Here is a 283247-nt window from a genome sequence, read left to right as displayed (position 1 = left end):
TGAAATGGTTGTCTCTTGTATTTACCTTCCCGTTGTGTTTTATTCCTCGACTCAAACAAAATCTGTTTTTACATTTCGTTTGTTCAAACATTCATCATCAAATTCACAAGGATAACTATTTTGTCGTACAAAGGCGTCAGACTGTGTCACAAATGTGTCCTCGCAACACTCATCGAGGGGAGGCTTAGATCTGGCCGCACTACAACATTCCATTGGGCTTGTACGGTACAATGATCACGTGGACAAATACACTGTGATCTTATTGGCTAGCATACCTCAGGTGATCTTTGTGCTTTCTTCTGTCGAACCGACCAAGCAGAACGTGTCGAAGGCACATATTTTTAGCGCATTTCAGATTGTTACTAGACGTTTGAATAGTTTTATTTTTGTCTTTCCAATTCTTACATACCCCAATGTTCCTACAATAAGATGAATTGGAATGAGGGAATGTTAATTCTTTGTACGACATTTTCGCATTCGTAAGTAATTCTAAATTTCATGCATATAAAAATAAGGTATATTTACAACAACAAATATCGATCGATGAGACAGCACTTTCAGGCTCAGGGGTATAGGTGTACCGGAATCTTAAAGGAAGTGGGGAAACACCTACCTATAAATAGCACACTTTGGCTTTCCCCTTTCTATTTCAGTTCTGAATGTGTCACGTGACAGTTATCAGATTTCTATGTAGCTGACACCCGCTCACCGACCCAGATACTATGACATATTAACAGCACGTTCAACCATGAATAAAAACAATTTACAGTTGATTCAAGTAACGTGTAAGAAGATGTTGAGTCAAATCATCTTTCATAAGAACACTGATGACCGATCATTGAGAAATATTACAATGTAGAAACGCAAATTTAATTCCAAAACGACATTGTTTTGTATTCAGTTTCAAATACTGGTATCTAACATACCATCGTGTTAACTCGAGTATTGAATGAAAACCAGAATTCCTGTATGGATATTCGCATCTCTGTCACAAACAAAAAGGAAACAATATAAAGGCCACACGGTGAAGAACACCCGACTCACTGTAAAATTAAAGGCCATATATCAAGTTGCAAGTATGTGTTCATGTATACAGGTAGGAACAAATAATGAACAATTACGGCGATGTATTGTGTAGAATTGTACCATCAAATTGCATTCCCAAAAAGATGAAATGGCATTACAGTGGGTTTTTTTCACAATTACAAATATTTCATGAATACAGTTTTACGAGATTACAAGCTACTGAGTATATACAAGTTTATATTCTGACGTATATTGATCATGTTTGACTAAACGAAATGACACACATATTACTTCTGTGCACCTGGGAAGTGTAAATTTATGCGCACTAACTCTCTTTGATGTAAAGTTAATATAATTAGTTTTTTGCATGAAATTTCAGTGCACCGACTTCTATTATGGTATTCAATGTTAACAAGAAATAATTCATTCTCAAGTACACGATTTTGTTTTATGTTGCAAATCTATCTTTGACCAGTAAATATATATTTTGATACGAAATGACATTAATGATGCCAACGTTACTCTGATTTGAACTAATAATTCTATCTAAATATCTAAATCTATTCGAATCTTAGGATGTGTCGCCGAACATTGTTGCAGAAGATGTTTCAATAAAATAATAAAAACATAATTAAGAATCGAATTATACAAACAATATCATCGATATTTCTTATCATGTTTGGCAAAGGAGCATTCTATCATGAACTCGAAAATTACTCGATTCCGATTGGTCAATAAGAGGTTGTTAAATCACAGAGAAAAAACACTGTTATACATACATACATACATACATACATACATACATACGACTGTGACGGCATAATGGTGACGTGCTGTGTAGAACGAAAGCTTTGCAAGGCTTGCTTTGTTTTCTTTAGGGGGTGTTTACCTCATGTAAGCTAACAAAGTTGCCGTGCTTATATGCGTTCGATGCCAATCATATGTTCGAGTGAAGTATTACGGTGTAAACAATTTGCGTGATCACATACAGCGCCATATTTTGTTTAAGACAGTTGTCGGTGATTCCGTAATTCAGATCGACAACACACTCAGAACACTGGATTCAACCCATGCCGTTTCACTCAATATATTTGCCAACACCAAGGAGTTCGCTTTTTATATAGCCATGGCAGAATGGAGATAAACATACTGTGTTTTCAACGTAGAGCAATGTTACCTTTAGATTCAAACGCTGCGCGTTCGTTTCCTAACATTCTGGACTAATGCCGGTTTTATAATGATAGCCCACTGAGATACCATGCCGGCGTTTAAATGAATAGCCCACTCATACACAGTATACTGACTCCGAGCCGACCAGTCCTTGTTTTAGTCCCTTAAAGCCGAGCGCCAGACAGGGTAACAACAAGTACCATTTTTTAACGTCTTTTGGTATGACGCGGCCGGGAACGAACCCTGACCTTCCGCTTGCTGAAGATTTAGCAAATCAAAGTTTAATAACATGCCATAGGAACATGGTACTTGAAAATGTTCGGGGATTGTTTGTTTGACCATGTAAGGAATTTGTGTACGTGTCATCATAATGAAGGTGGAATCAATGTGTTAGAAGTGGGGACTGCAACACCTCAGACTTATACTCGATCAATAACGGACATTTACGTTCTGTCTTAACAATAAATAAATGTTATTTATTTAAGGTATTTAATAATTGATAATCTTTATGCAATGGCCAGTATTTTGAACTGTTGTAAACAAATTTTACTGATGTAACTATGCAATTACAGTACAATACTGCACCTGTGTATATTATACGTTTTTAAAATGTCCTATTCCAGACATATGTGTCAAGACAATTTGTTTGAGCCTTAAGAGAAACAAAATATTTTCCCAGTTTCAACAATTCAAATTATTGTTACTTAATATGTTATATCATCTCTTCAAAGTATACCAAGCACAAAACAACAGACATGGCCCAGTTCTAGGATCCTGCTCTGTACCTGTATGGATCTTGAAATAACAAAACGTCAAAATTATGTCCACATTCTAGTCATAATAACAGTTTCTAATATATAGCGTTTGTTAAATAAAATGCTGTGTCACAAAAATCGTTGTCATAATATAAAAAACCAAACGGACATATCAGGTACATGATTGTCGCAACAAATAAAGTTGGTTATTTGAGACTGCTCGCGATCGTGTACACAACCTGTTCTATTTGAATATTTTAAAACATTTTCTAATACAAGCCTCAAAGGATCAATTTCTCCAGAATTGGGATGATGCTGTCTTCAAAACTCTTTAATGTATCAAGTATCGAATATTTTACCTTCCAACCCTTTGGACCCCGTATTCACTATCTACTTAACGAAAAAGGAAGATATCATAATATTGCTATTGTATTGCAATAATGTAGTTGGTAATTCCACACTAGACATTTCTAGGAAACAATGTATACCCAGTTATTACTTGTTAAACTTAAGCTCGCAGAAACGCCACCAGTTATTTTATACAAAAGATGTATAGGTTAGGAAGAAGTTATGTTTTTTCATTGCAAACATAAATGGTCTTATTCGCAGTTGCAGCTGACCACTCACTGATACTACATTTATTATGTGTCGTCTTTAACTAACGTAGCACTGTGTGAGCAATCGCATGTAAACCTATTTAATGTATAACAAATAAAATGAAGTCGAAGGAGAAGAGAAATTCGTTTTTCATATTTTAGATGGACACAACAGTTTGAATTGTTTGGGACTGAAGTTTTTAATTATACCACTTGTATTTCTAACTGTTCAGGAATAGCCGACAAGGTAGAGTGTCGTAGATGTGACATACGTCTCGACAACTGGCAAGATGGTCAGGATCCACTACAGGCCCACAAGGCATGTGCCCCAAATTGGGAATTCGTGACAAAGAAATTTTCACAGGCAGGCACCACATAAACCAAAGAAAACCTCACTGCGAAATATCCTCATTTTTACGACTATGAAATACGTCTCAAGTCGTTTGACAAATGGCCTTTGAAGAGAGTTGCCCAAACGCCTGAAATGATGGCAAGGTCTGGTTTCTTCTACCTTGGAGACAGAGCTTGCTGCTTCCATTGCGGCCTTAGCAACTACCCTGACTGCCTCCACACACAGTGGTCTCCTAACTGTACATTTGCACATCAGTAACATGTTGATGGAATGCAAAAAAACAAATGGAAACATTTCTAGGTGTGGAGAGTTTAGGGTGACACCTGAAGAAAAACCTGGATGTGATACAGACACTGGTGCTGACGTAATAAAGCAAGGAACAGATGACACTGTTCAGGATGACGTCTCCTGTTCGATGCACAGAGGACAACGTGCGGTTTCCCCAACCTTGCTCTTAGGGAAATGTGATCCGAACATAGAATGGTCATACCTCCAGGGGCAGAGGTAGAAATTGAAATTCCTGGTATGTAATTATTTACAACAAACGTGAATATAATAAGCAAGCTCTATGTGCTAATATGAATGCGTAAGATACTCTATTTTATTTCTGGGATAAACAGGTGATATATTTATGTATAATTTTTAGAACGAACGTTATAAAAGTTTCTGTTCATTGCTTTGCTTAGTTTGACATTTTTATGTTATAAGAATACAATGTTTGCATAAATTGTGTGTTCCGGATACCGAATGCAGTTCGTCAGACTTAACACTGTATACTCGGACCCCATGGTACCGCGGCATTCATCGTATCGCGGCATTTGTGATTTCCGATAGTTCACGTGGGACACGCCTCTTAGCGGCTGTCTATTAATGCAAATCAGTAACCAGGAAGTGCTCACTTCGTAAACAATTTCAATTTCCTCGGAATGTTCCGTCTGCTGTAAGTAAGGAGTTATTAATGCGTTGATACTTATTTCTGGCATCTGTTGTAATATTGCCTTACCCCCATCTATCAATGGCCAACGATATAACCCGCAGTTCCCCAAGTAAACTTTCTCTATCGACCTGAACTAGGTCATCTGCATATTCATGGCGACTAATGAGGTAACGGAAGTTACGTAGTCCGCACATTTTTTCCCGCTCTGTGCCCAGAATCTATTGGGAGATTATAAGGGCCATAATGCCAAACTTAGAAATACGTTCTTCACTAGTAACCAAAAGATAAATACATACTTTGGGCATACTAGGAGTGCTTTTTATATATTTATTGTTGACTTTTAACATTTTTCAATTTTGTGACAAATTATTGTCATCCAATTTTTTTTAAACAATCTTAAAATATCATTTCTGATATTTTGATGTTGACTTATAACAATATTTTTCTCTTACTTTTCGGTAAATATGCATTGAATACCTATTGCTGATAACACATTTAGAATTTTACTTGTGCTGTCTTTGCACTTGTCTGGACAAATCACTGATGTCTGGCATGATCATACCAAGTGGTTGGTAGAATTATGTCCTCTTTTTGTCCAATTCGGACCTCCATACACAACTTTTCTCTGTACCGCGATATGATGGAGTTCTCTCCCTTGTCAAACAGAGCGCGAGGCCCGGCTTACACTCGGAGCTACTAATGTAAATAATGAACTTTTATCAGTAAAATATGCATTGTTTGATAACATGAATGATATCTGATACAGAGAACACGAATAAACATAAAGGTTAGTGAGTGCATTTGTTCCGTTTAGCGTACATGACAAGTACCGCGATACCCCGAGGTTGCAGGCTACCTCTTTTGTGAAAAGTGTCGGAAAGTTTGAAAATCTGTCCGCCCTGGCCGGTTACAAATAATGAAGAAGTTGTTATCCATAAATAAGTGCCACGGTTACAAAGAAAATGGAAGATGTTATCCATAAAACAGTGTCATGTATTCACTTAATAGTGACTACAGAATGTTAATATTAGATCATGGATAATCAGTACTTACCAATACGAGCTGCTTTACAACCTCAAACGAACGTTCGGGTCCCCGTGCAGGATTGATAGCGGCAACGGTAAGGTAAGGTACCTAGGAGATTTAACGTGCGCTTTCCGACTAAAGCGTATAACAGGAGTGCCCTGCATTTATACATTCTTCCGTAACCTAGCCTTTGATTGGATGCTATTTTGAATGGACGTCATTGGTTGATATTTTCACCGCATGTCTATTCCTGTCGTGGTTTGCACACGGCAGTCAATTATGTGTCAAATTTATAGCGTCTTGAACAAGCCTATCTGGAGCGATAACCAGTTGGATGTGCTCTCCTTGAGGATTTTCTACGCGATAGCTACGTTTTTCATTATCCGTTTTCCAAGAGGAATGGAAGACAATATCCAGTTTTTACACTTAAACAGTATATCAGTGTGATACACTAAGCTGCCGTAACTATTAATTATAGGCTGACACACCTCCCCTTTTCAAGTATAGGTGTATGGGTATAAGACACTACACTTTGCTCATGTTCCGCTTAGTTACGTAACTGAATTGCAGCCGTGAATTATATTCAATGTCACGAATTCATGTCACTTTTCTCAACTGAAATAAGAACGCCAAACGATTGTGAAACAGAATATAATATATGGCCTGCCCTTTTAATCCATACTTGTGTCTCTTTATCGGCAACATACAAACAGTTTCGCTCGTGAAACCTCCTCAACTAACGGCTGATAAACGTATGTATACATAACCCAGCCTTTACCCCCTTATCTTTGTAGCTGCGACCCGTATTGGTGTTTGTACTGTGTACAACGACACTGATAAAGTTGTGCATTAAAGCTTCTTTCAGTAAACCGATACCCCATAGAGACTGTCATTATTTTCGGCGTTGTGCACCACGGTGATAGTATTGTATTTTTAGTTATGTGCATTAACCTTTCTTACATGTTATTGTTATCTGTGTAACAGTTCTAAAAACCGTTTACATGCGATCCTGCAAAATTGTGTCAGGCATATTGTTAAACGTGTTAAAATACATAAACGACTCATGATTGTCTATGGGCTGCAGGAATTGGATGTTTGTGTAGGACTTCAGGATTCTCTGTGCATAGTTGCGCCCCTTTGTTGTGTCAGGATCCACTGATCAATGGTTCGAATCCCGTGGGTTTATTGCGACCTGGGATCGCAATATTTCCAGATACAGCAATACGTAACGTTGCACTTTATCCTGTTGTAAGGGTGGACCTAGTTATTAGTATCTTGTCATATTTTACTATTGTATCCATAAGTGTACTTGTACAGCGTTGTCGAACAATCTCAGTATCTGTGCAGCAACCTCAGTATCTGTGCAGCTATCTCAGCATCTGTGCAACAATCTTAGTATATGTGCACCAATCTGAGTTTCTGTGCAGCAATCTCAGTATATGTTCACCAATCTTAGTATATGTGCACCAATCTCAGTATATGTGCAGCAATCTCAGTATATATGCAGCTATCTCAGTATATGTGCAGCTATCTCAGTATCTCCGCAACAATGAAAAGTAGCTTGCCTGTATAACACCTTTCCACGCGCTCTGGTCCCAATTGTAAGACGTTTGTTAACATTTGTAAATAGACAATCAAATAAAATATGGGAGGAAAACCTGAGGAAGCTTTAGTCTTTTTTTCAGTTTGATGACACCCACGTCTATGCGAGAAAGACACATCAATGGTATAGTTTATAGGTTACACACAGTCAAATGTTTTGCCATAGACTTCTTAGTAACCTTCTATCTTTTTTTAAAAATAACTAAACATTGGAAAACTATTATCTGTACATGTGTGCCTTGATGCAGCAATAAAAACAAAATAATGACCAGCTCAGCCAGTTCCTTTCCCGAGTACAGGAAGCTAAACACACACTCCCCGCACGAAATCACTTGCTTGAAAATATCTGTGGTCACATTCAGCACAAGTCATTATGTTAAAAAGTCAGCACTAAACATGGTCAGTTTTCATTACTGGATAGATGTAAGTTAAAATACATAGAAATCTTACACAAAATCATCAACCCACAGCTGCCAGCGGATTCAATCTGCACTGAAAGTACATGCAACTGATACAAATATCACTGTTTCACAAGGATGTTCTAAATCTGGGGAAACCAGTGTCTAATGCCATCGTTGTGCTAACGCCGTGTTGCGTGATTTTTGAATATCCTTGCTTTGAAGCTAGGTCACCGAAAGTAAACTGGAAACTGGGAAAACCTAATTAGGTTATCTGTGCCAACATGACTTACTTCCCTTTGACCAGTTTCTCCCTGCACATGGGCCATTCAATCGTTACCACTTGCAACTTTTCGTGTCCTTTTAGAAGGTCTCCATTCGGCTTGTCCCGGAATGACACGAGTTGGTCACGAACGCGAATTACACCATTACGACGGCTGAAGCGAGGTGTGCACTATTAAATGCTGATAGAAGGTTATCCTGTGATCTTACGGTATGTATACAACATGTGCTTTTCATGTTAAGGAAACGGTGTGGTGTATGACGAACGGTGTGGTGTATGACGAACGGTGTGGTGTATGACGAACGGTGTGGTGTATGACGAACGGCGTGGTGTATGACGAACGGTGTGGTGTATGACGAACGGCCTGGTGTATGACGAACGGTGTGGTGTATGATGAACGGTGTGGTGTATGACGAACGGTGTAGTGTATGACGAACGGCCTGGTGTATGACGAATGGTGTGGTGTATGACGAACGGTGTGGTGTATGACGAACGGCGTGGTGTATGACGAACGGTTTTTGCTGTATGACGAACGGCGTGGTGTATGACGAACGGTGTGGTGTATGACGAACGGTGTGGTGTATGACGAATGGTGTGGTGTATTAGATCTTACATTTGGCAGCATGCCACATCAGCGGTAGACAGATAGAGTTAACGATATTATCAGCGGGGTTATGCCAGATAAATCAATGATTGTTGGGCAACCCCATCCAGCACCCACTTACAGCCACACAGCGCGGATACAGCTCAGTGGTAAGCACAGGAACTCGTTATTGGTCAGTAAATAAAAATATATACCCCTTAAGTGTAAGTAGAGAAAAGGAGCGTCACTCGCCATCTTGCCGGTTTGTTTACATTCGATATCCAAGGCGATTTATTTTATTATACGCTTATTGACAAGCGTATTTATGGCCGTAGATTGATCGATAACACATTTCTACACATGTACCAGTCATCTACATTCGATTAATGTCCCTTACTTACCGAAATATCGACAGTTTATTTCGCGAGCTGGGAAAATGTTACCAACCCCGAGCGGAAGTAGATTTTAAACGCGGGCAGAATCGAGCGAGCCACCTGATTGGCTGACCTACTTATGTCAGGTCAGCGTGAAAACAACAACACATGTGCAACCCTCGTGGGTTCAAAATGATAGCTTTGACTGAAGAACAAGTGTTTTCATTGAATTTGATCAAAGATGGACACAACACTCTAATTATTGTCCAGGCTGGCACAGGAAAAACGGTTCTCATCAAGGAATTCACGTAGAGATTGAGGAGAAATGGAAGACTGGTGTCTGTTACTGCTAGCACTGGTTGGGCTTCTAAACAGCTTAAGGGCACAACTCTTCATGATGGGGCTGGGCTGAGTGATGGAAGACACAAACATCCTGACTTATATAAGATACTTCCTGGTAATGAAAAGAAGAATTCTACAGGAGGATTAAGGAGACTGGTGTGCTGATCATTGATGAGATAAGCATGATTAGTAGAAAAATATTTGAACAGGTAAATATGACATGTATTATATGTATATACTCCAACATTTCCATCACAAATCATAATATTAATAGAGTTTAAAACTAGACATGTAATCCTCAACATACCATAACAAAGGTATTTTTTAGCATGTTAAAATGTAGGAATTATTCTCATGAATATGGCAAGTCACAATATTAATATACTTATTATAGTAGCTAAGACAAGGTTTTTACCAAGTTTGCCACTACACTTAAAATACTGGTACTTATTTTTACTTATCTCCTCAAGACCCATGCCCAAAGAGTTATATTCTTGTGGAATATTTAATACATGCCTATTCCCAATGTTCCTATTATTTTCTTGTTAACATATGCTCCACGTACACAACTTATACTGTTTAATTTCAGCTTGAATTCATATGTAGGAGTATTAGAAACCCAAGTTTGAATTGTGGAGGATTGCAGATTGTGTGTGTTGGGGATTTCTTTCAAATTCTCCCATATGCCAGTGACTTGTACCAAGATCCTGGCCAACATCCATTCACAAGTGATGTATGGATTGAAACAATAACACACAAGGTTAGACTGACAAATTTTACAGTGGGGCTACACCAAAGCAAATACCTACAGTTCTGACATGTTACTATTGACTTTACACAATTCAAAGATAATACGTTCAAACAGTTAGCAGAGTATGCAATTGGTTCCTCCTCAAAATTTTGTTGAACAATATTTTCTTTCTCATCTGATATTCTGTTAGCAGGTTAGGAGATATGCCCTGACAGTATCTTGTCATATTCAGTATTGAAGAGAACGAGTTAAGGGATTTTGAGTCGGTATGTATAGACCGAATCCCAAAAGTGTCATTTATTACTGTACCACTGACGGAAAGATGTACATGCCCATCAGTAGAAAATCTCACTTGTAAATATATCATGTTCCCATTACAGGATTATCCTGTCAACAGTTATAGAGTCTTAAGTTGGCTGCAGTACAAAATAGTCTTTTGGAATGTTATCAGATATTGCAGCAAATTCAATGTTTTGTGTCTGTTCAGATCTCACATTGATGCCACGGTAAACAGTGATGGGTTTTTTGTCCAATCACCAGGTTTTCGGTGCCTAGTTGTGGTGATATTTGGAAAAGCATTTTTTATATATTTTCCGACAAACTCTTTTGATCTGTGACCAAAGTTGCCAAAGTTGCCACCAAATTGCTATCTTCAACATACTTTTCATGTAACCTGTAAGAATGTTTCAAGAACTTTACATAACTGAAAATTGAATTCTTGTAACATCGCAATATAGCTGCCATTGGTAAAAATTCAGAATTTCATATTGTTATTATAATGGCACATCATGAGATTTGGGTGTGTTTGTGATATTCATATAATCATGTAATGTTGTAATTTACTTTTTATTCTCAAATAGATTTATTACTTTTGCCTTTATGATAAATATTAACTTGAAATGTTCACTTTTCAATCAGCATGACCAGTATTCATAATGTGATCAGGCACAGGCGATATACATGAAAATGTGCCTATTATATTAATACAGTGATGTATTGTTTAAAATTAGCCAGCTAATAATAGATTAGCTTTAGATGACAAGTATATTATAAAATGAAAAACATATTCATAATAAATATTTACCATTTGTAGAAATTATCTGATGCTGCTGTCACTCCAGATAACTGTCTTCAAATTTCGCGCTAATTTCTTTAATTAGAGCGCTGTGTATTTTCAGCCAATCAGCTGGCTCGCTCGATTCTACCCGCGTTTGAAATCTACTTCCGCTCGGGGTTGGTAACATTTTCTCAGCTCACGAAATAAACTGTCGATATTAAGTAAGAGACATTTATCGAATGTAGATGACTTGTACATGTCTAGAGTGAGTGAGTATGGTTTGACGCGGCTTTTAGCAATATTCCAGCAATATCACGGCGGGGGACACCAGAAATGGGCTTCACACATCGTACCCATGTCGGGAATCGAACCCGGGTCTTCGGCGTGACGAGCGAACGCTTTAACCACTAGGCTACCCGACCGCCCGAACATGTCTAGAAATGTGTTGTCGATCAATCTACGGCCAGAAATGCGCTTGTCAATAAGCGTATAATAAAAAAATCGCCTTGGATATCGAATGTAAACAAACCGGCAAGATGGCGAGTGACGCTCCTTTTCTCTACTTACACTTAAGGGGTATATGTTTTTATTTACTGACCAATAACGAGTTCCTGTGTAAGTAAGATCCCGAAAACGGTGCGACTGAACTTGATTCCGAGCTGAAAATAGTTTCAATAAATCAAGTCGAAGAAATCGCTACGCGCACTTTTTACCTTCTTTCTCTACTTGATGAAATTATAAAAAATATGGTTTCAGCGGATTTAAAAAATCCTTCAGGTTGTCTCAGCAGTCAAGAACATTCAGTCTCTGTTTGCATGGTAAACTCCCGTGCATCTCCATACTGGAATGTGTGATGAAATTAATAAAAAGGAATAAAAACGTTGCAATATTATTTTTTATTTAAAAATACTTTGTTTGACAATAATGGGCGTCATGTGACATGCCAGTGTGCGTCCAATTTTGTGTCACCTATGCTTAGCTGTAAAACCAACTTGTGTTTTGTCGGGTTTCAGGCTTAATTATATTTCATAGCAAATAATTATTACGGCATATACAAGGTAGGCACTGTTCAGTACGCCATTATACTAAACGGTCTTGTTAAGCATCAGAAATAATAAACGGATTTGATTTAAAATATTTGTGTCTATTGGTGTGTATTTAAAATTGGGATTGGGCGAGTTGGATTCAACGTCACTATGTAAGTGAAAATTATCTTGAATCTGATGTTAGGCAACACGTTATAAATGAAGGTAAAACAAACGTTTACATAATACACTCCGAATATGCAAAAGTATATCAAAAGTATGTCAAAAGATAAAGATAAAGTCCGATAGAAGATCTGATTTCAGGTCGACATTTGTTAATGTAACTTTTGTGTCGTTTCAGGCTAAAGAAGAAAATGTTAAAAGAAATGGTAAGGGTTTGTGTATGCCTTCGAAGGATCATTTTTGGTAAAATACTCTAATCGCCAACACAGGGTGTCTTTGAAATAGCTTCTGAAGGTCTCTTTTCACATTATTCACATAGTATACGCGCAGACCATATATACATTTTATGTACAACATACATACACCTATTTGGATACATAGCAGCCACAGTCATATCTTTCACTCTATTTCTGGTTCCAGTATTAAAGTCACACAGTTAATTACACCAAAGTGTACATAGAAGCAATGACGTCTATGTAGCCGTCATCATATAGTCCAGTTATATGCGCCATCAATATACAAAGAGTGAGCGAGTGAGTATGGTTTTACGCCGCTTTTAACAATAGTCCAGCAATATCAAGGCGGGGGACACCAGCAATATAGGCTTCTCACAGTGTACTTCGACGTGACGTGCGAATGCTTTAACCTTTAGGCTACCCGACCACCCAAATATACAAAGAAACTTGCTTCATCATTATATATTTTCACAGTGGTAATTTGCTCTGTGTGTGCAAAATGCAAGGACAAGAACATAGAAGTAATTTGCAGAATGATGGTCACAGTTCCGATCTAATTCTTTGCAAAGGTAGGTTTGATACATTATCTCGTTATTTATTAGCTAGTTATATAAAGAAAATGTTCATTAATATCAAAGACAAAATCTGTTTGATCTGAGAATTCAAACGGCAAAAATACGATATTGCAAATAGTTTATTAATTTTCATAACGTAAACATGGTCAGAATTACACATCTAATTCGAAGCTTAGAATCACTGCATACTATTTTACAGAGTTGTGGCCCCAATTTGTCTGATATATGAATACTTTTATACCATGTCGTATAAAGACGATTTAAACAAAAGTCGCAGAGCTCATTTAGGTAAGAGGCATTTTGGTCATTGGATGCTAACTGAAATGTTACGTTTTCAGTATGCTTAGAATCCAGCCCACAAGGGTGCAAGACATATATACTTAGCAATGCAATCATACAAGATGAAGTTGTGTTCGCGTGAATAGAAGTATTTCAGCATATGTTCACAGACAAGGATTTATTTACCGAAGAAGCACTTCCCTTCAACATGTACAGTGCCATGTACATTCTGGTGGATGAGGTGTTAATCAGTGTGCTCCTAAATAAGAGGCGTGCGGTAGAGACAGTGGAACTATATTTTGAAGGTGCTGATTTCCCTACCTTTTGGAAATGCTTCAGTTCCTCGTAAATTCACAATCTTAGTAATTATAGTTTAACAAACAGTTTACCTGTAAATTTCTTTGAGGGGCATTTAGAAGTTGTACTAAGTAAGGATAAGATTTATGGATGACCAACTTCTTTATTACAATTAGGAGCGTCGTTTCGATGTAGGTTCTAACACCGTTACTTGCTTGATAACGGTGTTAGAACCTCCACCGAAACGTCGCTCCTAATTGTAATAAAGAAGTTGTTCATCCATAAATCTTATCCTTACTTACCTGTAAATATTGAAAATTGTACTCCAAAGACATTGGTGTCAAGATATACCATTTTTTTCAACTGGTGGGGATGTAAAATGACTATTTCATGGAAATCAATCGGGTGGTGCTTCACTGTTATTTGGTAAATAATGACAAACTAGGTCTATATAATGAATGTCAGTTTAGCAATTCACAAAATATATTTTCAGTACTTTTTATACTCACAGGATTTGCAGAAGCAGGAAATCGAGTGTTCCTGATAAATAACCTGGATGACGACCACAAATTTAAGACATTGTTTTACCAACTGCCACAGGGATGTGCAAAGATATACACAGAGATTGTCATATCTCAGTCCCCAAAGAACAGAGCATGGTCCCCAGTCATGCAGGAGGAAGAAGAGGAGGAGAAGACAATGGTGGATGAGGAAGAAGAGTGGATGGAAGAGGAAGAAGATGATATTGTTGATAATGTTGCAAAAACCGTTTCAATGTTAGATCCAGATGCGGACGGCACATCTGAACAAAAGGGAAAACCTGCAGGTATGGCCCAGCTTTCGTTTTTCTTGTATAGAAAGTTGATGAAAACTATAAAGAATGTGAGATAATCAGTCATGAAAACAAATAACATTTACGTTATGCTTCCTTCGTTGTAGAAGGGAACAATGGCGTCCAGTGTTTGCAATTCGGGTCACATTGCAAGATGACAATCAGTGCACAGTCAAATCAGCTGGTCATCGCCAAACAAGATGGCAGTCACAATATTGTGAACATCAGTGTTGGTGTGTATTACTGAAAAATTCCTCGATTTATTTAACATGTTAAGATTTAGACATAAGTCCATTTAATAAAGGATGTTTCTGTTTTAGTCTCTATCCCATGGCAATGAACATATTAAGAAATAATTATTGACAAACTCACACGTGCTCAATTGAGTAATGACTCCCTGAGAGCATCCAGTCACCTACCTACCCTTTCAATGATAGAATGGACAATATAGTAACATATTTATAACAATGTTGTTAATACTCAAATACACAGAAACCATGACATGCTTTTTGTCAAATACGATGTATATCTCATTGAGTGAATTCTTCGCAACGAGTGAAAAACTTCACGACATGAGATTTTCATCTTACCGGACTAAAAGCATGAAATAGTCTATTCATTATATACATGTTGATGGTAAAATGCCTCCTTTATAAAGACTTGTTATCAGCAGGTCATGGTCACGTCGCATTCTCAGTCACAACAGTGATTCACAGCACGTACACAAAATAGTTCGTCATCAAAACTTTCACAAACAAATCATCACACGCAAATTATCTTTTTTATAACATTTAATATTTATTGATGCTTTTCCATATTTGGAAGAACAAGGCACCTGAAACAATATGTTAAAGCTGTTTCGTGGTGCGCCATTAATACCATAAACAACTCAGCGACAATCATGAACAAGTTTTATAGCCCGCTTCATTGGACGTTTGTGGAACAATCATGGACAAGTTCCATAGCCCGCTTCATGGGACGTTTGTGGAACAATCATGGACACGTTCCATAGCCCGCTTCATGGGACGTTTGTGGAACAATCATGGACACGTTCCATAGCCCGCTTCATGGGACGTTTGTGGAACAATCATGGACACGTTCCATAGCCCGCTTCATGGGCCGCTTGTGGAACAATCATGGACACGTTCCATGGCCCGCTTCATGGGACGTTTGTGGAAGAATCATGGACAAGTTCCATAGCCCGCTTCATGGGACGTTTGTGGAACAATCATGGACACGTTCCATAGCCCGCTTCATGGGACGTTTGTCGAACAATCATGGACAAGCTCTATAGAACCGCTTCATGGGACGTTTGTGGAACGAAGGTCAAACACGAACACAACAGACAGCATGGTGTCAGTTTTGTATACCATTAAGGTAAAAGGTAACGTCTCACACCGTCACATATCGCTGTAATACGTTTTGTCTGTCTTGATAACGCCTGCTAGTTTCGCGAGCTTTGGCATCTTCGGGCTCGGCTCGTCCGGTTGACTGAGAGAGGAAGTTGTGGCACTGTTGTCGGTTACGGTTGAAGTTGCGGACAAGCTGTTGGTAAGCTAAGCATGTCAGGTGAAAACCATGCGTGAAAATGACGCATTGAGTTGTTCATATTTCGATCAACAGGGAATGACTTTTGGGAGGTGGTTGCAGTGCAGCTTGCATCAGACACGATGCTTTCTCATATTTTACTTTATATTAGCTGTTAATATATTTAAGATTCGTGTGTTCTAAAACCACGAGAAACGGGTAAGGTGTAAATACACAGTCACAAATTATGTCATTTGAAAAACGTTAAACATTAATTAATAAGTGTGAAATAAGGAGTAACAGCTAGAATATGAAAGTCATTTTGCATCAGAAGTAATAATTCAGCATAGAAAATGCTAAGTATATTTATGTTAGCTGTCATATTAGAATTATTAGAATATTCATGAAACGAATAAGAGCCCATGTTTTCAACAAAAATTATATTACAGTATCCTAAACATGCTGAATAGTAAATATATCCGCCCTTGTATATTTTACTTCAATGATCCCACTTTTGATTATATATTTTGAAGTTATAAATTTAAATCATATTAAAAATCAATTCATTAATGACCTGTCATTTGGATAATTCATTTGGGGATATGCCACTATTTGTCAATTGTAAGTTATGTTTACTGCACATTTCTTCAGATAATCATCTTTCCAGTGCCGAAATGTAGCGTACATATCATCTACATTGAATGAATGCGGCTTGTTACATTGCCTGAACCCAGAGTTCCAGCAACATGCATGTTTGTTGCCCTTCCCAATTGATTTTAGAAACTTACTTTTTGATTTCAGTGTATCTCTGGATTGTTGCAAGCAGGTGTCTGTTATGCTGCTTGTGCCATAGATAGCGCTCATGTGATAATTGAATGCCTTAAACTGAACATGGCTTATATTCCTCTCCATCCTCCCGCCTCACAGAAAAGAAGAATTTAGACAAGGATTCCTCATTGCACTCTCCCAGTTTTCATTTTGTTGCTGCAGTAGAAATAGACCCACATCCTCACTTGTGATTTGTTTGTGTAATTCCATCCTTTAATTATGTTGGCAGTCTCAATCAAGTAAAAGTTGACACTTAACATTAAGCAGTCACTATCACCAGGTGAAACATTGTCATTCATCTTGTTTTGCTATTTGGCTTCCTCTATCAGACGAACCAAGGGAGACAACTTTTAAGGGCGGTAACTCTGGATGAAAGTAGTTTCTTCATCACAGGGCCATGAAAATACTATTTTATATTTTCACCCTAGTGAAGATACTTGTCTTTCAAAGGTATCTTTAGTGAAAATACTGGTTTTTATTTTCATGACAGTGAAATATTACTTTTGATGACAAAAGAGACTTTTATTCTTTTCATATAACTGCATTTGTCACACTCACATAATTTTTATAAATCATATGATAAGATTCGGCTTCTTTTGCGAACATATTCATCCATTTCAAGGTTGTAGTCATTTGTTTGATATATGTGAAGTTTGACGGTTGAAGTGTGCATATGGAATGAGGTGTTATTTGCTCTCCCTTATCCTCCCATTCACACATTGCTTTACGTGTGGTTTTCATGTTACAGAACCGTCCCCTTCTTCATCCAAAATGGTTGTGGTGATGACATCCAATCCTGACAATCCAGACCTGGAGGGACTCCTGGTTCATGAGATAGACAGGGACACAGACGTGCTGAACATATCGCTCACCTCTCTCGAAGCTGCTATCGTTGGTGTCAGAAAGGGATCTGTTGTCATGGAGATTGAAGTGAAATCTGGTCAGAACATGAACCCTGATTGGATGAGTCAGGTTCTTCAGACTATCCTCAAGGATATTCTTACCCCTGACGTTCTCGGTGAAACAAAACTACAGGTTGACATCAATACACTCAATGTTATACCCAAAGAAAAACTGGGAGACTATGGTACGGGAATTACACTTTAGTTATCATGCACATATCATTATCATAAAGCAAAGGACCCGTGAAGATCCGGGATAGAATAGGTCTTCAGCAACCCTTGCTTGCCGTAAACGGTGACTATGCTTGTCGTAAGAGGCGAGTAACGGGATCGGGGGGTCAGGCACGCTGATTTGGTTGATGCATGTCAACGTATCCCAATTGCGTGGATCGATGCTCATGATGTCAATCACTGGGTTGTCTTGTCGAGACTCGATTATTTACAGACCGCCGTCATATAGCTGGAATATTGCTAAGTGCGGGGTTAAGCAACAAACAAACAAACAAACCAGGTTGTACATTTGCGACAGCATGTCCGGTTTATAATAATACACACACGCATCGGATGTTGATTTTTTTAGGACATTAGATCAGTGATATGACTTAGGCGACATTTAATTCTACAGACATCTATCAAAGAATATTACAGCATGTGGCCTGGTCTGAGATGAATCATATGCAGCAGGATAGCATAGTCAGGATTTCTTATTTTCCCGAACTGCGCTGTTCTTACGATGTTGAAAAACATTTAAAGTCTTACTTCTAAAGGTAATTAGCATTTAGGTCTGGAAGCAGATTAAAGAACCCTTTACATTTGAAAGGAAACTGAAGTGTACGGATTAAAAAGATCATCATTTCGTTAGATAGTTAAAATATGAAACAGTAGAATACTGTGAACAAATCGGTCTGTGTTTGCATGCTTGCAGTTCTTCTGCTGGACCCTGAACGAAAACATGAAACGTGCGTAAAAAAAGAAAAGGTTTGTAAAGGCACTTGAGGTTTTAGTTAAATTGGAAGATGGGCAAAACGATTAGATTTTGTCAATTACCTTTGAAAGCTGATAGCATGGCATAACCAAGGTTTCCTCAAAATACCCATGGAAGGGATTGATATCTTGGTGGGTTTTCATAATTAGTTAAATTGAGGAAAAAGAATGTCACTGAATATCTTTTTTCAAATTCAATATCATTATGACTGTTGCAAACGCTATCTATAGTGTTAAATGAATGAAATATATGAAAATGGCCATTGACACTTTTTTATGACTGAGGTAAACTTTATATGACAACAATTAGAATATTCACATTACTTTGTTCATATCATTTGAGAAAATTATATTTTTCAGTCATCACTTCAAGATATGCAATTTGTGTTTCACCAGGACATATTGTCTTTTAGATCATCCAGCTTTAATGTAAAACAAATCATTTCATTCCACCATTTTAATGTTATTGCAAAAAATGAGGACAAATGTTTTTTTCTACCATTTTCTTTAAAGAAATAAACCCAGCTACCTATTTGTAACGTCTATATATTCCAGTACCAAGCCCTTCAGAACAGACTTGAAGCAACACAAAACAAAATGAAAGGTAATACAACTTTCCATCGAAGTGGGGCGGGGGATATAGGAACGGAGTTTGTCCGTCCGTCCGTCTCCTCGCTTCTCAATGTGGACAACTTTCTCAAAAACTATTCATGTTAGAGAAATTTTACACACTGATGTCACTGGTCACGATCTCAAATGAGTTCGGAAATTAGTGTCGTGCATTCATTTTTTAAAGAGTGATGGCCCTTGCTCCATGTTATTTCACTTGGTTCATACATAGTGTGTTCAATGGGGACCACTTTTCTCATAAACTACTGAAGTTAGCTTATCTAAGAGTTACTTATCAAGAATTATTTTTTCCAGAGAAGGGGCCTTTTATGTGTAATAACGACCCCCCTTAATCTGTTTTCTATCTCTTCTTAAAGTTTTATGGGACTCTTTTCTGTAGTTCAAATTCACTACTATATGAACAAACACTCTTCTAATGTGACCCGTGGATACTGATAACACTGTTTCCTTATTATTACTGTTGTTGTTGTTGTTGTTGTTATGTAACATAGTTAAAATGGCACTTATATATATTAACAAAGGCCTGCAATACCTGCGTAAACATACTTACACGAATAAAGAAACGGACCATTACATTAGATACAAGCTCAATTTTCTGCTATGTTTAGAATCAGAGAATGTTCGAGTTGTCCAGTTAGTGAACCACACCCACTCCTCCGGGGGTACTATTGTGCTGGTCAGCGGGCCTCCCGTCCATCTTCAAGGTAATCTCAATATATGATATATGCCCTTTAACAACGACTGAACTTTAATGGAAGTCAGTTCGTCTCCCTAGCTAATAGATAATGTTGCCAAAGAACAAAAAGTAGGGGATATAACTGAGAGAGATATTTTAAAATTTAATCGCTGCAATTTTTAATTAACCGCAGTAGCATTCATCAAGTTCAACTTTTTCTGGTGATGTGGTCGATGGGCATTCACTAAAGCGATCACAATGTGTGCCCTTGAATTTTGTCGGAGTATTGCTGACAGGTGCAAATATCGACAATAACTCACCTTTAACAAGTATTGTATAGTTATCTACTCGGTGTAAAACTTGTCCCGACGTTTTTGTTTCTACATACACAAAATGTCATTACTATGGCGACATATTTCACATCATGGGCAAATTGGTTGTTGCATGTTTTCTTTTCCTTTCAGACAAACTCCTGGCATAGTTTTGAAGATGTTGTCGTGGTCAAAAGGAGATAGCTGTACCACTCACAGAACAAAAATCCTTGGATATATCTTGGCAGTCGTCACTGATGCTGTGCTGGGCTGAAAAAACGTTTTTGATCCGTCACTGACGTTTGTGCCATGAGGACTTTGAAGATGTTGCCCATTACGTCCCAGCAATGCTATAATGTTGCAGTCAGTGCAGCTTCCATACTGTGGTGTAGCAGTATAATATTACACTCATATATACTGAATGGCACTTGGATTCGACAATAAAATGTAATTATGTTGTACTTATTGTGTCCCGAGTTACATTTCTTAATTAGAATCTTAAAATTTTAAGGCACGCACAGTTCAATGTACATCTTTTCTCATATGAGGTCGACCACATACCATTAAGATTTATTTCTAGGATGGGGGAGGCTCTGGAAGTCAGAAGGGACAAGCACTTTGGGGGGGGGGGGGGGGGGTTGTTAGAGAGAAACGGTCGACTAATCAACATCATGGCACAATTAAGATTTCATGCAGATAAATGTCACGATATGTTGTTGTGGGTAGCTGGACCACTACACGGTGGGGTTTAACCCCATAACAAAAGAGATTGATGACGTCATGTATTTATTGATAGGTACAGGGAATATTCCAGATTATATTTAAATGACAATTATTATTGGGTTCATCAGTCCCCTTTGTACCTTACTTACAACATGCTATTTGAACAAACAACAACAGTATACAACTTCTAAATTCATACAGTTTATTCTCTCGTTTGTAGTTGTTCCCTCTGACAAGGAAGGCCTCAGATGACATAACCATATATGTAAGCATCACATGACAAACTTTAGGGAAAACTTCATTCCTTGATCCATGTTTTTGTCACAAAACGTGGTGACCATAGATACAGTTACATAACATCTTCAGGGGCCACGGCTGTTTATTCCCACTGTTGGCACACACTTTAGTTAACCTGCCAACTAGAGCACTCAACACTTGGGTCATCATGAATTATTTACACAATTACTTCTACAACGGGGCGGTCGGGTAGCCTAGTGGTTAAAGCGTTCGCTCGTCACGCCGATGACCCGGGTTCGATTCCCGACATGGGTACTATGTGTGAAGCCCATTTCTGGTGTCCCCCGCCGTGATATTGCTGGAATAGTGCTAAAAGCGGCGTAAAACCATACTCAATCACTCACTCACTCACTTCTACAACAAACTGTTTGAGTAATGTGTTGACAAGCGTATATTATGTCTTGCCCGGGAAGCTGTTGGAAATATCAGTTTCCGTAGTGGTAGGTCACATTCTTTATCAACTGAGAGACTTTCTTTTGCACACAGTGTTAAGCTATGATTTCATAAGCATGACTGGTCTACCGGACCCACGGCACGTAACACAAATGTTCATTAATTATATCTAAGTTAGTCGACACAGTTTTAAGGCTTTACTGTTCGGCTCAGCAAGTGCACAGTTAGACACAGCTGTGAGGTTGAGGCCAAATTGTGCTTCCCGTCTTGCTGATCTACTGAACAAAAAAAGTTCCTGTGACATTGAATAAGATTTAATGCAAAGTTATGTTTTTTACCAAATCTGAAACAATTTCGGTTTGCAACAGATAAAAGACTTCTGTAAGTGTTCAAATGGTTTAATTTGCCATAATGACTTCAGAAAATGCGTGATTTCATAAAAAACAAAACAACCATGAACATGACAAAATGTCAATTTACAAATCAATAGCGTGTGTGTCAACCTCTGGTTGCGATGCAAGCAACACATCTTCGTCTCATTGAATGGACCAGGCGTCGCACAAAGTCCTGTGGAATATCTGTCAATATCTGCTGGAGCATGTTTCGAAGTTCCTGGAATGTCTGTGGAACACGTGGTTGACGTCGAAGGCGCCGATCCATCTCATCCCACATGTGCTCGATTGGTGAGAGATCAGGGGAGAGAGCCAGCCAGGGGATGACATTCACGTTGTTTTATTGAAGAGAATCCTGAACAAGTCGAGCAATATGAGGCCGGGCGTTGTCATTTTGGAAGGTAATGCCTGGGCCATGACGACGCAAAAACGGTTGAACAACAGGGCCGATGATCTCGTCGCGGTGGCGCTGTCCATTGAGATTTCCGTCTACCACTATCAAACGGGTTCTCTGACTTGCTGTAATCCCATCCCATACCATAACGCTGCCGCCCCCGAACCGATCTTCTTCCATGACACATCGCTGTGGCTGAGGTGAAAACGTGACTCGTCAGTGAATAGAACTTGTCCCCACTGCATGGCCGTCCCTGTAGACGTACTTGACGGTGGTTTCCTGTCAAAATGGGACGTCTGGTGGGTCTTCTGGCGACAATCCCTGCACATATAAGGCGACGACGTACGGTTTGTGAAGATATTCGTCGAAGGCCAGGGATGCTTCTTGCAGTCACTGTTGCTGGCTGGAATCGATTTCGTAGGTGTGTTGTTCGAATCCAGTTGTCTTGTCGAGTATTGGTTACGCGTGGCCTGCCACTCCGAGGATGGTCTCTGACTGCATTCGTGTGTTGCCAACGTTGCCAAATGGTGTTTCTGTGGACGTTAAATTGTCTTGCAACATCACGTTGACTCGATCTTGCTTCAAGCATACCAATGGCTCACAGACGCTCATTTTCGGACAGGCGTGGCATTTCGTAATGTTGAATAATTGCGTAATTTTGTTGTTTTTATGAGTGGTTGTTGTCAGCACAATGCTAAAGAATGCATATGGAATCCCATTAACGCACATGTTTTATACCCATTCTTGGGCATAGATCCACGCAATTGGATACGATGACACGCATCAACCAAGTCAGAGAGCCTGAGCACCCGATCCCATTAGCCGCCTCTTACGACAAGCATAGTCGCTTTTTACGGCAAGCATCGGTTGCTGAAGTCCTATTCCACCCCGGATCTCAATGGATCGGATCTTTATTGTAGTACAAGTTTTGGTTAATGGCAACCACAGACAGGTTTCTATGGTGACTGCCTTCTGTGAACAAACGACTGAGGTTCCTCACTCTAGGATTAAGAAAGTTATTACTTTCAAATTCAGGAAGCCCATGTACAAATTCTGCAAGAGGCTGTACACCTTTGCTGATGTACAGAGGCTGCCATAGTTTGTACTGGCAGGTTATCTGCTGATGTGGAGGTTGAATACCGGACAACTTTACCAACTGAACTAGAAATAAAGGAGACCAGTGAGACCGCCTCATCAGTTTCCTATTTAGATCTATGCATAAAGATTCAAATTCAGATTCAAAACACTCACCACAAGACTGTGTGACAAGAAGGATGACTTCAACTTTCCAAAAGTCAACTTTCTCTTCATGTCGAGCAATATTCCAGAAGCTCCAGCCTTTGGTGTTTACATTTCACAACTTTTGAGATACTATCGAGAAAGCTCTGTCTACCAGGATTTCAAAGATCGTCCTATGGTAGACGTGTGGACGACATTTCCAAATTTAACACATCAGTGACAAAAATGTCTGCCACAAACCCGATTTTGACTTTACCAAATGTTTCCATGAACAAGTGACTTCCCTTTGCATGTGTTTGTGACGTGTGCCACCGGTGAGGCAGATTATGCTTACGTGGTATCATCACCATGTGACATTGATTCATGAACACATGCTCATGATAAGGCAAAAAATCAGGATTCTATGAACTATGGTTATCTTCATGCCCAGGGATAGGTCAAAATTTAAAGTTTCTATACTGCACTACACAGAAATCAACTTCTCTACCAAGGTTCCTTTCAGATCTTCCAAGATCTAACGGGATCGGGTGGTCCGGCTCGCTAATTTGGTTGAAGCATGTCATCGTATCCCAATCGCGTAGATCGATGCTCATGATTTCAATCACTGGATTGTCTGGTCCAGACTCGATTATTTACAGACCACCGTTATATAGCTGGAGTATTGCTGAGTGCGGCGTTAAACAACATACAAACAGTATATTATTATCCAGAGACAGCACACAGAAATACACAGTTACCTCCCTTCGACTTGTTCTACTTCTTCAGCCGAGCATACACACGGCCTCGAAAAGTTTGTACAACAGCGACGGCCCACATGGGATGGATATAGCCTTGACACTAGGACAGTGTGCACTCCAGGTAGTAGACCATGGCACATAACTCTCTACTTTGTAAACATAGGGCAGAGATAAGAACAATGTTCTATTGTACATGATTATGCACTTTTCTTTTGTACATGACTATGCACTTTCAGGCGCGGAACCAGTCAGGCGTTGAACGGGTAGGTCACAGCGTATGTCGGAGCGTATGGTATATCAGTCAATCAATAACACAAGGCTGAAAACAGTTGCATGTTGTGAAATAAACATTGGTTTGACGCGTGTAATGTCGCCTATGATACCCGTATTAAATACATCGCTATCTATAACCATTTGTAGATATCAAACAAACATAAGTAGGTATTATTTGGCCCGGCAGTTTAGCTAGATGTATAGGATAAAACACGTCCGAGGGTTATGATATTTAAAACCCGCATTTTCCGAGGGAAAGGGTTTTTAAAATCATAAGAACCCGAGGGGAAGTGTTTTATGTTACTTATAAACCGAAAAAAGAAACTTTAAAAATCATTTATCAATATTTTTATGTGTCGAACATACTTTCCATGAACATTAGGAAACGGGCGTAAATTATCTGTTGCTGGCTTACGGATCTTAAAAAGGACATTCTTAAAAGCAGTGCGACTTAACAACGTCTCTCTCACCTAGTGGAACACTCACTGGGCTGCAGGTACGAAGGTTGCGCGTTCGATCCTCGGGAATATAAAGAAAATATTTGTCATTTGATTTTACATTTCATTACATGTTACAATCTGAACGGAAGTTATATAAATAAAATCCCAGGGATATTATAACACATTATATAGCAAATGTGACTTGAATATCCTATAAAATCCCGGGGACATTACAACGTCCGTTTTTGAGATTTAACCCGACTGGAGAACAATAGGATGACGTCAAAGGTGGTTTATAAGTCTTATTACAACAGAGGTATAAAACTGACCGGGTACTGTCTGAGTTATACCCCTTATGTTCTATCGTGAAACAGGACCGTCTCCGTGGTCTAGTGGAGAGGGGAAGGTCAAGGGTTCGATTCCTGGCCACATCACACACTGCCTGGCGTTAGGCATTAAGGGGCTAAAACAAGGACTGGTCGGCTCGGAGTCAGTATACTGTGTCTGAGTGGGGTATTCATGTTAAAATGCGGTATGGTATCTCAGTGAGCTAGCACTATAAAATCGGCATTAGTCCGGACTAGTACAAGCAGATACATACACGAGCATGCACGTCGCTATATAAGTGCAATAATCTTGGACGCGACGTTCAACCCCATTTCACCTCACCTCACCTCACCTCACCTCACCTCACCTCACCTCACCTCACCTCACCTCATCCCACCCCACCCCACCCCACCCCACCCCACCCCACCCCACCATATGTGGTATAGACTATTACTTATGTAATCATTAAAATCATAACATATCATTGCAACACAGGTACATATATATCAATTTTTGAAACCTTCAATAAAATGTATAAGAGAGTGTATGATTACGTTTCCTTGTGTTGTCTATGTGTATCAACTGATGGGTTTTATATGATTATGTGTTACTTATTAATTGAGATTGGGTACGAGTAAACTGCGACTGAAAAACATACGCTTTGTATCGTAGAAATAAATCAGGTCCCGCTACAACTATCGTGAGCCCATGTTAAAGTATGTGTGTGTTGCGATTATCTTAGAGGACCTCTGCCCCGATACATGACGTGTAGCTCATCTGTCCTTGTAAAGTCGGGGTGTCAACAAAGCAGAGTAAGTGAACATGCAGTGGAATCACTTAATAGTTGAATCATGCTTCAAATGGTTGATGAATATGAATTAATTTTATATCGAATATATTCCCCGGTCGCCATGATAACTATAATATTGCAGTCTGCACAAACACGTAACATTTCAAATTAACCTAAACCCAATTTCGCCATTATTGTAAAATAACGGAGCCTGGTTCCCACAATAATGTCAAATAATATATATACATATTAGTTTCAAATGTGTTGTTATTTATTATTTATTTATTTGTTTTTTAAATTTATTTTTATTTATTTATTCTTATTTATTTTTTTTAATTAATTTATTTATTTTTTATTTATTTTTTATTTTATTTTATTTTATTATTATTTTTTTTTTTTTTATTTTTTTTTTTATTTAAATTTTTTTTTTTTTCGGGGGGGGGGGGGGGGGGGGGGGAGAGGCACGGATGGCCCAGTCGTCTAGGTTGTCAGATACGCTGTGCAGGGTTGCGTCCCTTGGGCTCGCCAGAAACCTATGATTGTGGGTTCGAATTCCGGTTCGCCCAGATTTTGTTTCTAGGTTTGTCAGCACCATACCCATGCACGTGGGTTTCATTAAAGTGTTAAACGTCTGAGTCCTGCATCACTTCGGGCTTTCCTCCCACATTAAACTGACACGTCGTGATATAACTGTAATACTGTTAAAAGCGGCGTTAAACCAACCCACTCACTCACTACAGTTTTCGGTACTATATGATCTCCTTAATATAATATGTATTACTGTCTTTCAAAACGCGCCAGGATATTGCATACTTTGTCACTGGTACAATACACAGGTGACAATTTACTCGCTCCTTCACATCAACCATCAAGGATGTTTCTATCAACTTCAACACTGCTGCTCATTGTTGCCGTCATGCAGCCCGTGGACAGAACGTCCAGGAACGTCAACTCCCTTCACGGCATCGCCTACATCTCCCTGACGACGGACAACCTGACGGCGTCCACGCAGTTCTACACGCAGGTGATGAGTATGGGCGTGTACTATTTTACATATTTCAATAATTAGAATAATTAACTGAGCTACTGTAATGAAACAGGGGACGGTTTAAAGTCTTCATAAACTTAAAAGTGAATTTCGGTATAACAAAACGAAGGATTACTCTTGACGAGGTAAATATGCCGAAACAAGGACCCTCGGACCCGACACTTTCCGAGGGTCATTGTTTTCGCATATTAAGACCTTATCAAGAGTAATTATTTGTATAATAAAGAATTGTAGGGAAAATATTTAAAATCCGTGTTGAATGTGGCTGTGGATGTGGTTGGCATGACCAATGTGTAACCAATGATTCGTTCATAGTATATGTACGTCAGGCTTCAAGATAGAAACTCACAAAAATAGTCACCGCAGGTTTTATGTTTGGTGAAATGTAATTATTACAAGCTTTGGTTCATTTAAATTCTAAAAAAGATTTAGAATAACACAGATGCACCACTCGTAGATTTTTGATTGAAGTAGGCAGATATAGAAACATAGCTGGAATATTGAGAATTTGTAAACGTTGTAATTTCAATGTATGTTGAAGATGAGTCTCATTTTCTGTTTGTTTGTTCAAAATACGAACACCTAAGAATTAAATATACATATCTGCAGTGTTTACAAACATTTGTATCCATGATGTCGACAACTGAAAAGTCTACTTATCAAAGTACAGCAGCGTTCATTAATCTTGCTGTGTTAATTTGAATATGAATTGTTCATCATATTTGCAACCACACCCGAAAAAAGATTTGTACTATGGGCCTTTCAGTGTGGAATAAATGCATCAATCATTGCAATCAGGTTCTTGGTGGGATGCTGGTGCCCGAGCTGTCCTTCACCTTCAGTGGAGATTCTCACTACTACCGGATGTTCCAGAAGGAGATCCTGGACGCCAGAACACAAGGGGTTAACCCTGCCCAGTTGGGAGTCCCTGATATAGGGGATAACGGTACTCACGAGGTCAGTTTATAGGGATGACGGTACTCATGAGGTCAGTTTGTAAGGGATAACGGTACTCGTGATGTCAGTTTGCAGGGGATAATGGTACTCATTAGGTCAGTATATATGAATAACGGTACTCGTGCTGTCAGTTTGGAAGAGACAACGGTACTCGTGAGGTCAGTTTGGAAGAGATAACGGTACTCGTAATGTCAGTTTGCAGGAGATAATGGTACTCATTAGGTCAGTATATATGAATAACGGTACTCGTGACGTAAATATATAAGAAATACCTGTAGTCGTGAGGTCAATATGTAGGGGATAACGGTACTCATAACGTTAATACATAGGGGTTAACAACACTTATGAACAGTATACTCTAAATAATCCGACGCTGCTCGGGTCAAGGGAAAAAATAGACAGTTTCATGGATGATTCACGCAATTAGTATGTAATCGAGCATATCAATAAAGGAAACAATTAAGGATTAAGCATGAACATTTAATTGGTTCAATGAACATAAATCCTCTGTAAGCCTTAACTGAATGTTTATTGAAGGTTGTATTTCACAGAGTGCACTGCATATTGGGAATACATGTGTACACATGAGGTCAATATATAGGGTATAACGATACACATGAGGTCGGTATTGAGGGTATATTACGGTTTTCATGGGGTCGGTATATAGTGGATAACGGTACTCTTGGGGTCCGTATTAATGGATTACCATAAGGTCAGTATATAGCTGTTCCCCTATAAACACACAGTATCCTACTAACACAAAAACGATGTAATCTTTAGGGCACTAATTAGAAGGCCAGATGACGAATCATAAGTATCATATATTTTTTCATATTTCACCTGACACATATCATCAAGATGCGTGAAGGAAAACTTGTGTGCAGTGATGACTGTAAGGATACGGGGCGGTCGGGTAGCCTAGTGGTTAAAGCGTTCGCTTGTCACGCCGAAGACCCGGGTTCGATTCCCGACATGGGTACAATGTGTGAAACCCATTTCTGATGTCCCCCTCCGTGATATTGCTAAAATATTGCTAAACACGGCGTAAAACCATACTCGCTCACTTACTCACTGTAAGGATACCGTTGCTTCTAGTCACTCTCAAAGGGAAACTATGCCGTTCACCGTCCAGATCACGGCAATGTTGGTGAAATTAAGATAATGCATCAATGTAAATGGGGTATTCAGTTAGTGTTATCTTTTGGGGCACAGGAACAACTCGTAATGACTGAAATGTTCGTGGCTTCACAGATCTCGTGTAATGGGGGGTTTCAGCATGTGTGGAGAATATCATCAAATGGAAAACACGATCACCAAGTCTGATAACTGCAACTGTTTTCGAGAAGTCATTTAGAAAATTTGACAGGGGCGATGGAACCTTTGAAAATGGAGAAAACTGAGAAACGAATCATATGAATTACTACCCCTATGGCCCTTACTCTTCTAAACAAGTATTCTCTGACTAAAAAAACGAATCAAACCTCGTAATATGGTTTTTACCAGTAAAGACGAGGTTATTGATGCCATCATGACCTCATTTGTTTATATTTATTGTTGTTTAATTCATTTTTTAAATTTTATCATTTTTTTTATTTTTTATTTTTGCGAGGGAGGGAGCGGGCTGCTATGGGGCAGGGATTGCAAAGCTGGAACATCTGAACATCATATATGTGATATATCATACATACATGCTTTGGGATTTAACCAATCACTTGCATGGTTATTGTACTATACAATCATCTTTGACTTCCCAAGTACCCATCAACCTCAGAACAGTCTTAAGCATACAGCAAGGCAATTGGAGTTTTGATATATGATATGGAAATGGAATGTTTTAAGCATTTTAGGAATCTTCCCTTCATAGTATAGGGAGGTAATGATGTCCTTATCACATTCAAATAAATCCAGAAAAACTTCGTCACATGAAGGGACTATTAGTGACACAGGATAAATGGTAATATGCGCTTTTGTCTGCGGGTGCGCGGCAACTTCATCATCTTTGACAACGGCATCATCCAACTTGTAGAGTATGTGCTGAGATCATCCTCATCTGACATCGTCTTCGACATCCGTGACCGTCGCACCAGCCCCTGCTACATCGCGGCCCCACACATGTGTTTCTAGGTCAAGGATGATGTCGATTTCAACCACTATATTGCGGAACTAGAAAGAAGGTCACGTGATCTTGGGTTCCATCAGGTCAAGGTCAACAGACCAGTAACAGTTCACAACGAGGCTGAAAGACAGGCCGTTCCCGAAAACCAGCTTGGTATTACTTTTGACAGCGGACCCTTTGCTGGTTTATCATTCGCCTACTTCAAGGGACCGAGGGGAGAGCAACTGGAACTGTCCCGAATTACAAATCAAACACGATACCATCTTGGCAGTGATTACTGCCGACGACAAGGCGTGGCCACAGCCTTCTTGGACAATCACCCTGACAACAGATGGAAGAAAGCTGCAGGAGTCAGTGGTCAACTTTACGGGCTGTTTCATTTTGGGACAAGAACAGATGACCTCCTGAAGTCTATGAACTTCTACACACAGGTCCTTGGTTCAGAGCTGGTTCATGAACCTTTGCAGGGGATGAACCTTGGAGGAGATGAGCTGGAGAACATGATGTTCCAGAAAGAGATTCTTGATGCGGAATCCTGGGGAAAGGAGCCGAGAGATGTGGGGATTGCAAATGTTTCTTTGACAGGATCTGACAGACTTCATCTAACGTTCAACCTGTTTGATAACAACGCAGTAGAGACTCTGGTGTATACAGCAGGACAATCTCTGTCAGATCCCAAGTTCAACCCCAGATACAACTGGAGCAGCCCTGCCTACATCAACAACATGCACGTCGCCTTCTTGGTTAACGACAACATCGATCTGAACAATTTTCTACATGACACAGAACTAAAAGCCGCCAGGAATAGATTCTCCGAGTTTAAGGTCAATAGAGCAGTTGATGTGCCGACATTAGGTGCTAGCGTACCCTTACCACAGTACAGTGCAGAGTTCACTGATGGACCTCTGAAGGGCCTCAACTACGTGTTTGCTAAGGGTCCAGCAGGGGAGCAGCTATCCTTTGTTCAGTTCAAGGGTCCAGCAGCAGCCAAACTGAAGTCAGCCCTGGTGCGATATTCGGCCGTCAGCACAGCTTTCAAGGAGACGAATCCGTGGGTCAGAAATGAATATGACTCGTTCTGTTCTAAATACCCCAGCAGCTCTATTGTTAGCTAAACCATTATTCAGAAACAAACCTGGTTTATCGAAAAATGTATTTTATGTTAAGCAGGGACACGTCGTCAACAAGATGAATCAGTTCCCTGTTAAGTGTTTCAATCACTTGGTGGTGTAAGACCCGAGTGTCAGAGCCGGGTGTCAGAGCCGGGTGTCCCAGCCGGGTGTGTATAGCCCCCCCATCGCGGGATTAGAAGGGGCATTGTAAAACAGCAAACCATATAGCATCATCCTGATGGAAAGTCACCATCAGGGACTGGTTGTGAATGTTTGTGTACAGACGTTGATTCAGCCGGAATCATGACCTTTTTCGACACAGGCATACAATTAATGGAAAAGAACATTTCGAGAGTGAACAATGCTTGCATACATTTTCAACGTGACGTCTACAACAAGCAAACCTGTCGAGCAAGCTTGAAGCGTAACTCAGGCCATGTGGTCAATGGGGCGAAACGTCCCCGTCTTCTGTCACTTATCACACTTATCAGATGACAACACACGACCAACCCAGTTAGCCACATGTTACTGACGCGGGCAACCAAACTGTTTAATCAGCAATGCTCGACTAGTGCCTGTTCGAACCCTTCTACAAATAACAGGTTTGATAGTTCCCTGAGGCGAAATGTAACTAGGTTTGTGTGAGACGAGTGGCGGCTCTAGCTGGGGATGTCTCGACAACAACACGAAGACCCAACTTTAACCAGAGTTTTCTTATGAATATGTTTTTATCCTTAACTGCGATGAGTAAGAAGATCAAGGGGGAGTGGTTTGGCAATTGATAAAACCCCACACGTAGAAGTCAGTGCTGCTGAGTATGTTCCTCTAGCAGGTAGCAGTTACATTCATCTCCTTTAATTCATTGTTGATAAGAAAGCTATACACAACATTAAGAACGATAGTAAAAAGATATTGTTATCCAAAAACATTTGGTCTATCTTGTCAGCCATCCAGCCAGTCTCGTTTGAAAGTAATGGTAACTTAGTGATGTCCAGTTTGAACTTGAGAAGCAAAACAATATGTCTGTAAATGTGATTGGCTATGGTGGAATTTCCCTTGCATCTTGCATTTTATTCACGTGATATATTTACTGTTGCTCGAGTAAGAGGCATTTCTGTAAAGAAAAAAACATGTACCATTTCAGAACTTGAACAAACCATGCAAGTGTTGTAACCGAAAATATATGTCAAGTGTTAATTATGTTTTATCTATGTATTAAGTTTAAACTTTGTATATAAGTTGCCAGTTCGTTCTTGATATTCACGCTCATTTGATCTGTACGCACCAGCTAGTCCATCATCAACTGTGTTGTACGTGGGTTTGTACGTAGTGTTGTGACAAGTGGAGAAAACTGATTGTACTAGTTGTACTACAACTAGAGAAGACTGTTGATTTTTGTAAGGGATAACTGATGTAAGTACTCATGAGGTCAGTATGTAGGGATAACGGTGCATGCGAGGTCAGTATATGAGGAAAACAGTACTCATGAGGTCGCTATGTTAGGGGTAACAGTACTAATGAGGTCGCTATGTTAGGGGTAACAGTACTCATGAGGTAGCTATGTTAGGGGTAACATTACTCATGAGGTCGCTATGTTAGGGGAAACGTTACTCACGAGGTCGCTATGTTAGGGGAAACGTTACTCACGAGGTCGCTATGTTAGGGGTAACAGTACTCATGAGGTCGCCATGTTAGGGGTAAGAGTATTCATGAGGTCGCTATGGTAGGGGTAACGTTACTCATGAGGTCGCTATGTTAGGGGTAACAGTACTCATTCAGTAAAGAGAGAATAACGGTACTCGAGAGCTATTCAGGAGGTCAGTATGTAGGCGATATCTTGTTTGTTGTTTAACCCCCCACTCTGCAATATTCCAGCTATATGACGTCCGTCTGTAAATACTCGAGTCTGGACAAGACAATCAGTTCAAGTGTCAAGCAGCAGCGAAATATAAGCACAGCTTTCAAGGACACGAATCCTTAGATTAGAAAAGAATATCACGCGTTTTGCTCTACTTGTTCTAAATTGTGGGTTAAATTTACCAAAGATCAGATGAAATAAAGTGTTATATATTGAGCAGGAAAATGTGTCGATGAGAGGGATTCATTGCCTGTTTAGTGTTTCAATCACTTGGTTGTGTACGAGAGGATTAACATAACCCTGTTTATCCATCTTCCCGAGGCAAGAGAGTTGACTGACTTTAAAAGTCCAGTTTCCACCCTTGCCGAAAAAGGCTCGAATCCTGGGTTCGATCGTAGCGCCACCAGTGGCTATTACGAGTTATGTCCCTCTATGCCTCTCCTGTGAACCAATCAGATTCCACCTCTCGTATCACTTGCATTTGCTGCAACCAAAACTGCGGCGCCAAGTCAAGACGATCTGATCGATAATCAAGATCTATATATTGTGATAAAACGAGTCTTACATCGCGAAGTGCATCAAATCACGTGAGCACCTTCATTAAAAACATGAAAAGATTTAGAAAATATCTGTTGACAACGAGTTAGCGGTGCACATGCTTTGCAAATCCTGCAATCGACCGAAATCTGTATGACATTTTACGAACCAGATTTCGATTTCGGAGCGAGATTTTGATTGGACTATGCATAGACTCGTTAGTCCAGCCAAAATGTAACTCCATAATACCAGCCTAGTTCGACAAGGGTGGAAACTGGACTTTTATAGTCAGTTAACTCACTTGCCTCGGGAAGATGTGTTTATCTGGTTAGAAGTCATTGTTGCTGTGCTAAGCTTGAAATCTCACTGACGTCATGAGGACACTAAAGATGCCCATGTCCATCACTATAGCAGATTTTAAGTTTAGTAAGTAGTATATCTGAATATATAAAGTGACGTCCAAAATATAAATTTCAGACAAAGTATAAAAAAATTTCGATGAAGTCTATCTTAAAGACATAACCTAAATACAACAATAGTGTATGCAGAAAATGTTAATCGACTGTGACATGTTTGCGAAGTAACACGCGAAAAAGTGAAAAACACGTGCACCACGGACAACTGCAAATGCACGTGCAGGTAAAGGTATAAAACGATTGCAACGGCAAGTCAGACATCCACAGTGATAAAAAACACAAAAGAAATGCCACGACTCACAAACGAACAACGTGAACGAGCCTTGGGTATGGTACAGATGGGAGCCACCCACGCCCATATTGCACGAACCTTCGGTTGCTCCCGTGTTGCCATTACCAACTTGATGCAACGTTACAGACAGACAGGGCGGACCGCTGACAGGCCAAGAACAGGCAGACCCAGGGTGACCACGCCCAATGATGACCGGTACTTGCGTACCTTGCACCTCCGAAATCGCTTCCTGACAATGACGTCATCGGCGACAAATGCCTTAGGTCACAGGGTTAGTCGACAGACAGTGGCCAGGAGACTCAGGGCTCATGGAATCAGGGCTTTTAGACCATACAGGGGTCAGCTATTGACAGCGCAACATCGTCGTCTGCGATTGAGATGGGCCCGGACTGTACGATGTTGGCAACGACGTGACTGGCAGAGGGTTGTCTTCACTGACGAAAGTCGATTCTGTATGTTTAGGGCTGATGGAAGACAACGTGTTTACCGCCGAAGGGGTGAACGAACGGCGGCGTGTTGCGTGCAGGAGGTCGTACCCTATGGTGGAGGGAGTGTCATGGTGTGGGGAGGGATCTGTGGGCAGGATAGGACACCGCTGGTCATCGTTGACGGAAACTTGACAGCTCAGCGTTACATGGATAACATTCTTCGTCCAGTTGTCCTACCATTTCTCCAACAGCAGCCACGTGGTGCCATTTATCAGCATGACAACGCTAGAGCCCATACAGCCAGAATTGTCACTCGCAGCCAACAACGTAAACGTCCTGCAGTGGCCTGCACGCTCACCCGACATGTCCCCCATAGAACACCTCTGGGACTTGATGGATCGTCGTGTTCGAAAACGACCACACTCTCCAGCCAACCGACAAGAACTGATCTTGGCCCTCCAAGAAGAATGGCGTCAAATCCCACGTGACCTCATCAGACGACTGACTTTTTCTGTGCGTCGAAGAGTTTTTGCGTGTATTGAGGCATTTGGTGGTCACACACGCTACTAATGACTTGTTATTGAACGTGAGCAATTGTTTATGTACTCTGCCTATTGTCCATGATTCTGAAAGCTCGAGTTTTGTACCACACCCAACTTTGAGGGGCTCTGACGTCATTCTCGGTCGCGGTATGATTGTCATTTTCAGTGTTGATTATGTTCATATATTGATCTTCTCAATATACTTTACTTCATGCATGTATGTTTGGTTGTTTTTGAGCAAGAGTGATTTCAAACTCTGGTAAAGTTTCTTTTGGACGTCAGTTAACTTGAAAAAAACTTGATTCGACCCCAAAACGACATACTTATTTTCTTACTCGGATCTGTATCGCGAGTTGTCTTTTGACCACTGATCAACCCATTAACATATTGTACGTACTTTCGGATCAATGAAACGTCAATGAACTAACAGTTCTATGTGGAAAATGTCATACCATGTTCAACAAAATACAGCCACAATAACGAGTTAAAGGATTTTAATGTTACCACTAGTATATGTATGAATAATACGCCACCAACACATTGCTGCATGACTGAATGTCTTTCATAGTCCGTCATACTTTTATCGTCATGACATCATGATAGCATTGATATTCGTAGAGCGTGTCAATTTTCTAACCCGAATCGTACATTTTTTCAAAGCTGTCAAGGCAATGATAAAGTGTAGCTAGTCTTTGCCAACTTCAATGAATAATACATCACACAATGTCAGAATGTTACCAAAAAAAACAATGTGAACAGTCTCAAATGGTAAATGTTGTTGAATTAATTGAAATAGCATAGTGTAGGAGCCAGTGTACAGACAACATTCCATCACTCACCCAGTGAAACAGAAGGAATGGGTGTTTATATCACTGCATAACCAACTTGATGGTTTGAGAACGCACATTAATTGCACATCTGACATCTTATAATATATGACAAGCAGGACAACAGCGGAGACATGGCAAATATGTAAAATGACAAAGGTCAAGGTCATGAGAAGTTATGATTTCGTGTCTCCACCAGTAGCGTCAGGGTCTACCTAGCGTCTCCTGCCCACAGGTAGAATGAGATGGCAGATCATACGTTTAGGGAATGATAACCAACCAAAGCACAAGTGTGGGTGCAAGTTGCTTTGCCCTAGCATCGAGTTTGTTCTACCAGTGTGGGAGGGTTTATTGTGAAATGACTATATGAAACTCAAGTTTATAGAAATTCAGAAAGCAGAATCAATTGCACGTTGATCTTGTGTGTTTTTACAATTCTGTTCTGTATGAACCGACTTCTTGGTTGACCGTTGTGTTTCAATTTGGAAATCACACCGTAACAGAAATAGGGGGCTCGTCCGGGATCTGAATTAAAACTGCTGAAACTAGTTGTAAACAAAAATGTCAGTGCCAAAATTGCCAGTGTTCATTCTATCATCATAGCTTACACAGATTATCATATAATATATAATGAGAATCTGTAATATGGAAGTTAAGTTTGAAATATTTGTTGTGTATCCCAGTGAGAAGAAAATCAGGCCTTTGAATCAGAATTGGTTATAGATAGTGTCACGGCATATGATTTCTGATTGTCTTATGCTGAAGGCAAAATATCAGTTACAAACATCACCCGTGCATTTGTGGGTGTCCCAGCTTAATTCTGACGTCATTAACACTGAGGAGGAGTGATGTTCAGCTACCCAAGGCTGCTGTTGTTAGGGAACATATAATAAATTTACATTATGACCCGCAACTAATTTGAAGAGACACGAGGAGATTCCAGTATTTGCTGTTAGAGGGTGTCCTGCAATTTTCGAGAGTGTATTTTGGTGACAAGACTGTCAACTCTCCCAGTTCCAGTCGTTGATTTGCTTGTTGGCAATGATTTTGAGGGGCCAAGGTTTTTGCTGATCCACGTGGGCCAATCACTTTAGAGTGCATTGAATAGGTTGTAAGAAAAGGCACTGGACACCACTTTCCACTCTTTGACGTGAGGCTTGGCGTCACTCTTTCTAAAAGCTATCCAACAGTTGGCATGATAAGACAATCCCGCGCTGAAAATAGAATGCGTGCTTACTTTCCCAATCTCAAATTAAGAATAAAAATTTACGGAATGATTAAGCAGTAACAGAATAATGTATTTATTTTATATATAATTATCACGTGCAACAGTACTTTAAAGATTTCTGAATATATCAAAATAGTTTTAATTCATTAGTGTTGAACAAATCCAGCAACGCAGTTACATCCAAAGAAAGGGGTCGTCTTTATCTGAAGTTGCAACATGTCAAAACATGTGATTTTTACACAGGTCTATTAAAGTTTATCATGTGTTTGTTCAGCTCTGTTGCAGGCTGTTGACTCATGTATCACAACTTGACACTACATACTTTGGAGTTACGTGTATTTTATAATTCTCTAATGTTATGTAAGAAATGAAGATATCAATCTCACACACACACACACACACACACACACACACTCACACTCACACTCACACACACACACACACACACACACATTGAAGTGTTAATATCTATATGTACATATGTACACTATACCAACAAAACCTGATTCAAATGGAGTCACGTCGAAAGTCTGAGCAGAACTCACTTTTTATCGTACTACGTTGTCGAGTCACAAGTGGATTTCCCATTTCTCTTTTTTTATAATTTGGTTTTCTTTTCTAGAGCATTTAGACAGTTTTGCATGACAAGTCAGAGAAATAACGGCTTGACCAAAGCTTATTAACGTAATCTCTATTACAATTAATGACGGAAGTATTTATTTAAATAACTAATAAAATTCAGACAGCTCCTTCTGTATAGATTGGAATGTTGGTGGATATTTATTATTTCTAAAATTGAAAATGATTTGTTTTGACAAAATAATGATAAGGTTTAAAGGATTATTATGTTTCGATAAATAACCCAAAAGAACATTTTCTTTGGGTATTGTTACCGGGTTTTTGGTTTTGTGCGATATCCAAATTTCCATGTCTCGCTAGATGGAGCTAACTTTGTTACATTCCCAAAAAATATTTATAAGATATTCTGCTTCTTCAGAACAGTAGCTACAACTCTTCCATTTTATTAGGAAGACAGTTTGTTGGCAATATATGGTTTAAAATTTGAAACTGGAACCATTGTAGTTTAGCCACGTTCGTGCACCTTAACGAGATAGAATTGATCATCTTCCTGACCTGTTCGTCAATGTAGTGTCCAAGTTCGTACTCCCATTCGCAAAATGATTATTTCTCTCACATATATGTTTAATAAGTATTTATTAGAAATAATGTGAAGCTTTTTGTTTGTTTGTTCAGATAATATTTATGAAATGGTAAGAAAGGGAATTGTAGGTTAATGGCAAATTTTGATAATCGCTGGCTTCGACAGAATTGTTTAACCTCGAGAAGAACACATGTGAAGGTAAAAAAAAAATGGAAACGGTTTTAAAGGTTTCGAATGACATGAATTGTCCGTTATTATCTAGCATATCATTGATGACACTTATTCCTTTTACAAACCATTCTTTATAGAATATGCTGGTATTTCCTATGGTATGTTCTCGTTATGCTATATATATTGTGCTAGGATACCCTTGTTAATTATACGCTCGATGTAGGTGTTCTCTATGAGTTCCTATCCGGCCTTATAGTATATATTATTTATCTTGGTAATCATTTGTAATCTTAATGTCTTGCAGGTAATTTCGAATGCATTAAAGGTTTCGATTTTGATGCTCTACATACCTTTAATATTTTTTGCGCATGTATTGATTCTAGCACTTTAGGACATTTTATACCTCCATCTGGTGTTTCACATATAATTTGACTTCTTACTTTGTCGGGTTTACCTCCCCAAATGAATAAGAAACACCTTTTTTGAAAACGCTTAAGTTGAGTATCTGGTGAATCTGGTAGAAAGCTTAGTATCTGGTGAATCTGGTAGAAATGCAAATAAATTGTTACAGTTTAGTAGAATTAGTGATTTTAGCACGGTAAGGGAGTAAGGTTTCTTGAAGACTAAATGAAAATGAGTGTTTCACATTTTCTAAATGCATTGTCATAATTCAAGCTAATCATTTCGTCGAGATCAGCACTGAATTTAATAAGTAGATCGAACGGATCTTGCCTCCTATCATCCTGTGATTCAATCATTCTGCCATCTTCCTGTTCTATTTTATTTATGGATTTATTTAGATAGTTTCTTGTTTCCAAACTTAAGAAATAATTTGTTGATTTTCCCCCTTGCTCCATCCATTGTGCCATTGCCCGTACCATTTACCCTTTTGTTTTATGCTTTAAGATTTCTTCTAATTCTGTATTGACTATCGTAGTTTCTGCCAGAATTTCACTGTTTACTCCAGGGATTCATCTAATTGTTTAGTCTGAAGAGTTAACTTTCATTGAGTTATTCTTTCCCGTATATTTTGCTTTTCTTTTTGTAGGATGAATATTGTATTATTTATCGTAATAAGCATTGTTTCCCAGAAAAGTTGATCTACATTAAATTCGGTTTCTATGGTATATCTTCATTTTTTTATACTGCTGCTTTGTTTCTTCAATGGTAGTCTTGACGAGTGTTACATACGTTTCGTCTTTTAACAGAGAATTATTGAACTTCCCCAAACCCACGCCCCTTTTAAGATCTGTAAGTTTACAGGTCAATGATATTGGTGAGTGGTCCGATCTGGAACTAGGTTCTATTTCCGTTTTCATAACGGAAGGCAACATATTGTGGGAAATTAAGAAGTAGTCCAAGCGTTGTGCTACAGAGGTGTTGGTTGTCACCATGTATATATTTTGCTGAAGGCGTTATGTTCACGCTATACATATATTGCATCCAATTCGTCCTTAAATTTGGGAATTCTATCTCAAGCTTTTGGGTTATTTACATTTTTTGTAATTTAATACTTCATGTGAATAATTTTGCATAATATTCCGGTCTCAATATAGTCATTTTCGAGAGATCTAATTGTCGTTTCTTAATTGTCATAGAATTCCACATCGTCTATATTTGGTCCATAAATAATAACAATAGCTAACTTGTAATCGTTAATGGTTATTTCTACAACAAGCATATTGCCTTTTACATCGTATATTTCGTTTTCGATCTCACAGTCAAAGTTATTGACACAAAGTATGGCTACATCTCTAGAATAACTCTTGTAATGGCTAAGTAGCAGTCTTTGTTTCCCCATTCTTTAATATTTTGCTCCATAGTTTTTTTCAAATGCACATCTTGCAAACAGTAGATACTTGCTTTCGTTTTGTAAACATTTCTTTACGTTTAGTTTTTGTAATTGATTCCTCTTCAATATTGTGATATTATTTTCAGTACGTCACCCATATATTAATTCAGGATTGGTATACATGTAGTTGAAGAACAGTGAGACATACCAGCATACGGGATATGCAATCAGGGATACATAGACAATGAAAACGGTATTGCTATATTCATGTTCGGGCTATTTGTTCTCGTTTAACAGAGTTGTGGTAAATGCATAAAATGGAGTATACACAAAATAACATTAGAAACATATAGACAATAATATATAAAATTGTCAGCCAAGTGACGGCTACGCCTGCCCACGGATTTCATGGGCTCGGATTTCGTCGAAAATTACCATCTTGAAATAGTACCGTTGTAAGCCTGAAAAAAGAAATTGTACTCTTAATGAATATGCACATGGCCTGGTAATTTATATGTAATCCGATGCGACATGACATGACGTCATTGTTGAACGCACACGTGTCCCATATTGATTGGTCCAGAGCACAAGAAACACAACAAATACAAACTGGTCCAGAGAGCAAAAAAAGATACAATGTTAACGTAGCAGCTGCATAAGTTGAGGCCAGGAATCCCCAACCGCATTGGGCATTCAACTGTATATATGGTCAACGAATATGTTATGTTTCTTTCGTCCCTGTAGGATCAAATAATACAATAAATGGTACAAGTCGTGCGAAAGCACACATTTCTCGACATATGAACTCCGTTGAAATTCGTGATGCAAGGGCTCAAGAAAACAACAACGATGAAGACACTGTCGTTAATATGAAGTGGATCGAGTTATTGGTACATCTTATGGCATCTACAGACAACTGTCCACCATCGACTGGTAATGATTGAAATCATGACGTTTTACGACACCCTCCCTAGAATTCATGGACATGAACACTATATTTAGTCAACAATGTTTCAAAGAAGGGGCGGGAGTGTGGACAACGTCACTGGTCCCCGTTCGAAAGCTGCTACAGCCAACTAATGGACAAGTGTGATAACTGTCTGACGTGATCGACCAATATGAAGCCAGGAGAAACCAGGTTGGTGTGAGATGAATGGATACTCTCACTGATGAGATTCGGTTCCGACCCTTCAGAACTGATAGGGGAATTATAGCACCCCGCCGACGAGGCGAGCGGTCGGCACGTTGATGTTTCCAGGAGGTCAAGCCGTGTAGTGGAGGACACGGTGGTGACGTCAAGACAGATCTGGTTGTTTTCGCTGCCAATCTTTTCAGACTGTCAAACACATTGTGAGTGGATGCCCAGCTTTGGCACAAACACAGTATCCTAAGCAACATGACGGAGTGGCTTGATGTTATTATCACCGTCTTCGCCATGCTTTTGGTCTTGACACAGGTTCTACAGAATATGTAGAGAACGTCATGGAAAATGATATATACAAAATTCTTTGGAAACCTAATCTTGTCATTCTTTTATAAATCCAATGAAATCATTTATATTATTGAATATGTTCTGCTATGACACTAATGTGATTGACAAGATACAGGAAAAACATGGCAAATATGCAGACCTAGCTTTCGAAATGTCACGCTTGCATCCCAAGTACCAAGTTGTCCGACTCCCCATTGTTCTCAGTGCCTAGGTTTGGTACCTCCCAATCCGTTGACTCACATTGGGAGAGTACCCAGGTTTGCTACCAGGATACAGCCCTTCTGACAATCTGGGTAATGAAGAAGGCTGCAGTGTCGTGGAGTCTTCACATTCTCATAAAAGTTTTGGGTAGGTTCAAATGGTCAGCACCTCCTGGAAGAAGTGCGATATTACAGGCAAAGACTCCGACCCACATAGCCCTAAAGTGTTAAATTTGTAATGCCAAAAAGAACCATCCACTTGTATCAAAAAGTACGTATGCCAACCACATATTCTTTGGTTTGGTTCAAAACAAATATGTCGTTAATAATAAATCTAGCCATGCAGATCCGTACATTCGTTGGTTGTGGTTTATTGTATTAATTATTGTTTTAATAAAATGTGCGTGTGTTTTATATGATTTAACTCGGGGATAGTTCTCTTATGCAAGTTTGTTCAAATCATTACTACATAACAGTAGCAATACTGCCCCAAATAATTATGATATAGTGTTACAAAACATAAAAGGTTATTAGTTTGTTGCCAAGGATTTGAAAGTTACTTCATCAAAGCATCAAACGTGAACATTTTAAATGGCTGATGTTTCCAAATGATTGAATTGTGGTTTGCTTCTACATGGCTTCATAGTACCCATTTACTGCCTACATTCAGCACAGTAAATCGTTGTTGGTCATTTTGTGAAACATACGATCCCGCACAGTGTAAGTAAAGATACGTCGTTAATACTGTGCCAGACTGTATATAACTACCTGACTAATAACAAGTTCATTCGTTGTCTACTTATGCTTTCATGAGTGTCAGTGAAAAGATGACGTTAAATGATAAATGGGAAAGACCCGTGAAGATCCGGGGTAGAATTGGTCTTCAGCAACCCATGTTTGTCGTAAAAGTTGGCTATGCTTGTCGTAAGAGGCGACTAACGGGATCCCTTGGTCAGGGTCGCTGACTTGGTTGATGCATGTCATCGTATCCCAGTTCCGCGGATCGATGCTCATGATGTCTATCAATGGATTATCTAAATGATCTCAAACATATAGCACTATTACACAATTGCCAGGTCCAGACCCGATTATTGACAGACCGCCGCCATATAGCTGGAATATTGCTGAGTGCGGCGTTAAACAACAAACAAACCAAGATAAATGGGAAAATATGTATCCTTCATCCCTGTACAAACTGTATTCGCCCCTGAAGCAAAGTGGAATGTGTTAATGTGAACAGGGCTAGGCGAAGAGGCAATGGTGCCGAAGGCCTGAAAATTTTATGAAAATCTGCACCCCCTTCTCCCAGAAAAGCTGTATCCACCCCTGCAGCAGAGATTGGTACTCTCAATACCCCCCCCCCCCCCCCCCCTCTTCTGGCAGTAATATTTATACAAATATACTTTACAAAGTTTCAAAGTTGATTATTTGACTTTGGAAGTCTGGAAACATCTGTCACTTCAAAAGTAGTCTCACATACCAAAATTGCCAAGCTTTATAAGATCAATCCAAAATTACCCTTATCCTTCCTCGTCAAAGTTTGGCAAAATAATATCCTATTCAACTTTGAGATTATATAATATAGCCACCAAGCCCCCATGTTGTCGTTTTTGTTACTATCTTATCACCTTAAATATGACACATTCCCACAGTTTTTCGTAAATCACCAGAAGATTACATCAATCTGCCACTGGGACAATATACAGGTGTTTACAACCTCCTGTTACAGTTATTCGTATCTCCTTCAATATGGTACTTTCTCAAAGTCCTTAATGACTCGACAGAATTGTTTTTATCCGTTACAGGGCCAACATATATCCGTAGCTGTCTACCATGTCCTTCACACCTCCAAGAACAATGCTTCTGTCAACACCAACATTGCTGCTGGGCGTTGCTCTCATGCAACTCGCTCTGTGCAGCAACCTCAACTCCCTCCATGGCATCGCCTACATGTCCGTGACGACGGACAACCTGACGGCGTCCACGCAGTTCTACACGAAGGTTCTTGGTGGGATGCTGGTGCCCGAGTTGGCCTTCACCTTCAGTGGAGATTCTCACTACTACCGGATGTTCCAGAAGGAGATCCTGGACGCCAGAACACAAGGGGTTAACCCTGCCGAGCTTGGAGTCCCTGATATAAAGGATCACGGTACATACGAGGTCAGTAAATAGGGGATAGCGGCACTCACGAGATTGGTATATCGGGGATAACGGAACTCCTGTGGTTAACATGTAGGGACTATCTGTCACAGCGCTAGTTTGGCTAATAGAGGAAGCATCCCAAATAGCCACAAACTGTAGGGTGTGAGACTGATGACGTTTATTTATTTGGGGTAAGACATTTAGGCAAGGATGCTTCCCTTCGGAATTTCTGCTCGGATTGGCAAAGTCAAAGTCAAAGGTAATTTGGCCAAGAAGTTAAACTTAAGCTTCAGGTATATCGATGATCTGATATAGTTCAATAACAATCAAATAGCCAATTCCCTTCCACTGATCTACCCACCTGAACTAGAAATAAAGGTAACCAGAGAAACCGCCTCATCTGTTTAATATTAAGAGCTATGCATAAGGATTCAGAGTGACAAAACACTCACCACAAGACTGTATGAAAAGAGGGATGACGCCAACTTTCCAATAGTCAACTGTTCCTTCATGTCGAGCAATATTCCAGCAGCTCCAGCCTTTGGTGTTCACATGTCCAAACTTTTGAGAAACAATCGAGTATGCTGTTTCTACCAAAATTTCAAAGAGCGTCATACGACGCTTGCTCAGAAGTTATTTGATGAAGGTTACAACATTCAAGGCCCCAGTAAAGCTTTCAAAAAGTTTTATGGTAGACATGTGGAGGACATTTCCAAATTTGACGCATCAGTTCAGGTGAACAATTGACTTGACTTCGCATGTGGTGCAGTATACGCTGACCTTTCCGCGAACACCTGGTATCATTACTATTTGATAGTGATTCATAAACACATGCTCTTGTCGGAATCGTGCAACCTATTCGGCTTTATGCAGAGAGTTCTGTTGCATTATATATATATATATATATATATATATATATATATATATATATATATATATATATATTAAATAATAAAGTCCACGTTAGTCCATCATCTTCTTTATTACAGTTTCATACATTGTACTTTCGCTGTCTCATGACAGCTCTTCAGTGTAACTGACAAGTACTATGTATGAAACTTATATAAAGAAGATGATGGACTAACGTGGACTTTATTATTTTATTATATATTACATGTACACCGAGTGAACATTTACCTAATTTTTGTATATATATATATATGAAATAATATATTTATGGGAATTTATAAAATACCCATATATATGTTTCATCTGTAAATAACACTTATACCGCATCCATTTAGTTCAACTTATCTGGAGAATAGCTAAAGACACATGGCTGCAGAACATATAAATAGAATTATACAATTATTTGGTGATAATGAACATGCCGACTGTAACTTTAGGAATTATTATAATTGCAAAAAACATAAAGGTGGTTACATACCAGATTGTCACAACCGCGCTGATTATCCCGGTGATCGACTATGTTCAGGGGGCACGGGTGGCCCAGTCGTCTGAACGCCGCGTTTCGCTGTGCCCTTGGGCACGCCTGAAACCTATGATTTCGGGTTCGAATCCCGGTTCGCCCCGATTATGTTTCTAGGTTTGTCAGCACGATACCCGTGGTCGTGGGTTTCACCGACGTGATAAACGTCATAGACCTTCATCACATGACGCCGTGATATAACTGGAATACTGTTGAAAGCGGCGTTAAACACAACTCACACACTCACTCACTATGGTACACATATATTAATAAATCAAATCAGAATGCACTACACAATACATCCTATGTTTAATTATTATAACTTGAAATCATCCATGTAAACAACATTATACTATACGTCATCAACTAACCTCAAGTGCAAATGAATTTCTTCCTGTCTATCTCTATCCTCATATGAAGGTAAACTGACTCAAGATCGGCAATATGAGATGTCCTTCCATGATAGGTCTAGTAGCAACTGTTTTTAAAATGTATACAAACTAATACTATATTCTTATTGTTTAATGTTAGTATCAAAGGTACTAAACTTATTAAATGGCAACAAGGTCATACAACCTTACTACTTAATAACAAATCTTTAAAAGTTATGTACATATGTATAACATACTTGAGCCTGACACATAACGGTATATCGGCATATCAGGGATACCATTACTTAAGTTCAGTAAAGAGAGAGAGAGCATTCGTGGGGTCAGAATATAAGGGATAACGGTACTCATGAGTTCAGCATATAAGGGATAACGGTACTCATGAGTTCAGAATATAAGGGATAACGGTACTCATGAGTTCAGCATATAAGGGATAACGGTACTCATGAGTTCAGCATATAAGGGATAACGGTACTCATGAGTTCAGCATATAAGGGATAACGGTACTCATGAGTTCAGCATATAAGGGATAACGGTACTCATGAGTTCAGCATATAAGGGATAACGGTACTCATGAGTTCAGCATATAAGGGATAACGGTAGTCATGAGTTCAGAATATAAGGGATAACGGTACTCATGAGTTCAGAATATAAGGGATAACGGTACTCATGAGTTCAGCATATAAGGGATAACGGCAGTCATGAGTTCAGCATATAAGGGATAACGGCAGTCATGAGTTCAGCATATAAGGGATAACGGTAGTCATGAGTTCAGCATATAAGGGATAACGGTAGTCATGAGTTCAGCATATAAGGGATAACGGCAGTCATGAGTTCAGCATATAAGGGATAACGGCAGTCATGAGTTCAGCATATAAGGGATAACGGCAGTCATGAGTTCAGCATATAAGGGATAACGGCAGTCATGAGTTCAGCATATAAGGGATAACGGCAGTCATGAGTTCAGCATATAAGGGATAACGGTACTCATGAGTTCAGCATATAAGGGATAACGGCAGTCATGAGTTCAGCATATAAGGGATAACGGCAGTCATGAGTTCAGCATATAAGGGATAACGGCAGTCATGAGTTCAGCATATAAGGGATAACGGCAGTCATGAGTTCAGCATATAAGGGATAACGGTAGTCATGAGTTCAGCATATAAGGGATAACGGCAGTCATGAGTTCAGCATATAAGGGATAACGGCAGTCATGAGTTCAGCATATAAGGGATAACGGCAGTCATGAGTTCAGCATATAAGGGATAACGGCAGTCATGAGTTCAGCATATAAGGGATAACGGTACTCATGAGTTCAGCATATAAGGGATAACGGCAGTCATGAGTTCAGCATATAAGGGATAACGGCAGTCATGAGTTCAGCATATAAGGGATAACGGCAGTCATGAGTTCAGCATATAAGGGATAACGGCAGTCATGAGTTCAGCATATAAGGGATAACGGTAGTCATGAGTTCAGCATATAAGGGATAACGGCAGTCATGAGTTCAGCATATAAGGGATAACGGCAGTCATGAGTTCAGCATATAAGGGATAACGGCAGTCATGAGTTCAGCATATAAGGGATAACGGTAGTCATGAGTTCAGCATATAAGGGATAACGGCAGTCATGAGTTCAGCATATAAGGGATACACTTACTCATAATATAAAGGCACAAATGAAGTCAGTATTTAGGAAATAATGACCTAAATAATAGTTTTTAGGGAATAACGGTATGCAAGAAGACGGTATATTGGGAATAACGGTACTCATGAATTAGTTTAAAGAGGAAAACGGTACTCATTAGGTCAGCATGTATGAGATAACGGTACTCATCAGGTCAGTATATAGAAATCCGTTCATGTACTCATGAAATCCGTAAAAACAATGAGAATAACGGTACTCATTAGGTCAGTTTGAGACAAGTACCTGCATACAAAGGAAATAGTACTCAGACATATCAAAAGCACGCTTGCGGATGACTGCCATTCATATTTAACTTGGCTGCTGAATTTAAGCGATGAAGGAAATGATCATAGGTCTGGTCGTTCTGAGAGGCAAAGAGGTAAGAGGCTATCCAGAGCATGGTTCTGGCTGACCGAAATGTTACAATTCAGCAAATCGCTGATATGATGGGATCAGTTTCGTGTCAGCGCAGTCCATGCTTACAGACAGACTCCACATCAGCACTCTATATGTCTGCAAGATAGGTACCCAGAGTGTGAACAATTACTCAGGATGAGATCTGGTCCTACTCAGTTGAAACAGTTGATTTTCACCCTCCTTGTCCTACTGGCAACACATTTTAGAATTCGTCCTCGTACATCCATCCTTACAAACAAAGATAATGAAGTGGAACGTAGACTTGGTTTGTTTCTGATATTGCTTCTTTCCAAGGCTGTGTACAAGTCAGTAATACGTCGTGTTTGATAAAGCATAAATACACGCTTTGGTGATTAGCTTATTAGTCTGTTTGTTTGTTTGTTGTTTAACGGAGCACTCAGCAATATTCCAGCTATATCACAGCGGTCTGTAAATAATCGAGTTTGGACCAGACAATCCAGTGATAGACATCCTCGATCTATGCAGTTGGGTTAAGATGGCATTTATCAACTTAGTCAGCCTCATCAATCTTACGACGAGCACAGTCGCCTTTTACGGCAAGCATGGGTTGCTGAAGACCTATTCTAACCCAGATCTTCACAGGTTACACCTTTGAAATGTTACCAATCACTTGCATTGTTATTGTAGTATTCGATGATCTTCGACTTGCCAAGTACCCTCACCCTTCAACAGTGTTAAGCAAACGACATGGTCACGAGATCGTATATCTTTAAGCTATAGTTTTGATACAGTGGCAGTTATGAGTCTGAAAATCGGACTTTGGAGAAAATGAGTCCAAATGTTTAATACCATGTATCTTTGTAAAGATTGTGAATTTTTTGGGTGTGTTCCTAAGATACTGTAGTTTTAAATCATAATGAGAAGTCCAAATGTGAGTTTTCACCCACAAAGCCCCTTATCTCATTGTCACATATAAATGTATGAAGAGAATGTATCAGTGACTCGGGATGAACGGTAGCTAATATGCGTTTGTATCTGCAGGTGCGCGGAAACTTCATCGTCTTTGACAACGACATCCTCCAACTTGTAGAGTTTGTGGAGAAATCATCCTCAAAAGTCTTTGACATCCGTGACCGTCGCACCAGCCAATGCTACATCGCGGCCCCAATTGTGTGTTTCTGGGTCAAGGACGACGTCGATTTCAACCACTACATTGCTGAACTAGAAAAAAGATCACATGCTCTTGGTTTTGATCAGGTCAAGGTCAACAGGCCTGTTACAGTTCACAACGAGGCTGAGCGACTAGCCGTTCCCGAAAACCAGCTTGGTATTACGTTTGACAGTGGAGACTTTGATGGTTTATCAATGGCCTTCTTTAAAGGCCCGAGGGGTGAGCAACTGGAACTAAACCGAATTACAAAAAGTTACAAGTACAATCTTGGCAAAAATTACTGCCGACGACAGGGGGTGGCCACAGCCTTCTTGGACAATCACCCTGACAACAGATGGAAGAAAGCAGCTGGGATCAGTGGACAACTCTACGGTATGTTCGAGTTTGCAACAAGAACAGATGATCTTTCGAAGTCTGTCAACTTCTACACTCAGGTCCTCGGTTCAGAAGAGCTCCCTAAACCACTGGTTGGAGTGGACCTTCGAGGAGATGCAGTTGAGAATATGTTGTTCCAGAAAGAGCTTCTTGATGCGGCATCATGGGGAGTGGATCCGAGGAGTATAGGGGTTCCCAATACGACTCTGGCAGGATCTGACAGAAGTGATCTAAAGTTTAACATGTTCGATAACCACGTAATAAAGACTGTGGAGTATACAGCAGGAAAATCTTTGTCAGATCCCAAGTTCAACCCCAGATACAATTGGAGTAGTCCTGCCTACATCAACAACATGCACGTCGCCTTCTTAGTTGACGACAACATCGACCTGAACAACTTTCTACATGACACAGAACTGAAAGCTGCTACGAATAAGTTCCCCGAGTTTAAGGTCAATAGAGCAGTTGATGTGCCGACATTAGGTGCTAGCGTTCCCTCATCACAGTACAGTGCAGCGTTCACTGATGGACCTCTGAAGGGCTTCAACTACGTGTTTGCTAAGGGTCCAGCAGGGGAGCAGCTATCCTTTGTTCAGTTCAAGGGTCCAGCAGCAGCCAAGCTGAAGTCAGCCTTGCTGCGGTATTCGGCTGTCAGCACAGCTTTCAAGGAGACGAATCCGTGGGCCAGGAAAGAATATGACAAGTATTGTTCTAAATATTCAAGCAATCCTGTTATTGGCTGAAATAATATCCAGATTAAAGCTGTTTTGTCAAAAATCAGAAGATTTGAAATATTTTCGATTTAAAGCTGAGCCATGTCGACGATGGGATAAATTTGTTGCTTGTTGCTGCCTACATAAAGTGGTGATGTGAGACCTCTTTGCAGGAGACACATACATGGGTCAGTAATCAGTATGATTTGTTTTGTTCTAAATATTCCAGCAGTCGTATCTTTGGCTATTATTCAAATAAGTGTTTCAGTCACTGGGTGGTGTAAAAAGCGGGGTTGGTTTGTATAGCCCTTCCATCTTCGGGTTAAATCGCATTATCTTTGCCTTTACTGACAATAAATTCAAACAACATGCTGCTGTGAAGCCACCAGGTTTGCCTGGCCAATATTTATAATTTACAGGCCGCTGTGACACAGGTAGAATATTGATGAGTGATGAGTGTAAAATTGCAAACAATCCAAGAGCATACCGCTACCCAATCGTGTCGTAATACTCGAGCTAAACTTGCTGTAATAATTAGTCTATGTGTTGTTGTTTTATCTTGTCAGTAGTCATTGTTGCTGAGCTACGCTTGAAAACATTTTGAGCCTTCACGTCATTGACGTCATGGGGACATTGAAGATGTCCCGTGTAGCCATCACTACAGCAGATGCTACATTGAAGCAGTCATTGCAGTTAACATGCTGCTGGGAAGTAGCATACTATTATCTGAATGAATACTAGTAAAAAACAACTGGATTCGACAAAATGAAACTCATATATACTCACATATAGTTTTTCCATGTGTAATTATTTACGTATTATATGTACCCTAGGATCAGTTAAACATACTTGAACCAACAGTTTTGTGTGTATGCCACTTCAACGAAATGAGGTCTCAATAATGAAATACAGGGTTTAAAATGTTAATGATATTGAATAATTGAAGCTCGATTATTTACGCACACACACACACACACACACACACGCACACACACACACACACACACACACACACACACACACACACACACACACACACACACACACACACACACACATGCGTGTTAACATACATACATACATACACACACACACAGTGGGGTATTCATGTTAAACTGCGGCTTGGTATCTGCATGCACGTCGCTATATAAGTGCAATAATCTTGGACGCGACGTTAAACCCCATTTCACCTCACTCACATACACACACACATGCGTGTTTACATACATACATACATACATACATACATACATACATACATACATACATACATACATACATACATACATACATACATACATACATACATACATACATACATACATACATACATACATACATACATACATACATGATACATACATAAGTGATACAAACGCCGCTCTGGCTATGTTGGAGATGGAAAGACTTACACAAGTAAATATATATTCAGTGTTGGACTTTCTGACGTTGTTGTATAGCAGTTCTTTTTGCCCACTTTTCATGTTTCATGAAACGAAACTATGTAACATATGTTATATTTAAACGTGTATGACTGCACGACAGAACGCTTATTGATCCAAAGTTGTGAACTCAAATTTTTGCTTTGTACATTTGTGCAAAAGCACAATTGCGAAAGCGTATGGTAGCTTAATGGCACACATCAGTATGTCTGATGCTATGACACAATGCAATCTTGTTATTGTCATCATTATATCTACAGCACAGTTTACAACACAAACTACGATCATATGCTCCCGTCGGTTACACACACACACACACACACACACACACACACACACACACACACACACACACACACACACACACACACACACACACACACACATTTAAGAATATCCTAGCAATATCACGGCGGGGGGCACTAGAAATGGGCTTTACACATTGTACCCATGTGGGCATTTGAACCCGGGTCTTCGGAGTGACGACTGAATGCTTTAACCACAAGCTACCCCCCCCCCCCCCCCCCATCACTATAGCTCATACCCCTTGTGTCCTTGGCTACAGAAAATGTCCCTCGTGTCCATCACTACAGCAGATGCACCTTGTGTCCATCCAGCAGCAGATGCCCCTTGTGTCCATCCAGCAGCAGATGCACCTTGTGTCCATCACTGTAGCAGATGCACCTTGTGTCCATCACTGTATCAGATGCCCCCTGTGTCCATCACTATGGCAGATGCCCCTGTGTCCATCACTGTAACAGATGCCCCTTGTGTCCATCACTACAGCAGATGCACCTTGTGTCCATCAGTGTAGCAGATGTCCCTTGTGTCCATCACTATGGCAGATGCCCCTGTGTCCATCACTGTAACAGATGCCCCTTGTGTCCATCACTACAGCAGATGCACCTTGTGTCCATCAGTGTAGCAGATGTCCCTTGTGTCCATCACTACAGCAGATGAACCTTGTGTCCATCACTGTATCAGATGCACCTTGTGTCCATCACTACAGCGTATGCACACTGTGTCCATCCAGCAGCAGATGCCCCTTGTGTCCATCCAGCAGCAGATGCCCCTTGTGTCCATCCAGCAGAAGATACACCTTGTGTCCATCCAGCAGCAGATGCACCTTGTGTCCATCACTGTAGTAGATGCACCTTGTGTCCATCACTACATCAGATGCCCCTTGTGTCCATCCAGCAGAAGATACACCTTGTCTCCATCCAGCAGCAGATGCACCTTGTGTCCATCACTGTAGCAGATGCACCTTGTTTCCATCCAGCAGCAGATGCACCTTGTGTACATCCAGCAGCAGATGCACCTTGTGTACATCCAGCAGCAGATGCACCTTGTGTCCATCACTGTATCAGATGCCCCCTGTGTCCATCACTATGGCAGATGCCCCTGTGTCCATCACTGTAACAGATGCCCCTTGTGTCCATCACTACAGCAGATGCACCTTGTGTCCATCAGTGTAGCAGATGTCCCTTGTGTCCATCACTATGGCAGATGCCCCTGTGTCCATCACTGTAACAGATGCCCCTTGTGTCCATCACTACAGCAGATGCACCTTGTGTCCATCAGTGTAGCAGATGTCCCTTGTGTCCATCACTACAGCAGATGAACCTTGTGTCCATCACTGTATCAGATGCACCTTGTGTCCATCACTACAGCGTATGCACACTGTGTCCATCCAGCAGCAGATGCCCCTTGTGTCCATCCAGCAGCAGATGCCCCTTGTGTCCATCCAGCAGAAGATACACCTTGTGTCCATCCAGCAGCAGATGCACCTTGTGTCCATCACTGTAGTAGATGCACCTTGTGTCCATCACTACATCAGATGCCCCTTGTGTCCATCCAGCAGAAGATACACCTTGTCTCCATCCAGCAGCAGATGCACCTTGTGTCCATCACTGTAGCAGATGCACCTTGTTTCCATCCAGCAGCAGATGCACCTTGTGTACATCCAGCAGCAGATGCACCTTGTGTACATCCAGCAGCAGATGCACCTTGTGTCCATCACTGTATCAGATGCCCCCTGTGTCCATCACTATGGCAGATGCCCCTGTGTCCATCACTGTAACAGATGCCCCTTGTGCCCATCACTACAGCAGATGCACCTTGTGTCCATCAGTGTAGCAGATGTCCCTTGTGTCCATCACTATGGCAGATGCCCCTGTGTCCATCACTGTAACAGATGCCCCTTGTGTCCATCACTACAGCAGATGCACCTTGTGTCCATCAGTGTAGCAGATGTCCCTTGTGTCCATCACTACAGCAGATGAACCTTGTGTCCATCACTGTATCAGATGCACCTTGTGTCCATCACTACAGCGTATGCACACTGTGTCCATCCAGCAGCAGATGCCCCTTGTGTCCATCCAGCAGCAGATGCCCCTTGTGTCCATCCAGCAGCAGATGCACCTTGTGTCCATCACTGTAGCAGATGCACCTTGTGTCCATCACTACATCAGATGCCCCTTGTGTCCATCCAGCAGCAGATGCACCTTGTGTCCATCACTGTAGCAGATGCACCTTGTTTCCATCCAGCAGCAGATGCACCTTGTGTACATCCAGCAGCAGATGCACCTTGTGTACATCCAGCAGCAGATGCACCTTGTGTCCATCACTGTATCAGATGCCCCCTGTGTCCATCACTATGGCAGATGCCCCTGTGTCCATCACTGTAACAGATGCCCCTTGTGTCCATCACTACAGCAGATGCACCTTGTGTCCATCAGTGTAGCAGATGTCCCTTGTGTCCATCACTATGGCAGATGCCCCTGTGTCCATCACTGTAACAGATGCCCCTTGTGTCCATCACTACAGCAGATGCACCTTGTGTCCATCAGTGTAGCAGATGTCCCTTGTGTCCATCACTACAGCAGATGAACCTTGTGTCCATCACTGTATCAGATGCACCTTGTGTCCATCACTACAGCGTATGCACACTGTGTCCATCCAGCAGCAGATGCCCCTTGTGTCCATCCAGCAGCAGATGCCCCTTGTGTCCATCCAGCAGAAGATACACCTTGTGTCCATCCAGCAGCAGATGCACCTTGTGTCCATCACGGTAGCAGATGCACCATGTGTCCATCACTACATCAGATGCCCCTTGTGTCCATCCAGCAGAAGATACACCTTGTGTCCATCCAGCAGCAGATGCACCTTGTGTCCATAACTGTAGCAGATGCACCTTGTTTCCATCCAGCAGCAGATGAACTTTGTGTCCATCCAGGAGCAGATGCACCTTGTGTCCATCCAGCAGAAGATACACCTTGTGTCCATCCAGCAGCAGATGCACCTTGTTTCCATCCAGCAGCAGATGAACCTTGTGTCCATCCAGCAGCAGATGCACCTTGTGTCCATCCAGCAGCAGATGCACCTTGTGTCCATCACTATAGCAGATGCACCTTGTGTACATCCAGCAGCAGATGCACCTTGTGTCCATCCAGCAGCAGATGCACCTTGTGTCCATCACTGTAGCAGATGCACCTTGTGTCCATCACTGTAGCAGATGTCCCTTGTGTCCATCACTACAGCAGATACACTTTGTGTCCATCACTGTAGCAGATGCACCTTGTGTCCATCACTACAGCCGATGCACCTTGTGTCCATCCAGCAGCAGATGCCCCTTGTGTCCATCCAGCAGCAGATGCACCTTGTGTCCATCACTGTATCAGATGCACCTTGTGTCCATCACTACATCAGATGCACCTTGTAACCATTCAGCAGCAGATGCACCTTGTGTCCATCCAGCAGCAGATGCACCTTGTGTCCATCCAGCAGCAGATGCACCTTGTTTCCATCCAGCAGCAGATGCACCTTGTGTTCATCCAGCAGCAGATGCATCTTGTGTCCATCCAGCAGCAGATGCACCTTGTGTCCATCCAGCAGCAGATGCACCTTGTTAACATCCAGCAGCAGATGCACCTTGTGTCCGTCCAGCAGCAGATGCCCCTTGTGTCCATCCAGCAGCAGATGAACCTTGTGTCCATCACTGTAGCAGATGCACCTTGTGTCCATCACTGTAGCAGATGCACCATGTGTCCATCCAGCAGCAGATGCACCTTGTATCCATCACTGTAGCAGATGCACATTGTGTCCATCCAGCAGCAGATGCACCTTGTGTCCATCCAGGAGCAGATGCACCTTGTGTCCATCCAGCAGCAGATGCACCTTGTGTCCATCCAGCAGCAACTATTTATTCTCGCTATTTTAACTGTTTGTTTTGGCATCCTAGAATTTGATACGCAAAAAATCGTACAACTTTATGGATAACAACTTGTTGTCTTTTGTACATAGCGACGTTTCGATGTAGATTCTTGCACGGTTATCAAGCTGCGAGTATATGGACGTGTATATGGACCTGAGGCCTTCATGCAAATAAACTCCTTCTTCTACAGAGACTGGTACCTACAATAATGTCCTTCTCTTCAGGCAGTAATATTAAACACATATATTTTGCAAAGTTTTAAAGTTGTGGATATTTGACTATGGAAATCTGGAAATCAATTGACGCTACTAAAGTGACCCCACATACCAATTATCAAGATTTATACCATCCATTCAAAATTACCCTTATCCTACCACGCCTTCCATTGTCAAATAATTTTGACGAAATAATATCGTAATAAAGTTTGGGATTAAATAATATAGCCACCGAAACACTGTTACAGTTTGCAATGCCCCTTATCTCCTTAAACATGACACATTCCCAGAGTATTTCATAACTCGCCTTAACATTGCCTTATTTGTCACTGGGGAAGTATGCAGGTTGATGTTTCAGATTGTTTCAGTACTATCTTATCACTTAAATATGGAACTTTCTCACCGTAACTGTCAACCATCTCCTTCAAATCTCCAAAAACAATGCTACTGTCAACACCAACATTGCTGCTGTTCGATGCTCTCATGCAACCCGCTCTGTCCAGCAACCTCAACTCCCTCCACGGCATCGCCTTCATCTCCGTGACGACGGACAACCTGACAGCGTCCACGCAGTTCTACACTCAGGTTCTTGGTGGGATGCTGGTGCCAGAGCTGTCCTTCACCTTCAGTGGAGATTCTCACTACTACCGAATGTTCCAGAAGGAGATCCTGGACGCCAGAACACAAGGGGTTAACCCTGCCCAGTTGGGAATACCAGATATAAGGGATAACGGTACTCACGAGGTCAGTATATAGGGAATAACGGTACTCACGAGGTAAGTACAAAGGGAATAACGGTACTTTTGAGGTTGTATACAGGGTATAACGGCAAACATGACGCAAATACACAGGAGGATTACGGACCTCATAAGGTCAGTATTTTGGGGTTAACGGCAAATCAGTATGTAGGGGATCACGGTTCTCACAAGACTGGTTGGTAGAGAATAAGGGGACAGATACAGGAGATAACAGTATTCATGGAGTCAGGATATAGGCAGTAACGGTATTCATGTTGTCAGATATACGAGATAACGGTACTCATGAAGTCAGTATATAGGTTAGAACGGTGTCCATGAAGTCAGTATATAGGTTAGAACGGTGTCCATGAAGTCAGTATATAGGTTAGAACGGTACCCATGAAGTCAGTATATAGGTTAGAACGGTGTCCATGAAGTCAGTATATAGGTTAGAACGGTGTCCATGAAGTCAGTATATAGGTTAGAACGGTACCCATGAAGTCAGTATATAGGTTAGAACGGTACCCATGAAGTCAGTATATAGGTTAGAACGGTGTCCATGAAGTCAGTATATATCACTGTAGCTCGTGACCATGTAGTTATTGCCGTAAGTGAAATTATCTAATTGGAATAGTGTGCTTCAAGGTGTATTCAGCTAAAACTGAATGAATTGAATAAAACTTGCCATCAGGCTGAGCCTTGTTGGCTTTGAGTAATGTGAAGTTATAACACGTGTGTGAAGAATAGAATCTCTTGGAAGACATAGCACAAATGTGCAGACAGATAATCTTGATAATTTGACGGGTGAAAGAAACTGTGAAAATGGAAAAAACGGAGAAACGATCCATGATGAAGTACCTACATACAAAGGGCATGTCACAAGAAGGAAAGCAGATCTATCACAAGCACGCCGGGGGATGACTGCCTTCATTTCGAACTTAAGAAGAGAGCTGCTGAATTTAAGCGCGGCAGAAGATGACCATAGGTCTGGTCGTCCTGAAGGTGTAATGTCTGAAAGTGGAGGCTGTCAACAGCGTTGTTCTGGCGGACGGGCATGCTTCAATTCAGCATATTGCTGACATTATTGGGATCGGTTTGGGGCCGGGTCAGTCCATACTAATAGGCAGACTCCATGTCTGCAAGATAGGTACCTAGAATGTTGACAGGAGATCAGAAGTTTTTAAGACCTCCCGAACTTAACGTATCCAAAGACCTTGCCACCAGTTATCAGCAGAATCCTGATTCCTCGTGTGAATAGTAACCCAGAATGAGGTCTGGGTCTATCACCTCCTTCCAGATTCACAACGTGTTGAAACACGGTAGCCGCCATCCATGCCTTTGTTTTGGTGTGTGGGGGCAAGATTCAGACTTCTATAATAAAGAGATAACAAAAATTGAGCCTCGCTGAAACACGTGTATTAATCAGTCTCTATTGACAGAATATGTGTGATTCTGAATGATGGCCATGAATTGTTTAGTTTCGCCTCGTACAACCATCCTTACAAGCAAAAAAATTAATTGAAACGTAAAATGTGTTTGTTTCATAAATTGGTTCCCTTTAAGAGGGGGCACGGTTGGGCTTGTCGTTTAAGGCGCCGCTATTCGCTGTACAGATGTTTGTTCCTTGGCACACCAGAAACCTATCGTTGGTTCGAATACCGGTTCGCCCTGATTATGTTTCAGCACCAGACCTGTGGTAAACGTCTGAGATCTGCATCACTTCGGGATTTCCTCCCACTTCAAGATATAACTGGAACACTGTTAAAACGGCGTTAAGATTGTGTACAAATCAGAAATAATAGTGTTTGATATACCATAAATGCATGCTTTGAAATTTGACCAATAACTTCCATAGTTATTTTACTGTAATGATCTTTGACTTCCCAAGTACCCAGCACACTCAGAACATTCTTAAGCAAACAAAGGTCACACAATCATTTATCGTTAAACTGAAATCTCACCCTCGTGTCTTTTGATAAACAGCCACGCGGGTGGGATTTTATTTTTCATCCAAAATCACTCTTCCAACTTTTTCAGTTTGTAGACAGTCATAAGCAGTGTCTTAAGGGGAAAAAGTACTGCTAACAGCTTCAGTAGCAGAGCAATTGGTGATGCCCAATTGCATTGTGATGCAATTTCATTGCAGTGATATCTACACTGTAGATATCGCTTGATGTCACCCAAGCGATATCTCCTGTGGAAGACAGTTTTAGATGACAAATCATATGGACGCGATGTTGAGATCATTATCTTGGTATTTTACGAATAAAATGTTTTCAAATTCAAGTAGTATCCCTCAAAATAGTATGATATGAAGAGATTGTATCTGTGACTCGTGAGGAATCGTTGGTAATATGTGTTTATGTCTGCCGGTGCGTGGTAACTTCATCGTCTTTGACAACGGCATCATCCAACTTGTAGAGTATGTGCTGAGATCATCCTCATCTGACAACGTCTTCGACATCCGTGACCGTCGCACCAGCCCCTGCTACATCGCGGCCCCACATATATGTGTCTGGGTCAAGGACGATGTCGATTTCAACCACTACATTGCTGAACTGGAACGAACATCACATAACCTTGGTTTTGATCAGGTGAAGGTCAATAGACCAGTAACAGTTCACAACGAGGCTGAGCGACTGGCCGTTCCCGAAAACCAGCTTGGTATTACATTTTCCAATGGAGACTATGCTGGTTTATCATTCGCCTACTTTAAAGGCCCGAGGGGAGAACAACTGGAACTGTACCAAATTACAAATCAATTCCGCAACCATCTTGGCAGCGATTACTGCCGACGACAGGGCGTGGCCACAGCCTTCTTGGACAATCATCCTGACAACAGATGGAAGAAAGCTGCAGGAGTCAGTGGTCAACTTTACGGGTTGTTCCAGTTTGGGACAAGAACAGATGACCTCTCAAAGTCCGTCAACTTTTACACACAGGTCCTTGGTTCAGATCTGGTTCATAAACCACTGCAGGGAGTGAACCTTCGAGGAGATGACCTTGAGAACATGTTGTTCCAGAAAGAGATTCTTGATGCGGAATCGTGGGGAACTGAGCCTAGAGATGTTGGGATTGCAAATGTTTCTCTGGCAGGATCTGACAGACTTGATCTGACTTTTAACCTGTTCGATAACTATGTGGTTGAGACTCTGGTGTACACAACAGGAAAATCTCTGTCAGATCCCAAATTCAACCCCAGATACAACTGGAGTAGTCCTGCCTACATCAACAACATGCACGTCGCCTTCTTAGTTGACGACAACATCGACCTGAACAACTTTCTACATGACACAGAACTGAAAGCTGCCAAGAATAAGTTCCCCGAGTTTAAGGTCAATAGAGCAGTTGATGTGCGGAGATTAGGTGCTAGCGTTCCCTCATCACAGTACAGTGCAGAGTTCACTGATGGACCTTTGAAGGGCTTCAACTACGTGTTTGCTAAGGGTCCAGCAGGGGAGCAGCTATCCTTTGTTCAGTTCAAGGGTCCAGCAGCAGCCAAACTGAAGTCAGCCTTGCTGCGGTATTCGGCCGTCAGCACAGCTTTCAAGGAGACGAATCCGTGGGCCAGAAAAGAATATGACAAGTTTTGTTCTTCATATTCCAGCAACCCTGTTATTGGCTAAACTATTATTCAGAAATAAATGATTCATCAAACAGATGAAATGAAGTATTTTGGTTTTTAACAGGGTCATGTCTTGTACAAGATGAATTCGTTGCCTGTTAAGAGTTTTACTCACTTGGTTGTGTACCACCCCGGATGTGTTTGCATAACCCTCTCATCTTGGGGTAAATTGTATTCTACTTAACTTTTCTGACCCAGTAAGAGTAGGTCTATTGCTTGTACTGATGGGCATGCTTCCTGACTTTGTGCATTGTGTATCCAAATTCATAAGACATCTCTGCCAAAAGCAGAGTCGATTGTACGATTCCGACTGTATCATGAGCTTGTGTTTATGAATCACTATCAAATATTGATGATACCAAGTGTTCTCGACTGGGTGAACGTATCTTGTCCCACTTTGGCACCTGTCATAAACACATGCCAAGGCAAGTGTTACGTGTGGTTTCCCAAACTGAAACAATATGTTAACCCAGAAACCTGTACGTGAAAGAATTTAGTGTGAAACCAAAAAAAAAAAAAAGTATACAATCAACAATTGTATTACAAAATTAACTGGGTTTACAAATCAATACCAGTAACTGCACAGCAATTACAAAGGCAGTACACAATAGAATGGTGTACAATATTCAATGGCAGTATAAAATGTGAGAGCAGTGGAAATGACAATGACAAGAATAAATATAGCTGCAAGCAGCGATGTCGGGCTCCCGCTGGTTAGGAATTGTAGAAGCGGATCCTGTTCTATTCATAGAAGTACTTTTGCAAAATTGTACTTTGGTTATACAGAGTACTAAAAATCATTGAAACTGAGTTCTTAATTAAACTAATTTATTACCATTAAGGCATTTTCTCTTGTTGTTATATAAAAGCATTCGGATTCCCATTTTGTCCCTGGGTCTGTTCAGGATGGAAGATACAAGCATGCAGAGGTGTTGGTGACTTGTTATTGTAATATTCAGGAAATGGATCTTGTAATTTGACCCGTGCTCAGGGATGAGATGGCTTAGACCATTATCTAACAGTAACAACACATGTCGGTCACCTCTTGTCATCTCCTTGTTGAAGCAATTCAACCAATCAGCTAAGAAAACAACAAGTCTTCCAAGCGTTTGTGATCAAAGTTTAAAAGAAGATTAGCTGTCAACACAATGGAGATGAGAAAGGGACTGGTTTCTAAACCATAATGATTTGGGTAAATAATACTCCTTAAAGTTGGCATTATATCTGGGATCTTTCAGGAAAAAATGGAATTATCAAAAATGTACAGGTTCGTATTATTAAAAGCTAATTTGATAGTGCGGAAATCCGTTCCAAGGAAAATAAGGCATTTTATAAGAAGAATACCAAACATGTTGTACAACGATCCTTTTAGACAGGGAGCAACTGAATGGATCTAGTGTACAAGTACGGGAAACTGTGCACTTTCCACTGGCAGAATGTATTACAAACAGCGTGAAGAGAATCTATACAGAAACAGACTAGAAGTCGCTACTATTGAAACGAAGTGAACATATAAATGGTCTGTTATTATTTGAAATTGTGGTAATACAATTAAGACAAGTACCAGTAAATTAAACGGAGAGTTCAGCGATATTAAACTTTCAATCACAAACGTACAAAATGCGTGCTTTCTGCTGGCAGAGACTACTGAAAACAGCGTGAAGAAAATCCATAATGAAACAGACTATAGAAATCGCTGCTATCGAAACATGAAGTTAACATATAACCCGTCGGTTACTGTACTTGGAAGTTGCGGTAATACAATTATGACAAGTACCAGTAAATTAAACGGAGAGTTCAGCGATATTAAATCACAAACGTACAAAATGCGTGCTTTCTGCTAGCAGAGACTACTGAAAACAGCGTGAAGAAAATCCATAATGAAACAGACTATAGAAATCGCTATCGTCGAAACATGAAGTGAACCTGTCTGTTGTAGTAAGAAAATTATGACAAGTACGTTTAAAAGATAGTACATTAATCGGAGAGTTCAGCGATATCAAACTTTCAATCACAAACCTACCGTAAATCCCACAGTCTGAACAGCATTTATGAAGGAGGCAACACTTCGGGCGGGATGTAGGTCATGTTTTGACTGAAGCACCCCACACGCGGCTCTCGGACGACCCCGCTATAGCTGTCTCACCATACCATTCCCGTGCACGTGGATCACGTTCCAATATGCAACCGACCGACCGACCGACCGACCGACCCAGCCGCATGGGACTGAGGTACGCTGGCACGCTGTGAGGCCAATACACATGTATGCGCAGTTCTTTGCTTAAGTCTGTTGACAATGTGTATTGTGAATTCGCGCCAATTGATGCAGATATGAGCTTTCACATAACAAAACACAATGTCGTTATTTACTCCAAGCTACACTGTTTTCTATGCAGAACCGTTGAACAAACGAGCGCAAACGTAAATCTATTTCTATAGTCCGTTTCTGCTTGCGTTATCCATCAGCTGTATAAACACTGTACCTCATTGACCCTGGTAACTGATTTCTGTAGTCCACAGCCGAAAACTATACACAAAGCTCACGTACTGCAAACTGTAGTTTGTTATATAAATAAACCTATACCGACAATAGTGTAGCGTATAGCGCCAAGAGAACGGAATCGTATGCACGAGTATTGCTGTCGATTGAAGTGCAGTGAACGGGACTTATTTGTCATTCTATGGCTGCTTCTTTCAGTGTCTTTTACTTTAAAAAATTGTTTGAAGAGTTCGTAAAGCACCCATGTCATCCCCACTAAATGACATTTCCAGAACATGTGAAATAAGAGTTTGATGTATGTAGGATTTGTGATTTGTGACTGCATTTTAATATCGAATTGCACATGTAAATACTAAAGATTGCCTAGTCTGCCAGTTATAGAATGATCTGGTTAGGAGCAAGATGCTGAAAGATGTTGTTATACATAAATTATGCATCATTTCTCGTCCCGTCGTCTTATTTCCTTTGTCGCTACAATTGGTCGTGATAACAGACATCCCCACTCAATATACATATACAAAATCTGGTCGAAATCGGACGAGTACTTTCGGAGTTACGGGTATTTAGAGTTCAGCTACGGGTATTTAGAGTTGTGCTATTTGGCAAGTTTATGGACCTGGGCCAAAGAGTCCAATTTTCAGAAGGCTGTAGCTCCGTTGTCCATGGAGCTACAGACAAACGGTTTGGTGTTCTGGAATCGCCAGGACAAGGGCTATCAGGCCAACATATGACATACGTATATTTTCTTTGAAGTTGTTAGTATGGTACTTGGAGCCAAAGTGTGGAGAGTTTGGAAGCTTTTGAGCTGGTAGTTTGAGCTGAGGAGATTTTGGGAGTCAAGTACTGAGATATCTGGTAAAAAACAGTGCCAAAACACTTAATCCAATATGGAGGCCAAACGAAGCAATTTCGCTACATTGGATGTGTAGAGATTTTGTTTGGCATCTGATTCCGGATCTGTTCAGGAATTTTGGAAGTCTTTGGAGCTTTCTTGGCGGAGATTTTAGCTGTTGAAATTGCGATTTTTAAAGTTGTTTAGAGTTATCTGCCCTTAGTCTTTGAGTCTAGAGTCTTGAGATTTTTGTGGATATAACTTCAGGAGCTAAGCTATCTTTGTGGAAATTTTCAAGAGATTCTGATCAGTAGTTTTGGAGTTAGGATTGGAACAAAAATCGGCGGAATAATAATAATAATAATAATAATAATAAATAATAATAAATCTAACAATTACAATAGGGCTCTTGCCAGGATGGCAGGGAGCCCTAATAATCACCTCGCCGTAACAGTTGTCAAGTTTCCGGGATAGGCCTTGGCTATGAATTCGGGGTGACAAGTGAACTTCACACAAAAGCTGGTCTTGATGTAATGTCAGATGAAATGTCACGCCTTCGGCCCCTTAAATAGCCCAAACACCTTCCAGAATATTCTCCACATCTTCCCACGCTGTTCCGGGTGTTTACACATCGCACGAGCATCTAAATATAATAACTTCCTCACCACTGTATTAAATAGTAATACATTCCTGACAACTAATCATTGTCGAAATACAATGCAACGAACTTCTACTGAATCTCAACAGAAACAATGTGATACAGTTACAATTATTGTTAACAATAAATTATACTTCCATATAACACAAGTCAATTGTTGTTTTGGAACAAAGACCCATTTGTTCACTGGGTTTGTCTGGTCAAGATACAAATATTTACAGGCCGCTGTGGGATAGCTTGAATATTGCCACACCACACTCGAGTCCACATATCAATAGAGCCTAAAACAACTTAACATTTATTCGTCATTTCGTTCATTCATTCAATCATTCATATTGCAGTCCATTCATATGGATATAATTTTCTAATGTGAACTTTACACGATATACGGCTTTTCTATTTGACGAGAGGACGGTCACATAACCGCGAAATTGACGTTCATAAGCATATCGTTCCGCGATACAAATGGATGTTGTATGGCTGTCAGTGTAAACATGAAGTCACACGTAGACTAAATAAAATTGTATTTAGAAGTACGAGGTAAATAATAGTGAGGTAACAAATAATAAGAATTGACTTTCACTTTGTTCGAGTTCATTGGAGTATGAACCTTCATAGATTGAGGGCCAAAACATTGTATGAACATTGTCACATTGTCACAGCAGATGTCCCTTGTGTTCATCACCACAGTAGATGCCGCTTTGTGTCCATCACTACAGTAGGTGGCTCTTGTGTCCATCACTTCAGCAGATGTCCCTTGTGTTCATCACTACAGCAGATGCGGCTTGTGTCCATCACTTCAGTAGGTGGCTCTTGTGTCCATCACTTCAGCAGATGTCCCTTGTGTTCATCACTACAGCAGATGCGGCTTGTGTCCATCACTTCAGTAGGTGGCTCTTGTGTCCATCACTTCAGCAGATGTCCCTTGTGTTCATCACTACAGCAGATGTCTCTTGTGTCCATCACTTCAGCAGATGCCCCTTGTGTTCATCACTACAGCAGATGTCCCTTGTGTCCATCACTACAGCCGATGTTGTATTGATGTAATCCTTGCTGTTTCCATACTATAGGGAAGAAGCATATTATTTTCCGAACATGTACTGCAATTCAACTGGATTCGACTATAAAACCTCACATTTCTTTTGCTCTCTTTTAACAACTAGGAACTGAGCACTGAGCAAACCAACTCAAATGAACAAAAACATTTATAAGTATATGTCATATTCAACTACATAAAGTTACAAAAAATCTAGTTAAAGGATTTAAAATGGTATTTCTAGTATATGTTTAAATTATACTCCACAGACACAATTTTGAATTTTTAATCCATCACATATTTATTGTACTTGACATGGTGGCATTAATATTCGGAGAGTATGACAAAAGCCTACCCCGTATCATGCGATATTTCAGCTTTTCAAGTGTAGCTATTCTTTCCGATTTCAATGATGAGTACACAACAAAGTTAGAATGTTGCCATTGTAAAGAAATGGTATCTTCCACAGTTCAGTTATGTCTCACATGGTTAATAATGATTTTTATATTTAATTGAAACTACTCTGCCATGCTAACTTGAATACTGTAGGATGCTGTGTAAAACACTTACTAACTCATTTACAGTCTAAAATGTCAAATTAATCAATTTGTCGGTTTGAGAATACATATTTGCTGCACATCTGAACACTTGATGAGTGATATGATAACATATGGCAAGCGGGGCAACAGTAGACACACGTCCAATACAAAGAAATTACAAGGTCAGTAGAACTCTTTATCTTGTGTTCCCAGCAGTAGCGTCAGGTCCTACCTGGCACCTCATACCCATGGACGACATGAGAGTACGGATCACAGTTGGGAATGTCGGCCAAGCCGGGCTGTAGTGCACGTGCATGATGTAGCAGTGTCTGTGATTCAAGATGGCGCAGTTGAAGCAGCGATTCAGCTCTCCCGGGTTCAGATCTGGCGAGCTTGAGGACCATGGAGGACATGTACACTAAGGTGCGGTAAGAGTGCTGATGCCACGTGCTGTATGCCGTCGTGTTGAAACATGCGTCAGCATGGGTCATAATGTGAACAACCTGCGGCTTCGGGATTTTATCGGGAAACATCGACTTTTTGCCTGCTTCCAGCACTGTTTCCTGGATTCAAGAGGGCAGCACGTAGTGCCTTGAAGACATTCGACTTATACGTACTGGGCATTTGTGAGTGCACTGACTTATGTAATAGGGCATTTTATGTTATATTGCCTTAAGTGATCGTCAACCTAATCGTGTGTGTTACAATATAATGAGTTAATTATTCATTGACCTTGTGTGATAATTGGTTTCACAGTTTAGTTTTGCCCATTAAACATCTGGGTTAACGGTCACTTTCCAACATGGCAATCCACACGTGTACATTTTTACATACATTTCAATTTAATAATTAATATCCTTGACAATGAGAATAAATAGAATTGGAAGCGAAAACCTGTTACATGTTTCTTTTAATTGTAGACATGTGGAGGACATTTCTAAATTTGACATATCTGTGACAAAAATTATGTCCGATGCAATTCCCTTTTTTGAGTCATATGAGTTATAATTTGTCCATATGTTACCGTGGGTTTTTTTCAGGTGATAAACTGACTTGCTTTTGCATCTGTTTGTGACGATTGCCATTGGTGGGCAGGATAACCTCACCTTTTCGCGAACACCTGATGTCAACGCTTTGTGATAGTGATTCATAAACACATACTTTTGACAGTCGGAATCGTACGATGGCCTCTGCTTTCAGCAGAGAGTTCTTATCATTATGAAACAGCATTGCAAGCGAAACCCTGTGTTACATTTTGTTTTACTGTCTTATCTCCTTAAATATGACACCTTCTCACAGTGTTTCATGACTCGACAGAATTGTCCATATTTTGTCACCAGACCAATATATATCCGTATATGTCGGCCATCTCCTTCACATTAACCAGAACAATGCTACTGTCAACACCAACATTGCTGCTGGTCGTTGCTCTCATGCAACCCGCTCTGTCCAGCAACCTAAACTCCCTCCATGGTATCGCCTTCATCTCCGTGACGACGGACAACCTGACAGCGTCCACGCAGTTCTACACTCAGGTTCTTGGTGGGATGCTGGTGCCAGAGCTGTCCTTCACCTTCAGTGGAGATTCTCACTACTACCGGATGTTCCAGAAGGAGATCCTGGACGCCAGAACACAAGGGGTTAACCCTGCCCAGCTGGGAATACCAGATATAGGAGATAACGGTACTCACGAGGTCAGTATGTAAGGATAACGGTACCCATTAGGCTGTTATATAGGAGACAACAGTATTCATGGGATGGTCAGTATAGAAGGGATAACGGTATTCATGAGCTCAGTACATTGGGGATAGCGGTATTCATGAGCTCAGTATGTGATGGATATCAGGTCGGTTTGACACCAAGGGAAAGCATCCCCAGCAAACTGTGGGAGAAAAACACTACGGAGAATTGAAAAAGCGCAATGTAACTCTTGTTCAAAGGTGTTTAATCAGGGTTACAACATTCAAAGTTTTCAAAAGTTTCTTTTAATTGTAGACATGTGGAGGACATTTCTAAATTTGACGCATCTGTGACAAAACTGATGTCCAATGCAATTCCCTGTTTTGACTTGTACCATATGTTCTCGTGTTTTGTTTTGTTTTTGCTTTTGCAATTGTTTGTGACAGGTGCCCCAGTGGGACAGGATAAGCTTAACTTTTCGCTCACCCTTTTTGCTATGTGATAGTGATTCATAGACACATGCTTTCGACAGTCGGAATCGTACAATGGACGTACAATGATTTCTTATTATTATAAAAACGTTTCCTTGTGCTTTCACCTGAATGACTTGAATAAATAGGTCTGCCATTTGGCGCATGTACTGGTCCCCCTTTAACACTAAACACGTCCATCATTACAACTCTTATTCAAATATTTCTGGATAGAATGCGTTTGTGTCTGCAGGTGCGCGGCAACTTCATCATCTTTGACAACGGCATCATCCAACTTGTAGAGTATGTGCTGAGATCATCCTCATCTGACATCGTCTTCGACATCCGTGACCGTCGCACCAGCCCCTGCTACATCGCAGCCCCACATATATGTTTCTGGGTCAAGGATGATGTCGATTTCAACCACTACATTGCGGAGCTAGAAAGAAAGTCACATGGCCTTGGGTTCCATCAGGTCAAGGTCAACAGACCAGTAACAGTTCACAACGAGGCTGAGCGACTGGCCGTTCCTGAAAACCAGCTTGGTATTACATTTTCCAATGGAGACTTTGCTGGTTTATCATTCGCCTACTTTAAAGGCCCGAGGGGAGAACAACTGGAACTGTACCAAATTCAGAATCAATCCCGCTACCACCTCGGCAGCGATTACTGCCGACGACGGGGCGTGGCCACAGCCTTCTTGGACAAGCATCCTGACAACAGATGGAAGAAAGCTGCAGGAGTCAGTGGTCAACTTTACGGGATGTTCCAGTTTGGGACAAGAACAGATGACCTCTCAAAGTCCGTCAACTTCTACACACAGGTCCTCGGTTCAGAGCTGGTTCATAAACCACTGCAGGCAGTGAACGTCCGAGGAGATGACGTTGAAAACATGTTGTTCCAGAAAGAGATTCTTGATGCGTTATCGTGGGGAACTGAGCCCAGGGATATAGGGGTTGCAAATGTTTCTCTGGCAGGATCTGACAGACTGGATCACAGATTTAACCTGTTTGATAATTATGTAGTGGAGACTCTGTTGTATACAGCGGGAAAATCTCTGTCAGATCCCAAGTTCAACCCCAGATACAATTGGAGTAGCCCTGCCTACATCAACAACATGCACGTCGCCTTCTTAATTGACGACAACGTCGACCTTAACAACTTTCTACATGACACAGAACTGAAAGCTACCAGGAATAAGTTCCCTGAGTTTAAGGTCAATAGAGCAGTTGATGTGCCGAGATTAGGTGCTAGCGTACCCTTACCACAGTACAGTGCAGCGTTCACTGATGGACCTCTGAAGGGCTTTAACTACGTGTTTGCTAAGGGTCCAGCAGGGGAGCAGCTATCCTTTGTTCAGTTCAAGGGTCCAGCAGCAGCCAAGCTGAAGTCAGCCCTGGTGCGGTATTCGGCCGTCAGCACAGCTTTCAAGGAGACGAATCCGTGGGCCAGAAAAGAATATGACAAGTTTTGTTCTAAATATCCCAGCAATCCTGTTATTGGCTGAAATAATATCCAGAAATAAATCAGATGGTTTGAAATATTATCGACTTAACGCTGAGACATGTCGACAATGAGATGAATGTGATGCTCCTTGTTACCCTTTGTGGGCGAAAGACCTCTGGTGCGATATTCGGGTTAAGAGTCGCATTGCCTTGCCTTTGCTGACTGTGATCAATATATTCAGATATCGTGTTAAAATCAACAGTATATCAATTTTGTGTTTTGATTGTGATCAACTACTGGTGAAAATCGGCAATATGTGACCCGTGAAGATCCGGGGTAGAATAGGTCTTCAGCAACCCATTCTTGCCATAAAAAGCCGACTATGCTTGTCGTAAGAAGCGACTAACGGGGTCGGGTGGTCAGGCTCGCTGATTGTTGATGCATGTCATTGTATCCCAATTGCGTGGATCGATGCTCATGATGTCAATCACTGGATTGTCTGGTCCAGGCTCGATTACTTACAGACTGCCGTCATATAGCTGGAATATTGCTGAGTGCGGCGTTAAACAACAACAGCAGCATTGTGTCTCTTTGTGTGAACCCCGTAGCAATCATGTTAAGAATGTATCCCCGCCACTATAGTGCTTGCCGAAATACTAGACTACAGTGGATCGGTTAGACAGGCTCCGTGAATAGGTTGCTGGCGTGGGAGGTTGCCCATAATATCAGTCGTTGGGTTTATCTGAGCGAGAATCTATTGTTTACAGACCGCCGTCATATAGATGGAATATTGTTGAGTGCGGCGTTATACAACAAACAAACCAAGCCTGACCACCCGATCCACTAACGTTTCCTCGTATAGCTGTTGCCGGGCACGGAAATCTATTCTGAACCGGATTCCCAACAACATTAAACCAAAATGAAATTTATTAATCTATCTAAAACTATGTTCCTAACAATTAGGTATTGAGTGTTTATGATATCCTAACCAGTCTTCGTACTCTTTCACAGTATAGCCAAACATCGTCCAAGCTTCCTTTGATACAAGTTAGGGTCTACAAACAATAGACAATTCCTGAATTAGTAAATTGTCCTTGTGATAATTCCTGACTACGCCGGTGATCATATAGCTTCCATGCATAGGCTGTGTTTAATCTAATGATGTCACCACACACGAGACAAATTGTATATCTATCTGCAAAATGACACGTACACTGTCGGGCAAAAGAAAGTATACCTTTGAAAATTGGATTTGACCAAATAATTGCAAACGTTATCAAAACGTTACTAGGCTAACAACATTCGCCGAAACATTACCAAACACAACTATGATACCTATATTATATACTAGTACATCACCATCGCATAACCATTAGTTTGTTTCGTTAATAGCCACCACCAAACACTGGTGTATACTGTCTTTGCCCTGCAGTTTCTAATACAGCTGAAGTTATATCACAAAAGAATACCTAATGTCCAAGAGAAACCTTACACCGTGTTTGAAGAGTTACTAAATAACCACAAACACATGGAGAAAATCAATATGTATACAGTTCCCTTGAGAAATCACTGACCATCAGGTACAGAAAATTTCATTTCATTCAATGATATATTTCCGGTCTGACTGCGACACAAGACACGTGGGGTCAAAAATAACAAAATTTCCATTACGACAATTGTGAGAAAAAGTTTTTAAAAAGTAGTAAAAGCGTGTCTAATGTCTAATTAATAACGTGTGTGTCCACCTTGTGCATTCATACGCGCCATAACACGTCGACGCAATGATGACGTTAGACGTCGGATGAAGTTAGGCGGGTTTCTTTGCCAGTCGGCAATGAGACATTGTTCCAACTCCTGAATTGTGGTTGCTGCCACGATTCGTGTTCTCACGGTCAAGATGGTGCCATATGTGTTCAATCGGATTCATGTCTGGGGAACATGCGGGCCAGGGTAGGACATGAATGCTGACGTTATTCACAACGTTGGTTGTTAGCCTTGCAGCATGTGGCGTAGCATTGTCATGCTGAAAAAGAACACCACGTGGTTGTTGTTGAATGAATGGCTGCACTACTGGTTGCAGAACTTCATCCCGCTGAGCAGTGAGGTTTCCCCGAATAACAACCAGCCTCGTTGTCAGATCACCGCAGATGCCAGCCCGGGTCCTAACGCTACCGCCTCCATATGCTCGAAAGTGTTGGACAAAATTTGGCGCTAAACCCTCACCCTGTCGTCAGTAGTTACGAGCCCTATTGTCATTTCTGAATTTTCTGTACAGACAAAATCTGCTTTCATCAGAAAACATCACTCGACTCAAGTCACACACTTGCCAACGTCGAACTCGGCGGGCCCATATCAACCGGTTATGTCGATGTTGATGCATTACGCCGAGGTACGGTCGACGAGCTCGAATACCTTTTGTCCTTAATCGTCGGTACAGAGTCTGTCAACTGACCCGGTGTCCCAGTGCCGTCGCTGCCGTTGACGTCGCTGTGGGCTGTGGTGAACCGGTTTCTTAAAGGCGTTGCCCGGATGTGCCGTCAGCTTGCGTAGTCACGGGTGGTCGACCGCTTCGTGGCCTGCCCATTGTCTCTCTCTCTCTCTCTCTCTCTCTCTCTCTCTCTCTCTCTCTGCTTGATAAACGGGGCATAATTTTGTGTGCTTTTTGTTACTGTGATCGTAACGACTCGCGTAAGCCGTTTTATACAGACAGTTTGCACGTGCATAAAAATCGCTTTTATCCACCGAATACCTTTGGTTTGGCAGTAGAGATACGTTTAAGTAACATATGATGAAACAGTTTTATTTTATTAAAAATATATATAACATTTTCGAGCGTAAAGTTTCTTTTGGACATTACTATAGTAATCATCGTTGTATTTGTCTAAGTCCGTTTATGTAGACATCAAATATGATTGTAGATGTTTTCCCTTGCTCTCGGAAATGTACAAAGCTGTTAGATTTTAAATATAGATTCAGTTATAGAATAATCTACACAAAGAAAGTATTACTTATATGTATTTATTCTGTAAATGATGTGAGGGGCGGTTGGGTAGCCTAGTGGTTAAAGCGTTCGCTCGTAACGCCGAAGACCCGTGTTCGATTCCCGACATGGGTACAATGTGTGAAGCCCATTTCTGGTGTCCCCCGCCGTGATATTGATGGAATAGTTCTAAAAGCGGCGTAAAACCATACTCACTCACTCACTGTAAAGGGTGCACCATGTAATAACAATAGTCAGCATTCTCATTCTCGGCAAAAATATTCATTTATTTATCAAGTATAAAACAACAAAAACTGTTCTTTGATGCATCCATTAAAATAATGATTGATATTTGTCAAGATTGCAAAACATATTAATTGCACACAAAACAATAGAATTAATAATCACAACAAAGGGAAGTAACTGTTTGCTGCCCTCTGTACCATGACACAAGTGAAGCGTTGATAAAATATTTGCTCCATGTACAAGTCGTCCTGTTTACTGCAAACGTTGTGCACAAGCCTTCCATCAGCAGTTTATCCTGTCAACTACCTTCATTGTTAATGTATTAGCCCACATTATATATTCGTTACAATGTATTTATTTAAAAGTATCATTTTAGGATATAACCATTATATATAGTTATATAGACTCTAGAGATTATCTAGTAATGTGTCTTCAACAGCAAATTAGCCACTGTCACCAGTTTCCGCGCGTTGGCTTATCTTCGTTGAACAAAGGCGCCCAAAACTGATTCGATTGAATGACATAATGTATGCTAAATCGCGATAACGTGCGTCGCGTACCAACAGTGCAACTAGTTTAGCATGAAAACTTCATGCCGACGGTGATAATAGAAATTGTTGCCTATGACAAAATATCCCCAACTTGTTTCTGTTTGACTGCATATGGTCGGTAAACAATACGATTCCCAATAGCATAGTATTATATATATTTATTTCAATTGAAATATTTCCTGCTTTTCCTCCAAGAAAGATACAAATTAAATGTGCAATGTGTAAGTCATGTAATGTCCACAGACAAACACTGACTGGACTGGACAGATATTTGGAGTAGCAGAGACCATATAATAGAGGGACGGCCCTCACCAACAGTTTATCATAAACCATCAGCGCTACGGTCTGGCATGTAACTGATACACCCCGACCCCCTGCTGTTAACCTCCCTGTACCGCTGCAGATGCGCAATAGATGCGCAGACATTCACGACTGAACATTCTGGTAACCACGTAAACAATATTATATGGTCTCTGGTCTCTGGGAGGAGTTGCCCATGTTCTGCCAGTGCTGCCGATTTTCTTTTAGATTTTTAACAGATCCACGCTACAGAATTAGTCCATCCCAGACATGTACACGCCAAAATCGTGTCAACTATTGCCGTTCTCCCATTTACTTCTATGTTATTTCAGTCTCCTTAAAATAATTTTCGTGATTACATTTTCTGTAAAATTTTGGAGATTTCACATGGCAGAAGCCCAGTTTGTTGGGTCGCTTGCGCTAATTGGCTTTTGGTGATTACGCGGGCTGATTAAAGGGGCACTGATCTAACGCAATTCCCCGGGACTGGTTGTTGCCTTTGTTATTGTTTTTTCCCAGTGAGTACCCGGATGTATAGCAGAAATCTAGACTAGTTCGCGACCTCTGCTGCGCCATTCGTAAGCGCATTAGTCGCTTTTATGGGTAGTAATAAGGGCGTATGGTCACATTGATGAACAAAATGAAATACAGTTTTCGAGATAATAAGGAAATGTAGGTATCTTTGTGGGTAGCATCGGTAATGGTGACGAAGTTTTGATAAGTCACTTGCTTGGTAATTTTGCGATTTTCGTTTACACTATTTTGACTTGCAACACAAAGTACATATTTTACCTGAGCATTGCTTTTTTTATAGTGTGTATTTTTTGTTACTGTGAAATGTGTAACAAATTTATTAAACGTCTAAATATTCAGTTATTTTACAAAGTGACTGAAAAACATTTCCATCTGTATTATTATGATAACGAATTCCAAACATTTTGATGTTTAATGTCATCACCAAGAGACCGAAAATGTTAAGTTGAGAAAAGTACATTTCTATGTTGTTTGGCTTCTAATCCTACATAATAATCTGTTGTGATGTTTGTAGGCCCTTTTGATCGTCTTAATCAATCTGGACAGATTTTTTAGTCAAAATGACTGAAATATTTACACATTTTATAAATTGCCTGAGAGAATCACATTTTACAAATTGACGGTAATATATACACGCTTACAAAGGAAAAGACCTGTGAAAACAACGTCTATCGCGCATTGAAGAATTTCCCAACCAAGACGTAGAGAAACAAGAACGAATCGGTTCAAATGAAGGAAAACAAAATGCAAATATCATAATTACAACCTACCAAATTTATGTGTATAAATTTTAGGCAGTGTCCTTGTTCGAGGAATGTATCCGTGAATATCCACACAAAGGAACAATATCCCACTCGTCTGCAGATGTACAAAGAAACTTATTCGATGTCACGTGTCTCTGTAACAATCAAATATTTTAAAAGATATATGTCGTTTCTCAACTGATCACTTGGATTGTTTCAGGTGTTTTACATAGGTGTCAAGTCTCAATGGTCGGCTGAGAAAGCCCACGTGACAACTATTTTCATAACGTTCACGGTTCCTTAAAAAATCCATTGAGTGATAGATAACAATGATCAATCAATCAACGTATTATAAGTTAAAATGGCGCAGGCTAGACGACGGAAAGTTGGTGTTGTTTCCCTTTGAGATGCGACGAGTATTGATAAAATGGAGGTTCACTGCTTAGCATTGTAACCAGCTAGTAACAGACAAGTGGTGGTCGTTTTCTGTGATCATCCACAGAAACATTGTCACTGTATTAATAAATATACCTATCGTTCTATTTTTGAAAAGGCAAATAATTACATCAATGGTTCTTGTGTGAGTTCCAACTCACATTTAAATAATCGCTGTATATGTTTACAAATAACGATGTGATAATTATTGTTGAATATGGAAGCCTATTGGGCACGGTAGTACATATGACGATGATAAACCGGCCGTTTTGAGATATGCGTAGGTATACTTGCGTTTTAATCATGTAACTCGTGAATAACTTCTACAACAAATTTTATCCTGTAGTAATATTTCACGGGGTGTTTTTCTTGTTGTTTTGTTACAGAGACGTTGATTGGTTTGCGTTTACTAAACGTACTGCGCATGCCCAGTTCATACTGGAGGAAGTTACAGAAGGTACCGCGGGAACATTAAGTCGTCCGAAATCATGCAAAGAGACGACGATGGTGCAGCTGCCATGCCAGACGGTTCTCTGCCACCCGATGACGAACAAGATGAGCATGAAAGAAGGAACATCAGGCGTCGATATCGACAGCTTATTGACGAAATACAAGGTCGAGCGATAGTTCTAGTAGAATATCTAGTCATGTTGATGCTGATAGGGGATTTCCCTTATTTAGCCTAAGTATTTATAAAATATACAACAACAAAAATGTTCCGAATATAATTTTCATATATTTGTTACGCAAACAATTGTCAGTTATAAACAATCAACTGTGAATGTGATGTTTCTCGAAGAAAACGCCAAAGAAAATGAGTTGTAGCTGAGAAATTTCCTAGTTCCCATAGTATTGTGAACTTCAGTATTCAACAGGAAGTAGGCCTAGCCATGAAACGTTATGTATCCATTAAGAGTAATAAAGAAGTTGTTATCTATAATAGTACTCATTGTAAATTTCTGTATTATATTCATATGGAATATGTGTAGTAATTCCCAAAGAAGAAGAACTGAACATTTACTAGTAGGGCAGGGACAAGTCCACTTTTACTACCCGGGTACCCACAACCCTATTACCTGACCCTGCCCGGGGACCCACTGTAGGTCTCAAGAGATGATACAAAATGTGCGATTGGGATTTGTTTTTACCTAGCCCTTGCAAAACAACTTTAGATACATGTATTAAACAATCTGGTCATGCATACACTGAAGTTGACTTAAGCTGTATTATTCAACCATATGAAAAGTCAGAAAGAATAGGTGCATAGTCAGAAAGAAATGGGAACATTAGTGACTTGTAGTGTAACCACAGAGTTCTAGATAATTTTTGTCATTAAACAATATATCACGTGAATAACCATAAATCCGGGTAGTCCGGTGGGTGCCCGGATCCTACTCAGTACCAACCCGACCCAGCTACCTGAGTTCCCCATCCCAGCCCTATTTACAAGGACAAGTTGTGATAATGCCAAGGAGGATCACTCCCAAATGGAATTAGTTCCATCCGGAACAAATATTACCAGTGTAAATATATCTCGCCCAGTGAAATCGAGTACTTGCATCATGTGCATGTGGAACAAATTTTTTGTGACTCAAAGAAATCAGCTTGCATATTTAAGTCCCATATTAAAGGTTACATTTATATATCAAGGTTAGGGTTAGATAAGTATTAACATTTTCCCTAGGAAATTTATGCCAAACCTAAAACACTAAGGGAAATGTGGGGAAATAAAATCCCTGGTATTGGAAAGACTTGCCTTGTAAAACCTTCCATGGGAATAATTCCCCCAGAGAAAATAGAACAAAGAACATTTTCACTACAAAAAGAGATACTCTTTGACAGTAACATAAGGACACCCCCAACATCCTGCTAGCCCTCATGGTAACATGGTAACTTTATACAAACTTGGGCTTCTGCCAGTTTGCATCCCCGAATAGCTGTGATGTGTCAGTTTTGCGGGTCCCTGTCCTAGATCTTGTTGATAATTCCCCTTCTTACCCTGTAAAGAATCTGTCTCTATTACGGCCCAGGTCTTGGGGTTAGATTTTCTTGCAAGTGCTGGGTCAGCTACGGACAAGGCTGTCTGCATCAAAAGCTTCTAGACTGGCTTCTCCCTGCTGTTTGGGTAGCCTAGTGGTTAAAGCTTTCGCTTGTTATGCCGAAGACCCGGGTTTCGATTCCCGACATGGGTATAATGTGTGAAGCCCATTTCTGATGTCCCCCAGCAGTGGACATATTTGCTAGAATATTGCTATAAGCGGTATAAAAACCATACTCCCTCACTCACTCTGCTCTCTGTATGCAGATATGCAAAATGAAACACTATAATGTAATTAAGGTTGAGCTTCTAGCGTACAAGTACGCATGAAGAAATTCAAAACCCAGTAGTATAACAACACAATTATCCTTTTTGTTTAACAGTATGTTTTTACTGATCTTTATTTGCCAATGGAATGCAGGCACGACAAAGTCATGAATTCTCCTGCATCTCGCTTATTGTAGTTTAGACTTGTGTATCATTTAGAGAGAAACGATACTAGAAGGTCAAGATAGGAAATGTATCATGATACACATATTTACAAATCGCTTGAAACTTCTTATATGTAAATATTTCAGAGCATGTTCGAAAGGAAAAGCTAGCTGTTGATAAGTTTGTAGCGGGTGTTTCTAGTAGTGAGATTGAAAGGATGATTACAACACATGTTTCAATATTTGACTCGGGGGGGGGGGGGCGTTAAATGAGTAGTAAGTAGCAAGTGATCGTCTTGTATCGATATAGTTAAAAATGTTGTCACATGATTCTCGTGATGTACTGGGGCGGTCGGGTAGCCTAGTGGTTAAAGCGTTCGCTCGTCACGCCGAAGACCCGGGTTCGATTCCCGACATGGGTACAATGTGTGAAGCCCATTTCTGGTGTCCCCCGCCGTGATATTGCTGGAATATTGCTTAAAGCGGCGTAAAACCAAACTCACTCACTCACTCGTGATGTACTGATACATATCATATCACCCCAAGGATCCTTATGAGACAAAACAGAACATGCTAAATATATATTAGTTTGCAGAATGAAACAAAAGAAAGTACATGACCAGTTTTACAACTATTTTTAGCAATCAATTCCAGAATCAGTAAGTAATCATAACACTTATGACAGACATACTCTCTCTGACCTGAGAAGATCTGGGTAGAGAATAGGTCTTCAGCAACCCATGCTTGCTGTAAAAGGAGACAATGTTTGTCATGAAAGGCGACTTACGGGATCGGGTCATCAGACTCACTGACCTGGTTGATGAATGTCATTGTGTCCCAATTGCCTGGATCGATGCTCATGATGTCAATCACTGGCTTGTCTGATGCAAACTCAATTATTTGCAGACCGCCGTCATATAGCTGGAATATTGCTAAGTGCAGCATTAGACAACAAACAACAAACTCTCTGTTGTACTGTTTTCATTATGGACCTATAAAATGGTCATTTGGCTGCTATTTATTTGGGGGGTGTGGCGGGCGAAATATTAGTAGACTTGTCAGGAATAATAAGTAACGGCCATTGTTTTCATTTTGTTCCATGTATGAAATTAAGCCTTGATAGATCTATAACTAGGGTGCCCTTGTACAAAGTGGGGGCGGTCGGGTAGCCTAATGGTCAAAGCGTTCGCTCGTCACGCCGAAGACCCGGGTTCGAAGCCCGACATGGGTACACTGTGTGAAGCCCATTTCTGGTGTCCCCTGCCGTGATATTGCTGGAATATTGCTAAAAGCGGCGTAAAACCAAACTCACTCACTTGTACAAAGTGATCTTAGCGCTAAGATGATCGGAACTCCCGTACCTGAATAACATATGCCCAGGTAATTAAATCACAAATGCCTAACGGACCATCTCATATTTCCAGTCAATAAGGAGGAGCTGGCAGACCCCTCGTCAGACTCGCTCAACAACAAGCTCAAAGAGGCTGATGAACTCTACAAGCCTGGTGAGTTACTTCCCTTGCTTTGATGCAGGATTATGGACTGACATTGATCATTGTAGACATTCCATGTAAAAAAAGTAAGTATGTTTCTGAAAGGGTATCAACAAGTATTACAGGCTGAAAGTATCTCACGAAAATGCCATAATAATGACAATGGACAACTAGACTGCAACTGAGCCTAGTAACTTTCTATTTGGTCGAGTAAGCTCAGCTAGAAATAGTCCCTATATATGACACTAAACTTTACTGAAAATGATGCTTAGAGCCATATTCAGGATAGTAGTGTTTGGCATAGACTGCAGACCTTAGGATATTTGCACCCATGATTTAGGGGCACAATGTTGAAGGTTATAGGCTAGTGGACCCTGAGATTCATCTACTGTAAAGCCACCCTTCATTTCTACGCTGCCATGCTTGTTCGGCATCAGGTGGTTACATTGACAAAATGTCACTTGACATCTTCCCAATGCAAGGGAGTTAACTGACTATAAAAGTCCAGTTTCCACCCGTACCGAAATAGGCTGGAATTTCTGGGCTCGATAGTATTTTGAGTTGTGTATCTCCCATGCCTCTCCTTGATTGACCAATCAGATTCCACCTCTTGTACCACTTGTATTTGCTTCAAACAACATGATGGTGCCCAGTCAAGATAATCTGATCAATGATCAATGATGAAGATTGTGATAAAACGGGTCTTACCTCGCGAAGTGCATCAAATCACATGAGCACCTTGATTAAAAACATCAAACAATTTGGAAAATATCTGTTGACGCTGAGTTGGCGGTGCACATGCTTCGCAAATATTGCAATCAACCGAAATCTTCATGACGTTTACGAACCAGATTTCGATTTTGTTACGCGATTCAGATTGGACTATGTCTAGACTCGTTAGTCCAGCCATAATATAACTCCATAATACCAACCTAGTTCAGCATGGGTGGAAACTTTCGGATGGTCAGGCTAACTGACTTGGTTGATGCATATCATTGTATCCAAATTGCGTAGATCGATGCTCATGATGTCAATCACTGAATTGCCTGGTCCAGACTCTATTATTTACAGTCCGCCGTCATATAGCTGGAATTTATCTGAGGGTGAGGTTAAACAAGAAACAAACAACAAGCCCCAAAGTCCCCCATAGTCATGAGTGTCATATGCTTCAGTTAAGAAGGCCCGGGAGGCTGCCCTGGATTCCAGCGTCCTGGTCATGATCGCCAACATTGGCAGGTTAAAAGCCCAGGCACTCACCACCGAGTTCGTCAAGTTCCAGGCCACCGAGTTTGCGGAGAAGTTGGTAAGTTGGCTATTGTCCTGTTATTAACACTTGCTGGAAGAATGTAGGTGGAAGTACTGGAACTACAATAATGTCACAACAAGAACAGATTCTCATTCTAAACTATGGGTGGTTGGTCCTTGTAGTTTGCAGGCCCATTCATATTTAGTAATAAAATACAGCTGAGCAGGAGCAGGACTTAAAATCAAACTGTCAGCAGTTCAATTCAAACTTGTATTTCACTGATAACCGTGATAAGATGGTTAATAGAGAAATACAGACTTTCATACTTAGGTAAACTTTATTGCTTTTCACGAAAAGATAAGTACCTTTCAATTTAAAGAAGTTAGGATATTTTCTAATTCCTTCTATTTTCTTTCTTCATTTTTTGGTCAAAATAACTTTTTTCAAGAGCTTATGTAAAAGATCTGTGTGACATGTTTAAAGTATGAATTAAGGTGTCTCTTGACAATGTTTTCTTCATACCTAGCAAGACATTAAAACATCACTTAGTCCATGTAGACGTCTACTGGTTTGCTGTTACATGCCTGGTCCCACTGCTGGTCAAGAGTGCCGAGCATGCTTCTGTTATTCAGATAACCTTCGTGAGTGGTCAGCAGCTGCAGGACGGACAGAGGATCTCCCACAATGGCTGGGACCGACTCGGACAGGCAGTCCAACCCTGCTTTAAGAGAGTTCCACCTTTCCACTTTATGTAGGTACTGCTATTTCTCCTGGTAATCCTCCAGTGATCAGTCTACTTGTGGGAAGTGAAAGGCCCTAGGCCTGTCAGCATGGTCAGTTCGCCAAAAGCAAGGTCATTTCTCAACAAAGAGGAGTCAATTGGGTTTATTTGAAAAAATAAGGCAAAGACATCAGCTTTTCTTGGAACTAACTGTCATAAGCTCAATTTGTTGATCTTCACAACCAGATGCTTGAATCGGCACATTGGTCTTTTCCCTTGTTTATTTTGTAAAATACCCGTTGAGCTCCAGGTTCGAATTGGTCTTCAGAAACCCATGCTTGACGTAAGAGGCGACTAAAGGGACTGGGTCGTCAGGCTCGCTGACTTGGTTGATGCATGTCATTGTATCCTATTTCTGCGAATCGATGCTCACCATTCACTGAATTGTCTGGTCCAGACTCAATTATTTACAGACCATTGTTTTGTGGCTGGAATATTGCTGAGTGCGGCGTTAAACAACAAACAAACAATATGCACTTTTCATAGCCCTATGATTTGTATTTTTTAAATGAAGCCAGAAAAAAAAAAAATTCTCGCATTTCTGACCGTTACTTATTACTAGTCCTCTTCTCCAAGTGACCATGGTTACAATAATATTAACATTAGCCAAGAAAGTCAGGCTTCCTTTTCAAATTTATGTTCTTCCTGTATTATGACACTACAACCACAAACCTGGAGGGTCCTAGGACTGACTTGTAAAACAGATAATGATATAATTCTGCCATGACATTGATGAATGCTTGATTCTGATCGGTTAAAAAGAGGTTTCCTTTTTGCTACGGAAACACCTTTCGAATATATTAAGCCTTTTCACACAAAAAACGTGCGTATGAATACATCCATAGCCTACATATAGATTCATTAAAAAAAAATGTCTGCCCATCGATCGACCCCATATAAAACATCTATATATTTCCTCTATTACACGCTGGGTCTCAAATACAAGCCAGGTCTCAAATACACGCCGAGTCAAGGGCTCTCGCGAATTAATAGACGGCCTAGCGGCTAATAGAGGAAATACAGTTGTTTGATATCGGATGTTTTGGGCATTCTAGGCCGCAACGCTGACTGCTGAAGCGCTCAGTTCCAAATTAAAATAAGAGGTATCTACTCTGCAGTGAGATAACATCATATTTCAAAACACAGTAGGTTTATCTCCTCATTTGAACATGTTTGTTCCATTCATAGGCATGGTTCATTTGAACCAGGGGAGATCCTCCCTAAAACTAAAGATGGTCGAAGAAAGGTTAGAGAAAAAGACGATATCGTTGGTCAGCCAACAGTACCTAGACAGGTAAGGTGCATCTCTTCTTTTTTTTTTCATAACTATACTCCGTGCAATTCCATTTGGTTACAAATATCCTGCACACCGCCTCCGTGGTCTAGTGTTAGAGCCCAGAGAGCGGAAGGTTTGGGGTTCAGTCCCCAGCTGCGTCATACCAAAAGACGTTAAGAGATGGTACTTGTTACCCTGTCTCGTGCTGGGTATTAGGGGAGAAAACAAGTACTGGTCAGCTCGGAGTCAGTATACTGTGTCTGAGTGGGGTTTTCATGTTAAACTGCGGCACGGTATCTCAGTGGGCTAGCACTATAAATCGGCACCAGTCTTGACTAGTACAAGCAGCCACACACACGTGCATGCACGTCGCTATATAAGTGCAATAATCTTGAACGCGATGTTCAACCCCATTTCACCTCCCCTACAAATATCCTGCATACCCCAGTCAGAATGCTGGGATGTCGTTATGCCAACTCTCCACCAGACCCGTGGAGATCCAGGTTAGAATAGATCTTCAGCCACCCATGCTTGTCATATGAGGTGACTGTGCATGTTGTAAGAGGAGACTAATGGGATGGGGTGGTCAGGCTCACTGCCTTGGTTGATGCATGTCATTGTATCCCATTTGCGTAGATCAGTGCTCATAATGTCAATCACTGGATTATCTAAATGCTCTTAAACATATATCACTACATCGTATTACCCAATTCATTTTGAGTTACTTGCATATAAACATGCATATCATTTTATCACTCTAATTCTAGGGTGAGGCCTTGTGCTTTTAGCTCCTAAATTTGAAAAAAAGGCCTGCATTTTCAAATACAATGAGGCATTTTAACATGGTGCTGTATAGGCAAGTGTGGGTGTACCTCTGGAATATTTGAAATTACCACATAAAGGGCCCATGTCAGTCAGAAAATTCCTAGAGTGAACCCTGAACTTACATACCTGTGTTTCTAGACCGATCTTTATTTGCTGATCAAATGCAGCCATGTATATCACTGTTGAGATTATGCAACTTGCTACCAGGATCCCGTTTCACAAAGTGATCATAGAGCTAAAACCGCCATAGGTCTGTGTTGAAGTATGGGAGTTAAGATCGTCTTAGTGCTAAGACCGCCATAGGTCTGTGTTGAAGTATGGGAGTTAAGATCGTCTTAGTGCTAAGACCGCCATAGGTCTGTGTTGAAGTATGGGAGTTAAGATCGTCTTAGTGCTAAGACCGACATAGGTCTGTGTTGAAGTATGGGAGTTAAGATCGTCTTAGTGCTAAGACCGACATAGGTCTGTGTTGAAGTATGGGAGTTAAGATCGTCTTAGTGCTAGGATTGCTTTGTGGAACGGGGCCCCGAACTTTCACAATTTGGACAAATTATTTTAAAATAATGTCAACTTGTTGGTGTATAAATAGCAAATAGACTGGGCCAAGGAGAGTAAAACTGTATCTATTACCCCCCAAAAAATATAAGTACCCAAAGAGAATGATAACGTGTGAGTATCTACTCAATGATTACCAGGGGCCACTTGCACAAAGCAATCTTAGCGCTAAGATGATCATAACTCCCATACTATAACATAGGCTTACAATAGTCATAGCGTTAAGATCACCTTGTGCAAGTGGGCCCTGGAGCCTTGGTATAATGTACACAGTAATATCGAACGATAAACTTGCATTGCTATCGTGCATCTTTTCAGTTACAAGACTTCAGTGATACTGACAAGAACGAAGCAACTACAGCAGAGGTGGAGAAAATCCACAATTTATTGATAGAGAAATACGCCTTACAAAATAGTGAGTGTGTGATGTAACAATTACAGCAGTCAGCAACTCCGAATAAATACAACTTTTTACATAAATATTTTTGCATGTATACATGTGCAATGACTACTATTGTCTTTTCATATTTTTAAGTTTTTTATTTCTTCTTGTAACACATCCCCCTCCCCCTCCCCCTCCCCCTCCCCCCCACCCGGCCCCCCACCCGGCCCCCACCCGACCCCCACCCCATCATCAGGTCTGTCTATCTGTCTTTTCGTCCATCCTTTTTTCGTTTCTGGAGCATAACTTGAAATCCATGAAAGAGTGTTCATCCAAACTTTGTACATGTATTAAACAAGGGATGAAGTGATTCCTTTTGCTATTGTGGGGGCTGGGGGGATTTCTCATCTTCTGATGCCCCTTTGGGTTTCCAAGGAAACAAAGACTTTCGCTACTGATTATTCATTATGGGTGCATCTACTTGCACAAAACAATCTGTCATCTAAACTCCTGGAGAGGGGAAACATCTGGTTGTTGCTCATAAAAACACATTCTAGTTATTATGTTGTACATGTATCAGGATGTCCGATTGGTGATCAGTATGTGAGTCACTCCTGGTCTGAATGTGTTGCCACTTGTATTTATCCTGTAATGTTTACTTTTACAGATAACCCACTCTGTTACTTTGAGTTTGTTATCAACCCAGAGTCGTTTGGTCAAACAGTGGAAAATATGTTCTACACCTCCTTCCTAGTCCGAGTGAGTAGTTTCTGTTATCCCCGGGAACGAGATAAGTACATTGATCCAGTTTGAACACCATCTGCGAAGATGTATGTTTGCCAGAGTTATGACCCTTGTTTGATCTTTTTGATGTGGAATTATGGGAACTTTCCCAGGAACTGCTGTCGATATTAATATTTAATACCATATTCGACGTAATTAGCGCCCAGGGCGCTCTCAAAATTAGAAATAGGGGTCTCTTATTAGAATATGATTTAGGTGGAAGAAACAGAGTTGAAAGATAAATTTCGTGGTTTATGCTGACAGCCTGAAATGTTTATATACGACAGATATATTATTCCAGAATTTAAATCCCATTAATTAAGGGTGCATATAACACAGTGCGTATTATACGAGAATAAATAAGTCTTGTGTACATTGATCAATCGGAAGGGGTGCTAATTGGAATTGTTCACTAGCCAATATGCTAGGGATTATCGCCGTGGGCGCTTATTAGAGCGGGGCGCTTATTACGTCGATATTTTGAACATGGTGCAGTGTACCCTTAATTGGGATACAAGGATGATTTTGTGCTGACATTAGCAGATTGTGTTTTTAGACCATCAGCAGAATTCATGTTTCACAGAGTTATCGCCCTTGTTTTGGTCTTTTGAACATGGCTCCCAGTACTGCCAATTTCTCTGAAACAACTATGCATGACATTTTGAAGGCATCGTTGAGCACAGCTCATGATCAGTTTGATTGTGATTGGTTATCCACAATTTTTAGAGGGTGTTCATCTGTTACTTGATATTTTGGTATTTTAACTTGAAAACCTGTTTTGTAATAATCACTGTAAATCATTTAACACTAACTGAATAGTGCATACCCATCTGCGTCTGCTTGCAGCTCCCTCTCCGGGAAGCCATTTTTGTTTGCAAAACTTAGCATTGTACATGTTGTAAGAAAGGCGCTATATTTTTAATCACCAATCAGCAACTGTTGACTATGCACAATGTGCTTTTCATTTGAAATCTCTCGGCACTCGAGTTTGTTTGTGACAAAAGTTTTTTCCAAATATTACTGTCTGTAAGTGAATTTCACGAACGGCTGATATAAAAGTCTAACAGTTGTAATATACGCAATTGTTTTCTCTAATAGTTGTAATATATGCATATGTTTTATGTTAATAGCATATTTATGTTTTTTGTTGCAAAATATGACGCTTATCCAGAGTTCTGATTGAGTGATGAAATAGGTTATCAAAATTAATATTTTTGAGTTACGGCCTTTGTTTGTTTATTTTGTTGCATTTGCTCCAATGAGATTGGTGAGAGTAGGGTTTGTAATGCAATATACTCTCAAGTCAGTTGGTTTGAGGACAAAACAAGGACAAGAAACGCCTTTGTATTCAGCCTGGGAAGACTACACTACACTGGATACAAGCTGTACATTTCAAGTTTTGTAAAGAAAGGACATTTTACCTGCTATAACTGTAAGGTTATGATAAGGCTGAGTTATGTTGTGATCATACTTATTTCAATGAGACAACAAGGTCTGAAGTTTCCTATCCAAGGTAAATTTTCCCAGTGGAACTGAAATACTCATCTTCCTGAGGCAAGGGAGTTAACTCTGTAAAAGTCCACTTTCCCACCTTGCCAAACTTGGCTGGTCATTCTGGGCTCAATGATAGCACAACCTGTGGCTATTAAGAGTTATGTCCCTTCTATGTCCCTCCTACTGACCAATCAGATTCCACCTCTCACATAGCTTGCATTTGCTTCAAATAAAATGTTGTCACCCAGTGATGACAATCTGATCGATAATCAAAATCTATATTGTAATAAAATGGGTCTTACATCGCGAAGTGCTTCAAATCACGTGAGCACCTTGATTAAAAAACATGACAAGATTTGGAAAATATAAGTTGCGGCTATGTTGTCTGTACACGTGCTTTCCAAATCCTGTGATTGACCAAAATCTGCACAGCACTTAGCAGGTTGTCGATTTCGTTCCGCAATTTTGATTGGACTATGCATAGCCTTGTTAGTCAAGCCAACATATAACTCCATTATGCCAGCCTAGTTTTGCAAGGGTGGAAACTGGACTTTTATAGTCGGTTAACTCCCTTGCTTCAGGAAGATGTGAAATACTGTACATTTTCTGTGGTATTAATTTTACATCATACATATTCATTCTTGGAAGTGGGGGCACGGGTGGCCCAGTTGTCTAAGGCGCCGCGATTCGCTGTGCAGAGTTGCGTCCCCTGGACACGCCAGAAACCTATGATTGTGGGTTCGAATCCTGGTTCGCCCCAATTATGTTTCTAGGTTTGTCAGCACCATACCCGTGCTCGTGGGTTTCACTGAAGTGGTAAACGTCTTAGACCTGCATCACTTCGGGCTTTCCTCCCACATTAAGCTGACACGCCGTGATATAACTGGAATACTGTTAAAAACGGTGTTAAACCAAACTCACTCACTCATTCTTGGAAGCCCCCATCATCTCATAGTGCTCATTCTTCAAATTTTAGCATCTTATTATCTTTAGTATTTGTCTTTAGTAATGACATCTTGTCTTCACACAGGATGGCTACGCTGAAATCTATCTTGATGATGATAAACTGCCTGTGATACGTGAGTATGATTTATGAACATATACTTGTTTGTTACACGTATGAAGAAGAGGACGCTCCACAATCTCGTATCACTCTCAAATTTGTCACAAGTGCTATTTGCAAATTGGAAACACTTATCATGGGATGTCAAATATTGCTAAATTTAACAAGAGAGTAAAACTTGAGTTATTGAATACTAAACAAAGGGTTGTTTGAGTGACTGGATTCGCGGTGAAAAATCAAAACAGAGACATTTAACCACACCAAAATTGATAGATAGAATTTGAAATTTTGAGTTTTGTTTGGTTTTAGTTGTAAAATAATATTTATCACTCAGAAACCTGTTCCATCTGCAGCAGCCTTCAAAGAAAACGGTTACAGTTTTGTATTACTTGAAAATATTATAGATAAGAGCATCATAACAGTAAATAGAGTGCATCGTGAGTTTTCATGTGACGATACAATACATGATACGTTTCTCTGTATCTTTAGAAGACGATATACTTGTTAAAATAAATTACTTACTACTCATTTAGTGATCCCCACCCCAGCATTTTGTATCATGATACGTATTGTATCGTTACCTTGCTGTATTGTTTCACCCCTAACAGTAACCTGTGTGTTTAGTTTCTGCCAGGTTCAATCTTAAAATATGGTACTTGTTGGCGCTCAGCATTAGGGTTATAACAGTCAGTATAATGCCAGGGCTCAATCAAGCTATATAAAACATGCACAAGTGCAACCTGTTACTGAAAAATGCAACCTGTTACTGAAAAATGCAACCATATATTTATGTCTACATGCACAAAGTAGACTACCCCTTACTTATCCTCACAAACCTTATCCATACAATCTTTGAACACACTCAATACCTGTACAGTTTATTTACCATACAACATCACTAATACCTGTTACGTGTAATTTGTCATGCTTTCTTAGGCGTCATTGGTGTATGTGAAACTAGCAGCAGACCGTCCTTTGTTTCAACTTTGATAAATTTATGAGTGCAATATGGTTTGGTTTGGTGCAACTTGGTTCCTTAAGTCGAACCCTGAATGGGTAGAGGAGACTGTCACTTCTTTTAGGGTTAAGTCATGGGCCTCACAGCGCAGGACCACCTCCGTGGTCTAGTGGTAGAGCGTCCGCCCGGAGAGTGGAATGTCCAGGTTTCGATCCCCGGCCGCGTCGTACCAAAAGACGTTAAAAGATGGTACTTCTTGTTACCCTGTCTGTATCAATGTCAAACTGCTGCATTGTATCTCTCTGGTCTAGCACTATATACCAGCCTAACGCGTCCAAGCTAGTTCAAGCAGCAGCACCATATAAGTTAAACCCCATTTCACCTCGTCTCAGTCTGGTGTACATTGTGTTGGCAGAGCCCGTGGGAGAAGGTGATGTCCAGTCCGGGGCGAGCCCCAGGAGACAGCAGGTAGTCATATCCATGACACCACAGAACTTCAGGGTACGTTCTACACACTGACCACCACCACAGTCAGTCTTATTAAAATCGATTCAAAACTCTGATTCCCTGCCTTTCTCTAGCAATGATTATAAATACTGAATACAAATAAAGTGTTGATAAGTTTTGATTCATCAATATTTGGGACCCGTGAAGATCCGGGGTAGAATAGGCCTTCAGCAACTCATGCTTGCCCTAAAAGGCGACTATGCTTGTCGTAAGAGGTGACTAACGGGATTGGTTGATGCATATTATCTGTCCTAATTGTGTGGATCGATGCTCCAGACACGATTATTTACGGACTGCCGTCATATAGCCGGAATATTGCTGAGTGCAAACAAACAAATCAATATTTGAGTGAGCCCCTCTACTAACCCCAGGACAACATTGAGGGCTTTCAGCAGATATAAGATGATACACTGTCAAACCCAGCTCACACACTCATTCACTCTCGGGCGGAGGACCGGGGTTCGATCTCCAGCCATGTCATACCAAAAGATGTTAAAAGATGGTACTTGTTGTTACCCTGTCTGGCACTCGGCTTTAGGGGCTAAAACAAGAACTGGGCTCGGAGTCTGTTTACTGTATCTGAAAAGGGAATTCATGTTAAACTGCGGCATGGTACCTCCATTTGGATAGCACTATAAAATCAGCATTAGTCCAGACAAATACAAGCAGCCACACGCTCGCTGCGCACACACGCACCTGAATGCACTTCACCATATAAGTGCAATAATCTTGAACACGACGTTAAACCCCGCATCGGGTCGTTGGGGGAGCCTAACGGTTAGAGCGTCAGCTTGTCACGCCAAAGATCTGGGTTAAATTCCCCACATGGCTACATTGTGTGAAGCCAATTTCTGGTGTCCCTGCCGTGATATTACCGGAATATCGTATTCGACGTAATAAGCGCCACGCTGTAATAAGCGCCCACGGCGATATTTGCTAATATAATGGCTAGTGAACAATCCTAATTGGCACCCCTTCCGATTGATCGATGTACACAACACTTATTTATTCGTGCATAATATGTTTGTTATATGCACCCTTAATTATGGCAATTAAGTTCTGGAAAAATATATCTGTCGTATATAAACATTTCAGGCTGTCAGCATAAACCACAAAATTTACGATCTTTCAACTCTGTTGTTTTTCACCAAAATAATATTCTAATAAGAGCCCCCTCATTCTAATTTTGAGAGCGCCATGGGCGCTTATTATGTCGAATACGGTATCGCTAAAAGTGGCTGAAACATACTCACCCACTGAACCCCACTTCACCTCACCTCACCTCACCTCACCTCACCTCACCTCACCTCCAAAGTGTCTCACTCCTTCCAGGACATCTGCAAGACATTTAGAATTGAAGCCCCCTTGATACCCACCCGGGCTGTGTCCTACCCACAGCTCACAGAGAGGACCACTTCCAAAGGGAAAGGAAGAGGCAAGAATAGGAGCAAGTAGAATCTTATTTATGGTGAGTAATCTTTCAGTGGCTTGTGAACACGTTTTCTACAACACTTACTTGCCTATGGATTTACCCCATCAGGACCCTGGTCAGTTCTCAGATTTTAGCATGGCCTGTTGCTTGTCTTAAGAATAAGAGGCAACTAGGGGTCATGGGTAGCCCAGTTTGCTGTGCAGAGTTGCTTCCCTTGGGCATGCCAGAAACCTATGACTGTGGGTTAAAATTCTGTGGTGTGAGACCTGTGTCACTTTGAGCTTTCCTCCCATATTAAGCTGACACCCTGTGAAATAATACTGGAATACTGTTCAAAGCAGCTCACTCACTCACTTAAGAGGAGTAAACGTCTAAGACCTGCATCACTTCGGGCTTTCCTCCCACATTAAGCTGACACGCCGCGATATAACTGGAATACTGTTAAAAGCGGCTTAAAACCCAACTCACTCACTCACTCACTTAAGAGGAGACAAAGGATTATTGAATTGAGGATTTGTTTGGCCATGGGTCATTGTACCTTGAAGCAGTGTTCGAAATGAAGCCTGAAAGTCAAGAGGTCCTTGTTATTTTCAAAGATTTATGAGGTCCCCAGATTCAAGAACTTGAGGAGCAGATTTCATGGAATGTTACACCACACACTAATTACTGGTGAAAATGAGTAGTGAAAACATAAATATTTTCTGTAAATCGTTAGTGTGCGAGGTATTTGGCCATCCTGTCTATGAAAAACATGGCTCACGCACCACAGAAAATTGCACATGCAAGTATCGTGATACGTATCGGATCGTGAGCAAGGTATCGTGATACGTATCGGATCGTGAGCAAGGTATCGTGATACGTATCGCACAGTTGGTGTATCGTCCCAGCCTTAATAAGTGCAGTAATCTTGAATGGGACAATAAACCCCATTTTCTGTGAAAACAGTATGAAATGCAACAAAATAGATAATAAAAAAAATTTAAAATTTAAAATATACCCCATTTAACCATAACACCATACATGATTTTCGCTTGAAATTTGCTTCCCAAAGGCGCTTTGGAATCCTGCATTAAGTAACTCTTTCCGTTTTCATCATTTCAGCATCTGCTTTTCTTACTCTATCCGTCATGTGCCATAATGAATGAGTGGAGGCTAACAGCCCTGCAGATAGAGCCAGCCAATCGCAATGCAGCTATGATCATCCAATCACAGTGCAGCTTACAGATTTACTGCTGGATGTGGGTCTTCCTCTTCATGTTTTATGACTGAACAGTGCAATTGTGTTTTAGATTTGGAATGGAGTAGCCGTTCTCAAGGTCTGTGATCACACGTCTCCTGTACCGTGTACAGCAGATGGACTCAAACTGTGCCTCCATGTTTGATTTTACATCTAATAGAACTATTTTATGTGTTCATTTATTGCATGCTTTGACGAGAGATGTATTGAAGTCGCAAGAGGTTTCAATACATTTTCTCCTGGTGCTTCCTTTATGAAACAATAAAGGATATGAGAATCCCTGTACAGTATGAAGAAAGATAAGATATGGATGACATGGGGGGCCTTCAGCCACTTGTCCGAAACCTGAGACTTGGGAAATATCAGTCAAGGTTAGATATATTAGGCTTAAAAAAATAAAAGAATTGGTTCTCAGGCAATGCTTTTGTAGCTTTTGAAAATATATTGGGTTGTTCAAGCTAGTATGTAACCAAATTGTGTTTACAATAGTATAGCGAAATCATGTTGTTAAGTATTGTAGCATTTCACTGCCAGGGTTTTGTGTATGAGACGCAGAATACTTTCAGATTTTTTTACAAAATTGACATAAAAATGAACTGAAACTTGATGATGATGTGGGCGGTGCCTGAGAACCAAAACTATTATTCTTTTTAGTCTTAGTCCATTCATTAACAAATATAAAAAAATACTTCTGAGAGCCAAATTGTGGCTAGTAGCTTCAGATGTTTTTGGCACAGTCTGTTTTGAGCATGTTGAGTATGGTCAGATATTTCCCATTTAAAGATGTTCATGCTTCAAACAAAACATTTTTGGCGCTATGACGAGAAAACATGTTGATACCGATAAGTAAAGATGTCTATTGCAACTCAGAATTATTATTTATGTCTTTTCTGGTTATCCTAGAAAAGAGCACTATCTTTAGGTGGCATGCAGAAGCAGTTATAATGAAGACAAGTTGACATGAATTTTAACTTCTTTATTCTTTCAACATATTCAATGTGGTGTTTTGTTCTTTCAGTGCAATGTTACAGATGCTAGAACCACACTAGTGGGTCAGACATGGTTATATAGCTAAGTTTATATATTCTAAGAAAAGAAACAGAAAGAATGATGTCAAACGATTGTTTCTTTCATTGCAGTCAATGCATGATAGGGAAGATGAAATGCTTTAATGTCTCCAAGATCTGTATGGACCTGGTATCCTTCTGAGGGAAGAGGGGGGCACGGGTGGCCCAGTCGTCTAAGGCGCCGCGATTCGCTGTGCAGAGTTGCGTCCCTTGGGCACGCCAGAAACCTATGATTGTGGGTTCGAATCCCGGTTCGCCCCGATTATGTTTCTAGGTTTGTCAGCACCATACCCGTGCTCGTGGGTTTCATCGAAGAGGTAAACGTCTTAGACCTGCATCACTTCGGGCTTTCCTCACACATTAAGCTGACATGCCGTGATATAACTGGAATACTGTTAAAAGCGGCGTTAAACCCAACTCACTCACTCACTCTCTCTGAGGGAAGAACACATGTGGGGATTCCCACCAACCTATGCTCATCATAAGACTAAATGATCGGGTGGTCAGGTTTGCTCCCTTGGTTGATTGCATGTCATGATATCCCAATTGCTTGAGCTCATGATGTCTTGATCCAGACTTGATTATTTACATTGGCCGTTCAGCGTATGAAACCAGTGATCCAAGATTTGAATCCTGGCTTGCCCCGATTATGTTTCTAGGTTTGTCAGCACTCTACCCGTACTCGTGGGTTTCACCAAAGTGGAAAACGTCTAAGACCTGCATCACTTTCAGCTTTCCTCCCACATCAAGCTGAGACGCTGTGATTTAACTGGAATACTGTTCAAAGCGGCGTTAAACCCAACTCACTTCAAGTTGAATTGTTTTACATAATTCCCTGTTGATTTTTGTTAACCTCAATGTGAAAAGATGAGATAATGTTGACGCTGTCCTAGGTATAAGGTGATAGATTTATTTTCCTTCTTGAAAATCCAAATTTTGGGTTATTGATTGAGAAAAAAAGTCTGTAAAGTGTGTTGAAGTATGTACTGTTACCATAGTTACTGGTATTGATCTTGGAATTTCGATTATGGTGTTTTAATGTAATGTTTCAATGAAGAATGTCATCTTTAATGAATTTTACCATTGTTAAATTATGATCTGGTTAAATATTTAACCATGTACATTATCAAGGTTCATACAGGTGTGAAAAAGCCTTGAATATTAACGTCCCTCTTGAAAAGCCATGAATATTAACGTCCCTCTTGAAAAGCCTTGAATATTAACGTCCCTCTTGAAAAGCCTTGAATATTAACGCCCCTCTTGAAAAGCCTTGAATATTAACGTCCCTCTTGAAAAGCCTTGAATATTAACGTCCCTCTTGAAAAGCCTTGAATATTAACGCCCCTCTTGAAAAGCCTTGAATATTAACGCCCCTCTTGAAAAGCCTTGAATATTAACGTCCCTCTTGAAAAGCCTTGAAAATTAACGTCCCTCTTGAAAAGCCTTGAATATTAACGTCCCTCTTGAAAAGCCTTGAATATTAACGCCCCTCTTGAAAAGCCTTGAATATTAACGCCCCTCTTGAAAAGCCTTGAATATTAACGCCCCTCTTGAAAAGCCTTGAATATCAACGTCCCTCTTGAAAAGCCTTGATTTTTATTGTCAACCTTAAATAGGCTTGAAAATTATCAAAATATCTTAAAAATCCTTCAATAAAAATGACATAAACTTGTTAATAGAAATATTAAAACACACAAAAATAAAAGTTATATACCAAGGATGTTTCAATGTGATTTATCACAGTGATAGATTTAACACTTTGCCAAACACCTTGAAGAATTGATGACAGACTTTATATATTTTATTTGTTGGTTGTGAAAATCAATCTTGTTGGAAAATTTGTTCAGACTGCTTTTTAGGTCTTATTAATAATGTATGGTATGGTCTTATGACTAATATACAGCATGATACAGTATGCTGGATTTAAAAAACATTGACAGAGTGAGGCTAATAACCCAACTAAAAAAGCCTTGAAAATAGAACTTTAAAGCCTTGATTTGGCCTTGAATTTAAGTGTTCCATATCTGTGTGAACCATGATATATACAAATAATGATGAGGGTAGTCTTGGACTCACCTTGTGATTTTGTAAGCCAGGAAATTAGCAACTTCTCACCATTTCTCATCTTAAAAGTAGCCTATTTTTGTAGTTTCCTGGAAGTGGAGTGGTGCAAGGGTATGTTTGTCAATGCAAATTGTTTTTATTTCTGCTGTTTCACTCGCGGGTGGGGTAGCTACTGGTTACAGCCTTCGCTTGTCACACACAAAACCTGGGTTCCATTCCGCACATGGGTACAGTGTGTGAAGCCCATTTCTTGAGTCCCCAGGGCCTGCTAAAAACAATGTAAAAACATACACTCACTCACTATACCTCAACAGATGTAATGTTGAGTGAAATTCAGTGCAGCTTAATATGTGCTTTGCACTGGTCTGCCCTTTACCATGAATGCCTTCTCAGGTTCCTGCTTGTGAAATGCCTTGCAAAATATTGGGTAATTACAATTTTCAGCAGTTTCGAATCCTGAGCAATCTCAAAAGGCAGAGTCTCAAGAAGGTGCATGACTTGGTGTCCTGCCCATGCACCCTGCCCATGCACCCTGCCCATACTGCAGCCAGAGTGTGGGTGAAGGGTACTGAAATGAAAGAACTGTTACCATTCTGTACAACCTATAGTATGACTATATTATCGCGGGCTCTATATTCTAGCTGTATCGTAATCCATATCCCCTGTCGACTGTTTGCTTATGGAAAATTAAGCACGATATTTCATCGCTTACAGGGAGTGGTCGGGTAGCCTAGTGGTTAAAGCAATCCTCGTCACGCTGAAGACCCGGGTTCGATTCCCGACATGGGTACAATGTGTGAAGCCCATTTCTTGTGTTCCCCTCCGTGATGATCCGGCCGTGAGATACGGGGTAGAATTACTCTTCAACAACTCATGCTTGTCGTAAGAGGCGACCATGCTTGTCGTAAGAGGCGACCATGCTTGTCGTAAGAGGCGACTAACAGGATCAGGTGGTCAGGCTTGCTGACTTGGTTGATGCATGTCATCGATCCCAATTGCGTAGATAGATGTTCATGATGTCTATCACTGGGTTGTCTGGTTCAGACTCAATTATTTACAGATCGCCGTCATATAGCTGGAATATTGCTGAGTGCGGTGTTAAACAACAAACAAACAATAATGCCATCACCACACTCATTACTACCACCACACTAATGGGGGCAGTAGGGTTGGGTGGTGGATGAAACGCTCACTCATCGCACCACTCAAAGGCCCGGTTCGAATCACCACATGGGTACAACATGTGAAGTCCATTTATTTTATCCCTTGTTGTGATATTGCAAACCATTCAAAGTGATAAAGAACTCCCAAAATATGCTACAAGCCGGGCTATAACTGAAATATATTATTATTATTATTTTATACTCACTGCAAGTTGTAAGGTACTGTTAAAGTGTTTTTTAGTCTCACTCCTGGGCCCACTTGCACAAAGCGATCTTAGCGCAACAACTATTGTAAGCTTGTGTTAAAGTATGGGAGTTACGATCATCTTAGCGCTAAGATCGCTTTGTGCAAGCAGGCCCTGAAGTTTGAGAATGCTCTTTATAACACTAACAATATGTCAGTACCTTTGAAATAATATTTGGCAGCTGTGTAAATAATGTGAGAATGAGCAGTATTCCTCAGTGCATGAGTGATGAGTGATGAAGGGATCGGTTGATCGGTTGATTTGATGTACATAGGATGGTAAGTTATCTGGTCACTAGATGTAATGTGTTCTGCAGCCTCTAATCAGATCTACCCTGATACGATGCCCCTCTGCACGAAGATCTGATGACCTGTCCACATTAGGTGGCATTAAGCAACCTTTCTAAACAGCCAATCATTGTTGAGTTTCTAAAATCTTGAAGATCCGGGGTAGAATAGGTCTTCAGCAACCCATGCTTGCCGTAAAAGGCGACTATGCTTGTCGTAAAAGGCGACTAACGGGATCGGGTGGTCAGGCTCGCTGACTTGGTTGATGCACATTATCGATCTCAGTTGCGTGGATCGATGCTCATGATATCAATCACCGGATTGTCTGGTCCAGACTCGATTATTTACAGACCGCCAACATATAGCTGGAATATTGCTGAGTGCGGCGTAAAACAACGAACCATCCATCCAACCATTCTAAATTCTTGAAACATGTGGGCACAGCATTCAGCCCAGCATATCTGATTTCCGTATCTCAATAACAAAGGTAAGACAAGCCGTTCCCAATGTAAATAATAAAGGCCATGCCATAAATGTTTTTGTGGATATCTTATGCATCCTGTGACGTCTACACCCAAGGAATAGTTGTGTTATGTGGGTTTTCTTTCTAAAATCAAAATTTATCAATTAGGCTACAAATTTTTTATTATTTTTTTTCACAGCCTGCCTCAATGAAAAGCAGCCGGTGTAAGAAATAAATATCAAAAATATTTATTTTTATTGTCACCCGCCAGTGATATGGGCCCCTTATACTATAAAAAATGTTATACATAAATTCCTTGCCTGCATCACTATCAGGTGATTCAAGAAGCCAGCTGCAGTTTTAACTCCACGGCAGAACTACTTTCACATGAATAAATAAATAAATAATTGACAAGGCTATTTATTTTTATTTCAATTTCGACCGACTGTGTTAAAAAGCGGGAATAATTACATGAAACATAAAATTACGTGTGGCCTTTAGGTGGAAAAGTAATGAATGTTGGGGAGAAGCCAACATCTGATTGGCCCAGAACCCATACCTCCTTCATTTAGATTTGAAGGTCAAAGTTTACTCAGTGTTCACCACATACAACCTTTTGTGGATCATCAGACTTCCTCTCAGAGGGATATAAGAGGAAAGGATCGGATATGAGTTTGTGCGTTCTGGATTATTTTTTGAACACATATTTTTCTATGATGTATTGAATGGAATCAATGTTATATCTTCTGTGTTCTCTAGTATGCAGTATGTCATGACAGCTTTTAAGATTGATGTTCAATACTAAACCACTCAACTACTGGATAATGTACGAAAAGCAAAACTTGAGTAATTCAGTTTGGCTTCTTCAACACTCATTGGTAATCAAACATTTACTGAACTGAAACACAAGTAAATTCTTCGATCTACTTGGGAAAGTTGTACGGGAGAGTTAAATTTTTGTTCTCAGAAACCAAATTACCATGGTTAAACTGTGTACATGATATTTATGTCTACATGTATGTAGATCATTGTATATGTGTATATGTATATATATCTCACCATGTTTCATACTCATACTGGTATATCATTTTTCTTTCTTTTAGTAGGGGGCACGGGTGGCCCAGTCGTCTAAGGCGCCGCGATTCGCTGTGCAGAGTTGCGACCCTTAGGCACGCCAGAAACCTATGATTGTGGGTTCGAATCCCGGTTCGCCCCGATTATGTTTCTAGGTTTGTCAGCACCATACCCGTGCTCGTGGGTTTCACCAAAGTGGTAAACGTCTAAGACCTGCATCACTTCGGGCTTTCCTCCCACATTAAGCTGACACGCCGTGATATGACTGGAATACTGTTAAAAGCGGCGTTAAACCAGACTCAGTCACTCACTTTCTTTTAGTTGTCATGAAAGCCAAAACCCTATCTGAATTTCTCTAGGTTTGGCTAGTAACTCGTCATTAGATACTCCTTGTTCTCAGATGCATGGGGGCGGTCGGGTAGCCTAGTGGTTAAAGCATTTGCTCGTCACACTGAAGACCCGGGTTTGATTCCTGACATGGGTACAATGTGTGAAGCCCATTTCTGGTGTTCCCTGCCGTGATATTGCTGGAATATTGTTAAAAGCGGTATAAAACCAAACTCACTCACTCTGAGATGCATGGTTTCCATAAAACATTTCATGACCAGTCATCATTTAGTAAGGCAATAACATGTTAATTATTCGATGTCATCCCTGTCTGCATCACCATGGAACATCCTCCTCGTATCCTTATGTTGTCCCCATGTACCTAATGTACACACATGGCTTGAACCTGTGAAGATCAGGGTTAGAATTGGTCTTCAGCAACCCATGCTTGCTGTAACAGGCGACTATGCATGTAGGACGCGACTAGGGCGGTCAGACTCGCTGACTTGGTTGATGCATATCATCGTATTCCAATTGCGTAGATAGATGTTCAAGATATCAATCACTGGATTGTCTGGTCCAGATTTGATTATTTATACAGACTGCCATCATATAACTGGAAGATTACTGAGTGTGGCGTTACACAACAAAGAAAAATAGCTTGAACAGTTTGAATATATACATGAAATGCCACCTGTATCACATTTTGGAAATTTTGTCTGAAAATTTAATTTATTGTGTCCTGATATCATGTGGCCATAGCAACCATTGTGGGGACCATAAGGACAACCTTGGAACCGTCTGGTGGCTGTAGGAATGATCACATTGCTGTATGAACCATCTCATTTCTTGTACCATTGTGTGGTATGGGCCATCATTTCCAGCCTCAACCATTGCGGATCTGTGCCTGTTGTTCTTACTGTATATAAACTTGAGAAGATGACTGGGTTTGTTTGTCTTTTTTGTATATTTGTGTGGACTAAACAATTATGAATAATATACTCATAAGCATGATACAAAATGAAACACATTTGTGATGTTGATATACATTATGTAAGGTGTGAGCACATTAACTATCTATGGAGCATGGATACCTCATTTGGAACCAATTTAATGTCATAGATGAAAAGGGGAAGTGGGGGTAAAACCATACTCACTCACTCATTTATTGTTGAAAAGAATGCATAACCAAAACTTAAGCAACGCATTAAAAAAATGGGTTGGCCTCAGTCTGAATCACCGCAACTTTTGTTCACAGTTGCGTCCCTTGGACACGCCAGAAACCAATGATCGTGGGTTCGAATCCCAGTTCGCACCGATTATGTTTCTAGGTTTGTCGGCACCAGACCCATCTGTGCACGTGCGTTTAACCAGGGGCGGTCGGGTAGCCTATTGGTTAAAGCGTTCGCTCGTCACGCCGAAGATCCGGGTTCGATTCCCGACATGGGTACAATGTGTGAAGCCCATTTCTGGTGTCCCCCGCCGTGATATTGCTGGAATATTGCTAAAAGCGGCGTAAAACCATATTTACGCACGCACGTGCGTTTCACCAAAGTGGTAAACGTCTGAGACCTGTAACACTTCAGGCTGTCCTCCCGCATTAAGCTGACAGGTCGAGATATAACTGGACTGCTATATACAAAGCGGCGTTAAGCCCGACTCACTATTTCGAAACGTCAAACACGGTACAAAATGCAGACCCGTTTTCGCCATATTCGATATAACCAAGCAGATTCCATCTTAGCTGTGGTTCCGTCTTTGCTATATTAAAACCTTCCTATTCTGAACCAATAATTATCTCCATATTAACATATATATGCAGACGTTAATCATGGGGTAATGTCTGTAATACATTGCATGTGGAAGCCAGCTTATACTGTCTGTGAATCCTGGCTAGACTAACATCTAGTCTCTGAAATGAACTATCGTACAGAAAAAAAATAGTTGTTAAATTATCTTAATAAAAATTTAATAAAAAGGAGCCTAGAGACTCTTCATTTTCAGATGTTGCGCGAGTCTAGATTTGCCAAACCTTATAGACTTGCATGGGCTGTATTTGATATATTTGTATCAGGGTCTGTAAGACTAAATCCGGGCTCTACAACGGATTATTGTACTTACAAACATCTATAGAGCGGGCTGTAAGGGTTAGCCAACTTGTGTACGGATTAGTCAAAGTTAATGAGGATGTGTATAGGTCGCCCAAATTGTATGTTTTCTCGTTTAATATTCATTTTAACTTGATATAATTAAAATAATATCACTATAGCTCCTTACGTGCAGGTTGACCCTTGAAGATCCAGGGTAGAGTAGGTCTTCAGCAACACATTCTTGCCGTATAAAGGCGACTATACTTGTAAGAGGCGACTAACGGGATCGGGTGGTCAGGCTCGCTGACTTGGTTGATGCATATCATCGTATTCCAATAGCGTGGATCGATTCTCGTGATGTCAATCACTGGATTATCTGGTTCAGACTCGATTATTTACCGACCACCGTCATATAGCTGGAATATTGCTGAGTGCGCGTTAAACTGAAAATGAAACAACAAAACGAAGCATATGTGACAACCCATCGCGTCAGGTGAATCGGGTGTGGTTCTTGGGCCAATCAGATGGCAGTTCTCATTTCTTCATGGCTTCATTTCATTGCCACCTCGATTGGGAAATGAATGTCAATCTAACAACAAAAATCCAAACAGAACACAAATATTCCTTCGATAGCACACACTTTTAGATGTAGATGCCATGACGCTCAGAAACGACATGGTATATAAAGTATCCACAACATATATAGCGCGGCTATTATTTTTTCCATTTGTAACTGCACGTTTAAGTTCGTTCAAGAGGTACAGAAATCACATATGCTGCTCTGAATGTTTCTCCCGTTCGCGCTTAGAATTTTTAATCAACGAAGTTGATTGGCTGATTTGAAAGTTCACCTAACGCGGCCTTCTGTGAAGCGTTTGTCAGATTTTTATCTAGAGAGGTCATCATACGGGAGTAAAATTGTTTGATAATGAGATTGGTTTCAAATGTTACGTTTGTGTCTAGAACGAAAAAAACAACAAGAAGTAGTGTTCTATTTGTTGTCAAGTACTTAGATCCTTGTTTAAGTAGCATGCTGAATTATTTATGATATATAGCGTTTCTCACTGTCAAAGCCATCACAGGAATTCTCAGCCATCGCACGTGAATAAATCACTTTGTATTACCGAAGTGTCATACGGGGTGAATCAGATGCATAAAGTTAATTGCAAGTTTGTTTGTTTACGCTGCACTCAGCAATATTCCAGCTATATGACAACGGTCTGTAAATAAGCGAATCTGGACCAGACAATCCAGTGATAGACATTATGAGCATCGACCTAAGCAATTGGGATACGATGACATGCATCAACCAAGTCTGCGAGCCTGACCACCCGATCCCGTAAGTCGCCTTTTACGGCAAACAGACAGGAACTCGTTTATGCTTCGTAAGTATAAATATAAACACCCTATATGTAAGGGGTATATATGTTTACTTACTGCCCAATAGAGAATTCATCTGGACGAGCGTAGGTACCTGAAGACATATTCTACCCCGGAACTTCACGGGTCCTGTATTTGCTAGTAAAAGGAACAGATGATATAGAATCTACCAGCTTTAGAATAACCAATTATCTTTTCTTGTCTGTGTTAAACGACTAACGGACATGACCTAGATAAAAAGAAACATACTAATGAAAATAATAACTCCTCCAAGAAAATGGGAGCAATATTGACAAAATATCCACTTTGTAATTTTAAGCGCTCATAAAATGTTATAAAAAATATAATTTCCGGAAGCTCTCATAAAAGTTTTACTTTAGCAGCAAAACGTCTTGTCTTCATGCGTATGCCGGTCTTCGTGAAGAAGAAATGCCGTATCCTTTGTCACCATTTCACATTGCGATGTGACAGTTTAATGTTGTGCTTGAATACACCATGCACGTTGAGTAGGTAGTTTTTTTTTTATGTTTTACGAAGTAAATTATGCCCGGTGCGATGTTTACTTCCGGTGCCTGAATTGCGCATGCTCAGGCGGTAAATTCAAACGCTAGGAGTGTGTCATTTGAATGAGTTGCTGTTGTCAGAAACAGCATAGAACAACCGTAAACAGGAATAGCAGAAACGACGACTATCATTAGGTAAGTTTCATTATTGTTAAGCAAAGTCATGATTTTGAAGTTCACCATAAACTGACAATAAGATGTCAAAGTCGTTCCACTGATGATGTGAAAACGCTAACTTGAAACTGAAGCGACACTCATCTCCAAATGCAATGTTTTGATCATGGAGGCATCAAGCATACACTGTACTTATAGTATATAATTCATATTGTACCTACTGCCATCTCGTTATTTGCTCTTCACTAGCACGAAAGTGTGTTGCTGAAATGTTTGCCTTTAGGCCTATTGTCTTTACTAAGATATTTGTCTCAAGTGTGATATGTTTTCATGGCAGGAAATATTTCAATTTATATCCTGGGAACGGCTATATATAGTCTGTTGGCCACTATTACCTATCGGGGATCCAAGCACAGACACCTGAAGCTGATCACTTACTGGATTAAACTTGTTGACCTATATAAATATAGGATAGGTGTGAGTCGAAAAAGTTTACCCCGTAAATGAATCAGCTGCAGGTGCCTGTGGATCAAAGGTCTAAGAACAGAGTTGGGGTAAACTACCTTAGCCCTAACACAACTAACCCTAAGGATTGTCTAGATCATTATTATGTTTGAGTAAATATGTATTAGGTATACGTAATATTTCTTGAGAATATATCTAATTATTATGAAACTATGGAAACTATTGGCATGATTGGGTGGCACATACTCTGCATATTGGTGTTATATTTTCAATGTTAACTAGGTATGTCCACCATGGATGAGAACACCCCGCCGGCACAAATGGCGAGAGGGAAGACAGTGAGTGGTAGCCCTTCCGTCAGATCTGTGCTGAAACCAATGGAAAACTTTGTACAGCTTCAGACACCTGTCACCAAAAATGTTAAGGTACTGTTACCATGGTTAGCAGTGGTTAAAATTTGGCATGCTGATGTTGATATGTTTTCATGTTATGTGCTTGAATATTACCTTTACCACTGATGCATTCATTGTCAGAGTGTTCAGCATGAATATTATCATGTTTATCCAGTTAGCAGGTTAGCATGTTTTGGATGGCCCAGTCGTCTAAGGTGCCACAATTTGCTGTGCAGAGTTTCGTCCCTTGGGCATGCCAGAAACCTATGATTGTGGGTTTGAATCCAAGTTCACCTCGATTGTGTTCTAGGTTTGTCAGCACAATACCCGTGCTCATTGGTTTCACCAAAGTGGTAAACGTCTCAGACCTGCATAACTGCAGGCTTTCCTCCCACATTAAGCTGACACGTCGCGATGTAACGGGAATACTGTTAAAAGCGGCGTTAAACCCAACTCACTCACCATGCTCACTATATTTTGTTGAACTCACACAAATTTATGATTATAAATATTATTTGCTTCTATTGATCTGATATTAATTATGAAACAGTCCACTTAGAACTTCCAATTGCTTCTGAAAAATATCAGCTCTACAAAACATTGATTAAACAGGTTGTCAATTAAGACATTGTTGGTGAAGCTTTGTTGTTTAACATGGCCACTAGACAAATGCTAGGACTGAGGGACTGAGATCACTGATCACTGTGTGTGAACTGCTTGTGTAGCACACTGAGTGTGTTAACTGGTGCTTAGTCCAAGCCAGGATTTTACCATGTTTACCTTCAGTCCTTGACATACAAAAGTGGGGGTCCAGCAGACTCCTAATAATTCAGTTTAAGGGTCCTTGCAGGCAATAGGGTCCTGTAAAGTAATGAAATGATGTAGTATACTGTTCATAATAATAATTACTTTAGAGCCTGGAATGAATCAGTGATCATGTAGACAGAGGTCATGAATGATGGATGAAATGACAGACACTTGTAACTGTCCTTGATGAGCAGTAAGTTCAATTGTTCAAAAGTTCAGATTGTTATTGTCCGTCCCATGAGACTCAGACTTTTTTCCTGTGTCCCTTCTCTACATTTGTGTGTCATGTAAAAGCCTGGTCCAAGGGATAATCACCAACTATCCCAATTAACATAGTGAACTGTGAATTGAATGTTTGAAATGTATTACTATTATGAATGATTGTAACGCAATCCATTTTTGGAGACCCGTGAAGATTCCGGGATAGAATAGGTCTACAGCAACCCATGCTTGCCGTAAAAGGTGACTATGTTTGTCGTAAAAGGCGACTAACGGGATCGGATGGTCAGGCTCGCTGACTTGGTTGATGCATGTCATCGATCCCAATTGCGTGGATCGATGCTCATGAAAGTACTCACTGGATTGTCTTGTCCAGACTCGATTATTTACAGACCGCCGTCATATAGCTGGAATATTGCTGAGTGCCGCGTAAAACAACTAATCAACAACAACAACCTTTACAAATGCAACAGATATGAAAATAAGTGGATATGGGTCCTCCAAATTTGTGTATGGATCATCTAGATTAGTGTACGAGTCAGCCAGTTGAGGTAAGAATGCTCCTAATCTGGTATGGGTTGGACAGGAATGTTAGGTATGGCTTACCCATTTTCGGCGGGTACACATCTCTGTGTATGGATTGTCTAGTATCCCTCCTTACATGCCTTATTTGAAGTGATGGTTGTTATATGTTTGATTTGTTCCATCACCAGGTGCCTTCCCAGCCATCTCCACTTGCCCCAGCACCTGCCACCAGCAACAGGTATGATATTGTAAGAGATCTAGAAGACACAGAGCAGTGGGCAGAACGTACCAGTCGTCTCACCCAGAACGACCACAGAGACTATGCAGCATTTGCTGCTGAAGTTATCCATGATATAATTAGATCTTTGCCAGTCCCGGTGTAAGTGGACATCAGTCTGCACCACCACAACCACTTGCATGTCCTTGATCAGGGCCAGATGACTGTCCTGTTTTGTTGTTTGAGGGATATACCACTTTAACTTGATAACAAAGTGTCAAACAACTTACATGCACAACTAATTGGTTTTGCTAATGTTCATTTCTAATCATGCTTATTTGCTGGATCACATGTTTTTACCTGACACTTACTAGCAGTTTTGTTCTGTAATGACTATGTGAGCCACTTTCTGTTTTATTCACTTGCTGAGGTTATTTTTCTTATGGTTCTCAATGTAAGAAATTAAGGATGGTTAGTCGTTACATGGTTAGAGATTTTTGTTAATCTGGATTCACTGAATGATGCCATGAGGGTTACTAAGGGTTTCACTGCCAGAAGGTTGTGCAAGACAATAGGTTACAATAGTTTTAAGATGAGACGAACTCAACAACAAAATTCAGATAACCATTGATAACCATTTATGCATATTGAAGAACAATATGTATGAACATCTTGAAATTTAATGTCTTCTCTTTGTTACTTTTATTTTTTTAATTCCCATCAGCACTTTTTTCACCAGATAATATGACAACTTCTTGATGGTTATTGTCGTATCTACTCAAATTTGGTTCAGCATATTCAGTAATAAACTCTTGAACGTGTTTAAAGTTATTTTACTGTACTGTTATAATATGAGACACCCATGGGATGTTGTCGTGAAGTGTCTGACTACATGAAGATTGAACAGGATTCAGAAGCAGTGAAATACATCTTTTCTTGTTGGGTTTACTAAATAATGAAGCAGCATGATTCTTTATGTGTTTCTCTCTGAACAGCTTCAATTTAAAAAGCTATTAGCATGATTAGGCCCATATAATTAAATATTAGATTTTCCTTCAAAATTATAACAAATGTTATAGAAAGGAGGGACCATTCAGTAATTTCCTTCATCTGGAGGTACCAAGGGACAATAAGATGATATGAGGTTGGGTGTTTGGTAGTGAAGCTGGCAGGGATAAAAATCTAATAACTAATCTATTATGCCCATAACATGAATATCTCAATCTGCTGTGTTCATTTGCCTGATATCTTTTCAGTGAGGCCAATGCCGTATCAGCAGACTCTGATGATGAAATACAGTTCCAAACCAAGGCCTATACATATGATGAGAACACAGATCCTTTCCAATCCAAGGGAGGTCTGGCCAATTCTCTTGGCACATCCGTACCAGCTTCTTCCATCTCCAGTGTTGCTTCATCCCCAGCAAGGGTTGTTGACTCTCCAGTAAGGAGTAAGGAAGATATGGATCCTTTCAAGACAAACTCTCAGATTGCCAACTCTCCTGTAGTTGCCTCTGTATCCAGTGATGAAGACAGTATTCTGGCTTCCATGACAGGACAGGCAGATGCACAGGATGAAGATGCTCCCAAGACTGAAGCTCAGCTTCAGAATTCACCCACAAAGGAAATAAAAAATACACCTATCAAGGGTTTACCTGACAATTTGGATGTCGATCCATTTAAACCCAAATCTCAGATTGCAAATTCTCCTGTGATTCCTTCTGCTGAGGTATCCACTGGTTTGCCTGACAGCTTAGATGAGGTTGACCCATTTAAATCTAAGAACATGGTTAAAAACTCACCAGTTAAATCTGCAGCACAGAACACTGGGGAACCAGCCGAATGTTCCAAGCTTTTGGAGAATGGTGAACCGAAGAAACAGGGTTCAGACCAGAAGTCTGACTATGCATCACCTAAACGTGAGTCGACTGAAGGACTGCCAGACAGTCTTGATGGTACCGATGTTTTCAAACCCATGGTCCAGATGGTCAACTCTCCATGCCAGAATTCAACCATTAACTCAACAATGGGAACTGCAGATCTCACTGTGATTGAGAATTTGCTTGATGATATTGATCAGATGGATCCCTTTCAACCCAAGTCACAAATCATGAATTCACCAGTCAAAACCTTAACCGAATCTACTGATTTGTCTGAATCATTTGAGGATGTAGACCCATTCAAGCCTAAGGCTCAGATTCAGAACTCTCCCTTTAAAGAAAGCCATTCTAGTCTTCCTGAAAATTTAAATGATGTTGACCCTTTTAGACCCAAGTCACAAATGCAAAATTCTCCCCTTAAAGAAACTCCATCAAAAACTGCAGAAGTAACTGGGGGCCTTCCAGAAAATCTTGACGATGTTGATCCTTTCAAAAGTAAATCACAAATACCAAATTCCCCTCTCCTAGAAACATCATCTGTAGCAACTGGGAGCCTTCCAGAAAATCTTGACCCATTCAAGCCTAAGGCTCAGATTCAGAACTCTCCCGTTAAAGAAAGCCATTCTAGTCTTCCTGAAAATTTTAATGATGTTGACCCTTTTAGACCCAAGTCACAAATACAAAATTCCCCCCTTAAAGAAACTCCATCAAAAACTGCAGAAGCAACTGGGGGCCTTCCAGAAAATCTTGACGATGTTGATCCTTTCAAAAGTAAATCACAAATACCAAATTCCCCTCTCCTAGAAACATCATCTGTAGCAACTGGGGGTCTCCCAGAAACTCTTGACAATGTTGATCCTTTCAAAAGTAAATCACAAGTACCCAATTCCCCCCTCCAAGAAACACCATCTGTAGCAACTGGGAGCCTTCCAGAAAATCTTGATGATGTTGATCCTTTCAAAAGTAAATCACAGATACCAAATTCTCCTCTCCTAGAAACACCATCTGTAGCAACTGGGGGCCTTCCAGAAAATCTTGACGATGTTGATCCTTTCAAAAGTAAATCACAAATACCAAATTCCCCTCTCCTAGAAACATCATCTGTAGCAACTAGGGGTCTCCCAGAAACTCTTGACGATGTTGATCCTTTCAAAAGTAAATCACAAGTACCCAATTCCCCCCTCCAAGAAACACCATCTGTAGCAACTGGGAGCCTTCCAGAAAATCTTGATGATGTTGATCCTTTCAAAAGTAAATCACAGATACCAAATTCTCCTCTCCTAGAAACACCATCTGTAGCAACTGGGGGCCTACCAGAAAATCTTGACGATATCGATCCTTTCAAAAGTAAATCACAAATACCAAATTCTCCTCTCAAAGAAACACCATCCGTAGCAACTGGGAGCCTACCTGAAAATCTTAATGTTGTTGATCCTATTAAATTGAAGTCCCAAATTGTCAATTCTCCAGATAGGAAAACTGAATCAACAGCTTTGGCTAAGCCTATTGCTGACATGGATGGTATTGATCCATTCAAGACAAAATCCCAAGTTATGAATTCACCTGAAAAGCCTACTACTGAAGTGAAACAAGATGCTCCTGATGCCATGGCTGAAACAGAAAACAAACCTACAGCTTGTGACCAACAGTTAGACTTTGATAACCTTGATCCCTTCAAAACCGAGACCTGTGTGGCTAATTCTCCAGTGAAACCTGTCTCAGCTATGCCGGATGGTGATTGTGCTGATCCATTCAAAACCAAGTCTCAGATTCAGAACTCCCCAGGCCCACTATCTAATGCTGATCCTTTTCAAACCAGAACCAAGCTGCCCAAATCCCCAGTAAAAACTGACAATCATGCAATCACAGACAATGAAATCGTTGATCCTTTTGCGTCACTCTCCAAAGTGCAGAATTCTGGAAAGGTTGAAGGAGTCCCATTCCAAAGCAAGTCCAAGGTGGCCAGCTCTCCTCCCAAACTATCTGGTGATATGACTGGCTTGGACCCCTTCGCACCCAGTGTACAGAACCAGAATGCACAATTAAAGCAACCATCTGGTTTACCAGCAGAGTTAAATTTAATGGAGGACCCCTTTGCAACCAAACTGAAAGTTGCAAATTCACCTGTAGGAAAGACGCAGGCAGCTGCACCTGTGAAGACAAATTTAGAAGCTCCTCAACAACAACCGGTCCAGGCAATTTCTCTTGATCCTTTTGATAATCTGGATGCTTTTAACCCTTTCCTGTCAAAGCCAGGGATGGGAAATACTCCTAACAGAAACGCCAACAATAATGGGCTCCCTAAGACTCCTGTGCAGAATTTTGGTGGGATGGATCTCCTAGGCAACAACGTCATGTGCATGATTGCCACAGGGGATACAGCTGGTGGACAAGAGGATATGAACTTTGTCCAAGATGACTTCAGACCTGCAAATGAAGGTGAACATCCGTTTGAAATCATGAGAACTGTTTTACAAGGCATTCTTAGTACTTCAACTATCCAAACTCCCATACTCTTAGCATACTCAGGGACAGGTGGCCCAGTCGTCTAAGGTGCTGCAATTCGCTGTGTCCTTTGGGTACAGCATGCCAGTAACCTTTGATCGTGGGTTTTAATCCTAGCTTGCCACGACTATGCTTCTGGGTTTGTCCCCACCATACCTGTACATCTAAGACCTCTACACTTTGGGCTTCCCTCCCACAGTAAGCTGACACGCCGTAATACAACTGTCATACTGTTCAAAGCAGCGTTTGATCCAGTTCACTCTCTCACTTAGCATAGATTCAGTAGTTGCCAAAATAGTTCCAGTCTCTACTTGGGACTGGTGGCTTAAGTCGCAGACTGTAGACGTATGACACTCGTAACCCTAAGTAAAGCAACCCCTCTTGTAAGAGCGACCCAGAATGAGGATCGGGTGGTCATTATGCATGTCACTGTGTCCTGTGCCTGGATCGTTGTTCTTGTCATCAACCACTGGTGCATCTGCCCTTACTTGGTTATTTACAGTCCACTCTATGAAACAAGAACTTTGCCAACTAGCTGTAAAACATTCTACATCTACTCGTAGCACCATGATTGCTTTCTGAAAAGGACCCGTTTTTTAAATGTTGCAGTATGGTATTTACAACTTTGTTGGATGTAATGTGTTTATGGCACAACGTTCAATAATTTGTTGACATTGCGTGGAAGCAATATTACCTCAAGTAATGAAAAACGATATGATTATCATGTGTTAAAAACTTTTTTTAATCGAAATACTTTAATCTGTTTGACAAAAGACATGAGATACATTTTTTATTTTTTTTATTTTTCACACTGAAGTTATTTTCATGATGTTAACTGCATATTTCAGTGTTCAGTGATCCAAATGTTTGGGACATGTTGGAGACCTTTGGCAGTAACAACACTGTGAGTTTTCATTTATTGCATTGTATTTAATGTCAGTGGGCAATTTTACGGACATATTAGTGTTTTGAATTAAGCGTGAAAGTCAAAGGTCCTTATTTTAACCCTGATGTTAAAAGTTAAAAATTGTGGGGAATATATAATATCACAGGATCAAACCTTAAGGCCATCTTTTAATTTCAAACACTGCAAGTACATCTCAAAGATATCTGGGCACAATAATTGTTGACAGGTGTGGTTCACATGAAGTGTGAATATTTGGTACGACCCAGAACCATAAGGATATCAGTAAAGAGAAGTTATCTGTATAATGAGGATATCAGTATAACAAGGATATCAGTATAACGAGGATATCCATATAACGAGGATATCAGTATAACGAAGATATCTGTATAACGAGGATATCAGTATAAAAAGGAAATCACTACTGTGACGATATCAGTATAACAAAAATATCAGTATAATGAGGATATATGTGAAAAAAGGATATCAGTAAAGAGGATATTTGTATAACGAGGATATCAGTATAACAAGGATATCAGTATAAAGAGGATATCACTACAGTGAAGATATCTGTATAACAAGGATGTCAGTATAATGTGGTTATGGTGTATTTTATTATGTATAAAAGGAAGAAAAGATATTTGTTCTGTGGATAGAGGTGCAACTTGAACAAGAGCAAATCAGATTGGTGGTTATGTTCATCTACTTGCAGAATGTGGAGTCTGATCTGTCACGTATGTCGCTATACGTCAAATTTGATCCTCTGGTCAACTCTAAACCAGCCCACAGCCCTGCAGGTGTGTATTGAGAGAGGGGTTATCACGGTTTCACATAGCTACACCCCTTACTTACTTGTACAAATTGTAGCATGCGTACTGCATGTATAATAAGTGGTCTACTTGTCTTGGAAAATGAGCGTCTACCCTGAAAGCAGAAGGTCGCTGAATCAATCCCTGGCAGATTAATGCCATAGGCCTTTAAAAAAAGATGGTACTTGTTGCTTCCCTGCCTGGTGCTGGGTATAATGGGAGAAAACAAGTACTGGCCAGCTCGGAGTCAGTATACTGTGTCTGAGTTGGGTATTTATGTTAAACTGTGGCATGGTATCTCAGTGGGTTAGCACTATAAAACAGTGATAAGTCAGGACTAATACAAGCAGACACACACATATGCATGCACATTACTGTATAGTGCAATAATCTTCAGTGCGACGTTAAACTCCATTTCTCCTCACGTTATATCCTTACAGACTAGTAAATGCCCCTTAAACATACTGACTTTCATCTTTTTTTTAATGACATCCAGCTAATACGTTTGTCATTTTTAGCCAAGGATTCATTATCAAGCAATATTTTTCTATTTCCAGGAATAGCACGTGGAATACAGAAGATGGAAGTTGTTAAAGATGGGTGGGTTGACTTTATAATTAATTTTGTGACTGTGTTTAATGTGTAGCGTTTCCGTGAGTCTTCTCCACTCCTCTGGGTAGTCCCGATCACGCAAGAGAGAGTTACAATATATGTTCTGGCTAACTGAGTTTCATCATACCCTGGGGGGCACGGGTGGCCCAGTCGTCTAAGGCGCCGCGATTCGCTGTGCAGAGTTGCGTCCCTTGGGCACGACAGAAACCTATGATTGTGGGTTCGAATCCCGGTTCGCCCCAATTATGTTTCTAGGTTTGTCAGCACCATACCCGTGCTCGTGGGTTTCACCAAAGTGGTAAATGTCTGAGACCTGCATCACTTCCGGCTTTCCTCCATCATTAAGCTGACACGCCGCGATATGACTGGAATACTGTTAAAAGCAACGTTAAACCCAACTCACTCACTCACTCACTCACTCACTCACTCACTCACTCACTCACTCACTCACTCACTCACTCACTCACTCACTCACTCACTCACTCACTCACTCATACCCTGACGATGTGGATCAGTGCTTGTGCTATCAACCACTTGTTTGTCTGGTCAACCCTTGACTATTTTCTGACACTGGCATAAACCAACATTCATTTACTCCCTCCCATTCTTACATGCTGTACAGATTTTGGTGACCTAGTTGTCTTAGGTGGTACATTGCTGTGCAAGGAAACCGATGAAACAAAAAATTGCTCGAATGTTTCAAGTTTCATCAAAGTGGTAAACGTCTCAGACCTGCATCACTTTCTGTTTACCTCTAAAATCAAGCTTTTTCTCTTACATTGGTTTGGTTGTTCAAGTTAGAACTAGTATTGGCCGATTAAAACAGTGTCAAATACTTCACATCAAAGACCCATGCAGATTAGGGAAAAAAGGTCTTAAGCAACCCATGCTTGCCATAAGAGGCGACTAATGGGATCCGGTAGTCAGACTCGCTGACTTGGTTGATGCACGTCATCGATCCCAATTGCGTGGATCGATGCTCATGATGTGAATCACAGGATTGTCTGGTCCAGACTCGACTATTTACAGACCGCCGTCATATAGCTGGAATATTGCTGGCTGCAGCGTTAAACAACAAACAAACAAACTACACATCGAAAAGAGGATTAGGAGCTGGTATTTTGGATGAAAATTTTGTCAAATATGAAGGGTTGCAACCTCTTGTGAAACCCTGCTACAATGCATGGTGTCACCCTGTACCTACCTACCTACCTACCTACCTACCTACCTACCTACCTACCTACCTACCTACCTACCTACCAGCAGTTACTTACATAGCCTGGACTGTTGTTTTATGACTTCAGTGATGAAAGTATCATGTTGATGGGCACGCCACCACGTGGTGGAGGTCGACGCAGATCCATACTCGTCCAGCGCAGACCTCCAGCTGCCGTATCCAAAACCATCTTTGAAGAGGAAGATGGAGAAGACAAGAAGGAGAAGGAAACGAAACCCCTCCTGGTGGATCTCATTTTCTCGTGTAGTCCGGAAGCAGAGGAAATCCAACAGGTAATACATGTACAGCCTTCCCATGACTGATCCAGGCAGTGATTGAAACAACAGCCATTGTCCTCAGAGTTAATGATGTCTATGGGGTATGCTTAACAATCTGGTGCCCATTTACAGACTAGGGGTGGTATAGATACTGTATTTTCTTGAGTATAGTGCCCACTCAAGTATAATGCTTGTTGTTAGAGGCAACTAACATGATCGGGTGGTCAGGCTTGCTGACTTGGTTGATGCATGTCATCGTATCCCAAGTGTTTAGATCGATGTTCATGATGTCCTTATTTTTTTTCAGACCACGGTCATATAGCTGAAATATTGCCAAGTGAGGTGTTAATTAACAAATAAACATACAAATAAACATCTCTTGCATTTCAACATGATAAACCAGATGTGTGTGTAAAAATGTTGTATTTGGAGAAGAGGGCCCTAGTTCGTCATGCACCGTTTGTTTAACACCACGCTCAGCATTATTCCAGCTTTATGACGACGGTCTGTAAATAACTGAGTCTGGATCAGACAATCCAGTGATTGATATAATGAGCATCGACCTATGCAATTGGGATATAATGACATGCATCATCAAGTCAGAAAGTCTGTCCATCCAATCCCGTTAGTAGTCTTTTACGTCAAGCACTGTCACCTTTTACAGCAAGCATGGGTTGCTGAAGACCTATTCCACCCAGGATCTTCACAGTCTTGCCTCACCATTATAAAAAGCAATCTAATGATTAGGTTGCAATGTTTTACCTAGATGCTTGTGTGATGCCATACTCTGGTGAAAATAAGAGTAAGTTATACACTTGTGCCTTTTTGTTTATTGACAATAATATATGTTTGAATCAAATCTCTAATCATTGCTCATCCCGTCAACAGTCACACTTGTAACATGTCCCTGAGACAGCCCTACTGTCTCTATAGTATATATGACATATATTTGCGAAGGCTTGACACCGCTTAATTCAATCACTAACGGGCCTATTCAGCGAGTGTGATTAGATTATTTGTCGAGTAAACATGGTAAATCCAACCAAGCATGATGATAATTGTCAATTGTACCAAAAGACAGAGCTTTCCTGATCACTTGAAAAACACCAGGTTCTACATGGTCTAAGGTACTCAATACATAAAATCTTGGTTGAAACGTTGTAAAATTGATTAGATTTCAGTTGATCTTATTAAATGATGTCATATAAAGAACTTTTATTCTTTTCATAAGATTTACTTAATGTTCTGACTGCCTCCGTGGTCTAGTGGTAGAGCTTCCAACCGGAGAACACGCATGCACGCACACTATAAGTGCAGTAATCTGGAATGCAACGTAAAACCTCAATTTCACCTCACCCCACCTTACGTTCCAGGAGAAGAAATCAGTTCAGACTGAAGGTCAGACTCACGATGAGATTCAAGGTCAGGCAGCCTCTGCAGTTACACAAGATACTAAGAAAGATGAAACTTTCTTTGAAGTTGTAGAGGTATGGGCCTTGTATACTCTACATCTTAAAGATTTTACTGATCATAATGATATTGACTATGTGGGTTTGCAGATGTAACATGCAGATGTCTCTTGAATGTGTGCACATGGTTGACCAGTGTACCTAATTCATTCATATTGCGTCAAAATGAAAGTCACATTTTAATTTTCTTTTACTTCTAAACTGCTGTAAACATTGGTAAATCGGTTGTGGGAAATGTAGGTAACCAGGTAAACAGTTTCACCGTTACCATGACATTTTAATTGTTCAAATCTTAATTCATCTTCTCGAGGCAAGGGAGTTCACTGACTGCAAAAGTCCAGTTTCCAAACTTGCCGAACAAGGCTGGAATTATGGAGTTTATTTTGAGTCTATGCATAGTTCAATCAAAATCGCGCAACAAAATCAACATCCAGTTCCTAAACTGCTGTGCAGATTTCAGTCGATCGGATTGCAGGATTTGTAAAGCATGAATACCACCAGCTCGTGTCAACAGATATGTTCCAAATCTGTTTACGTTTTTTAATCAAGGTGCTCACATGATTTGATGCACTTCATAAAATAAGACCCGTTTTATTAAAATATAGATCTTGATTATCGATAAGATCATCTTTCCTGGGCACCGCCATTTTGTTTGAAACAAATGCAAGTGATGTGAGAAGTGGAATCTGATTGGTCAATAGGCGGAACATAGAAGGGACATAACTTGTAATATCCACTGGTAGTGCTACGATTGAGCCCCGAAATTCCAGCCTAGTTCAGTAAGGGTGGAAACTGGACTTTTACAGTCAGCTAACTCCCTTGACTCGGGAAGATGATCTTGTCATGTGAGACCAATTTGTGGTATAATCAAAGCATGGAGGAAAGGTAAAGAGTTATACTATAGCATCAAATGTTACTCGTCATTTCGGACTATACCATCATTGGATTTGGTCATAATTCTCAAAAACATTATGTAGTGGACTGGTGTGAATTTTGAAAGTTACCATTTGTTGTAGACTGATGGAATCCAGTTTTGTCAGCAGAATAATATATATATACAGATTTAAGTTTATCCACTGAAGAGAGATCTGATGTCGTGCACTGGCAGATTGAAGGTAATTGTGTTGAAGGTGACTATTAGATCCAATGATCCAGCTGACTCGGGAATGAATGTCATCACCAGGTGCTGAAGTACTCTGAGACGGATGTCAAGAAGATGCTAAAAAAGCTGAGACAGGAGCTGACCATGGAATCTCAGGGGAGACAACTCACCATGGAGCAGGAGTTGAGTAAAAAGCAAACAGCCCTCAGTGTGGAAGCCAAGCACTATAAGGAGTTAGCCGAACAGCTGGAGGTCAAAAACAAACAGATGAGGTCAGTAATGACAAAGGATGAAGAGGGGTTTTTTTGCCTTTCGAAATAACAGATGTTTTGGCAAAGTTTTTTAGACATTGTTATGAGACATGTTCATATGACTGACGAATGGCTATTTTTGTTTCTTTTTCTTGAGTATTTTGGACTTATAACAGGGTCAAATACAGAAGTATGGATAAACAGAATACTTGAGAAATTCTGTTAACAGATAATGATGACCAAGTTAGATCCAAGATTAAGGTTTTTGTTTGTTGTTTAACGCCATACTCAGTCATATTCCAGGCATATGACGGAGGTCTGTAAATAATAGAGTCTGGCCTAGACAATCCTGTGATTGACACATGAGAATCGATCCACCCAATTGGGATACGATGACATGCATAAACCAAGTCAGCAAGTCTGACCACCCGATCCTGTTAGTTGCTGCTTTCGACAAGCATGGTCACCTTTTATGGCCAGCATTGGTTGTTGAAGACCTTTTTTGTAACCCAGATCTTCACGAGTCCAAATATGAATTTGCTACATGTATATTTTGTACTGTTTTTACCATTAAAAATAGGCTTTCTTGAAAGAATAGTTGGCCAAAAGGCCTCTTATGTACATATTAGATAGAGAATCTTATGTACACTTTGAAGATATTTTTCAGTCATTTTGCAGAGTCTATTTTCCATCAACATTTCTTACTAATATGTAATTTTATTTTTTTCAGACAAGTCGTTGTTGAATACGAATCCTTCATCAATGAGCTAGTCAGTGAGTAGTTTATCCTTCATTGATCTAGTACTGAAACATCAACCATTACATAGTTGAGAATGTAATGGAAATAATGTTCTTTTGGAAGAGTTATTAAATTAGCGTAGATATAACTGAACAATACCAAAGGACAGTCCATTTGTTGGGTGGGGAAGGACAGGATAGATTTTTTTTTACAAGGACTTCAGGAAATCCAACATCCAGAAATAACATGAGTAAGTTTGTTTATATTGTTGAACAACCTGGGGGCATTGTTTTTTTATAAATTTGTCCATTATATTTTGCAAAATAATTCCAAGCCTCATGCCATGATATGGTTTGAATACATGTATTATCAAACAAGTTGTAAAACTGTACACATTCTCTTACCTATATCTCAGTCACATAAACATTTCAGACAACATTATCAAAACCTTTTTTCACAGTGTAGAAACTTATTAAAGTTTTAAGAAGTTGTTTGTATGATTTTCTTTCCAGACGAAAAGGAAAAGAATTCATCCGAATCTAAAGAATCCAAAAACAAGTTAAAGAGTGAAAGAAATCAGGTAATAGAATGGTGTTGTCACACTGATGTCAGACCCGTGAAGATTCCGGGGTAGAATAGGTCTTCAGCAACCCCTGCTTGCCGTAAAAGGGGACTCTGCTTGTCGTAAAAGGCGACTAACGGGATCGGGTGGTCAGGCTCGCTGACTTGGTTGATGCTTGTCATCCATCCCAATTGCGTGGATCGATGATCATGATATCAATCACTGGATTGTCTGGTCCAGGCTCGATTATTTACAGACCGCCGTCATATAGCTGGAATATTGCTAAGTGGGGTGTTAAACAACCAACCATCCGACCAACCAAATCATTCACTTATTATTATTTACAGACCACTGTCATATAGCTGGAATATTGCTGAATGCAGTGTTAAGCAACAAACAAGCAAACAAACACAGATGTTTAAACACTTGCTGCAAGACCTTACTGAATATAATACTCCCACGCCATATGTCTTACAGTATATTTGAAATGTTATATAGGTACTTATCACCTTTAGAGATTCCAGGTAGAATAGGCTCCCATTATCCCATTCCACAGAGCTGACGAAAATAAATTGAAAAATGTGACGACATCATGTAACAGTAGTAACTCAATTGATAGTGAAACACTGCTGTGTGTTTCAATATGTGCAAGAGGAGGCATTCTGGCGATGAAGTCAAGTAGGAATGTCCTATTATATCCTCTTTAAGCAAAGTTGGGTATTACATAAAGCCTTGAAAAGTGTGATCACTGCCTTGTAAATACCATTATAAGACCTCAGATTTGTTGTCTAAACCTTTGTATGAATTGTGGAATGCATGTTTTCCATTGCTTGAATTTCTACCTAAACATTGCACTGTTCTTTATGTAACTTGCTATTTCCTGATTCAGGCTATAGAGGACCTACAGTCTGTGGAGAAGTCCTTCGCTGATCTGCATCGGCGGTATGAGAAGGTTAAGTCAGTGCTGGAAGACTATAGAAAGGTAAATATGATGTTACTAGTGTTAAGGCACTTTCCTGCCTTTTCTTTAAAAAGTGTTGTGTTATACCGTTGTTATTTAGGATAAATAGAGTGGTGGATTAGCCTTGTGGTTACGTGTACATTTGTCACACCGAAGGCCCCGGTTTAGATTCCACACATGGGTACAATGTTTGAAGCCCTTTTCTCATGTCCCCCTGCTAGTATAGTGCAAAAAACAGCATCAAACCATACTCACTCACTTTAGGATGAACTACTCATTACAAATCTCCTTCAAACTCTCTGATATCAGCGAGATGTAACAGGGCTGTTTTCATTTTCAAAGGTTCGAAGATTTATTACATTGTCTTTTCAAAAAGATAATGTCATAATTATTGCTGTTTGTTAGAATGAAGACACATTGAAGAAGACAAACAAGTCGCTCATCGCAAAGATGCAACAGCAAGACGAAGCAATGAACAAGTTGAAGACTCAAGCTGAGACAAAGCTCAAACAGTTCGTATATCACCTTCTTCTTTATTATGATTCCTTGTCTCTCAGCACCATAACCACGATTGAGAATTTCAAAAGTGTTAAACATGTACGAAGTGTATCCTTTTTAGCTTTCCGCCCGCTCCAGGTGAAATGTTTTGATCTGACTGTTCTAAGCATCTTAAGACCAATCGCAATCCCTCGCTCCATTTTAGCTTTCTATCTTTGTTTAAAAATCAAAGATTTAAATTAAAAAAACATACCAATCTTTTATATGATGTACTTTAACATAACCAAGAAATACAAATAAGTATCACTGCTAGTATCATCTGAACAATTGGTTGAGGCTTTTGTGTTGGGTTGACATTTCATTATGGTTTTTTTCTTCATTTTCTTTCTCAACAAGTCATTGACAATGAATGATTAGAAAAATAATCTTTTACTGATTACCGGTAAGGAATATCTGTTCACTGTGAACAAATGCTGTAAGTCCCTTGCCAATGGCTCAGGGCTTTCAACACACATGCACTTGGGATAATAGTCCCTAATTCCTTGTACCCGTAACATGGGTGATTCTCAAATTATTTCTGAACTGTTCTTAAAAGCAGCGTTAAGCTACTCAACTGGCCTGTTTTCCTTTTTCACCTTCCTGGCATATTGAAATTCTATCAATACAATGTACAATGTGTTTGTCAGAGCACATGAAGAGAGGGAGAAAGAGAAATCAAGTAGCAATGTTGAAAACATCAAACTACAGGCTGTCCTCAAGAAGAGTTTACTTCATTCACAAGGTCTGGAGAAATCCCTGGAACAGAAGGTAATATTTCTCACCAAAATCACATGGCATTTCTTCACAAACTTGTGATGTTTCCATCTTCTGTCATTTTTATCTCCCCCGTGGTTCTTTTTTGTCATCCTCCAATAACATGACTTCACAACACATCAATCAGCCCCAAGTCAGATGCAAATGTCATGACAGGCCCTATAAATGTCCCCTGTTCCTGATCTGAACCAGGGGCGGTAGGGTAGCCTAGTGGTTAAAGCGTTCGGGTTCGATTCCCGACATGGGTACAATGTGTGAAGTCCCTTTCTGGTGTCCCAGCCGTGATATTGCTGGAATATTGCTAAAAGTGGCATAAAACCATACTCACTCACTCTCTCACTTACTCACTGATCTGAACCTGACTCCCATGTTTCAGCCCCTAAATGTCATCCCCTAGTCCTGATCTGAACCTGACTCCCATGTTTCAGCCCCTAAATGTCATCCCCTAGTCCTGATCTGAACCTGACTCCCATGTTTTAGCCCCTAAATGATGTCCCTATCTCTGATCTGAAATTGAGTGCCATGTTACATCCCCTAAATGTCATTCCTTTTTTTTTTTATCTGAACCAGACTGCCAATGTTTTAAACCCTGAATGTTATCCCCTATTTCTGATCTGAACCTGACTCCCATGTTTCAGGGCAAGGAGATAGCTGAGCTGACAGACCTCTGTGACACACTGATTGCCAAGGTCGGAGGAGGGTCGTGATGTCGGGGAGCAAACAGCAGTTTATAAAACACAGAACTGTCTCCACCATCAAGGGATTACATCTCGACACCTGGACCTCATGTTTCTTGTTGATGCATCTGTTGTAGAAATGAGGAACAACTGCGTTACTTTGTTTTACATTATAGAGGTGACCAGCTTGTATCATGACTTGATCATGGAGCTGAAACCAAACTGGGAAACAGTGTGTCATATAGTTCACCAGATGGAATGCTACACAGGGTCAAGAAAAGCTGACTGCCTACTGTGTCCAATGAGAATTCAATGAGTCAGTGATGAAACCTATTTTATCCTGACTTTGCACGTGGAATAAGAGCAGTTTGCTCCCGACAAGTTGCATTTTGACTTATTGGTTGATATGAATTTAGTCTCCCAGCTGCTTAGTGCTGTTCATTGACTGAAGTGCTGTCTCAAGTGCTATGTTGTGTGTGATGTTGTTGTTGCACACTGACTGGTTGATGCCTATAACAAGGAAGGTGGATGTACGCTTTAAAACTCATTTGTGAAACTTATATTAATAAATTCAGGAGTGACTAGTGTTGGTTGGGAAACACAAATGTTTTGTGGTTTTTCCTTTTTTTTCGACATTTGGGGTGGGTGGAGGGAGGTGTCTAAGATTTAGTCTTGTGTTTGATTGTATATACATTATTGGACACACCTTTATATGATATTTGTTGTCTCAAACGACTCCAGTTAAAAGAAATTGACAGATTTAGCATCTGTGAAGTATAGTTTAAAATTGAAAGAAATATTAGATAGCAGTTTCTTGTGTACATCTTGAAGCTTAATGAATAATCTTGCATATTGTAACAGTGTTGGTGGTAATATATTGAAATACTGAACTTGTGTCTATTAGAAGTTGATGCATGTCATCTTGTAGCATTTAATATCATGTTCCAACAGTGCAATGATGTTGTATGACCCTATTACTAGTATGAGGCTCCTGGTGTAGAATAGGACCTCAATACTGGCGAATTATTATTCTTATTGGATGGTTATGTGTGACCTGACTGATTGTGGGTCTTTGTGCCTCGATAGCATGGTCTGTTGCTCATGCCATCTACCACTGGTTTGCAGGGCCCGGATAACATTATCTACAGGCTGCCTTGATATAGCTGGAATACTGCTGACTGTGGTGCCAAACAATAGTCACTCACTAGAGTTGAGGTCTGGTATCATCATTCATGTTTGTCAGTTTGTAAATGTTATTCTGATAATGCCATTATTTATGTTGACTATATTCAACCCAATCTTGCACTCTTTACTTGGGTCACAAAGTCTCTTTGTCCATCACTTCTCTATACATCTGTACATCTCACAAACACAACAGAGACGGATCCAGGATTGTATATGGCGGTGGCACTTTAGTTTCCTTTAGGGGAGGGCAGAGTTAACTTTAGAATTTTTATGGTATCTTTTGCTTGTCAATATACAAGAATTATCTGTAAAACTAAGGCTATTTCTGTTTTTTCCCATAGGGTACAGACCATAACTAGATCATGGTGTGCCGCATCTAAATCCCGCCACCCAAACCTGATCCGCCACTTGGTAACATAACCACACAGATGATTCCCTTTACATGCACGTCATTTTCATTCTTTGTTTGATCTCACTCTTGTCTCACATCTCACACTCACCTGACATCAGGGTGATCAATAAACTCACTACTCATATCGTGACTTCTGTGTTTTGTGTTGCGCTCTCATCCTCACATGTGGATTCACAATCTCCAACACCAGACAGCTCAACAGTTGCTGATTAGATCAACTAATAATTCAGGACTCAGGATGAATGTTGCTTTTGTCCAGGGATCAAAAGTAATTTAATATACAGAATGATGTACAATGGTTATGCTCCACAATAAGTCTTTCAAATAAGTCACCAAATATATCCAAAAATTCCAAAAACGTGTCGTAACCGTCTTTCTTGCTAATGATATAGTCAAACAAGATAGTAGATGCAGTATTTGTTTTGCATATTTGCATCTCTTAGACCTGAGTTCCAATCTCGATGGGTTAGATTCGTCCTGATTATGGTACATAATCATGGGTTTTACCCACTGTGCTATAGGTCCGAGACCTGCATCACGGGGGGCTTTCCTCCCACATTAAACCGACATGCTCTGAACTGTATATACCTGGACTACTGTTCAAACTGGTATTAAACCCAACACTTGCTCCAGTTTCTGATTCACCTTCATTTGGATCCTTGGTTCGTCAGCACAATTCCCATTTCAACAAGACCAACACTCCTGCTTTACTCCTACAGCAAGCTTACATTCTGTTAAAGTGGTGTAAACTCAAATCTCAGAACCAGCTTACAACAAAGTTATGGTGTGGATACACCGTCAAAAAGGAGTCTTGCTTACAAAACTCGTTATCTATACAACGTTTACACATTAAACCTATATTTGCATATGACAATGTGTATTGTTTTCACGGACATTTAAGGGTTGGAATAAAAGAGGTGCCCTGTAGGCTATTTCTAAGAGCTGACCATGCTAAATCGCCATGTTCCATGACTTGGTTGATAGCTTGTTACCCGAGTGGAACATGGGGACGAGCGTATCAATCATTGGTTTGTCTGGCCCAAAACTTTTACAGGCGCCATGATATTGTTCACTGAAACGTGTTACCACAAACAACTATTTCACAGACATAAATATTTGGCACTCCCTCTTAGAAATAGTCCCCAGCAACCAATGCTGGTTGTAAGAGGCGACGAAGTGGATCAGGCAGTCAGGTTCGGTGATGGTTGCTCACAATATCGATCACTGGTTTGCCTGGTCCAGATACATTATCTACAGGCCGCCGCCATACCCGGAACATTGGTGAGTGTGGCGTTAACTTAACACCAAAGGCCTAAAAATAAAGAGATTGTTCATGCTTCGGTCTGGATGGTGCTTTTCAGATTCAACTAGTAGCAAGGTTTCATTAATGAAGGAGCGCACCCTATTTGTGAATTGCTTGTAAACATTTGTAAGTTAAAGCTATATTATCGGGTTTAAAGGTTAACGTTTTTCAACACAAAGTTAGTTTCATATATTTATACAAAAATAACCACTATAAAACGTTTATTGTTCCCGGATGATTTGAATTCATGAAGCACTTGTATAACTCATGATCACAAAGAGCATCCCTTCTTTCCCTAAAAGCTGCATCCGCGCTTCGCGGTTGTATTTTCAGCACTACGGCAATGATCTTCTAGACAGATCTTTAGAAGGACTTAGAAGGTCCTGCTCGTCCATTAAGACATGTACGAGAGTGTCAGTAATATTTCACATATCTCACCGCAGCATGTCTCCACCAGACGACCAGTGACTGAAAACTCGAGCAACCGTCACGCCATCCGAACACCATTCCTGATTTAGTCGCCTCTACGTCCAGCAATGAGGTTTTTGGTACCTGTTGATTAGGTCCCTTCCAGAACATGGAAGCCTTTTTTAAGCACTTTGGCAAGTTGTTGTTTTTTTCATGTGGTGGAAACGAGTGAATTATAATCGAGGCGAACCTGGGATTCTAAGCGATCAGTGATTTCTCGGGACGCCTAAGGATCGCACCCCTGCACGTCGAATCCCGGCGCAAAACACGACTACACGACTTCCCCAATCGCTAAAAGAAACATTGGCAGGAAGGTGTATACCGCGGAGAGACAAGTCCGGTCACGTGATACTCATATTAGCTTGTGGTGGGAAATGACGTCACTGCACTGTGACGTTATAGCTTTATGACGTCATGCACTGTCGCTTCGAGAAACTTTCTCTCTTACAACCAAACATAAATTAGTGTGCTACATGTACATAATAACGAAGTTCCCGTGATAGCTGCAAGTGCATACATTAAATCTACTTCCTTAGTGTTCCTGTATATTTCTCATGGACCAAGTTTACAATCTCGTGTGACGTGATTGAGATTCGTGATGACCCACACTTGGAGACGTTTGTGACGTCACCCCATTGTTGATACAGTCTTTCTGCCAACAAGACGTGTTCTCGCGTATCGCATGATGAAGATTGAAATAGTTGAAATCAACACCCCGCCTTCACTCCAGTTTTGGAGTGGGGCTCAAGAAAGTTCGTTTGTCGCTTTTTACGATGGTATCGTATCCAACGCAGTAAAATTCCTACCAGGAGTCGTAGACATGAAGACCCCAGGCGCTCGGAGTAAGTCAGAACTCGTGGAAAAGGAAAGTCCCCATGTCGCATTTTACCATGGGAGCGCAACCAGGGCCCCGGCGATTTTGCCAGGTATTCGACAACACCTGAAGCCTCAGCCATTACGAAATGTGCAACTGGTCGGATTCATCAATATGGAAAGTCCACACATCACATACAACGAAGAGATCCTGTCAATGGCACGTACATTGGTGCTGGATTATAAAGACTTCCTGGCGGACCAGCTCTCAAGCCTTCTGAACCTAGCTCTACTCAAGCGTGAACAAAGTCTGTCCACCGCCTACAACCAAGCGATGTTAGCCACATTGAATCCAGGTGAGGTTGAATCTCAAGTGACCCCTCCCTCCAACTCATGGTATCTGGCTGGACTCAAGAATGGACTCCCCTTTGTCGCATTTTACGACGGGATCGCAGCCACGGCAGTTACATTCTTACCAGGAGCTGTAGAGCAGATAAATACCTCGACCCCAGGAAACAGGGTTGGACCATTTGTTGCGTTTTACGATGAGATGGTAGCCACTGCACAAATATTCTTACCAGGAGCTGTAGAACAAGCATATGCCTTGACCTCAAGCCACGGAAACAAGGTAGGACTCATGAGACACCCCGATGTCGCATTATACAAAGGAATCAGAGCCCCGGTACCTGCACTAATGCCGGTTGACGTACAACACCTGAAGCCTCAGCCATTACGACATGTGCAACTGGTCGGATTCATCAATATGGAAAGTCCACACATCACATACAACGAAGAGATCCTGTCAATGGCACGTACATTGGTGCTGGATTATAAAGACTTCCTGGCGGACCAGCTCTCAAGCCTTCTGAACCTGGCTCTACTCAAGCGTGAACAAACTCTATCTACCGCCTACAACCAAGCGATGTTAGCAACATTGAATCCGGGTGAGGTTGAATCTCAAGTGACCCCTCCCTCAAACTCACGGTATTTTACTGGACTCAAGAAAGGACTCCCCTTTGTCGCATTTTACGACGGGATCGCAGCCACGGCAGTTATATTCTTACCAGGAGCTGTAGAGCAGATAAATACCTCGATCCCAACAAACAGGGTTAGACCATTTGTTGCGTTTTACGATGGGATGGTAGCCACTGCACAAATATTCTTACCAGGAGCTGTAGAACAAGCATATGCTTTGACCTCAAGCCGCGGAAACAAGGTAGGACTCATGAGACACCCCGATGTCGCATTATACAAAGGAATCAGAGCCCCGGCACATGCACTAATGCCGGGTAACGTACAACACCTGAAGCCTCAGCCATTACGAAATGTGCAACTGGTCGGATTCATCAATATGGAAAGTCCACACATCACATACAACGAAGAGATCCTGTCCATGGCGCGTACATTGATGCTGGATTATAAAGACTTCCTGGAGGGCCAACACTCAAGTCTTCTAAACCTTACTCTTCTCAAACGTGAACAAAGTCTATCTACCTCCTACAACCAAGCGATGTTAGCCGCACTGGATCCAGGTGAGGCTGAATCTCAAGTGACCCCTCCCTCAAACTCACGGTATCTGGCGAGACTTCCATTCATCGCATTTTACGATGGGGTCGCAGCCACGGCAGTAGTATTCTTGCCGGGTCATTTGAAAACCATGGAGTCTGCGCCATCAACTCCAAGATACGCAACTCGAATGGAGACTGGACCAAGCCACGACAACGTATATAACTATGGGATCTTAACCAAAGCGCGAGTTTTTCTACCATTCCCCCAGAAAGAGAGACCACCGGAAGTCGAACCCTCAAACCCACGCCCGCTAGTTCGACCCCAATGGAGTCGGGTTGAAAAATATCGTCTGCTCAAAGACAAACTGGACGGACTTCCGCTGAGGTACAAGCCCCGTTCCACCAAGTACATCACCTTCAAGGAAAAAGAAATGGTAAGTATCCATTTATTATTTTAAGTGCATAAAACTATTTTGTTCATTTTGCTGCGAAAATGAAACCGTTGAATTGAAAATGTAAGCAATACACGGCTGGTTGTTTGAATTTCGAACTGTATAAACTGTATATAAAAGATGTGGTCCGAAGATAAGTATCTAGTCAATGAGTATTACAAAATACGACTATTGGGGGGACACTTTCCATCTACCTGCCCAACACACACATATATACACACAAGCACGCACGCACGCACATACAGTCGCGCCCAGTGAAAAAACAAACAGTTAAAGTTGCTTTTCTGCAAATATGATTACTTTGACAATTTTAAGTTTTACTTTTTTCAAAGCATGAACTGGGTGAAAGATTATTTCACCACTTATATCACAACTCAAGTTATAGGTGACTTGTCACTGTTGTTACAATGAGTTAGTGAATGAGTTAAAATATCTCAGCCATATTGCAACACTGGCAAATTAAACATGCATATAAAAATATTCTGTGAAACAGTAAACTAAATTTCAAAGATTCAATAATAAACAAACTCGATCGATAAAAGTAAAACATATCTGACCTAACCACATGAACTTCAACAAAAGCATGTTCTTATCATTCGTACATAATAACATTCAAAATGTTTTCCTAGTGTAAGCAACAAGTTTCGATATAATGACGTTTCAGTGACAATTTTAGTTTCTCTGAAATAATAACTTACTGTTTATGTTCGAAAGATCTGCTCATAACGTATTCGAGACGCGGATATGATGACAATCTTAAGTCTAAAACGTACGGTTTAAATGCAATTTTTACATGACGCAAATGCCAATCACTCCTTATATACTATACTTATTAACATGTCTACATGTGTGGCGTGCATGGAGTATGTTACTGAAAAGAGCTCTGTGAAAAGTATTATTTTTATCTCTACACGGTCGTAAGTCTTTGTTAAACAATGGGGGTTATTTGCTAGGATTGTCGTTTAAGACAAGCTGAATCTCTTGTATGCATGTATAAAGGAACACAACATATTGTTTATCCACAACACTACACAATACGTTTATTTCATGGTATATGTTCTTCTCTTCACTCAGGACACGCGGAGACGTATCCTCAACACCATCCCCTCCCTGAAGCCTGTCCCCCCTGGCAGCTGCCTGGCCCGGAGTCCGCTCACACCCTGGTACTGGCTGGAGGACGTCCACCCCGAAATGGTCTCAGCCACCCTGAAGGACCTGGCCAGTCAACACATGAAGTACTTCAGGGCAAGTCCCAGCAGGGCACCAGGTCAACAGGCAGGTCGATCGCAGATCCAGATCATGGAGGACCTGTACTGGGAGGAGCTGAGGACAAGGGGTGCACCGGGCACAACGGAGGAGATGTACAGCAGACTTCGGCAGGAGATGAGCTTCACCAGGAAACTCTGGTTCGACCAGAAAGGCAAGTCAATGTTCAACTGCAAAATTGCCCAGCTAAACGACTCAGCCTGTCTTAACACAAATAACAACGGTTACACCAAAGAAGAAGGTGACTGTGATCTGGACGCTGCCAACTCTTCTGTCTTTGGGACCAAGTCGGACCAGGTGTTTTCCAGGGGTCAGGATCTTGCCAGAAAGAAGCCAAGGCACAGCTACCTGAACAAACGCCACTCCAATGGCTACAGGTCACGTAACAGGGGACCAACGGATGCGGGAGGAGCTTATGTTGATCATGGCAAAACGTGTATCGAGCCAGAGCAAACACAGAATGACACAGTGGAGGATACAGATCATCTCCCAGATTCCACACTGCAACAGTGCCACAGCAGGGACACACAGCTGACGCAAAGAGAAGGAAACAAAACATTCACTCGGATTAAAAAGGTTCCTGTTTTTGGTCAGATGTCTTCAACTGCCAACGAGGCTTCTACCTCAGGAGCTGATAGAAACCAATTCTTTGAAGAGGATTTGCTCCAGAAAGATACCTTTGAGGAAGATGCTGAACATCTCAAAGAATTGTTCAAAGACATCTCGCATTTCCATTCCCTCAGTAATGTTCCAGAATCGCTCATAGAGAAAGTGGTCCAGCTGACATGCACACCATTTCTTAAAGGTGGATACAGCAGTGGCTTGTGTTTCTTATCAAGCCTCAGAGAGAGCCCAGAGTATTGTGCTGGACAACCCATCCAGAACCTAGAACAGTGTGTGGGTCAGTGCAGGTCAACAGGGAGGACTGCAGTGGGTCACACAGACTCTTCAACAGAGAGGGAAGAGGACAGCACTATCCAGATGCAGAGAGACCTATGGTACAGAGAGGAGTGCTGTATGAGGTAGGGGTTATTGTAAATACATAGTGATTGGAATACTGTTTAATGAAAACTAAAATCATGATATGTGTATGATGTGATTAGATTCAAAATATCGTATTGTGTATTGATGATGTTATCACACTTATTTCTCATTTCAGACTTGAACAGTTCCCAGTGTTGGAGGATAATCCTACCAAGGAGGATGACTTCATGGGAGACCTTTCCTTCACAGACAACTGTCCAGATGATAGGTACATTACACTTTAATATGAATAATATATTGATGGATAATAAATCACCTCATTCTAGTGAATAGAATGACAATGTTCAAATGTGTATCACAATCCAAAATTTGATGTTTCAGGGCTGAGTCTTCACATTCCGTCCTGCACGATGACTTCAGCCACTATGATGACATCCTGGACATTCCCACCTTGAGCATCCTGTCTCCACCACGTGACTCTCTCGGACAAGCCTTCCACAATGATCATGACGTCAGCTCTCTGTCCACCCCTGACCACGATGAGGACAAGCCAGCCAGCCATGAACCCTTTCCTTCTGAGTACGTCTTCAAGAGGGGGTGTGGACCTTCCTTCAGCATGTCTTCAGAGTTCTGGCACATCAAGATTCCAACTCTTCCTTCACACATGGTCCACTACAAGGTTGAACAGGATGGCCTCACTGAAATAGTCATCGGCTCTGGATCTTTCGGGGAGGTGTATGCAGCAACACTGACGGTGTCCCCTGGCCAGAGTAGAGATGTGGTTGTTAAACAACACTTTACAGACAGGACAACACAGGAGGCCATCGCTAATGAGGCAAAGATCACCATGTACCTTGAGTCCACAGGCTGTGTCCCCATCTGTTATGGACTATTGAGTGATGAGGAGGATGGCTACAGCATTGTGATGGAGTATGTTGGTTCTGGACAAACGCTCCGTGATGTTATGTGCGAGTCAGATATGCCAAGATTACACTGGCTGAATATTGCATGCCAGCTAGTCAATGGACTGAAAAAAATCCACAAGAAAGAGGTTCTCATTAATGACATCAAGTCAGACAATATCCTAGTAGACATGTCTGGAGAACTGCCCTTGGTCAAGTTCTGTGACATGGGAACAGCATCATACAAATCCGGGGTAACGTACAGAGGAGACATGGAGAATTGTTTCCATCTCGCTCCAGAGGCGTGTGCTCATGCTAAGACAACCCCTGCATGTGACGTATACAGTCTTGGAAGAGTCCTGAATAAGATACATGGCGCCTCACACATCTCAGCCTTGTTGTCACTTTCTGATACGTGTATGGCTGAGGATCCCGCTGTCCGCCCCACTCTCTGGACTGTAAACCAGCGGCTGCAGGAGGAGTACATAAATGAGGCCCTGTTCCCCACGCTAACTGTGCCGTCACATGGTTACCTGGACTCCAGTGATGAGGAACCAGAGGAAGAATCTGCCGGATCTGTACTCAAAGTTAACACACCTATTGACAAAGACTTATCTACAGCTACAGGTCTTAGCTCCGCTGAAGTCAATGGTGCTGTGTCAAGGGATGGTCCACCTAGCAGAGGCAGCAATAGAAGCAACAGGAGCGGCCAACATGAACTAGGTACATCAGTAGCTGAAGCTTATCCGGATGAGATCCAGGACATCTATTCCATTTCCATTGATCATGTGCCACGTATGCACGTCTCCGTTTCGTCTGAAGGACACACTATACCCAGAGTGAACATGCCAAACGACATCCTGTACTCTGCTGAGATCACAGATACATCTGCTGGTGCTGCCAAGTCTGCACAAAATGAAATTCCAGTTACCAACACGAATGCTGCTACTTTCAAGTCTGCACGAGATGGAAGTCGAACTCTGGTTAACAATATGAATATCTCTTCTTCAAAGTCTACACGAAATGGAAATGGAAGTTTGGATGCTATCCCAGCAGTGGGAACTTGTGAAGTCTCCGCTTCCTTCAATTCACCAAATGGATCTTATGTGTTCCACACACAAACTGTGCCTACATCTCCACCATCTGTGACGACACCTACTCCTGCATCACCCTGTGCATCTTGCCACTTCCACAGGACATCGGCATCCCTGGAACTGTTCTCTGCTGTTGTCTCTCCCAAGGTTTCCTCTGCCACGGAAACTCCCGACGCTGCATCTAGTGAACTTAAAACATCCTCAAGTCATAGTCTTGATACTTCATCCGACACGTTTGTTGGTGCTGCCGAGGATCAGTCTCATGCTGATGCTAACTCTGAGGGTCGTCGTTCTGATGCCGATGTTAACGAGGCTGCTGTCGTTCCAGCCGTTGCTGCTGTAGACGTGAACGAAACTTCCACTAGCCTGGAAGCTCCTCACGTGGCGGCGTACCGCGCTCTGTGCCAGGCAGAGCTGGAGGTGTACAACAAGCACTGGGAGGACACACCAGTGTACGAGGGTTATCTGCCCCTGGTCTTGTCACTGTTAATGCTTCCCCTTGGGATATTGGGATTCATACAGACTTTAGATGGGGTTTAGCGAACATATTGTTAGGAGAAAATGTATCATTTGAGTATGTGTGATTGAAGTCTTGTTATTAGTTCTACTGAAAGGTGGAAAAAAAGACTGATGTGATATAAATTATCATATTTTTTATACCAAGAATGATGTATAACATACTGTACTTTCTATGTTAAGGTATTGCTATGAATATCTCAGCTGGTGACGTTTTAATTGTTAATGTATATTTGATTTACATTTTATTTCATGTAATGTGTATTTTCGTCGAGGGTGATGTTATGAAAATTGCAGAAAATATTGGAATGACGTGTTCATCATTATATTATTGCCAATATAGCATGAAATATTTTTTTTGTAAAAGCAGCTAATTGATCAACGAAAGTATTGATCAACTTTCTCTTAAAATAGCATTATTAATTATTTATATTGATGAAATTCGTTCCACAAAAAAATTATTCCTTTCAATAATATTTGAAGCACCTGTGATTCCCTGTCCTGTGATTTTGCTAACACATGTCATTGTTGTGCATGGGGGTCTGTGATAATTCGTTGCATACATGTACACCGTATTTATTTATGAGTATTATAGAACTTAAATACAATGACGATGCTGCTCTTTTGCCATTTTCTTATATTATGAATTTTGTCATCTAACATAAATGTTTATGCAAATACACCGATCTTTATCTAATTTACTCTTTGTGTCTTTTTATTTCCCTCCAGGATATACTGGTGACAATGCCGACTCCACTTAAATGGACCTATATAAATTGAAGGATGTGACAGTTCTCTTTAAAGTCACAGTACTTTCACTGGGTAATCGTTCCCCAACGGCGTAGGTCATTGCTCTTGCTTGATTGTGTGTCATCGAACTCCGACGGCGTAGGTCATTGCTCTTGCTTGATTGTGTGTCATCGAACTCCGACGACGTAGGTCATTGCTCTTGCTTGATTGTGTGTCATCGAACTCCGACGACGTAGGTCATTGCTCTTGCTTGATTGTGTGTCATCGAACTCCGGCGGCGTAGGTCATTGCTCTTGCTTGATTGTGTGTCATCGAACTCCGACGACGTAGGTCATTGCTCTTGCTTGATTGTGTGTCATCGAACTCCGACGACGTAGGTCATTGCTCTTGCTTGGTTGTGTGTCATCGAACTCCGACGACGTAGGTCATTGCTCTTGCTTGATTGTGTGTCATCGAACTCCGGCGGCGTAGGTCATTGCTCTTGCTTGATTGTGTGTCATCGAACTCCGACGGCGTAGGTCATTGCTCTTGCTTGATTGTGTGTCATCGAACTCCGGCGGCGTAGGTCATTGCTCTTGCTTGATTGTGTGTCATCGAACTCCGGCGGCGTAGGTCATTGCTCTTGCTTGATTGTGTGTCATCGAACTCCGACGACGTAGGTCATTGCTCTTGCTTGATTGTGTGTCATCGAACTCCGACGACGTAGGTCATTGCTCTTGCTTGATTGTGTGTCATCGAACTCCGACGGCGTAGGTCATTGCTCTTGCTTGATTGTGTGTCATCGAACTCCGACGGCGTAGGTCATTGCTCTTGCTTGGTTGTGTGTCATCGAACTCCGGCGGCGTAGGTCATTGCTCTTGCTTGAATGTGTGTCATCGAACTCCGATGGCGTAGGTCATTGCTCTTGCTTGATTGTGTGTCCTCGAACTCCGGCGGCGTAGGTCATTGCTTTTGCTTGATTGTGTGTCATCGAACTCCGACGGCGTAGGTCATTGCTCTTGCTTGATTGTGTGTCATCGAACTCCGGCGGCGTAGGTCATTGCTCTTGCTTGATTGTGTGTCATCGAACTCCGACGGCGTAGGTCATTGCTCTTGCTTGATTGTGTGTCCTCGAACTCCGGCGGCGTAGGTCATTGCTCTTGCTTGATTGTGTGTCATCGAACTCCGACGGCGTAGGTCATTGGTCTTGCTCTATTGTGTGACATCGAACTCCGACGGCGTAGGTCATTGCTCTTGCTTGATTGTGTGTCATCGAACTCCGACGACGTAGGTCATTGCTCTTGCTTGATTGTGTGTCATCGAACTCCAACGGCGTAGGTCATTGCTCTTGCTTGATTGTGTGTCATCGAACTCCGACGACGTAGGTCATTGCTCTTGCTTGATTGTGTGTCATCGAACTCCGACGACGTAGGTCATTGCTCTTGCTTGATTGTGTGTCATCGAACTCCAACGGCGTAGGTCATTGCTCTTGCTTGATTGTGTGTCATCGAACTCCGGCGGCGTAGGTCATTGCTCTTGCTTGATTGTGTGTCATCGAACTCCGACGGCGTAGGTCATTGCTCTTGCTTGATTGTGTGTCATCGAACTCCGACGGCGTAGGTCATTGCTCTTGCTTGATTGTGTGTCATCGAACTCCGACGGCGTAGGTCATTGCTCTTGCTTGATTGTGTGTCATCGAACTCCGGCGGCGTAGGTCATTGCTCTTGCTTGATTGTGTGTCATCGAACTCCGACGGCGTAGGTCATTGCTCTTGCTTGATTGTGTGTCATCGAACTCCGACGGCGTAGGTCATTGCTCTTGCTTGATTGTGTGTCATCGAACTCCGGCGGCGTAGGTCATTGCTCTTGCTTGATTGTGTGTCATCGAACTCCGACGGCGTAGGTCATTGCTCTTGCTTGATTGTGTGTCATCGAACTCCGGCGGCGTAGGTCATTGCTCTTGCTTGATTGTGTGTCATCGAACTCCGGCGGCGTAGGTCATTGCTCTTGCTTGATTGTGTGTCATCGAACTCCGACGGCGTAGGTCATTGCTCTTGCTTGATTGTGTGTCATCGAACTCCGGCGGCGTAGGTCATTGCTCTTGCTTGATTGTGTGTCATCGAACTCCGACGGCGTAGGTCATTGCTCTTGCTTGATTGTGTGTCATCGAACTCCGGCGGCGTAGGTCATTGCTCTTGCTTGATTGTGTGTCATCGAACTCCGGCGGCGTAGGTCATTGCTCTTGCTTGATTGTGTGTCATCGAACTCCGGCGGCGTAGGTCATTGCTCTTGCTTGATTGTGTGTCATCGAACTCCGGCGGCGTAGGTCATTGCTCTTGCTTGATTGTGTGTCATCGAACTCCGGCGGCGTAGGTCATTGCTCTTGCTTGATTGTGTGTCATCGAACACAGAAGGTGTGGGGCGTTGCTCTTGCTTGATTGTGTGTCATCGAACTCCGGCGGCGTAGGTCATTGCTCTTGCTTGATTGTGTGTCATCGAACTCCGACGGCGTAGGTCATTGCTCTTGCTTGATTGTGTGTCATCGAACTCCGGCGGCGTAGGTCATTGCTCTTGCTTGATTGTGTGTCATCGAACACAGAAGGTGTGGGGCGTTGCTCTTGCTTGATTGTGTGTCATCGAACTCCGGCGGCGTAGGTCATTGCTCTTGCTTGATTGTGTGTCATCGAACTCCGACGGCGTAGGTCATTGCTCTTGCTTGATTGTGTGTCATCGAACTCCGGCGGCGTAGGTCATTGCTCTTGCTTGATTGTGTGTCATCGAACTCCGGCGGCGTAGGTCATTGCTCTTGCTTGATTGTGTGTCATCGAACTCCGGCGGCGTAGGTCATTGCTCTTGCTTGATTGTGTGTCATCGAACTCCGGCGGCGTAGGTCATTGCTCTTGCTTGATTGTGTGTCATCGAACACAGAAGGTGTGGGGCGTTGCTCTTGCTTGATTGTGTGTCATCGAACTCCGGCGGCGTAGGTCATTGCTCTTGCTTGATTGTGTGTCATCGAACTCCGACGGCGTAGGTCATTGCTCTTGCTTGATTGTGTGTCATCGAACTCCGGCGGCGTAGGTCATTGCTCTTGCTTGATTGTGTGTCATCGAACTCCGACGGCGTAGGTCATTGCTCTTGCTTGATTGTGTGTCCTCGAACTCCGGCGGCGTAGGTCATTGCTCTTGCTTGATTGTGTGTCATCGAACTCCGACGGCGTAGGTCATTGCTCTTGCTCTATTGTGTGACATCGAACTCCGACGGCGTAGGTCATTGCTCTTGCTTGATTGTGTGTCATCGAACTCCGACGACGTAGGTCATTGCTCTTGCTTGATTGTGTGTCATCGAACTCCAACGGCGTAGGTCATTGCTCTTGCTTGATTGTGTGTCATCGAACTCCGGCGGCGTAGGTCATTGCTCTTGCTTGATTGTGTGTCATCGAACTCCGACGACGTAGGTCATTGCTCTTGCTTGATTGTGTGTCATCGAACTCCAACGGCGTAGGTCATTGCTCTTGCTTGATTGTGTGTCATCGAACTCCGGCGGCGTAGGTCATTGCTCTTGCTTGATTGTGTGTCATCGAACTCCGGCGGCGTAGGTCATTGCTCTTGCTTGATTGTGTGTCATCGAACACAGAAGGTGTGGGGCGTTGCTCATAATACATTGTTTGTTTGTTTAACGACGCAGTCAGCAATATATTCAAGCTATATGACGGCGGTCTGTAAATAATTGAGTCTGGACCAGACAATCCAGTGATTGATATCATGAGCATGGGATACCATGACGTGCATCATACAGGTCAGCAAGCCTGACCACTCGATCCCGCTAGTCGCCTTTTACGACAAGCATAGTCATGTCATAGCATCCGACATGTAGCTGGAATATATATTTCTGATTGTGGCGTTAAACAACAATCAAAATGTTAGGCTCACACCTTCACAAACAATCGTTGGGCTTACTTTTGCACAAACAAACAAACAAACGTTAGTCTAGCACTTGCACAAACAAACGTACACACTTGCACAAACAAGTGCACCCCAGCTTGAATGATCCAACAAACACGGGGATTGGATGAACACAACAACTGTTTGGTTAGGCCCTGGGTGCCGTTGTACAAAACAACCTTGGCGCGACAACAGTCGTAAGTCTATGTTGAGGTATGGGAGTAACGATCACCTTCGCACTAAGATCGTTTTGGTGAACGGGGCCCTGGAAGCCGTTGTACAAAGCGATCGTAACTTCCATACCTGGGTGCCGTTGTACGAAACAGCTTAACGCTACGACTGACGTAAGTCTATGTTGAGGTATGGGAGTAACGATCACCTTAGCACTAAGATCGCTTTGGTGAACGGGGCCCTGGAAGCCGTTGTACAAAGCGATCGTAACTTCCATACCTGGGTGCCGTTGTACGAAACAGCTTAACGCTACGACTGTCGTAAGTCTATGTTGAGGTATGGGAGTAACGATCACCTTAGCACTAAGATCGCTTTGGTGAACGGGGCCCTGGAAGCCGTTGTACAAAGCGATCTCAGCGCTTAGGTGATCTAACTCCCATACCTGGGTGCCGTTGTACGAAACAGCTTAACGCTACGACTGTCGTAAGTCTATGTTAAGGTATCTGAGTCACTAGAGAAGATCACTACTCTCAGCACAGATTGACCAAGGATATTTCTATTCTGGTCGCTTGGTTGCTGGTTGAAACCGAGCGAAATATCTGGTACGTCAGCACATAGATTTCTAGATTGTTCGACCGTGTTAAGTATAACCTATGTTTTCTTTTTGTGTCGCAAATATAAGAGTCGAATGAATAAGATTAATAGCGGTTTACTAATAGTGTTAAGTATGAGAGTAGCCTCCCTTAGATTATTTTTCCGCGGGAACCTGTACATGACGTTGTTGACATATTTGACAAGAAAATGGACCAAAGTGGATATGAATCCGATCGAATCAAGAACTGCATTATAAAGTCCGAGGTTCCAGAGATCTGCAAGACGGAGCCATGCTGCCTGGGGATCGACGAGGCCGGAAGGGGGCCAGTGCTAGGTAGACACTTGCTTAAATAGGAACTGCAAAGAATAAAATATTCGAATGCGAAACAGCTGATAACAAAATGGATGAATAATTATCGTTTTTTTATGATAAAGCATTAGTTTATTTATAGGCACCGTGCACAACAATACCCTAAAGATATTAACTATCCCAGTATTTCGCATGGTCAGTCTTATCAGCTGCTTATATAGCGTCTTGACTCCTATGTTTGATCTTTATCACGATCAATCAGGGTTTAAAAATTATCATTGCTATTGTGAAAAAATATTGTGAAAAATAAGAAGCCAATTTAACACCCTAACTCAGTTGTCCTCCGTACATACAACCAAAGACGTAAATACAATCTATATACGTCCGTGATACAACTCAATCTCAGCAAGATCATTTAAAACAATTACCATTACTGGATAGCGTGACCATATGATCCGCAAATGTCATGTCTAAGCTTAGGATAAAAATATTCACTGTATTGTTCACTGCAGTATATGTGGTAAATTGGACATATATATCCTTGCTCAACCATATTACGCTCAAAGAGTATTCTATCACGGACAGCTGAACTTGGTGAATTGAAATGCTGTCTTGTTCCCTCTCTTCCAGGGCCAATGGTGTACGGCATTGCGTACTGCCCACTTTCACGGCAGGAGAAGCTGAAAGAGATGGGATTGGCAGGTGAGTTACAATTAACATTATATTACTACTTTCGATTATACAGTATGTGATATAGCTCCACTTTATGATCATATACAGGGATGGAAAAAACCAAGAACGTCTACTAAAAGTACTACCCTGAATAGTGACGATTAACATATATATATTTACATTTAGTACTAACTACTAAATGACTTTATCGCGCGTATCCAAACCGTGTGTCACTGTATCTAATCCCTTTCCCACCCACCCACCCACATAGCTTGCCACTACTTTTTCTTTCCTTTTCAGCCTGACGTGTCCTCTTCACCTGGAATGCTAATCACTTCTTTTCTTCAGCGTTTATTCTATTACAGGTACCAGCAGAGCGGATTGTATATATGTAAATAAACCTGTACATATGTAAAATAGGTTTTCAGGGCGCTTGTATATATGTACATATTTTTAAACAATTCTGATATATGTAAATAAACATGACCTCTTAATAGCTGTATATATGTATCTATGCAATACCTGTCTCAACAATAAACTATGTCGAGGTGTGCGGGGTTCTTGTGGGCTACACTAGTAACAAATTAACTTGCTTCAAAATTAATACTTGTGCTTAAGGCTACCTGCTTTTCAGCGGGAACCTTTCCGGGGTTACCTGCTTCTCAGTGGGAACCTTGTCTTTCCCGACTTTTCAGCCGGGGAATCAAAAAATAAAATACGTTGGGGCAAACAATTGCCACGTATATGGGCCGGGCGGCGGAAGTCGTCTTGTCAAGCGGTAGCTGACAGTTGGGTCCGCGGCGGGAGCCGCACAATGGTTTTGCTAATGGGGCCGGGCAGTGGGATCTGCTTTGGCCGGCTACCTGGGGCCGGGCAGCGGTAGTCTGACTTAGGCCAGCAGCGTGGAGCTGCTTTTGGCAGCGTGGGAGTTGCCAAGCAATTGTAGCGTTTAAATATGCTACCGTGGGGGCCGGACAGCGGTAGCAGTCTCAGGCCAGCAGCACTAGCTGCAATCGCCGTTGGCCACGCGCGTGGCCATGGCAACGGTAGCATTTTGGTATACACAATTAGCAGCTAAGTAGCCCACTAGTACCTGCACACCCTCGGCCATTTAACCCAATCTCATCTTCTGTTTTTATTATAGGCACGGGCATCCACGGCTCGGTGGCCCGTGCCTCTCCATGGCATATCGTGGGATAAATGGCAATACTCCTCCAAAATAATGGAAATTCTACAAGCCCTTAGGGTACTTTTGACATTAACAATAATGGTCCAGGATATCAATGATTTTTATCCCCGATATATACCCATGATATTCTGGACCCAGCAACCATGTTAACTGCTATGACTTCATTTCGGAAATTATGTCTCCATCTCCATCTTGCCTGTTATGGTTTTAGTACAGAATTTCTCTCACTCAGGAGCTTGAAATCCACACCCAATCAAAATCCTTCTTTTGAAGGCATATTCAGCATAGATCTACATTTAAAGTACGGACTAGTACAAACTAGCCCTCGATACATTGAGTCAGATCTGGAGACTATTAGTGATGAGTTTTGTATGTTTTTGTACTGGAAAAGTTGTTTCAATGTAGACTATAACGACAAAGTCCCTATTAGGGCTGTTACAATTCACTTGCGTATTCGGTGAATCGAACCGTATCCATTCATGAATTGAATTCGTTATTCGTGGCCACTAGAATCGAATATTTATGAATATGCACGCATATGCATTTACATAAAAAAAATAGCCATAAGAACATATTTTATGCATAGATTTCTTCATAAGACAACACTCTTATACTATTTAATTTGACAGTATTGTGGTCACTGGTCATTGTTGCATTTGAGCAGATACTAGTACATGGATAAATGCAGTATATATGAATAATATATTTAATAATGTATTAAAAATTAACAAACCATGTCAAATAATTTATGTTGTTGTTGCCTCACTGAACATGCTGAATATGACAAATGATACATCAACTGCTGACTTGTTATTGTATTCGTGAATTAATATTCGTATTCGTTACCCTATATTCATGATACAAATCGTATTCGCCTCATAGTGTATTCGTTGCAGCCCTAGTCCCTATACTAGAAGGCGTCCCCAGTTGTATTTGAGATGATGTGCAACCAGGGGATTCTAGTAGTTGCTGTCACCACTTGTTTCATGCATAAAAGAATAGTGTCATTTGTTTGGATGACTATTTTCAGTCGAAAAATCTATAAAAACCAAGCTGATGGTTGTAATTGGTCCAGGATATTTGGATTAACCCAATGAGGATAAAATACACAGAAAAGTCAGTAGTAGTGGGAGGATGCACCAATGCATCTGTGGATCGCAATTATTTACTTCTCGATACAAGTATCAATCACAATCGCCTACAAAGTAAAAAGTATCGATTCTAACCTTAAATGTATTCTTTAATAAAATACACCAAACAGTAATAACTAGTGAAATTGAGTAGTGAAAACGTAAAACTTTCATCCATTGCATCATACTTGACACTGCTAACTGTAGATTGTCAGTGTGCCAGGTATTTGTACATCCTGATAAACATGGCTTACGCACCAAAGAAAAGAGCACATACAGTTATCGTGATACGTATCGGACACAGTTGGTGTATCATCCAAGCACTAAGTCAGGGACATTACAGTCATGGCTTCCACTAGCTCTGGTCGTGTTGGGCCAGTGCAGCAACTCTCCATGCAGAGTTATGTCCCTTAGTCAGTCACAGGTTTCAAATCCCAGACATGGCCTTGAGTATGATCCATCATTCCTTGGTTTGTCAGCACCATGTCCTTGTTCATATAAGAGTGACACCATATGTAAATTTGTGTAAAATATAATTGCAAAATACTATTGTTTGCTGAAATGTACAAGACACCGGAAGTTACTATTTTGCTGATTAACTCAATCTACTGGATGTTACATTTAGTTTTGTATTCTTTTTAAGATGCCACTGATGATGGCCATTGTTGAGTTTTCATATATAGTATAGAGATATGTTTTGGATTGCTACAAATCGTTAGGTTGCAGCATAGTGTCGAACATCAACTGTAGGAAACGAGGACAGTGAAGACGGTTCTTAGTATTCATACACCTCAGACATGGCAGAATAGCATCTGTTTTTACCTGTTTGGTGAAATGTAAGATCACAGACCCATGAAGATAGGGGTAGATAGGTCTTTAGCAACCCATGCTTGCTGTAAAGGCGAATGTGCTTGTTGTAAGAGATGACCAGTGGGACTACTGACTTGGTTGATGTCATTGTATCCCAATTGTGTGGATCGAAGCTCATGATGTCGTTCACTGGATTGTCTGGTTCAAACTCGATTAATACAGACTGCCGTCATATAGCTGGAATATTGCTGAGTGCGGCGTTAAACAAAAAAAACACACTCTTTTGTTAATTTTTGTTTTCTGTATTGATGTTTACTTTTGGCATCCCCAAACACTTTTGGGAAAAATCAGTTTCAAATACTTTTGATGTTTCGTTTTTCAGATTCCAAGACGTTGTCAGAAGAACAGAGAGAATCCATGCTGGAGAAGATGAAGGCTGCATCGGACTCGGTGGGCTGGATTGTAGAAATCCTCACGCCGGCCTACATTTCCAACAGCATGCTGCGAAGGTGAGCCAGAGCATTCCACTTCAGTTCAGTTTGTGATGGAAGTATGCAGGCAACCTCTGACCTGTCTTGCTGACCGTTCATGCAACGTGCCTGCAAAACACATCACCTATACATGAACTTCTGCAGTTAATAATTCACAAAGAAGCTTGTTCTTGCTTATTGTAACTTTTACATGTTTTCCCCAATTAGAAGTGATATCGTTAGAATTGGAGGGAGCTCCTTACAGTGGCAATGCCCTGAGGTTCTAGTGGTAGAGCGTCCGCCCGGAGAGGGGAAGGTCCGGGGTTCGATCCCCGGCCGCGTCATACCAAAAGACGTTAAAAGATGGTACTTGTTGTTACCCTGTCTGGCGCTCGGCATTAAGGGGCTCAAACAAGGACTGGTCGGCTCAGAGTCAGTATACTGTGTCTGAGTGGGGTATTCATGTTAAACTGCGGCATGGTATCTCAGTGAGCTAGCACTATAAATCGGCATCAGTCTGGACTAGTACAAGCAGCCACACAAACACGTACATGCACGTTGCTATATAAGTGCAATAATCTTGGACGCGACGTTAAACCCCATTACACCTCACACCCTGAGGTTCCTGTTGTGTTTGAAGGGACAGAGGTTGTCTAAGCCCCTGTTGCAGAGTTGCCTCCCTTGGAAGAATCTGGGATCATGGGTTCGAATGGTGGTTTGCTGTTACTATGTTACTAAGTTTGTGAACACCTCACCTGTGTATGGGTCTCACCAAGGCTGCTGACAGTCTGACCTGCATCAACTCGGCCTTTCCTCCCACATTAAGCTGACACACTGTGATATAACTGGAATACTGTTCAAAGCTAGTGTTAAACCAGTTCCCCACTTATGTATCACATCGTGTAGCAAGGTTAAGATGCTCGGTGTTAATCACATGCCTAATGTGTCTCTGCATTGTCTGTACTGTAATTTTGCCTTCCAGGACCAAATATAATCTGAATGCACTCTCCCATGACTCTGCTATCGGCCTTCTACAGAGAGCCCTCAGTCTGGGAGCCAATATCACAGAGGTAATACTATCTCAGGAAGGATTAGCTGTGTTATTATGGAAATGGAAGGGGAATATAGGAATGGGAAATGTCCGTCCGTCACATTTCGTTTCCGTAGCAGAAATCAAAAACCATGGGAGATATTTTAACCAAACTTGGCACATAGATAGATCTAGTGGTAAACTGGTGCCTTTTGATAGTTTGGGATATTTAAAAAAATTATTTTCGAGTTTCCGTAGCAACCGGACTTGTCATGTTGGTGGGGGGTATTAGTATTTCATGCTTCTTTGCTATTGGGACCAGGGGACTGGAAGTAGGGGTCCCAGGTTAAGAATTTGGGAGTCCCAGAGAATGTCAAAAATTGAATACAGTCCTCTCCCACAAGTGATGTCAGATTAATCAGAGACTGTCAGTTAAAATAGATATGGAGTTCCCCAATGTAATGAGTTGACAAGTGCAAGTGCTAGAAGATAATGAAGCATTCAAGTATGTTTTGTATTTTGTAATGACTATGTATAGAAATTAATGTTACATGCTGTTATGAAATAGCATTTATTCCTAAACATGCACACAAATTTTCTCTGTGTGTTTCTGAGTCGGTTTTTAATTTGTATCCATGTAGAATGCTGGATTTCACATCCGGTAAGTCTTGGTCTTTGTTTCATGGATATCCTTTGGTCTGTGTTAAGAGGACCCGTGAAGATCCGGATTAGAATTGGTCTTCAGCAACCCATGCTTGTCGTAAGAGGCGAATAATGGGATCGGTTGGTCAGGCTTGCTGACTTGGTTGATGCATGTCATCGTATCCCAATTGTGTGGATCAATGCTCGTGATGTCAATCACTGGATTGTCTGGTACAGACTTCGATTATTTACAGACCGTCAAATAGCTGGAATATTGCTGAGTGCGGGGTAAAGAACAAACTGTATTAAGAGCAGTTATCATTTTCTAAGATAAGTATTTCTAAAATCGGTAGTATTTAATCTAACTGTCCAAATAAAAACAGAAGGGGTTAGTGTGTATTATATTGTGCTAGACCCACTTGTTCACCACTTCATACTTTAATACAAAGGTATATGTATATTTTATAACAATTTTAATGGGGATTCTGGGTTAGAATAGATCCCGGCAACCTATGCTGGTCGTAAGAGGAGACAAAATGAAATGGTTGGTCAGACTCTACGATTTGGTTGATTGCGTGTTCTCGTACCCTGACAGTATGGATTGTTTCTCACAATATCGACCACAAGGCTGTCTGGTCCAGACTCAAATACTTACAGACCACCGGCACATAGCTGGAATATTGCTGACTGCGCGTTAAACAACCAAACAAAACAAACAACTTTTCACACGACTGCTGCGTTGTCTGTTGTTGCAGGTGTATGTCGACACGGTGGGAGACCCTGCCAAGTACCAGGCCAAACTGAAGGACATTTTCCCTGACATCGACATCACTGTTGCCAAGAAAGCTGACGCCACCTACCCCATTGTCAGCGGAGCCAGTATCTGTGCCAAGGTCAGGGAACTAAATAATGTTTGTGTAGGCATGATAAGCATAGTGGTAATTTGCTGTAATTTGCGAAGTAATAATGTTGAATCCAGTGTTTGAAATGGGGTTTAATGGTGCTTTCATGACTATTTCACTTATAAATAGCAATGTGCATGCACGTGTGTCTCTGTGGCTGCATGTACTATCTGAACTAATCCCGGTTTTATAGTGCTAGCCCACTGAGATACCATGCTGCAGGTTAAACACGAACACCCCACTCAGACACAGTATGCGGATTCCAAGCCGACCAGTTATTGTTTTATTCCCTTGCGCCTTTTATCATCATTTGGTGTGGTGCAGCTAGGGGGTAGAACCATCTACCTTCCCCTCTTCCAGACCTTGATTGTTATGAATTTTTTATATTTTTATCCCCCCCGACATATAATGACGGGGGGGATATAGCAATCAGTATGTCTGTCTGTCCGTCCGTCTGTAATCATTGTTTGTCCGGAGCATATTTCCTAAACCGTACAACCAAGCTTCCCAAAACTTGGTACACTTACCAATCAGGCTCAGTAGTAGTGCCTTTTGCTATTTAGAGATTTTTAGAATTTAATATTTTTGTCGTTTCCATGGAAATATGATGAATTTGGGAAATTTGAGGGTAGTGCTCTTGTCCGGACCATATCTCCCGAACCATACAACTTAGCTTCTAAAAAATTTTAACACCTATCAAGCAGGTTATGTTGTGGTGCCTTTGCTATTAACAGATTTTTTCATTTGTCAATTTAAATTGAAAATTGATGAACTTAGGGTAATGTTCTCGTCTGGAGCATATCTTCTAAACCATGCGACCGAGATTCACCGAACTTTATGCACATATCAATCATGTTCACTAGTAGAGCAGTTTGTTATTTATAGATTTTAGTAACATTTTTTTCTAAGGTGTACTATTTACCAATATCATATACTATACTACTCAAAAGAAGTTTAAGAACACCAGATATATAATACACGATTTAGCAAATTGGTCATGGCATTATGTGTTATAACATTACTATCATCTAATGTTTGGCAACATGTTGCACCACGTCTGGGGTATTGCTGATTCTCCTGACACTTTCTGGAAACACTTCTGGTAGTCATGCAAATGAATTGAAAACATGAGCAAAACACAGGAATATTGTCGCCCAAACACAACACTGCACCTGTCCTTAGCAACAACCAACACAATTTTCATGCTCAGCATATGAAAGTGGTGATGTTCATGGTGCACGTGCATGCTTTCCCTTTAAGAAGGCGATGACGATGATCGTGTTATCACACTTTCCAAAACCATGCCACAGAGACGACATCTGACTGATGTTGATAGAGGACGAGCTATTGGTTGGCTCTAGGATGGCCTTTCTTTACGTGAAGTGGGCAGAAGATTGCAGGTGTCCCCCTCTGTCATTTACACCCTTTGGCATCGTTTTGCTGCCACTGGCAGAGTGCAAGAGCGACATCGTTCTGGACGGCCAAGGTGTACCTCACAACGTGATGACCGATACCTGGTTCTCCAAGCACTCAGGCAGCGTACATCAACAGCAAACAACCTCAGGTTACAGTTAAGGGCTGTCAATAACACTGTCGTTAGTGATCAGGCGGTGCGAAACCGTTTACGAGCTGCGAACTTGAGAAGTCGACGACAAGCAGTGAGACCACCTTTACGTCCAGTTCACAGAACAGCACGTCTGGCTTGGTGTCGACATGTGCGTTGGAACAGACAGCAATGGTCTCGTGTACGGTTACAGACGAGTCACGATTCTGTTTGCAGCTCAATGATGGAAGAATACGGGTGTGGTGTCGTACTGGAGAGAGATTCACTGATGCCATAGTACGTGAACGTGTCGCTTTTGGTGGGGGATCAGTGATGGTATGGGGAGGATTCAGTTGGAATCACAGGACTCCTCTGTACCATATTGTCGGGAATCTGAATGCTGCCAGGTACCGTGATGAGATTCTTGAACCCCTGGTATTGCCCACACTTCGTCAGATTGATCAAGGTGCTATCCTTCAGGACGACAATGCAAGACCCCATCGCGCTCGGATTATCACTGACTATCACAGACAAAGGCAGATTACCGTTATGCAATGGCCTGCTTATTCGCCAGATCTGGCGCCCATTGAACATCTTTGGGATGCCTTGGGAAGAGCCGTTCAAGCTAACCACCCACCTCCTGTTAATCTCCAGCAACTGTTAGGATTTCTTCATCAGGAATGGCAAGGAATTCCACAGACAACACTGCAGCAGCTTGTCCGATCTATGGGTAGAAGATGTCAGGACTGTATTGCTTCCAGGGGTGGGCATACCCGATATTGAAGGAACAGGATTATCCTGAACTGTAGTGTGTGACTTTTGATTTATAGGGTACATGCAATTCATATTGTTTTGCTCTGGTCAGCTGTATGCCAGCGTTTCTTTCGTCAATGAAATGTCATGATTAAATACTTATCTTTCCCTGTCAGTGTTGTTCCTGTGTCCACGATTTATTTTTTGAGTGATTTTGATAACTTATTTCGGTGTTCTTTAACTTCTTTTGAGTAGTATATATATGATGTGAGCTACATAACCTAGTACATTCTCTTTATGCCTTTGTGTCATGAGGCTACGACAGAGCTATTCATATGCGAATCTGGAAGTTATTGTTATTACAATTTCATGAGATCATCAGAAAGTGAGCTACATGAACCAATATTTAATAACCTTCATTATATTTCTGGTTTTGGCATCAAGGAGAAAGATTTCCTTGCCAGTCTAAATACTCAAATGGTACACACAGTTTACCGACATGCCACGTTGGGGGGATATGTCATCTTCGGATGACTCTTGTTTTGAAAGGGAATTTGCTCATAATCTCATTGCATCATTATAGTGCTGTCAGTTTATAACATGCAGGAGAGATTAGGAAAATGAGTGAGTGAGTGAGTTGGGTTGTACGCCGCTTTTAACAGTATTCTAGTTATATCACGGCATGTCAGCTTAATGTGGGAGGAAAGCCCGAAGTGATGCAGGTCTCAGACGTTTACCACTTTGGTGAAACCCACGAGCACGGGTATGGTGCTGACAAACCTAGAAACTAATCGGGGCGAACCGGCATTCGAACCCACAATCATAGGTTTCTGGCGTGCCCAAGGGATAGGAAAATGACATGACAAAACAAAACAAAAACGCACTCACTACATAGACTGACAGTATCTCCAATATAACCTTGCAATCCGGTCTCCTCAACCGAGTTGCTTTGTGCTTCAGGTAGCACGAGACCAGGCCGTCAAGTCGTGGCAGTTCCGGGAGGGAGTGGAGAGAGAAGGACTCGAGTACGGCTCAGGGTATCCAGCAGGTGAATATTTCCCTGAAGAGTTTGTTTCAGTTGTGTGGCTACATAGCTGATGTGAAAGATGTTTCCTCCAACTGACTAGCCATTCAGTGAGATCTGCTCAGATGGCTGGGGTGGCAAGATTCACGGATGTGAGTGAGCATGGTTTTACGCCACGTTTAGCAATATTCCAGCAATATCACGGTGGGGGGGGGGGGGGCACCAGAAATGGGCTTCATACATTGTACCCATGTCGGGAATCGAACTCGGGTCTTCGTCGTGACAAGCGATGCTTTAACCACTAGGCTACCCGACCGCATGGATGTAGGAGATACACCTTACCCATGTTAGATTTTCATTCGAAATTTCAAAAGTGTTGGAATAACATGGCCTGATAACTTTTCATGGGACAATATGCTGCATTGATACTTTCACTTTCGGTACTAACCTAGCGAGATAGGTAAGTGATGCAATGTATCGTGTTGTGCCTCAAGTGCTGTGATACGTATCTTGTGACTCGAGTTGTCTGTCTTCTCTGATTTCTAGATCCCGGCACCAAGAAGTTTCTGGCTGGGAACATGGACCCTGTGTTTGGCTTCCCGGACTTTGTTCGCTTCAGCTGGTCCACTGCTTCCCAGCTGATTGAGAAGGACTGTGTTCAAGTCAGATGGTACAAAATGCAGCTTGTGTTACCTTGACCTACACAGCTAGGGATTTGAGGAGCAGTAACTAATTTTAAGGGCCTGTAAAGTCTGGAAATAGTGTGGTATTCTGTAGTGTAAGATTTAAGGCTGGACATTTAGTAGCAAACTTAGACCTACAGTGAGTATATTGGTATTAGGGGGTCGTCCCAGCCCTAGTATGATTTACAGGACCTATATTTCTGTCAGCAATGAATATGTCCGATCCCACATCAATAACATGCACTCTTCTTCCACATGTCCCTGGCTGAAGTAGGATTTCCTATGCTTTTGAAAAAATATATATTTATGGCCATTAATGCACAAAATATGCTGTAATGCTCTTAAAATGCCCCAATCTGTGAACCATTAAATTAAAACAGCTTAAACAAGAAGCTATGCTGTATAGTCATAGTGTCTGTTAGCAGGATGGACTTCAGACAGGATGCATTTCCTGTAGTTGATATTGTCATGTCAGCTGAATTTCTAGGCCACTGTTATATAATAGATTATAAATAGGATTTTAAGAAACCACCAAGACTGCTGCAACTTTTTTCAAGCATTTTAAAGCATTTTTTCATGAAAATTTGAGCCAATTTTTCTCTAATCTATCCTCACCAATCAGTACATTTGTAATGTATTGTCAGTATTCAACACTGAATTTCTTAAATGGAATTATGTATTCACAATAATACTGAACTGAAGTAAAGCTGCAAACATGTCATTAATGCTTACAACCCTGGTTTGAGTCATCATTAAACCAATTTTTTCTGTAATTACTTGGCCATCTTAGTCCAAAAAATGATTATAGATCAAATGAATTGTTTCCAGGGAAGATGATGATGAAGACGAAACCAAAAACACAGGCAGTGCATCCCTCTTGTCCTTCTTCAAGAAGAAAACAGAGGACCCACGCCAACAGAAACACAGGTTCTTCAGCGACAGACATCTCACACAGGTCGGAGCATTGTGATGTTCATGACACCAGACATTGTGACCTGCATACTTTCCAATGTAAAGATTCATGTGAATAAATCATACAAACAACCATTTTTTTCCCTGGTTTTAATACTGCAAATGATATCTACATGAAACAAGCGACTTTTTAAGAAATCACAGTTCCATACATTCAGTGTTGCAATGTAACAAATGGGAGATGAGTAGAATGTTAGTCACATCTTCAGGTAGTTGGACACACAACAATAAATAATGACCACATTAAAGAATAACTTACAGATGCGTGGTCAGATTTCATTTTGGGAAATTAACCTTTAAAAATTGCTTCTTTTACCACTTACAATCTTGGACTTCATTCATCCACGCTTGAAGCAAATGACTATTCTAAAAACATTCTGCAGCTACAGGTTTAAGTAGATCATTACGGTTTGGTGAAATTGCTGTGCAAATTGTATCCATATGGCAGTTGTACAATTAGGGCAGGAAATTGTGCGTGATTCTATGAACATTCTGATAAAGCAAACTCTACTTGAAGACTGTCTATGTCAAGTGTTCAAGTACTTTTGATTTATATCCTTATTGCTGAGAAGAATCACTGTATCCAAACCACTGTAAGTTACAGAAATGCCTAAATAAAAGAATTTGGTTAAAAACAGATTAATGCACAAACTGAAATTGATACAAAGACATAATCTCAAACACAAGATAAATCCTAGGTTGTCCATTTCATTAAGTGACTGATATGTAGAGAAACGGTTGTACATTACGGTGTCAATTTTGTGGTCATGATTATCGGCAAATATTTGGAACGTCAGACTGAGGAGCCATAAACTAGGATGTTTTACTGGGTGTGATATCTCTGCATGAAGATCGGACATCTCCAGAGGTTGCCTCAGAACTCCCTAAAAAGCATCGAAACTATTTGCAGGCATGAGCGAAAAAATTCAAACCAGCATATCTGATTACTGCATCTTGAAAACAAGTCAATCTACCTGTTCTGAATATTCCACGCCATTATATTATAGGGATTCAGATCAGTTCATTTTCTTTGACATTGACCATCATCCAAACTGTCCTAAATTAGGTAATGAATTAAAACTTATAAGTCCTGAGTTAGTTGAGCTTAACACCGCTTTGAACAGTATTCCAGTTATGTCACGGAGTTTCACCTTAATGTGGAATAAACCCTGAAGTGATGCAGGTCTTCGACATTGACATGTTGGTGAACCCCACAAGCGCAGGTGAAAAATGTCCTAATGTCACTTGCCTTCAGCAAAATAACCATGTACATTTTATTCACCCTGAATGCCCTGCCACCTACATCCAAACTTGAGTACAACAGAAATCTTACTTGTGTTCCATGTGGGTTTTTCTTTTGATAAATTCAGCATTTTCAAATCAAGAAAGTAAAGAAATCCAAATTGTTTTGCTAAGCTGACATCTGATTGGCTAAAGAACTCACACAGCCTTCCTTTAGTTTGGGCAGTCAAAGGTCACTCAGGGTTCCCCTAACGAGACCTCATATGGAGGTGACCTCAGATCTTCGTGCAGAGAGGTATCTATCATATCGACATAAAGGATATTATGTTAATGAGATTGAAGGGGTAACAGCATTGAGAATGTAAGTCTCAGAGGCATCCAACACTTAAACCTTGCCAGTCTGACAACCTGGAATTACAGCACTTGAAACCAGCTCACTATATACAATTCTTAGTATGTACAATATTATTTCTCCTTTGGATTTGAAGGAAACTGTTCCAGACAACATCAGTTGTGAGACTGGATTATGAACCGAGCATGGTTGAAATGATTGTTGAACCCTCCTACTGATGACATCAAACTTTGGCAAGGTTCAAACAGATGAAATTATCTCTATAGCACAATAAATTCACTCAATAACTTATAGTCAAGAGACATATACACACTATGACGATAGTACAGGTTAATTCATCAGCCATGGTCTGTATGTATTACAAAGGTTTATTGGAATAAAACTTCATACGCAGCAAGAGTATGAAGGAGTAAGAGAAAGTCTATGAATACAATAGGAATCATTATATGATTCCCATGGCTTTAAATAATGAACTGGGAAATGATCTACAAATGAACAGATTAAAGGTAACCATGACAACCAGTAATGTACACAAAACTAAAAGGCAACTTGTGTGTACAAAAGATCATATATGAGACCACGACTTTATTTTTTTACTCAGTAAAGCTGTTCATGCATGAATAACTGACACTCTTTCACCTAGAACAAATTCAACATTAAAAATATGAAACAGGCTCTTTATAGCACTTGCCCTGCAAAGCAACTTCTCATTAAAACACCCCACAAAAAAAAAAAAAACTTCAACAGTTGCAAAGTGGGCCCCATCACAAGGCATGGCAAAGCATAGATGCCCAATACCACTTTGTCTACAAAAGCTTGACAAATTAAGAAACGGTCCAGCTCCATTCACAAACTACAGATACTCAGATGAGATGAGAAACACTGAGAAGAGAGCATCCATCCATACGTCCACACACAGAAAAAAATCACAGAATTCATCTTCTACCATTCTCTCCATTCCACTCAGTCAGCAGTGAGCAGCGATGGAGCACATAATTCAAGTTTATGTAGAAACATCTTATCAATTTTTTTTGGGTCATTTTTCTTTTTTTTTGCTCATATGTTTTTTGGACAACATTGTCAACAGCTGCCCGGGACACACAAATACAAATAATGGCTGAAAGACGTCCGCTTGGAAGGAATTCCGTATCATTGCTGTCCGTCTGTCTGTCATTATCATGGTCCATTGTCTTCCATGCCTTTCTCTACCCACTCTATACCATCAGATCTGAGATTTGGCAGGTATCCTTGTGCCAGAAGCTGTATGCTGGGCACGAGGTTATGATGCTGATGCTGCTGCTGACACAACTGTTTTGTGTCTAGTCACCAGCCTCCATTACATCAGGTTCCGATGGCAAAGCGTTTGTTTGACAGGATTGATTTAGTCTTAGTAAGTCAGCATTATGAGCCTGAAAGAAGCATGCATCATTTGGATACGTAGGTGTAGGTTCTCTGAGGCGATTTACCACCTTCTGGCAAGGGCACGTTAAGAAAGTCCCAGATGAGAATGGTATCATCATGAGAACTGCTCACTATCTGGAATTCATCAAACTGGAGCCGGAATACACGTCCTGAATGTTCCTGCAAAAAACGCATAAATTACAAGATATCATACCTGTGAAATTGTTTTTTGGGGGTACAATAATATGGTGAAAGACAAAATGACAAATTGTTGTTAAATTATAAGATGAGTATAATAACTTTGATATAAGTGTCTTGTGATAAAATTTTAAAGTAAAACGTTCATGTTAAATGAGGATATTCGTTTACTGTAATGATAAGAAGACAGTCAACTGATATAACAATGTACACAACCCAACATCACCTGACAGTGGGTGGGCCTTCATCTACCTTACCAGGCAAATCATCACCTGATGGTGGGTGGGCCTCAGTCTACAGTACCTGGCAAATCATCACCTGATGGTGGGTGGGCCATCATGTACCTTACCAGGCAAATCATCACCTGATAGTGGGTGGGCCTCCATCTACAGTATCAGGCAACTAATCACCTGATGGTGGGTGGGCCTCCATCTACAGTACCAGGCAACTAATCACCTGACGGTGGGTGGGCCTTCATCTACCTTACCAGGCAAATCATCACCTGATGGTGGGTGGGCCTCCATCTACAGTACCAGGCAACTAATCACCTAATGGTGGGTGGGCCTTCATCTACAGAACCAGGCAACTAATCACCTGACGGTGGGTGGGCCTTCATCTACCTTACCAGGCAACTAATCACCTGACGGTGGGTGGGCCTTCATCTACCTTACCAGGCAAATCATCACCTGATGGTGGGTGGGCCTCCATCTACAGTACCAGGCAACTAATCACCTAATGGTGGGTGGGCCTTCATCTACAGAACCAGGCAACTAATCACCTGACGGTGGGTGGGCCTTCATCTACCTTACCAGGCAACTAATCACCTGATGGTGGGTGGGCCTTCATCTACCTTACCAGGCAACTAATCACCTGACGGTGGGTGGGCCTTCATCTACCTTACCAGGCAAATCATCACCTGATGGTGGGTGGGCCTCCATCTACAGTATCAGGCAACTAATCACCTGATGGTGGGTGGGCCTTCATCTACAGTACCAGGCAACTTATCACCTGATGGTGGGTGGGCCTTCATCTACCTTACCAGGCAACTAATCACCTGACGGTGGGTGGGCCTTCATCTACCTTACCAGGCAAATCATCACCTGATGGTGGGTGGGCCGTTATCTACAGTAACAGGCAATTAATCACCTGACGGTAGTGGGCCTTCATCTACAGTACAAGGCAACTAATCACCTGACGGTGGGTGGGCCTTCATCTACCTTACCAGGCAAATCATCACCTGATGGTGGGTGGGCCTTCATCTACAGTACCAGGCAAATCATCACCTGATGGTGGGTGGGCCTTCATCTACAGTACCAGGCAAATCATCACCTGATGGTGGGTGGGCCTCCATCTACAGTACCTGGCAAATCATCACCTAATGGTGGATGGGCCTTCATGTACATTACCAGGTTACCATTCCAATTACCAGGTAGTATGTGGTCATTGATCTATGTTACCTGTATTTCCATCATCAACTACTATGGTTGCCACACATGCATCTGTCAGTTGATCGTTCTTGCAGTCACAACTTACTGACAGCATTGTAGAGCTGTGGAGCTACATATAATACTACACTAATCATGACAGGTATCGACATGACAGTATTCATAGCAATTGTATTGCTCTGAAGCAACATATTTGTGATACACATCTTAATCCCTAACATACAACCGTCCCTGACATACAGACATCTACTCCCTGACCCTGTGGGGACTGGATAGTGAGGTTCCAAGCCCCTATTGTTGGTTGTAAGTTGTTTACGTGACAGCTGGAATATTGCTGATTGCGAAAACAAAAACGAACCTTCCTCCCTGGGTTCATTTGCACCTGATTGACACTTCATGCATCATGATACCGATCTCATCATGTCTTATAAATTCTGATTTATCTATTGATTTAGTAGCCTTATCAGATTTTGATTAAGCATTTACATCAACAGCAGACTCATTGTTGACCAATAATGGCACATACAAACGTCTGTGTTGGTGAATTCATCATAGTAACTCACCACTAAAGTTCTGAGACAGAGAGTGCCTGCTGGTGAGCGGGGATCCAGTGCAGCTTGCAGATCCCACACTTTGATTTTGCTGCAATAGAATCATAGGTTCAATTCACATAACCCAACAAAGCCACTGTCAGGATTCCGGGTTAAAATATGTCACCAGAACCCAGGTGGAAACCTAATGTATTGAGTGGTCAGGCTTGGCATCTGATAATTTACCGTTATCATTCCCTGATGGTGTGGATTGTTGCTCACAAATATCAGTAACTGGTTTGTCCGGCCCATGCTAAATAATACAGGCCGCAGACACATAGCTTGAATATAGCGGAGTGTGACAAACAACAAACAAAACATACAAAAACCCATCAAAGATCCAGCCTATTATCATGTTCATAGTTAGACAAATACACTGAGTCTTATCTATACTATCTTTGACATTAATAATAAAAGTACCTGCTTATCAATTAGGTTTGAGATGCTTATGAAAATGTCAATAGGAACAAGGTAAGACATGGTATGTCAACTACTGCATATTGTGTGTAGATGATATAATCTCTTTTATATATACTGATAAAAAAAAGTAAGGGATCATGAATACTTTTGAGGATATTGCAAATGAAATTATGTGCTCAGTGTTCATTACAAAAAATTGTAAACCCATAGAAAGTGTGTTCTGTGTTGTGATTGGCTAATTTGGGTCACATGACCAAATGTCAAAGGGTGAAAATATGATTTGAATTCCCTGAAGCAAGCGACCGAATCACTGTGTAGGAAAGTGAGTTAGATATGCTCTGTAACAACGAGTTGTAAGATCAATGGTATCTGACAGCCACGAGTGCTGTAATCTGTTTCTTTCACACCCCAAAATAGCGCCTTTTTAGCATCGAACCGATGAATTTGTCATGACTGCAGTAGCGCATTATACACGACACCACTGTCATAAGTGACGTCATCCTATGTGCTGCTTACAACTCATAAATAATGTGACTCGACACAAAAAGGTTTCCGTCATATCTGGTTTATCAAGGTGATGATGAAAATGCAAACTAGACAAAAACAAAGTTGAAAGTTTACACCTCAAAGAAATTACCAAATATGTACAACAATGTTCACTTCCGTATGACATCACTACCGGTGACCGACTTTTACAAAATGGCGTGTTAACTGACAACAGTACGCAGGATTTCCAGAGGAGGATTTTCGTTGATTGAGGGATCGTATACACATAAATGGGTCACGTAAGTAATCAGAAGCATTCTGACAATCTGTGTACTGTTTTTTGTTTACCATGTTTTCCAATGTAACAAAGAGAATTAGTCAGAAATGCAGATAACTACCGTCATCGTCGTGCGTGATTTAGCGTCAGTCATGGCGCCACACAGGACGGAAACTTTTGTAAACGGCTTCTGTTGAATTTACAACATCATTGTAATGTATATATGTGTATTTCCATAGTTAGTGCAACGATACTCTTCCCATGAATATTCTCAAACGCGTGATCGAGCCAATGTATGCAACAAAAAGACGAAAGTACAGTGTAAAATCTGAATTTTGCTTTGTTTACATTTCAGCAAGTACAGTTTTCCGAGCACAGTTTTCGTTTCAATACCCAACTTATTTCGCATGATTTCATCTAGATAATTTGCATTGGTGACAAAGACCATTTATCCATTGTTTCGAAAATGTATAAGGAATTCAGGGATGCATGTATAGCATTAAATATTGAAATATACCTGATCGAATAGGCGTCTCATAACCAGCATTTTGTAAACACAATCCAATATGGCGGAACGTAAACTTCGGCGTTCGTGTATGCGTATTTTCCAAAACATTCTAAACGATTCTAGGCTTCTCAGCGACGTTTCGGAATTATCAGTAGTGATTTGATACCCGTGATCGCTAATATGCTAATTTTCTACTTTGATTATTCGAGTAAATATTGGTTATTTAGTTTTCTAAACACACAGTAAATAGTAATATAACGCCGTGAATTGTGATTTGGCGAGATTTACAATGTACCCAATTTTCAGAAGTCACTTTCAGTAATTTTGAATTGCCTAAAATGACAGTAAATGATAAACAGAAAGGGGAATTCAAAACTGTGAAGTGTATTAATCTGCGTGATGTATTTTGAATTTTATTCGATTTCGAAGTGAGGGTTGAAGAGGAGGGACATATGTGTCGCTGTGGCATCCAGGGGGTTTACACTCTGAAAAAACGATTATGTTGACATAACAACAGATAATGTAACTGATAATAATAACAAACAAACTCGCAGACGATTTCGAGTTTGTTTATTTTTATTGTTAATTATACGGTGAACATTCGACTGAAGCACCAGCAACTTATGAATGACTTACAATCAGGAAAGTAGTCCGTCATCATTACCAAAATCACAATCACCATAGCAACAACAGAACGTTCGATGTTGATGCCTTACAACCGAGTAAGTACGAGGTGTTAAAGAGTGTGCATGTTTTTTTCTAAATAAAACAATAGGTTTACAATATCGATAAATACTATGTGTGTGTCTATTTCCGGGATTTTATCGAGTATTTGCATCTTGGAAATTTTCATTCGAGACCCTCAAGCTAACGCTTTCCGGTCTCGAGATGAATTTTAAAGATGCAAATACTTGATAAAATCCCGGAAATAGACACACACATAGTATTTATCTTCTAAATATCCCCCAAAATTTCATAATCCCAAACCACTTTTGTTCAGTATATATTCAAAGGTTTGAAAGAGTGGTGCTAATAGCTCTCTCATAATATTGACAAATTAAAATAGTTTTAGCAGAAGACTTCAATAGTCAAATGAGTAAACAAAACTTGGCATGACAAGCCAGTACTTTAACCTAAAGACTACCGGTTGAATGACTTTTTGAACAAATCTAGTATCACACTGCCAAGTATATATTCATACTCACCCATCGTAAGCTCCACTGACAATCCTCTTGCCATCAAAGCGGATGCACCTGACCAGCTCCTCATGGCCCTCCAACACCCGGAGACAGGCGCCATATTCTATGTCCCATAACCTGAAGTACACAAGGCAATGAGTAGGGGTACACGTGTCAGGTTAACACTTTTATTTACAACATAAAGCAGCGGTAAGAAATTGATGTTCACTTTCATTAGTTGGCACAGATGATCAGCTGCAGACTGGCCATCAACCTCATGGTAAAACTGGTAATCTATAAAGACATGTCACAAAGGACCAGTGATTGACATCATGAGCATAGATTCACGTAATTGGGATACGATGACATGCATCAACCAAGTCAGCGAGCCTGACCACCAGATCCCGTTAGTCACCTCTTACAACAAATATAGTCGCTTTTTACGGCAAGCATGGATTGCTGAAGACCTAGTCTCGTCTGTCACAAGTCCTTCCTCAATTTGTGACTGTTAGTTTCAAACCATGTATAGTCAGTCTGTTCACTTAGATGGATACAATGAACAGCTGGGAACATGAACGACCATGTCACACTTCATCACTACTTGCTCTTCATTTGAGTTATTCTTGGCAACCAAAACAGAAGCTCCTACACTTCAGCAAATGATTTACCTGCTACAAATAACATTAACTACCTGGATGAAAGGCCAGGTATTACTATTTTAATCCTGTCTAACATAACATACAGAAAACATACAACAAGCAGGCCTACAAACCAGGGCTTAAGTCATTCAAGGACTTTAAACTTACTTCAAGGATACAGCATTAACTTCAAGGACGTCAATTACCCGACAATAAAAACTGCCAGAATTATCAGGTGACAGCATAGTCATGCTGCATGATTAGTGGAGTGATGCTGATTAAGTCAGAGAACATGGTGCAGGGCAAGTGTTGGCTTGTGGTGAAGATCAGTGCAGACAATCTAGACTACTTATATGCCTGTGCTTACGGCAATTGTCAAGGACCAAACATATATTAAATATGACCCCATAACAAAATACAGGCTTCTTCAAGGCTGATATGATGATGGTCTAACTTTAAAGGTGTCTCATGCCTACTTGAGGGAGTGAGTAGGGTTTTGTCATTTTTAGCAATTATCCAGCCACGTCATGGCTGGTGGACACCAGCAAGTGAGGAGGTTTTACACAGCTTTCAGCAATATTTCAGCAACATTTCAGCAACATCATGGCGGGAACACCATTAATATTGTCTTCGCACATGACCTTTATAGAGAATCAAACCCGGATCCTTGGTCAGCAAGCGAACATTTTAACCACCATCTTTGTACAGCTTACATTACAAGTGTTTGATATTAAGGTGGGTCCTCGTGTTCTTGAGGTTCACTCCCATAGATCTGAATGTAGGGACCCCCTCAATTTCTATCATCCAACATTAGGGTTGTCAGTCGTCACAAGGGCCTTTCATGGCTAATTTCAAACCCTAACACCGCATTAGCAGCAGCTGTGTGTACTCACCGTATGGTGTTGTCTGAGCTGCCACTAACAACTAGTCTGTCCCTGTATTGAAGACAGGCAATACCTCTCTTGTGACCATTTAGTGTCCGCACAAACTCACAGGTAGAAGTGTTCCACACCTAAAGCACAAATAGTATTTTCAACTTGATACAGAATGTCGAGAATCATACATGTGTATTATTTCAGCTTTGCTGCAAAATAATAACATTGAAAATAGGCACTGCTGCTCACATGATACATTCCGAGTTTGGTCCTGGTGAGCCAACAAGTGAGCTAATGAAGTAAGCTAGCAAAGTCAGCTAACAAATGCATATGATAATATTAAGTTATTAGTCACCAACACTTGATGTTTAAGATCTGATGTACACAAACCTTGATTGTCCTGTCTCCAGATGCCGAGACAATGTATTTCTCATCAAAGTCAACAACATTGACAGCAGCTCGGTGACCCACAAGCACCCGCCTCAAGTTGATTTCAGTGGGGGACTGCATATCCCACACAGCTATCGAGCGGTCCTGGTTGGAGGAAATTAATTCAGATTAGAGGCATTCATCCCAACACTCACAACACAAAACAACTTGTTCCACAACAAAACACCATATTCTGCACATGTATTTGTTTTAAGGGCAACAAGTGTCACCCAATTTACAAGAGTGTGTTAAAAACATTAACGGGCCGTAAAGTAGATGTATTTAATTAAATTTAATATGATATTTCATATGATGTTCTTGAGATATCACAACACTTTTGTCTTAAAAATATCATGCAGCGGCAGGCTCAGTCCTGCAAAACCACAAAGCAACCTTGTCTTATTCTTTTTGCAAACATCTGGTGTCATCAGACTTTCAGTGATCCACTTATATAAATTACACCTCTATTTTGCCTTTTATGTTGAATTGAAACTATTTCGGCAGATAATAGAAACTTCTTTTAAGACGTTGGGGATGCTTGATAATAGTCCTAGACAAAAATATAACTGGCAATATATGAGTATTTTGTTGTGTGTTGAGTTGATTTGTAATTGAACCAGAAGTAACCAGTGTTTCAAACCAAGAGTGTTCCTGGGGTCCCCATGGTCAGCTCCAATAGTATTTGAATCGAGGGACCTCTAACACTAACTCTATGACAAGGACCTCTAACACTAACGCTATGACGAGGGACCTCTAACACCAACTCTATGACGAGGGACCTCTAACACTAACTCTATGACAAGGACCTCTAACACCAACTCTATGACGAGGGACCTCTAACACTAACTCTATGACGAGGGACCTCTAACACTAACTCTATGACAAGGACCTCTAACACCAACTCTATGACGAGGGACCTCTAACACTAACGCTATGACAAGGACCTCTAACACTAACGCTATGACGAGGGACCTCTAACACTCACTCTATGACAAGGACCTCTAACACCAACTCTATGACGAGGGACCTCTAACACTAACGCTATGACGAGGGACCTCTAACACTCACTCTATGACAAGGACCTCTAACACCAACTCTATGACGAGGGACCTCTAACACTAACGCTATGACAAGGACCTCTAACACTAACGCTATGACGAGGGACCTCTAACACCAACTCTATGACGAGGGACCTCTAACACTAACTCTATGACGAGGGACCTCTAACACCAACTCTATGACGAGGGACCTCTAACACTAACTCTATGACAAGGACCTCTAACACCAACTCTATGACGAGGGACCTCTAACACTAACTCTATGACGAGGGACCTCTAACACTAACTCTATGACGAGGGACCTCTAACACTAACTCTATGACGAGGGACCTCTAACACCAACTCTATGACAAGGACCTCTAACAATAACTCTATGCCGAGGGACCTCTAACACCAACTCTATGACGAGGGACCTCTAACACTAACTCTATGACAAGGACCTCTAACACTAACTCTATGACAAGGACCCTTGACACTCAGGTTTCTTTTTGAACACTAAGTATTCATCCTAAACAATGCAGCTGCATCCAAGAGACTGACCTTTGAGCAGGTGACCATGATGCCATCATTGAACCTGAGATGCAAGACAGCCTCACAGTGGTGGATCAGTGTGTTCAGCATCTCCCCGGTCTTCACATCCCACACTCTGTAACAGGAGACGGATATTAACAACTTGATGGGAGTATTCAAAGAGAGTTGAATGTTTGTTGTTTAACGCCACACTCAGCAATATTCCAGCTATATGACGGCGGTCTGTAAAATGATCGAGTCTGGACCAGACAATCCAGTGATTGACATCATGAGCATTGATCCACGCAATTGGGATCGATGACATGTATCAACCAAGTCAGCGAGTCTGACCACCCGATCCCGTTAGTCGCCTTTTACGACAAGCATAGTCGCCTTATACAGCAAGTATGGGTTGCTGAAGACCTATTCTACCCCGGAATCTTCACGGGTCAGAGAGTTGAATGAGTTAGTTGGGCTAATACTGCTTTGAACAGTAGTTTAGCTACATCATGGAACTTTAACGTCAAACATGGAAATACTCCTGCATTACTGAGTCTAGAGCAAGAAATCCGGTGAGTACTTTGAACAGCATTCCAGTTATATCACGGTGGGTCAGCTTGATGTGGGAGGAAAACCAGAAGTGATACAGGTCTTAGACGTTTACCACTTTGGTGAAACCCACGAACATGTTTTGTCCTGACAAACCTAGAAACACAATCAGGGTCAACTGGGATTCGAACCCACAATCACAGGTTTGTGGCTTGGCCAAGGGGCGCAACTCTGCACAGCGAATTATGGTGTCTCAGATGACTGGGCCATCTGTCCCCCTCCCAATATGACAATGAGTAGAATTCCATGATGTTGGGGTATGTTACCAAGCATGACCTGATCCTAGCGACCTATTTTATCGGAATCCCCTTTGTGGGACAAGGGGTGGCACTGATGCCAATTGATAGTCCTATAATTATGAATTTATTATGTCAGTATGAAATTACAAAGCGTTAGTGTAGAATCCTAAGGAATCTTTGGAAGAAAATAATTAAGTATTATGACTGCATGTAGCACATAAGTGACAGTTGTCAGACATAGCAGCCAATAAGCATGAAGGGAACATAAATATACTCAATACCATGCCCCCAAATGAGTAAGAGTTTTGTTCAAATCATACCACACAATGTGTGAGTGAGTGATAAATGCCGCTTTTAGCAGTATTCCAGCAAATATTATTGGGGAAGGGAGAGAGAGAGACCAGAAATGGGCTTCACACCCTGTACCCATGTATGGAATTGAAGCCTGGTCTTCGGCGTGACGAGCGAACGCTTTAACCAATAGGCTACCCGACCGCCCCAATACCATACCAATCCAACTTGTAACTTCACGAAAAAGAAACATTGTCTAACCAGCTTTGCTTGGGAAAACTGATCTTGCTGCTTCAAGACAGATCCCATCTCCTGCCTCTTGTACTGACCTGACTGTGGAGTCGCTGGATCCAGATATGATTATGTTCTCGTCATACTGAAGGCACAGCACAGATCCTGTGTGGCCTGTCAATACTTGGACACACTCCAGTGTGTTGCGGTCCCACATCTACAAACATGTCAAGCCATGTACTAGTACATAGAGATGGGCCAACCCCTACAGTACTGGGAGACCCCACAATATACAAAGTAATAAATCTCCATACACCATTAGCATTTACATGGAAGAATTTCTTATTCTTGATGCATTGATCTTCAAGTTAAATTTTTTTTAAAGATTTTTTTTTATCTTTAAAGAGAATATATTGATATATTCATAGGATTTTAATATATATTCATTGTAATGGACATACATGTAAAATTGCCATGCATAAACGTAAGAGCATGCTTAATTTTGCATCCATTCCCCACAGCCTATATTTACAGAAGCCAGTACTGTATGAGTCTAAAGCAAAACTGCACGTGAAGCACCATTTGCCAAACAGCAATTACAACCATAATAATTGAAATAAGAAAACCCTCTTCACCAAGTATCAACATATTTTTGAAGCCTTTCTTTGTGTGAACATTTAACTAGCCACATCCCTACAGTTAACATCTACAAGATGACCACAGATCAAGAATTTAAAGGTTTTTCTTAAAATGAACCTTTACTATTTTTGCCAAAGGATCATTTGACGAGATTATAACAATTTTCAAACAATTTCATTATAAAATGTTTCCAAAGTTTAAACTTAAAGTGCAAGAGTAAAGGAACAAGTTTCTGTTGTCGATTGGTTTCAGAAACCAACTAAAAACACTATAAGCCAAATAATGTCTTAAAGGTTAAATCTAAAGGGCATGATGAGGGCGATGACAATTACCAAGCTGTTATGAGCACTATTACAGATATATACGACAGGAGATACTTATGCATTCTACTTGGGAACAGACAAAACAGTCTTGATTAATGAGTCAGGAGTACTGATCAGGTCAACAGACTGATGACACAGCCAAGTCACAGCTTGGAGCTGTTCTTCTATGGTGGTCCAGCCAAACACTGTACAGCTCCAGCCAATGTTATATCAAGGGATGGGGTAGTACATATTCAAACACTGCTTTCTAGGGTTTCAAAACATGGATCTTTTTTCAAGTGGACAGTCAGGCCTTGATTAAATAGACCACATTTGCACCTACATTTTCACATTTTACATACCATCTTCCTTACATAATATGGACACTATTTACCATGTAGGTCAACATTTCTTTCTTAAATCTTTCAAAGTATACTCGTATTGACATTATCTGAACTCCAGTTTGGAAAACAGAGATACTATTACTAGTTTTATCACTTCTAGAGCAAAACAGGTCCTGGTTTTAAAAGGCCCCAAATATGATATACACAATCCTGGTTTGGCTGTAGAAAGGAGAAATTCAGTAGCTATTGGGACTTCCATTCTTGTCAGCTCTTTCAAGCTTAGGGTACTGGGACAAATTCTTCTTTGAACATGTGGAAGTTTTGGATGGAAATGTGTTAATTTGTCAAGTGAAAATATTGATGAGAAAGAGAAATTCAGACATGAATAGATTTTTACCCAGAAGCCCAAAGGATAACATAACGATGCTTGCATGGTGAAAAGGGTTTCTTTTACTGCACTTACTGGAGAGAAAATAAAGCAATACACGTACATATACCTTGATAGTGTTATCTCTCAACCCACTGATGATCTTGCTATCATCATATTGGAGACAGTACACCCCCTTGCTGGTTTCACTGCGACAGTGAATCCTCTGTAATGTGTGGCGCCCTGTACGCCAGTTGCTCTCTATTCTCTGAAGAAGAAAAAATATCATTGTGCATTGAAATGGGAAACACACGCTAAAACTCATTTACAGTAGCTGTTCATATAAATAAATTTAAAATACAAAATTTAAACCTGTTGAAAATATTTTTTGTAAAGTTTAAAACAACGAATTATGACTAAATTAAAAAAAATATTTGAAATGGGAATTTTTAAATCATAATTTTACGACCTACCAACATGAATTTTAGGTACAAAAATCTGTAACGCCCTACCACCTCTAAAATATCACCTTATAACTATGTTGAAAAAATATTTGATAAATTTCAAAGGGTAGCATATGTGAAATACATGAGGCTTGATGGACCAATGACTATGACACATAAACAGAAAAAAAAAGAGAATAATTTTTTATTGCCCAGGAACAATGTTGATAGGTATGCAAGTTGATACTTACATCAATATCTTGAATAATTTGGGGGTACAGACTTCTGTAAAATTTATGATCTTTTGGTGGTTCTCCAGGCTTGGGTTTAAACAAGAATTGGCACCTGGAAAAGAAAATGAATGTTAGTTACATGTTACATATAAAACCTGAATTTGAACACAAGAATGGAAGTGTTAAACTCACCAACATTGAACTTTGTCTAATTCACAGAATATTTGTTTCAACTGGAAACTAGCTTCAACAACTATAGCCTCACATGACCTCTGACCTTAAAACTGACAATTTTTTTCCATATCAGAACCTCGATGAACCAACTCTTCAAATTCGAGATATTGTGTTATCCTAGATACAGATTCGAGATATTGTGTTATCCTAGATACAGATTCGAGATATTGTGTTATTCTAGATACAGATTCGAGATATTGTGTTAACCTAGATACAGATTCGAGATATTGTGTTATCCTAGATACAGATTCGAGATGTTGTGTTATCCTAGATACAGATTTGAGATATTGTGTTATCCTAGATACAGATTTGAGATATTGTGTTATCCTAGATACAGATTTCGAGATATTGTGTTATTCTAGATACAGATTTGAGATATTGTGTTATTCTAGATACAGATTCGAGATATTGTGTTATTCTAGATACAGATTCGAGATATTGTGTTATCCTAGTTACAGATTCGAGATATTGTTTTATTCTAGATACAGATTCGAGATATTGTGTTATCCTAGATACAGATTCAAGATATTGTGTTATCCTAGATACAGATTCGAGATATTGTTATTCTAGATACAGATTGGAGATATTGTGTTATCCTAGATACAGATTCGAGATATTGTGTTATTCTAGATACAGATACAAAAATATATAACCAGCATATTGGTTCAATCCCATATTCTCACTGTTCTTGCCAATTTTTCATAGCACACGACAACCAAGCATCATTTTGTATGTCACATGATACCATACACTTATCAAAAACTGGAATTCCCCAACAGAAAAGCAACTGATCAAAATTCACTAACACCTGCTAAAGTGTGTATTTTCAATCAACCATGTAATTAGACGAAGTGTCAGCTGAGATACCCGAACCACAGATCTTACAAACAAAAGCGGAGTTGCGTTCATTGAAGAGGTTCAGCCGGCTCACCCGGTGAGCTGGAACTGGTTACCTAATCCTTGTCTTTTTAGAATCCTACTTTTTGTAAAACCCATGCACGCCAATTACTGAGTGTGAAAACATTGTGGTTACATCTCACAAGGCCAGATTAATTTGTGATCATGCTAAGGCTGAAAAAAATAATAGTCTTGGTATTCAGGCACCACCCGCATTATCATAAAGTCTGCCGCACATTTTGTTTTTATTTCCATTTTAAAACATTACTCAAACATTGAACATGGAAACCAAAACGAAATGTGCAATGAACTTAATGATGATGTGGGCAGTGCCTGAGAACCAAGACTATTATTTTTTTATCCTAAAACCGATCATTACTCCTTTGCCACTGTATTAAAAGTTAATAATACTCATATAACAATAACATGTCTAAGGACACATTTGGGGCAGATGGTTTTGTTTGAGATAGGCATGACATTCGAATTTGAGGGATATCTATTGCATGTCTTATCTCAGGCAATTAACATTCACTAGTACTGTAATTGCCATATTAAGCATCCAATAAGCACTCCCTGACTAACTTATAGATCAATTTGTAAGAAATATCACAAGCGCTTCCTACTAAGTCCGAACATTGCTATAAAAATCCTTATTTTCTTGTGTATACAGATTTTGTACAGAAAACAGCAGCACAGAAAGGGAATGTAAATGCACAGAACTTTTTAGCTAAATCCATTTTTAACTAAGTTTCTTCCCTACTGATCAATCTCTGATCTAAGTTATCGTGCAAACAGCTCCCCTGTCTATCAATGTTCTTAGTGCCTGGTGCACATAATGGCAAATACGGTATGTGACGTTCAATCTTGAAATGGAAGTGGAAGTGTCACACCATGAATACTGTGAAGGACTTGTTTAGTTTGTACCTCATCACTACCTAAGACATCAAAAGCATGTGACTGACTCTTCTATTCTGCAAGCAACTGGTTGGGATTTTATCACTCATCACAATCCAAAAGATCAAACATTGATTATGATTGGTTTTAACTTTGTGTTTCCAAGATAAGTCGTATGTCAAAAGATTAATTTGCAATTTTAAGAATCACGGTCCTTTCTGCATTTTACTAGTCTCGCATGTGCAGGCTATGTTAAGTTTGAACACTGGTCTGTAATCTGATTTTCAAGATACACAGAGTTGTCATTCTTTGTGCTAATGTAGTACTTAATTAACGTTCTGGCTTTGATGGGGGTGACTTTGTAACGCGAGTTGTAAAGGTGATCTCACTGATAACACTATCAACATGATCAATAAAGAGGAAGAGACTTCAATGCTTGTTTTACATTATTGTATTGAAAGCAATGTGAAAAGAAATAAGCTGAACTTGAAAATCTCTGAATTTAAGAAAATATCTTGACACAAAAACAATTGTGGACAAAATTATGATTACTGCTATATGAAGGTGGTCTGAAAATCAAATCTTGACCAGACAATCCAATGATTGACATCATGAGCATCGATCCACGCAATTGAGATACGATGACATGCATTAACCAAGTCAGCAAGCCTGACCATCCAATCTCGTTAGTAGCCTCTTACAACAAGCATTGTCGCCTTTTGCGGCAAGCATGGGTTGGTGAAGACCTATTCTAACCAGGACCTTCATGAGTCTAATGCACTAGGTAACCCCGTCTACAGCTGAATGTAAACAACAAACAAAAGGTAACCTACCATCCTCTCCTGTCTGCTAGTCCCTTCCACAGACTGTCTGTCAGCACTTTGCGTTCTATGAGTTTCTTCCACAGGTTGCCCTCTGAGATGACACGGTACCACTCCTTACACACCAGCTCTGCCGCACACAGCGAGGGGGCATCCAAATAGCCCAAGATGTTCTCTGCCACATGGTCGAGACCTTTGGCTACAAACACACATGCCATGCTGACATTAAAACCAGGGCTCAATTTAGCTATATACATGCACCAGTGCACCCTATTATTGTAAAAGGCAACCTAATATTCATGTCTATATACACCAAGTACATGTCAAAATCTTTCAAATTTGTGTCTAACCCTTACATGTCCACACAACATCAGACTCACTCACTACCTCAGAGCTTTACTTACCCTATGACATCAATAATCCCTGTATTATCATGATTATGTGTAATTTGTCATGCTTTTGGGGGGCATGATGTCATTCAACTGTGGGTTCTTCAAGATTATGTGCTAGTTTCAACTTTCATAAATATACGGATAGGACCAGAGTGCAACCTGGTTTTGTCTGGTTCAACTAGGCTGATATGCCAACATGCACCCAGTGCAAGTTAAACATGTTAAATCAAGTTAAGTTAAATCAATTTTCAGCTTTTCTGAACAGAAAAAAACTTTATCACTGTATATCAAGATTAAAACAAATGACGGTAGAATTTGATTTCAGTGTTCAAATCAATTATCATCTGTCTTGTAAACAGGGAAAGTGTTATGCTGTCATGATTACTCGAAAAAATGAATAGCAGATTCATTGGTAATGATGTTGATGTTTTTGATTAAATATCACTGCCATCACATACATGTATGTTTACCTGTAACCATGGTTACAGCATGTAATTGTAAATACATTTCACAAAATGGAGCCATTTGACAGTTCCTATTTAATGCAACAAAACTCTAACTATCCACAACGAATTTCAACAATACCTTTCATATTCATTTTTGAAATTTCCAAAAATATACATCACTTTAAACTGCAAAAAATATCTGAATACTAATATTATTGACAAGTCAACTATGACAATGTTCGATGTAATTAAAGTCATGAAGATTCCAGGCCCTCTAATTTAACTCAATTCAACCCTACCAAAAAGAAGCATGGTTCACTCCAGCAATTGGGCCCTTTAACTGGAAATTTCAAATATTCCAGAGGTATGCCAACACAGGCCCATATACTGTAGCACAAATGCCGAATTGTCTTTGAAAATGTGGGCCCGTCTCCAAATTTGGGGCAAAAGAACAAAGGCCCCACCTAGAATTATCTATGAATAGTAATCATTTAACTTAAGAAGATACACAGGTTAGGAGTGGGATGTGTCACAAACACTCCGAAGTATCGTGATACGTTAAGTTTCACAATGACTACCATATCAACATAAAACAATATCATACATCATGAGTACACAGCACCAATACTAGTATGTTTCCCAAATTGTCTGCACACAGGTTTTACAGGTTCATAGCATTCTAGCTGTCATGTTGGTTAACATTCAACCAGAAAGTGTAGACTCTAGGGTTGAAACGATACAGCAAGGTCACAATACGATGGGAAACGCATATTTACGACAAATCACATGGAAAGGTCAAAAGTATGAATATTTCAGAGCAGCTTCAAAAGTTATCTGTAGCTACATGTATATAGAATCATGATAGTGACTATTTTTAGTAGTGAACTTGAAAAGCTTATTAGAACACATTTTGCGATGTTTAACTGCCAAAAATGCTGAGGGTTGGGATGGGGTCATTAAACGAGTAGTAAGTAATGAATTTTAACAAATGTATCGTCAAGTATCGATAAAGAAAACAACATATCAAAAACTCACACAGCACCGATGTATCGTTTCACCCCGAGTATTTTTCTTTTGTTGTTGTTTTGTTTATTGTTTAACACCGCACTCAGCAATATTCCAGCTACATGACAGCGGTCTGGACCAGACAATCCAGTGATTCACATCATGAACATCGATCAACGCGATTGGGATATGATGACATGCATCAACCAATTGACAAGCACTGTCACCTTTTACGGCAAGCATGGGTTGCTGAAGACCTCTTCTACCCCGGATGTTCACGGATGTTCACCCCCTAGTACACTCTAGGCCACAATAAGTGATATGAAAATGCTTTTCCTTACCTGGAAGTGCTGTGATAAAATCCCTCTGTAGCATGGGCCTAAGGTAAGCATTAATCTGTCCATGTTGATAATGACACATCCGTGATAATAAATGTTCAACAAATGCAATTTGTTCATATTCAGTCCATTTCTCAAACTGTGTGGTACAAATATCTCTCTCTTGTAAAAACTTCTCGGAATACTCTGGCATCATCTTCGTAGAACTCTTCACAACAGCTGCACTCTCTGCCTGGAGAAAGGCAAAACAGGGTATTATGATTTTTAACTTCTTCACTGCAAATATTTCTTTTAAACTATGTTGACCAACACTGAATGTGGATTTGGTGAACTTCACTTTTGATGACTTGGATACCATCCTGAGACTGGAATTCACGCCCAAGTTTAATAATGTTCACTTGGCAAACACAATGTGTAAGTCACAAGAATGATGAAACTCATTGCACTGGACATCAACTATATACTTTTCCAAATGACAAATCTGTTGCTACACAAACACGAACAGGTGAGACGACCTCAAAAGTAGTGTCAACAGGGAAAGAACTCTCCCACTCGAACTAAAACAATTGACCAAGTCACAATTTATGACAAAAGATATTGTAGTCCTACGTCTATAAATATCATGCTTATTCTCATGGTCAACGATGACTGTAGCTTAACTTGAATACTCTGGTCAGGGTTAACTGCAGGGATTGTCAACTTCCTTGAACACGCTCTCATGACTAAGCAGCAAAAAACACCATAGTAATCATCAAAGCCAGCAAGTTTGAAACCCTGAACATGTAGCAAATCTAAATGGAGCAAAGACCTTACACAATGTTGACATAATCAACATAGAGTTGCTTGTATTCTAAGAGCAGCTGGGTCTATTACAGGCACGTAAGGTTTACACACCTCAACGTCGTCAATGAAATGCACCTGACCAATGGTCATCACTGGGCAGTTGAAAGGTGGTCAACTACCCTTTGTCCACACATGCTCTACTTGTTGCGACCCAGGATCAAATTGGATCTCTGGGTTGTCAATCACTGTCACGCATGACCACGCAACAACAATGAGATTTCTTCTCTTTTTCATAATAAGAGGAGTGTCCGATATTGGAAATCAAATTTTCCTAATAACAAAGGGATGATGAATACAGCTATTACGGAAGCTAACATAATGAAGAATAGGCTTGGCAGAGATAGTAATCATCTTATCTGCGGCTATTGATCACCTTGCTAGACTGTCAAGTATCCCATGTACCATCAACCGTGTGATTAGTACATACACCATACACAGCTAATGTTTCACCAAGGAGTTCGCCAGTCAATACAAATTTCATTACACCAGGCATTCATCAGGCAGTGCAACGTTAGAAATGGGCACTAGTCCTGTGGTGATTGCCAAGCTGCCCAATAGTTAAGGCATCATAGGGACTAGTAGAAATATGCCATTGTTAAGGGTTTTGCTACATGTTATCATTATAAGGACTGGTGGACTAAAACTGTTTGTTTCTATCGCTGCAGTGTTCGACTTTCATGCTAGAAATGTTGAAGTCTTATATCCACAGCACAGCTTGACTGTTAATTGTCAAAAACAACTTGAAAAAACTTTCAAAATAATATTTTAAATCATGTCAATGACATTTAAAGAAAGCAACTGACATGGTTTTAAGTCCACTTTTCAAGGTCAGAGCTCGGAATACGCTGCGTATTTGCATAAAATATGTATTAAATAAACTGAAATATGCAGACAAATCCTAGTGTATCAAATACGCAATAACAAAATTAAATATGCTATTGAAAAAAAAACTAATGAGCATATAATAACTAATGTAAAATGATTGTGTATGTTACAACTGTCAGATAAAGTGATTGTGTATCACTGTCAGCCCATTGCGAAGTTCACTTACTGACAGTTAGTGGGAAAAACTTGTGACAAACACACTCAAATACGGATTGATTCCAATTGAAATACATCTCATGACCAGTCAACGTATCTTAAACAGTTGGTGATAAAATAATGGTGCCTTTCTTACAAAGTCAATGCTAGGTTTTGCAAACAAAAAGGCTTCCCGGAGCTGCAAGCAGACAGGTATACTACTATTGTTAGTTTTAAATAATTTACAGAAATTGTTTGTTATGAAACAGGTTAAAATACCCAAATGTCAAGAAACAGGTGGGTACAAAAATTTGAATACCCTCTAAAAATTTTGGATACCTAATCAAAACCAAACCCTGCGTAAAATACCCAAATAACCAAAAGCTGATCTTGAGCTTGGAAGGCATTTTGACAAATTTTGACAAAGCTAAGTGCTCTGTCACGCTTTAATCAGCACCAACAGACTCAAGGAGCAGGAGGCCCTGAATAAGCTCTGCAGACCCTCAATTAAAAACCTGCAGCTTACACAAGTTACTGTGACAAATAAATCAACATGTAAATTTACTGCAGGCTGTAAGGAGGACCCTCGCAAATTTAAACCTGCAGGCCTAACACAAGATCTACCTGCCACGTGCCTACGGGCAAGCATCTATTTCAAACACTGCTTGGCAGGTAAACTGGTTAAAACTCTTTGAAGTTGGATTTTTTTGTTAAAAGTTTCAAAATGAGAGGTATTGCAATCAATGCAATGGTGTTAAACTGAGCACAGAAGGTTTTTTTAACCATTCTTATTGGTCCTGTTATCAGTGAAATATAAGTCTGTATATAAAGCTGTAATAATGGTAATAACTATAAATACATGGAATGGGAAATTTGTAATTCCAATTTTAGCTGCAGGCTTGTGTCTGAATATCGGCCTCTGAGCAGTCAACAGGCCTGGATAAATCACTGCCGCCAGAGGCCCTACATGAACAGTACGTCCATGGTTAAACTATACAGACTCAAAACAGTGACATTGCTAATGTAATTCCATTAACTTGTTTTTACATAAAGATAATATCTTGGCAAGTTTTATACTAAATCCTTCCTCTGATATTTGATATATCCATTATCCAGCTGCTGCTGGTGGCTTACTTGGCTAACCAGAACAAGTCTTGCAGCATTATCTAAAAAATCCCTGCATAATTGGCATGTATGGTAGTGTTCTAATGACATATTGTATGTCAAGATATGAAGCAGTGACTCTGAAAATCAGACAAAGTCTACACCATCAAAAATATATTATCAAAGAATATGGACTTTATTCTCATTCTATGACATGTCAAAGCAGAGCAGAATGGGAGCGTTGCCAAAACTTTTCATTAAATTATGTCACAGCACTGAAACCTTATCAATGTCGCTGCACATTACAAACTGACAGAAATGTGCAACATCCATGTTTTAATAAATAAAGATTTTATAAAAAGTTTAAATTCTCTGAACAAGACAAACAGATCTTTAGACCAAGTTTGACGTGTTCATATTTCAGTGCCATGGACACATACTCCTGATCTTCACAAATCCCAGATTGAAAACTGTCCCCAACTCACATATTCAAATGAAACTAAAATGCTGAATGTTAATTCTCACAATACTTATGTTGAAGAGCATCTGTTTACATCCCACAAGCAATGCTTCCTTTTGAAACATAATTAATGGGCCAAGAGAGTCCTTGAGCATTTTGAGGTTTACTAGTAGAGTTTATAACAGGGTTAGAAACTAACAGTTTTCGTCCACGAGTCCTTATAATGATAACATAAAGCTAAACCCTTAAAAAGGGCAAACGTCTACTAATTCTTATGATGCCATTACCATTGGGCAGTTTGGCATGGACTATAGGACTAGTGCCAATTTCTAACATTGAGAGTATTCTAATCTAGGAATCCTCTAAATAATTCATTTTTAAAAAGGGGATTCCATGATTTTCATTCAATACTGTATATCATTTTCAGTCTAGATTTTTTTACAAAATATTCAGACAGCAATCCAGTAAATTTTGTTTGTTGTTTAATGCCGCACTCAGCAATATTCGAGCAATATGATGGTGGCACGTAAATAATCCAGTCTGGACCAAAGAAACCAGCAGTTAGTGACAGTAGCCACTAGTCTGTAGCCCAGTCTTGTAAGCTTTGCTAATAAAGTACAAAAATTAACACCAAGATCTACTGAAAGTAACATCAAGGCACAGGTTGGACTAGTAGACTCAAAAGCTTTGGCACACACTGAACCAGTGATTGAAAGAATGAGCAACATCCCAAGCTGTCAGGGTAAGATGGCATGCAATCAAGGAAGTCATCCCTCCTGACCACCAGATCCACCTCTTAAAAGCAGCATAGGCCGCCAGATACCTATTCTAACCCTGAAACCTCACAAGGGCATCCAACAAGTTTTTGTTGTTTAACGCCACACTCAGCAATATTCCAGCTATATGAAGGCGGTCTGAAATTAATCAACTTTCAGCTAGACAATCCAGTGATTGACATCATGAGCATTGATCCACGCAAATGAGATACGATAACACGCATCAACCAATTCAGCGAGCCTGACCACCCGATCTCGTTAGTCGCCTCTTACGACAAGCATGGGTTGCTGAAGACCTATTCTACCCCGGATCTTCATGGGTAGCATCCAACAAGTAGAATCAATGATTTTCACAATGTTTAGTATGTTAACATACTTCAAATAGTAACATCAGACTGAATACAGAAATTATTTAGAATATATATCATGTACAAGATGTATACAGTTTTAAACCTGAATATTTAAATGTATCAAGTACCAATATCAAAGTACTCATGAGAATTCTTTTTCTAAAGATTCAGTCAAAAAAGAAGAAATTTTGTAAAGTCACCATAAAGCGACCTCAAAACATTCTTCTCTCTGCAGATGTTAGGGCATGCGAAAAATATACATTCTCTTAAAAACTAGAATGAGTTCACTTCCTCCATTGGAGGCCAAGCCATATGTTCCTCCAACATGAAGACTTGCGAGCACCTAATGGGGTCAGACGAGGGAAGTGCACAGGAGGAAGTGACAATGCTCACACTTGCAAATCAGTCTAATTCACTGACTGTCACAATCCTTAACATTGGCACACATCACAGATAGGTGTAACAGTAATTCAAGAAGTCTTGTGCGGTTTCCTTATTATGGATAAACACGTTTGTGCTGAGGGGAACTTAACCCTAAGATGCAATAACAATAAATTTGAGCTAGACTTTGTAAGGATCTAATGAGCTTCATTTTAATATCAAGATACTTGTTTCCACCTTTTTCATACATTGTTTCTCATTAAGCTTGAAGTCATGGACTCCTTATTTTGGAAGTTAAAACATTTAGCACGGTCAGATTCAAATACTACAGGTAAACAAGGTAACCAAGTACTTCAACAATTTCGACCTGGGGGTTGTCAAATCCAACTAGTTCACAGCTCTTTTCGGACCGGGGCGGTCAGGTAGCTTAGTGGTTAAAGATTCCACTCGCCATACCCAGGTTTGATTCCCCACATAGCAACATTGTGTGAAGCCCATTGCTGGTGTCCCCCACCTGCCATGATGTTGCTGGAATATTGCTAAAAGCAGCGTAAAACCATACTCACTCTCTTTTCGGACCAGTGGGTATGTACAATGACGAAATTTTGGGAAAAAACAACTAATCTGTCTAGATTTTCACTAGTCTGACTAACAGACTAGGGGATGTGTATTACTGCCAGAACACTATCATAAATCAAAACGTCAATAAACTGTACTCATTGCCGTAATGAAATTTTATAATCCTGACAAATTTCATGGATAACAGAGCTTCCATTATGTAAAGCAATGTTCTAAATTAAAGAGTTCCGTATCTTTGAGATTCCCTGCCATAGTTTTGAATCTGGGGATCAACTTATAGGTCAACTTACATACAGAAATTTACCAGCTCCCTAACTAGGGATAATTTCTTTCCCTTCATATTATTTGTATGTTTGAGGCATGCATAATCATTAATGTTAGAAATCAGGGATTGCTCTAGATCTGCTCTGGGGCTGATATTTTACCCCCAATCAGCAGCAAATGTAACTAAAAAAATTCAAATTGGAATTAAATTATAAATTTCAAGTAACAAACTAATTTTATGTCTTTGCAGATGTAACCTGTACTTCACTGATAACAGGATCAATAGAGTGGAAAAGGTTTTAAAGCTTAGTTTTATACAACTGCATTGAATGTAATCTCAAAATACAATAAAATACCTCGTGATTGAAGAAAATGAGAACTCAAAACAATCCCAATATTGAACAGAATAACATTTTTTCTCCCCAATTGCCTTCCTAGGAATACAAAGTTCAGAATCCAAGGCAAATCAATGGAAATTATCGGGGTCCTGAGATCCTTCAGTCTTTTTTTGCTGCAGTATCTGAATCACGATACCTAACTGTGAAGGAGCCCTTGTCTTTCATACATTTCAAACACTGTATTATAATACCATAGCCTCTCAATGCTACCATCAAAATGAAATCCAACAAATTCTTCAGTTAGCATAGTTAGTTTACCTGCACACATAGCAATCTTTCACCTGTAACCTTCTTCATCCAACTTTAAGTGAAGCTGCTGATATCTAGCCTTGCAATTGCTGACCTATGACCTAGTAAATCACCCCTGACTGACAGATGTGGTTCACTCCAGGGGCAATGATGCAAAGTGTCATGGGTCACTGCCCTTAGGGTCAAGAGTCCAGGAAAGGTAAGGTAATGCTTTCTCTGGATTATGATTTTCAATGAAAGCCATTCAGTAAGGAATCAATGGTGATTAACTCTTCAGCATGTTCAGTGCATAGGTACATAAAATGATCAGTTCGACATCACTAGTGAGTGAGTATGGTTTTACGTTTAGCAATATTCCAGCAACATCACGGCAGGAGGGGATACCAGAAATGAACTTCACACAATGTACATGTGTGGGGAATTGAACCCGGGTCTTCACCGTGACACTTTAACTACTAGGCTACCCAAACACCCAACAACATAATCAGCGTTAGAAATTGGCACTAGTCCTGTAGTCCTTGCCAAACTGCCCAATGGTAAAGGTATCATAAGGACTAGTAGAAATTTGCCCTTTTAAGGGGTTTGCTATATGTTATCATTATAAGGACTAGTGGACGAAAACTGTTTTTTTCTAACACTGATAATTATCCCTGGATGTTCATCTATATGCAGTGAATCAGTACACAGTACATACATCCCAAGATCAAAAGTAGAGATTACTCCATAGGTCTTTTGAACTCAATAACCCTCACTTAAGAACAAAAAAAACCTTATCATGATAATGTCATACATGCATCATGATACTTTGTGCAAACAAAAGACATACATTGTTTTATCAAATGAGTTAACACCAAAGCATTTTTGTAAACACAAAGATATGTCAAATAAATTTTCAATTTCATAACACTTCTTGTTTTAGTAATTAGACATTACAGCAGATCGTTTTGGTTATGAAGATTGCTATAGGATTTGGTATGGTTTTTAAGGATAGTGAAACATTTAATTGAGAGATGAAAGATACTAGTTTCCAAAATACCACTTCAAGATGTTGCATGGATAAAAACTGGACTGGGCAATAGAAGCACAGCATCAATTCCCATCAGAAGTGTAGCGGCTCATATACAAGGATGTACAAATCAGAAAGGCCTTGGGGACAAGTTCTTTTTATACCAAATACGGTAAATATTGCTTTGATAATAAAAATAATCCAAAGGATTTTTATAATTAAAACATAATTTCCGTTACCCTCAATAAATGGTCATTTTTTAATCACCTTCATCAACGCAAAGATGATTAAATAAATCCTCTACAATACATTTAATTCTTGTTTTTTTATTATAGACCCACAGACCACACTTTTCACTACAATAATCTGTACATGAAAAAGGTCTGTTATAAATGAGTGTAACAGGGGTATGGCTTCATGTTCAGTGCCCATTTCCAGGCTAGTCTACCGACTACCAGACATTGCATAAAAATAGTGCCCTGTGTGAAATTAAGGATAATTAGTTTGGGCTGGATTGATTAAGGTTATAAAACTTAAACATATACCCAGGGTCCATGAGGTGTTCCATGTCCCATTCTATCTGAATCAAATAACTATTGTTTTAAGCCACTTTTAGCAATATTCCAACAATATCAACTGGGTGACACCAAAAATGGGCTTCACACATTGTACCTATGTGGAGAATCAAACCCGGTTCTTCAAGGTTATGAGTGAACACTTTAACCAGTAGGCTACCCCACCAACCTGTGAATCCAGGAACTCCCTAAATCTTACTATTTAGGGTTATGAAAAGGATTCCTTGACTCATGTTCAATGATTATGATGGTCACCATTTGGGAAATGGCTAAAATTTCAAAACTGACCTGATAGGAACAATATATAAATTTATGTGCAGTTTATATGATCTTTAAAAGAAAAATCATGAACATGTACAGAAAAACACATTAGAACATTCTCATCACTAAGTTCTCAGTATACTTCATGTAAACAACAACAAACATGATAAATAAAATAACAAACCTCAAAGGGTATTGTAGTGTAGTCTGAAAAGGAGACATCTAAAAATACATACTGAAGTATGTAGGTCAGCCTGTTATTACACTATCTGGTTATAAAAAAGTGTTCATAGTATATCTGGCTTATGTTTTAATTGGTTTTATTGAATATTATTTACGGCAAATTTCAACCACGATCACATTACTGCTTTGGATGACCTGAAACTAACCTTATGGTTGACAATGAATGGATACTGGGAGTGAAACAATACATCATACATTCATATGGTTTTTTTCTGTATCGATACAAGACGATACACTTGCTAAAAGAAATTACTGACTACTTGTTTAACATGTTTAAGGCAGTCAAATATCAAGAAATGTGTCGTAATTAGGGTTTCAAGTTTCTACTTAAAATAGCTGCTATGAACATGTGTCTACAGCTAGCTTTACCTTTTGAACCTGCTTTGAAATATTTATAAATATGCAAAAATGTGTGTCACGATAGGTATCTTATCATGACCTATGTATCATGATACTTATCGTATCCTTGCTGTACTGTTTCACCCCTAATGGATACATATATCAATATCAGTGCCTTACTTAACTTGCACAAGTCACATTTGTTGTTATTTGACTTTTGTACGTCATTAGGCTTTTTCGAACAACCTGGCAGGACTGTTGGAAGCATTCTTACTCAATCACTGATCTGTAATCTTGTCAAACTGTTCCATATGTAAAAAATAAGCAGTAGAAGAACTGACTACTTTTATGACTATTTTGATTTTGAAAGTATTTAGAAAAAGCAGCAAATGGATTAACAACACATCAGAAAACATTATTCCTGGCTCTGTAATATTTTCACATGGAGGGATGAACAAATGGTTTAACCACTAGGCTACCCCAACGCCCCTCAAAGTCCTTCGAGTTCTTAAAGTGGATATTTTTTAACTGTATCACCGGTAGATTATGAAAGAAACATGTTTAGAGCTGAATTCTTCTTCCGTCTCAATTTACAAGACAATAACATGCGACAAACTTAATCATATTAATCCCTGATTATAAAAACATATACCTAGCAGCTCGCGTAACAGGATGTAACTGAAATTGTAAATCATCATGTCTATAAAAAGGTAAAAAATGGAGTGTGATTATAATCAGTGGGTAATATTAACCCCTATATTGAAGTCGAACTATGGCCGATGACAGGGGTGATCTGAATCCCTGTTTGATGATCATGAAGATTAGAATGAGTGAATGTTGTTAAAAGGGGTAGACACCTTTGAACATATACCAGTCCGCAGCACATTTTGGACAAGTTGTTTATATAAAATAACAAAACCTTAAGAAAAAACTGCTAGTCTAGATCGATTTTAGGTAATCTTGGACAAGTGGTCGTGTCTAACATTGAAGTTAGCAGTAATACAGTATTATCAACGGTGGTCTGCAAGTGACTGAATCGGACAACAAATCCAGAGTAGACATGATGGAACAGTGGGTTATTTTTCCTGCACTAAACTTGCATCCGGCATTATAAGTTAATATTGTACTAACAGTGACAAACATGTCATTTTGGTCACCATCAGAGGTTACACACAATTTTCATGAATATTCAACTTACCATGCTTACCAGTGGCTCACAAAACCAAATAATCAAACTTTTCTCATATGAATATAGAAGTTAATATTTGTTCAAGATATTGACATCATTGGAATAACAGGTTTCTTACAACTACGTTCGTTCAGCCAGTTTTGACAATGTGGATGCTCACCTGTCAAAGATCCAAGTTTCACTTCCTCAAATATTTACACAGACCGATTTTGGGGCGTTGCTCATATTTCATAAAATATTCTTAACATTTAGATGTCTTAATAATCAACACCCACAAAACAGATAAAAATAAGAAGACCATAATAATATATAGGCAGACAAAACAGGTCGATTCCATTTGACAAGCCAAGACATCTCAGAACATTCTAAAAATGGCGTCCAGAAATAACCGATTAGTGACTCTTTGTTACCGTTTTATCGGCCTTACCCTTTTCTCATCGGGCCTATCATCTATAGAACTACATGTTTCCATTGTTGTTTCCATAGATGACATGTTCACTATACGAAGAAAGAGAGTATATGCTTAGAAAATCGGGCGAAATTCAGCATCCACCCTTGTAGATTGTTCCCATATTAGGGACAGGATCTATGACGTCACCTTTCTCGTTCACGCGAGATGTGTTTTTAGGAAATATCTATCAATTTTCCCCAGGATCTTGTCATTTCTGAATAGCAAAGAAATGTGAATTTGAAAATTTAAGGTTAAACAATTTTCAGTCATTAGGAAAGGAGCCACCACATGTGTTCATGCTTCCGGTTTTCAAACAAACATGGCGGCATTTTCAGATCTTTGCCTTACTGCAGAAGATGAAACCACCAAGGATGCCCTGACAATGGCAATAAAACGTACCAATCATCATCTTTTTCGTCGCTATCCATATTCTGATGTTGTAGATATGAAATAATTAGTCATTGTGTGTTAATGGAGAGTTATTTCTCGTGGGACATCATCAGGTTTTTTACATTTCTTTCCTCAGTATCATCAGCACCATCCGTCTACGAGATGATCCGTGCAATTATTTGGGGAGTAGCATATTATATCTGGTGATTGTAGTTGTAAACACCACCTTTAAAAGACTGTAAGATAAAATAACATGTTCCTGGCGCTCAAGTAGTGAAATAACCAAAAATATTGTCCATAATCTAAATGGGTTATTGCGAACACGGCACCTCGGCTAAAGCAAAAACGGCACCTTATTTTTTTTTACCTTGGTACTGAAGTACATGAAATAAAACTCACATGCGAACACAAATAATTGTGAAATGTTAAAACAAGCTTACATTAGCAACTAGCCTCTACTCTAATTTACTTGCTGACTCTGAAAGGGAGGTGCAACTAAACTTATTGTGAAAAAATAACATGCTTTGAAATAAAGTAAAGGAAATTAACTCAACGTTAAGCTGAAACTGAGTCTGGGGGAAATGTCAAGAAATTGGACAACAGGTATAATATTTTTTTAATTTCTATTTTAGTAAGTAGAAAACAAATAGTAATTTTATAGATATTTCATATATATCTTACCTTTCTGCTGGCAGCCAACATTACAAGAATGGTTCTGCAGATAACAGTCCATGTCCCCGCCCAAGAAAAACATATATACTACAACATAACATCATAAAGCATGTAAATAAAGCATAAATATACTACTACATAAATTGTTCTTATCGTTATTAAAAATAGAGGTGCCATTTTCGCCCGACAATTGGTAGCAGTTTTCACCAAATCAGGTACCGTTTTTGCCTGAGAAATTGGTGAGGTTTTGCTGTGGTGCCGTTTTAGGCTGCACCCATAAAAATACCATGTCCAGCGTGACGGCCGGAATAAGACTAAATGGTATTGCATGAAAAAGTCACCAACACTGACTGGTGAAGAACATTGCCATATAGGTTATTAGATCCAGAATGAGATACAGTATGAGGAAAATGATCAAGAATACCCCACTGACCTTATATTTAATTGACATTAGTAACTTTATTCACTTGGTACAGATATTCCATAATTACTTTTGCACGTAGGTTATTCTCTAATTATACAGTATATATTTAGATATCTACAAATATATACTACTTAATATCTACGACCGCCTCCGTGGTGTAGTGGTAGAGCGTCCGCCCAGAGAGCGGAAGGTCCAGGGTTCCCCGGACGCATCATACCAAAAGACGTTTAAAGATGGTACTTTTTGTTACCCTGTCTGGCGCTCGGCATCAAGGGGCTAAAACAAGGACTGGTCAGCCCGGAGTCAGTATACTGTGAGTGGGGTATTCATGTTAAACTGCGGCATGGTATCTCAGTGAGCTAGCACTATAAATCGGCATCAGTCCGGACTAGTACAAGCGGCCACACAAACACACACATGTACTTGCACGTCGCTATATAAGGGCAATAATCTTGGACGCGACGTTAAACCGCATTTCATCTCACCTCACTAAATATCTACTTACCGTTGACCCCCTCAAAATACTTGCATTTAAGTCAATCATGAAATAGACAAGCAATTTGAGAATACAGTATCTGACAATGTCAGGTGTTCCAGGGTTTGGTTTACCACTTTCACTACCAACACAATCAACAACAAAATTTGTTTTTTTCAATTCAGTATGCTCAGGTCATTAACAAATGATACCATTTAAGTACATGTAATTATAATATTTTGTGACTCAAGAAGGACCATGTAGCAGGAAAAGTTTGCTTCAACTGCAACTCCTAAACTTATTTACTTAAGGCTTTGGCATTCTTCTCATACAAAATGTCTTTTTCTGATGTTTTTTAAAGTCAAACATAGTGTTGGTGTAAGTATTCAATACATTATAAAGTTATGGCTCATTAGGCCTTTGAAGAAAACTATATCTTGAAGTTTGTGTGTATGAAATTGATGTTAAAAATGCATTTGTTGCAAAAATACAGTGACACATATCGATCTTGTTCATTCTCATGTCAGGTTCACTGCAGAAGGGCTTCTCCAATTAATTTGTTCATGACACATTTGGGCTCATTAATTTCATGATTTCCAATTCATTAATTGTCTAGAAGGGACATTTTATGAAAGAGTGACATTTGTGTTAAGTTATTCTTATTTCAAGTAGTACAATTAATTACAATTACTCATTAAAGAATCAAGCTCTCTGTCATCGCCATGAATAATAATGAATATGTTATGGGAGTTTGTGAATTGAACATTAAAGTACTCCCATTGACCTTTGGTCAGGTGTTTTAAGGGGGAGCGGGTGGCCCAGTCATCAAAGGTGCTGCAATTCACTGTGCAGAGTTGTTTCCCTTCGATTGAGGTTTCAAATCCCGGTTCACCCCAATTGTTTCTAAATTTGTCAACACCAAACCCGCTCGTGGGTTTCACCAAAATGGTAAACGTCAGAGATCCTCATCACCTGAAGCTTTCTTCCCACATTAGGCTGAGATGCAGTGATATAACCAGAATACTGTTCAAAGCGGCGTTAAAACCACTTCACCCAACTACTCCTATGGTGTTCAAGACAGTTCAAATGCTGGTGAAAAACGTAACTCATAGTATTAAAACTGTTTTCTCTTTATTAATCCTCTTCAGTGAAATGAAAGTCACCATTGCAAAATTAGAACATCAGGCATGAAAATAAGAACCTGATTTGGGAATTACTAATTTCATAATTTACCTCCGGCCTGGAATCAAGCAAATGCTATGGTAAATTCCAGTTCTTGTTAACTCTTCTGATCTATGACTGATATTTTACTCATTGTTTTGTTCTTTACAGTTGGATATGAGTGTGTTGGACTGAACGTTTTGTTGAAGGACCTTAAAGGAAAAGGTGCCTCACAGGTATTGTATACTTGCTGGAAGTCATGCTCAGTTATCCAGTGTATTATATAGAGAATCTCACCCGAGTGTCTTTTGATATCAAATATATCAACACGAGTTGATAAAAGTGGAAAAATTCTGAGGCTTGCCGAGGATTTTTGCCACTTTTATCAACGAGTGTTGATATATTTGATATCAAAAGACACTCGGGTGAGATTTTATTTATCATCCAACATCATTCTTCCAACTTTTTCAATTTGTAGACAGTAATTAGCAGTGTCTTCAGTGTAAAAAGTACTGCTAACAGCTTCAGTAGCAGAGCCATTAGTGATGTCATTTCATTGTGACGTCACTATGGTCTGCAAAGCATTGTGATGTAATTTCATTGCAGCGATATCTACAGTGTAGATATCACTTGATCTCATCCAAACAATATCTCCTGTGGGAGCCAGTTTTGGATGATAAATCTCAATGTTTATATGATAAACACCCTAGACCCATTCACCACCATTGTATTGTAATATTAATATCATATTGCGTGTATGTAATGACACACATTTTAAGTAAATGATCTTTGACAACTATGACAAATGTATGTTAACTGATGTTTTCCCTGCAGACCACAATACCAACACCAAGGAAGTATGAGCTGAGAAAATCAGATCTCCAATTCCTGAAGGTAGGTTCACAGCTGTTTACTAAGTTTGTTTGTTGTTTATCACCTAAGTCAGCAGTATTCCAACTGTTTGACATTTGCTTGTAAATAGTCAAGTCTGGACTAGACAAATCCAGTGATTGATATTACGAATAACATTCCACACTGTTTAGGTAAAATGACACACAATCAACCAAGTCACACAACCTGACCACCCAATCCATTAAGTTGAATCTTGCAACAAGTATAGGTTGCTGGGGACCTATATTAAACCATATTTCTTTTAGATTCTTTGACTATACCGTTCCTAAAAATCATTGTAAACTTTATAACATATGTATGTTTACTTACATTTTATTTAATGATACCATGTTTACCTACTCTTTGCTTTTGACGTCATGCGAGAAGTTAGTATCTTTTGTGAGTCAGTTCCCAGCGTTACTGTCCTATTCTGTGTTAAACATGACGAACATGACGGCCATGCTGGAAAGAGTTCTGGCCTACTATTCGTCCATTGACCAGTATTAGATCATATCCCTAAATTATTATTAGATCACATTAAATGTGCAGTTAAAAATTTTGGTTGTTTGATGCTGCACTCAGCAATATTCCAGCTATATGACAGCGTTCTGTAACTAATCGAGTCTGGAATCCAGTGATTGACATCATGAGCATCGATTTACACAATTGGGACACAATGACATGCATCTCCCAAGTCAGCGAGCCTGACCACCCGATCCTGTTATTCGCCTCTTACGACGAGCATTGTCGCCTCGTAAAATATTTCACGTTATTTATGTAGATATTGAGTTTTAGTTCAGCTTTGTTTATGGCCATCATATGTGCCCATATACTGCATTTCCTGCATGGTGTGCTGGGTTTAAAGTACTGATCCCAGCAATAGTGTCTTTTAAAAAGAGGTAATTATGATAATTTAACATGCATGGAAACCAGATGTGTGAATGTTTGCATAGAATGTGATTTTCTATATATTTCTTCGGTTATAATTTTGGTTACTTTAGAAAATTGTTTATTGACAGAAAAAACGCCGTTCCATGGAGCAGTTCAGTCGACTGACTGCTACTATTGAAGATCCTTCTCAAACTCACAAGCTGGTGAGTGTTTGTTGCCATGCCAGACAGAGCCAAATATTTGTAGAAACATTTCTTTACAGAGAATCTTGTTTCAAGTCTGTCTTCTTCTCTTCAAGGGGTAAGTGGGGTAGCCTCGTGGTTAAAGCGTTCACTTGTCACACCCAGGTACGATTCCCCACATGGGTGCAATGTGGGAAGCCTAGTTGTGGTGAACCAACCCCCCCCCCCGGATAATGCTGTAATTTTGCTAAAAGCGGCGTAAAACCATACTCACTCACACACTCACTTTTTTCTGTAATGCTTCATTAAGTATTGTAAAAATTAGTAGGTGGCCCCTTCTTTACTTTGTGAATGTGTTATTAAACTCATCTATCAAAACACAGATGAGAAATGTTACAAATGTTACTGAAACTGGGCTGGCAGCCTAGCCATGTGGTTTAAGTGTTCTCTCATTACACTGAAGACTGGGGTTTGATGCTCCAGTTGGGTACAAACAAACATGGCCAACAGTGTTTGGCAAATATATTTCTATGAAGAATGTTTATTTTATGGGAAATAATCCTTAAACTAGATAGGCACATGATCCCATTCAAACGTACTGATTATCAATGAGCGAGCTTGATAAGGGGTCGGAGGGATGAGTGGTATTGAGATATGCATGATGTGATTGAATTGACCAAACAGAATTGGGCAAGTCTAGGGTCCAATGTGTGAAGCCCATTCTAGGCAAACCGTTGTGACATTCCTGAAATCAGTAAGATCCTACTAAGTCACTCTTGGCATAATGTTTATCCTTAAATTCTGTTTGCAGTGAGTATATTATAATTACACATTCTATAAAATTGCACCTTTTAACGGGATTGCATGTATGAAACTAATATAGTATACCAAATTCTTATGCTTGTTTAATATACTGTATACATGTATTACATTGGATTTAAAACACATAAAAAATAGTCACTGGACCATCAATAATTTATACGTTTTTTCTAGTGTCATGATGTTGAGATTAGTAACATCTTGATGCACAATCAGAATTGATAAGAAATGCTTTACAACAGATTTAATGTAAATACATGGCACTTTTTAATGGAAAGCAACTTCTTTTATTCTTTGTACAATGTTTCAGAGCCAAATCTAGCTTTCATTGTTTCCATGTCTTGCAGGGGTCCCCCGAGGTACAGGCCTATGATTTGGTGGCAGTTGAACCCACGTCAGAGAAGACATTTCATGTATGTCCTGGCATATTATCATATTTTATACTATTTTATGATATTTTATATTCATTTGTGAAACATAAACTTGAAATTCACCCACTTCACATGTATATGAGAGATACATTAGAAAACGAAGCATTCAAAACCCATCTTGATGAACTGTGTATTGATTACACTGTAATTCTGTTTCAGATGGCTTGTGCAGTACTTAATGTGGACATCATTTCTGTAGACATGACAGAGAAAGTACCATACTTTTTTAAGAAGCCCTCCATAAATATGGTATGCCTTCACAAGATGATGCACCGAAATACATATTCTTGATTTTCAGGCACATAGTATGTTTCAAGTAGATTTATTTGACTTGAAATTCATGAGCCATTAGCTTCTTAAAACCTTTTGCTTACAGATTATTTTTAGCTTATGTCTGTTAAATGCAGATAACCAATACTCTTATGGTTTGAGAAGTGGACTTATAAGTGTTAGATTTATTTGGTCTGTATTAATAAATATCCTCACTTAGAGGGTGAATTAGGAGATAAACATACTGTGTTTTCAATGTAGAGCTAGGTTACCTGTAGATTTAACCCCGCTAAATTGAATTTGGAACCGAACGTGCAGCGTGAGGTTTCAAATGTCAAATTTAGCGGGGTTAAATCTACAGGTAACCTAGCTCTACATTGAAAACACAGTATGTTTATCTCCATTCTACCATGACTAAATAAAATGCGAACTCTTTGGTGTTAGCAAATAAACTGAGTGAAGCGTCATGGGTTGAGTTCAGTGTTTTGAGTGCGTTATCGATCTGAATTACGGAATCACCGAAAAAAAATATGGTGCTGTATATCCTCAAGCAGTTTGTTTATACCGTAATACTTCAATCGAACATATGACAGGCATTGAAAGCATATAAGCACGGCAACTTGGTAAGCAAACATGAGGTGGGCATCCGTAAAGAAAACAAAGCAAGCTTTGCAAGGCTTTCGCTCTACAACGTAAATACATTCCCTTTGTTGATTTCTGTCGTGTTTTTCTGCACAAAATGTATTGCCACACATCCTTTGTATATTGTATTAACCGCATCTGTGCATTTTGTAACCTGTAATTACAGATATAATTATTTAAATACGCCTACCGACAATGACTGAAAATAGTACCATTCTACGAATATTAGCTTCCGCGGTGAAGCGGCCGTCAAACCAGCTGTTTCAATCAGAGGGGGTTTATTGTGATTTAATAGCCTCTGATTGACCAATCAGAATCGAGTAAATTCCAAATTCATGGTAGAATATCCATTTATACAATAATATTTAATAAGATGGCATTAAATCAAATGAAGCAGTGTGAATGAAAATAGAGACAAAATGTATCCATTTTATTTACTTTTCAAAATAAGGTTGATTTCTTTCTAGGCTTTTGAAAGAGGTATCCATTTTGAAATAAAGTACAGTCCTACTGTACGTGATTCAACACTGAGGAGAAATGTCATATCGTCTGCAATTTCCCTGGCAGAGATCACAAAGGGAAAGGTAAGATGTTATGTCTATACTGATAAACAAATTGGTCGTACATCAGCTGCAGATTTCAATATACAATATGAATTACCAGTGACACTGTTAAAGGAAGAGAATATATGGATGTCTTTATTATGAGGAACACAACGTTTCGGAGTATATGCTTACTTCTTCATAAGGAGTAACATTGTGTTCCTCATAATAAAGAAGTTGACATCCATATATTCTCTTCCTTATGTGCATCACTTCTAAATGCCTTTCAAAGACCTGACATTATTATATTAAAGAGTACCTTGCTGAAGATGTCCAAGGGGAGATAATTTGAAGATACAAGACTACTCTCCCTTAGATTGTCTAATTAAACTTTGCAACTTCCATAAAAGCAAGATGCTTGAAACAAACATTCAACAAGCTTACTATATGATGCTAAAACTGTTTGTTAAATTTGTTTCAGAACATAATTCTCAGCAGTGGCTGTGAAATGGTAAGAAATTACATGTTACTTTGCATCTATTTTGTATAGATTCATGAACAGTGTGAGAACTTAGACGGTATGTTTCCAATGTCCAATAGATTAAATAATAATCACTTTACTTTTTTCTAGGCAATGGAGCTGAGAGGTCCATATGATGTCATCAACCTGTATCTTTTCATTTCATAGATGGTATAAACAAGTTAAAGCAATTACTTACAATGTTTTTATGGCAACAATATGCATTTTGCATGTATGCATGTGGTTCAAAATTAGTTGCAATGTTCATGTACTATTTTTGTTATGGCAATGATTTTAACAATATCACATGAGATTCAATATTAATTGCAATATTTCATTATTTCCTTAACAATATATAAGTGGGCTTATGTTTGGTTTGAATCATGAAAATGCCAAGAATGCTGTTGCCAAGAATTGCAGAGCTGTATTAAAACATGCAGGTCAGTATTCACAATGTGTCTTTTAACAGCCATTTACCATTGTCAGTATACATACTTCACTATGAAAATATCAGATGGGATTCTGTGTCAGGATAGGTCCCTAGTATTTCATGGGGAGTGGCTGATTCGATTAACATACATCTTCATGAGGCAAGGGAGTTAACTGACTCTAAAAGTTCAGTTTCCACCCTTGCCGAACTAGGCTAGAATTTCTAGGTTCGATGGTAGCACCACTAGTGGCTATTACTAGTTATGTAACTTCTATGCACCACCTATTGACCAATCAGATTCCACCTCTCATATCACTTGCAATTGCTTCAAACAAAATGGCGGTGCCTGATGAAGACGATCTGATCGATGATCAAGATATATGTTGCAAAAAAATGTGTCTCACCTCGAAAGGTCCATCAGATAATTGAGTACCTTGTTTAAAAACATGAAAGGATTGGGAAAATATCTGATGGAACACACCCTTTGCAAATCCTGCAGTCGACCGAAATCTGCATGTAGAAATCCATGTTCTTTACGAACTAGATGTCAATTTCGTTAAAAGAATTTGATTGGACTATTTGTAAACTCGTTTGTCCAGCCAAGATATAACTCCATAATTCCAGCCTAGTTCGGCAAGTTTGGAAACTGGACTTTTACAGTCAGTTTACTCCCTTGCCTTGGGAAGATAATTTATCATGCCAAAGATGAGTTTATTTTGTTTTGTTAACACATTTGTTGGTTGCCTAAATAATGGAATCTAGACCAGAAAATACAGTGATTGATATTGTGTGCAATGGTCCATGATGTTGGTCTATGATGACAGTCTTAGGATGCTATCAAGTTGCCTCTTAGGACCAAAGAAGGTTGCTGGGGACGAATATTCTGGCCCTCATTCCCAAGGATAGTTTTTAATTGTGTCTTTAATTGGCATACTTTGAGAGACCAAGCACATATTTGTAACCAAAGAGCAAAATATACTTGATTCTGATTGGTCAATAAGAGGTTTCAAATCACAATAACCACCTCCTAAATATTTCCTTCCTGAGTGGGATGGGGTGTGTTTTGAAACTGTAACTATTTGATGCGCTCCGTAGTACAAGATTAACTCTAATAATAAAGAGGATATGTTAGTTTGAACCAATTCAAAACTGACAAGACTGCAGGACAAGCTCTTAAAGTTATCTAATGTTATTGTATTTTCTAGAATCAAGGAAAATCTCAAAATCTGTTATATCTGTGAGCAAGTTACCTGTGTCTGGTAACATGTGGACCATGGACAAGTATGGATGTAGTGTGTTGGCTGAAGATGATGGGACAGAAGATGAGCCCAAGAAGAAGAAAAGGAAGAAGAAAAAGGGAAAGAATAAATAAATAGTCTTTCAAGTTCTTTTTTGCATTATTTCGTGTCTTTATGATAGACGTATTACAAGTGGTCTAAGGCACCACAGTTGCATTGTATGGTCATTCCGGGACACACAGATCCCATATTTCCTATAGGCCTTGGTTGGTTTCGCCATCTCGTAAATGTTATGAACTGCAATACTTTCATCCTTCATATGGTTGGCATGCAGTGATGTGTGAATTTGGTATTTATATTAAACTCACTTGTCTCAAAAGGTCATATTTTGGAGAAAAATGTGCAGCATAACTAACTGACTTCAACCTTGATAATGCAAGGTGTACCTTGATCTGTCTAATAGCCCTTTGGGAAACCTGTACCTTGATCTGTCTAGTAGTCCTACTAAGCGACCAGCTGCACCTTGTCTGGTAGCCCTAGAGGCCAGCTGTACCTCATTTTCTGTCTAGTAGCCCTACTAAGCGGCTTGCTGACTTCATCTGTCTTGTGGGGGCACGGGTGGCCCAGTCGTCAAGGCACAGCGATTCGCTGTGCAGAGTTTCGTCTCTTGGGCACGCCAGAAACCTATAATTGTGGGTTCAAATTCCGGTTTGCCCCGATTATGTTTCTAGGTTTGTCAGCACCATTACCGTGCTCGAGGGTTTCACCGAAGTGGTAAATGTCCGAGACCTGCATCACTTCGGGCTTTCCCCTCTAATTAAGCTGACATGCCGTAATATAACTGGAATGATGTTAAACACAGCGTTAAACCCAACTCACTCACTCATCTGTCTAGTAGCCCTAGGGGCCAGCTGTACCTTGATCTGTCTAGTAGCCCTACTAAGCGGCTTGCTGACCTTCATCTGTCTAGTAGCCCTAGGGGCCAGCTGTACCTTCATCTGTGTAGTAGCCCTAGTGGACAGCCATACCTTCTTCTGACTAGTAGCCCTAGTGGACAGCCATACCTTCATCTGTCTAGTAGCCCTAGTGGACAGCCATACCTTCATCTGTGTAGTAGCCCTAGTGGACAGCCATACCTTCTTCTGTCTAGTAGCCCTAGTGGACAGCCATACCTTTATCTGTGAAGTAGCCCTAGTGGACAGCCATACCTTCTTCTGACTAGTAGCCCTAGTGGACAGCCATACCTTCATCTGTCTAGTAGCCCTAGTGGACAGCCATACCTTCATCTGTGTAGTAGCCCTAGTGGACAGCCATACCTTCTTCTGACTAGTAGCCCTAGGTGCTACCTGCACCTTGATCTGTCTAGTAGCCCTACTAAGCAGCGTGCTGCCCTTGTCTAGTAGCCCTAGGTACCAGCTGTACCTTCATCTGTCTAGTAGCCCTAGGAGCTAGCTGTACTTTCCATTGTGTCTAGTAGCCGCACTAAGGGGCTAGATGGACCTTCATCTGTCTAGTAGGGGCCAGCTGTGCCTTCATCTGTCTATTAGCCCAAGGGGCTAGTTATAGGTGTCTGTTGGTCAGTCCAAATTTTGGTATTTCAAGTCAAACAATCTCCAAGTAGCTTGTTAAAGTACTCATGGAAATGAAAAAAACCCTGTTTTGCTGGATTTAATAATCAACACAAAGCATTACGTAGATGTAAATACGAAATAACAAAACAACTGGAAAAGTACTAGTCTCGATTTGCTAGTTTTATCTCAGTGCTCAATACAAAATGTACTTTACAGGAGGTAATTTGTAGGCACTTTCAACATTGAAAAATAAAACTAAGTCCAAATTGACATGACAGAAACAGGCTATAGGCATTATGCAAATTAGCCTGGAAAAAAAGTTATCAAAACAACAATAAAAATAACAGCTATGTTTATGTACATAATAATAATGACATGTAAGTTGTTGTTTGAGAAGGGAATATGTTACTTTTACGTTCTGATATTTTGACGATGATTCACTATCCCACAATGCCACGCACAAATCACTAACCACTGACAAATCACATGCACGTGGGTTTCAAGCACCTGTTTTCACCTGTCGTCAAGGTGTCATAGGTCATGGACATTCACCTTGATCTACTAACACCTGGTTATGCTCAGTTTCACAATAGTCTGTTTTGTTCATATTTTTACACACTTTTACGTGTAAAAAGACATAAAAACCTTTGATACACTGTATTTGTGCCAAGGCCCAATTAGTACTAATTGAGTTGTTTGAATATTTATATATTTTGTATATCAACTGCATTTATTTAAAATCTGAGATCGAAAAAACAGGTTTTTTTCATTTTGTGAGTACTTTAGTATGACCCATGAAGTTTGTGACCCCATTTCTTTTGACTTTTTGTAGTTATTTATGGCCATAAACATCTGTCCAAGTGCAGGTCAGTATATTCTGAAACAGGCCAGCGACAGGTTTGACCAGCTTCTAATTTCCTTGGCTAGAGTATTCATATGTTTTGATAAATGTTTTCGTACATCTACATACAGATAACAGTGGTAGAATTCAGAAGAAATAGCCTATCGTCCAGCATTGCCAACTTGTTTAAGAAAGAACTAGCCTGTCACAAAATATAACTAATGAATATTGCCATATTATCAAATAATGCTATATAGCCATTTTATGTGTGAAATAGGTAATTTACTAGCCATCTGGGATAGTCACTTAACTACTGCAGACAGGAGAGGCACTTAAGTGACAAGTTGGCATTTGAGGCCACATCGCCCATAGTGCTGCATATACAAAAATGCAAAAAGTGTGCTGTTTCTTAACATATATATATCAATAAGGTGCTTATCTGGGTAGGTTTCTGTTTAGATATAAATATACACTTTTAGTAACTGCAGGCTTCACTGATGAGAGAAACTGGGATAATGTATGAATGGAAGGATTAGTATAATAACAGGGAGGCACAATCATTTCTCCACTTGACTGAAAATAATGTTGGTTGGTTGGTTTGTTGTTTAACGCCGCACTCATCAATATTCCATGATTAATATCATGAGCAATTGGGATCGATGACATACATCAACCAAGTCAGCGAGCCTAACCACCCGATTCCGTTAGTTGCCTTTTACGACAAGCATAGTCGCCTTTTAAGGCAAGCATGGGTTGCTGAAGACCTAGTCTACCACGGAATCTTCACAGGTCCGGAAAATAAAGACATTCCAAGAGAAAATTAAACTCATCATTAATAGTAGGTGCATAACAGTTTGTACTAAAACATTTGTGGATCATCGTATGCTTTAAACTATTTATACTGCACTTTCAACTTATGTGATGCACAAAGAAATTTACAATATACTCTTAATAACTCCTTAAAGGAAATAATTCAATTGTATACTTTTCAAACACCTATCATAGGTTTGAAACCACAATACAAATTTAAAAAAGAGGAACCTGATATCTTATCATGCCATTTCTGCAACTCTATATCTTTACATCTCTGTGAAAACATGCTCAAAAAAGCTTTAACATTACCACAATCCTGAGTGATCCAGACAAATGAGAAACCAGTTACAAATAATAACTTACGAATGTGAGAGATCCAGTTTATTTTACAATTATCCTAAAAAATCTGAACCAATAACCATACATCTACTATAATAATTAACACACATATAACTTCCGTCTACTTTATCTAATGAAGCACTGCTTGATGTGCGTCTTGAGACACCCAGACACCTCTTAAAGTAATTACTCTGTACCTTTTCTATAGACTCCCTAAACGTAAATCCCCAAATTTCTGAACCATACAATAAGATTCGAGCAACCAATATACTTTGGATGATATCAAATGACAGAGATGGAATAGTTCTCAATAATCTATGGACAGGAAAGCTAGCCTTATAGCCTTGTAAAGTTTCACATGCTTTGGACAACACTAACCTTGAAGAAACAAATAATGCCCAGATATTTATATGGCTGTGTAAAGTTTATATGTAAGTATCATGGCTGTGTAAGGTTTGTGTGTAAGAATCATGGCTGTGTTGGGTTTATATGTCAGTATCATGGCTGTGTAGGGTTTATCTGTAAGTATCATGGCTGTGTAGGGTTTATATGTCAGTATCATGGCTGTGTCAGGTTTATATGTCAGTATCATGGCTGTGTCAGGTTTATATGTAAGTAACATGGCTGTGTAGGGTTTATATGTAAGTATCATGGTTGTGTAGGGTTTATATGTCAGTATCATGGCTGTGTCAGGTTTATATGTCCGTATCATGGCTGTGTCAGGTTCATATGTCAGTATCATGGCTGTGTAGGGTTTATATGTCAGTATCATGGCTGTGTAGGGTTTATGTGTAAGTGTCATGGCTGTGTTGGGTTTATATGTAAGTATCATGGCTGTGTAGGGTTTATATGTCAGTATCATTGCTGTGTCAGGTTTATATGTCAGTATCATGGCTTTGTAGGGTTTATATGTCAGTATCATGGCTGTGTCAGGTTTATATGTTAGTATCATGGTTGTGTAGGGTTTATATGTCAGTATCATGGCTGTGTTGGGTTTATATGTAAGTATCATGGCTGTGTAGGGTTTATATGTCAGTATCATGGTTGTGTAGGGTTTATATGTCAGTATCATGGCTGTGTAGGGTTTATATGTTGGTATCATGGCTGTGTAGGGTTTATATGTAAGTATCATGGCTGTGTAGGGTTTATATGTCAGTATCATGTCTGGGTAGGGTTTATATGTAAGTATCATGGTTGTGTAGGGTTTATATGTCAGTATCATGGCTGTGTAGGGTTTATATGCCAGTATCATGGTTGTGTAGGGTTTATGTGTAAGAATCATGGCTGTGTAGGGTTTATATGTTGGTATCATGGCTGTGTAGGGTTTATATGTTGGTATCATGGTTGTGTAGGGTTTATATGTCAGTATCATGTCTGGGTAGGGTTTATATGTAAGTATCATGGTTGTGTAGGGTTTATATGTCAGTATCATGGCTGTGTAGGGTTTATATGCCAGTATCATGGTTGTGTAGGGTTTATGTGTAAGAATCATGGCTGTGTAGGGTTTATATGTTGGTATCATGGCTGTGTAGGGTTTATATGTTGGTATCATGGTTGTGTAGGGTTTATATGTCAGTATCATGGCTGTTTAGGGTTAATATGTTGGTATCATGGCTGTGTAGGGTTTATATGTAAGTATCATGGTTGTGTAGGGTTTATATGTTGGTATCATGGCTGTGTAGGGTTTATATGTAAGTATCATGGTTGTGTAGGGTTTATATGTCAGTATCATGGCTGTGTAGGGTTTATATGTAAGTATCATGTCTGTGTCAGGTTTATATGTAAGTATCATGGTTGTGTAGGGTTTATGTGTTAGAATCATGGCTGTGTAGGGTTTATATGTTGGTATCATGGCTGTGTAGGGTTTATATGTCAGTATCATGGCTGTGTAAGTATCATGGCTGTGTAGGGTTTATATGTCAGTATCATGGCTGTGTAGGGTTTATGTGTAAGTGTCATGGCTGTGTTGGGTTTATATGTAAGTATCATGGCTGTGTAGGGTTTATATGTCAGTATCATTGCTGTGTCAGGTTTATATGTCAGTATCATGGCTGTGTAGGGTTTATATGTCAGTATCATGGCTGTGTCAGGTTTATATGTTAGTATCATGGTTGTGTAGGGTTTATATGTCAGTATCATGGCTGTGTTGGGTTTATATGTAAGTATCATGGCTGTGTAGGGTTTATATGTCAGTATCATGGTTGTGTAGGGTTTATATGTCAGTATCATGGCTGTGTAGGGTTTATATGTTGGTATCATGGCTGTGTAGGGTTTATATGTAAGTTTCATGGCTGTGTAGGGTTTATATGTCAGTATCATGTCTGGGTAGGGTTTATATGTAAGTATCATGGTTGTGTAGGGTTTATATGTCAGTATCATGGCTGTGTAGGGTTTATATGCCAGTATCATGGTTGTGTAGGGTTTATGTGTAAGAATCATGGCTGTGTAGGGTTTATATGTTGGTATCATGGCTGTGTAGGGTTTATATGTTGGTATCATGGTTGTGTAGGGTTTATATGTCAGTATCATGGCTGTTTAGGGTTAATATGTTGGTATCATGGCTGTGTAGGGTTTATATGTAAGTATCATGGTTGTGTAGGGTTTATATGTTGGTATCATGGCTGTGTAGGGTTTATATGTAAGTATCATGGTTGTGTAGGGTTTATATGTCAGTATCATGGCTGTGTAGGGTTTATATGTAAGTATCATGTCTGTGTCAGGTTTATATGTAAGTATCATGGTTGTGTAGGGTTTATGTGTTAGAATCATGGCTGTGTAGGGTTTATATGTTGGTATCATGGCTGTGTAGGGTTTATATGTCAGTATCATGGCTGTGTAAGTATCATGGCTGTGTAGGGTTTATATGTCAGTATCATGGCTGTGTAGGGTTTATGTGTAAGAATCATGGCTGTGTAGGGTTTATATGTTGGTATCATGGCTGTGTAGGGTTTATATGTCAGTATCATGGCTGTGTAAGTATCATGGCTGTGTAAGTATCATGACTGTGTAAGTATCATGGCTGTGTGCACATGTGAGGAGCATATTCTACACACTCAAAGTTTCTGCACCATTCACATGTGTACAGATTCTGTAGATGATGGAAACTATAAATGATGATAAAGTACAACAGAAATATCAAGGCCAGTGACACAAACACAGCTGCTACACGAGTCCTCTTGGTCCACAACCGGAGATTAATGTATGGAAGGAATGCAACTGCACTCAGATGTCCTGTAAGGAAGCCAGTGATAATTGCAAAATTGCTTATCAGGGGCAAAGTTCCTGTGATCAATGCTAAAGCTAGGAGGCCATAGATCTTGACAAGTTCCAGCCATGGTCGCGTGAGAAGGGTCCAAGCCTCGATGAGCTCCATGTGTAATACACCTAGTGAACTCATTACGGCAGCTGTCGTGCAAACCTGGGGGCTGTAGGGGGAGACAACTGATGCACACTGAAAATGGAAATAAACATCTTGCATAAATTTGGATCCTTGGAATCAATTTTAGCAGAAACCATATATCGCGATATGTTATGTATCACGATATTTTGTTTATGATGTGGTATTATAATGATGACACCATTTTTGAGTAAATGTTTGAGCGAGTTATTATCTTGATATAGTCTTTGAAATTAAGCATGAAAGTCAAGGGTCCTTGTCATAACCCTAATGTCCATAGATTCAAATACCATTGGAGAAGGTCATGAACCCCCCAGGACCTCCTTAATTTTGAACACTGTTGATATGAGGTAAGAAAACCCAATTTCGTTTTTATGTTCTCGGTACAAAATAATTTTTAAGATGAGAGTCCTCTGCATTAAATGTAAATAATGGCAACAGTAATACTTGCCATACCACCTGCGGCTCCACAGATGAAATATATAACGGCCACCCGCAAACACCCAGCTGACATCTCCACTTGCCGCAGAAGTAGCCACTCAGCCACCAGCAGCAACAGCAAATGTACTACACCATGGGTGTACACCAGAGACAAGAGTGGGCGCCACCATTGGAAGGAACTGGGAAGCCAGGGTTTATGAATATTCGATGACATTCCACCCATTTGGCAGATTTCACTTGGACAATTTACCTAGTAGAGTGATTAAATGGTGTTAAAAATATAGGATGAATCAAACTTATAAAGTAGATGTAGCATACTGTGTAGTCAAACTAGAGGTAATACTGTATAATAACTGTTAAGAGAACATTTTGGTGTAGATTTATGTGTACACATTTGTACATGCACAATTGACCCCAAAGTGATGGAATTCCACACTATTGCTGAGATCATGCAAGCAAAGTTTTCTAACCCAGATCTTTACAGGGCCTGAAACTTCTGTGAAGATGAACAGACATTGTCTCGCGACAGGATAAGGAACATGAGTGTTTTTACCTGAGAACAGTGTTCCTTTTCCTTTTCATGAAAGATTCCTCCGAGAAAACTGCAGTGTTCATTTGATAGGAGTAAGCAGGTGCCCCTCTCATCAGTACAGCAGGGTTTGAGGACATGCTCCACATAGTTCTCCCCAGGTTGTCTCTGGCCACAGGGTACCTCCCTCCAGAGACCTACACCTGCAAGTATTAAAAACAATGTATACAACTGCGCAGTCCACACTAGAAATATTCAAAAGTTACGATAGAGTTGATGACTTGGAGTAGAGGTGCAGGAAGTCAACATTGTTGTCCAGAAGATATTGGGTTTGTCAATACTACGCAGGAATCTGGATTGATTACTCGTCTTGGACTAGCAGACTTGCTGTATTGGCTGTATGGTTGTTCTGTTCTAATGTGCCCCCTGACCATGAACAATCTGTAAGTAATCTCTATGACTGCACCCAAATTAGACTGAAACTTTAAATGACAGTCTGTATATTCTTGTGTATATTACAGACCTAAAGAAAGCAGCAGTGTAAGAGCAGTGTAAGAGTATATATTTGCCTGGGAACTATCGTCAAAAGTAAATTGTTTGAACTAAGTTTCTTCAGGACCGCTTGATCTCCAAAAGATTTAATGTGTTAATTTGGAATCCTGAATGGTGGTAAATTTGTACATCTCATTGAGTGGCTTGTCTAAAATTGATATTGTGGCATACCCACGAGTGAATTATCAATCCTAACCACACCACAAGATGAGAATAAGACTGTATCACAGAGAAGGAATATGCACCCAGATGACATCTGAATTGTCTTAATTTTAAGACAAAGTTTTGTACAGAAGTTCCAAAGATTAAAGGGAGACCTGGACTAATTGTATGTACATCAAACACCATGCTGTTAATGGAAGATTTGTTATCTTAATTCTCATTCCAAGGACACTAATAACAAGGATAAAACCTGGGCCTAGACAGGGGTACCAGGGCATGGATACAATACCTAGAGTAAGTGACTGGCACTCCTCCTGGGTGGTAGTTGCTGCAGTGTTTCTGGTCTTCACCTCACAACACCCCAGGGCGTTGTCTGCACTGTAGTTCTGTGCTATTCCCTGCATGTGCAGATTGTGGTCATCCCTCATGCACACACTCAACAACGCACCCATTCCTGCAGGCATATCAGACACTGATTATATTCCACATGTTTTAAAAATGTGTCTGTAAATCTTTTTGAGCCCTGTACGACTTCTTGATTAGAGAGACATTCACAGCAACATAAAATATGCTTACTTTGAACAGTGATCAAAGCAAAAGGATCCTGGAAGCATTGGAGTGAAATATGGTCCATGGGTGTAAGCTACTTTCAGCAATGGTATGGCTACTTTTGGGGACCTCAACAATTGTCTTAATGTGGGGAATAGAACCAAGATCTTTGTCTTGATGAGCTAATGCTTTGACCATCACCACCACCTTGAAGTGAACTGACAATTCCACACACCAGTAATACGAACTGGATATGTACTATCGGGATGCCTGAATGGAATCCAGTCAATGTACACATTTACTCCAGATTACTGATTACCTATGCTTATCAGCACATAAACACCTTAAACTAAACATATTTTTAACCATTGGAAAAAGTTCAAGTACGTCTTGTATCTCAATCTTCCCTTTTTAACCTTACCTATGAAGAAACTGGAAGAAGGCCCCACCCACATGTTGACTTGTTGCCGGCTGTCCACAGTCTCGACACCCAGGAAGGTCCTGGTGTTATCCTGCAAGTGCAGCCCAGATGCAGCATCCACAGTAGCCATGCCATTGAGGGAGATCATCACAACGAGCACCAGAACCTGAAGCTGGTGTAACAGGAGCCATGATCATGAAACAGCCCTAGCCCAATTTGTAAAATGAAATTGATTTTCTGATTGGTCCAGAGATATCAGGCACAACTGTCTTCGATAATATGATTTTTTTTAAATGTTAACATCTTTCATAATCATAGGTTTTGAAACTAATCATATTTTTACAAGGGATAAACTACAGTAATCTAAGAAACTGTAAGTATAGGCCACATAAATTGTGTTTGCAGTGATCAGCCTCTCCTGTACTATCTACTTCAATACCAACAAGAGTCAAATAAAATAAAATAAAATCGAAAATCAGTAATTTCAGCTTTTGCTCGAAAACGACTATTTGTTAAAGTCCAAAACACTAAATTGATATGAAACAGTCTAAAGTGCATTGGTCTACACATAATCTAACCATTGTTTTATACATACCATCATAACAGCGTAAGTGAAGATTGGCTTGTAATGAGTCAGGGTTGCCAACTTGGCTCTGGTGTCCGTGATACTGTGTTTGCTGTGTTGGGCAATTTCCCTCCTCAGCTCATTCCATCTCCTCCTGCCACGCCCAGCAGGGTCATGATAGTAGGCTGAAATTGGCGCATAATCGGGTCATATACCCCCATCATCATACACCTTGTCAGCTAACTATTCGTCATGTAACCACTGGTATGACGATAATAAAATATACATTAAACTGTAAACGGAAACATTTCACTGGCGTTCCAGACATTGAATGTTTTTTTGTGGTTCTGCTATTTGCCTTGTTTGTTTTCTCTCACAAATGCCTCTATATCATCATTTAACCACGACACTGCACTTAATACAGGTTTCATGACTATGTTGATAGAGAGATACGCCGCATGTTTTGTGACCATGACAAAACCGTTACGTACGTGTTTTGGGGCCATGGCAAAATACTCGCATGCATGCTTCCTGAAAATATCCCCATCTGCATGCATGCTTAAAGCCCATTCATTGCATAACATGTGAGGAGGATCTAGGGTATTTAAGGAGGGGGTCAATAAGATAACAAATACTTTATACTTTATTAGTTTTGGCAATAGTAAAAACCGTAATTTTGATATTTTGTCAATCGGAACAAAGACATGCGCATTTACATGTTTATGACACATGCATCCAATGAAAAAAACCAATAACTTTTTGGATGTTTTATACATTTAAAAAAAACCTAACCTTTTGTAGTAGTTACTTGATTGTAAACTCAGGAACACATGATAATGTTAACTACATTTTGTCGCGTCATGTATCATGACCATGTCAAACAATTCCTTCTTTCGGGAAACAATGTTTACCTTTTGCTACCTCGCCGACTTCCTCAACTGTGCGTATTTTCCACTTGTACTCGGAGACCGTTTGCTCCTTCACTTGCTCAAGACGTGTCAGTTCTGTCGCATATTCTATCTGTAGAATATTAGGAGTAGAACCCATATCATTGTGACGCATTTCAATGTTTACCATAGTTTAGGAATATCGAATCCTGATTTGTAGGAATGCATTCAAATTATGGTTCGTTCATCACTGTCAGGAATGAACGATTTGTAGTAACCCAAGGCTGATTTTCTTGTTGTTTCTTGTTTTTGCGAAAGATACTGCGAATCATCTTTCTTTTAATTTCTCTGAGCATTTAACAGAAAATGCAATTAGAGCTTTCACTTATCATAATTATACCTTGATACTAAGACAACCCCTGCTTTCTGGGGTGAAAACTACTGTGGAATTATAACAGCAAAGAAAAAGACTAACCAGATATGGCATATTAATACCTTCATGTGTTCTTATATTTATTTATCTCACCATTGCAAACATTTTGTAATGTTTGTATCCCTCGACACCCATCAAGGGTGAATCATCTTTCATTACCTCGACGTTCAACTGCAATCACATTTCATGAGTTCTGAAAGCTTATACATACATATTAAAAAATCACCTACTGCTTAAGGCATATGTAGTCATCATAATTATTATAGTATTATTGGTATTATTATTATTCCGATTAATGATAGGCGACAAACACAACATACTTCCTTTCATGTTTCGATAGTGTTACACAATGTAGAAACATGTTTATGTAACCAATGGGTAAATGTCATTATCAATGGCTCTATAGCTAAACTAAAGAAAATGTAATCGCTGGTTACCTTTTCTGCGCTGTTCGTTAAAACTCCCCTAATCAACCTCTTGGCTGACTCTGCAAAACCTAATGAAAGTCCCGACGTCTGGTACGCCATATTTGTCATTCCAAGTATTTTCTTTTCCCCTGAATTCTTTGAAGGACTATCAGCGGCGTGGTTATTTTGGTTGGATGGAATCGGACCGACTTTGTTTCTAAACCAACTATGCTTGTCACCTCCAGAATTGTTAGTGTCCTGTTGGCTGTTCTCACCAACTGAATCATCTTGATTTTTTCCAAGGCTGTCAGGAATCTGTATGGTGTTATTCTGAAAATCTGATAAAATTTTTGGTTTCAGATATATTTAAACTGCTATTTCCGTATTCGACGCATAAGTGCCCAGGGCGCTCTCAAAATTAGAAATAGGAGGCTCTTATTAGGATAATATTTTGGTGGGGGAAAAAAAACAGAGTTGCAAGTAAAATTCCGTGGTTTATGCTGACAGCCTGAAATGTTTATATAGACAGATATATTTTTCCAGAATTTAATTGCCCATAATTATGTGTGCATATAACACACGAGTGCGTATTGTATGCGAATAAGTAAGTCATTTGTACATTGATCAATCGGAAAGGGTGCTAATTGGGATTGTTCATTAGCCAATATATTAGCCGTGGGCGTGGGCGCTTATTAGAGCGGGGCGCTTATTACGTCGAATACGGTACATTCAGCAGTCTTACATTTTGAACGATTTACACTTTCCGACATTCCTTCTTGACTCACTGTTTGGCGGCTTTACGTGATGGTCGTCCGCAGCCCCCTCATACTTAACATCAGGCTGGGCAGTCATCACGTCGTTGGGTTGGTTCGAGGGATGCACTTCCCCCCGCCACTTCTGTATGTCTTTTGCAGGATGTTCTTCTGGTGAAACAAAACGAGGCATGTCATCAACAGTTTCCTCAATGCTAATCTGCTCAAAGCCATCTTCTTTAAGATCTGTGTCTGACAACCCTAGGTCCAACGCGTCCAGAAATATGTCCATATCAGCCACTTGCATCTCACACATTACAAACTCTTCCAAACTCAGGGTGGAACGTTTTACGTCAGAAGATGTCTTTGGAGTCTCAAACGAATTCTTCCTGAGATCATGTAAGTGTTGACCAATAAGACCAACAGTGGAGCACCTGAACAGTTCCTCTGAACTTCCTTCTGGTTCAAGGACCGACATGTGGGAAAGCACTGTCTCCACTTGTTTCACAAGCTTGTCTCTCTGAAATGACGTGGGTGCCAAAATACTTGGCAGCACTGCCTGTAGCGTGATGCCAAAGTCACCGGTCTGAAATGGAGGTATTCCTACTTATCAGTGGTGTCATTATAAGTATCAAGAACGGAGAGGGATACTGAACACGAAGTCAAGGTGTACAAAACATCTTGACACATGACATATGGATAAACGGAAAAATCAGCATACTTGGTATTAAGATTTTGTTAAAGGCTCATCCTGATTGATCAGAGTCAAACGTTTTACATTCAGCCTACTTCCTAAACAGAGAATGATAACCTGCAGTCAGTAGTACAGTAAACTACGTTTATAACGAACACGCTTACAACGAACTGACGGATATAACGAACTTATTTTTAGTCCCGACCATTTGTTGTATATATGCTGTATATATGCTTATAACGAACTACGGTTATTACGAACTAAAATTAGTGGTCCCCTCGAGTTCGTTATAACCGTAGTCTACTTCAATCAATCCGTAATTCAATCTCATACCATGCACTCTTCAAACTAAAATTTTATTTTTTTTTAAAAAAACAGCCACCAGCTATGGATAGTTATTATGTATGCAGCAATCTGTAATTTCTCATTTCATACTAATCTACGCACGATGAATTCATTTTGTGATCATTGTTTAACACAATTACCTGAATTCTCCTCTCAAAATGACTTTTCCAGGACTTAAGCTCCCTATCATCTGCAGCCCAAAAGAATGGTCGAACAGGTTGAAGAAAAAAGGAACCAGCTGATTTTGATTTCTCCCACATGATTGTACAACCCTCCTGCTATACTGCTGAAGATAAAGCAAGAAAGAAGTTTAAGAAATTAGGTGCGTGTATGGTATATGTACAGAATATATGCCGATACTGAAACAGTAATATATAAATGCATGGCGGAACTATTGCAGATTCTGTGGCATTGGTTAACGTAAACGTGTATCTAGCTGGGAAAGCCATTCATCGATGATGTAACTGACACCACTGCAGTTGTAAAATTTGATAACGTTGAAGTAAAATGAAGCCAACGTCGGGCCTTCCTGCTCGGATTCAGACAGCTCGTAAACGGTTACTGACAGTCTTTGCAGATGTGAGACGTACTGCTAGAATTTGTGTTGCAGTGTACGTTGCAGTGGGTGTCCTGTTTCGAAGGTGAAGGACTCGGATTTAGCGATCCTCGGTTAAGTTGTGGTGTTGCTGGGTCGCTGGATCTTGTACGATCGATCACCAGTGGTGCCCATGTTGCCAATGTAGTACCCAAAGTCAGGAAAGTGTACTCTTGGCAACGTTAAAATCCCTTACCACTGATGCTTGTGATAAACTAGCTTCGAGCTAACCCATAACGTTATTTGTCGTACCAATATCGATACCAATGACGATTTTCAAAAATTAACTGAATGAAAACATGTGTCATAAATAAGAAATCCGCTATACATTTCTGACTGAAAAGGATGCATGTAAATACCATCATATTAACTCCATAAAAAACAATAAAACCGTTTTATGACACTTTATCAGTAACATGTAGAACATGTAGACTTCATTAGTGGTCAGCGACAGCGATTACATGTCTATTTGCTAACACATTAGACCTGGCGGTGAAGGAATGTAGAGGTGTAGGTGTGTGTGTGTGTATGTGTTTGTGTGTGTGTGTGTGTGTGTGTGCGTGCGTGCGTGCGTGCGTGCGTGCGTGCGTGCGTGTGTGCCGCACTCAACACGAGTCAACAGTATTCTAGCTATTAGACGGTGTCCTGCACATAATCGATTCTGGATCAGACAATGTAGTGACCGATATTATGAGCAACGACCCATGTCGTCGTGGTACGTTGACACCCCATCAACCAAGTCACAGAACCGAAGAACACGATCCATTAAGTCCCTCTTACGACCACCATAGGTTGCTAGGGATTTCCCACGGGTCCCCACTTAGTTACCTCTTACGACTAGCAGTGGCGTGCTTGGGATACATTTTAGCCCGTGTACCGGGGAATGAGTGAGTACTAGCGACCAGTTATCGCCGAGGACCAATTATCGCCAATTCCCAGTTATAGAGCGCACGTGATCGCATCTCATGTTACTTTTGCTCGTTTGCATTAGAAGAGGTAAATGTTATTCCAAAATAATGAATAAAACGGACTCTTGATAATATTTATTAAAAATCAATCATAATCACTTTGCTCAAATACAACTTCAAAAAAGACACGCGGGCGGTGTCACGTCACGTAATATTATTATATATATATATATATATATATACATACATCGCGAAATCCATAGTACATAGTGTAAGGATAAGCATGTGTCGATCGAATTGGGGGAATACTGGTATTTGTCAGTTTGCAGACGACAAATTTATAGTAGCATTTTATTTTGATCAATTATAAATTGAGTGCCATACCTGAGGTACTAAAACAATGTATAACTGAGGCGGTGCATGTGATCAACATGGCACGTGCTCTTAAAACCATGGCGATATTATAACTGGACAGAAAGTCAACGGGAAAGTTCTATTTCCACTGTTTTGATTCAACTGAAACCAACTGAATCTTATTCCACGGACAGAAATTTGGGCATTTGCTCATATTTTCACAAAAAATAAAGTTATTGGTACAGTAAACTTTGTACACGGAATATATCAGCAATAAAATGAAAAATATGGCTAAAACAGGTCGGTGACAAGTATGATTTAACAGTGGGTTTGCCTTATTCCAGTCATATCACAGTTGGGGGACACCAAAAATGGGCATCACACACGCAAAGACCTGGATAAAACCCAATCAATCTGGATAGATCTACAAATCTAATCCAACAATAGTTATTACGCATTCTACCATGAATTTGGAATTTACTCGATTCTGATTGGTCAATCAGAGGCTATTAAATCACAATAAACCCCCCTCTGATTGAAACAGCTGGTTTGACGGCCGCATCACCGCGGAAGCTAAAGTTGATAGAATAGTACTGTTTTCAGTCATTGTCGGTAGGCACATTTAAATAATTATATCTACAATTACAGGTTACAAAATGCACAGATGCGGTTACTACAATATTCAAAGGATGTGTGGCAATACATTTCGTGCAGAAAAATACGACAGAAATCAACAAAGGGAATGTCTTTACATTTTGGAGACAACAGAGAGCTTGGAATTTTGGCGCTTTTCTATATACGACTGTGACGTCATATCTTTTGCGTCACAATGAGCGATATGACGTCATAATGGTGACGTGCGATGTAGAGCGAAAGCCTTGCAAAGCTTGCTTTGTTTTCTTTAGGGATGCCCACCTCATGTTAGCTTACCAAGTTGCCGTGATTATATACTTTCAATGCCTGTCATATGTTCGAGCGAAGTATTACGGTGTAAACAAACTGCTTGAGGATATACAGCACCATATTTTGTTCGGTGATTCCGCAATTCAGATCGATAACCCACTCAAAACACTGAACTCAACCCATGCCGCTTCACTCAGTATATTTGCTAACACCAAAGAGTTCGCGTTTTATTTAGTCATGGTAGAATGGAGATAAACATACTGTGTTTTCAATGTAGAGCTAGGTTACCTATAGATTTAACTGCTCTAAATTTAACATTTGAAACCTCACGCTGTGCGTTCGGTTCTAAATTCAATATAGCGGGGTTAAATCTACAGGTAACCTAGCTCTACATTGAAAACACAGTATGTTTATCTCCTAATTCTACTATGAATTTGGAATTTACTCGATTCTGATTGGTCAATCAGAGGCTATTAAATCACAATAAACCCCCTCTGATTGAAACAGCTGGTTTGACGGCCGCATCACCGCGGAAGCTAAAGTTGATAGAATAGTACTGTTTTCAGTCATTGTCGGTAGGCACATTTAAATAATTATATCTACAATTACAGGTTACAAAATGCACAGATGCGGTTACTACAATATTCAAAGGATGTGTGGCAATACATTTCGTGCAGAAAAATACGACAGAAATCAACAAAGGGAATGTCTTTACGTTTTGGAGACAACAGAGAGCTTGGAATTTTGGCGCTTTTCTATATACGACTGTGACGTCATATCTTTTGCGTCACAATGAGCGATATGACGTCATAATGGTGACGTGCGATGTAGAGCGAAAGCCTTGCAAAGCTTGCTTTGTTTTCTTTAGGGATGCCCACCTCATGTTAGCTTACCAAGTTGCCGTGATTATATACTGTCAATACCTGTCATATGTTCGAGCGAAGTATTACGGTGTAAACAAACTGCTTGAGGATATACAGCACCATATTTTGTTCGGTGATTCCGCAATTCAGATCGATAACCCACTCAAAACACTGAACTCAACCCTTGCCGCTTCACTCAGTATATTTGCTAACACCAAAGAGTTCGCGTTTTATTTAGTCATGGTAGAATGGGGGATAAACATACTGTGTTTTCAATGTAGAGCTAGGTTACCTGTAGATTTAACCGCTCTAAATTTAACATTTGAAACCTCGCGCTGCGCGTTCGGTTCCAAATTCAATTTAGCGGGGTTAAATCTACAGGTAACCTAGCTCTACATTGAAAACACAGTATGTTTATCTCCTAATTATTCAAAATCAGTGTCTTCAAACGTTGATTTCACATTCACAGTTCACATTTTCATAATATTCGAGAAGACGTGAGAGGTGAGTCCGAGACAAATTTATCTGTTTTTTAGGATTTAACGACAATCATGGTATAATGACTTCAATGCCTTCTTGGGGATTGTTGTACAGTAACCTGTTGGTAACCGACTTCAATTCGCGCGACAAAATGTTAGGTTTAAGTTGATGTTTTCATATAATCAAGCAGGTGAGGTACAATCAAAGGTGATGACTGGCAGGACTCCCACCTGGGTCAAACTTCAACTGGTAGTCTTATTTAAATTCCGAATTGCACACATGCATACATAACAGATGCTATTGGCTAGAAACATTCGAAATTATACATTATACGGCGGATATTAGGCCCCCTAGCAGTAGATCTATCAAGATCCAAATTCGTGGCAATTTTCAAACTGCAAATCAATATTTAATGTTTAAAGTTTTATAGAACGTTAAATCAGCGGTAGAAAATAACAGTTTTAGTCCACTAGTCCTTATAATGATGACATATAGCAAAACCGTTAAAAAGGGCAAATTTCTACTAGCCTAGTTCTTATGATACCTTAACTTTTGGGCAGTTTGGCAAGGACTATAGAACTAGTGCCAATTTCTAACGCTGCAAATGCTAATCTATCAAGGGCATTTGGGGTTAGAAAAGGGACCCAACTACCTGATTGTCGTACTAGGTGACAATCCAAATAAGTATCGGGTGGACAGACCCAGCGACTTTAATGATTGCGCGACATCGTGTCCCATTATTTACAGGCCGCTGTCACGTACATAGCTAGAATATTGACGGATGCGACGCTAAACAGAAAACTAAATGTGTTACAATAAATCATAAATAAAGTTTTAAAAGTAAAACTTTCTCTCCAAGCAAATTAGTAGCAATGTTCTATGAGAGAGTTGGAAAATATAAGAGAGAATCTCACCCTAGCTCTCTGTCAGTTATTTCTCCCTGGGTGTAGAAATGAGATCGCGAAGACCATTTTTCTTTACTGAAATAACACCGAAAGCAGTCGTAGTCAAACTGTGAAATGGGGCTATTTGAAGGCGAGGTGTTCAATTCAAATTACCAATGAGTAAAACTCGTTCACCTTTTCTTTCTGCAGGCATTTCAGACACTCTCTAAGTAACACTCCTGTTCGACGATGCATGCAGTCTTCTTTTCTGTAGCAGACGAACCATTCAACCGGAAGTGCACTTGCCTGTTAACTTCTAAAATACGACATCTCTAAAAAAACGGAAAATAGTAACATTGTGTACTAGTTATAAACGTTGTCTTTTTAAACTGCACACATAAAACATGAAAATTCTTATATAAATAACAAACATAACCACTCAATATTATTCTTTTATTATTTTGTAAAAACAATACAAGAATTTAATATCAGAAATATATATAACAATTAACAAATCATAGAAATGCATGGAAGAAACATTGAGAAATGATATACAAATGATTAAGTTATGACAATGTCCTAATGAATCTCAAACAAAACACAGGAAATGTTCATACCAGTTATATATATATATATACACTCTTTCAGTAAGAAGCTGGTTTCAGTTATACGGAAATTCGTTTATACTGACGAATTGTGAAATGACGCAAGTGTCCGTATAAACGAGGCACGACTGTATATATATATATATATATATATATATATATATATATATATATATGATATATATATATGATATATATGTGTGTGTGTAAGTCTCATTAATGATTTTGTGGAAAATGTTCCCAAGAAATATATATTGCCTCGTATGAAATGTTTTAAATGCAAAATAAATGTTACAAGTCGTTATCCAGTACAACATTTGGATTTAAGATAAAATATTCTTGGTTCCTAGGCACTGCCCCAGAGGACCACAGCTCTCTTGACACTACCGTACTTGTTTTAGGGGGGAAATGAGAAATGTCTTTCTCACCAACACAAATAAGAGGGTGCCCACCCCCTCTTGCCTTGTATCCCATCTCTGAACTGCGAATGTTTCTTAACACCAATCTCAAAAGCATTGAAAAAAAGGTGCAATCTGATGTTAAATTATTGAAAAAATATCAAAAAAGAAAAATATCTGAAGGAAACTTGTACACCAATATTTCAGCTATATGACAGCGGTCTGTAACTAATAGAGTCTGGACCAGACAACCCAGTGATTGGCATTAATTCAAATAATATGATACGATGACATGCATCAACCAAGTCACTAGCCTGACCATCCAATCAAGTTAGTCGGCTGATATGACAAGCATAGGTTGCTGGGAACTAGTATTCTTACCCAGAATTCCCACAGCTATGTAAACATATATACAAACCTACATGTCATGGCTCTAAGTCTGACTGCTTGGTGTTGTCATCTGACGACTAAATACATGAAGAAAGTGACTTTTGTGTGATGCATTTTAGACAAGAGGTTGTCTATTAAAGGGTGTGTGAGTGCGCATCCTTGTACTAGTCCGGATTAATACATAGTGCTGATTTTATAGTGCTAGCCCACTGAGATACCATTCCGCAGTTTTACATGAACACTCCGACCAGCCCTTATTTTAGCCCCTTAAATCTGAGCACCAGCAGGGTAACAAGTACCATCTATTAACATCTTTTGGTATGACGCAGCCAGGGATCAAACCCCATCTCAAGGCGGACTCTCTACCACTAGACCACAGAGGCAGTCGGGAAAGTGTCTGACATGCACCAACATTTTCTGCAATGGCAGTCATTTTGAATGATCCATTTTCAAGATGAAAGCCATACGTATAACTGGAAGCCTACAGAATATGTTGAATGAATAACTATACTGATATGAGCAGTAGTTTTACAAGAAGATTCTGTGCTAACTCATGAAATGACACATGTTAGATGAAAACCTGTTACATAAACTCACATGGACAATGTCAACGTGAGCCATAGATCACCAACCAAATTACCTCAAGCAAATCCAAATATGTACATTTCATTTATCAACATTTGGTCTCCGTAACATTTATTTCGAACACTGAAGAGTGAGTGAGTATGGTTTTATGCCGATTTTAGCAATATTCCAGCAATATCACAGCGGGGAACACTAAAAATGGGCTTCACACATTGTACCCATGTTGGGAATCGAACCCGGGTCTTCGGCGTGGCGAGCAAATGCTTTAACCACTAGGCTACCCGACCGCCCCCTAACACTGAAGAAAGACACATATGATTACAGTCTTATGTGTGTAACAAGCATTGAGAACCATCCAATTCCTGCCCACAGGAAGATATTGACATAACAGTGAAGCATGTTGCCTCATTGCAACTACACTGTATAATCAACAGACACGACCCACTGATACCGAAATATAGTCAAAAGCAAAATTAACTGTTTTTATTCCTGATAGTGGGACTTTGTTTAGAAGACTTACTGGTTTATTTGCATTTAGTTTGTCATAAACCCATAATTTTTTTTACATTTTTAACTTTATAGAATTAAAATGATAAATTTAATTTAAAAAAAATTAAAATTAAAAATTTCAAATTCCACCTGACAAATTTGGGGGTGAGATGTATTAATTCCCTAATAGAAATGTACTGCAGAGAAATATGCATTCAAACAACATCCAACGACCATGATGAATGTTTCCAAGTGATTTGTTGCATGCACTCAAGAATTATCAGTCAGTGAAGAAAAACAATTCACATCATCATAAATATGATTTTTTCAGTTATCAATAAACATATCAGATCAGTTCATTTTGCCTTTGAGTTAACAGACTAAAAAAATCCTGTTGAGGACACCCACTGAAATTTACTAGCTGAGAGATTTATGGATGAGTGACCATTTTGTCTTGTGTGTTAGTGAGATGAAAACAAACTCTGTACAAACAGCAAGTGTTTAGGATGTGTGCATCTTCCCGAGGCAAGGGATTAAACTGACTCAGATTAGACAATAGGTGGGACATAGAAGGGACATAACTCATTATAGCCACTGGTAGCGCTACGATCAAGCCCAGAAATTCCAGCCTTATTCGGCAAGGGTGAAAATTGGACTTTTACAGTCCTATAAACTCCCTTGCCTTGGGAAGATGGGATGTGTGCTGGTATGATTTTGTTATCACTGCACAACACAAACTGTGGAGAGTTCTAATGATATGACATCAGTAAACATATCGCAAATATGAAGCAGCAAAGCTGAGCTAAAAAGCTAAAAACAAATAATCGATCCGTTATAACTTATCGCAAATGTGAAGCAGGAATGCTGAGACCCAGGCCTAAGATTCAAATAATCAATACAACGTTATTTATCAAGCTACAAAGAATTTTATTTCAATTTTACAAATAGCTTTTTGCTTATGCAGGGAAGCAAATAAGCACTAGCCTGCTAGCCCGGACCAGTTTGGTAATGTTAAGGTATCCTAAGGGCTAGTAGAATTTCAATAATTTTGGGGGGTATTGCTATATGTTATCACTGTTGAGACTAGTGGTCTTTCTTGGCTAATTTCTATCCCTGTTATGGTAATTGTGTTTAAGAGTAGTGCCACAACATTTTTTCAACTATGACGTCATAGCACTGTATGATGTCATCAATGGAATATTGTTTTCTGCACATTTTTCTATCCATTTTCTCAAAAAGAATCACACTAACTTAGGAAAAGTTAAATATGTATATAAATGAATATTGACAGCCTTAATGCTCAGCAATGTAATGACAACAAAATGGTCGCTCCAAGAAATAAAAAGACACCTTAGATGCCGATATATAGTGCTAGCCCACTGATATACCATGCTGCAGTTTAACATGAATACCCCACTCACACACAGTATACTGACTCCGAGCTGACCAGCCCCTTAATGTCGAGCACCAGGCAAGTACCATCTATTAACGTCTTACAGTATGACGCTGCCATGGATTGAACCCTGGACATTTCACTCTCCAGGCGGACCCCTACCACTAGACCAGAGAGGCAGGCTAGCACAATAAAATCGGCATTAGTCTGGACATGAACAAGCAGTCACACACCCACACCCACACCCCCACACCCACCCCCACACCCACACACACACACACACATATGCATGCAATAAAAGTGCAATCCTCAATTCACCTCACCAACTCAAAGTGTTCGGCCCAAATAATATGAGTTAATATATACCGCAGGTTACAAGCTTTGTGATGAAAAACATGCCACTAAGAACAGAAGAAATTCACTGAAACATTACCGGTATAATTACTCCCACTGATTAAAAGATTCAATTTCAAGGAGTACCTATAAAGCACCTCTGTCTTTTTCCTCTCGTCTTCAAACAGGCAAAACTGACCTTTCTGTCTTGGAATCGCCATTTTGGGGTATGGAATCTGACAAAGTTAACAAGTTTGGTTTTAGTATGATAAGCATCCTTAGTTTTTGGCACAGCCCAATATCCGTTTTTCATATGCTCTCTTTTTGAGGAACTATTTTATTCTGTGATACAGCTGATTGTTGTATGGCTGTCAGTGTAAACATGAAGTCACATACTAAATAAAACTGTGTATAGATCTAGGCCTACAAAAATAGTGACATTAAAAAACTATAAGAACTGACTTTCACTTTGTGTGAGTTCTTTGGAGTATGAACCTTTGCAGAGTGGGGGCCAAACATTGTTCCGACATTCTTACAGTTTGGCCCATACTGAAGGTTCCTACTCCAATGAACTCACAAAGTGAAAGACAATTCTTATAATTGTTTATATCGGTACTTTACACCTCGAGGGATGTCGTACACAATTTCAATTAGTATGTGTGACTTCATGGTTACACTGACAGCCATACAACAACCCGCTGTAATGTGGAATAAAATAGTTCCTCAAAAGGAGAGGTGACATGAGCATATGTATGTTCAACTTGCTCTGCAGGGAACATCTCTTGTAGTTTGGTTATAACAAATAGATCCAAACAATATCATTACATGATCTCTTAAGAACCTCGTCAGTGAGTCACTGTAACAGCGTGTCGTAATACATTTACCAGTACATCAAATACAGGATGTCAAAATGGCCGACGTGATCAATGACGGGAGAGATTTTTGAAGTTGTTAATGAACCTGTGGAGATTACAAGTGTTTGTCACCATTGATCAATTGGCCGATCATAGCAAGGTGACTGAAACAATGTGCCAAATAGATACTTAGGTAAATTTATAGACTGCTGTCGGCTTTTACTTGTCAGTGCAGACACACATCGAGTCCACAGTTTGGATGCGAATTTATTCATTTTGTTCACTATAATGGGTCATAGCGAGGAAATTCGTGAGGACATTCAGTCAAACTCTCTGACTTATCCCAGTGTATGCTAAAGTGCTAAGTTCAATATTAAACTGAGTGAGTGAGTATGGTTTTACGCCACTTGTAGCAATATTCCGGCAATATCACAGCAGCGATATTGTACCAATCAATATTAAAGGATGTATGAATAGAAATAATGCTTGTGAGTGTATTTGTGCTGGGCATTTCCTAGGGGTTGCCCAAGGAATGTGGAAGTAGCCTGTCAGTGGTTTGTCATTTCAAGAATACAGTCAAAATGTGTCGTTCATACACTTATGAACATCAGTTTCACTGTCATTTGACCGACCTCTCGTCCAATGGAAAAGCTGTATATCATGTAAACTTCACGTTGAACAATTATTAAGTGATGACTTCACATGTGCTGCTTTTGGAATAAGCATAATAAGTAATCATGTTAAGTATACATTCAACAAACAAACATAAACATTATCACAATAGTCATGACATTAGCGTGTGTCCCAACAGAATAACAAGCTCATTGGCCACGGAATGTGAGTAAAGAAAATTGTTTTGTGACTCATGGCCAAGAACAATTATTCGGTGTCCCATGAATTCTAAACAATTGTTTGAGGACCCATGACTTTGAAGCAATTGTTCTGGTGTCCTATGATTTCGGAACAATTGTTTTGAGGACCCAAGACTTTGGAACAATTGTTTTGTGGTCCCGTGACTCTGGAACAATTGTTTTGTGGTCTCATGACTTCGGAACAATTGTTTAGCTATCCCATGATTTCCAAACTATTGTTTTGAGGACCCATGACTTTGGAACAATTGCTTTAGTGTCCCATGATTTCCAAACAATTGTTTTGAGGACCCAAGACCTTTGAAAAATTGCTTTGAGGACCCATGACTTTTTGAACAAATATTTTGAGGACCTGTGACTTTGGAACAATTGTTTTGTGGTCCCATGACTAGAAACAATTATTCTGAGGTTTCCTTACTCAACTTAATTCATGGCCCTCAATTATCCAGGGTATAATATTTCCATTCTATCATCTTAGCTTTGTTTTCGTCCTGATTCAAAAGGCAGGAAGCTAGAAGCTGTCCAGTCAAATAACTCTCACATGCACAAGACACTGTATGCAAAGTAAGAGAAGGGAGAGATGTCAAAGGTGACGTCACTTATAAAACCATAATACAGTTGCATCTCGGTCCAGGGTATTTATCAAAATAGAATGGAGATGTAATACACTGGACAATTGTGAATGATGGGGTACCTGGAAGTCTGAAAAACAATGATTAAGGTCCCTCTAAAACTTAAATATGTAGCATTAAGACAAAAAAGTATGAAACGGTTCATGAAACTTTGACTAGATAAATCTCTCTAGTATATCCCTGTAACTCACACTGTGCACACATTCAATCAGTCAGAATCTCCATTATTAAATGTTTACTTGAGGCATGGACACCATGTTTATCATGTTTATCATCCTTTGTCACACTTATATATAGTAATACAATACATAGCACCACTTAATGTAGCAATATAGAACATATCACTTTATACAGTAATATATTACATGTATTGCGATACTTATACACTTACTGTAGAAATATGAAAGAATTAGGTGGTGCTTAACTCCTTTTGTGTAGTATATATCAAAGAGTCAGTGATTTCAGAAATTTGTCAGTATCTACTTTGGACATCACACTTTGGAATGTAGGTTAAAAGATCAAGGCAGGTTGACGACCCGTTTTGCCCCCTTGAAATGTGAATGTTAAACATCAAAGAAAACCTTGAAACATTGGTAGACTGTAGACAATGTAGACTGATTTGGCCGCAATATTACTGACTGTGGCATGAAACAATTTGCTCACTGAACGTATTCTTCACAATCACAACACTTCTTATCCAAATGGAACTACCTCTGCTCTCACACTGAAGTCAATCTACCTCTGTCTGATAATGACATGGCATGCATATTAATTCATAAACTTCAATAATATATTAATGAAGTTTTATGAATTTTTAAGCCTAAACAAAATACAAAAAAATACATAACATGATGTTTAAATATTCATGGATAATAAATGTACAATGCATAAAACAAACAAATGAATTTTGACTTTAGACGTTTATGAAGAACCTGTCATTTAAAAAAAATATTACAACCAGCTCCTTGATTTTGAAATAAAAAAATAATGAAGAATGAATTAATTTGTCATGGCCTAATCATAATCAAACAACAGATTATCACAGCCTCATTGTTGACTACATGAAAAACGTTTCCGTGTGGACAGCAGTCATGGCACACATAGTCTAGTCGTTTGAACCTCCAGTTCAACACATGAGCAAAGTGACTATACAATTCTACAATATTGCTACACAGTTTTCATGGCAGAGTCCATTTCGTGTAAAGGTAGGAGAGGTGCAGGAGGGGACCTGAGCGGACCTTGAAAGTCGGTGTGCAGATCAAGCGTGGCGGGAATTTCTGTATACGGTAGATGACAGTTCTGTCTTGACAGCGGAGGGTAGTATTGTCTGTATACTAAATACGCTATACTGAGTCCCACCAGCGAACCCACAGTTACATCTGAAACACAAAAATATTTTTGAAAAAAAATGAGCATGATCAAGTAAGGAAGCCGAGACTTAATTCCCTTTGTCTTAAACTGATATCAGTTCTGTGGGTAAGTTACCTTCTTTTCATAGTACGTTGCTGCGTTTCATCATGGACTGCTATTAAATGGGCTTCACACATTGTACCAATGTGGGGAATCAAACTGGGTAACCACTAGCCTACCCTGCTGCCCCAAATAGTAAGTTAAAATATGTGAAAAACCTAAACGACAAAATGTGTGCGTGTTGAGATGTTGCCTCACCCTGCCAGTGGTGGTGATAGTCGGCCGTGCGGGACACGGCGATGAGTGCTGCCCACAGCAGGGGGAGCACCACACAGCACAGCTTCAGCCCACTCCCCCGCCCCTTGCTGCTGAACATGTGGAACTTCCCCGCCACATAGAAGGCGATGAAGGCAAGGCTGGAGAAGGCAACTGCAAACATACAGACAGACATGGGGGTAGTGAGTGTTTGTTTGTTGTTTGTTTGTTGTTTAATGCCACACTCAGCAATATTCCAGCTATATGATGGCAGTCTTTTAATAAGCCGTCTGGACCAGACAATTGAGTGATCGACATCAGTAGCATCGATCCACGCAATTGGGATACGATGACATGCATCAACCAAGTCAGTGAGTCTGACCACACGATCCCGTTAGTCGCGTCTTACGACAAGCGTGAATCTCTTTGTACATATATAACTCTGTGCATTATTGAATTTGTTTTATGTTATCTTGTTCTGGTAAATACCCAATTCCATTGGATATCAAATTGAGATCAGTTGGTGTATTTTCACCTATACTGATATGTATCTTAGTAAAAAGTCTCTTTGTTCAGTAAACAAGCCACATTAAAAGAATAAACTATATTCATTTTCACATTTACCACTTAAACATTCTGCTGTGTCTTTAATATCATAATTTAACTGACTCACCTTATGTCTTAGCTTAGTGTGTATAATATTATGTATATGTCCAAAGGAGAAGTTCGATGGGACCTTGGGCTTATTTTGACTTAAAAGAATCTAAAAATGTTCAAGTTCTTTTATTTAATGGTATGGTGTATCCTCTCCTCAACATTAATCAAGTGAGTCAAATTCTTATCGTACAAGATTAATGAAATATGTCCATAGCAAACTGCTAAGAGAAAATGAAAACTTATTGTTGATCATAATCATGTAAATTATTTCTAAATTGTATTAAATTAACGAGACAACAAACCAGACAGTGTTTGATAGTTGCAAAACGCTAATTGCAGTAATGAAACGAAAGCATCACCAGATGTTACTCATCTTCTCGAGGCAAGAGCGTCCACTAGCCTTTATATCAAAGTTGTGTTTTCACCCTTGCTACATCAAGCCCACTTTCCTGTGCTATCGATAGTCCAATCAGAGAACGTTCCACAAAATCAACATCCACGACTGGTACACCTTCGTATGAAAGTGATTTACCGCTGCCTGTCTTTGTTGACACGAGTATGTCTTTTTTATCTTTTAAACCCCCAACGATTGTCTATGTTTTTGTGTCAGGGATGAAATCGTGAATGTTTTCGTTATCTGATCAACTAGGTACTCGCCATCTTTGTGAAGCCAGCCGAGATGTAAACAACGATCTGATTGGATATCGTGTTTTCATTACAAGGGGCGCAACTCGTGATCTACGTGCGCCAGGGTTGAGCCAAGAAAAGTGGGCTTGATGTGGCGAGGGTAGAAACTAGGCTTTGATATAGGCTAATGGACATGCTGGCCTCGGGGAGAAGGATGCTACCATGTTGTCTGCATTACATGGAGATGATTTCGAATTTTAGATTCAACTTGACTGCATTTTATGTTTCTTCTCACTGAATAAAATAATGACTACTAACTGAAGCCCCAAATCTTACTTACTTCTGACTATTCTGCCCAGATCCCCAACAAGTTTCCTCTGAACATTACAATATTGACAGGTGAGCTATGGACCTACATGACGAGTGACCGCTGACGACCCATTCTGCCTAGATCCCCAACAAGTCTCCACTGAACATTACAATATTGACAGGTAAGCTATGGACCTACATGACGAGTGACCGCTGGGGAAGCTCTTCCTGCCCTCAATGATGGTCTGCATGTTCCCGGTACACACCATGTCCGCACTGACCGCCCCCTCAGGGAAACACCGTTCAATGTAGTCAGGACGAGGCCTGGAAATTAGGTCCTTTAAGTCATGACATAGGCAAAGTTAGTTTCATAAAGATCTGGCTCTTCGAAAAACTCTCTACCAGGTCGAAACAAAATAAAAACATTTCTCTTACGTCAATGTTTTTACATTTATTTGACATACCTTCCAACACCAAGTTTTATACAATTTGTAATGGATCCCGAGAGAAATATAGACAGGAACACAGCTGGAACATATCAGAAGACAGATATGGTTAAATTAACACATCTTAAATACAGCAGCACATGAATGCAAAATCATCATTATAAATGCAACACTAAAAGCTTGTTAACATGCAATAAGTCTTCAAGAATATTTTTTGTTAAAGTTGATTTTCTATATAATCATATCTATATTTATGATACCGATTTTTCACAACCAAAAAATATTTTTTGTTACTTTTGTTTATATCTTTTAAGATTTTTCAAACATGAGACTACTTTTTTAGTCGCAAACACAAGGGGTGGTGACCTGAATTTACGTTTCAAGGTTTTACATTTGTAATGAAATAATTTTATTTTCCGGGTAGACAACTACACAAAAAGTATATAAAAAAACAGGATATTCCATGTGTCTCATGAAATATCCTGTTTCTCTCATCTCGTGACAGGGGAAAAGGAGATATCCTCTATATACTTTACCCAGGAGGCCTTGCACTAAGTCTTCAGCATTCCTCCTCACCAGATAAAATAAACCCATCACGACCACAGGTGTTGCCAGCACTGTCCACTGAAGAGAGAAGCATACGGTGCTTGAGGTGAGGTGAGGTGAGGTGAGGTGAGGTGAGGTGAGGTGAGGTGAGGTGAGGTTGGGTTTGACATGCATGCTTGCTGCTAGTACTTGACCGGACTGTTGCCGATTTATAGTGCTAGCTCACTGAGATACCATGCCGCAGTTTAGCATTAAAATCATGACTCAGACACAGTATACTGACTCCGGGCCGACCAGTCCTTGTTTAGCCCCTAACTGCCGAGTGCCAGACAGGGTAACAACAAGTTTGTTTGTTTGTTTGCTGTTTAACGCCGCACGCAGCAATATTCCAGCTATATGACGGCGGTCTGTAAATAATCGAGTCAGGACAATCCAGTGATTGACAACATGAGCATCAATCCAAGCAAATTGGATACTTTCTGATCCCGTTAGTCGCCTCTTACAACAAGCATAGTCGCCTTTTATGGCAATCATGGGTTGCTGAAGACCTATTCTACCCTGGATCTTCACGGGTCGGTAACAACAAGTACAAGCTTTTAATATCTGTTGGTAGGGCGCGGCCTGGGATCGGACCGGACCCTGGACCTCCCGCTCTCCAGGCTGACACTCTACCACTAGACCATGGAGACGGTCCAACCTCCAAACCACCTGACCGCCTGACCACCCAACCGCCTGACCAATATTTCCCAATATTACAGTGATATCACTAAAAAATGTAAATTTTTGTTGTGTCCATTGTAATTCCTGCATTCTGATTAGCTGAATTGGTCACGTATGATTGCATTCCTTTCCCAATGAACGTACAAAATTAAGCCATGCTCGACGAAGCGCACAGTCAAGGAAATTCCCTTTTGGTTAGCTTGTATGGTCATGACATTTGGTAAAATTCATGCCTATTCATTGTTCAAACTAAACTTTGAAACCGAAGGCTGAGAAGGTATGAAATGCGGTTTCCTACAGTTTGCACATCAATTTTTCAATTCCTACTTCAATGAACCGAAAAAATCCAAAGTTAATCCTTTGGTTTCCAAACATTTGCATATGCAGTATTTGTACCGTGGAATCTACTCCCCGAGGTGAGCACACAATCTTCATCCAAAAGCCACTTAAAACCAAGCTTTTCAAGCTCTGTTACTGACCACTGTATCTAATGTAAAGCAGCCCGTGAAGATTCCGGGGTAGAATAGGTCTTCAGCAACCCATGCTTGCCGTAAAAGGTGACTATGCTTGTCGTAAAAGGCGACTAACGGGATCGGGTGGTCAGGCTTGCTGACTTGGTTGATGCATGTCATTGATCCCAATTGCGTGGATCGATGCTCATGATATTAATCACTGGATTGTCTGGTCCAGACTCGAATATTTACAGACCGCCGTCATATAGCTGGAATATTGCTGAGTGCGGCATTAAACAACCAACCAACCAACTAATGTAAAGCTGTGAGCTTGCATGATTTGAAGCATTGCTAATGTCCATTATTATAGTGTTATTATCTTACTACAAGCATGGGGTACAATTTTGACCTCAAGAGGAGCTCTCATAATGGTAGATGTCAAGAAATTAGAGCAAACAGGCACCACTAGTGTTAAACAGGCACCACTAGTGTCAAACAGGCACCGCTAGTGTCAAACAGGCACCACGAGTGTCAAACAGGCACCGCTAGTGTCAAACAGGCACCATTAGTGTCATTCATGCACCACTCGTGTCAAACAGGCACCTCTAGTGTCAAACAGGCACCACTAGTGTCAAACAGGCACCGCTAGTGTCAAACAGGCACCACTAGTGTCAAACAGGCACCGCTAGTGTCAAACAGGCACAACTAGTGTCAAACAGGCACCACTAATGTCAAACAGGCACCATTAGTGTCATTCATGCACCACTAGTGTCAAACAGGCACCACTAGTGTCAAACAGGCACCATTAGAGTCATTCATGCACCACTAGTGTCAAACAGGCACCTCTAGTGTCAAACAGGCACCACTAGTGTCAAACAGGCACCGCTAGTGTCAAACAGGCAACGCTAGTGTCAAACAGGCACCTCTAGTGTCAAACAGGCACTGCTAGTGTCAAACAGGCACCACTAGTGTCAAACAGGCACCACTAATGTCAAACAGGCATCATTAGTGTCATTCATGCACCACTAGTGTCAAACAGGCACCACTAGTGTCAAACAGGCACCTCTAGTGTCAAACAAGCACCACTAATGTCAAACAGGCACCACTAGTGTCAAACAGGCACCACTAGTGTCAAACAGGCACCTCTTGTGTCAAACAGGCACCGCTAGTGGCAAACAGGCACCACTAGTGTCAAACAGGCACCACTAGTGTCAAACAGGCACCCCTAGTGTCAAACAGGGACCGCTCGTGTCAAACAGGCACCGCTAGTGTCAAACAGAACTCTACCCATAACAAATATCCTGGGTAGTAGCTGGGTGTTTTGGGGAATCGGTACAACCACATCTCCTCCGGCTGAATCTTCCTCTCAAAGGGAACAGCATCATCAGTGATCCTGGAAGTAAAGAAATGCTTCTGTAAACAGAGAGTCTCATCTGAGTGTCTTTTGATATAAAATATATCAACATGTGTTGATAAAAGTGGATTTTTTCCACTTCTATCACCAACCTCACCTGCATACACCTGCCTCACCTGCATACACCCATCTCACCTGCATACACCCACCTCACCTGCATACACCCGCCTCACCTGCATACACCCACCTCACCTGCATACACCCGCCTCACCTGCATACACCCGCCTCACCTGCATACACCCACCTTCCCTGCATACACCCACCTCACCTGCATACACCCACCTCACCTGCATACACCCGCCTCACCTCACCTGCATACACCCACCTCACCTGCATACACCCGCCTCACCTGCATACACCCGCCTCACCTGCATACACCCACCTCACCTGCATACACCCGCCTCACCTGCATACACACACCTCACCTGCATACACCGCCTCACCTGCATAAACCCGCCTCACCTGCATACACCCACCTCACCTGCATACACCCGCCTCACCTGCATACACCCGCCTCACCTGCATACACCCGCCTCACCTGCATACACCCGCCTCACCTGCATACACCCACCTCACCTGCATACACCCGCCTCACCTGCATACACCTGCCTCACCTGCATACACCCACCTCACCTGCATACGCCGCCTCACCTGCATACACCCACCTCACCTGCATACACCCGCCTCACCTGCATACACCCGCCTCACCTGCATACACCCACCTCACCTGCATACACCCACCTCACCTGCATACACCCACCTCACCTGCATACACCCACCTCACCTGCATACACCCGACTCACCTGCATACACACACCTCACATAAATGTATTGTCCCCAAGTACCTACAGATGGAGAAAGTTGCCGTGTCCCCTTCTTTACCTGATACACCATCTACACAGGACTTCCAATCACTCATGCTTCCTGTGAACAGTATGTAGATGATAGGTCTTCAGGAACCCATGCTTGTCATCAGAGGCAACTAATGGTATCGGGTTGTCAGGCTCACTGACTAGGTTGATGTCATCGGTACTTAATTCGTAGATGCTCATGATGTCAATCACTGGTTTGTCTGGTCCAGACTTGATCATTTACTGAGAATATTGCTGAGTGCGGCTTAAACAAAATATCAAACCAAAAACTGCATACAAATTGAAAAAAGATGCAAATAATTTTCTTTGTGGGACACAAAACGCATCATAACATTTATCCAACTGCAGACTTCATGTAGATATTTCTATTCCGGTTAGACAAACATACTGATAGATGCCAATTAAAAAGCACAATGTGACTACCCTGTAAAAATTGTGGCTACCCAATCAAAATCAAATCCCTGGGTAAAATACCCAAACCACCAAAAGCTGATCTTGAGCTCTGGTATTATGCATGTTACCAGAGTGAGTCATCTCCCACCTCAAATATTGAAACATCTATTTCATTTAAGACATTTCTTTCGGAATGTCAGACCTACAGTACACTTAACAGCATATCCAAAGTGTAAAAATTGCAACAAAAAAACCCTTTAAAATATGGCACTATCGATGGACTATTTGACAATAATAATGTTGGACATTCAGAGATTCTTATCTGGTGAATTGACTTACATCATTAATCACACTGGTTTCTTTATCAAAATGTTTATATATACTGGATTTATTTGGTCAATTGTTTGATACAGTATCAAAGAATGTCACAAAAAAACACTTAAATCATTGTGGTTAATGACGTACATTAATTCCCTTCCAGATCATGCAGATTCTTGCCTATATGCATGTGAAAAGTACAAAACATTAACATGCTAATTGTGTCTGCACACAGAGGCATCGATTACCGGAACCATTAATATTTAACCATGTTTACTGTGAAATATCCTCAGGCACAAAACCATTGATCACAAAGCCATGCATAATGCTAATGACATCCAGTGCACGTCAATGGTTAGTTTCTGGTTTCCACAGCCACACAGAAGGACATCACGAGATGTTTTAATTAGTAAATTTAACAGCTGACATTAGGCAAGAAAACTGATCTTCTGTTTGTTTGCTTGTTTGTTTGTTGTTTAACGCCGCACTCAGCAATATTCCAGCTATATGACAGCAGTCTGTAAATATTCAAGTTTGGACCAGACAATACAGTGATTGACATCATGAGCATCGATCCAAGCAATTGGGATATGATGACATGCATCAACCAAGTCAGCGAGTCTGACCACCCTATCCCGTTAGTCGCCTCTCTGATTTACTGATAAGCTATTTATTTGATGTATGTGTTCTGGTTTTTTCTGGGGCGGTCGGGTAGCCTAGTGGTTAAAGCGTTTGCTCGTCACGCCGAAGACCCGGGTTCGAATCCCGACATGGATACAATGTGTGAAGCCCATTTCTGGTGTCCCCTGCCGTGATATTGCTGGAATATTGCTAAAAGCGGCGTAAAACCAAACTCACTCACTCACTCTGATGTTTTTACTGACATTGATTCACAAGAATATAATTCCTATTCCTAAGAGGGGTGGTAAAGACATGAAGCTGAAGTCTTAGAAGGCTGACTACTGATTGGCTGAGTAAGTGAGTGAGTGAGTTGGGTTTAATGCCTCTTTGATCAGTATTCCAGTAATATCACAGTGTAGTCGGCTTAATGTGGGAGGAAAGGCGGAAGTGATGCAGGTCTCAGACGTTTACCACTTCGGTGAAACCCACAAGCGTTGGTATGGTGCTGGTAAACCTAGAAACATACAAACCTGGATTTGAACCCACCAACAAATGTTTCTGGCGTGCCCAAGGGATTCTGTACAGCGAATAAAAAAATGAAATGACTTCCACCCGTGCCCCGATTAGCTCAACAACCAACTCATCCTTCATTTAGATTGGGAGGTCAAAGTTCATTCCATGTTCACCTGACAAGACCTCGGATCTTGAAGCATCAGAGTAAATTTTAATGAAGTTGTAACATCTACAGCCATGATTGAATTTACCTTGGTTTGGAATAATGATCCAATGACAACCTGCTTCACCTGTCTGTGGGCCAATGGACTACAGGTGCGTATTATTTGTACTTGTATAGAATAGAATATAGTCTTGTAAAACCCTGAGATACTGTAAATCTGGAAATTAATGCATCACTAAATTAATGTGAATGTCTACCCCTGGCCTAAAACGCTTCAGCGAATATTTCAACTTTTGAACCACACCCACAAATCACCTTACAATAACACCAAGACCGTAGACTTGGAATTCCATGACATAGTATTGGGTGATAGCAGTTCAATTGAATTATATCATTTGCTGTCAATATTCGGAAAAAAGCCTGCTCATAGGACCGTGGCAGGGAGATCTTGTGACTGGCTCGTAGTTATGGCCTGCAGTAAAGTATTTGATGTATTTGTCATAATAAGCTGCTGTTGTATAAAAGGGGCCCGACAAGTTTAGTCAGGGCCTGCAGTAAAGTAGTGTTGATGTATGTGTCACAATAAGCTGCTGTTGTATAAATGAGGGCCTGACAAGTGTAGTCAGGGCCTGCAGTAAAGTAGTGTTGATGTATTTGTCACAATAAGCTGCTGTTGTATAAATGAGGGCCTGACAAGTGTAGTTATGGCCTGCAGTAAAGTAGTGTTGATGTATGTGTCACAATAAGCTGCTGTTGTATAAATGAGGACCAGACAAGTGTAGTTATGGCCTGCAGTAAAGTAGTGTTGATGTATGTGTCACAATAAGCTGCTGTTGTATAAATGAGGGCCTGACAAGTGTCGTTATGGCCTGCAGTAAAGTAGTGTTGATGTATTTGTCACAATAAGCTGCTGTTGTATAAATGAGGACCAGACAAGTGTAGTTATGGCCTGCAGTAAAGTAGTGTTGATGTATGTGTCACAATAAGCTGCTGTTGTATAAATGAGGGCCCGACAAGTGTGGTCAGGGCCTACAGTAAAGTAGTGTTGATGTATGTGTCACAATAAGCTGCTGTTGTATAAATGAGGGCCCGACAAGTGTAGTCAGGGCCTGCAGTAAAGTAGTGTTGATGTATTTGTCACAATAAGCTGCTGTTGTATAAATGAGGGCCCGACAAGTGTAGTTATGGCCTGCAGTAAAGTAGTGTTGATGTATGTGTCACAATAAGCTGCTGTTGTATAAATGAGGGCCTGACAAGTGTCGTTATGGCCTGCAGTGAAGTAGTGTTGATGTATGTGTCACAATAAGCTGCTGTTGTATAAATGAGGGCCTGACAAGTGTCGTTATGGCCTGCAGTGAAGTAGTGTTGATGTATGTGTCACAATAAGCTGCTGTTGTATAAATGAGGGCCTGACAAGTGTAGTTATGGCCTTCAGTAAAGTAGTGTTGATGTATGTGTCACAATAAGCTGCTGTTGTATAAATGAGGGCCCGACAAGTGTAGTCAGGGCCTGCAGTAAAGTAGTGTTGATGTATTTGTCACAATAAGCTGCTGTTGTATAAATGAGGGCCCGACAAGTGTAGTTATGGCCTGCAGTAAAGTAAGTGTTGATGTATTTGTCACAATAAGCTGCTGTTGTATAAATGAGGGCCCGACAAGTGTAGTTATGGCCTGCAGTAAAGTAGTGTTGATGTATGTGTCACAATAAGCTGCTGTTGTATAAATGAGGGCCTGACAAGTGTCGTTATGGCCTGCAGTGAAGTAGTGTTGATGTATGTGTCACAATAAGCTGCTGTTGTATAAATGAGGACCAGACAAGTGTAGTTATGGCCTGCAGTAAAGTAGTGTTGATGTATGTGTCACAATAAGCTGCTGTTGTATAAATGAGGGCCTGACAAGTGTCGTTATGGCCTGCAGTAAAGTAGTGTTGATGTATTTGTCACAATAAGCTGCTGTTGTATAAATGAGGACCAGACAAGTGTAGTTATGGCCTGCAGTAAAGTAGTGTTGATGTATGTGTCACAATAAGCTGCTGTTGTATAAATGAGGGCCCGACAAGTGTGGTCAGGGCCTACAGTAAAGTAGTGTTGATATATGTGTCACAATAAGCTGCTGTTGTATAAATGAGGGCCCGACAAGTGTAGTCAGGGCCTGCAGTAAAGTAGTGTTGATGTATTTGTCACAATAAGCTGCTGTTGTATAAATGAGGGCCCGACAAGTGTAGTTATGGCCTGCAGTAAAGTAGTGTTGATGTATGTGTCACAATAAGCTGCTGTTGTATAAATGAGGGCCTGACAAGTGTCGTTATGGCCTGCAGTGAAGTAGTGTTGATGTATGTGTCACAATAAGCTGCTGTTGTATAAATGAGGGCCTGACAAGTGTAGTTATGGCCTGCAGTGAAGTAGTGTTGATGTATGTGTCACAATAAGCTGCTGTTGTATAAATGAGGGCCTGACAAGTGTAGTTATGGCCTTCAGTAAAGTAGTGTTGATGTATGTGTCACAATAAGCTGCTGTTGTATAAATGAGGGCCTGACAAGTGTCGTTATGTCCTGCAGTGAAGTAGTGTTGATGTATGTGTCACAATAAGCTGCTGTTGTATAAATGAGGGCCCGACAAGTGTGGTCAGGGCCTACAGTAAAGTAGTGTTGATGTATTTGTCACAATAAGCTGCTGTTGTATAAATGAGGGCCCGACAAGTTTAGTCAGGGCCTGCAGTAAAGTAAGTGTTGATGTATTTGTCACAATAAGCTGCTGTTGTATAAATGAGGGCCTGACAAGTGTAGTCAGGGCCTGCAGTAAAGTAGTGTTGATGTATTTGTCACAATAAGCTGCTGTTGTATAAATGAGGGCCCGACAAGTGTAGTTATGGCCTGCGGTAAAGTAGTGTTGATGTATGTGTCACAATAAGCTGCTGTTGTATAAATGAGGGCCTGACAAGTGTCGTTATGGCCTGCAGTAAAGTAAGTGTTGATGTATTTGTCACAATAAGCTGCTGTTGTATAAATGAGGGCCTGACAAGTGTCGTTATGGCCTGCAGTAAAGTAGTGTTGATGTATTTGTCACAATAAGCTGCTGTTGTATAAATGAGGGCCCGACAAGTGTAGTCAGGGCCTGCAGTTTCGAAAGTCGGTGGGTCCTGATGGCAGCCTGGGAATTTAATGTATTTCAAACACTGGTTGCTGTCTTTACAAACGGACATTTTGTTTATTGTGAGCTTTTATATCAAGGCGGATCCAGCATTAAAAGGGAGGGGTCCAAAATATCAAAATCCTCTCTCAGATAATTTTACTGCAGTGTTCCCTCGCTGTTGCGCCCTTCAAAATAGCGCTAACTCGGTTACAGGGCATAGAAATGAAAGGCTCCCAAATTTACATACAACAACATACTTTCAAATGGGGTTTGTGGATCCGTACCCCTCTGGCCCCTCCTGGGCCCACTTGCACAAAGCGATCTTAGTGCTAAGATGATCCTAACTCCCATACTTTAACATAGGCTTACAATAGTCTTAGCGCTAAGATCGCTTTGTGCAAGTGGGCCCAGATCAGCCTATGTAAATGTCATTGTTTCTGCCCATGTGCAGTGATCCTGACATGACAATATACTCCAATATGTCAGACAAAATGCATCACTTTATTAATGCAAACAAATGCAAACAAATTTTCCATTACGTTCCTGATTACAGAATGTGAAGCTGGCTGTGTCATTGAATCAGGGGCAATTACTGCAGGTGTCACAATACTTCTGCTGATCCTGGCGTCAATAAAATTTAACCTAGAAACTTCTGTCAATAGCTGGACACGTGTTAAGTGTGCACAGTGCCAGGATAACCACTAGTATTTATAACAATAGCAGCATCTGGTACACTGTGTTTGGTGAGTGCATATGATTAAACCAACTGTATCATAATGTACAACATTTCTCAGAAGATACTTCTAAATGAAGGGAAGTAATTATATGTGAGCCTCAAAATGAAGTTAAGGTTGCAAATGGGCTGACATTATTTATCATAATAATGGAGATTGTTTCTAGTGTGATGTCATTCCAATACTCTGTTGTCTCTGACCCTAGGGCCCATGTGGATGTGGAAGTGAGGTGAGGTGAGGTGAGGAGCAGTGAGGTGAGGTGAGGTGAGGAGCAGTGAGGTGAGGTGAGGCAAGGTGAGGAGCAGTGAGGTGAGGTGAGGCAAGGTGAGGAGCAGTGAGGTGAGGTGAGGCAAGGTGAGGAGTAGTGAGGTGAGGTGAGGTGAGGAGCAGTGAGGTGAGGTGAGGTGAGGAGCAGTAAGGTGAGGTGAGGAGCAGTGAGGTGAGGTGAGGAGCAGTGAGGTGAGGTGAGGAGCAGTGAGGTGAGGTGAGGAGCAGTGAGGTGAGGTGAGGAGCAGTGAGGTGAGGTGAGGCAAGGTGAGGAGCAGTGAGGTGAGGTGAGGCAAGGTGAGGAGTAGTGAGGTGTGGTGAGGTGAGGAGCAGTGAGGTGAGGTGAGGTGAGGAGCAGTAAGGTGAGGTGAGGAGCAGTGAGGTGAGGTGAGGTGAGGAGCAGTGAGGTGAGGTGAGGCAAGGTGAGGAGCAGTGAGGTGAGGTGAGGCAAGGTGAGGAGTAGTGAGGTGAGGTGAGGTGAGGTGAGGAGCAGTGAGGTGAGGTGAGGTGAGGAGCAGTAAGGTGAGGTGAGGAGCAGTGAGGTGAGGTGAGGTGAGGAGCAGTGAGGTGAGGTGAGGCAAGGTGAGGAGCAGTGAGGTGAGGTGAGGTGAGGTGAGGAGCAGTGAGGTGAGGTGAGGCAAGGTGAGGAGCAGTGAGGTGAGGTGAGGTGAGGCGAGGAGCAGTGAGGTGAGGTGAGGTGAGGCAAGGTGAGGAGCAGTGAGGTGAGGTGAGGAGCAGTGAGGTGAGGTGAGGCAAGGTGAGGAGCAGTGAGGTGAGGTGAGGAGCTGAGGTGAGGTGAGGTGAGGCAAGGTGAGTAGCAGTGAGGTGAGGTGAGGAGCAGTGAGGTGAGGTGAGGTGAGGCAAGGTGAGGAGCAGTGAGGTGAGGCAAGGTGAGGAGCAGTGAGGTGAGGTGAGGAGCAGTGAGGTGAGGTGAGGTGAGGCAAGGAGCAGTGAGGTGAGGTGAGGAGCAGTGAGGTGAGGAGCAGTGAGGCAAGGTGAGGAGCAGTGAGGTGAGGCAAGGTGAGGAGCAGTGAGGTGAGGTGAGGTGAGGTGAGGTGAGGTGAGGCGAGGCGAGGCGAGGCGAGGTGAGGCGATGTGATATATGATAATTACGCACAGTAATAAGTTGGTTATGGTGGTTTATTGGAAGTATTTTAAACAAATACACAGCTCTGTTGATAAAACTTGTTATAAGTCTTAATCTATTTAAATAAAACCCTCTAAAATTCCAAATGTGAAGGATTCTATGTGAGCATCTTCACTGTGAAAGCTTAATCATGTTAGGGAGCAGTTCAAAAGTTAAAATAACATTAATATGTAAAGTTTTGAGATATACCCCCATCATGCCCATCCAACCAATTGCGAAAATGCTGACATCCTCGATATGTTCAAAGAGACTCACTGTCAAGCAAATCCTGGTACTACAGGTAGTGAGGCAGTGCGTTCAAGTATGTCAAGTTGACTGCCTTTTTACTCAATTCTTTCATACTGATGTATGGAGATGTCGATCATTAAAATGATAAGCGCTGTTGCTCTATAAGAGTCAGTCACTGATGTGAACTGGAACCAGGTTTGAACTGCTTCCTCTCTGTGTCTGTAATCACATGTGACACAGGAACCAATGACAAGTGGACAAGGGGATGCAACTCTTCACAGTGCCTTCCTAGCCACTGGGTCATGACATTTTTGGACATAAAACACTCTATCGAATGCAAACTTCAAAACAATGTCAAGTTGCACATAAAACAATATATAAGACAGGGTTTAATAGCAATTTTACATCACCATCATCAAACTGATGAAATATTTGTAATCTAAGTGACCATGTTCACCTACAAAAGACAGCGAATACCATATATGTTGGTTAATACATGAAGAATTACTGATATTCAAGAGATATTTGATTGGTTTGAAGAACAAACAAACATACTGGTATGTTGTGTGAACCGACACTCATGAACGCATCACATGTGACGTCAATGATCCATGAGTCGAGATGCACCATTTGTCTCATGCAGGATGAGTGTGAAAGTTTGGAAATCATGTGCAGCATACCATGATATGAATAAAGACACTGTGGTAACACTTGACTGATTGTTAGTTTTGTCATTAATTGGTACACATTGGCAACATCTCTTCTTAACGTACACAGAGCTGCAGTTAAGCTGTGTATTTGCATAAAATACCCCCCAAATTATTCAAAACCCAGTTACTTTCAATTAACTTGCGTACAGAAACGCATGCATTAAATGGAAAATTGTTTGAAAACAGCATGTGTAAATACCCAATGAAGCCTTTTCAGCATGCGTACAACCGAGCTAATTTCCGAAACACAATTACAAGCTAATTTACTTTCCGAGTCAAGCCTATATTTAGAATGTCATATAAATCTAAAACATTACTTCATTTTTTTAAAATCTCAAAATGCTTTCTCATTTTGAAAAAAAAACTAATAGAGTGAAAAATTATTGGTTACCCAATGAAAAATGTAATAACCCAATTAAAATAGAAACCTTCGAGTAAAAACTCAATTGCTCAAAAAGTTAACTGGAGCTCTGGTACATACTTCTATATATGTCTCTATGGTTCGCGTCTCTTCTGGCAGTGAGTATATTATCAAAACATGTCCATGGGGACCTCTACTAGCTGCCTGTCATGGCCCAGGATGACTTCAAGATTCTTTGTTACACCATGTACACAGACACATCTTTTCATTGCAACATTTAAGTAAAGCTTCAATCAACTCCAAGGGCTCAACGTATTATTGCAAAATGCAACCTAATATTTATGTCTCCAAGCACGATGTGCACGTAAAAGATTTTCAAAGATTGTGTCTAAGTTACCCTTACTTGTCCACTAAAGTACTCAATACTTTAAACTCAAAGTTTACTTGCCATATTACATCACTAATCGCTTTGTAATCTGTAATTTACGCTCAAATCATCTCCACCTCAGCATGCTCAGGGAGCAACTGTTTCATTTTTAGGGGCAGGGGAGGATGTTTTCTAAAAAACCACATCAAGCCCCTGTCTTTATAAAATGTTTTACTGACGCCTTGTATGAATAAAAATCTTGCACACAAGTGTCCAAAGACTAGTGAGTGAGTATTGTTTTACGCCGCTTTTAGCAATATTCCAGCAATATCACGGTAGGAGACACCAGAAATGGGCTTCACACATTGTACCCATGTGGGGAATCGAACCCGGGTCTTCGGCGTGACGAGCGAACGCTTTAACCACTAGGCTACCCGACCGCCCTGTCCAAAGACTAGAGCATGTGAAGCTCATGGTATTTACATATTTAAAAAAAATTTATTGAGCACCTGTTTATGTTGGAAAGAAATAATTTATCCTTAACCAAAATGTTTGGCATGACAAGTTTTGTTTGTTTGTTTGTAGTTGAACTCGCTCAACAATATTCTTGCCATATGAGACCCGTGAAGATTCCGGGGTAGAATAGGTCTTCAGCAACCCATGCTTGCCGTAATGGGTGACTATGCTTGTCGTAAAAGGCGACTAACGGGATCGGGTGGTCAGACTCACTGACTTGGTTGATGCATGTCATCGATCCCAATTGCGTGGATCGATGCTCATGACATTAATCACTGGATTGTCTGGTCCAGACTAGATTATTTACAGACCGCCGTCATATAGCTGGAATATTGCTGAGTGCGGCGTTAAACAACAAACCAACCAAATTCTTGCCATATGACACTGGTCTGTAAATCATTGATCTACGCATTGATCTACGCAATTGACATGCATCTGTCAAGAGAGCAGGCCTGACAACCCGATCCTGTTAGTTGCCTCTTATGACCAGCATAGTCACCTCTCATGACAAGTATGGGTTGTGGAAAACCTATTCTAACCCGGCTCTTCAAGGGTCGGCATGACCAGCATAGTCACCTCTTATGACAAGTATGGGTTGCGGAAAACCTACACTAACCCGGCTCTTCAAGGGTCGGCATGACCAGCATAGTCACCTCTTATGACAAGTATGGGTTGCGGAAAACCTACTCTAACCCGGCTCTTCAAGGGTCGGCATGACCAGCATAGTCACCTCTTATGACAAGTATGGATTGTGGAAAACCTATTCTAACCCAGCTCTTCAAGGGTCGGCATGACAAGCAAATACTTGAACCACAAGACGACATTACCACCCATTTTAATTGTAGAGGAGAAACACTTACCAGTATACAACAAATAAGGCCAACCTCACAGCAAGCTCTCCTAGGAAAGACTGGTGTTTGTGTTTTAACATCTTCATTCTGAAAAATGAAATGAAAAATGTAAGGCCATAATATATTAATTTCATATCTGCCTCAGTGCCTGTTTCGCTACCAAACATTCCATGTCACATCATTTTATTGATCCTAGTACAGCTGAATAATATAGCTGTGTTCTCATGTTACTGTAGTTGATGAAATACTCCATTCTGTGGTAGTATAACATATATTATCATACCTCCATGTCAGAATGATGAGATCTGAGTGGTCCACGTGACCTTGATAAAGTACTGTGTAACCCTCCTTGGAGGGGAAAAAATTAATCATCGGGGGAATAAATCTCTTATACCCCGCCATGAGCATATTCAGGCTGCACATGGATTGATGAGACACAGAATAAATCCCTTATACCCCGCTTCAAAGCAAAAAGCTGTACGCTTCTCCTTAGTCAATGGAAATCACGTGACATAGCAAGCTAACACAGACAGCTCAATAGAACAGCTGATTTTTTATCAATTTTGAATTTGTTTGAATTCTTTTACAATGTCATTTTTTAAACATGTTGGTAAGATAAATTCATTGTAGCAGGATCACGAGGGGTACATGGGGTTTTATGCATCCCTCGTTAGGTTTTATACCACTCGCATCTGGTTCGCGGTATAAAGCCTAACACAGGACGCATAAAACCCAATGTACCCCTTGTGATCTTGCTACAACTTATGTCCTCTTCCCCAGGCAAAGGAGTTTACTGACTATATATGTTCAGCTTCCACCCTTGATGAACTGGGCTCGATTGTAGCGCCACCAGTGGTTATTAAACAGTTATGTCCCTTCTATGTCCTTCCTATTGACCAATCAGGTTCCGCCTCTCACATCACTTGCATTTGTATCCATCAAAATGGTGGCTCCCAGTCAAGATGATCTGATCCATATTAAATCAAAATCTGTGATTAAACGGATCTTACCTCAAGATATGCATCAAATCATTTGAGCACCTTGATGAAAAGCATGTCAATATTTGGAAAATATCTGTTGACACTGAGTTGGCATGACACAACAACAACAATAACAACAACAACAACAATAATAGAGCTACAGATAAGCATCATATTTGTGCAAAATACCCCAAAAATATTCAAAACCAAATTAACTTTCAATTAACTTATGTACAGAAACGCATGCATTAAATGAAAAACTCAAATGTATAAAAACAGCACGTCTAAATACCCAATGAAGTTTTTTCAGCATGAGAACAAAGGAGCTAATTTCCAATTACGAGCTCATTCAATTTCCAAGTCAAGGCTATATATTTATTAAAATCTTAAAACGTTCACTAATTTGTGGAAAAACCCAATAGAGTAATGAATAGATGAGTGAACCATATTGGTTACCCTATGAAAATGTAATAACCCAATTAAAATAGAAAACCCTAGAATAAAAACTCAATTGCTCAAAAAGTTATCTTGAGCTCTGTAATAGTGAGTGAGTGAGGTTTTACGCAGCTTTTAGCTATATACCAGCAATATCACGGCGGGGGACACCAGAAATGGGCTTCACACATTGTACCCATGTCGGGAATCGAACCCGGGTCTTCGGCGTGACGAGCAAACGCTTTAACCACTAGGCTACCCGACCGCCCGAGCTCTGTAATAATAATGTCCATTTTTCCAGCTCAGGTTCTGCGCACAGGTTCTCATGAATTGGATACCATGATACATGTACTCTTTTCATCTTTCATGCTTCATCTGAATATCCATCGACAGTTAGTGTTCACATCCTCTGAATAACTTGTTTTTAAAATATAAAAATAAATTGCCTGCCTCCTCATATGTTTGTAAAATTTGAATGAAAATCTAATAATTAATCTATTGTGGCATATATATATATATACACACACACACACACACACACACACACACACACACACACACACACACACACACACATATATATATATATATATATATATATCATATTGTTTGTTTGTAAATTTATTTGTCCTGTTTGTTGTTAAATGCTGCAGTCAGAAATATTCCAGCCTTATTATTGCAACCTGTATGAAAACAGTTAGAGAATGGATGTCATGACAGTCATTAATACTCCAGCAAATATCACTGGAGCCTGTAACTGATTGAGTGAGACAGATGAACAGGTGGTTCATACAATAAGCAGCTTCCCACGCTGTCTGTGTATGATGCCATGCTCTCTTCCTGATCATCACTGCAGCTGTTACAGCATAAACACAATATTTAAATATGAGGTGAGGTGAGGTGAAATTGGGTTTAACGTCGCGTCCAAGATTATTGCACTTATATAGCGACGTGCATGTACGTGTGTGTGTTTGTGTGGCTGCTTGTACTAGTCCGGACTGATGCTGATTTATAGTGCTAGCTCACTGAGATACCATGCCGCAGTTTAACATGAATACCCCACTCAGACACAGTATACTGACTCCGAGCCGACCAGTCCTTGTTTAAGCCCCTTAATGCCGAGCGCCAGACAGGGTAACAACAAGTACCATCTTTTAACGTCTTTTGGTATGACGCGGCCGGGGATCGAACCCCGGACCTTCTGCTCTCTGGGCGGACGCTCTACCACAAGACCACGGAGGCGGTCTATTTAAATATGACCATTTATGATACACATCATATGGTCAAGAACATCATAATAGTTATAAAGTGAAAAGAAAAATCAACTAGTAACCAAAGTAAATTGGTTTGGATAATTTGACACACATCAGCAGGATCAAACCTTGCTGCTTACATCCATGAATACCACAACCACTTTTCCCATTACCATGCATATGTTTTTTATGTTACTATCCAGTCACAATATGACAAATTGCACATCTAATCTCAGTTACTTATCTGAAACAGAATAGGTCTGAAAATTGAGGCATGTTTTACTATCTGCTAGCATAATGAACTGGCTGATGAAAAAAAATAATGAGCCTGAAAATTGCCTTTGATCAGACACATTTCACACACATCATAAACAATCACTAAAGGGCGTTAGATCATTTGAAAGGGGGTTTAAACTTGTCCTTAGATCATTGGACTTAAATAGGGACATGTACTCGTGTGTGTGTGTGTGTGTGTGTGTGTGTGTGCGCGTGTGCGTGTGTCTGCGTGTGTGCGTGTGTGTGTGTGACTAGTGCTGTATACAGTACTAGCCCACTGAGACACCATGCATCAGTTTAAATAAATATCTCACTCAGACACAGTATACTGTCTCTGAGACTTCCGGTCCTTATTTTATCCCTTATGCTGAGCGCCAGACAGGAGAAAAACAAGTACTATCTTTTAACATATTTTGGATGACACAGCCGGGGATCAAACCACTGATGTTCCGCTGACCAGGCAGACACTCTATCCACTAGACCTAGACCCTGGAGGCAGTCTCAATTCGACCAGGAAGGCCCTCAATGTTTTTAGTATCTTCACTATGTAAAACAGTGGATTATTTCAGAGCTTTAGTATAGGATTGGAACCATACTGCTGCACATCTTGCCTCAGATATAATCCTACACCAATAACGTGATACCTATACTAACTGATCTGGAAAATTATATGAAAAAAATGATTAAAAAAGTAGCATGCATTCATGTTTAAAAAGTGACAAAAACGTACCACAAGGAACGCAACCCCGAGACTGAACACATTCTTCTTCTCAGATAGCCAAACTAAAATGAGCGCGGCCTATAGTTTGAGCCCGCGATAAAAGCATGCATATGTTATTGTGCAGACAAATGAATTGATAACAAATGTCCTGTAACGAATTAAATTATTGGCCTACAAGAACAGCTGTTCTACCTATCGACATCCATGTAAGACTATGTAGTGACTGGCCACTGTCACAATCAGCGATCGGGCCGTATCGTCACGCTAATAACATAACAGAATTTGAATTTTGTGATAAAATGGATTACTTTCTTGTTGAATACGGGGGAAATTGGACAAAAATAATTCTTACTTGTCGGCTAATCTTCAACGCCGAGTATGAATGAGAACTGTAACATAAAGTCTTTCCACGTTGATTGAGTCGGAAACCGGAAGAGGAAATAGCTGTCTGCTAGCATCACTCGGGACCACTCGGCTATTTTAGCGAGCCGATCGCTTGTTCGGGGAAACAAATCGTGATCATTCGTCATCACTCGCCCCTTTCCGTAGCCTGCTTGTCCCGGAATAACACGAGTTGGGTCACGAATGAAATCGTGATGTGATACATCTTGGCACATGCGTTGAAGTCTAGCAAAACAGACAATTATATATGTAAGCTTGACTTTCTTTGAATCTGAGTTCCTCATTACCAATGGTAGAGTGGTAAGTTATCGACTTGTAAATAATATCAGAGTGTGTCCATTCGGAACATCTCAAACGGTCATTACTTCAAAAACGTAATCGGGTGTTCGTACTTTTTAACAGGTTCTTTTAAAGGTAAACTTAAAAAAAACGGGAGAGGGGGGGGACTCAACGTGTTTTTTATTACATCAACTCTAACATTTTTGGTGCACTATTCCCGCAGAAGGTTGAAATGGAACATCAGGGTGATTCTACCAAAAATGGCTATATGCTTTCATAACAAATTGAGTGGAAAAATTGTAATTGATTTGGCATGATTATTGTCAGCTAAATTAATTTATGTTTAGCAGCCAATTTGTACTATATTAATTTATAAAACAAATGTGAAGAACAAAAAACATCAACATCAAATGTCATTAACATAACAGAGATACTTAATACCATATATAGGAAGAAATAATTCTGAGATTAATTCTTACTAATTAAGATATATCTTTATTCGTCAATAAGTTATTAACAAATCTCAGAATTATTTCTACTGTAGGTTCCAGTCGGGTTATTTAATGTTTGCTTAAATAGAGCTTGATTACATATATATCATGCACACAACAGGGCACCTCGCTTACCTCATGCAGGCCCTAACAGGCGAAATCCCCCGTGATTTACGCCGAGAACAGTTAACAATAAATGTCTGGGCTTTAACCCAACAAAACAACCTAATCCAACGCATCCTTAAAAACAATATAAACCTAAGACACCAAACACTAGCACGGAAACCCCCATTATTAATACCAAATTTCTCAACGCACATTCAACAACTTAAACATACAAAACCTAAACGATTTAAGACTAAACACAAAACCAAACAATATATTCACACCCAAACTACAAATCCCCAATATCGACACAATGCTCTCCTCCAAACTAAATAAGGAAATCGACCCTAATACCGCTAAAGCCATCACACTGTCATACATACACGAACAATGGCCAAATTGGTATCACATCTATACAGACGGGTCCTCCGACACGTGCTCGAAACACACAGGATTCGGCATCCATGCATACCAACCCGCATAAGAAACTAAATGCTATAGGCTCCCAAATAATAAATCAATTTTCACCGCCGAATTATTGGGGATGGCCACAGCTCTACAACCCCCCCCCCCCAATTAAAAAAAACCAAATCCTCACTGACTCACTAAGTGGACTTCAAGCTATTAAATATAAAAACACAAAAAATCAACCTAAATTATTTCAACAGATACTCAAAAGCTCCAGCAAGTTCCCCAATCTAGGTAAAGAAATTGAAGTCGTATGGATCCCTGCTCACGGCGGAGTGTTTGGTAACGAACACGCCAACGATGCAGCCAAAGCATCACTAAAATTAGAAGAAATAAGCATCAAACTACCAATATCTAAAAACGAAATTAAAAGTATCACTAAGAGTAAAATCGTCATAAATCCAAAACAATCGACAGGGCAATAATAAAATTACAGACAGGGCCCACTAAACTAAACTCTCACCTACACAGAATCAGAAAACAGCAAACAGGTGAATGCCCTCACTGTAACCAAATAGAAACACCCGAACACGCACTATTACACTGCACACACCACCAACACAGAACAACCCTCAAACCAATAAACTGTAACAAACAAATGTCTCTGGCAACACTACTAAACCACCTACAAAACTTCAAGGCATTAGGCATTTTCCTAATTAAAACAGTTCTACTAGGCCGCATCTAATAAACTACAAAATCATTCTATACCATGCCCAGACCCTTAAAAAAAATACAATAAAAAAACTTTTAAAAAATAATGAAAAAAATAATAATAAATCCAAAATAACACACAACCACTCAAACCCCCTTAGTTCCCCCACCTACAGCACCGCATTCTTCAAAATTCCAAATTTTCCCAAAATGAAATAAGCAACCCTAAAGTCCCCCAGGTTGCCCTTTCTCGGACATATCCTCCTCGGTAAACAGGGGCGGTCGGGTAGCCTAGTGGTTAAAGCGTTCGCTCGTCACGCCGAAGACCCGGGTTCGATTCCCGACATGGGTACAATGTGTGAAGCCCATTTCTGGTGTCCCCCGCCGTGATATTGCTGGAATATTGCTAAAAGCGGCGTAAAACCATACTCACTCACTCACTCCTCGGTAAAAAGACTAAATGGCCTGGCGGGCCGTGTACGAACTACGCATAAAGTCGAACAGCGCACGTAAAAACACCAACTCCCTCTCTCACTCGACTGCCAGTCAGATCCGATATCTGCCGTAAAGCCAAGAAATGCAATTGCGAAGGCAGAACTCACTCTATTTCTGAGAGATGGACAGCTACTCGAACGTATATAAACAGAGCAGGCAAAGATAAACATGAAATTATATCAATTTACGAAAATAGAAATCATATCAATGCAAAAACAGAAATTATGTGAATACCAAACTCACAATAGATATGTGTACCCTACTCACGTATATGCATGGGAAAGCATGTGCCTGATTGGAATGAACTGTTATGCAAGCCTGGTGCAAACGGGTGGTAATAAATTACGTACGTATAGAATGTTTAAAGATGTGTATGGGTGTGAAAGTTATGTAAGTATGTACAAGGCCGTAGGTAACTTTTTTTTTGACAGGGGGGGGGGGGGCAAATATTTGTACAAGTATCACTTGTCCCAAATAAAACTGTTTTCTATAAAAAAATCTAGACCCCCACCCCCCCCCCACCCCCCACCCCCCCGCGCTTTGCCTTCTCCAAATATAGATCAGGTGCTGCTCCTCTGAAGTTGGAAACAGGCAGATATACGAATATGAATGTGAATGAAAGAGTGTGTAAAACCTGCCTTTTAATTCTCCAACGAAGGAAAAATATTTTATATGGCTAGTGACGGGTAGAATATTTTATATACCCCTTTTATACAAACATATTTATGCTGTATATACTGTGATATATTTTATCTTCTGTCGTGTGTATCTCTGTAAATACATGTAAATACACTATCTGTCTGTCTGTCTGTCTGCAAGTGATTATCTTAAATGCTTGGTATTTGATTGAGTTAAGTTTATGGTTTAGTGTTGTACTTAAGGTATTGTATATTGGGCACCCATAGTCTATTTTTGATCTAATTAATGATGTGTATAATGATAGTAGGGTCTCCTTGGAGGCCCCCAGTTGTAGTGTGTTTCGGTCTTTACCGCATCTGTTTTATTAGGTTTTCAATGTGAGCACCCCAGGCTAGATTTTCATCAAAGATTAGTCCTAGAAATTTTGTCTGTTTTTGAAAATTTATAGGATTATTGTTTAATTGTAGTTTTGGGGTGTTTGCACGCATATTTTGGTGTTTAAAAACCATCCCTGTGGTTTTTTCTCACTTAGAATTCAGTCAAATTGCAACTACTTATATAGTGGAGGGACGCATAGCAATCTCTGATTGGTTAAGTTTTGAAGAAATTATTATAATTTATTGTCACCATTAGTTCCTTTGTTATTTCCTGTGTTGTTCCTGGTTGATACAATGTTGCCATAGGTTACCCAACTTATGCCTACGTATGTGGATAAAGGTAATTAAAAAACAATTGCGTTAGCTGAGCCGGCAGCATCTAATTCAGACTGACCGCCGACTTGTTTTGGGTGATGACCGTTATTGGTCAGCGCGTCAATCTGGAAATGACACGCAGCCGGGGACTGTAATGCAAGCAGGCATCCACTGTCTACAATTGGCAGGACTCTCATGATCACCTCCCCCAGAACTTTCTTGTCACGTGACCCCATTCAAATAGTTACCTCCCTTTGACTGTAAGCCCGAAAAGGCAGTATATGTTGCGGTCATCACAAGTTTTGTAGTGACAAAAAGAATATCTAATAAATATATCGAAAAAATTAACAATGTTACAATTGTTTGTGAAACTTTCGGAAAAAGATCTTCTTGTCCTCATTAGGTGACTCTTTACTGAAGGTATTTTATCTTGATAAGAAAAACTAGAGTTAACGTTAACTTTCAAACTTCCTCAGGGACATGCAAAAACGGACACCCTCCATCATCTTTCAACTGTCATTGCTGCGAAAATAAACAAATGAACACAATAAAGTTGTATTTTTGTTTGGATTTTTCCTGTTTATAGTGTTGAAACACAGAAGTGAATAATGTTTTCGTAAAAAAGGAAGAGAATATCATGTTTTCATCAGGGACAAAAAATTGTCATTTTCTGTAGCATGACCCATCTATATCCCAGTTAAAGTCATACACACAGAAAGAGCAATGTGTTGCAGCTTCATGTTTTTCCTATTGTGTTAGAAAATTAATTTTATCATCCAAAACTGGCTCCCACAGGAGATATCGTTTGGGTGAGATATAGAGAATACTACACTCATTGTCGTTAGATACCATAAACAGTTCACGAGTTTCTAACGAGAATGAGTGTGGTATTTTATTTATTAATTTAAATATATATTTAAATGTAAATATATAACAACTTTCGTTCGTTGACAGACCAAACTGAAAGCAGTTGCAAAATCTGGTTGCACAATCATGAATATTGATAGATGCCCAAATATGGGCATTGTTGACATTTCTATGCATACACATTAACAACATGCACCTGCAGTTGTGTTTGCAAACAAAACAGCACCGACGCTCAAGATCCTTTTTGAAGAATTTCTTCAACTTATGGTAATTCAAGCGCCATGTTGTTAATGCGAAGGGCACCTATAAGAACATTTGAAAAGTCACATTAGCGCCGCGCTTTGAATATCGGACTAACAGTCACTCGAACTGCCGGGGTCCCGGCTGTGCAGTCAAATGGTTCGGTTTCCTTGATCTATCAGGTGAATTTATACCCTGCCGGTACCATTTTGGAAGAGGGAAATCAGAGTGTTCGCCAAAGGCATTCATGTTAACTGTACCACCCTATAACTGAAGACGTGAAAATCAACAAACCCAAATCTGCTTGGATGTCAGTGACAGCTTCGAACGAACCGGAATAAGAAAAGACAACCGTGATCTACTCACGGCGTTTTACGCTAGAGGTGAGGTGAAATTGGGTTTAACGTCGCGTCTAAGATTATTGCACTTATATAGCGACGTGCATGCACGTGTGTGTGTGTGTGTGGCTGCTTGTACTAGTCCGGACTGATGCCGATTTATAGTGCTAGCCCACTGAGATACCATGTCGCAGTTTAACATGAATACCCCACTCAATTCAATTCAATTCAATTCTTTATTGTATGAAAGGCCAAAGGCCCATATACAACGGAGTTACATAACATATTTTATAAAATACAAAGTCAAGGTAACAATTCACTTCGTAACAAAAAAGCATTATGTATGTACAAAGCCAGTTGATGTTGTGTTATAAGATCCTTGCAAGACAGTAATGAAGACGACAATCTTTTAGCATTAAAATGAGATAGAGACCACTGCGGTAAGTACTTGTCTCTTAGATTTTCGCATATAGGGCAAATAAACATGAAATGGTATTGATCTTCGACAACAATGTCACAAAATGGGCATAATCGTATCGATTTCTCAATAGATGAAAATCTCCCTGTGTTAATTTTTAGATCATTCAGGCCAAGTCTAAAACGAATAAGGGTGTTACGAGAATTCCTGTACCGTAAATTTGATAAATAGGATTCTGGTTCAAGCAATGACTTGAATTGGCGATAAGTATCATATCGTAAATCAGACACAGTATACTGACTCCGAGCCGACTAGTCCTTGTTTTAGCCCCTTAATGCCGAACGCCAGACAGGGTAACAACAAGTACCATCTTTTAACGTCTTTTGGTATAACGCGGCCTGGTATCGAAACCCGGACCTTCCGCTCTCCGGGCGGACGCTCTACCACTAGATCACGGAGGCGGTCGTTTTACGCTAGAGATGGGGAATGATATTGTTCACATTTGGGATATTTTGGACCACATAATAAGAAGTCAGGCACAATTCTACGGAGTTTTCGAATGATTTGTATCGGAAATGTTCACTTTGAGAGTGATCTGGTCGTGCAGTCGTGAACAAACAACTCCCGAAACAGTGCCATAAATACGCTTCGAAGGGAACACTGACACAGGAACTCGTTATTGGTCAGTAAATAAAAATATATACCTCCTATATGTAAGAAGAGAATTCTCTCAATAAATTAAAATATATACCTCCTATATGTAAGAAGAGAATTATCTTAATAAATAAAAATATATACCTCTTATATGTAAGAAGAGAATGCTCTCAATAAATAAAAATATATACCTCCTATATGTAAGAAGAGAATTCTCTCAATAAATAAAAATATGCACCTCCTATAAGTAAGAAGAGAATTCTCTCAATAAATAAAAATATATACCTCCTATATGTAAGAAGAGAATTCTCTTAATAAATAAAAATATATACCTCTTATATGTAAGAAGAGAATTCTCTCAATAAATAAAAATATATACCTCCTATATGTAAAGAGAATTCTCTCAATTAAATAAAAATATACACCTCCTATATGTAAGAAGAGAATTCTCTATTTACAAAGGGGGTGGGGGGAGGGGGGGGGGGGGGGAAATATTTATTATTTACTGACCAATAATGAGTTCCTGTGGACACTGATGGCTGACTTCATTTCACCACGCTTATCCTTTTATGTTCAATCAAATTGAAAGTTGCGAAAGTGGTCGGGTGCGTCACGCTCATGGGGACAATATATATAATGTCTGTAGAAGCTCTGTGCATAACTAATATAGAATATCTATGCAAACAGAATTTGATCTTGTTTGGTTTAATAAAGTATTTGTAAATATCTCTCGCTCTCATGAGATTGCTTCAGTTCTGCCTTGTAGTTGCAAAATGAACGACGTCTCTCGTTTTTTTATGAATAAAAAAAATATAGACCCGGTGTGACAGAGGTCACGGTTATCCAACCAAAACGAATAAAACGAGATCAACCTTGTACGACACACTTGTGACGTACGGATTTAGTTTCTTACCACCTGTATCTTCACCACGTGGGTAATAACAAGCGGGTGGGTTGAGCGCCAATGAAATTGCATCATAATGCTTTGTAGACCATTGTGACGTCATTGTCAAAACGTCACAATCAAATGACATCACTAATGGCTCTGCTACTGAAGCTGTTAACAGTACTTTTTACACTTTAGACACTGCTTATTATTGTCTACAAACTGAAAAAGTTGGAAGAATGATGTTGGATGATGAATAATATCTCACCCTCGTATCTTTTGATATCAAATATATCAACACTCGTTGATAAAAGCTTGCCGAGGAGTTTTTCATCATTAACAACTCGTGTTGATATATTTGATATCAAAACACACTCGGGTGAGATTCTCTATTTACTCGCTTACAGAACATAAAAAGCCAGTTAAACTATTATTTATACAGAATAGAGATAAACCGTGATCTAATATGTCAATTTGGTACTGAAATCTATTTTTGTATTTTTTTTTAGAGTGACAATTGTATGTCCATCAAGGAAAACTCATGTTACTAATAATTATGGGCATTTTGCTGAACGCCGTGAACAGCAATGCTAAAATGGATGTTGGCTGGCATTATCATCTTGCAGTTCAAAACTTTCTGCCCCTAATTCTATCGATTGGAACAACGACAGGGCGGGAGGCCAAAATTCGTCAACAATCTCTTGACAGTCAAATGTCCATTCACAGTAACGAAATCAGTTCGTCTGTCACGTGTGATATCGCCCAACACAATGACACTACCGCCCCCATACCGAGCATGGTCAAGACTTGTCCCGGCAGACTGTTCGCCGCTACGTCGCCAACAACGTTTTCTGCCATCTGTGCATCGCGGAAGCAAACCTTGATTCATCTGTAAACATGGTGTAACGCCATTGGCGCTCAACCCACCCGCGGTGTTGCATAGCCCACCTTAATCTTTGCCACCTATGGTAAGCTGTAGGGTCACGCCTCGCTTTCAGGCGGGCTGCACAGAGTCGGTTTTTAACGGTTAGTGTCCGCCGGAAAGCGGAAGATCGTTAAAGACGTGAAACGATGGTACTTGTTGTTACCCTGTCTGGCGCTCGACATTAGGTGGCCAAAACAAGGTCAGGTCGGCTCGGAGTCAGTATACTGTGTCTGAGGGGGTATTCATGTTAAACAGCTTCATGGTATCTCAGTGGGCTAGCGCTATGAAATCGGCATCAGTCCTGACTAGTTCAAGCAACCACACACACACACACACACACACCACACACACACACACACACGTGCATGCACGTCGCTATATAAGTGCAATAATCTCAGGCGCTACCCGTGAAGATTCCGGGGTAGAATAGGTCTTCAGCAACCCATGCTTGTCGTAAAAGGTGACTTTGCTTGTCGTAAAAGGCGACTAACGGGATCGGGTGGTCAGGCTCGCTGATTTGGTTGATGCATGTCATCGATCCCAATTGCGTGGATCGATGCTCACGATGTCAATCACTGATTGTCTAGTCCAGACTCGATTATTTACAGACCGCCGTCATTGTAGCTGGAATATTGCTGAGTGCGGCGTTTAAAACAACAAACAAAACAACCAACCAATCTCAGACGCGACGAAACCCGATTTCACATCACCTCACCTTTCATCACACATCAAACAGACACGTTGTGATATTACTGAAAGTTAACGACCGTTCAAAGCAGCCTTAAATTCCTTCCTTCCCCACTTCCCCACTCCTTCACCCCGGTGGACCAGGGTATTCCTTTTCATCCCTGTCCCTCTTACCACAATGAAAAGCGGACAGATCAAGTTTATCAATAACTGAATATCCAGTGCACATAGATTAACAACAGTTTACATAGCCCCTGGCACAACAGGTAGGATTTTATTAACCACACCTGTCATGCCATTAATTGATATCAACAAACGATGCCGATGGCAAAGTGTGCGCACGGACACATGTCATCTGCAATATTACAAAACATTTAGCTCATCTACACAGTGCATGCATGGATGTCGGTAGTTCTGACGACGACTAGTTCCTTCAAAGCCTTCTTTCATTCAGGTAAGATTTCTAATGAATATTTATTGGATTTTTATTGGATTATTATTATTATTATTATTATTATTAATATTAGACACCATTGGTCAAATCCAATTGGTCTGCAGCTCAATCAGACTACTGATTTATGTAAATTATACTAACGGAAAAAAGTAACTATATCGTTCAATAAAAATATTTTGGTTTGAAATTATATTATGCATCCTTTAATACATATCCATGAAGATATCTTTTCGACTTTAAGGCCGTGATTCACAGTTTGCACGTGCATGTTAATGCACCGCGCATAATTTGGATATTGCGTGTTTGTTGAGAGCATGATACTCACACACGTGACTATGCTTGTCGTAAAAGGCAACTATGCTTGTCGTAAAAGGCAACTAACGGAATCGGGTGCTCAGGCTCTCTGACTTGGTTGATGCACGTCATCGATCTCATTTGCGTGGATCGATGCTCATGATGTGAGTCACTGGATTGTCTGGTCCAGACTCGATTATTAACAGAACGCCGTCATATAGCTGGAATATTGCTGAGTGCGGCGTTAAACAACAAACAAACAAACATGAAAAGGACACGAACAGAAACAGGACCTAGTTAATTTAAACAATCTAAAACAATGGCGATGTTTGTCTGTTCCAAACTTATCCCATGTGTGGGTGTGTTAAAACACACAAATGGGAAAAATTAAACGTCACCTGAAAACAACTAGAAGCAATAAATAAGATACAAAAATATGAAACTATACAAGTAACTTCCATCTCAAAATAAACGTCACAACTAATTTTCCTCTTATCCCTTGAAAGCATAATAGTTCTTCATATCTGAACAAGGCGGTGGGGTAGCCTGTTGGTTAAAGCGTTCGCTCGTCACGCTGAAGACCCGGGTTCGATTCCCGACATGGGTACAATGTGTGAAGCCCATTTCTGGTGTCACCCGCCGTGATATTGCTGGAATATTGCTAAAAGCGGCGTACAACCATACTCAATCCACCAATCAAACTGTCCGGACAGTCGTGCTTTGTTTGTTTGTTTGTTTATTGTTTAACGCTGCACTCATGCCCATATCAAGCCCACGCCCAAGACCACGTCTACGTCTACGTCCACGTACATGCCCAGGCCCATCCAAGATGGCAATTCTCTGCTCTGGGTTAATACTTAGTCAAGTTTGGTTTGTGTTTGTTTGTTTGTTGTTTAACGCCTCACTCAGCAATATTCCAGCTATATGACGACAGTCTGCAAATAATCGAGTCTGGACAAGATAATCGAGTGAGCATCGATCAACGCAATTGGGATACGATGACATGCATCAACAAAGTCAGCGAGCCTGACCACCCGATCCCGTTAGTCGCCTCTTATACGAAAGGCAAAGTCGTATTTTAGAAGCATGGGTTACTAAAAAAACAATTCTAACCCGGATCGTTCACGAGATTTCTTATGAATATGGAAAGGGTTTTGTCACAAGACGCTAAAAACGAAGATTTAGTATTCCGAAGCCAGGTCCCAGTGCTTGTCCAAATTCAGCAGCCATTTTGCCAATCTAAGTCCCTCTTATTACCCATCGGATGCATGCTGCGACAGGTTACATGCCATTAATGCACCGGGATCGTAGTGTACCTCAGACAAACAACAAGCCCTTGGTATGTTTTCTTTAAATATTTCTAAACGAATGTTACTATTTTCTTTTCTCTTTGTTATATTCCATTTGGTAACAGCTAAGGTTTTGTCAAAGGTGTTTAGCGAAAAAACGCATCGTGTGTGGGAAGTGACACTGCTAGATCTAGCCATAAATCCATCTTGCGTCTCTGGACTGTTTCAGAAAAAAATAATTTCTTATACACTTGTAATAAATGAGATTAGAACCATTTCTTTAAAAAAGTAAATTTGTTTTACTTTTGTGTGTTCTCAGTTTTTATGCACAACCGAATACAGTTTTATATCAATTTTGTATTTTTATAAAAAAAATGAAGATTTAGGAGATAAACACATACATGTCATTGTGATGTACAGAGTGTAATTGATTGTCACTGTTGCTGGTTTTTATGATACCGAATCTTGCTTTTATGGAACAATATCCAACTCCCCGTGACATGCCTCGGCGCAATGCCCTGCCATGACCTGGTTGATGTCATCATTCCTCGTTATAACGCTTACGGCCGCCTCCGTGCTGTGATTGTAGTTGTCCTGCCTTGTGCTCGGTATTAAGGGGATACAACAAGGATTGGTCGGCTCGGAGGCACTGTACTGTGTTTGAGTGGGACACGTTAAATGCGGCATGGTATCTGATCAGTGGGATATAGCACTATAAACCCCGCATTCGAATAAGTACCAACTGCCACACACACACAACACACACACACACACACCTTATACACCCACCATATACACGCACATCCCGTACACACAAACCACGTGCACTACACACCGAATACACCAAGTGCACTACACATACCACGTGCACCACAACCACCCACAATTTACACGCACACTACAAACACTCACACCACGTGCACTACACATCACATACACACACACCACACACATCACAAACACACACACCACGTGCACTACACATACCGCGTGCACCACAACCACCCACAATTTACACGCACACCAAAAACACACACACCGCGTGAACTACACATCACATACACACACCACAAACACACACACCACGTGCACTACACACACAACGTGCACAACACACACAACGTGCACCCCCCCCACACACACACACACATCACGTGCACTACACACACACACACACACAACGTGTACACCACGTGTACAACACACAACGTGCACCACATACACACATCACGTGCACTACACATACCATACATACACCAAGTGCATCACACGCACGCACGCACGCACGCACGCACGCACGCACGCACACACACACACACACCTGAAGTTTAAGCCCATTTCACTTTACCCGTGGTACTTACAAACGTTCATAAGAAATGGGCAAAAATGGCATTTTCAATTGCTGCAAGTGAGTGAGTGAGTATGGTTTTACGCCGCTTTTAGCAATATTCCAGCAATATCACGCGGGGGACACCAGAAATGGGCTTCACACATTGTACCCATGTCGGGAATCGAACCCGGGTCTTCGGCGTGACGAGCGCACGCTTTAACCACTAGGCTACCCGACCGCCCCTCAATTGCTGCAAGAGAAAAAATATGTGAGCACAGTTGAGACAGAGGACTTATTGGTGTTGGAGGTGTCGCAAATGTATAGACTACCGACCGTGGGGACTTCACATCAAGATATAAGCAGTCGATTCTGGTCATCTGAACAATCACTGTTTTATGTCATGCAGGCGTTGAAGAAATCAGCTTATTATGTAATCAGAACGTCTTCGCTTAAATTGCACGCAAATAAAACCGAAGTTTCAACAACTTGGGTTATTCCTAGTATGAAGGCGACGTTTTCATTTTAAGCCAACAGTTTCCGGATATTCAAACGGTTTTCATCGGAAGTGAACATTGAGTAAGGGTCCCATATCGAAAGTACGAGATTTTGCAAAAAGATGCTCCCCTCTGCCGAATTTATAATCTTGATTTGGAATATAAATTCAGAGTTCACTTCACAAACTAGTACATGAATATGTATTTGGAAGTAAGTGATTAAAGAACTGATTAGTTTATAGAATTAAGTATATGTATGATTTGTAACATTGTTTGTTTTGTTTTTGTTTAACGCCGCACTCAGCAATATTTCAGCTATACGACGGCGGTCTGTAAATAATCGAGTCTGGACCAGACAATCCAGTGAATGACATCATGAGGATCGGTCCACGCAATTGGAATACGATGACATGCATCAACCAAGTCAGCGAGCCTGACCACCCAATCCCGTTAGTCGCCTCTTACGACAAACAAAGTCCCTCTTACGGTAAGCATGGGTTGCCGCAGACCTATTCTACCCCGGATCTTCACGGGTCGTGATTTGTAACAAATTGGAGATGTGGAAATGCGGACGTTGTCACGCTTCTTTAAGGGTCTGATCCATGACCCCCGGTTGCGCCACGTTGTCACGCTTCTTTAAGGGTCTGATCCATTGCCCCTGGTTGCGCCACGTTGTCACGCTCCTTTAAGGGTCTGATCCATTGCCCCCGGTTGCGCCACGTTGTCACGCTACTTTAAGGGTCTGATCAGTTGCCCCCGGTTGCGCCACGTTGTCACGCTTCTTTAAGGGTCTGATCCATTGCCCCCGGTTGCGCCACGTTGTCACGCTACTTTAAGGGTCTGATCCATTGCCCCCGGTTGCGCCATGTTGACAGCTGATAACAAACGGAAGCGGGGATACAATAACGCCACCAAGGTATTTTACACAACTTGCATGTAAAGGCAATGTTCTCCATTAGTGTAGGCTTACTTGTGGCGCATGGCCGCATGAATCACGTAACTGACATATACAAGGCGATATTGACATGTGAAATGAACCTCACAGGTTGCTAATTTCTCTGATATTCATTTCAACCACGCATTGATTTTGTGATGGGGCGATTGAAGACACGGCCGCCAATAATCGCTGCCATCAGACGTGCTCAGTGAACCGGATGTTTGTGTAGGTCACGTGATCGATACCGGAAATGTCAAACACAGAAGAATGACCACGGCGTTTAGTATATAGGGCAATGTAGAAAGGCACTTTGATGAACTATTCTTTCATGATAAACGTATCTTAACCACAGTTAGTCTTCTTCCTCCTATGTTTTCATAACAATTTTCGTGAAAAATATAGTATACACTTTAAAATTGTAATTGACCAAAACATTAGAAACGTTATCAAAACGTTACTGGCTGAAAACAGTCACCGAAACACCGCAAACTTACGATCCAAAATACAACTATGATGCACATATTAAATACATCACCATCGAATAACCTTTTCTGGAATTACGAAAACTCGAACTGTTTTTTCATTCTTTCGACGACTTCGATTTAACGAGACCCTTCTGTACTTTTAATCTGGAATTTGGCGGTCAACACATCTCAACATGTTTAATTCTTACTGGAGGATGGGTTGGACATGCGGAAGGGTATGTGTGAGCTGGGGGTGAAGGGGTGATGGTGGAGATTACATACTTATTTTAAACGGGTTATAATATTTATCCCAGCACAGCTGCACTGAAAGCATCGTGTCATCGCTTTTATATTCTTTCGGTATATACTTTCATATACTTCATATATATGATATTAACATCTCCTTTATGGATTCAAATGTCACTAATCAACTTGATTTGAAATAATTAGACCATTTCGTTTAAAATCGTCATTCTGCTTTCGATACTGTTACGATTCCTTACTTTTAAAACATTGATACACAGATAAAAGTTCTGATCAGATGCGGGGGTACGGGTGGCCCAGTTGTCACCACAACACATATTAACTTCATCTCTGGGACACTGAATGTGAGAACACCACTTCTTGCATGCTTCTTTGCATGTTTCTTGCATGCTTCTTTGCATGTTTCTTGCATGCTTCTTTGCATGTTTCTTGCATGCTTCTTTGCATGCTTCTTGCATGCTTCTTTGCATGTTTCTTGTATGCTTCATTGCATGCTTCTTTGCATGTTTCTTTGCATGCTTCTTGCATGCGTCTTTGCATGTTTCTTGCATGCTTCTTTGCATGCTTCTTTGCATGTTTCTTTGCATGTTTCTTTGCATGCTTCTTGCATGCTTCTTTGCATGTTTCTTGCATGCTTCTTTGCATGCTTCTTTGCATGTTTCTTGCATGCTTCTTTGCATGTTTCTTTGCATGTTTCTTTGCATGCTTCTTGCATGCTTCTTTGCATGTTTCTTGCATGCTAATTGTTCGCACCCAAGGCACAACTACCTATAGTTGCAATGACTCGTGGACACAAGCACGGATACAGATTGTTGGAGGGGCGATGGGTAGCCAGGTGGTCAAAGCGTTCGCTCGTCGAACCGAAGACCTGGGTTCGATTCCCCACATGGGTACATTGTGTGAAGCCAATTACTTGTGTCACCTGTCGTGATATAGCTGGAATATTGCTACAAGCGGCGTAAAACCATACTCACTCACTCACTCATAAATTGTTGGAAATGGAACGAGGCATTTTATGTTAGGTGAGTGCAAATAATATGCATTTTGCGTTTCGTACTTTTTTTGGAACAAAATATGATTGGATGCTCAAAGTTTTTGAAATTCGTATACACTTTGTCTACCTGCTCCTGCGCCGCTAAGGCTTTGGCGTTGTGATCATTACCGCTGATGTCGTTCAGATCCCCAGTAGAGTTATTCCCCTTTGGGACACAAACAGATCGCCAATTGATGTTGACGTTGTTAATGTTCTGAGTATTCCATGTTTACTCTATCCTGTACAAAGACTAAACCAACGTCCGACAGAATACATGGCAGTGATCTTAGATAGTTGAAGCGTGCGGTAGGTCCATATTCCATAGTCAGACAAGGCACTCAGTGCACAAGTATATTCTTGACATTGCACAACAGGCTGTGTTGGTGGTTATATCCGGAGTCTTGCCTGATAGTTGGAAGCACTAAATAAGATGATAAAACCATTCCCTGAAAAGCATTCTCCTGTTTATGACTTACCTTCGTGTTGGCTACGACAAGCCAGTCGTGGTTTAGAGAGTTACTGTAATAAAGTGGCATCATTTATATTGCTGCATCAGCACTTTTATAGCTATGCACGGATATTGTCTCATGTCAAAAAGATTAAACTCACAAAGGCGACACAACTTTCCATAATAATAAGAATTTTAAATCCTTTGAGTGAGGCACGAACAAATAAAAGTGAGTGAATATAGTTTAACGCCGCTTTTAGCAATATTCTAGCAATATCACGAGGGACAGACACTTTGACGAGCGAACACTGGTCCACTAGGCTGCCAACCGCCCAAAACAAATTGCATCCTCGTTCTTGGTTGCCTCCATAACAAAGCGGACGTACGATTTATGTTTTGTTAAATTGACAAACGTGACTTCCGAGTGCCTCCACACAATATGTGTATGGACGTTTGGTTCCATGCTTTATTTGACCAAGTCTTATCCCAGAACCCAGATGGGTGTGGGCGTAGTCTTGTAGTTGGACGTCGGCGTGGGTGTGGTCCTGGAGTTGGGCGTGGGCATGGGTAAGGTCTTGGAGTTGGGCGCGGGCGTGGGCATGGGCGTGATATGGGCATGATCGTAGTCATGGACCATGGACGTGGGAAAATGGCGTTACTAAAATGTATAATCATGTCCCCACCTATATTGAATGCCCATATTTTCTTTACCATCTTTAAGGAAATAAACTTGCCTAATATGTGTGTCACAGTTTGCACACATATTATTGATATTTGAACCATAGTGCGTCTTTAGCGATTTCAAGAAAACGGTAGGTTCGTGATTCTACCCTTCCCCGGCTCCCGACGTCGAGGTGAGTCCAACTGAGCTTGTTGTGGAGGTTGATGGAGCCCGTACACACCAACAGCATCTTTCGCCTCAGTGGTGTGTGTGTGTGTGTGTGTGTGTGTGTGTGTGTGTGTGTGTGTGTGTGTGTGTGTGTGTGTGTGTGTGTGTGTGTGTGTGTGTGTGTGTTACCGAGGATCCACCAATCACCTTTTGAAAATGACATGTTAAAGTGAACTTTCGTATTAGTGAAAAACATAAAGCAACACCGAAACATGAAAAGCCCAGGAAAAAAACCTTCGATACCAGGAGGCAAAGTTCATTTAACGACTTCATAATGTATCAGCGACCAATATGGCGCCACGTGACGAGCGATAAAGAGGAAGTTGATTAGTTTAAATCTAAACTTAATTATCTCGCGACTACGCTTCGAAACATATTTTGACAAATTCTCGATTACAAATTTGAAACCTGAACAAAAGAACATTCTGGAATGGCTAATAGATGGTCTAGATTGTATGGATTTAGTCGTTAAACCCGTAACTATCGTTCGGAGTTAAAGTTTTCGAAGTTGCATGATTAGAAATCACATTCCGACTGTCACTTTCATAATCTTGTAAGCGATGCTCTGATTGGTTTGATGAAAGGTCGTTCTGACGTGACCCGTAATGGGATGTCCTCAGATCTTTGTTTAGCGGTAGCAAGAACTGAGGTCCGATTTTAATGAAATTGGTGCGTCTATCAACCAATGAGTTTGTTTCAGATGAAGACAGCATGCTGCCTCTACACTGCTGCATGGGCATGTGTGTGTCTCCTGTCTCCTGGACCGGGTAAGTCGCACTGCAATGGACGACTATATCACGGGCATTTTACCTGTTTAACACAATTCAGCATTTATCGAGGCAAGGGAGTTGGCTGACAAGAGAAGTCCAGTTTCCACCCTTGCCGAACCAGGCTGGAATTTTCAGGCTCGATCGTAGCGCCTCCAGTAGCCTTTCCGCGATTTTGATTGGACTATGCAAAGACTCATTAGTCCAGGCAAAATGTAATTCCGGAATTCCAGTCTAGTTTTGCAAGGGCTTGTGTGTCCCTTGCCTCGGGAAGATGCATTTCAGTCACTATTGCAATTGGTAATATCACAACATGTATTGCGATATCGGTTTTCCTATTCCCTATGAAATCAGGTCAAAGGTCAATTGTGAATTAAATGACTAGGAATGACTTGCCAGCCGAGGAACCGTTACTAGCAGGTTTGGTGTAGTGTGAATACCTCAACCTGGAAATGATGCAGATTCAACGCTGGATAGGGCGTCCGTATAGTATACTGTGTCTCAGTGGGGTATTTATGTTAAACTGCGGCATGGTATCTCACTATAAAATCGGCATCAGTCCGGAACAGTACAAGCACACACACGCACACGCACCCACACGTGCCTGTACGTCGCTATATAAGTGCAAAAATCTTGGACGCGACGTTAAAACCCATTTCACCTCACCTTTCATCCCACCCAATCATAGTATCGATATACTTCGGCATGGTATCTCTGCCAGGTAGCACAATAAAACTGGATAAAAAACCTTACACTGACGCGCGCGCGCACGAAAGCACGCACACACGCTCATACATATACGTGCAGGCATGTCGCTATTTCATGCAATAACCTTGAACGCAAAGTTAAACCTTATTTCACTTCATCTTAATGTAATCGCACATTCTGATTGATTTGTCGTATTTTCGCACATAACATTCATCGATAGGGGGACAAGTTTTCTGGCAGGTTACTGAAAGGGGCAAGTGGTGACGAATGATGGATGCTTATTTTCAAGTGTTGACGCTGCCGACCTCCCGCACGCTGTTTCTGCTGTACTCCAGCCCACGGTCGTGGAATGACGCCAATACGGTGTGTAAGATCAACGGACAGTCTCTACTGATGGAGACAGACTACGTCACGTGGATGATTATCGCTCAGTTCAAGACCGACCCAGAATGGAAGGCAATTCTGTGAGTATTAAACAAAACCTGAAATTTGAAGAACAACATTTATCAACTTCGGAAACATGTGTCTGTATCATATTAAACCATTGAGTAAATTTTGCTGAACGCCACAGTCAGTAATATACCATTTCATTATATACTTCATTGCAGTGAATAGAACACTTAAAATGACGGAACTATTGTCTTACAAGAGTTGTCTCCCCTTCATAGGTGTCGAGCCTGTACACCAACTGGTGACTTTCTTTTTACGTTAGTTCCACATTGATAAGGCAACTTTATGGCAGATGGTAATTTATGAAGTTAATATCACCTCTTGTCGTTTGTCATTCTCTTGAAAACGTTCCATTATAAACTGTAAATTTCTCATTTTACTAGCCAATCGAGACGATTTGTTTCGCAAAGTGCCATTTTTGTTATTTAACTAGCGTGAATTCTTTCGCTTCCAACAGCGGTCTCGTAGATTTCAAAGACTATTTTTCATTGAAGTTGATTTTGTATATAAATTGACGTCCAAAAGAAACTTTACCAACTGAAAGTATAAATTTCAGACAAAGTATAATTTTTTTCCGATGAAGTCTATCTAAAACACATAACCCAAATATAACAATAATGTATGCAGAAAATGTTAATCGGCTGTAACATGTTTGCGAGATAACACGCGAAAAAGTGAAAAACACGTGCACCACGGACAACTGCAAATGCACGTGCGGGTAAGGGTATAAAACGATTGCAGCGGCAAGTCAGACATCCACAGTGATAAAAAACACAAAAGAATTGCCACGACTCACAGTCGAACAATGTGAACGAGCCTTGAGTATGGTACAGATGGGAGCCACCAACGCCCATATTGCACGAACCTTCGGTTGCTCCCGTGTTGCCATTACCAACTTGATGCAACGTTACAGACAGACAGGGCGGACCGCTGACGGGCCAAGAACAGGCAGACCCAGGGTGACCTAGCCAAATGATGACCGGTACTTGCGTACCTTGCACCTCCGAAATCGCTTCCTGACAGTGACGTCATCGGCGACATATGCATTAGGTCACAGGGTTAGTCGACAGACAGTGGCCAGGAGACTCAGGACTCTTGGAATCAGGGCTTTTAGACCATACAGAGGACAGCTATTTACAGCGCAACATCGTCGTCTGCGATTGAGATCGGCCCGGACTGTACGACGTTGGCAACGCCGTGACTGGCAGAGGGTTGTCTTCACTGACGAAAATCGATTCTGTATGTTTAGGGCTGATGGAAGACAACGTGTTTACCGCCGAAAGGGTGAACGAACGGCGGCGTGTTGCGTGCAGGAGGTCGTACCATATGATGGAGGGAGTGTCATGGTGTGGGGAGGGATCTGTGGGCAGGACAGGACACCGCTGGTCATCGTTGACGGAAACTTGACAGCTCACCGTTACATGGATAACATTCTTCGTCCAGTTGTCCTACCATTCTCCAATAGCAGCCACGTGGTGTCATTTATCAGCATGACAACGCTAGAGCCCATACAGCCAGGATTGTCACTAACTTCCTCGCAGCCAACAACGTCAACGTCCTGCCGTGGCCTGCACGCTCACCCGACATGTCCCCCATAGAACACCTCTGGGACTGGATGAATCGTCGTGTTCGATAACGACCACACTCTCCAGCCAACCGGCAAGAACTGATCTTGGCTCTCCAAGAAGAATGGCGTCAAATCCTACGTGACCTCATCAGACGACTGACTTTTTCTGTGCGTCGAAGAGTTTTTGCGTGTATTGAGGCATTTGGTGGTCACACACGCTACTAATGACTTGTAATTGAACGTGAGCGATTGTTTATGTACTCTGCCTTTTGTCCATGATTCTGAAAGCTCGAGTTTTGTACCACACCCAACTTTTGGGGGCTCTGACGTCATTCTCGGTCGCGGTATGATTGTCATTTTCAGTGTTGATTATGTTGATATATTGATCTTCTCAATACACTTTACTTCATGTATGTATGTTTTGTTGTTTTTGAGCAAGAGTGATTTCAAACTCTGGTAAAGTTTCTTTTGGACGTCAGTTTATATTCATATCCAAATGTATACTCTGCAAAAACAACAACCTCAAAACAACAACGCAAAAGTGATCTAGATGTATATTTTATACATCATATCAATAATAAACAGATGGTAATCGATTGTTCAAAATTGTCACACATCATTGTCATTGACCCAGAATCCATATGGTACATATAGAACTGTAGATTTTCAAGGTGAAGGTCATTTGTGCTTAATATCTTGTATGGCCATCTGACTGGCATCGTTGTCCCATAGAAGCAATCATATCCCAGACTGTGGATAGTCGTTGTTCACCCAGTCTTCCTGCATTGCTTGTGCCAACAGTCGGAGGCACTGTGGTTGCTGCTAACGTCCTGGCAGTCGTTGATCCAGGGCATCCGATAAATGTTCGATTGGGTTTAAATCTGAAGACCTGGAGTGCCATGGTAGGACATGGATGTTGTGATGCCTGAATGTCGTTCGCTTTGTTCCTTAACGGGAAGGACGTATGGAAGAAGAATCTCATCCGTGTACTGTTGTGACGTTACACTCCCTGGAACTTGCACCAGGTCTGTTCTACCAGTGTAGGAGATGGCGGCCCACATCACCACGCTACCACCTCCAAATCTGTCCACTTCATGTCTGCAGCTTCGTGCATACCGTTCCCCCGCGACGCCTGTAAACACGTCGTCTGCCATCCGCACGGCGAAGCATTAAACGTGACTCATCACTAAACCAAACTAGTCTCCATCGCATTGACTTCGCAGCCGAAGATACAGGTCCGTCACAATGACTCCTCGAACTGGTCGTCTGGCGAGAACATTCAGCGGCTCACTGACAGGGCTGATATCGTACGCAATCCTGGTATTGTTGAGGTGGCCGTGGTGGTTCTTTCACGTAAATGACGCCGCCGTATGAAACCACCCTGTGCTCTAGCAGTGATACGTGGTGGACCGGAACGGGGAAGGTCACGTGTTGTTCAGTGTTTCTGATAACGGTTCTTGGTGCTTGGTGCTATGTTGAAAATCCTGGTCACGACCGAAGATGATTCGCCTGTATGCAGTCGGCCGATGTTTTTTGCGAATTTCCCATCTTTTCCACAAATTTCTGCAGCATCTCATTTTTCCCCACACAAATCCATCCCAATCCATGGAGAAATGTCGAATGCATTTTTGGTATTATTTTTGTATGGATATCGGTAACACTACTATTCTTGCGTTTCTTTATTTGCAGAGTATATAATAAAGATTTTTATTGACCTCAAATATTTTTTGTTACTTTTCTTTGTATTTTTCAAGATTTTTCAAACAGAACTTTCAAAACTACTTTTTATGTCACAATTACAATGGATGGTGAAACGTCCTTGTTTGTTAGGTAGGGAGAATTTATGTTTCAAGGTTTTGCATTCGTAATGAAATAATCATACTTTCTGGTAGACAACTACATAAGAGGTATATGATAGATAGGATGTTCCATGTGTCTCGTGGAAATATCATGTTCTCTTATCTCGTGACGGGGGAAGGGAGATATTTCACTCGACTCATGGAATATCCGCTATATATCATCGCGGCCTGTAAGTAATAGAGTCTGGACCGGAAGACACCCGTGAAGATCCGGGGTCTTCAGCAACCCATTCTTGCCATAAAAGGCGACTATGCTTGTCGTAAGAGGCGACTAACGGGATTGGGTTGTCAGGCTCGCTGACTTTGTTGATGCATGTCATCGAATCCCAATTATGTAGATCGGTGCTCATGATGACAATCACTGGATTGTCTGGTCCAGTCTCGATTATTTACAGACCGCCGTCATATAGCTGGAATATTGCCGAGTGCGGCAATAAAGTTAATCAATAAACAAACAAACGAACCAGCATAGCAGGGACCTCTCACCCGGAGTCCCTACAGGGGTTAATGCAATCACTCGTCACGCTGAGGTCCCAGGTTCGACTCCCTTGATAGCCATAGTTTTTTGTGTCCAAAACCTTACTGCTGCTGGATTACTGGTACAAGTGGCATAAAACTTTACTCACTCATTCATTTACGTCTTCTCGAATATATCTCCCTGTCCCCATAGGGACATTTAATGAAATTTAATTAAATAGTCTGTAAGGACTACGCTGTTTCAATACCAACCACATCACGACATGGAACACCAAAGTCGGGTTAAACAGATTGTCCCAACCCGTGAAGATCCGGGTTAGAATTGGTCTTCAGCAACCCGTGCTTGTCATAAAGAGGCGATTATGCTTGTCGTCAGAGGCGACTTACGGGATCGGGTGGTCATGCTCGCTGACTTGATCGAGGATCATGATATCCATCACTGGATTGTCTGGTTCAGACTCGATTTTTTTCAGTCCGCCTTCAAAATAGCTGGAATATTGCTGTGTAAGGAGTTAAACAACAAACAAACAGATTGTCCCCATTTGGGGAATCGAACCTTGGCCTTCCGCGTGACGATATGGGCGAACAATGCGCTTCAATCGCGATATGTTCAATCCCGGTGCTCTTCCCTTGGGCGTTGCACCGAGTAAATACATCCTCTCTCTTAATCCACAGTGCCTATCAAGATAATTGGATCGGCTTACACCGGCATTACAACGACATCTCGGCCCCATTTGTATGGCACGACTGTTCTGACACAGCCTCGTTTTCAAACTGGAACACACCAATACCGGAAGTGGACGGTCTGTGTGTGTCGTCGTCATGGAGATCAGGCAAATGGCGATCAACAGCCTGTGACCATAAACTACCGTTTATTTGCGGAGGCAGCGCCGGTGAGCACTTAGAAAGACCCTCTTCTTATGAGCAATCTCTCCCGAGTGAAGCTGACCCGTGAAGATTCCGAGGTAGAATAGGTCTTCAGTAACCCATGCTTGCCGTAAAAGGTGACTTTGCTTGTCGTAAAAGGCGACTAACGGGATCGGGTGGTCAGGCTCACTGACTTGGTTTATGTATGTCATCGATCCCAATTGCGTGGATCGATACTCATGATATTAATCACTGGATTGTCTGGGCCAGACTCGATTATTTACAGGCCGCCGTCATATAGCTGGAATATTGCTGAGTGCGGCGTTAAACAACCACCAACCAACCAACCAACCCGAGTGAAGCTCGACCAATATTATACAACACGATTAATTCATTGTGTCCGTGGCTACCACCATCATTTCAACTAATACGTATTTTACACAGATTCCTCATGTATTCACGATAACACGTAACTTACTCTTAACGTGAACTACTTAGCAGGGAGGTCAAATGATCGTAAATGTATACGTTCATGGCTTTAACAAAAATATACCAAATATCGTCTTTTGAAAAGGTATTGCGCGACCAAACATTTTTTTCAGACACCTGTTAACTGAGCCCTCGACCGAGTCACTTGTTGAGTAACCTTGTCTAAATCTAACTCACTTAATTTGAACTTTGTCATAGTTTCCGCCCATGTGAAGTGCAAAATTTGGGGACATTCCTACCTTAACCTTCCCACCATACTGAGACATTGATGCTCGACGGAGGTGAGGTGAGGTGAGGTGAGGCGAGGCGAGGCGAGGTGTGGTGAGGTGAGGTGAAATGGGTTTAACGTCGCGTCCAAGATTATTGCAGATTATTTTATAGTGCTAGCCCACTGAGATACCATGACGCAGTTAGCATAAATACCCCACCCACCCACAGTATACTGGTTCCGAGCCGACCAGTCCTTGTTTTAGCCCCTTAAAGCCGAGCACCAGACAGAGTAACAACAAGTACAAGCTTTAAACGTCTTTTGGTATGACGCGACCGGGATCGAACCCCGGACCTTCCGCTCTCCGGGCTAATATATGAGTCTACTTTACACTAATATATGAGTCTACTTTACACTAATATATGAGTCTACTTTACACTAATAAATGAGTCTACTTTACACTAATATATGAGTCTACTTTACACTAATCTATGAGTCTAATTTACCTCTAATATATGAGTCTAATTTACCACTAATATAGGAGTCTAATTTACCACTAATATAGGAGTCTAATTTACCACTAACATAGGAGTCTAATTTACCTCTAATATAGGAGTCTAATTTACCACTTATATATGAGTCTCATTTACCACTAATATAGGAGTCTAATTTACCACTAATATAGGAGTCTAATTTACCTCCAATATAGCAGTCTTATTTGCCACTAATATAGGAGTCTAATTTGCTACTGATATATGAGTCTACTTTGCACTAATATAGGAGTCTAATTTACCACTAATATAGGAGTCTAATTTACCTCTAATATATGAGTCTAATTTACACTAATATTTGAGTCTAATTTACCTCTAATATAGCAGTCTTATTTGCCACTAATATAGGAGTCTAATTTACCACTGATATATGAGTCTACTTTACACTCATATATGAGTCTACTTTACACTAATATATGAGTCTAATTACCTCTAATATAGGAGTCTAATTTACCACTGATATATGAGTCTACTTTACACTAACATATGACGTTACTTAACAGGTGCTTGTTTATTTGACATCTGGCGGGGAGTGAAGTACCCGGATTCAATGATGGCCACCCGACAGGTGAACCGCGCAACCGCATCCCAGTGCCAGGCCCAGTGCAGAAAGATGGAGATCGGCAGTCTGGAGTGTTGGGCACTCACATACTATTACACAAACAACTCATGCTTATTACATTTTCAACTCGAACCTCTGTTGGACGTGGGTGTATTGACCCTTGAGAAGGACAATGAAGCGGAACTGCACGTCAAGAATTGCTTTAAAGGTATTGAATTTAAATCGTCAGCGTTGGAGGAAACTTAGTACCTGTGTCGGGAATCGAACCCGGGTCTTCGGCTCGACGTGCGAACGCTTTAACCACTAGGCTACCCAACCGTCCCCGTATTACAGATATAACTATCTGTACCTGTTGTTATATCAATATCGCCGTTATATAGCTGGAATATTGCTGAGTGCGGCGTTCAACAACAAACAAACCCATTTTATATCAATCTTATCTCAACCCGTTGGGGGGCGGTCGGATAGTCTAATGGTTAAAGCGTTCGCTCTTCACGCCGAAGACCCGGGTTCGATTCCCGACATTTGTACAATGTCTGAAGCCAATTTCTTGGGTCCACCGCCGTGATATTGCTGGAATATTGCTACAAGCGGCATAAAACCATACTCACTCACTCACTCACTCTAAACCTGTTGATACACCGATTTTATCTGAACCTGGTGTCACATCAATCTTATCTGAACCTGGTATTACGTCAATCTTATCTGAACCTGGTGTTACGTCAGTCTAATTTGAACCTGTTGTTACACCAATCATATCTGAACCTGTTGTTACATCAATCTCATCTGAACCTGTTGTTACAGCAATCTTATCTGAACCTTTTGTTTCACCAATCTTATCTGAACCTGTTACGTCAACCTTATCTGAACCTGTTGTTTCGTCAATCTTATCTGAACCTGTTGTTTCGTCAATCTTATCTTAACCTGGTGTCACACCAATCCATATCTGAATATCCTTAATTTGCTCAGCCGAATTGTCTCCTGAAGGTATCATATCCTGAATCCAGAATTAGCCCTGATTGTTATCTTTAGTTTGTCAGCGGACACACTGTGACATGCCTAGAGGTAGGGTCAAAGCGGCCTTAAACCCACTCACTCACTCATTCTTTTTGAATCAGGTCCACCGTGTGGGCCACAGTGGTGTCGTGATAATGGCGCTGTCTACATTTTCATTGTTTTGTCCTTACGTGAGTGAGTGAGTGAGTTGGAATTAACGTCGCTTTGAACAGTATTTCAGTTATATCACGGCGTGTCAACTTAATGTGGGAGGAAAATCCGAAGTGATGCAGATATCAGACCTTACCACTTCGGTGAAACCCACGAGCACGGGTATTGTGCTGACAAACATAAAAAAAAAACAATCGGGGCGAACCGAGATTCGAACCAACACTTTTAGGTTTCTGGCATGTCAAAGGGATGCAACTCTGCACAGCAGTTTACGGCGCCTTTTACCTCCTGACCACCCATGTCCCCGTGTTGACTTACTGTTGTTTTTTTCTCTTTGAAGCATTTGTCAACCAACATCCAACTCCGTCAACCTACATCTCGCCGATACCCGATCAAGGTTGTTGGATGGAAAACTTTACTGAAACAAATCATAACCAACCTGTTATCATCCTCGACACACAGGGGACATCACTGGAGTCAGACATTGTCTCTGCCATTTACACATCCTCTTCAAAAGCCATATATTCATCTGATGAGTTAACGCCCAAAATGATAACATCCCAAAATATGCTTTATGAAAATACCAAAACGCGGCCAACACCCATGGTCAGGTCAACGCGGCCCCCATCTCTACTGGATTCACCTGAGAGTGGTCGCAGCGTCCATTTGTCATCAGGCTTAAACGCCAACGGAGACCAGACACAGTCTATTAATTCATTGTCGCCAATGGCATTACAGGCAAGTTTTTCCCCACATTCTACCATAAACATCGCCGCCGATCCTGTTGCCTTTTCATCAGACTTTCCTTCCCATTCAGCTGTTCGAGTCCCCTATGGTTTCATCAACATGGTCACTGAATCCATTGAATCAACACCAAACGGAATTAATTCGTTCATGAGATATGACTTCCCGAGAGACCTGTTACATTTGACGACCACCCTTCAAACTCCAAATGTGGCGTTCACAGAGGAATTTCTTTCAACGTTAATGGAGTCACTCAGTGTATCACCAACGCTGAGTGACAAAACTGGTGTTTTCCATTTGACAAATTACGATAGTGGAACCGAAACAAGCTCGTCGTCTGGGGTTCAAATTGTACCCTTTTCAATCACACTTCAACCCGATCTTTCCTCAATAGAAAAAATGTTGCCCAACTCTATAAATGCCCAGCTATTTCATTCAATCTCTTCTACAATTACCACGGGGGACAATCAGCGGGCAATTGTGGCTAAAGACCCATCAGGTGTCGACATTCGGACCGATTCAGCTCCAAGGGAACATGACGACCTTCAGACTACAACCACCCCCAGAAGTACTTCCGGCGCAAACGGAAGTTCACTCTGTTGGTGCCCTTGTGCATCTTTCTTGCCGGAAGACCTGACGTCTGAAGAAATGGAAATAATTGTACAAGAAATAGTCCGCGAGATAAAAGTCGACAAAAAGAATTTATCTTCGACACAAAGGAAATACATTAGTGTATCTGATGAGCGCCGGTCAGCCCAGAGCATAGGGACAATTGGGGTAGTATTGCTGTGTGCTATATTTGGAGGAATAGCCGCGTGGGACTTTATTACTATCTGTAGAAATGCATGGCGGATGTGTACAGAGGGTAGTAGGCCGCCCATTGAAATGTTACGGAAACAACGGACAGAGCGGATCTTTCAGGAAGCTTTTAGTGTAAGTGGTGAGTCGAAATTGCCAAACAGAAAGAAAATTTTTGATACAAACTAAACCAGATAGTACAATAAAGTTTTGATATCAAGCATCAAGTATACCCAAACTTGGCCATAGTTACCAAATGTAAATATGATAACGGTGATAAAATGGACAGTGTTCTTTCGGCACGCTGATTGACATTTAGGCATATATTGAAATACGTGTTTGCACCCACAGTCTGTGTGAGGAACGTTTGTCCTATTGAACGCTGAGGCCAAGCAGCCTCATTTGTCGCCGCGCGCCTCTGATCAAGGTGTGTGTGCACTCTGGTTTCGTCATGCTCCGTACAGTGGTCGCAGTAATTACATCACGCACTCAGTTTCCACAGACTGCTCGCCTGTTTATTGTGCACTGAGAACAGAAGGAATCTTTTCGCGAAGCTATTCGTCCTGGTAATTTAGAATGTAACGACTTTATTAAGGTCTCTGGGATCCGATTTCGTCTGTTTAACCATCCCGAAGGAGGATACCTTTTTTCATGTTTCCAAATGGCGGTATTTAAACCCGTATGAATAAAGTATTGTCGTCTCTGTCGTCATGTTTGTCAACCATGTTTATTTCAAATACAAATATCCATCTCATTGCAGTCATGTCATGTTTACCTTGAAATGGTGATAGCTGAAGGGCGGAATTATAAGGAATCACCTTCTTATATAAACGGATTGGGTTTAATTTTACATTCAACGACACATGATCTTTTCAATTGAGTTCATGCTCACAAAACGACCATTCCTCCACAACAGATGGGTTTAACAATAACAGTATATTTATTGAAGAAATCCTGTCTATATGCAAATACCCGCTGTAAAAAGCCTTAGGTCTTCTAAAATAATCAAAGATTAATCTCATTACAAGGATAGCAATGTTTGTTTGGTGGGTATCTAAACAAATTATCCCGCGGGAGGGATTTAATCGGGTGCTGTCTATGCGGCGTTAACGACATGTTTGCACTCCCAGACCACGAGGACATTGATGAGCAATGAGCTTTAGCGCTTAGGCATCATTATCTGAAGGGTTACAGGCTAAAAGGGCTACGGTCATGCCGACCTTCGACCTCTTTTGAGGGTTAATTGATATTCTTGACGTCAGTGTTTGAGGGATAGCATCTTATCAAAATCATCTTTATATTGACCGGGACTGGTCAGCGGATGAATGATTTGCTTGTTGACATGGTTCGTTCTAATGGCATAACTCACATCGAGTACATCGACAGCCATCTTCGATCAATCGTGTTATCAATCAACCCCTCTCACCAGTATGCAGATATTTACTTATTTTATTGATGAGTAAATCAATAAAGTACACACGTACATTACCAACTTCCCCCATTTCCTGATAAGGTGCTAGGTTTACTGCTCTCTAACCACGTGTAATAAGGTTTACCACGCAAATATACGTTCTTAAGCACTGCATCCTCCTCCCAGTACAGACCGCCTCCGTGGTCTAGTGGTAGAGCGTCCGCCCGGAGAGCGGAAGGTCCGGGTTCGATCCCCGACCGCGCCATACCAAAAGACGTTAAAAGATGGTACTTGTTGTTACCCTGTCTGGAGCTCGGCATTAAGGGGCCATAACAAGGACTGGTCGGCTCGGAGTCAGTATGCTGTGTCTGAGTGGGGTATACATGTTAAACTGCGGCATGGTATCTCAGTGAGCTAGCACTATAAATCGGCATCAGTCCGGACTAGTACAAACACACACACACACACACACACACACACACACAGTGTGCCTCTGTCATACTAGTTTGTTTGCTTGTAGTTTAACGCCGTTTAATGGTCTGTAAATAATCAAATTTGGGCCCGACAAGCCAGTGATTGATATCATGAGCATCGATCCACGCAATTGGATAACAATGAAATGCATCAACCCAGTCAGCGAACCTGACCAACCGATCCCCCTAGTTGCCTCTTACGACAAGCATTGTCTCCCTTTACAGCAGGCATTGGTTGCTGAAGACCGTCATACTAGTATGCGATGGGGTAGCCCAAAGCGTTTACTCGAGTCTTAGTTTCGATTTCATACATGGGTACATCCTCAATGCCCCCAGTCGGGATATTGCTGGAATATAAACCTAAAATCAACTCACTCACTCTAATCATTTGACCAAAGTGATAGGACTGGATTTGATTGACTGAGTGAGTGAGTGACTGAGCCTGGTTTGATACCGTCGTCTGCATTGTTTTAACAGTTAGATTTCAAAAGTGCAACCAAGATAATTGAACGCGGGTTCGATTCTGCACATGGGTACAATGTGTGAAGCCCATTTCTGGTGTCTTTATTGCTAAAGCGGCGTAATAGCCATACTCACTCATTCAATTGAACATTTATACAGTTAATTCGGCGCCACTCGGATATACTGAATCCCATAGTTATCTCGGCAATGACTGGGAGGAATCCATATTAAAACTGGATTTACTAGTTTCTCTAGTTCACGTGTCGACTTCAAATTAAATACAAAAAGTTAACCAAGAAATTTATACGTAAAAACATCAATATGAAACCAACAAACAACAAAGAATGGTATACAATTAACAATTGTATTATAAAATGAACCAGGTTTACAAATCAACACAAATTACAGCACAGCAATTACAATAGCAGTACACAATAGAGTGGCAGGACAAAATACAATTGCAGTACAATTACAACGGTAGTAAAAAATATAATAGCAGTGGCAATAATATTCACCTTCGGGCCACATTGGTCAAGGCTGGATAATAAGGGTGAAAACAATGATCTTAACACATACACTGGTCTTGATGTAATGTGAGAGGAGAGAGGCACGCCCGTTACAATAAATAGCCAAAATCTCCTCTGGAAATTTCAATATCATGCTGGATTAGTCTAGCTATTCTAGAACATTCCATATCAAACTTGACTCCAACAGCATCTACAAATAGTAACTTTCACACCACTATTTACATTAGAGAGTACTACATTCTTTACAACTAACTATTGTTAAAACACATGCTATGAACGTCCACTGACTCTCAGCAGAAACAATGTAATACGATTACAACATTGTTTAACAATACATTACGCTGCCATATGACAACGTGACTATCACGTGACATAACAGCACAATATAACGGCAATCGCGACCCTCTTTGGGTCGTAATTAAAATGGTAGATGAGTACGCCGGTGAACATGAAATGTGTTGTACCGCGGTAGATGTACAGTCAAACTGTATAGAGAGGTTAAATGGGTAAGCCGATAATGAGTATGAAAACATGAAACTATTTATGGACAGAAACGTCTATATGCTTTGTAACTATGTATTTAAGTGACTTCTATTCCGTGAATCCCTTTGTCTTCCTCGCCATATTGTATTATCTTTGTGGGTGAGTGAGTGTGGTTTTACGCCGCATTTAGCAATATTCCAGCAATCTCCCGGCAGGGAACACCAGAAATGGATAACCTTATCCATGAAAGTGTCATGCCCTCATGTTCTTCCAACTTCTAAATGACTATCAAAAACTTGATAAAGTGTACTTGAAATGTGGGTTGTTGTCCCGCCAGGCTCAACATGATGTCGCAAGCATGTATACTACTCTTGCTACACAGCACATACTCTCATCCCCGTGTGTTTCCGTGCACATTGACACACTTTGCATTGTACTTGCTCGGTAGCTTAAGACGTGCTTGAATCATTGGCCGTTTTCTGCCCAATCAGGAGTTGAGAGAAGCGCCGGTAAAATATTCCTGATTATACATGATAAATGGCATTCTAAAAAAACGCACTTAATGTAACACTTTTTTGTGATTTACTCAAAATGTCTTGGTTTGATAATTGAATGCTTTATTATTGCATTAACAGAGTATTTTCCTTAATTATATTTTACACAAATAAGATAAGAAAAAGGTTCCTTTTAGCGATTTATGAAAGACGTTTTTCCTCCATAACGGCCTTTTTACTGTAGTAAAGTTGATACGGGAGATTCATTACATGAAGTATAAGTTAGCATCCAATCTGAGGTATAATAGATTATGTGCCGTGTTTTTCGATTGTTACACGATTCGATTGTTTCCGTTAACCGTTAACCACGAGTGTAAAGTTGTGTGCTCTTTATTGGTGGAACATTTCTACGATTCATGGTACATTTCAAAACACAAAGCATAAAAACTGCACTTTCACTAATGGACAATTTGAGACATAATTGAGTTATCATTAGATAACAGCTTTCCTTCCCCACATTGCACCTTTTTGGTAATGGATTTCGGAGAAAAATATCCGAAAAAACAAACAAGGTAAATTTATTCCGAGGTTCGAGCTTACTTAACAACGTTTATTCTGTATAAAAAGATTGGGTCTTCTCGCTCATTACGCTAGCCAATCTGAAGAAAAGTCATGTTGAATAATCTTATCGAAGATTACTTTGTACGATCGTGAGATTTTCAAGTGGGTATTTTGTTAATTTTAGAGCGTTCCAGTCATACAAACCGTACCCATCTCTCAACCCTCGGGGCGCGCCATGTTAAGGCGTCTCGTTAAGCCTTTTTCTCTCTTGTATTGAGTTGCAGCTTTTACTGTTATAAACATTTCACAGCCGCGTGAAAGACCTCAATTTCGCCCCCCATGGGGAGTGTTGTAATTGATCCAGTGGTAAGACGAAAACGCACAATGTCACAATTATTGAGAATGTTTCGCCCCGTTTCCTTCGCTTAGCCTGTGGACGTGTGAACGCTCAACGCGCCAATTGCATTACGAAGTCGCGAAACATGCAGTCAATAAAAGGACCCGTCCTTAAAATGCGAAAACTTTCGGTTTTAATTTCGTTACCGCGGGCCAGTTCGTGATTTTAGAATCACCATTTGAAATTCCTAACTTTCAATCATGGTTGCTGCGGAAACCATACGGAAAGGCACTACAACAGTTTCTGTTCCATCCTAGCCATAGATTGAGACCAAACATCTTGACGTGCTTAGATTTACAGAGCTGATGATATAATCTCACTGTTAATTCGAAAGCGAAATACGTTTTAATGCCACGTATGTCCAGTCTGATTCTAATTGATCGGAAACTGACGTCTTTTCGAGAAGTTGCATGAATTGGTTTCGAAAAGTCTTCGTAATGACGACGACACCTGTCTACGTCAGGAAATCACATTGGCTCAGTGGTAGAGTTTATACAGACAGAGTCAAAAAGTCTATCTCGCACACACGCACACAGTACGTCAGGAAGACGTATAAGCTCTCAAATGTGCGGATATACACCCTCTTATATATCCTGTTCATTTCTCAATAATCCCAAACTGTTTGATCTGGTTACCACCCACTCAAAGGGACATTAAGGGAGGTCTAATGCGACCCAATTCGTCGTATAGGGTTGCGTCACCGTTTCGCAAAGCGCTTATAGCTCAACGATTGTCGTAACTTCGATACTTAGGTTGATCCAGTCGTCCAATGCGCCACGAATTGCCGTGTGGAGTTGCGTCCCTTAGGCATGTCAGCACAGCGCGCTTCATTCGTGACCAACTCGTGTTATTCCGGGACAAGCCGAATAGCGAGTTACGGAAAGGGGCGAGTGGTGACGAATGCACAGCGCTTGTAACTTCGGTACTTAGGATAGCTGTATGACGACGATGGTTTTATGAATGGGGGAATCCTATGATCGTGGAATCGAAAGCCCTGATTATGATTCTTGGTTTGTCTGCGAAAATCTCAATTCCCCTAAATTATAAGACAGTGTCACTTCGGGTTTCATTGATCTGACACTCCGTGATATAACTGTAAGGCTGTTAAACCCAACTAACGCACACTGTCCGCTACCGGATATCTAAACCCCATAAGGGCGGCAGGGTGGCCTAGTGGTTATAGCGTTCGCTCGTCACGCCGAAGACCCGGGTTCGATTCCTAACATGGGTACATTTTGTAAAACCCATTATTGCTGAAATATTGCTAAAAGCGGCGTTAAACGATACTTACTCACTCACTCACTCACTCACTCACTCTAAAACCCATCATCATTGGTACACTCGTCGCTCTTCCAGTGACCACTGTTGATGGATTCAATTGAGGATAAGGAAAACACAATGGTAACTAGAAAGACGACATCAGCGCCTGTCCTGGTTACTTACCCCGTGAAGATCCGGGTTAGAGTGAGTGAGTGAGTGAGTGAGTTTGGTTTAACGCCGCTTTTAACACTATTCCAGTTATATCACGGCGTGTCAGCTTAATGTGGGAGGAAAGCCCGAAGTGATGCAGGTCTCGGACATTTACCACTTCGGTGAAACCCACGAGCACGGGTATGGTGCTGACAAACCTAGAAACATAATCGGGGCGAACCGGGATTCGAACCCACATTCATATGTTTCTGGCGTGCCCAAGGGACGCAACTCTGCACAGCGAATCGCGGCGCCTTAGACTACTGGGCCACCCGTGCCCCCTCCGGGTTAGAACTGATCTTCAGCAACCCATATGTGTCGTCAGGGGCGACTAACGCTATCAGGCTTGCCGACTTGGTTGATGCATGTCATCGTTTATCAATTGCATATATCAATGCTCATGATGTCACTGACTGGATTTTCTCGCCCAGACTCGATTATTTACAGACTGCGGTTATAAGCTTAAATAGTGTTGAGTACGGCGTTAAACAACAAACAAACAAAACGTGTTGGTGTGTGTACCCGGGAAGTGTTATGCTCATGTTATCCCCCTCTGGTTTCAATGGAACAGGTACAAGCGACTGTATAGATTAATGTTGATGACTCTGATTAACAGCACCACGACATCAGTCACTGCATCTTTTCATCATGGCGAACTGTCTCACCTTCGCAGACTGATGATGTGGTCCTCCCCAATGTTCACCCCCATCGGCGTCTGCTCATGAACTCTTTTTTCATGTCATTTTTTGTCTAGATTTCCTCTACTGTCTCAAAATCTTTCGTTTTATTTTAATTGTGTGTTTCATAAATTCGCTCTGAAACTAATTTGTTCTTAAACCATTTGTCTTTCCTGTTCAAGGCTTACGGTCGGGTAGCCTAGTGGTTAAAGCGTTCGCTCGTCACGCTGAAGACCCGGGTTCGATTCCCGACATGGGTACAATGTGTGAAGCCCATTTCTGGTGTCGCCCGCCGTGATATTGCTGTAATATTGCTAAAAGCGGCGTAAAACACTACTCACTCACTCATTACGCTTACCCATCTCCCTGAACATCATTCTCAGATTATGTCATATAAGGCCAGTTACAAATGTACAACTGTTTCTCCTGACCTTTTTCAAAACTGACTGGATGGTGAATTATATTTTTTGTATTTTTTGTATTTTTTGTGTGTTGGTATTTCATGAAAGAACCAACATCACAGCGTTACCACATTTGGCCACGTCCGTTTGCCTGCAGCTCAGAGAAGAATAAAGTCGGCACCCGGTGCAAAAACGAAATTCGAAATTTGAAAAAGTCGTTTCCTAACAATATTTAACAAGACGGAGGCAATTTTGGGGCGAGCTGGCCATGAGAAACCGGAAATGTATTTTGACAAACTTTTTACTGACACTCTTCAACTCTCCATCACGACTCCGCCGGAATACAAAGATTAAGTTACGCGAAGTCTGTTTTTGTTCTTCTCAATTCACATTTGCACGAACGAGGCCTGATGCCGACAGCCCGTGGAGCTTACAGAGCAGAGAAGGTGCGCAGTCCGGATCGTAATGCGCCGACTAATTAGAACAGACCCTCGTTTAACAAAGCGATCTTAGCGCTAAGTCGGTCGTAATTCCAATTCTTTAACACTGACTTACAGATTATCTGGCCCATCACTTGATTGCCTGATCAGGGGATTGTTTACAGGCCGCTTTCGTATGACGGAGTACTGATTCGCGGCGCCAGGCAACAAGCAAACACTCCCTCCTTCATGCTAGTTGTGTCTGTGGCGGGTCTTACCGGAAGGACAGGACATGATTATCCTTTCGCGAAAACCCGGTATCATCACTGATCTTCAGTGATTAATTTTTCTAATTATCACGGCTATTTGCCTTTTCGTCCAAAAGAATCTGTTCCTTCAGGTAATCGAGATAATTTCAGATAATTTTCTGGCGTTGACGTTATATATTTTGGACAGTCGTAGCGCTTTGAAAGTACCTGCTTCCTTGCCATCCATTCAAAATGGTATGTGGTGTCCTCAACCATTGTGTCCCATTGGCGTGGATCGATGCTCATGATGTCAATCATTGGATTGTCTTGTCCTGGCACGATTATTTACAGACCGCCGTCATATAGCTGGAATTTTGCTGAGTGCGGCGTTAAGCAACAAACAAACAAACACAGACAGATTATTTAGGCCACCGTGACAGAATTTGAATACTTTTGACTGAGTGAGTGAGTGAGTGAGTGAGTGAGTGAGTGAGTGTGGTATTCCAGCAATATCACGGCAGGGGATAGCAGAAATGGGCTTCACACATTGTACCCATGTCGGGGATCGAACCCCTGTCTTCGGTGTGACGAGCGAACGCTTTAACCACTAGGCTACCCGACCGCCCCTCACATTACCTGATCCCATAGGGCAAAATAACTGTTCATGGCGAAACCCGTCAAAACAAAGTGACCCTTTTCCAATGTGTTATAGGGGCGGTGTGGTAGCCTAGTGGTCAAAGCGTTCGCTCGTCACGCTGAAGACCCGGGTTCGATTCCCCACATGAGTAGAATATGTGAATATGTGAAGCCCACTGGTGTCCCCTGTCGTGATATTGCTGGAATATTGCTAAAAGCGGTGTAAAACCACACTCACTCACTCACTCACAAAGATAATACCATATGACGAGGAAGCCAAGGGGATAAACGGAATAGAAGTCAATTAAATACATAGTTACAAAGAATATAGAAGTTTCTCACTCACTCACTCATCCAATGTGTTATACAGCCTGGTTCCCTGGGTATGCTGCGCTGGCGCTACACTGACCCAGGCAATGACTGCACAATGGCAACAGAAGAACAAACATGGCGGACACGCCATGTATTTACTATAGAAAAACGCTAGAACGGGTGGTTAAATTTTTTTCTTAGCATTTTCATGAATGCTCTTGCACTCATGGATGTGAATGCCACTGTACCAAATTAATTAAAAAATATGAACATATTCTTTATTATTATCCCATTCAAACCCGACATTTTTACAAGCACACACAGAGTTAAACAACACCAGATTGGAATTAATCAATTCTTTTTTCCAAAATTATTAGATCTTTTTATGATTAATTTCATTATGTAATAAGAAAACAAATGCCAAATAAATGGCTTTTCATTGAATAAAATCCAGAGGCCAACTGCCAAGACCAATCATTAAACACCATTATTACGGATGCTGGGCGTTCAATAATTCCGCTAAATCACCATTTCACAATGGGAGAAAACAAACTGGGCATAATCGGCGACATTTGCTTCATCAAATTTGCTAAAGTAAAGATGCTAACGGTATTTCATTGACGTGGTCGTTTAATTGCATGTATTATGTATACGATTTCGTGACAACAGTGAACTGACACGAAATATTAACGCACATATCACTGTTGAAAATGGTGTGTGTGTCATTGTTTGCATTTCACCGATGTGACGACCACTTTCGTGTCTCGAAACAGCTTAAATAATGTTTTCCTTCACTACAAGTAACAATGGATTTTATTCTCGTGACATATATATTGCAAGAGCATTCATGAAAATGCTAAGAATAAATTTTAACCACCCGTTCTAGCGTTTTCCAATAGTAGATACATGGCGTGTCCGTAACACGATGACGCCTGGTCTTAATAGTATGTTCAGATAGTTGAAAAGCGTACCACGAGGTTCGGATGACGCCTGGTCTTAATAGTATGTTCAGATAGTTAAAAAGCGTAACACGAGGTTCGGATGACGCCTGGTCTTAATAGTATGTTCAGATAGTTGAAAAGCGTACCACGAGGTTCGGATGACGCCTGGTCTTAATAGTATGTTCAGATAGTTGAAAAGCGTACCACGAGGTTCGGATGACGCCTGGTCTTAATAGTATGTTCATATAGTTGAAAAGCGTACCACGAGGTTCGGATGACGCCTGGTCTTAATAGTATGTTCAGATAGTTGCATACACGATGCTGAGTAGAAATACTCACAATGTCCATCAGAATAAGATATTTATAGAACAGTCTCCTGTCTTTTCTGCAAGTTATATTTGCTGTAACATGCTTGATCTGAATCTATCATTTGATAACTAAAGTTCAAATCAAAATCGAAAGAAACATCATTGTGCAACAGAGTGGGAATAAAATCGATTGAAGTTTTTAGTTCCCACGACATAAACTTTCTTTCCCACGCTCACTTTGAAGGTTAACCGTTGTTGTCGTAAAACAACTATCATCCATCAGGTTTGTAAAACAGGCTGAAACTACCTTTGTCCTTCGTCGGAGATCAAATCAATTTGTCAGTGTAGGCCAAAAAAGAAATGTAGAAAATTGCCGGAACATCAGTGCTAGAAGCCCCTGACACTGATGTCATTACAACAGAAACCGGCGTAAGTATTTTCATGGCTTTTTAACGAACCTGACCTTACTTCCAAAAACACTGGAAATGTTATTGGTGGCTTGAGAGATTGTTTTTCAATACAAAGTCGTATTCAATTTGTTCGTGGTTGTGGAATATCAATGTCAGTAGTAAACAAGGCGATTGCTGGCCAGCGGAGGGCGTACCTGATGCTGGTGGGATGGAACTTGTTAAGAGATTCGAATTGTTCAAAATGAAACAGGTTTTAATGGCTGCTCTTGAAACTTCGTTCGTAACATTTCCCAGATTGAACCAGCACAACCATGTGGATTGTTTGAAGTTAACGCATAGTTACTGGTTTCGTTCTTTTTTTCAACTCGAGGACTTGGAGTATAATGGCGCATTACCAACGCCTTTATCGACAATGTTATCACCTTGTATGAATGTCCCTGGGGTTATATTCATCCAGTGATTGACACCATGAGCATCGATCAACGCAACTGGGATACAATGACATCCATCAACCAGGTCAGCGTGTCGCCTTTTACGGCAAGAATGGGTTGCCGAAGACCTAATTTATCCCGGGTCTTCACGGGTCAATTCCCAAGGTAGGCTGGTGTAGAGTGATGCATACGGGAGTGAAGGAAGACTAAATCTAAAATTGGTACGGATCAGATCCTCTCGGCAACTCTGTGGCAACATTTTGGTTTTCCTCCATACAATATCTATAACACCCAGGTCTCAATGCAACCCTCACACACGGGGTTCTGTTTGTTTGTTTGTTTGTTTGTTGTTTAACGCCGCACTCAGCAATATTCAAGCTGCATGAAGGCGGTCTGAACAACACAATCCAGCGAATGATATCATGAACATCGATCCACGCAATTGGGATACGATGACATACATCAACAAAGTCAGCGACCCTGACCACCCGATCCCGTTGGTCGCCTCTTACGACAAGCATGATTGCTGAAGACGAGTTCTAACCCAGGTCTTTACGGGGCTGCAACCGGACAGGAACAAAATGATTGTTTTTACTTCTCGTAATATGAACTTTCATTCCCTTGCTCACTTTGAAGGTTAAACGTTGTTGTTAAACAACTATCATCCGTCAGTATTTGTAAAACAGTACCAAACCTACATTCTTCTTCGTCCGTGATCAAATCAATCATGCTAGAATTTGAAGCTCCTGACACTGACAAAATGTAAACATCATCCTGCCTACGAGTTTTCATCAGTTTGTCAATTCTTTATTTCACAGTAGAATAATTCCATTCTACTTCCATAGCAACATATTATTTACATATTCGATTATTTCTGTCTTAACGGCTACTGAAACTTTAAATCAATTCTTTCAGATAAATAAGTTTTATGAGGTAGATTTCAATTTCTTTTGAGCTCTTGAGTCTGGCCATGAAAAGAAAAGGTTACTGGAAGGGAAATTTCATTCTAAATCAACGTAAAATGGATATCCAGTCCAATAAACAATTTTATTCATCTAAAATGTTATTGAAAAAGACGTTTCATTTATTTATGAACTAAACTGAAATTCTAATATCAGAAAAGCAGACCGTATTGTTGACGTGATGGCAACGAGGTCAATAGTTCTTAGGTGATGTCCGATACTATACTGATGTTTATATAGACGATGACTTGAATTGGGGTAAGGTGATTTTGAGGCTGTATAAGGGTGGGGTAAGGTGTATTCGGGTGAGATTGTGTTACATCAGGTGAGATGAGATGAGGTGTGCTGGAGATGGTTCTCAGATTCACAGACCCCTCTGAGACTTTGCTTTGCATCAGTCATAGGTTTGATCTCACTTACAATTTTCTTTTAAATTATGCAAGTCATCTGCAAAAGAAGTGTTTGGACAAGACACCCAAACTGCCCCCTCCCTCAAAACATATTTCTTAAACGTTTCTCTTTACTTATAAGCAACAGAATGTCTGCACTTGTACGCAGCAGACGTAATTCAAAACTACAATTTCGGATTTAGTTGTAACAACTTCAGAAAATGGGCTATTGTGTCAGTATCACTTGAAATTCTGGTCAAGACTCGACTGAGTAGTTTGTGTTACCGGTAGGGCAGGACAGGGTTACCCTTTCGCGAACACCCGGTGATTCATTCATATAATTGTTACCCCTATTTTGCCGGCTACGTACAGATAATCGAGACTGGTTATTCTCTGGCGTTGACAACCGGTAGTCCGGGAAATGATTACACCTTTCGCGTACACCCGGAGTTTTTACTGGTTTTCAGTTATCCATTTATGTAATTGTCACCGCTAGTGTGACTTTTACACAAAATAGAATCTGTTTCGGTGGACAGTCGAGGTTATTCTATAGCGTTGACGTTTTATAATAACTACCGTAGACAGTTGGACGTTAACGTCTCAGGAGTACAATTTCGTTTGGTCATTTTCTTCGAGTGAGGCCACTTGGAATATGATAGCCAACGGCCTAAGTAACAATAATATATCAATGCCTTTTCCCACTTTTACCTTTTGGAATGTACCAGGGGTCTTTGGGCGTTTTTTAAAGTCGGTCAGCAGCTTCTCAAATGATTTGTTTTAACAGTTCAGTAGTCAAGGAAAAACAACTGCTCCACAACTTGACTCAACAAACGAATATCAATTACCATGGAGAAATAATTAGATTTATAACATAACGTTTCAAGACAACCAAACATGGACTTAAGATAACTGAAATTCAATTTCAGCTAGCTCAGTGCAATGACCTAAATAAGGTCACGGATTTAATATTTTCAACCGGATTGACACACTATTGAAATGTCCCAGTAGACGTTTGTATTTAAATATTGCCGTATTGACAGTGGCATCTTGTGTTGAGGGATAATATCAGTAAAAGATAATCTTTGCTAAATTGACATTATTACACCAAATAGATGTGACGAAACCCTTTCCATGATCACAATATGAAACCTCTACGTCAGAATCAGCAGAACTATCCGTGGGAACAGATTCCACTGGGCGTAAAAGGCAAAGTAGCTGTGAACACTAAATAAATGGAAAACTGAATATCAGCGACATCAGGGGTTCGGGAAAAGGACAACCATGTCCTACCAAACCGGTAACACATGTTCACATGTTTTGCATGGCAAAGGATGTGTTTGTCTGATGCCGCATAGCAGTACTCCTGCCTTGCAACGGCGGCATGTCAGCTAAACCAGACAATCAAGTCACACGAGAAACTCGTATCTACTGTAAAAGTCCAACGATTTTGCTCAGTGTAATTCGTATCATTAATGAGTGGAATGCGTAGGTGTGACAAGTGTGCGCTTGTCACGCAAGAGATAAACAATCAGCTGTGTGTCATTGTGTTGAGCTTCCATTTCATCCGTTTAAATGTTTTAATCTGATGTCTGCTCGACAATCTACACTCAGGGTCAATTTATAATTGATTATCACAGTAAGAATTCGTAACATTGTCTGATAGCATTCTGATGATATTAGTAAGATAATACCTTATCGATGTCCAACTGTCTTCTGAGAAATTCTTCCAAAGGACATCTGTCTTCCTGACGATCTAATCGGTTATGAAACACAGAGCCTATCATCAATTGATACCCTTATTGATGTATAACAAATCAAGTATGGAGGAGATATATGAGTCAACATGTTATCCGTCTCAAGAACTCACATCAGATTAAACATTTGATATCCCCTATGAAAGCAAATCAGACAGTGGCTGATCCATCAATATGTCAACCGAAATAAACTTTGGCTGCATTTTTCGCCCACCAAACAAAGTTGATGAGACAAAGGTGAATAAATACTTTTGTGAATGGTATAACACTGCCTAACATACAGAGACCGACAAAAACTGAGAATTCGTTGTTTTTACCTCGGGTTTGCAATGTAACACCGTTCTTGTCATTACTGGGCGGTGGGGTAGCTAGTGGTTAAATCATTTAGTCCTCACTCCAAATGCCCACATGGGTACAATGTGTGTAGCCCATTTCTAGTGCCCTCCGCCATGATATTGCAGGTATATTGCCGAAAGCGGCGTAAAACCATACTCACTCACTCACTTATTTGTCAGAACCGGTATGAAAAACAGAGGCACATTTAGAGTTGTAATGCTGTAGAGCATAAAACAGTTCTCAGAAAAAGTAAACTTTTGGAGTGCATAGAGTTTTTAATATCGTAGATCCCCTTCCCACATTACGGTATTTCAACTAAAGTACTTCCAAAATGTATATACAATGTCAGAATAGGATCGGGCTAAAACGCCATGGTATCGAAGCGGCACCAAGCGGCGGTATGTATGTATGTATGTATTGGCACAAGGCAGTATAAAGAGTAATTCCAACACATTTAAACAAACCAACGAATGTCAAGGAAAAATAGCGGTGAAAATAATATGAATGGATCACTGAAATCAGCGACACCAGGTGTTCGCGAAAAGGGTAAGCGTGTCCTGCTACCCGCCACTCACAAAATGTGCTTAAAGACGTAAATCCTTGTTGCCTGACTCTGCACAGCAGAAAGAAATTTCTGCCAAAAACATAGTCCATTTTACAATTCCGTTATATTCCTAAACACGTATTTATGAATCAAAATGTGCTCGCGGAAAGATGAGCGTATCCTGTCCCAACGGTGACACCCGTCTCAAACGCGGTTTGGGTTTACTTTGTTAGTGACAAATTGTTATTATAACTTTGACGAAGTGACACCAGTAACAAGTATCACATCTTATCAAATGTACTTTTTTAACGTTCGCTGCAGTAAGAGACCAGTAGCTGTAGTGTTACACACATGTAACAATGTCTGAGAAACATTTCTTTTGTGATTGGCACAAGAACAGTAAAATGATTCTCAAATTTTAAACTGCAGGTCCAAACACCACCAAACGCTTTTTGTAACCACGTTTCATCATTCCGAATGATTATTTAGTCCATGTGCACCTACGTTGTACCGAAGAGGTTTTTATCGTTCTTTGTAAACAGTTTGCGAAGATATGGATTGAAGACACAATGCCTACCATAAGACATTTTGGAAGACATGGAAATGAAGGATTTTCACCTGATATTGATTGTATTTTCCAAAAAGGAAACACACCTTTTCAGTGACAACTTCAGTTCGGATGCACTGAACTTGCTGAGACAGCAGTTTGGAAATCCTAGAATTTTAATCATATCACATATCATGAAATAAAATCAAGAAAGTCTCACGTTACTTTAATACAGCTGAAATTAGCATGGTTATCATCAAAACATCATAACAGTAAGATCAATATTAGTGGAAGCTTCACTCTTCTTTTCTATGAATATATCATTAAGACTTGTTTGATGAAGGTATTTTCATCTGTACAGAAAAAGGAATCCGGGCATCACTAACTCCAGAGCTCCTACAAGACACTTACATGTATTTATCTTTGCAATTATTCCGTTGTTGGACAAGGCCATAAATGTGTCCTTCATATCGATGACCACCCTGTTTTGCTGCATTTTATTAATTTGTCTCATGATCTTATCTTTGGCTGAAGAGCCTAACATGCAGCCAACGCTACCTTATGCTGACACATTGATGGATATACTTTTGTCTGGTTCGCAGCCATCAGGGATATGGCATGTTGCATCTGATGAGAAGTCTTGGTGAGGGTAGCATGTTGATTCATCTGTCTGCTGCTTGATTGGTTCTAGTACGTCCAGTAGGAAGAAGAAGGATACATAAAAAGGCTCTTTGTTACATCAGCAATTAGAAAACCTTCATCCCGCCTGGAACACAGGCGTTTAGAGGATTGAGTACTTAGAATGCATATGTTCATCCATTAATGTGTTAGAGATAGCATAAGGATATTGTTTATGTGATGTGATGCTGTCACTCCTGAAATCAGTCTTAACTTGACACAAATTGTGGACTGTATAACAACTGAATGGATTTAATAACTTGTTCATACAAATGGCTTTTAGGTTGATGAATCGTCTTTTTCATATGCGTACTTGTCACTTAAACTTTGAATACTCTCTTTCCTGAAAACGTTCTTATTCAGATTATGCACATATATACTGCAGAATGTAAATGTGATATACAATATTCTATGCACAGAAATATGTCGCGAAAGGTCCACTATGGCGGAGTACTTTAAATCGGGCCATAAAAGAAAAGGGTATTAAAATAGTTACTTCAACATATAGAGTTGGGTTTGAACTGTATTTTAGTTGTATCACACTGTGTTAGCTTAATGAGGGAGGAAAACGGAAGTAAAACAGGCCTTAGACAAACCAGGTAACATTATCAGGCGAATTATAGATTCGTGTCCATAATCTTCAGATAGTTGTGATGCGTACCGTCAGGTTCAGATGGTTGAAAAATGAAATACAGATGGAAAATGGACACTATAACAGGTTAAGATGGGAAATAAAAGCGACAAAACCTTTACCATATTCATAAGAAAAATCTGCCAACAGTAGAGTCGATTGTTCAATTCCGACGTTGTCATGGGCATGTGTCTATGAATCCCAATCAAATAGTGATGATACCAGATATTTGTGAAAAGGTGAGCGTACCCTTCCCCATCAGTGGACCTGCCACTATGTTAAGATGAGTGCAAAACCAACACAGTCAATTATAATATTTCGTGAACGGTTTAAAAAATGTACGGTGTAACGTGGGGTATTTGACAGTTGAGATGTCATATGG

General features: G+C 40.5%; 15 protein-coding genes across 28 annotated transcripts; 10 read left to right on the top strand and 5 right to left on the bottom strand.

The window, feature by feature from the left end:
* The first annotated feature begins 12478 nt into the window (after nucleotides 1-12478).
* On the top strand, nucleotides 12479-20998 carry LOC124147219. 3 transcript variants are annotated; one of them, XM_048381504.1, is made up of 10 exons: nucleotides 12614-12666; nucleotides 13171-13265; nucleotides 13721-13855; nucleotides 14359-14673; nucleotides 14787-14912; nucleotides 17783-18121; nucleotides 18862-18914; nucleotides 19476-19524; nucleotides 20159-20254; nucleotides 20691-20998. In XM_048381504.1, exons 2-10 carry the CDS (start codon nucleotides 13196-13198, stop codon nucleotides 20705-20707), a joined length of 1200 nt encoding a protein of 399 aa, XP_048237461.1. In that variant the 5' UTR covers nucleotides 12614-12666; nucleotides 13171-13195; the 3' UTR covers nucleotides 20708-20998. The 3 variants fall into 3 exon arrangements, with proteins under 3 accessions (XP_048237464.1, XP_048237461.1, XP_048237463.1); XM_048381507.1 differs by lacking the exon at nucleotides 13721-13855 and having other exon boundaries at nucleotides 12479-12666; XM_048381506.1 differs by lacking the exon at nucleotides 12614-12666 and having other exon boundaries at nucleotides 12682-13265.
* A 3724-nt stretch (nucleotides 20999-24722) lies between these two features.
* LOC124147220 lies at nucleotides 24723-51073 on the top strand. Of its 2 annotated transcripts, XM_048381502.1 has the most exons (4): nucleotides 24723-24833; nucleotides 27379-27566; nucleotides 28389-28547; nucleotides 49786-51073. In XM_048381502.1, the coding sequence occupies exons 2-4, from the start codon at nucleotides 27417-27419 to the stop codon at nucleotides 51031-51033; spliced, it is 1557 nt and encodes a 518-aa protein (XP_048237459.1). In that variant the 5' UTR covers nucleotides 24723-24833; nucleotides 27379-27416; the 3' UTR covers nucleotides 51034-51073. The 2 variants fall into 2 exon arrangements, with proteins under 2 accessions (XP_048237459.1, XP_046373818.2); XM_046517862.2 differs by lacking the exons at nucleotides 24723-24833; nucleotides 27379-27566 and adding an exon at nucleotides 44526-44880 and having other exon boundaries at nucleotides 28467-28547.
* A 4304-nt stretch (nucleotides 51074-55377) lies between these two features.
* Nucleotides 55378-55920, bottom strand: LOC125372225 (histidine-rich protein PFHRP-II-like). The gene has a single exon (XM_048381448.1). The coding sequence runs from the start codon at nucleotides 55918-55920 to the stop codon at nucleotides 55378-55380; it is 543 nt and encodes a 180-aa protein (XP_048237405.1).
* Nucleotides 55921-57275: 1355 nt separating this feature from the next.
* On the top strand, nucleotides 57276-61262 carry LOC124147185. The gene is made up of 2 exons (XM_048381521.1): nucleotides 57276-57616; nucleotides 59982-61262. The coding sequence occupies exons 1-2, from the start codon at nucleotides 57315-57317 to the stop codon at nucleotides 61234-61236; spliced, it is 1557 nt and encodes a 518-aa protein (XP_048237478.1). The 5' UTR covers nucleotides 57276-57314; the 3' UTR covers nucleotides 61237-61262.
* A 5449-nt stretch (nucleotides 61263-66711) lies between these two features.
* Nucleotides 66712-70494, top strand: LOC124147172. The gene is made up of 3 exons (XM_048381520.1): nucleotides 66712-67426; nucleotides 67841-68494; nucleotides 69204-70494. Exons 2-3 carry the CDS (start codon nucleotides 68159-68161, stop codon nucleotides 70455-70457), a joined length of 1590 nt encoding a protein of 529 aa, XP_048237477.1. The 5' UTR covers nucleotides 66712-67426; nucleotides 67841-68158; the 3' UTR covers nucleotides 70458-70494.
* Nucleotides 70495-76621: 6127 nt separating this feature from the next.
* LOC124147221 (EP300-interacting inhibitor of differentiation 3-like) lies at nucleotides 76622-94022 on the top strand. Its single transcript, XM_046517865.2, has 11 exons — nucleotides 76622-76800; nucleotides 80079-80159; nucleotides 81320-81450; nucleotides 82026-82144; nucleotides 83363-83468; nucleotides 85149-85245; nucleotides 85880-85971; nucleotides 88520-88568; nucleotides 89926-90011; nucleotides 91350-91485; nucleotides 92551-94022. The coding sequence occupies exons 1-10, from the start codon at nucleotides 76674-76676 to the stop codon at nucleotides 91470-91472; spliced, it is 1011 nt and encodes a 336-aa protein (XP_046373821.2). The 5' UTR covers nucleotides 76622-76673; the 3' UTR covers nucleotides 91473-91485; nucleotides 92551-94022.
* Nucleotides 94023-103441: 9419 nt separating this feature from the next.
* Nucleotides 103442-123144, top strand: LOC124147222 (transforming acidic coiled-coil-containing protein 3-like). 2 transcript variants are annotated; one of them, XM_048381469.1, is made up of 17 exons: nucleotides 103442-103544; nucleotides 104271-104413; nucleotides 106120-106169; nucleotides 107405-108577; nucleotides 109142-110466; nucleotides 111381-111436; nucleotides 112149-112233; nucleotides 112803-112845; nucleotides 114162-114366; nucleotides 115725-115838; nucleotides 117004-117194; nucleotides 117904-117947; nucleotides 118425-118492; nucleotides 119364-119456; nucleotides 119841-119947; nucleotides 120620-120740; nucleotides 121385-123144. In XM_048381469.1, the coding sequence occupies exons 2-17, from the start codon at nucleotides 104273-104275 to the stop codon at nucleotides 121451-121453; spliced, it is 3885 nt and encodes a 1294-aa protein (XP_048237426.1). In that variant the 5' UTR covers nucleotides 103442-103544; nucleotides 104271-104272; the 3' UTR covers nucleotides 121454-123144. The 2 variants fall into 2 exon arrangements, with proteins under 2 accessions (XP_048237426.1, XP_048237425.1); XM_048381468.1 differs by having other exon boundaries at nucleotides 107405-110466.
* A 2110-nt stretch (nucleotides 123145-125254) lies between these two features.
* On the top strand, nucleotides 125255-133012 carry LOC124147223. The gene is made up of 4 exons (XM_046517867.2): nucleotides 125255-127546; nucleotides 128639-129852; nucleotides 129990-130082; nucleotides 130196-133012. The coding sequence occupies exons 1-4, from the start codon at nucleotides 125474-125476 to the stop codon at nucleotides 132348-132350; spliced, it is 5535 nt and encodes a 1844-aa protein (XP_046373823.2). The 5' UTR covers nucleotides 125255-125473; the 3' UTR covers nucleotides 132351-133012.
* A 4889-nt stretch (nucleotides 133013-137901) lies between these two features.
* Nucleotides 137902-149963, top strand: LOC124147225 (ribonuclease H2 subunit A-like). Its single transcript, XM_046517872.2, has 8 exons — nucleotides 137902-138094; nucleotides 138701-138772; nucleotides 142254-142380; nucleotides 143324-143411; nucleotides 144769-144906; nucleotides 148172-148259; nucleotides 148782-148905; nucleotides 149747-149963. Exons 1-8 carry the CDS (start codon nucleotides 137968-137970, stop codon nucleotides 149886-149888), a joined length of 906 nt encoding a protein of 301 aa, XP_046373828.2. The 5' UTR covers nucleotides 137902-137967; the 3' UTR covers nucleotides 149889-149963.
* Nucleotides 149964-150205: 242 nt separating this feature from the next.
* LOC124147224 (F-box/WD repeat-containing protein 1A-like) lies at nucleotides 150206-180850 on the bottom strand. Of its 4 annotated transcripts, none has more exons than XM_046517868.2 (12): nucleotides 180687-180850; nucleotides 170226-170454; nucleotides 168054-168240; nucleotides 165214-165307; nucleotides 164644-164787; nucleotides 162966-163084; nucleotides 161528-161633; nucleotides 159891-160034; nucleotides 159519-159637; nucleotides 158015-158125; nucleotides 155092-155170; nucleotides 150206-153068 (listed from the first exon to the last, which is right to left on the bottom strand). In XM_046517868.2, exons 1-12 carry the CDS (start codon nucleotides 180750-180752, stop codon nucleotides 152910-152912), a joined length of 1557 nt encoding a protein of 518 aa, XP_046373824.1. In that variant the 5' UTR covers nucleotides 180753-180850; the 3' UTR covers nucleotides 150206-152909. The 4 variants fall into 4 exon arrangements, with proteins under 4 accessions (XP_046373824.1, XP_046373825.1, XP_046373826.1 ...); XM_046517869.2 differs by having other exon boundaries at nucleotides 150206-153065; XM_046517870.2 differs by having other exon boundaries at nucleotides 164650-164787.
* A 146-nt stretch (nucleotides 180851-180996) lies between these two features.
* LOC124147226 (ribonuclease P protein subunit p30-like) lies at nucleotides 180997-190837 on the top strand. Its single transcript, XM_046517874.2, has 11 exons — nucleotides 180997-181105; nucleotides 184004-184068; nucleotides 184667-184726; nucleotides 185743-185817; nucleotides 186963-187028; nucleotides 187206-187295; nucleotides 188426-188542; nucleotides 188982-189011; nucleotides 189132-189169; nucleotides 189381-189460; nucleotides 190656-190837. The coding sequence occupies exons 1-11, from the start codon at nucleotides 181030-181032 to the stop codon at nucleotides 190820-190822; spliced, it is 864 nt and encodes a 287-aa protein (XP_046373830.1). The 5' UTR covers nucleotides 180997-181029; the 3' UTR covers nucleotides 190823-190837.
* A 2072-nt stretch (nucleotides 190838-192909) lies between these two features.
* LOC125372236 (adhesive plaque matrix protein-like) lies at nucleotides 192910-197254 on the bottom strand. Its single transcript, XM_048381503.1, has 2 exons — nucleotides 196163-197254; nucleotides 192910-195005 (listed from the first exon to the last, which is right to left on the bottom strand). The coding sequence occupies exons 1-2, from the start codon at nucleotides 196779-196781 to the stop codon at nucleotides 194659-194661; spliced, it is 966 nt and encodes a 321-aa protein (XP_048237460.1). The 5' UTR covers nucleotides 196782-197254; the 3' UTR covers nucleotides 192910-194658.
* On the bottom strand, nucleotides 196985-210091 carry LOC124147227 (inactive rhomboid protein 1-like). 6 transcript variants are annotated; one of them, XM_046517877.2, is made up of 13 exons: nucleotides 209569-209687; nucleotides 209404-209469; nucleotides 204527-204672; nucleotides 203381-203933; nucleotides 202626-202933; nucleotides 202282-202359; nucleotides 201780-201888; nucleotides 200899-201053; nucleotides 200304-200475; nucleotides 199623-199787; nucleotides 198644-198822; nucleotides 198101-198340; nucleotides 196985-197703 (listed from the first exon to the last, which is right to left on the bottom strand). In XM_046517877.2, exons 3-13 carry the CDS (start codon nucleotides 204644-204646, stop codon nucleotides 197266-197268), a joined length of 2517 nt encoding a protein of 838 aa, XP_046373833.1. In that variant the 5' UTR covers nucleotides 204647-204672; nucleotides 209404-209469; nucleotides 209569-209687; the 3' UTR covers nucleotides 196985-197265. The 6 variants fall into 6 exon arrangements, 5 of the variants coding, with proteins under 5 accessions (XP_046373833.1, XP_046373834.1, XP_046373832.1 ...); XM_046517878.2 differs by having other exon boundaries at nucleotides 204527-204669; XM_046517876.2 differs by lacking the exon at nucleotides 209404-209469 and having other exon boundaries at nucleotides 204527-204669; nucleotides 209569-209699.
* A 3406-nt stretch (nucleotides 210092-213497) lies between these two features.
* Nucleotides 213498-238068, bottom strand: LOC124147228 (phospholipid phosphatase 5-like). 2 transcript variants are annotated; one of them, XM_046517881.2, is made up of 9 exons: nucleotides 237966-238068; nucleotides 233958-234035; nucleotides 222631-222736; nucleotides 220162-220249; nucleotides 219644-219707; nucleotides 219379-219503; nucleotides 217590-217760; nucleotides 217160-217300; nucleotides 213498-213802 (listed from the first exon to the last, which is right to left on the bottom strand). In XM_046517881.2, exons 2-9 carry the CDS (start codon nucleotides 234032-234034, stop codon nucleotides 213747-213749), a joined length of 828 nt encoding a protein of 275 aa, XP_046373837.2. In that variant the 5' UTR covers nucleotide 234035; nucleotides 237966-238068; the 3' UTR covers nucleotides 213498-213746. The 2 variants fall into 2 exon arrangements, with proteins under 2 accessions (XP_046373837.2, XP_046373836.2); XM_046517880.2 differs by lacking the exon at nucleotides 213498-213802 and having other exon boundaries at nucleotides 215442-217300.
* An 18426-nt stretch (nucleotides 238069-256494) lies between these two features.
* LOC124147173 lies at nucleotides 256495-266668 on the top strand. Its single transcript, XM_046517787.2, has 4 exons — nucleotides 256495-256688; nucleotides 261253-261470; nucleotides 263196-263462; nucleotides 264762-266668. Exons 1-4 carry the CDS (start codon nucleotides 256495-256497, stop codon nucleotides 266150-266152), a joined length of 2070 nt encoding a protein of 689 aa, XP_046373743.2. The 3' UTR covers nucleotides 266153-266668.
* The last annotated feature ends 16579 nt before the right edge of the window (nucleotides 266669-283247 follow it).

This window comes from Haliotis rufescens, unplaced genomic scaffold (genome assembly GCF_023055435.1).
Source record: "Haliotis rufescens isolate VD_foot unplaced genomic scaffold, xgHalRufe1.0.p SCAF_39, whole genome shotgun sequence".
Taxonomy (NCBI): Eukaryota; Metazoa; Mollusca; class Gastropoda; order Lepetellida; family Haliotidae; genus Haliotis; species Haliotis rufescens.
The sequence above is the reverse complement of the archived record's forward strand: the minus strand, read 5'-3'. Positions and strand labels throughout refer to the sequence as shown.

Coding starts and splice junctions, on each gene's coding strand:
- LOC124147219 (XM_048381504.1), top strand. CDS start 13,196: ATGCAAGGACAAGAACATAGAAGTAATTTGCAGAATGATGGTCACAGT. Junction 18,915..19,475: donor CGTGCGTAAAAAAAGAAAAG/GTTTGTAAAGGC, acceptor TATATATTCCAG/TACCAAGCCCTTCAGAACAG. Junction 19,525..20,158: donor AACACAAAACAAAATGAAAG/GTAATACAACTT, acceptor TGCTATGTTTAG/AATCAGAGAATGTTCGAGTT.
- LOC124147220 (XM_046517862.2), top strand. CDS start 44,554: ATGTCCTTCACACCTCCAAGAACAATGCTTCTGTCAACACCAACATTG. Junction 44,881..49,785: donor AGGATCACGGTACATACGAG/GTCAGTAAATAG, acceptor TTGTATCTGCAG/GTGCGCGGAAACTTCATCGT.
- LOC125372225 (XM_048381448.1), bottom strand. CDS start 55,920: ATGGACACAAGGTGCATCTGCTGCTGGATGGACACAAGGTGCATCTGC.
- LOC124147185 (XM_048381521.1), top strand. CDS start 57,315: ATGCTACTGTCAACACCAACATTGCTGCTGTTCGATGCTCTCATGCAA. Junction 57,617..59,981: donor AGGGATAACGGTACTCACGA/GGTCAGTATATA, acceptor TTTATGTCTGCC/GGTGCGTGGTAACTTCATCG.
- LOC124147172 (XM_048381520.1), top strand. CDS start 68,159: ATGTCGGCCATCTCCTTCACATTAACCAGAACAATGCTACTGTCAACA. Junction 68,495..69,203: donor GAGATAACGGTACTCACGAG/GTCAGTATGTAA, acceptor TTGTGTCTGCAG/GTGCGCGGCAACTTCATCAT.
- LOC124147221 (XM_046517865.2), top strand. CDS start 76,674: ATGCAAAGAGACGACGATGGTGCAGCTGCCATGCCAGACGGTTCTCTG. Junction 85,246..85,879: donor GAAATACGCCTTACAAAATA/GTGAGTGTGTGA, acceptor TTACTTTTACAG/ATAACCCACTCTGTTACTTT. Junction 88,569..89,925: donor TGATAAACTGCCTGTGATAC/GTGAGTATGATT, acceptor TTGTGTTGGCAG/AGCCCGTGGGAGAAGGTGAT.
- LOC124147222 (XM_048381468.1), top strand. CDS start 104,273: ATGTCCACCATGGATGAGAACACCCCGCCGGCACAAATGGCGAGAGGG. Junction 106,170..107,404: donor GCACCTGCCACCAGCAACAG/GTATGATATTGT, acceptor ATATCTTTTCAG/TGAGGCCAATGCCGTATCAG. Junction 119,948..120,619: donor GCTGAGACAAAGCTCAAACA/GTTCGTATATCA, acceptor TGTGTTTGTCAG/AGCACATGAAGAGAGGGAGA.
- LOC124147223 (XM_046517867.2), top strand. CDS start 125,474: ATGATGAAGATTGAAATAGTTGAAATCAACACCCCGCCTTCACTCCAG. Junction 127,547..128,638: donor CCTTCAAGGAAAAAGAAATG/GTAAGTATCCAT, acceptor CTCTTCACTCAG/GACACGCGGAGACGTATCCT. Junction 129,853..129,989: donor AGAGAGGAGTGCTGTATGAG/GTAGGGGTTATT, acceptor TTCTCATTTCAG/ACTTGAACAGTTCCCAGTGT.
- LOC124147225 (XM_046517872.2), top strand. CDS start 137,968: ATGGACCAAAGTGGATATGAATCCGATCGAATCAAGAACTGCATTATA. Junction 143,412..144,768: donor TGGGAGCCAATATCACAGAG/GTAATACTATCT, acceptor CTGTTGTTGCAG/GTGTATGTCGACACGGTGGG. Junction 144,907..148,171: donor GAGCCAGTATCTGTGCCAAG/GTCAGGGAACTA, acceptor TTTGTGCTTCAG/GTAGCACGAGACCAGGCCGT.
- LOC124147224 (XM_046517868.2), bottom strand. CDS start 180,752: ATGTCATCTATGGAAACAACAATGGAAACATGTAGTTCTATAGATGAT. Junction 155,171..158,014: donor GTCAGTGGAGCTTACGATGG/GTGAGTATGAAT, acceptor ATTCTATTGCAG/CAAAATCAAAGTGTGGGATC. Junction 153,069..155,091: donor TCTGTCTCAGAACTTTAGTG/GTGAGTTACTAT, acceptor ATGCGTTTTTTG/CAGGAACATTCAGGACGTGT.
- LOC124147226 (XM_046517874.2), top strand. CDS start 181,030: ATGGCGGCATTTTCAGATCTTTGCCTTACTGCAGAAGATGAAACCACC. Junction 187,296..188,425: donor AGAAGCCCTCCATAAATATG/GTATGCCTTCAC, acceptor ATTTCTTTCTAG/GCTTTTGAAAGAGGTATCCA. Junction 189,170..189,380: donor CCATATGATGTCATCAACCT/GTATCTTTTCAT, acceptor ACAATATATAAG/TGGGCTTATGTTTGGTTTGA.
- LOC125372236 (XM_048381503.1), bottom strand. CDS start 196,781: ATGATACTGACATATAAACCCTACACAACCATGATACCAACATATAAA. Junction 195,006..196,162: donor CATGATACTGACATATAAAC/CCTACACAGCCA, acceptor TGACATATAAAC/CCTACACAGCCATGATACTG.
- LOC124147227 (XM_046517876.2), bottom strand. CDS start 204,646: ATGTGGGAGAAATCAAAATCAGCTGGTTCCTTTTTTCTTCAACCTGTT. Junction 203,934..204,526: donor ATTTTGAGAGGAGAATTCAG/GTAATTGTGTTA, acceptor CCTCCATTTCAG/ACCGGTGACTTTGGCATCAC. Junction 199,788..200,303: donor TTCTTCCAGTTTCTTCATAG/GTAAGGTTAAAA, acceptor ATATGCCTGCAG/GAATGGGTGCGTTGTTGAGT.
- LOC124147228 (XM_046517880.2), bottom strand. CDS start 234,034: ATGAAGATGTTAAAACACAAACACCAGTCTTTCCTAGGAGAGCTTGCT. Junction 220,250..222,630: donor ACCCAGGATATTTGTTATGG/GTAGAGTTCTGT, acceptor TTCTCTCTTCAG/TGGACAGTGCTGGCAACACC. Junction 219,708..220,161: donor CTTAGTGCAAGGCCTCCTGG/GTAAAGTATATA, acceptor GATATGTTCCAG/CTGTGTTCCTGTCTATATTT.
- LOC124147173 (XM_046517787.2), top strand. CDS start 256,495: ATGGATGCTTATTTTCAAGTGTTGACGCTGCCGACCTCCCGCACGCTG. Junction 261,471..263,195: donor TATTTGCGGAGGCAGCGCCG/GTGAGCACTTAG, acceptor GTTACTTAACAG/GTGCTTGTTTATTTGACATC. Junction 263,463..264,761: donor CGTCAAGAATTGCTTTAAAG/GTATTGAATTTA, acceptor TTCTCTTTGAAG/CATTTGTCAACCAACATCCA.